This window comes from Delphinapterus leucas, chromosome 17 (assembly GCF_059928025.1).
Source record: "Delphinapterus leucas isolate spDelLeu-1000000601 "Yukka" chromosome 17, BTC_Dleu_Yukka2, whole genome shotgun sequence".
Taxonomy (NCBI): domain Eukaryota; kingdom Metazoa; phylum Chordata; class Mammalia; order Artiodactyla; family Monodontidae; genus Delphinapterus; species Delphinapterus leucas.
This window is the reverse complement of record NC_143145.1, coordinates 40,522,113-40,804,538: the sequence shown is the minus strand read 5'-3', so window position 1 is coordinate 40,804,538 and position 282,426 is coordinate 40,522,113. Positions and strand designations below refer to the sequence as shown.

Here is a 282,426-nt window from a genome sequence, read left to right as displayed (position 1 = left end):
AAGATAGTCATTGTTTTCTTACTAGGGTAATGGTTACATCAACCAAGCTGGATTTTTTTCTCTAGCAAGTGGCCGGTACCCAGTTGATTTTCCTACAGATATAAACTTGCTGCAAGCCACCCTTTTGTTCCCTCATTTCACAGAGCACAAAGGTTTCGATGTCTTTTCCCCCTTTAAGGAAGTCTTTACCCACAGAAGTGTCATGTTTTTCTTTGCCTGCAAAAGAATCCCAGGGTGAAGGGGTTAAATGAGTCACACAAAGCGAGGATCACCTGCTGTGCTCATTGACAGCAGAGAAGCGTCGCCAGTCACCGGGCTGGTGCGCCGGGTTGTGCCGGCCCTGCGGTCCCAGCAGCGGCCCCATCCTTCCCGTGATAGTCCTGAAGAGAGGCAAAGAGGTGCTTGTCCCATAGACCCCCGCGCTCTTTTATCCCCCATCAGAGAGGCCTTTCTTAAACAGAGGTACAATGTAAAATTTGTTTGACTTTGAAAGTAGGTGAGTTTGTTTCGTTTTGCTTCTCTGAGCACGTCTGTGCAGCACGGACATCGTGTACGTCGCCGGCCTCAACTCCACTTCCTCGTGCTGGGCCACCTCCCTGAGTGTCTCCAAGTTCGTTTTCTGGCGCTTTAACTCTCCTCTGATCGATAGCCGGGTGCAGCTGAAGAAGACGTTTCCTTCTCCAAGGCCGGCCTAGGAGAGGCACCTGCCCACCTGCGATGACTTGGATTTCCTTGGGTCACGTGAAAGCAGAATGCATGTGAGACAGTCTTTCCTCAGTGGCTTTGTACGGAACGGCCGGGAAAGTCCTCAGCTGCTTTCCGTGTCCTTTCTTTGAGTTTAATCTTTTTTTTTTTCCCTTTCAGTAAGAGCTCTTGACTACGGTGTTTCCAAAACTAGTGCTTTCCTTGACCAGCCAGATCCACGGCTGCCATTTCCTCCTAGAAACTGTGCTGCTGGGTTTGGTCTACTTTTTCCACTCATTTCTATGCAAATGGGCTTCACATTGATGAAATGTAAAATTTTCCTTGTCACCTATGTTTACTAAAGATCGCCTTTAATCCCTTTAATCAGAGTTGTCATTTAGTGTCAGAAACGATTTGGTTGCAAGTGATCTCACATTTGCCATTTACAAACTGCCCTCTAGAAAGGCACCATTGTTTTGGACGTAATACGCGCAGAATTCTTTACGTATGTTTCTCTGTACGTATCACGGCATGAAGTGTTGAGTACTTTTTCTTTTTTGTCATTCTTGGTCTTTCCGTGGCCTTTCCCTGCTTTTCTTGTGTCTGTTTTCACCATTTGTAAAAGCCTTGGCCAAACTGCTCCCATAGCAATGCTAGGACACTTCATTGACCTGTTTTAAGCATTTTGATGATAAAAGACATCCTATAAATGCCAGTCTTATTTTCACCATGACTGCTTCTGTAGTGAGCTCATGAGTAAAGTACTCACCTAGGAGAAATAAAATTCTTTACCAAATCCATCAGGTTCAGCCCTATTGGTCTCCCCTCTGAAGCCGCTCTGCATCATCTCTAAGTGATACCTCTTTTTGTCAGGGGTCTCCTTGTGGAATTGGACCCTTGGGTTGCCTTATTTGTTGATAATAGTGCAGTTACTCAGGCCCTTACGGGGGGAGCTAAATGCAGGGTGGAAGAGAAAAAATTTAACCATTGGAAACCAGAGGAAGTGAGCACTTTAAACAGGGGGGATTCATTTGTGTGCTCTGTGCTCTTTTAATTATGCGTAGGGTTACCCGCGTGTTCACCAGGTGGGCTTCACTTACGGAGTTCTTATTGCTATGAAAACCAGGTATCCCCCAGGTAGGTAATTGAAAATCCTCAATGTATTTCCCACTTTTATGATTGAAATCAAGATGTGAGGAGAACCAAGACTTCTGTTCATCAGTGTTTCATTACAGGTGCATCTCTTGCCTTCACTGTGCATGTGCATTGCAAGGGTTATATTTGAGATTTGGTTCTTTGTGAGTTTCAGCATTAGTAATGGCCACGACCAATGGGCTTCAGAGTCTGGTTGCTAGCCCATAATAGATTTTTACAACATTTCACTTTATCACATTTTATCCTAAACCCGATGCTAGGACTATCACAGGTGAAGGTTACAAATTTTTTTAATTTAACTCTGATATTACCTTTGATGCAATAAATACCTACAGCTTTTTTATTTTGCTGTCTTCTGTGAATTTAGAGGAATTATTTTTAATGTCTACCAAAGAAGGGGGAAAATAGTTGGATGTGTATATTTTTGGTTTTTGTTTTTTTAGTGTGTGGGAATGCTGAAATGTAAAATTTTCCTTGTCACCTATGTTTACTAAAGGTCGCCTTTAATCCCTTTGAGAAATTCATCTGCAATTTTGTCTACCTTGACGTTACCTTTCTTCCATCCCCTTCTCATAAACCCAGTGAGGACAGAAACATCATTCAGAAAATAGAATTTGCCTGAGAGTTTTGCTTTCCCAGCTGATGGCAACCAACCACCCAACCTCCTTAGCCATTCTGGGCTCATGCTTGAACCTCCTGTGCCCCAGGTGTTAACTTTGTTTGCTTGTTTTGTTACTGGAATGCTCTGAAAACGTTCTCCAAGGGGCTGCAAGTTGTGGGCACCCATATGCCCCAAATGGCAGGAAGGTTTGCTCCGATGTGCCTGGCCTCCACACGGTCTCCCCAGGGCCTCAGATACCAGTGTTCCCGTGTACCCCTTTTCTGGACGCTGAGTAAAGGGGACTCGTGTGGCTTTACAACACAGGAAATAAGGTTTGTTTGCCTTTAAAAGAAAAGTAGATAAACCTGAGACCCAAGACCTAAAATATTGCATCCTCATGTCTGAAGTATACATATTATAGCCTTAATTACAGTGTCAAATTGCAGGCAGGATTTATGTTACAATCCATACTGGAAAATCTGGACTGTAAACCTTCTTGTTCTCACTTGCCTGACTCGGTCTCATCAATCCAACTACATATTCACGGGCTGATTAGGTATTTTATGGATGCAACCTGGGAAAGGCTTATGAGGATCCCCAGGTTTCAAAATGTTGAGAATCCTCTACCTTCTCTTAGACTGTGTGAAATCCAGGCCAAGAGCAAGGGGATGAGTTCACTAGGGCCACCGCTAACAGATCTTCCAAAGGCATTTGAAGGACTGGGATCCTTCGCCAGACCTCTGGATGGGGCTCTTGGAAACCCCTCCTTCCCTCGAGTCTCCCTAGTGGCCACCGTAGCACTCAGCTGGCTTTGCTGGAGAGCCAAGTGCCAGAGCAGCACTTCTAATTCCAGGGGAAGGGGGTCCCTGTGACGCCCCCCCACACACACACCCCTGTGACGTATGTGTGTTCTTCAGTCCTGTGAGTTTGCTGTCAATCCCTGTTTTCCTGGGTCATGAGGCTTGAGAACTTGACCCAAGAGTACACAGCCACTAGGGGGCGTCAGATCAACCCAGAGACTTATGCTCTTTCTCCGACTCCAGGCTCCTTGTCTTAATTCTTGGGCACATGTCTTAAGCCCCATTACCGGACCCGAGCCTCCATCTGTCCCCCTTCCTTGCTCCCAGACATCCTCGACAAATGGCTTATGAGGAGCCCCTGGGGGCGCCCACGCCTTTGCCTCCCCTACCCCTGGTGCTCGCTTTGTAGCGATGGCCAAACCTCCAGGCCATCCTTGGTGTGATTTCAGCTGGTTGCACGCTTGGTGGAAGGAATAACTGGTGTCTCACGCTCCTTGAAGCAGGGTCCCATCTCTCTCCATTTGGGTTCTTTTCCTGATGTTTTGGTGCATTCTGCAAACTGTCAGAGGGCAATTCCTTCTGCCCGTAGCAGCTCCCTCTACCCTCAGGAATCTGATTTACGATCCGGCGAGGCCATAAACCTCTGCTCTTCACTTGTGAAAAACAGCAAAGTATGGGAAAGAATGTAAATTATAAATACTGAATTCCTATGGTCAGCAATAATGTAACGGCCTGGGTTGTTGTGTTTTGTGTTTTTTTCTTTAAATGTGGTATCCATATGGCTTTAATTTCTAAGGGCCTGCGTTCCCCCCTGCCACCATCACCATATTTATAAGGAGAACAGATAACAGTGAAATATCCCACTGGGTTAGAGTGGTTTTTTCCAAAATGAGAAATAGCATTTTCTGATGACTCGTTGGCCCAGGATTGAAATGCCTCTCTTCACAGAGAGGGATAGGACTATAGGTGACAGTGACAGTGATACCTCCACAGTCATCAGCCTGCCAGTCTGGTCGCTCTGCCACAAACCAACCCCTGGTGTTGGCACTTAGCAAACCCCACCCCCAATTTTGGCTTTCCAGGAGGAGGTTTCTTTCTGTAAGATGTTTTGAAATTCTCTTCCTGTCCCTCTTAGCAGCCAAGGTCTGCTCACTCACTGGGAACAGACTTCTTACTTCTACTTTCTGCAAACAGTGGTAACAGCTGCAAACTCATCCTGAAGACCAAACGGCGGCCGGGTTTGAATTTTCATTCCTGGGGTGGGTCAGCGCCAGGCTTAGACTTCACGCGCAGGGCAGAAGCAGCTCCTTCCTCCTCTGAGGCTTGAAGGAGCCACTGGTCACCGGGTGAATTCCTGCTGCCCTGCTCTGACCACAGGATCCAGTACCTGAGATCATTCTGCCGGTCTTCAGCATTTTTGCCCTTAAACCCAACCTCGTCCCAGTTCAAAATGATGGCTGAAAGCTGCAAAAACACCCAGGGTCCCAAGCTACTGTGAGAACGGCCCAAGTCTGCCAGAGCATCTATTAAAATTGATGTGTTTGTGTTTTTCTTCGTGTGGTCAGGAAGTGTGCTGACAGCAGAGGAGGGTGCGTGAGAACATGATGCTTGAGATCACAGGCGTGTCCACCCACAGAAATATAAAGGCTTACAAGCACCTATTCACTCCCACGCTCACCTTCATGTCTTCCTGTCATTTTCTTTGGACCACATTTGATTCACAAAATGCCAGGCTTGGCTTCAGCATGGGACTAGCCAGACCACACGTAGGGCGTGGAGGAGAGGGCCAAGGTTCTCAGAAATCTCTGAGTGCATGTTGTGTACGTTTTGACTGTCAGGATAACCTCAGCTGCAGGTCCCTTCCTCAAAATCGTGTCTCTGCCAGAAGGTTCTGTGTATGTACATCTAAGCAATTTCAAGAGAAGGTGAAGATAAGCCCGGCGGTGATGGCTATAGAATATGTACACGTCAACTGATGGGTAATTTTATGTGTCAACTTGACTGGACTAAGGGATGTCCAAACAGCTAGTAAAGCATTATTTACGGATGTGTCGGTGAGGGTGTCTCCGAAAGAGATCGGCATTTGAGTCAGTAGACAGAGTAAAGCAGATTGCCCTCCCCAGTGTGGGCAGGCCTCATCCAATCTATTGAGGGCCTGAATAGAACAAAAATGCAGAGGAAGGGTGAATCTGTTCTCTCTCTGCTTGATCTGAGACATCCCTCTTCTCCTCTTGGACGTTGTTGCCCCCGGTTCTCAGCTTTCAAAACTCAGACTAGGACTTAAACTCCCCCTTTGCCCCACTACACACACACAGTTAAGCCTTTGGACTTGGACTGAATCACAGCGCCCGCTCTCTTGGTTCTCTAGCTTGCAGACAGCAGGTTGTGGGACTTCTAGGCCTCCATAGCTGTGAAAGACAATTCCTATAATAGCCCTCCTCATATGTATAGATGTATGTGTGTGTGTGTGTGTGTGTGTGTGTGTGTGTGTGTGTGTATCTCCTGTTGGTTCTGTTTCTCTGGAGAACCCTGACTAATACAGCCAGGCTTATATTTAGACCAAGGTTTGTAAATTAAAATTATAAAGGGAAATGAAAATTGGAGTCCTTGAGTAGCGAATGCTCCGAAATGTGATTGCTGGCCTGTAAATCAACTTGTATTGCCACTGGTTTTTCAGATAACATCGCCGTGAACAGCAGAATTGCCATTTTAGTTTAGAACAAGGGCATACATACACCTTCTGGTACGCTGCTGCAGAGATGGCCAGTGCCGTGAAATCTACCCCAGATGGGTATAATAGAGTGGCCCAAGGACAAAAACAGAAGGCCACATCATACACTGGACTCATTGCCCCAATCTTTCCCACCTGTCCTATTCTGACCCTTGGTTTTTAAAAAATCATTGCACCACAGCCATACCACCCTGAATGCACCCGATCTCTTTTAAAAATCATTGCAAACAGTTAGTTGTATCTTGTTTAAAAAAACATCCTTTAATGAGCAGCCGCTCAGACTGAGAGAGGGGGAAAGAATGTTTAGTTTTTCCAAATAAATTTCTTGATATTTAGTGTGTTGGCATCACCCAACTGCTCTTCTGTTGAGACTCTAATGTGACTCGCAGGTAGTGTTTTTGCCCTACGTGGCAAAATAATTAATAGTAAAAACTAACGCTATGTGCTGGACACCGTGCGTGGTGCTTTCCCTGGATCATCTGATCCGTCCCTCGTGAGATCCTTACTGGAGGACAGACTGGAGAGCCGTTACAGAGAGAAGCAGCGGGGCTGGTACCTGATGAGCAAGGAGTTGCGGGCTTGAGCCCACACTCCTTGGCATCTCACGGATCAGCAAGGTCCGACTCAGCCATGTGTCCAGCATCAGCTCCTGCTCACCCTCTGCACCCCCTCGTGCCCTCCACCCCGCACTGATAGCACTATGGGACCCCCGCCCACCATCTCCATGGCCCACCAAGTACACCACATTTTGAGGCTCCACAGCATCTGTGACACGCCTGGAACGTCTGCCCCTGGCATTCTGCCTGGTAAGTTTCATCGTCCTGAAAAATCTCAGCTCAGACACTGTGCTCTGTGAAAGTCCCCTGATCCCTGATGTGCATGGACGTGCTCCTTCCCTGTGTGCTGTGTCCACCTCTGAGTGGCAGTTCTGTCTCAGGTCTCCTGGACTCAGCCCAGGTTCCTAGCAGTGTTCATCCCCAACACCCAGGCCAGAGCAGGTGCTCAGTAAATGCTCTGAATGAGCACGTGAGTGAGTGGGGCTGTGGGACAGAGGCCAAGGACCACCCCTTCCAGGATGGACACGAGGTGTGGGCGGCTGTTCCACTTCCCTCTGGTTCCACGGGAATCCTGCATGGAGTCCTTCGGCCCAGTTGCACGTTGGCCTGCGGTTAAGTCCTGCTTTCTCCACTCTTTATTTTTATTTTTTTTAATGATACCGTTGTCCATCTCATGACATTTATTTATATTTAGCCAGGCTGTGCAGCATGCGGGATCTTAGTTCCCCGACCAGGGATCAAACCCATGTCCCCTGCAGTCCTGCAGTGGAAGCGTGGAGTCTTAACCACTGGACCACCAGGGAATTCCCCCTCTTTATCTTTAAAGAGTTTTTTCTTTTAAGAGGAGTTTTTGGTTCACTGAAAAATTGAGCAGAATATACAGAGAGTTCTCTCATAGCCCCTGCCCCTACTCATGCAGAGCCTCCCCCATTATCAGATCCGCCACCAGAGTGGGACATTTGTTACAGTTGAAAACCTGCATTGATGCATCGTTATCACCCAGAGTCCACAGTTTACCTTACAGTTCACGCTTGGTATTGTACACTGTATGGGTTTAGACAGATGTATAATTGACAAATATCTACCATTTTAGTATCATACAGAGTATTTTCACTGTCCTAAAAATCCTTTGGGCTCTGCCTTTTCATCCCTGCCCCCCCCCACCCCAGAATTTCAGGCAACAACTGAACTTTCTACCGTCTCCATAGTTCTGCCTTTTCCAGAATGTCATATCGTTGGAATCATTCAGTATGTAGCCTTCTCAGATTGGCTCCTTCCACTTGGTAATATGCATTTAAGACTCCTTCATGCTTATTTATTTTTAGTGCTGAATAATATTCTGTTGTCTCGATGGACCAGTTTGTTTATCCACTCACTTACCAGAGGACATCTTGGTTGCTTCCAAGTTTTGGCGATTATGAATAAAGCTGCTATAAACATTTGTGTGCAGGTTTTTGTGTAGGCATACATTTTCAACTCCTTTGGGTAAATACCAAGCAGTGCAGTTGCTACGTCATATGGTAAGAGTGTATTCAGTTTTGTAAGAAACCACCAAACTGGCTCCCAAAGTGGCTGTACCATTTTGCATTCCCACCAACAAAGAATGAGAGTTCCTGTTGCTCCACATCCTTGCCAGCATTTGGTGGTGTCGGTGTTCTGGATTTTGGCCATTCTAATAGGTATTTAGTGGTATCTTGTTGTTTAAATTTGCATTTCCCTGAAGGCGTGACAGACCTGCCTCTACTTCTTCAGCCTGTGCTTTTACCTGTGTGCATTGGGCCCACACCCCGGCATTTCAGAGGGCTGTCTTGCTTACTTTTTTTTTCTCTTAAACTTCCACCAGCAGTGGAAATTGGCAGAGCCCCTTTGGAGTGTTAATCAGAAAATACCTTGTTTTCAAGTTTCTTAGGACAGCTTTCCTTTGAAGGCGATGACTAGGGACCACTTCTTGATTCTCAGCACAAGGGCTGGGACAGGTTCCAAAGGCATCCACTCTCCTGCCCAGCACCCGTTTTGATATTGCAAGGTTCCCAAAAATGCTCTGATTTTCTTCCTTGGTTCTTGATTCATCCAAGTTTTGTGGGGCCCTCCATTTGGGGTTCAAATTTGTAGAGGTCCTTTTGAAGAAAAAATAATATAAAAAGCTCTTACTCTTGAAATTTGATTTTTTAAAAAGCAAATGCCATATGGCCCCACTGCTAGGCTACCTCCCAGAGGCTTGGAAGAGGCCAAGTGAAAGGGGACTCAAAAGCGTTAAGTGTCACTAACTTTGCAGTGAATCTGCCTCCACGGGAAACTGAACGAATTGCGATTCACCTGCTGCAGGTTCAAATAAACCACATCTCGGATTCTTGCCATTCATCGCTCAAACTGCAAGATGCCATTATCAGCAGGAAGCGTAGCCTTTCCCCCTGAGGCTTTTCTCCACCCCATCCAAACTCTCCAAGAACATTACAGATTTGTTCCATGAACTGAGTCCAAGAACTGGGCAGTCCTATCAACCCTGGAGCACTCTGACTCAGGTGCTCTGCCTGGCAGGGTGATGAACAATTGTCCACTCGGCCATGACGCTTTGTCAGTCCCCACCCCATAGTAGCAGTGTCCCTGCTTGGGCAGCCAGGTGGCACCATGCCTGAAAGTCACTCTCAGAGCAGGAGACTGTGCCAGGGACAGGGAGTCTACTAGATATTCAAGTCTCAAATACAGCCTGCCCCAGGCCCAACTCTTGTGCCCCTGGAGCCCAGTTCACCAGCCAGGCTCCTCTTTCCCTCGTGATGAGTCTTCCTTTGGGGCCTCAGCATCCATCACCGCCAGGGCCAACTTAGTCCATCCAGGAGATTCCCATGAGCAATGCTCCAAAAGGAAAGCGTGGAGCTCTCGGCCCTTCTCCTGCCCTCTCTGCAGCTCTGTCCCCTCCTGCTGGGAACAGCTTGCAAATAGAGCATATTACAAGTGGGTGCCTTGCCAGGTTGCAGAAGCAGGCCCCCATCCCAGCTCTGTGCTTCTTTCCCCATAAGGAGCTGCCTGGATCTGCCTAGTCAAGATCTGCCAATATACAGAGGAGTTCCTGCTCCCATATATGTTGCTTCCTTCCTGACAGCCCCTCTGGTTCTCAGATGGTGACAGTGGTGTTCACGGGGGTTCTTTCCGGAGCCACAGGGTCTGGACTGCCAGGAGCTGCATCTGCTGTGTGTCTAGGAAAGATGTCCTTCCTTCTGTATCTTGCAAGGCCTGGTGACTGCTTTAATGAAGAAAGAGCCCCAGAGAAAACACACTTCCATTGGTGGCTCTCCCCAAATTGAAATAATTATCTTTCAACCAGCTAACTTTATCCTGCTGGGACCAGTTTAGTTTGGGGAATTATTTTTGCTTTTGAACACAAATGTTCTTCCCCCTGGCATCTGCTCACCACAAGCTTTCCAAACAGGCAATGACAGACCATTGAGTAAAGTGTTTTATCCCCTGAATAAAGCACTTATGTGTTTTTTGAAACTATGTTTCCTCAAGAAAGCCACCCCCATGTGGAGAATGCACCTTCTCTGAGCAAGTGTCTACGTGAATCTGACTTCTCTCTGGGGTTAACTGAGCCAAAAATGAATCACTCACCCGGCTGCAGGGAGAGGGCAACCTTCATTCTGCAAAATTACAATCCCATGATCAGCCAGCAGAGCCCTTCTGCTAATGGAAACCAAAAGACTGGGCTGTATTAAAAGATGGCTGAGGAAATGACCCAGAATAGCACATTTTCACCTCCTCTCCAATCTAAAGAGATTTGCTCCCAGATGTTGTTTCTTCAGTCCAGCTTCTGACTCGCAAACTGTTCAAGGAGGAGGCTGTGGGCTGGATGACAGAGCCCGCATGACATAACTTTCATGTTGTAACACACACACACAGATAGAGGAAACAGACATTTGGAGAAGGGGCTCAGGGGCAGCCTATGGTTGTACCCCTACAGTTCACAGGTCAAGGTACCAAGGTCCCCCTCACACCCATCCGGATGGCTGCTATCCCCAAAATAAAAACAGAACAGAAACTAACAAGTGTTGCTGGGAAGTGAAGAAATTGCAACCCTTGTGCACTGTTGGTGGGAATGTAAAATGGTGCAGCTGCTGGAAAACAGTACGGAGGATCCTCAAGACAGTGAAAATAGAATGACCACATGATCCAGGAATTACACTTCTGGGTATACATCCAAAGGAATGGAAAGCAGACTCGAAGAGATATTTGTACATCCATGTTCACAGCAGCACTATTCACAATAGCTAAAACACGGAAGCAACACAAGCGTCTGCTGACAGATGAGCGGATTAGCAAAATCTTGGTATGCATACAATGGAATATTATTCGGCCTTAAAACGAAGGAGTCCTGCAATATGCTACAACATGGATGAATCTTTTTTTTTTAATTTTTTAATTTTATTTATTTTTTATACAGCAGGTTCTTATTAGTTATCTATTTTATACATATTAGTGTATGCATGTCAGTCCCAATCTCCCAGTTCAACCCACCACCACCACCTCCGCCCGCCGCTTTCCCCCCTTGGTGTCCATACGTTCAACATGGATGAATCTTGAGGACATTATGCTGAATGAAATAAGCCTGTCACAAAAGGACAAATACTGTATGATTCCACTTACATGAGATACTTAGAGTAGACAAAAAGTCACAGAGACAGAGAGTGGAACAGTGGTTGCCAAGGGCTGAGGGAAAGGGGAAAATGGAGAGTTTAATGGATGCAGAAATTCAGTCTTACAAGATGGAAAGAGTTATGGAGGTGAACGAATGGTGGTGAAAGTAACACAACATTTTGAGTGTACTTGATCCATTATGGCCGCACCACGCAGCAGGCGGGATCTTAGTTCCCTGACCAGAGGTAGAACCCAAGCCCCCTGCACTGGAAGCACGGAGTCTTAACCGCTGGAGAAATCCCAATGAGTGTATTTTAAACCACTGAACTGTACGCTTAGATAATGATCCAGATGGTAAATTTTATGTGTATTTTACCACAATTTAGAAAAAACATAGAGAAAAAAGAAAGACACCAAGGCCCAGAGTAGTGAAGCAACTTGGCTAGGGTCACACAGCTGGCTGTACCACAGCCAGGGATCAGGCTGTCTCTAGATCCCTGCTGCGACGTTCCTGCCCCAGTACACAAGTACCAAGGAAGAAGACGAACCTGTGTGGCTTGTGCAGCTGCTCAGGCTTCAAGCATTTAGGGGATTTGTCCTTTCTACCAAACTTTTTTTTCCCTGCCCCGTCACTGCACATTTCTCACCTTCAGAATCCAGCTTCACTCCCTGATACCTTCTATCACTGACTAACAGGTTCAGAATTTTAAAGGGCACATACAAAAATAGAGTGCTCGTAGCCAAGGATGCTTCTAAAAGGGTGACAACACCCCGTAAAAGTAGAGTATCCAGAGTGGCCAAAGCCTGGGGTGATCTGAGGTGTTTAGAATGTTCTGAGAGCAATTTTTCAAATGAAGGTGGGGAGCGCTTTTGAAAGCCACACATAGGACAAGAAGGGAAAGCAAAAGAATGGCGTCCACTGTCTGGAAAAAGTTCAGTCAGATGATTCTTCCTGCTGCAGGTCCTTCTGTGATTTCTCTTTACTCTTTATTTTGGCTCATAAGTCAAGTTCAGGCCCTCCTGTGCACTGCCTGGCCCCCCACCCCCCCGCCACCAATCTCTTTACTTCAGCCATTCTGACCTATTTTCATTACTTGAATATTCATCAAGGGTTTTCCCCATCACATCCCGTCCCCGACTATTCCTCTAGTAAATTCATCCATGTCCTTTCATTCTCAATTAGAACATCACTTCGATACGAGGACCTTCGTCAACACCCAACCTAGATTATCCCCTCCATAGCACCATCCATCTCCATTTGTAACTGTTAGTTCCTGCTCAACAGCTGTCTTCCCTGCCAAGTTATTAACTTCCAGACCATTTTTGGTTTGTCCACTCTCAGATATCTAACACCTAGCACAACAGGTACTCAGCAAATGTTTTTTGGATGAATGAATTTTTTTTTTAAGATTTTTTGATGTGGACCATGTTTTAAAGTCGTTATTGAATTTGTTACAATATTGCTTCTGTTTTATGTTTTGGTTTTTTGGCTCCAAGGCATGTGGGATCCTAGCTCTCCCACCAGGGATCGAACCCACACCCCCTGCATTGGAAGGCAAAGTCTTAACCACTGAACCGCCAGGGAAGTCCCCAGATGAATGAATTCTTTAATGAACATATGATAGAGAAAACAGGACAAGTCAATACATGCATGACAAAGAAATAAAGGGAGGGAGAGATGTGGTTAGTCAGGAAAGACTTGAATGAAGTGATAGATGGTCCAGCTAGGTTTAGAAGGAAATGATACGAATTAGCTGAGATCCAGGAAGTCAATGGGAAGCATGAAAGTCTGAGGTAGGGTCAGTTAGGAATCTGCCTTGACCATGAGGCTGAGTGATTTATATTTCATTTATATAGTCTTCATCAACAGAATGATATTCAACTTGGAAAAGGCAGAATATGTATTGGTGGGAGGGAATTGAAGCCCAAGATGCCACCTGTGTTAAAAATGTCATCTCTAGGTAAATGTCATGTAAATATCATGGTGCTGAATTTCACAGCCTTGTGTGTTAAGCCCAGAGAAACAAGAAAGTATCATTAAAACAGGAGGATAGAGGTAGATTTTTGAAAACTGCAGATCAACAAGCTTGGTATTAATGCACGGTAAAGTTCTGGAACAGGTTATTAAAGGTGGTCTGTGTCCATACTTACAGAAGAAAGCATTAATCACTGGGTATTAGCAGAGGTTCACTAAACAAGCCATGCAAGGCTAATGTGTCCTTTTTTCACAGGATTACCAGATTGGGAGATCCAGGGAATATCACAAATGAGCAAATTTCAGAGCATAAACCCCACCTAAGCTAAAAAAGAATTAAAAATTTTAAAAATACCCACCTCAGCTTTTTGAAACCCAGTTATGCTATTATAGTTCTTTTCTGAGAGTTACAGTGAACATTAACTCATTAAAGGCTCTGAGAAGTCCTGCACTGAAGAACATATTTAACATTATCACAATGAGCAAGTGATCCACAAAACACACTTGGAAAAGAAGGTTTTAGACAAATTTCAGCAAGGTAATTTGCTAAGTTTTTTATCATATCAACTGTGAAGGAGGTAGAGAAATGTGGGTTTAAAAAATAGGTTGTTGGAATCAGAGCTAGGTAGACAACTGTACCTAAAGAGCATTTAATTAACTGATTAATAGTCACCTATGGGGGGTCTCTAATGTAATATCTCAAGGTTCTGCCCTGTCTCCTGGAATGTTCAACATTTTATCACAACATGGAAGACCTACTTTTAAGTTTTTCAGATACCCTAAAGGGAGAGAGGCAGTTAATATGCTATATAACACACTGAAATATTGTCTTAAAACCAAGAAAGGAATCCAACAGAATCTTACTGAGACTTGTTAGAATCAATAGTATAAATAAAGGATAGATGAACTCTGACTTGAAACTGGCTCATATGATAAAGATCTGGGGTTGCAGCTACATTAAGACCAGCCCAGACCAAATGTGTGATAGGGCTACCATGCTTCCAAAGTCACCCTGGGCATGTACGATGGCCTGGAAGGCAAACAAGTCAGCCAAGGTGGTTTGGCCACACTGGAAATTGTATTCTGGTCTTATATTCCATTTTGAGAGGTACATTGACAGATTGGAGACTGTTCAAGGAATGACGAACATCAGGAGAATTCTGGAGAACATGTGCCCGGAGGAGGAAATTCTGCAGAAACCAGGGCTATTTAGATAGTCTGTAGAAGAGAAGATAAGGGACATGTTGATAACTGACTTCAGGAGACAGTGTAGTATAGTATAAAAGAGATAAGTCTGTGCTCAGATCTCTGCTCTAGTACTTCTGGGCTGTGTGACCTTGGACAAGTTTCTCAACACCTTAGCTTCAGAGCCCTTAGATAAGAAATCATCTTCTCCATTTAGTGGGGTTATTGTGGTGGTCCTGGAGCAGAGTAGGTGGTCAATTCATGCTTCTCTTCTCTTTCTCCATGTGAAGAAGGGCAATCATAGCATTTAGAAAGGTGACATTTGATATAGATCCAACGGAAAAACTGAACCAATGGGAGAATTCCCCAAAGGGAGGTATTGGCTGATGAAAAGTAGGAACTTCATAATAAGCAAAAGCTAGAAAACAAAGATATTAGCTTGGCTACCTTTAGGTTGGCCATGGAACTACCATAGATTCTATAGAAGAGATCTCTGCTTTGGGTGGGAGATGAGATTGGATGACTCCCAGATGCCTTCCAGCTCTGCGATTCCATGATTCAGATTCTCAGCTAGTCTGTTTATTGTTCTCTTCCATAGGTAGACAACTCATATATATTCAACTCCCATTCATATATATTGAATAGATACTATGGGTACTTTTAAAAAATTATTCTTTGACCATTCCCTATGTATGGGTTCTTTCTCTCTTATTTTGTGGCCTCATTACAGCCTAGCTCAGGGATTTTTCCTTATTGGGAACTTAATAAATGTTGATGAACTAGTAAGAGAGGTCTATGATGGTCTGATGACCACGCCCTCACACTTTGGACTCACACAGGCATGTGTTCAAATCTTGGCTCTACTTCTTGGCCATGTGACCTTGGGCAAGTTACTCTCTTGTAATAATAGCTTTATGAGAGCAAATGAATAGAATATTCTAATTCTTTAGAAAAACAGTTAAGTGTATAATAAATAGATATTATTTTTGTTGTTGCTGTCAGAGTGAACATAAACCTACTTAATACTTAAATAGATGTTTTCTGACTACACAGTAAGAGCCTTAGGGATGAATTGGTTCTTCCTGTACATACTTATTTAAAAATGTTTTCTCCTAAACAGTGTTCTTGGTTATCATGCTCCAAAGCCTACTTGAGTCTGTTACCCTAGTTTTTGCAATATTCATGATGGGGGGAAAGAGGAATCAACTGGAAATAAGCAAAAGTGAAGACACGGAAGTGGAGGCAATTTAACCTTGGCCAGAAAATCTATGACAAAGTCAGAGCTGGTCTGAGACAGCCTCATGGGGAACCCCTGGCATGCAGTCAGCCTACACTGGAGATCCAGTGAGCCTCCAGCTGTGGCCACTTGGGAAATGGCCCTGCCTCTTGTTGTTGTGCTCTGCAAACAGGAAGTGTCCGTCAGGCACGCCCTGAGCCCCCGAGAGCATCCCCGACAGGGCCTGCACCTTGGTTAGTGCCTCGCCCATCATGGGCCGTGGCCTAGACTTGGAGATACTCGACCACGAAGGGAGGGAGAAAAAGAAGGAAGGGAAGGAGTATGAAGTAAAGAAACTTTGTAATTTTTTTTTAATTGTGGTTAAAAATATATAGCATAAAATTTACCATCTGAACCATTTTTAGGAGTGCAGTTTTGAGGACTTCCCTGGTGGTCCAGTGGTTAAGGATCCCCCTTCCTGTGCCAGGGACACGGGTTCGATCCGTGGCAGGGAACTAATATCCCACATGCCACGGGGCAGCTAAGCCCACGCGCTGCAACTACTGAGCCTGCGCACTCTGGAGCCCACATGCTGCAATGAAGAGCCCGCGCACCACCAGGAAAGATCCCACGTGCTGCAGCTAAGACCCGACGCAGTCAAATAAATTCTTTAAAAAATTTTTAAAGAGTACAGTTTTATAATGTTAAGTATATTCACAGTTTTGTGCAACAGATATTTTTCATCCTGCAAAACTAAAACTCTCATTGAACAAGTCCCCATTTCCCCCTCCCTCTACCTCCTGGCAACCACCGTTCTACTTTCTGTTTCTATGAATTTTACTACTTTAGATGCCTCATATAAATGGAAGCATATGTGACTGGCTTAATTCAACTAGCATAAAGTGCTCAGGATTCATCCATGTTGCAGCCTAGGACAGGATTTCCTTCTTTTTTTTTTTGGCTGTGCCACATACCATGCAGGATCTTAGTTCCCCAACCAGGGATTGAACCTGTGCCCTTGGCAGTGAAAGCACAGAGTCCTAACCACTGGACCGCCAGGGAATTCTCAGGATTCCCCTCCTTTTTAAGGATAATATTCCAGTGTGTGTGTGTGTGTGTGTGTGTGTGACAGTCACATTTTGTTAATCTATTCATGTATTGATGGACACTTGGGTTGCTTCCACTTCTGGGCTACTGTGAATAATGCCGCTATGAACGAGGGTATACAAATACAGAAATGCTTTTAAAGGGATGCAGAAGTTAAGAGTTTGGAAAAGTTTGCTGGGGAGATTTGGGGAAATAAATGCGTGGAACAAAGAAGCAAGTCGTGCCTAACAATGACAGAAAAAGTCATTAGTCGTGGATTGTTGAGATGTTGGGAACAGAAGCCACTCAAACTAGATGAAAAAAAGAGGAACACAGGGGTGTCTCATGGTACCCGAGATGGGGCCTCAGGAAGTACTGGATGCAGAAACTGGAGTTAATCAAAGTTCTTCTCTTTATCTCTACAGAACCCACATTTATTCTGCCAACAGCAGGCACCACTGTTCCAGGCCTTAATGATGCAACTGTAAATAAAATAGGCTTTACACTGGGGAAGATGAGTAATAAACAAATAAACAAGAAATTCCAAAGTTTATAAATTGTATGAAGGAAAAAGCAAGTGCCCTAGGAAAAAATATAATGGAGGAGGTGGTGAGGGGGTGCCCGACTTCGCCATTGTTGATCATTGATCGCTTCTCTGAGGAAATGACACTGAAGCCACAGCTTGAAGGATAAGGAAGTATCAGCCACATGAAATTCCAGGCAGAGGGAAGGGTGTGCTAAGGAAGTAAGAGAAGGCTATGCACCTGGAGGAGGGTGATCAAGGTGGAAATAACAGCTGGAAAAGAGTGGTGTGTAATGGTGGGCATGACCACATGGAAACTTGTTGACCATGGAATGGGGTTTGGATTTCTTTTCTAACACAATGGGAATCCATTGAGGAGTTTTAGGCTAGGGAGTGACATCAGTTGATTTATATTTCTAGAAGATCCTTCTGGAGGTCAGGTGGAGAGTGGATTGGAGAGGGAGAAGGGGGTGGTGGTGGTGAGACTGGGTGGGATTCCTGTAGATGATGGTTTAGACCAAGGTGGAGACAGGAGAGGTGGAGAGAAGGCAGGGTCAAGACATACTTGGGGCACGTGAATGTTCATAGGAGCACTCTTCATAATAGCCAAAAGGTGGAAATGGCCCAAAAGCCTAGCGACGGATGGATAAACAAATACGGTATATCCATATGGTAGAATATTAGTCAGCCATAAAAAGGATTGAAGTCCTGATATGATGTGGATAAACGTTAAAAAACATTATGCTGAACATAAGAAGCCAGTCACAAAAGGCCACATATTATATGACTCCATTCATATGAAAGTCCAGAATAGGAAGATTTATAGAGACAGAATGTGGATCAGTGGTTGCCTAGGGCTAGGGGGAGAGGATGACGGGAAGAGAGGAAACAACTGTGGGGATTCTTTTGGGGATGATGAAAATATTCTAAAATTGACTGTGATGATGGTTGCACATATCTGGGAATACACTAAAAGCCATTGGATTGTACACTTTAAATGCGTGAATTATATCGCAATAAAGCTGTTTGAAAAAAAAGACCCATATATTTGGAGGCAAGCCGACAGGACCTGACTCTGGTTTGGAAAAGGAGGAGAAGCCTCTCATCTCTATTTGCTCTGTGCCTTTGTTTCATTTCCCTTCCTCTCCGTGCACAAGGAAAAAAGGGGCTGTTCTAGGGCTTACACTCCATTCCATCCAGCCCAGCTCCCGGACAATAGAAACCTCTGTAACCCCATTTCAGATCCCCTGGATGGAGACTCATTTGTCCAGGGTGGGTCAGTGGCAGGGAAGCAGGGCTGCCTAGTCCATACAGCCAGGCCCACCCCTTAACGGGGCTGCGTGGGATGAGCAGTTCCCATCGTCAGAGGTCATAGGAGAATATTTCAGATTTCTCAGACAGAACGAGCATATAATGCACACCTTCGATGTGCCACATCCGGTGTCAACTGCTTTCACATCCCTAATGCCACTTAATCTCTTATCTACAATGTGTGAAAGTTTGTGCTGACTAAAAGAAAGCATTTTCCATCGGGCTCAACTCGTGGTATATGCACAATGTTAAATCAAGGCCACCACTGGTAAAATCATCTACCCAAGGCTAGGAAGAGGCATCCTTGAAATGGGATTGCTGGCCACAGAGGTTGGTTTCCAGAGGGTGGTGTCTTCAGGTCACCAAAACACAGGGCTCAGAGTCCCTCCTGGTGAGTGAGCTGCACTGGCCAACAGAGAGATATTTCTGAAAAACGCTTTAGAACCCATCTGATGGGAAGAGAATCTGTTACAAAAACTCTTTGGTTCTTATATAGTAATCTGTGAATTGCCTGTTTAAAAATCCTTCCTGGTCTTTATGAAAGCTGATTGTATACTTTAGAAAGAATGATGGCTAATGCCTGAGGCTGAAAATGAGGAGCTAGACACAGGGAAAATCCATATTCTTCAACTTCATCAGTGTGGGGTAGGCAGAATCAAAATCCAAACCACATTTTCCAAAAATATTTTTCCTCTTAATTCTGAAATACATGTGTATTATATGAGAAATCTAATCCGTATGTTTCTTACTCATTTACACTTAACTCATCAAAGTGTTTCCTCTGAAGAATTATTTGATGTCCAAGAACACTTCAGAGATTTTTTTCTTCTCAACAAGGCTTTGTTCTTAGAAATAAAGAAGCTGCTGAATTTGTACACGCGAAGAATCAATGAACTCGAACCCCAGAAATGTTCAACTTTGTTTCAAGCAGGTTCTATATTCAGGAGAAACAACTTTAGGAATGAGCTCTTTCTCTTTTAAATTTTTTAAGGCGTGTGGGGCGGGGGGTGGGGGGGCCTCTAAATGGATGCTTGGATTTTCATGCCAAAAAGATTTCCTCTTCAACTGTTGATAGGCACCATTAGATAGATGAAGTCCATCTTCTTAAGGTACTCTGAAGTGGTCTTCGACTTTTTAGTTAGAAGAGGCTGCACCTAATTTTGATCCTTCCCTCATAACATGTGGCAAAATCTGCCCAGAGGAGGATGAGATCTCCTTCTGAGATTCCCCAGCATGTGTGTTAGAAAGAACAAAGCTCTTGATGAATGAGGTGCCATGGAACCACCGGGCTTGACCACCACCTAAGCCATCCATCAGGACGGCCTGATAACCTCTCTCATGCCCTGCATGCCGAAATTTCTTCCTTAGTTTGCCAAGATTTATCTTTATCTTTCATTCATATCACATTTATTGTGTATCTCTTAGCATAGCTGTGTCCTGGGACTGGGAGGAAGGAGAAGGCACTGCTTCTGCTTGTGAGACGGTCATCATTTCACTGGGAAACAAAACACAAGTGAGAAGTTTATCAGAAGTGTGCTTGGTGGGTATTGCAAGAAAGGAAGGATGCTCATGGATGGACTGAGCAGGAAAAGCGTCCCAGAGCAGGTGGGCCCTTCAGTCCAGGAACAGGAGCCTGAGTATGGACGTGGCCACACCCAGACGAAGAAACAAGGCCCCCTGGGCTGGCATCAGTTGGACGGTCCTTCAAATTGACGAGCTAAAAATATTTGCTTGATGTGTATCTGGAAGAGAGACTGAGGACTCACTGCGGAGGGTGTCCAGGACCAAGAGGGGCAGGGCTCATGGTCTCTATCGCCTCTTCAATTCCACTCCACCCAAATTCACCCACCCCACCCAGCAAGCCCAAAGCCGTGCAGTCAGTTACCTGGTCACCCGCTCAGTGACCTTCAGTTGTAACTTCTCACGTGCCCTGGGAGTCTTACCACCCATCCAAAGTGCTCTTTCTGTGTTCTAGTAAATATAAATTTCTTCATCTCATTCCATTTCTAATGAGGTTTTAACCCACTGTGGTCTTTTCTGGGACAACTGCCTGGCTGGGATGATGTGAGAAATAGGCAAGTACTTGGCTCGGTGCCTAGAGAAAAGGAACAGGCTAAAGAGGAGAAAATGGGGTCTAGGGACACCGCATTTGTCTATTTCCTCCTATGTTCCAGGCCAGTGCTTGGTGTCTTACAGGCACACACTCAGCTATTCTCTGTAACAGCACTGCAAGGCAGGTGTTGTGATTCCATTTAATAGATGAAGGAGCTGCATAGAGGCTAACACACTTGCCCATAGGCAGCTAACAAGGAGTGGAGCTTGGATAGAGATGCAATACAGGGTTAGGATGGATTGCGGGGGAGTGAAGCTTAGAGTCAGGGAGAGCAATGAGGAACCACGAGAAAGCTGGCTACAGGGGAGGGGCAGTGAGCTGGAAACGGGTCATATGAGAGAGAACCACAGGCAAAGAAAGAACAGGCTTTCGTGACTCTGCCACCTGCGAGGGTCAGGAGTAATGTTGGAGGGAGAGGAAAAGAAGTTTCTGGTCCTGAGAAAGCATTTGGTGACACTGAAACCTGGATGTCAAGTAGGGGCACGGGTTTGAATGGAAAGATGCTGAGTCTGTTGTGTCTGAGGTTCTGGAAGGACTGCAGTCTAGGCTCCTTGTCCTTGCTGGAGAGTGATTGGTGCTGGGTCAGAGGACTAGCCTTGCGTTGAGGTACTGAAGATCATAGATGGGACCTCCAGGCAAGGAAGCAGAGCAGTCCGCTGGACACTGGACCTTTGGGACCACCATCCTGTGTCTCTCACGATACAGTACCACTGCGGTGGGGCCTCTGCTGCCTCTGAGGCAGAGCATGGGCGAACTGAAGGGATGTTTTCGGTTGTTCCAGTGACCGAACGAGGCCACCCATCTTCAATAGGCATACAGGGTATACGGGGATACAAGATGTCCTACCCTGCACGAGACAGTTCTGCACAACTTATACGGACTTGTACATAGATTTTTCACCTAAATGAATATCCAGTGCAATATTTAGAAATCAAGAGGTATCCAGAGTAATTTTTTGGTCTCTGAGCTTAGAATCTAACCACGGTTTCCATATATACATATACCTTTTGTGCCATTTAAATGTATACTCAGTTTCACAAGAATGGAAATAAAAAATTGTACTTTGTTTTGCTGGCATTTGACTGAGTTGTTCCATGTCAGAAAATCACATCTCTGATGGCCACATGGTTGCTAGAATTTGAGTTAGTTCTCTGCATTAATAGTGATCCCATTAAAGGCGATCCTGCATATGTATTCAAGTATCTGATTATTTTGTCTTCAAGTACTCATGTCTAGCCATAAGTTGAAATACATTTTTTTCCCTGTAGATTCTTTTCTTTTATCCTTCACATTATAGTTAGGTCATTATATTGATTTCTTTTTTATTTACATTATGCATATAGATGAGTTATTTTATCTGTAACTTTCATTTCAGGAGAGTGAAGGAGGTGTTACAAATTAGTTGTTATAAGGCAGGGTTGGGACTAATGGAGTTAAGAACTACTGGTTCTAAACTAGCACCATCCTATAGACATATAATACAAGCCACAAATTAAATTCTAAGTTTTCTAGCAGATATCTTAAAAACATTAAAAGTACGGGATATTATGCAGCCTTCAAAAGGAAAGAAATCACGTCATATCCTACAACATGGGTGAACCTTGAGGACACTATGCTAAGTGAAATAAGCCAGTTACAAAAAGACAAATACTATATGATTCCACTTATATGAGGTATCTAAAGTAGTCAGAGTCTTAGAAACAGAAAGTAGAATGGTGGTTGTCAAGGATTGGGGGGAGAAGGAAAAGGGGAGTTGTTATCTAATGGATATGGAGTTACAGATTTGCCAGATGAAAAAGTTCTGGAGAGCTGTATTTGTGAATATAATTAACACACTGAACTGTACACTTAAAAACAGTTAAGATGATAAACGTGTGTCATGTGTTATGTGTTTTTTTACAAAAATTAAAAAAAAATAAAAGGAGAAAGTAAAATTAATTTTTATATGATGTATTTATTTAACCCAGTATATTCCAAAATGCTATTATTTCAACATACAGTTGAAATATCAACTTCAATTAATCAACAGAACAACTATCAATGAGATATTTTATATGCTTTTTCTCATACAAAGTCTTTGAAATCTGTGTGTACTTTGTACCGACAGCACCTATCAAGCCAGACTAGCCACATTTCTAGCACTCAATAGCCACATGTGGTTAGTGGTTACCATACTGGATGGCAAAGTCCTAGATAATAGCTAACACTTGTTGAGCAGACCTTAAGTGCCAGGTACTGCTGTTAATGCTTCCCGTAGAATGACTCATTTAATCATCATAACGGACCTATGAGACAGACACAATTATTGTCCCCGTTACACGTGAGGAAACTGAAGCTCAGAAAGTTTGAGTCGCTGGCCTGAGGTCACACACCACTGTGACCCCGAGTAGAAAGCTGAACGCGGGCATTCTGGTTCCAGAGCCCTGACTTTATTTTTATTTTTTTTGGCTGCGTTGGGTCTCTGTTGCTGCGTGCGGGCTTTCTCTAGTTGCGGCGAGCAGGGGCTACTCTTTGATGCGGCGGCTTCTCTTGTTGTGGAGCACGGGCTCTAGGCACGCGGGCTTCAGTAGTTGTGGAGTGTGCGCTCAGTAGTTGCGGCTCACGGGCTCTAGAGCGCAGGTTCAGTAGTTGTGGCACACGGGCTTAGTTGCTCTGCAGCATGTGGGATCTTCCCAGACCAGGGCTCGAACCCGTGTCCCCTGCATTGGCCAGGTGGAGTCTTAACCACTGAGCCACCAGGGAAGCCCCCAGAGCCCTGCCTCAACCACTGTGCTATGGGTGCCTTTGTAAGACTTTTCCCTCAGACTCCTTTTCCAGCCACTGGGAGTCGGCACAGCCCTGGCAAGGCTTCAGGTAGCAGGAACCTGGCTGGCCCACCAGGTAGGCTCGTTTTCCCACCCGTTCCTGAGGAGCATGGCCGAGGCACTGGCCAGCCCTTCTGAAAAGCAGAAAGAAACCTGTGCTTGCTTCACGACCCCTGCAACCTTCTCTATTCTTCTCTATATTTCCATTAGGAGAAGTGGTGCGTCTGGCAGAGAAAGACAAATATCATATGATATCACTTACATGTGGAATCTAAAATATGATACAAATGAACTGATTTACAAAACAGAGACTCACAGACATAGAAAGCAAACTTACCGTTACCATAGGGAAAAGGTGGGTAGGGATAAATTAGGAGTTTGGGATTAACAGACACACACTACTATATATAAAATAGAAAACAACAACAACAAAAGTCCTACTGTATAGGAACTATAGCCAGGGAACTATAGCCAATATCTTGTAATAAATTAATATGGGAAAGAATATGAAAAAGAACTTATATATATGAGAAACTAAATCACTTTGCTGTACACCAGAAACTAACACAACATTGTAAATCAACTATACTTCAACTAAAAAAAAAAAAAAAAAGAAGAAGTAGTGGGTCTGGGCAAAGACAAAACACAGCTGGGGCAGAAAGACTGTCCCAACTCATGCATCTAATAAAAACCTGCTACCAGCACCTTGCTGGTGAATTATTTGCATTCCAATAACTTTTTCTCCTGGGTTTTCCTTAATAAGATAGATTTCTTCATTTCCTGGGACTCCCTCAAGATTATACTGACAACTTCCCCATTAATTACCAAACTACGCCCCACCACAAAATGATTACATTTGCTTCCTACCTAAACACCTCCCCTCATTGATGAAAAGTCTCACTTAAACTAATATGCTTTTAACTTGCTTCATTTCAACGCCTCCATAGTGGCTACTAATGAGCTGCCTCCTTGCCCAGCTGGTCCCTCCGCCCTTCCTTGTGTTCTGTTCCAAGACCAATTTAGATCTGTCGGAACAGGAAAGGGGAGGGCTCGCCCTTTGAATCATAGGCTTGGCTGGAGCCTTCTTGAGGGATGAGGACACACGACCTTGAGCGTGAGCCCCCCCACAAAAGTGAGACTCCACTTGCAGCTTCCAGAAACACAAAAATTGCCTAAGAGTGGGGCCACTGAAATAAAACGGCCTCCCAGTTTCGACTGAGCAGCTTAATAAATCAGGTAATTATACCCAGATTCCCTTTACCGGGGCCTCTTAATTATTATTTAATAAAGAGATGATTCCAGGCTGTAACCCGCGAGGCTGGCGGCATTATAAGCATCTCACTGGAGAAGTGCCTCCCCTCAGACGTTGTCCTCCTCTGGCAGGGAGACGGGGTGCTTTGAAAGGACCCCTCATCCTTGCTTCTGAGAATATCATGTGCCAAGCAACTCCTCTTCCTGGCACTGTCTTCTCTGGGGTGTCAGATGGGTCCCTTCACTGGAGGGCTGTGAATCAGGTCAGTCTGTTCCTCTGAGTAACCCTGATCTCATTCTGCTGGCAGCAGGCAGCGGCCTGAGGCCCTGCTGCCTTCCGAAGGCTGCCCACTCATGTGGGCAGGAAGAGTTCCCCTAGTTCCCACTGTGAGCCAGGCTCCGTTCTAGGTGCTCTCGATGCCTGTCTCCTTAAATGTTCACGTGGGTCTCTTGATATATGTGTCCCTCCCCATTTTACAGATAAGGAAACTGAGATTCACTGGATTGCCCAAGGTCATACAACTAATGGAACTGGGAGAGCTGGGATTTGAACCTACATCTATATTATTCCAGAGCATCAGGGCTTAACTCCTGTACCATACTGCTAGGGGTTAGCCAGCCAGGAAGAAAATTATTTGGACCATGTTTTCTTTGGTAGATTATCAGAGAACTTTGGTAGATTATCTAAGGACATCCATTTTCATCAATATTGATGGTACATCATGCTCTTTGTCCCTAACCAGGGACATGTACAGTAATCATGGTTTCCCCTTCCCCGTCCCAGTAGTATTCATTAGACCAGGGATGGACCCATCATCCTGGCCAGACCAGTAGGAGTTCTTCCCTGGAAATTTTCAAATTGGAAATGAAGAAAAGAGGGGCCTTACCCACTCTAATGGTACCAGCAACTAGGTACATATGAGCTCCAAGGGGCCAGGGGTCATGGTCCAGGCTTGTGGAAAAAGGCAAAGACAATGTTGACAATACACAGAGAAAGAGAAAAAAGTCCAATGGTATTCAAGCCCCTGATTCAAATATCTGGGACACAACAGGTCTATTTCCCACAATTCAGCTATGTAAATCAATACATTTCCCCCTTTCGTCCCAAATAGTCCTACTAAAGTTTCTATCACTTGTAATAAAAGTGCTCTAATACGCCATGCTCTGGAATTTGGTCTGCTAAGGACAATGGGGCGCCTCCTAAGGGTTTTAATATGTAGGGCAGAGAGGCGGCTGTGCCATGGTAGAGAGGAAGGGGATGCTGTGAGCAGGAAGTCGGCGAGGAACCTCTTGCAGTGTGGGCAGCAACGGTCCCACGGGGAGATGTTGAGAGCCAGAACCAAGGCGACTGGGGATGGGGTCAAGAGATACTTAGTTGATAGAAGTTTTTAGATTTGATGATTGATTAAAATTGGGAAGATGATATTGGAGATGCCCAAGATGATTCTTAAGTGGATGGTGGTGCCAATAGCTGAATGGGAAACACAGGACACACATTGTACTCAGGGGAGGTGAGTGGTGAAGCAATAGGTGATAAGCTTGCCTATGGAGAGTTGACTGGTGTCCAGCTGCATGTGGCTCCTTTAAGAGGCATGATATGTTCTGGCACCATGACAAAGGTGTGCTCCGGCAATCACCTGCTGGTCACGGCCTCAGTCCTGACTTGATCATGCTAACCTGTGCCTCACACCCCTTTCCATCCTGCTCTCAGCTCCCAGTCACCAAGTGGTGTTATTTTTGTCCTTGCATCAGCTTCCAGATTTGTCAGAACTGGTATTGTCTTCCTCATAGAACTTTGGCTCCTTTCCATGGGATTCTGTCCTTCCTGCCGCTCAGTTGAATTGAGCTGCCTTGGATAACTCCCCCACTGGAGTGGTGGAGAAGGACGGCTAGCGCTGTTAAAAACAAACAAAGGAATCATGCTGCAGGAAGCTGACTCCAGCCAATTTGGCTCCTTATAATTATTAGGCTTTTTGTGCAGGGTATCTATAGCCTACCATTGTTAAAGGGAGCTGAGGATTATAGATCTCCTCTACCACGACTGCCCAACTAAGGGGTTGGTTGCATTGGGTAGGTTGCATTGAAAGCAAGACCCAGACCAAATTCTGCTATCCATACAAAGATTTACTAATAACCAGGCACTACAAACATGCACAATCTTTTTTTTCCCTAAGTTTGCTCTCTGCCTGACACAGAGACAATGTTCTAGTGGCAGAATTCATCTGGGCTACTAGTCACAATCAGGCAACAGCCTCATCTGTTAAGTGAGGCACAGAGATTAGGTGGAATCTTAGGCATGGCGAGCCATTATGAAGGGTGTAAGCTCTTGAGCTTGCAAAATTCTTACACTCTGTTCATGTAACCATGGAGAGCCCGTATTGTATTTCTAGCTATCCACCATATCTTTTTCACCATTCATTTAAACAATGAAAATTATATCTAAACCCATTATACAAATGAACAAACTCTCTAGTGAGGATGGAAGATAAAGATTGCTGAAACTCTACCCAGAAATAAACCCACGCATATATGGCCAACTAGTTTTTGACAAGGAGGCTAAGAAGACTCAGTGGGGAAAGGATAGTCTCTCCAATAAATGGTGATGGGAAAACTGGATCATCACAGGCAGAAGAATGAAATTGGATCCCTATCTTACACCACTCACAAAAACTAACTTAAAGAGGATTAAAGACTTAAATGCAAGACCCGAAACTATGAAATTGCTAGAGGAAAACATAGGGAGAAAGCCCCTGACATAGGTCTGGGCAAAGTTTTTTTTTTTCTTTTGGATATGACATTAAAAGCACTAGCAGGGGGCTTCCCTGGTGGCGCAGTGGTTGAGAGTCCGCCTGCCGATGCAGGGGACACAGGTTCGTGCCCCAGTCCGGGAAGATCCCACATGCAGCGGAGCGGCTGGTCCCGTGAGTCATGGCCGCTGAGCCTGCGCGTCCGGAGCCTGTGCTCCAAAACGGGAGAGGCCACAACAGTGAAAGGCCCGCGTACCGCAAAAAAAAGCACTAGCAACAAAAGCAAAAACAACCAAGTGAGACTGTATCAAACTAAAAAGGTTTTGCACAAAAAAGGGAAAAATCATCAAAATACAAAGGAGAACAGGAGAATATATTTGCAAACCAAATATGGAACAGAAGAAAATATTTGCAAACTGTCTATCTGATAAGGCGTTAATATCAAAAATATAGAAATAACTCATACAACTCAATAGCAAAAAACCAAACAATCCAATTTAAGAATGGGCAAAGGACTTGAATAGACATTTTTCCAAAGAAGACACACAAATTAAAAATAGAGGGCTTCCCTGGTGGCGCAGTGGTTGAGAGTCCGCCTGACGATGCAGGGGACGCGGGTTCGTGCCCTGGTCTGGGAGGATCCCACATGCCACGGAGCGGCTGGGCCCGTGAGCCATTGCTGCTGAGCCTGCGCGTCTGGAGCCTGTGCTCCGCAACGGGAGAGGCCACAACAGTGAGAGGCACACGTACTGCAAAAAAAAAAAAAAAAAAAGAACTATCTATGATCCAGGAGCCTTCCTTCTGGATATATATCCAAAGAAAATGAAAACTCCAACTCAAAGAGATATTTGTGCCCCCATGTTCATCGCAACATCGTTTACAATAGCCAAGACATGGAAACAACCTAAGTTTCCATATAAAGTGACTATATAAAGAAGATGTGTATATATATCATATATATGATATACAAATATATATATGATATACAAACATATATATATCATATATATATATATATATACAAACATTATTTACCCATAAAAAAGAAGGAAATCCTGCCTTTGCAACAGCATGGATGGACCTTGAGGACATTATGCTAAGTGAAATAAGTCAGATACAGAAAGACTTTTTTTTTTTTTTTTTTTTTTGCGGTTCGCGGGCCTCTCACTGTTGTGGCCTCTCCCGTTGTGGAGCACAGGCTCCGGACGCGCAGGCTCAGCGGCCATGGCTCACGGGCCCAGCCGCTCCGCTGCATGTGGGATCTTCCCGGACCAGGACACGAACCTGTGTCCCCTGCATCGGCAGGCGGACTCTCAACCACTGCTCCACCAGGGAAGCCCCAGAAAGACATATTTTATGTTCTCACTTATATGAGGAATCTAAAAAAGTCAAACTCATACAAATAGAGAATAGAATGATGATTGCCAAGGGCAGGGGGTGGGGAAGGTAAGAGGTGTTGGTCAAAGGTACAAATTCCCAGCAATAAGATGAATAAATTCAGGGGATCCAATGTACAGCATGGTGACTATAATTAACCATATCATATTATATATTTGAAAGTTGTTAATCGAGCAGATTTAAAATTTTATCACCCCAAAAAACAATGGTAATTATGTGAGTGGGCTAAGGTGTTAACTAACTTTATTGTAGTAATCATTTTGTAATACATACATGTATCAAATCATCACATTGTACACCTTATACTTACGTATATTATAAGTCAGTAATATCTCAATAAAGCTGGAAAGGAAAAAAAGATGGTCGAAGCTCTTGTAGAAGGTGCTTCTGGAGTGTGACATCCAGTTAGCATCTATCAAAGCTTACAAACACTCTGGAATGTGTATTCCTGAGCACGGCACTTCAGATGTTAACAAATTGCTCCTAGGAGGTAAATTAAAAGTAACAGATCAAAAAAAAGTAACAGATACATCTCTCTGTCTAGGCTGAAGTATTTGAAACTAAATTGTATGTAATATAATTCATGCCATGTACTCACCTCAGAACCTTTGGAGAAGTATTCTCTGCATACAGTGTCTTCACCCCCTTCTCACCCATTTGCCTGGGTAACGTCTTATTAGAATGGCTGTCACCTCCTCCAGGAAGTCTTCCCTGATCCTCCACCACCCCCACCAAGGCAAAGTTGAGTGACTCTCACATCTCCTGTAGCATCTGTGCTAACTTTTCATCATTGGGAATCAACTGGTCTTTTCCCTATCACTTGACTGTAATCCCCAGTCCTTTTATCCCTAGTACCAAGCAGAATACCTGGCCATTAGCACAAACTCAATTTGTTTGTAAAATTGAATTTAACTCAAACAAGAAAACAATTTTGTTTTTCCGTCTCATTGCTTCCCAGCCATGTATTGGAAAAGGAATCACCAGTGATCATTTGTTGGCCAGAGATAGGTAACTGATGAAAAGGAAATGAAGGAGACGTGGCCCTGGATAGACCGTAAGAATGAGAATAATTTGGAAGTGACCAAACGTAGAACCATTTTTAGTTTTTTCCTTTAAACACTCCAAGTCTTTACTGAGTTTGCACTCAGGGTGGGCTCTGGAGCTGGAGTAGCGGCAAGTATCTTCTGTACTGGCTGATCTCTGATATTTACCCTGAAGAGACGAAAGCAACCAGGAACGTTAATCACTTGATGCTTCCCTAGGAGTCCCGCAATTCCTAGTGGAGAGAAGGCTGGTAAGGTGCTGTCTGCCAGACAGAAAGCCCATCAGGAGGCTGCTGACCTCATTGTGTCCAAATACACAGACTTGGACTTGACATTTGCCAAAGTGCAGCTAAACAAATGGTGGTAAAATGATGCCCCACCTATTCAGCCCACATCAAAGTGGCTACATGTGGTTTTCAACGGTAGAAAATAGACTCAGCAGGAATACTGAGATACGGCCCATTTATTCCTTATAGGGACTCTATTCCTTCGCAGCTGTAGACCTGTGATTTTAAATAAGACCAAGTCTCTATCTCATTGGATATTTTGTCTCATTTAAATAGTAAAGAAGGAGAAAGGATGGCGTGGAATTCATGCATTCAAAATAGGTAAAGTTTACACTTTGGGATTATATGGAAAATACTGTGAGCAAACGACTGCTATCCCCAGAGGCCCCAGGAAAGGAACTGGAGGCTGGGGAGGGTCACGATTCCTGTCTCTCTTCTGCACCCACAGCCTCGACTTTCTCTCCACCTCAACCCCCTTATCCCGAAACAACACAAAGTCACACCAGAATCAGCATTCTGGGTGGGAAAACAATGCAGGACAATTCTATAACACAGAGTGGAAAACCATGGTGCTGGGAAGTAGACTGGGCAGCAGCCACCTAGGGTACCCGGCCTGCTTTCAGGTAGAGCTGGATGGGTACGCATGGCCTGGGGCTGGTTATTTTTCCCTGTGGGGAACAAGGGATCCTCTGAAGAGCTCTTGGATAAAAGCTCTTTACATGAAAGTCATTCCGTGAATGAAATCTGGTGTGTCTGTGTTCTTTGCTCTGGTAAGTAGCAAAAATTGTCAGAGATAATAATTAAAGGCCCCCAAGCCCTCATCTGAAATTCAGGATTTCTCAGATTTTAGAAAGGTAACTCAGTAGCTGACACCTCAGGAAATGATCATACGAACATTTCTGCAGCAAGTGTATGACTATTCATTCCTTTGTGAAGCTGCAAAGCCGACAAGGAGCTCAGGTCAATCTGGGTCAAGTCAGAATGATGAAAAACTTTCGGTATTCAGAGATGTCTGAATCAAAATGTTTGAATAAGAGATCATGGACCTGTAATAACATTTTCCTGAAGGGCTTAGCTGTCTCGAGAAGAGAGACTCTGATTTCCACTACCCCATTTAGGGAGCCACTTAGCAGCACACAGCTTCAGGCTCAGAAGACTGACATCCTTCAGGTGAACCAGTGGCAACTCCCTCCCCCCTGCATTTCCTTCCCAGGGATTTTAAGACTCTGCGTGTGTCTTTTCATTTGTTCTTTCTTTCTGCATTGTGCTTAAGGCAGTGCTGGCTTCACTGCTCCCGAGGATACCCACAAAGTGAGGCAAGCCAGGATAATGGTTAAGGGCTAAGACCTTATAGTCAGAAGGAGCTTGGTTTAAATCCTACCTCTGACACCTTTTAGCTGTTTGTTGGATCCTAGGAGGCTGCTTGACCTCTCTGAACCTCAGCTTATTCAGCTATAAACCCTCATGCGGGGCTGTTATAAGAATTAAATGAGGCTTTAAGATTGCTGACAATTATGGAATGCTTGCTCTGTACCAAGCACATATTAAGAGTTCTACATGACGGGTTATTCTATAAAACAGATACCATCCTTATTTTATAGATGAGGAAACTGAGCCTTGGAAAGCTGGGCTCACTGGAGCCATATTGCTATCAAATGGAGAAGCTGGCATTCAATGCTAAGTCGTCTAATCCCTGGTACTCTCAACCACTCTGCTATAATGGCTCATTAGATGGTCGGCGAAATGTTTTGCATGGTTTCTGAAACAGAGTGAACTCTCAATGTATGATAAATACGATATCATAGTAATGATGATGATGTTAAAGGAGAGCTGAGTTTAAGCTAAATCTAGAGGCAGACCATTGAGTGACTTGGTTTTCATTGTCAACAATTACCCATGTGGTGCTCCTGACTTGCCAGCCTAGGGATAACCCCCCCAGAGCTCTGTCAACATCCTTTTTAAGTAGAGTCTCCCATATACCTGGCTCAGGGATTTTTAAAATGTTATCAATCTGTCTTCCATGCCCTCTAGTATAGCACTACTGTCTTAGGTCAGGTTCCTTGGGAAACAGACTCACAGGCAGAAAATTGATTGGCAAGTGCTCTAGGGATCAATGACTATGGGGAATGAAGGCTGAAGGACTGAGCAGAGAGAATTGCACTGCAATGCAGTCCCAACAAAGACCTCAGTCTATCCCACCCAGAGCACTGGGGCTAAGATGGTCTGTGGTGGGCAGAAATCTAAGATAGTCCCAAGATTCCTGCCCTCTGGTGTACATGCCTTGTGCAATTCCTTTACCTTGAGTGCAGGCAGAAGCTGTGAATATGATGGGCTATCACGCCCATGGTTAAGCTACTCATCAATTGACTTGGAGTTAATAAAAAGGGAGATTATCTGGGTGGGCCTGACCTAATCAGATGAGGCCATAAGTGGCTCTGAGCCCTTCCAAGCATGAGAGGGAATATGGGAAGGGCCACATAGCAGGAAATAGCAGGAAGGCCCTAGGAAACTGAGAATGGTCCCTGGTTGACAGTCAGCCAGGAAATGGGAGAGCAGTCCTAGAGCCACAAGGAACTGAGTTCTGCCAACTCTTGATTGAACTTGGAAGAAGACCCCCAAGCCTCAGATGAGACCCCCAAGCTCTGGCTGGCACCTTGGGTTCAGTCTGGTGAGACGTGAGCAGGAGATCCAGTTGTGCTATGCTTGGACTTCTGACCTGTGAGATGATAAAGGGGTGTGTTTTTTGCTTTATTTTTTAAATTAAACTTTTTATTTTGAGATAATTGTACATTCATGTGCAGTTGTAAGAAACAGTACAGAGAGATTCTTTGTATCCTTTACCCAGTTTCTCCCAAGGGTAACATCTTGCAGAGCTGTAGTACGAGATCACAACCAGAATATTGACATTGAGACAGTCAAGACACAGAGCAATACCATCACTACATCCTGTAGTCCTTTTATAGCCAGGCCCCCTTGCCTCCTGCATCTCCTTCCCCCATTTATCTTCGACTCTCAGCAATCACTAATCCATTCTGCATTTCTGTAACTTTGTCATTTCAAGAATGTTATGTAAATGTAGTAATATAATATGTAACATTTTGGAATTGGCTTTTTTCACTCAGCATGACTCCTTGGAGATTCATCTAACTTGTGTGTATCAATGGTTCATTCATTTTTACTGCTGTGAAGTATTCCATGATATGAATGTACCACAGTGTGTTTAGCCGTTCACCTGTTGAAGGATATCTCGGTCGTTTCCAGTTTGGGGCTGCTACCAGAAAAGCTGCTTTGAACATTTGTGTACAGCCTTTTGTTTGAACGTGTTTCCATTTCTCCGCAAAAATTTCTCTGGGATTGAAACTCTGGGTCATACGGTAGTTGCATTTTTAGTTATTTAAGAGACTGTCGAGCTTTTCCAAAGTGGCTGTACCATTTTACCTTCCCACCAGCAATGTATAAGTGATCAGCTTTAATGCCGTCACTATGTTTTATTTTAGATTTTCTGAGAGATGTATAGTGATAACTCGTTGTGGTTTTAATTTACATTTCCATAATGGCTAGTGACGTTGAGCATCTTTTCACCCACTTATTTACCATCTCTATATCCTCTTCAGCAAAATGTTCCTTCATGCCTTTTCCCCCAAATCTAATTGCTTTTCTTTTATTATTTACTGTTGAATTTTGAGAGATCTTTATGTATTCTAGATGCTATTCCTTTGTCAGAAGTATGCTTTGCAAATTTATTGTCTCACTGTCTGAAGGTTGTCTTTTCATTCTCGTAACACGATACTTACAAAGCAAATTTTTAAATTTAGATGAAACTCAATTTTTTTTCTTTTATAGATCATGCTTCTGGTGGCAAATCTAAGAAGTCTATGCTTAGCCTTGGATCCCAAAGATATTTTTCTGATATTTTCTTTTCTAAAAGCTTCGTAGTTTTACATTTTACATTTAAGCCCATGATCCTTTTAAGTTAGTTTTTTAATAAGATGTGAGATTTAAGTCGAGGTTCATTGAAAAAGCTAGCCTTCCTCCATTGAACTGCTTTAGTACTTCTGTAAAAAATCAGTTGGGCATATTTGTGTTAATGTGTTTCTGGATTCTCTATTCTGTTCCATTGGTTTATGTGTCTATCACTCTGTAAACATCACAGCTCTGTCTTGAAATCAGGTAGACTGATTCCTTCCATTGTAGAATCCTTTTACAAAACGATGTTAGCTATTCTAGTTCATCTGCACTTCCATATAAATTTTATTTATTTTTATTTTATTTATTTATTTTTGGCTGCGTTGAGTCTTCGTTGCTGTGCGCGGGCTTTCTCTAGTTGAAGTGAGCAGGGGCTACTCTTTGTTGCAGTGTGCGGGCTTCTCATTGCGGTGGCTTCTCTTGTGGAGCATGGGCTCTAGGCGTACCGGCTTTAGTAGCTGCAGCACGCTGGCTCAGTAGTTGTGGCTCGTGGGCTCTAGAGCACAGGCTCAGTAGCTGTGACGTGCGGGCTTAGCTGCTCCGCGGCATGTGGGATCTTCCCAGACCAGGGATCGAACCTGTGTCCCCTGCATTGGCAGGCGGATTCTTAACCACTGTGCCACCAGGGAAGTCCCCATATATATCTTAGAATACTTTTGTCTATACCTATAAAAAATCTTGCTGGGATTTTGATAAGAATTGCATTAACCCTGCATTTGGAAGAATTGACCTCTTAATTATGTTGAACCTTCCAATCCATGAGCACGCTATGTCTCCACTTACTTAGATCTTTGGTTTCTTTCAACATTGTTTTCAGTATAGAAGTTCTGTAGATGTTTTGTTAGATTTACACTTAAGCATTTCTTTTTTTTTTTTGAGTAATTGAAAATGGCATTGTATTTTGAGTTTTGATGTCCACCTGTTCATTGATATGTAGAAATAACAATTGCATATACAGTTGTATATCTAGAAATACAAATGTGTACAATTTTTGTATGTTTATCTTGTATATTGCAACTTTGCTGAACTCACTTATTTGTTCTAGGAGTTGGGTTGTTTTTGTTTGTATGTTTGTTTATAGATTCTGTGGGATTTACAACATAGACAACCATGTCATTTGCAAATAGGGACAGTTTTATATCTTCCTTCCTGATCTGTATGCATTTTATTTCCTTTTTGTGTCTTATTAATTTGATCAGAACTTCCAATAATATATTGAATAAGAGCGGTGAGAACAAACATCCTTTACCTTGTTCTTGGTCTTGGGAGGAAAGCATTCCATCTTTCACCATTAAGTGTAATATTAGCTGTAGGCTTTTGGTAGATACTTTTCAACAAGTTGAGAAAGTTCCCCTCTACTCCTATTTTCTTCTAAGAGTTTTATAATGAATACATGTTGAATTTTGTTAAAAATGTTTTTTGCATCAGTTGATAAGACCGTGTGATTTTTCTTCTTTAGCTATTAATATGGTGGATTACATTGATTGATTTTCAAGTATTGAACAGCCTTGCATTCTTTGAGTAAACCTCCTTTGAGAGGGTGAAAAGGACCATGGGGGAATGCTTTGTTGTATTTTAAGCCACCTGAGAACAAATGGTGAGGAGTTCACCAGGCAGTTAAGGAGGGAAAGAACTTCCAGGGTGACGCATTACAGTTACAAAGGCACTGAGGCATGAAACTGCCTTCTCTGAAAAAAATGCAAATATTTCAGGATGTCTGGAGTGTTGAGTCCCAGAGGCAGAGTGGCAGGAGATGAGGCTAAGCTGTAGGCCAGGCAGAGCTCCAAGGCTTTGTATGCTGTGCTCAGGACAGTGGGCTTTCACTGAAGGTGATGGAAACCACTGTGAGGCTGGATGTAGGGAACGATCCAGTAAAGTTTGCCTTTTAGAAGCCCCATGAAAAGGGAACTGGAGGGCTGAGCCTAGAGAAGGGGAACCAGTAGGAAGAATCCAGGAAAGGAAGGATGGAATCCTGTATTACCACTAACATTGAACTCATTACCTTCCTTCTTCAAATGCTTCTCCTCAGAGCCCCCTGACCCTCCTTATTCATTTGCCCAAGGCCGTCTCAAACTCTTCTTTCTTTTGTCTTCTACAGCCAGTTAGTTGGCAGAGCCTCTGTGTCCTCGTCCTCTTCTGTCCCTTTGCTCTACTCACTGCCACCAACTCAGTGAAACTGGAGTATTCGTATTCTCCTCACTGGCCCCCTACTTCTGCATTTTCTCCACCTCCAATCCATTCTCCATCCTTGCCCCTGTTTTCACCTTTAAAATTCCCTACTCTCATCAGATCACTTCCATTTCTACAAAAACTTCAGAAAGGGTCTGCTTGGTCTGTATCAAATGGAACAGACTCCTGGCTGCCTGGGGGCACGGACTAGGGTCTTCGAGGAACTGCCTTGGAAGGTCTTTGAGAGAAATCTCCTGTGAATTGTCAGGGGACCTCCAATGCAAAGGCAGCCATCTACAGGGCAGAGCTTTGGTGCCTGAAAAGATACCTTCTCTTTAGCTTGCCTGACCTCCACCAAACTGCTCATTTTTTCTTGTAGCCCTCCTCTCCAGCATACTAGTTCAGAATAGGCACACAGGGGCACTCAGCATGTACTTGGTGAATTGAACTGAATTGGACGGAGTTCAGCCAGGTTATTGCTTTATTATTATTTGCAATCTATCTGCATTTCTGGGACTTTTCTTCTCCCTGCTCCTACTTACCTCCCTTCTCTGCGCTTTACTGTTCTTGGCTTGGATTTATGGGAGGCAGGAGCCCTGGCTGTCCTATGGCCACTCAGGACCCCTGGACACTGAGTCTGTGCACCAGAATGATCCTGCCAGGCTCTCGGGGCACTTTTTGGTCTAGGTTGTGACAGTCTTAGGGACGGGGAGTGACCTGTCTTTGTGATGAGGGTGGGGGGCATGCCACTCCACCCCCTGCTAGCCCAGGGACAGAAGAGTTTTTATTTAGTAAATGAGTGCTAATATTTGATTACATGCGAAGCCCTCAGGAAGTCATTCCAAGAACACAGCGGACATTCCAGCCTTCAAGTTCCCTGATCCAGTCTCTCACAATCCCCAGCCACACACCTGAACACCAAAGACTGGATTCTTTACCTTCCTCCACTATCTTCCTTTCCGATCTGCTTCCTAAGCCCTCTCTGAGCCCCTTTTATGTCCCTGCACAGCCCAGGCATCCACTCTTGGCATTATCTCTGCCTGACTCCTCCCTCCTCCCCTCTTCCTGTTGCAGGTCGTTTGTTCAAACCTGTTGTATCTCCATTTATAATAGCTATTAGGGAATTCCTCTCCAATCCCAACCCTCTCTGCCTTTAAGTACTATCTGCTCACCTCTTGATCATGATGACCTTCTGGTCTTGGCTCATCCTGCCTCATGTGTCAGGAATAATGGTAGTGGTGTCAACGGTGAGAAGAGTGGCCTCAGGGGGATCCGAGGAGTTGTGAGGATGTGCTGGATGCTTGACTGAAGGACAAGAGGCCTTCAGAGTGGAGGTTTCTAAGAATCACCTTTGGGAGAGAAGAGAAACACACAATGGCAGATCCCAGATTTAGCTCCCACCCTATAAAAATCAAACCTCTACTAGTATCACACACAGTCCTCCAACACTGGCAGTGGAAAAAGAGCCTTTATGTAGATAAGGTGCCTGAATCTCATGGCCACAACTCCCAGGGAACAGCTCCTCTTTAATTTCCTGCCCAAGCCCTGCCCATAATGCTACTCTCTGTATCCAGTCCATCCAATGAGACCATGTTGGAGAATAGACACCTCTTAACCAGAGCACTTTGACTTCAGACAGCCTGGGCTCCCCTACTGTGTGATCCCATACCATCAGCATTTCCCCACACAACATAAATGGCCATTTGAGTGTAAATGAACATAAATGGCTGTCATTGGTCTGCATTCCCTGGACTGTCTCTATGTCACTCATCCCCACATTCTAGATCATAGTTCAGAGACTGCTACAAGATTGATGCTCAATAAATATCTGTTAAATAAATGAATGAATGAATGGATGGGATGGATGGATGGATGAATGAATGAATTTTACTTATGGCTCAAGGATAGCAAAAGAGAAAACAGACCCAGAAAGCTAGCTGTAACTAAGGAATCTGGCTTACGAAGTGTAACTTACTCATCTCTAGCTTGTGTTCCTCTCCAGGGTCTCCCTGCCTAGCTTCTGGCATATCCCACATCTCTCTCTCTCCCTTTCCACCTGGTGCACTTCAGCACAGCTAGACTTCTCAAGACAGACCCACAGGGAAAGAGAGACAGGAGTTCCCTCCCATGGTAGGCTGAATCTCTAAGTTTCCAGGTTCCTGTATGAAGGGCTACATCTTCTCTGGATAATAGTCCACCCCTTTAGGGGTGTGTGCTTCCTCTAGGTCAGAAGGGAAAACAGCTTTCACCTCCCTTGGCAACGTTCATTAGTTTCTCCTAAAGTATTCTACTGAGGATTAGCAAGAAAGAGTAAGTGATCCACTAACAGTGCCTGCCACGGGTGTGGCCAAGAGGAAAGATAGTTTCTATGGTGCATATTTGCCTATGGCCTCAGCAGGACAACCTGTCTTTATAAAAACAAATAAATCTAAGATCCACACTTAGGGGGATTATTTCATACTTATCCTTTAAGGAGTTAAGGTTTCCATTGGCAGCCTTCACATGTACTGTTCCCCTACGGAGACTTGGGGAGGGACATTTTGTGTGTCCTTTTCTGTTGTGATTTTTTTTCTTCTGAGATGTAACAGAAGCTGAAGGAAGCAACTGCAACAGGATAGTGTTACTTAAACCCAATTCAGTCATTATTATTTTTGTAAATTTTAGAATTTTATTATGAGCCTTTAATGGGATGCTGTGCTCTTTGGCAAGCATCGTTCCTGAGCTCTGGCAATGATGATGGATAAACCAGGGACAGTGTATCCATCCTGCTTCTTGTTCTCCATGGGTCTGAAACACATCTTCCAATGGGCCCCAAAGGGAGTTTGACTCAGCACCTACACCAGGACTCTTGATATTGGATCTCTTCTTGGGAAACCAAGAATCGAGGGCAGCCACTGGGCTCCTTTATTTTTAAGAAGTATTTTCTTCACAGCACCCACCCACTAGAGCTGTGGGTGATGGCAGCTAAGGAAGGGCCTGAGTGGGTTTAAGTGGGTTCTAGGATTGAAGCAACACAGACAAGTTGAGCAGAGGAGGTGGAGGACAGTCTTTGTTCACCAGTCCCTGGCAGTGAGCTACAGATCCAGAGCAAAAACAGCAAAATGCCGTGGAGGGCAGAAACCAAAGGTGGGGAGACAGACAGCAGGACAGACGAGGGGAAGGAGTCACCAACAGGAAAGAGATGGGAGAGGTGACAGAGACTGAGCATATGTGCCCCATGAAGTCGAATATTTTCTTTGGAGGTCCAAGTTATCCCGTGAATTTTTTTCTAGTACTTTTCCACATCCCTGGGACCAAACATGTGCATACGACATGTCTAAAACTGATGTGTTTAAAGCAGTTTTTGGAGAAGCAGATAGAGATAAGCTTCCAACTTTTTTTTTTTTTTTTTACTGTACGCGGGCCTCTCACTGTTGTGGCCTCTCCCGTTGCGGAGCACAGGCTCCGGACACGCAGGCTCAGCGGCCATGGCTCACGGGCCCAGCCGCTCCGCGGCATGTGGGATCCTCCCGGACCGGGGCACGAACCCGCGTCCCCTGCATCGGCAGGCGGACTCTCAACCGCTGCGCCACCAGGGAAGCCCAAGCTTCCAACTTTTAAACATGGAAAGGGAGGATTTCTCTCTGACTCCATAATGTGACCAGTTCATTGAAACAAAGCAAGCATCAATGTATCCCCTCGCGCAGAATGTTTCAGCTTACCTTCATACACTGTCTCCAGCTGTTTCTCAGACTAAGGACTGATTATTCTTTTTTAAATTAATTAATTTATTTATTTTTAATTTTTGGTTGCATTGGGTCTTTGTTGCTGCACATGGGCTTTTCTCTAGTTGTGGCGAGCGGGAACTACTCTTCGTTGTGGTGCCCGGGCTTATTGCTGTGGCTTCTCTTGTTGCGGAGCATGGGCTCCAGACACATGGGCTTCAGCAGTTGTGGCACGTGGGCTCAGTAGTTGTGGCTCATGGGCTCTAGAGTGCAGGCTCAGTAGTTGTGGCACACGGGCTTAGTTGCTCTGTGGCATGTGGGATCTTCCCGGACCAGGGCTCGAACCCATGTCTCCTGCATTGGCAGGCAGATTCTTAACCACTGAGCCACCAGGGAAGTCCCCAAAATTGGTCATATACTTCTAAATGAATATACTATGTCCATGTAAAAACACACAGAAAATGGGTGTTTTAAAAGGTTGACATTTTATAAGCAAAAGTTCCACTACTTTCTTGTACCCCAAAGGATTGCCATAGACACCCCACTTTGGAGACCGCTGCCACAGACACAGGTCTCTGTGGATTCAGAAGAGCGAGGGTTACTATTGACCATGCCTGCTAGGCGCTGGATAAGTGGTCCAGTGGCCCAGTGAAAGATGTTTCCAGAGTACGGAAACACACAGGGATGTCTGAATGGTGTTGTGGGACAGTGAATGAACCATGGGGCTGGAAGTGACTGAGATTCTGGGCCTCAGTGTTAGAGCTAATAATAGAAGTATGGTAGCCAGGAGAGGAAGCTAGTCTTTGGGGAAAAGATAAATAAGGTGAAAAGAAGCCATCTGAGAGGAGCTAACCTTATACAGGGTGAGCAAATGACAGGTGACTCTGGATTTCATGTCAGTGTGGGAGAAGAACATGAGATTTTGGTGGGTGCCGCTTAAGGCAGATCTTGTGGTGTGGTTTGCAGAGACAAGTCAGGAGTTCCTGGCTCAAAATCTCCCCCCTACTGACTGTCACAGTGCCTGAAATTTCTCTTTTGAAAATTAATCTTTGTCAGTTAAAGGGCTGGAAGCCCCAATTAAAATGCAATCTGCCCCAACAGAAGTAAGGTCTTCATTTTTTGTGAGTTAATACCTCAAAGGGGACAGGTTGCTGAGAGCAAAACACTATAGAAATGTAGTGGGGAAGCTGGAGGTGAGAGAGAGTAGGAACCACAAGAGGAGAAAAGGTTGTACTAACAGGAGAGGTGAGAGGGCATGGGATCTACTGAAGGGAATTTTATGCTCATAATCAGCATGTGGCATCTTGGATTCTGCACTGAATTTTATATGTATATATTTATAAATTGCATAGCATATAATTAATATATACAATTATATATATTAACCACCTTATGAGAAAACACACACATACATATATTATATAATGCAATCATATATAACACACACATAAAATGTATAATTATATGTAATATGTCTTTTTGAGTATATATAATATATATATTTCTGAATTTTCTTACAATTTTCCTCTTGTGAGAAAACAGGCATACATATATTTGATATATAATATAATTAATATATATAATTATATTCAATTGAAATGATAAAAAGAGTAACATAATTATTATACTATAATTATAAATATAATTATATGTGTCATATGTGTGTGTTTTCTCACAAGGTGGTTTCCAGAGAGAAAAATTATAAGAAAACTCAGAAATAACCATTTTTCTGGACATAAGTAGCTCTAGCCATTGATTTTCTAAGCCTAAAAGCAAGAGAAGAAATCATAAGGGAAAGGATCCAATAGATTTGAATAATGTCAAAATTCTGTAAAAAAGGGAAAACACCACCAAAATTAAGATTGAAAGGCAAACTGAAGAAAACATTTGCAGTAAATACAACAAAGAGTTGCTCTCTTTGCTGTATAAAGAAGTCAAGCAATTCAATGAGAAAAACACAAAGAGCTCAATATAAACAGGCAAAGGTATTACACAGACAGTTCATAAAAGAGGAACTCTGACTAGTCATTGATTACAAGGACCATGAGGAAGGGACCATGTCTGTGTGTTCACCATTGCAGCCCCAGTGCCTGGGTCAGTGCTGAGTCACCTATTAAGTAAATATTTGTTGAATGATTGATTTAATGAATGAACACAAGAAAAAGTCAATCTTGAGGTAATCAAAGGAATGAAAATTAAATTTTTTTTTGTCCATCACTAGAGCAAACACTTTCTAAATGGAGTAATACCCAATGAGTATAGTAATTAAGTATAGTGAAAGGACTTTCTCATGGGAATCGATGGTGACTCCATAGGAAAGCAATCACCTCCTTCTTATGCGTGGGAGGATCACACCTCCTCACGCTGCCTCACCTCCTTGGAGTCAGAACTAGCTGTGTAACTAGTTCTGCCCGTTGGGTTATGGGCAGAGGTGATGTGTGTTACTTCTGGACTGAAGCATTTAGGAACCTTCCTCTGAAGATGTGATCACAGAAGAGGCCCCTGTTGGGAAGTTGGAGGCAAAAGACTGAGCAGCCTGGATTGCTGAATCCACAGAAGGAAGATGGCAGCTTCAGAGGCTAACCTGAACCCAAAGATGATTTTGTATGACTAAGAAGTAAATTCTTATTTTGTTAGGTCATTGAGATACTAGAGCTGCTTTTACCATGGCACACCTCACCTATTTTGATTAATATACTTATTTCATTCTGTTCATGAATATCTATTGAGCTAAGCACCTACTATAAGACAGACCCAGAAATTCCATTTATGAGGAATAAGAAAATCATCCTAAATATGGAAAAGGATATTTATACATGAAGATGCTCATTGAAAGGTTATTTTAAACCCCAGCATTTCCATAATAGAACAGCAAGTTGCAAAAGAAAAACATTTCACATACACTTAGTAGATATTTATAAAGAAGATGTAATAACATGGGAAAATATTTGTGACTGTCATCCTCCTAAATTTCCTATACATATAAAAAAAAGATTGAAAGAAAAAACACTGAAAATGTTGAAGTGTGGTTTTTTTGAGTAATGAAAATTATGATCATTTTTCCTGCTTATTTCTTTCTACAGTTTAAAATTTTCTAAATATTTAAAAATAAACTGGTATCAATTTTCATAATGAAAAGCCATCCTTCTCTCCCAATGTTTAGACTTATAACAAATAGGTCATTTTATTATATCTTATTGTTAAGATTTTTCTTAATTTTGGAAACAAATCTTTCCCAAGTTGCTGTAAAATGCAAATGGTGGATGATCTTTATATTTTTTGCTCCTTTTTTGGTGTTTATGCAGAAATTGCAAGTTTTAAAGAAAAAAAATTCTATCCATTCATCTCTTGTAAGGGCATTGCAGACTGCTTATTGATGTTTTAAAAATAGAATCTGAGGGGCTTCCCTGGTGGCGCAGTGGTTGAGAGTCCACCTGCCGATGCAGGGGACACGGGTTCGTGTCCCGGTCCGGGAAGATCCCACATGCCGCGGAGCGGCTGGGCCCGTGAGCCGTGGCCGCTGAGCCTGCGCGTCCGGAGCCTGTGCTCCGCAACGGGAGAGGCCACAGCAGTGAGAGGCCCGCGTACCGCAAAAAAAAATTTTTTAAAAATAGAATCTGATCTTGAGCAAGACCCTCCCCCTCTCTGGAACCCATTGTCTTTGTGTGAACAATGGGAGGCTGGGTCTAATGATCTCTCAGACCCCTGCCAGCTCTAGCAGTCAAGTGAAATAAGAAGCTAATAAGTTCATATGTCAGAGGTGTCATTCAAGCAGGTTTTGGAAAACACTTGCTTCATTAGTTTTGTGAACAGGTATCTACGGAAACAACTTATATTTGTACTCAAGGGAGACAATCATTTATGAATTTATCTCCATACAATCTTCACAAAGATAAGCTATGCTGGAGCTAAGCTTCTAACAGCCTGTACCGGAAGATGCAGTTTTACACCCTTTTTGGTAGAATCAAGTAAAAATCATCCTGATCAACTGAGATATCATCAGAGTTTCAGAGACTCGAAGGTTTCATTTGAAATTAAACCACAAGGATCTGGAGAGTCACAGCATTCACTAGACACAATTTTTTAAAACTTGAGGAAAACACTCTGGAATGGTCACAGAACTAGTCAAGTAACCATGGAAAGCAGAAGAGAAAAACTAGATGCAAGCAGCATCATTTTTCATTCAACCTGGGTCATTTTTATCCAGTGATTCTGGAACGACCCACTCACTCCCTGATTAGCTGCTCCTCTCTGGGCCTGAGCTTCTGCATGTAGAAAATGAGGGACCTTAACCAGATGACATCTAAGGTAGCTAATAATACAAAGATTGAGCTAGCGTTTAGTATTTTTGCTATCATGTGATGACCTTCAGCACTGATTAAAATAAAAAAAACCAGGTTATGTGCAAAGAGGTACTTCTATGCTTTGATATTGTCTAACAAGCAGAACTGGTATCTTCCAGTTAACTGTTCTTGACTCCTAGCTGTGTTGTTCAGGACTCTGGTCGCCAATGGCAAAAGCTGAACGTGATTTAGCTTAACTGGGAAGGGGGAGCCTTGGCTCACGTAAACAAATCACTGAAAGAACGTGGGTCAGGTGACAAAGGACAATGGATTCAGGGACTCAAAGTCTGTCAGGACTCTCCATGCCCTTTGGGTGTCAAGGGCTAGACCAGTTTCACCATATCGTGAGGAACTTGGCTATGGACAGCTCTGGGCTCACATTTCTGCAGCTTAGGACCAGAGAGGAAAATTAGCTCTCTTCTTCAGGTAAGTCAGGTAAAGACACTGACTGCACAGCTTGGGTCACCGCCCAACACCTGAGTCAATCACCATGCCCAGAGGCAGGAAATATGATGGTCTGCCTCATCATTTGCCCAGTCTTTGTTGTCAGGAAGATTTGAGTATATTATTAGGAGTTGAAGGAAAAGATGCTGAACAGGGAAACATAGCTGCTGCACTGGTTTTCTATTTCTTGCCATGCGGCAAGTTATCACAGACCTAATGGCTTAAAACAGCCCTCATCTGTGAGTTCACAGTGCTATAAGTCAGAAGGCTGTGCTCGGCATGACTGGGTTCTCTGCTCAGGATTTCACATGGTTAAAAGGTGCCCACAAGGTTTTGTTCTCCTTGGTAGCTCAAGGTCATTTTCCAAAGTCATGTGGTTGTAGAGTATTCAGTTCCTTGTGTACACCTGAGGTCCCCATTTCTTTGGTGGCTGCTCTCAGCTCCTAAAGGCCACTCACATCCTTTGCCACACGGTCCCCTCCATCTTCAAGCCAGCCAGTGTTGAATCTGTCTCACTCTTCGAGTCTTTTTCACCAGGAAGAGCCCAGGTCCTTTTAAGGGTTCATCTGATTAGATCAGCCCTGGCGCCATGATAATCTCCTGATCTTAAAGTCAACTGATTTGACGCCTCAGTTACATCTGCAAAATCCCTTTGCAACAGTACCCAGCTTAGTGTTTGACTGAATAACTAGGAGAAGGTAGATACTGGGGGAGAGGAGGGTGGGGATTGGGGACCCCCCTTAGAATTCTGCCAACTACCACTGCTACATGAGCTTAGGAACTTTAAATGCATCTTGAGTAGACCTATTTCAAAAGGCCAGTCATTCCAAGACTAAGTCTGCCTAACTCTTGGGCAACTAATGCATTTATCAGACTCGTTGCTTGGCTCATGTAATCAAAATAACTTGATTAAATAGATTTTTTATTATTAATCTGATTGCCAACTTTAGGAAGATGGAATGTAAACTAAAAAACAGAGCTTACTTACTTAAAAGCATGTTTTAAACACTTTCTGCATGCTCCTGCTTTAGAACATGAACTGCTTCATCCCCTAAATGCAGTTCAGTCCCCCTGTTACACACCTTCACGGAACCCTATTCTCTTCACTTGCAATGCTCCTCAGTGCTTATTCAACACCAGTCCTACTAGACTATATACTGATGATACAGAATCTGTGTTTCCTGTTTAATGCATAACATAGCATAGTGCCCGGCACATTCAATAAATATTTCTAGAACGAAGAGGAGAGGTGTCATGCCATGCCTCAGTGTGTACTTCTGTGCTTAGGGTGGTGCCAACACATGGCAGGTGTTCCATCAGAGTGAAAGGAAGGGAGAGAAGAAGGGGAGAAAGGAGGAATGGAGGAAACAGCGCTGGGCCTTTCAAGGAAAACAGCTAACTTGTGTCCTTCTGACTTGATCAAACAATACAACTTCTCAGCATTTTACTTCCAAGAAAAATTGTATGCGGGGGTCCAACTATTTCAAAATGTTTTTGAAACTCTCCAAGCCTATGGAGCACAACGGGCAAAGTGTCCCCACAGCAAAGGCTGGCATCATTGCACCCGGAGGGCATTAGTGGGGCCGGGCTCCAGACCAAGGGACTAGCCGCTAAACTGTTCAGTCAGTCTGCTTTACCCCAAGCAGAGACACTTGCCCACTTCAGGACTCTACACATGTGGAGGGGTCTAGAGTCAGTTACTCCTGGAGCAAAGCAAATACTCTCCTCCCCAGGCCAACAGCACACAGGCAGGAAGGCAACCCTGACTCACAGAACCTGGCACTGATTATAGAAAAGAGTTCTTACACTCTGGGAAGTCAATCTCACTTATATATTAACTATCCCCCTGGCCCTGGGGATCTGGCTTTGGAGAGGGTCTCAAGATTTTGGACATCTCAGAAAAAAGCATATATTCTGTGTCCAAAATGTTGATTAAAATGTACAAACAGACCGTCTTCGCTGAAGGAAATTTGGGAAGTACCTTCCAGGGTCATTGCCAATGACCTTGTGTTGGTCTTCCCTGCCAGCCCCTCTTCACCCCCTTCTCCCCAGCCTCACCTACAGCTCTGCCCCTCTTTTAACCTTGTGGTTGAAAGTCTAACAGACAAGTGCACACATGTCCTCCTATCTAAGTGACGTAAGCTGTTCTACCTTTTGTTTCCCTGATGCATCAACGGGAAGGAAGCTATTCATAAACCCAGGAACAAGTGAGGGACCATTGGGAAGGATGGGTTTTCAAATCTCTATCCCAGATCATCCTTCCTCATTCACTTGCTTGTTGTGATTGGCTGAATGTTTGTGGCCTGCAAAATTCATCTGATGAAGCCCTAACCACCAAAGTGATGGTATTTAGAGGTGGGTCCTACAAGAGGTGATCGTCATGAAGGTAGGACCCTGAAGATGAGATTAGTGCCCTTTTAAGAGGAGAAAGAGAGAGATCTCAATCTCTCTTCACACGCATGCACAGGGCATAGGCCATGTGAGCCCATAGCTGGAAGTGTGTCTGTCTGTCTACAAGCCAACAAGCAGGCTTTCACCAGGACCTGAATCTGCTGGCACCTTGATCTTGGACTTCCCTGCCTCCAGAACTGTGACCAATAAAGCCACCCAGTCTACGGTACTTTGTTATAGCAACCCGAGCTGGCTAAGACGCTTATATTGCTACAATTAATTATTTGTTTGATGACAGATTCCTTCCCTTATATTAACAGCTCTCCAAGAGCTAGTCTTATTCACCTTTGCCCCTCATGGTGCCTAACCACAGGTACCTGACTGTATAGATGCTTATTAAATGTTTGTTAAACCTTAAATTCTGTGCTAAGGAGTTTGGGCTTGAACAACAAAAACAATTGGAGTTTTTTTAATGAGGAGTGTTATTAGCTGTGTATTATCAAGCAAATGACTTATCCTTTGGAACCTCAGGTTTCTGGTAAGAGGAATGAGGTTGTCCAAGGGAAAAAAGATGGGCAAATTCTCTGAACAGCATAATTCATTGCATAACTGTATGAGAGCCATAGCATTTCATGTTTGCCTTTCTGCACTCCTCACAAGGCAAGAAAATCTGCTAAAAGAGCACTCTGTGGTGCTCATCTTATTTCTGTTTATTTAAGCTGGAGTATCCTGTGACTGAGTAATTCTTTCTAACCGTACGCTGTTGCTGCCTAGGCAGAGAAAGTGTCCAAATGTGGAGGGGATTTGAAACCCTTTATTATGGGAAAAAAATCTCCCATCGTGCCTTGCAACTTTACTCCTAGGCAATAAATGCAGATTCCTTTCTAAGTAGTTTAAAATTCACTTTGCAATCCAAAAACTACTGAAGGGGATGAAACCTTGAGTTTAAATTTGTCAAATATGCTTTAGCAGCAAAACAGGCTATTGAAACACAGACAGACAGACAGACAGACAGACACACACACACACACACCCATGCTTGCTGCTGTTGTTGCCATTCCATCCTGAGGATTACTTAGTTTAGAAAGCCCACAATGCACTAAACAATTCCTATAAAATGTCCTAGCTGGGGAGTTAGCTATGTGATAAGGATTCCCATATATGGGAGTGTGACTAAGCTCTGAGAGAAAATATGGCAGAGACGGCTGGCTAAAAATCTGGGATAATTCCCTGAGAAGGAAAACAAAAAGAAGGAAGGATAACAAAACCCGCGGTGCACAGGAAATGCCTGGCTCACAGAAGGGTGAGCACGTTTGTGTGGGAAAACGCACAATCTGGCCAACGCCAGTTCCCAGTGGAAAGATGTCTTCAAAATGCTCTCTCCCCATTTGTACCCTTTCAGATGCCTAAGAGCCTCTTCGGGGACTTTTAAAAAGACCCTGGCCCTTCAGGCCAGGACATTTTGAACAGCCTTTCTCACAGGCTTAGCTCTGTGTTCCTTGCAAACTGCTAAATCCCTCAACCTCTAAATTTTGTTTTGAAGTCATAAATTTCTCTCCAGGCGTCTTGGTTTTCAGAAACCAGCACAGCATGTTTCATTTGTGAACAACTGGAAGAAAGCAGATTTACTGACAAATTTTTTTTAAAAAAAGATTTTTTAACTTTCATTGGCTTTTAATTTTACATAAAGGTATGCCCCCTCTGCCAGATGTAGGAAAGTGCAATGGAATTAGAGTAGCTTAATCCTCAGAATTGCACTGGTTTGCTAGTCTAAAAATATCTCGACTGGCTAAAATGTTGGGCTGAATTAACAAAATATAAATGAGGAGAAAAGAATGTAATATCCCTCACTTAGCTTCAAAAATTCAGCTGCATGAGTGCATTTAGGGGTTTATCTACTAGTAAGTCTACTGGTCCCGGCCCGGTTTCCCCACAGACAGGCCGCTGGGGGTGGGTTCAGGGGGGCCTAGATCACAGCCCCAGCCCTGCCCCTTGCACATATGTATGTTTGGGGCAGGTCACTTCACTGAACCTCAGGGTTCTCACTTGAAAAGTGAGAAAAACAAGAAATCTTTCCCCAGAGATGGGTAAAGATTAAATGAGATGACAAATGTGAAGCACTGATCACTAAGTTCTCACCAAATAAACACCTGTTATTAGGTCATCTGTCTCTGCATGGGCACCACTTTGGAGGACAAACTGATCAGTGGGCTCCACTCAGCTTTTGGTATTTCTGCTCTAAACCAAATCTGTAAGGGTCAATACACTGAAAATGTTAAAGCCAAAAATGAGTTTCTTTGGAATAACTTAATGCACACAATTTGAAGAACCTTGAAACCATTCACAGGGTTTCAATAATCAACTACATATATATATATATATATATATATTTATTTTTTTTTTTTTTTGCGGTACTTGGGCCTCTCACTGTTGTGGCCTCTCCCATTGTGGAGCACAGGCTCCGGACGCGCAAGCTCAGCGGCCATGGCTCGCGGCCCCAGTCGCTCCGCGGCATGTGGGATCTTCCCGGACCGGGGCACGAACCCGTGTCCCCTGCATCGGCAGGCAGACTCTCAACCACTGCGCCACCAGGGAAGCCCTATATTTTTAATATATCAGTCGATATCCTTATATCAATCTTTCTTGTAAGTCCCAGGTTGAGTGTCAAGATCACTGCCCCCATCCTCCACCCCTTTGGTAGGCTGGTGGCTAGAAGCATCTCATGGCCCAGGTAGAGTTGCTATCAGTCCTCTTCATGTCTGTTATCTCATTCTTGCTCGTGTTAATATGTTAATTCACATTTCTTTCCTTTTCTCCTGTTTTCTCTCTCTCTCTTGCCCTCTCTCTCTCTGGTACTTAGAGACATTAAGTTTTCAGACTAATGCTGCTACTACTACATTTCCTCTTTATAGTGACTGCCTGGGTTCAAACCCTCTGTTATGTAAATCTTTTAGCCTCCCTTTGCTTCCATTTCCCCATCTGTAAAATGACCTAAAGCAAGAAAAGACCTGCTTCCTGACAGTGTTAGAAAGGGACATCCATTTGTGCTGTGTTCGAGGGCCAAGAGGCACAATGGGAAGAGCGAGAGCTTAGACCTGGAGGTGCCTCCTTCAAATCTCAGCTCAACCATTTTACAGCTGTGTGGACACGAACAGTTATTTCATGTCTCTCGGCCTGATTTCTCATTTGTAACACAGAGCAGCAGACTGTTGCTGCTTACCCCATATCCATTTCCTGTTTGTTTGTTTTTTAACCAGTAAAACCCTGATTTTGTTTGGAGCTGAAAAGTGCCCAGATAAAATTTTTCATTTCCACTCTCCCATCTGATACTGGCCATGAGCTGTAAGGAGGAACCACCGAGTACAGCTGATAGAAGGCTGTTTCTAAAGGACAGCCTGGGCTGCCACGAACTTCTCCCTTTGCCTTTTATCCTCTTTCCCCTAGAACCTGGGCACAATGCCTGGAGGGACAGCAAGCCACCCCGTAACCGTAAGGTGACAAACGTGAGGATGAAGCCTATACGCTAAGGATGGCTGAACAGAAAGAGGAAAACCCCTCCTCTAATCGCCTCACAGGGTTCCCAACAAGCACTGGGCTGCCCACCTCCAAGCTTGCAAAATAAGTTGCAATTCAAATAGATCCCTATCTTTTAAGTCTTTGTTGGTCAGTTTGTCTGTTATTTGCAGTCAGACTCTTCTCAAAACAGGTACCCAGGGCTTCCCTGGTGGCACAGTGGTTGAGACTCCGCCTGCTGATGCAGGGGACACGGGTTCGTGCCCCGGTCCGGGAAGATCCCACATGCCGCGGAGCGGCTGGGCCCGTGAGCCATGGCCACTGAGCCTGCGCGTCCGGAGCCTCTGTTCCGCAACGGGAGAGGCCACGGCAGTGAGAGGCCCGCGTACCGCAAAAAAAAAACAACAACAGGTACCCACAGGAACTAAAATGATACTTGCTTCCCAGGATCCCTGTGACAATAAAGTAGGTTAGGTACCTAAAGTGTTTAGCGTGATTCCTGGCACATGGCAGACTTCCAATAACAGTTGTTTTTTTTTTAATTGGCGTATAATTGCTTTACAATGGTGTGTTAGTTTCTGCTTCACAACAAAATGAACCAGTTATACATATACACGTTTCCATATGTCTTCCCTCTTGCGTCTCCCTCCCTCCCACCCTCCCTATCCCACCCCTCCAGGCGGTCACAAAGCACCGAGCTGATCTCCCTGTGCTATGTGGCTGCTTCCCACTAGCTATCTACCTTATGTTTGGTAGTGTATATATGTCCATGCCTCTCTCCAATAACTGTTTATTCCCTTCTTCCCTTTCCCATCATCATATTTTGAATTCTCCTTGATATGGGTAATTATCAGAGCTACTGGGGGGCCGTCTCAGATATTTTGCTCTTAATGTGTCCCTAAGTGTGAGTTGCCCAACTGAACGTGATCCCACAGTCTAATGTCACATCCCAAAGCACATGATTCTAGGCTGCCTTCCTAGAGCAGAGTCCCAGCAGAAGGGACACTAAAGGTCAGGCATTCTCTGCACTAGTACAGGGCATTTATGATAAAGTCCAACCTCCATATTTCACGACCGAGGTCCCTACTGAGAAAAGGGTCTGAAAACCACTGTCATGTTGGTTATCTTTATATGTGTAGCTTAAAAAAGCAAAGGTACAAGGGAAACACGGCAGCTTTCTTCAAATATCACTTAGGCCCCTGGGGGGACTTGGCCAAGTATTAGCTGTGTGGACTTGGAAACAACAGCTTCTGAAAACTCTTCCAGTTCTAGATGAGATGCATTGTGGATCACGGGCTTTGAAAGGATGACCATGATATATTCTCAGCAAGTGTTTAGTGAATTGACTAATTAATTAATGAGTTAGGTATTTAGTCCTGATGTTTCTATGGGTAAATGCAGCTTGAGTCCCAATACCCAACTTATTGGTGAGAATATACCCTGTGTGAAATGGGGGTCACCTGGCTTTGGGGTCATCTGAAATCCAGCCTCTCCCTGATGAGCCCCTTTCTGGGACTGTCCAGGGAAAACCACCTTGAAGGGTCAAGGCCTACAGCCTTCCCCAGCCCAATTTCAAAGGCAGTGACTATATAACTTAAATTGCATAGGCCAGAAGGACTGGTTTATGCTCACTTTTCTGAGACAGTTGTTTTATTTCAGCTGAGTTAGCATCACACATTTTTGGCATCTCCTCCAAGAAGTCTATTCAGTAGGCCAGAAGCATATGAAATGGAGCCTTTGCTCTCAGAAATGGCATACTGACTGTACTTAAAGTTATTAAATCTTGAATGAATGGAAGAGAAAATGTCATACTCTTACCAGCGGAGAAGAGAAAGCACACACAAAATCTCCTAATGTGAAGACAGCATGTTGGGAAATGAAGCTAAAGGGAATTTTTCATTACCTGTATCTGGGTTTTATGTTATAGTGAGAAGTACTGCCTACTACAGTTGGTTTTATGTACACCTCCTCTATAACTACCTAAGGACTCCATTGGGCAAAAATTTATCAAATATCTTGGTTTCTAGTTAGTAGATTTGTGGCAAACATCAGTGACCAAAAAAAAAAAAAATCTGAAGTATTTCCACCTACTTGGATGCAGTAAATGTTCCCTTCTCAAATTCAGGTTGAAAAGAAGGAATTCTCTGATGGAAACAATGGAATGAGTTCTCTCACTTTTTATTTTTTGACTTAGACAACACATTCATTTTATTGAGGACTCAGCATTAAGTTTGAAGTTCCAAACATTGGAACTCATTTTTTTTTTTTTTTTGGAACTCATTTTTGAGGTGATATTGGAAAATAGCATCACACTTTTTAAATGAACTTTTTCCACTACCCATAAAAGTCAGCTGAAACTTTTCCCATCATTCTTCATTCCTATGCCCTGCCCCAAATTTACCTTTCTATTCTCAAATTTCAAATAAAACCCTCTTTCACAAATGATGAGAAATTTTGAAAAATGAAATTAAGCCACATGACTTTGGCAATGAGGGGAAGGATGAGGTTCTCCTGTATGCTTTCATTATGACTTATTTGGATCATCTAAAAAGCTCTGCATTGTTCTCTTTTTAAAATTTAAAAAAAATTTTTAAAAAGTAAAAAAATATTTACAATTTTAAAAGGTTACACTCCATTTACAGTTATTACAAAATATTGGCTATATTCCCCATGTTGTACAATACATCCTTGTAGCCTATATGACACCCAATACCTCTGGGAGTTTGTACCTCTCACTCCCCCACCCCATATTCCCCCTCTTGCACTGGTAACGACCAGTTTGTTCTCTATATCTGTGAGTCTACTTCTTTTTTGTTTTATTCACTAGTTTGCTGTATTTTTTAGGTTCCACATGTAAGTGATATCATACAGTATTTGTCTTTCTCTGTCTGACTTATTTCACTTAGCATAATGCCCTCCAAGCCCATCCATGTTGCCGCAAATGGATTCCATTGTGTGTGTGTGTGTGTACACATATATATATGTCTCACATCTTCTTTATCCATTTATCTGTTGATGGACACTTAGGTTGCTTCCATACCTTGGCAATTGTAAACGATGCTGCTGTGAACACATGTGAAGGCGCAGGCAGGGCATTGTGCTAGGTGCCGCCCATATGAAGGCAATTAAACAGGAGTCCTCCCAACAGTGGAATCTAGAGTTAAGTAATGAAAAAAAAGTAGTCCGTTTATTCCAACTCCCTTAAACTGGTTAGAGGTATTCACTCATTTACTCACTCATTCAACAAATATTTATTGGGCATCTTCTTTGTGCCAGGCATGAAGGAAGTAAAAAATAAAAAGGTATCTAACCCAGCCTGAGAGAGAGGGTAGCTAATGCTTCTAGGAGTTACAGACTTTGTTTAAGCTGAAAGATGGATGGGAATTATCTAGATCCAGTTAGAAGAGGGTTTTTCAGGCAGTGGAGATCTGTAAAGTGGGGTGTGAGGGGACCAAGTAAGGAGTGGCAATGGATAAGGGTGAGGAGTTAGGGCCAGAAGTTGGAGCAGCTTGAAGGCTATGTAAAGACTTCCAGACTTTATCCCAAGGCGGAAAAGGAGCTCTTAAAATTTTTAAATTTACATTACAAAAAGCACACAGGCTCTGTACAATACACACGAACAGAAGTAAAAAGAGTACATTGTATATCTTCTACTACAACTTGACGGTGCAAGAGTTACTGCCTTTTAAGTATATAATGTATCTAAAAAGAAGGAAAACAATAATTTTTTTAAAAAATTAATGCAGATTGTATCAATGTCAATCTCTTGATTGTGATACTGTACGAAAATTACCCAAGATATTACCATTGGAAGAAATCAAGTGAAGGGTATTATTATTACTATTATTATTTCTCACAACAGTATGTGAATCTACAAAGATCTCAGAACAAACGTTTTTTTAAATGCACCACACACAAAAATAAAGGCAAAGACATCTTCACGGGAAGGAGAATATTGATATAGTAAAACAACACAATGGAACCCACTGATAGCTTCTGAAAACCAATGGAAGCAATTCATCCTATGGAGCTTTAGAGGTGACTAAAGGTTCAGCAGTGGGTCTGTAATCTGCATTTTCATTGCAAAAAAATCCTGGGAGTGATCAGAGCACTGATACAGGAAGGAAAAATGGAATGGCTCAGAGAGCAATGGAATGTTACTAAGAGGAGTAAGATTGTGTGGTTGGGGAAAGAGGTGGCTGCTGGACTATGATTCCTAAGTGGGTTTAGATGTGCCCAACGCCCAGCTTACTAGAAATAAATTTATGTTCTTTCATTGGCTATTGTAGGATACAGTGCTCACCAGTGGCTTCCTCTCCTGCAGGAACTTCCAGTGATGTTTCTAGCAATGTTCCTTGGATACATATGGACACATGATATAAACCGCATAACAAAATAAACATAAATATGGAGTAGGACATGCTCAGGTCCTAATATTCAATTCATAAGACAAAACATCCTATCACAAACAAGTCAGAGCTTACCAGCCTCTGGAAAGGTTTTTAACAGTGGGAGTGATATAATCAAACTTGTCATTTAGAAGATCCCTCTGGCAGTGGTACAGACTACTTATTGGAGGGGGTGAAGATTCAACGGAGAAACAGTAAGGACTTCCACTCAAGGAACAGGGGCAATGGAGAGGAGATAGATTCCAGAATTATTAAGGAAGCAAAAATCTCTATCTCAACCATAAGAAATCCCCAGTAGAGCTTGGCCCTTGAATCTGCCGGGGTCAAATTTGGCTGTAAAACAGAAAACTCAAAATAACAATTGTTTAAACAAGATAGATGTTTATTTCTCTTATAAAAAGAAGTCCAGAGACATCAGTCCAGATGTGGTCTGGCGGCTCCAGTGTCACTGCGGAGTCAGGTTCCTCTTGTTCTTCTGATCTACCTTGCAAGTACATAGCTTCTGTCTTTAAAGTTACCTTTTGGTCCGAGATGGCTGCCAGAGCCCATCTAACTGGTCCACATCACTGGTAGTGGAAAGGAAGAAGGGAGAAAGCTGAGCCATCAACTTCTGCAAAGGCTTCTCCAGATCTCCACACATATTGATGTTTATATCTCACTGGCCAAAACCAATGGCTATACCTACTAATGAGGATGACAGGAAAATAATATATTCCAGCCCTGCTATCATTACCAGAATATCTGGAATGGATATTTGATGGATACTTAGGAGTCTCTGTCATAGCCATCAATCAAGTGAGACACAGAGAAGGTGAGAATATCCTAGCCCTCCAGGGGATGAGTCACGGAGTTTGTTGGACACTGTGATGTGCCAGCCAGGTCTCCTTCCATGAAGGACTTTTGCCTCAGCTGCAGAGAGCGTTGTCAACAGACAGCTTTCATCTGTCAGCCCCTTCTGAGAGCCTCCGCACCCAAGGAGCCTAGACAGCTTATGTTCAGTGACCTTCAATACAGGAATATAAGATGGACATCTTCATCCAACTGAGGACAACTCAGAAGAACTATGCTAGCTCCAGCTCTTTCCTTGGAGTTGGCTAAGGCTACTGTCGGGTTACACTGTAGTTTGAATTTTCAAGCTGGAATCTAAACCCCACAAAAAAAACCAACAAAGTTCCCTTCTCTCGCCACAAATTTCTCTCTTTTTTCCAGAAGTGACTCCTACTTCCTTGCCCTCCCTTCCACAGCATGGATGCCACGTTCACTCTTTAATAAACCTCCTGTGTGCCAACCTCCAACTCAGAGTCCACTTCTCAGGCCAGCCAGTGTGGCAAGGAGGGAGGATGTATCTACCTGAAGTGTCAGAAACTCTGGAAGGAGGCGAAATGTTCACATTTATTGAAAGCAGAGTGGGCTAAAAAGATGGAGACATGCTGCTGCATGCACATTTCCTTTTTTCTGTCTCCTGCTTGCTTCTCATGGCTGTCAGTGCGCATGTCTATAGCATCCATTACATCGCTTCCAACGTGAAACTATCCATTTAGGTTTGGATAACCAGATCCTCAAACTTGTTAAAACTGTGTGTAAAGAAAAGAAAATGGCTGTTGGGTGAGAGCTGGGTCTTCCTAGATGGAAAGTGCCTGAGTGCCCACACGGTAGGACTTCCACTATCTCCAGCTACACTTATTAGAGCCTTTTGTAAAATTTTTATTTTTTGATTTCTTTCTTTGTTCTTGGCTAGGTTCCAGATAGGTAAGATGGGACTCTAAATGCAATAAATAAGAGAGGGAAAAATTACTCTAACTTTGTGGCATTTTTGGTTCTAACTCAGAAGCCAATTTTCCTTACTGTGTCTGGAGCTTATAGAATTTAGCCTAAAACAACCTGTCATCATAGACACCCCTTCCTCTGGCATTCCATCTGCCCATTTGTGAAAGCTGGTCCATACAAATGTTCACTCAGGATGAAAACAGACCACCTGGGCACCCAGTTGTGTGTGAGGGGTGCTCATGACCTTGAAGGAAAATGTCCCAGAGGGGCCAGAACTGCATTATCACCCAGTTCTCAGGCAGGGAGTCCTACCCCCAAAACACTCGCTCCTCACCAGTGTGTACAGGGGACCGGCAAACATTACACTGCACCCAAAACTTCATAGTCAGAAATGTTTTTTCATTTCCATGACTCAGAGCAAACGTTATTCATATAGTGCCTCTGAATACACCCACTTCTGGAAGAAAAGAGAAATTTGTGGCAAGAAAAGATAACTTTGCCATCATGTCTTCCCGGAGTTTAGATTCTGGGTTAGGAAGCATAAGCTGCTAGTGACACAAGCCTGCGTGCTATGTGGCTTTTGAGGTTTGCCTACTCACAGATCTCTCTGGCTCTTCCCACTTGTCTCTGTCAACAATTGACACTGCGGTACTTATTTATCTGGATTTTTAAAAATTGGATTTGTGATAGCACCTTTGCTCACAAAAGCACTTTTCAGGCAAGCAGTCCATAGCAGTTTCCTCCCAGTTTATTTTAGGGAAAAGTGCGAGAAGATCCTCTTCCTTTGAAAAACCCTAACTAAACTCACACAAGTCTGTGAATATATTTTCTCAGAGACTTTTATTCATCTTTGAATCTTCCAGGGTCTGACACCTGGAGTACAATAGACACTAAATGTTTGTTGAATGAATAAATGAATGAGTGAATGAAAGAAACAAATGACAATTACTGCGTGAATAAATGAATGTGAGCTCAAGAAGCTTACTGGTAGGAGGATAAAATTCGTTCCTGAAAGGTATAACACAGGAAAGACTGGATGCTGTGAGAAGGTGGGAGGGAATGATCACATCAGGTGAGATGAGTGATGTTCAATCAGGCTGTATCTGGTAGAGTCGCCAGGAGGGCTTTACAAATCACAGAGCCCAACCTGTTAAATCAGAATCTTTCAGGGTGGACCCAGGCACTGGTGTTTTTTTAAAGCTCCTCAGGAGATACCAATGTTCAGCCAGAGTTGAGAGCCACTGGGACATGAGGATCAGAAAGAGATTCATAAAGGAAGTGGTTTTTTAAAACAACCTTTAAGGATGGATAGAGTTTTGACTTGTAGAAATGAGCAGGAACTAGGGAAGATGTCCTGACCACCCCTCCCTCCCAACCACAATTCCAGACTGTCTATCCTACCTAATCCAGACAGATGCTGGCAACCGGTAAGGGGGCGCCTGTGCAATTAAATGACTTTTTCCCCTCTGGGCCATCTAAGAGCCTGGCCACTAGTGTCTGAAGGACTCAGGTGAGGGTCTGAACACTGAGGATCTTGGGGGAGCTGGCCTGAGGGGCTGCCCACCCCAGGGCATGTCTGTATCTACTGGTATATTCCAACTCAAGAGCTGAAAAGGGAAGTTAGTGATTTCATCCTTGAGGTTGGGAGCTCATGAAAAGATGGGAAACCTAAAGTCTTCCTTCCTGTGGTGACTTCACAGGGATCTGACAACCCACCGTTTGCTCCACTGGCAGCCCCTGCAACAGAGACCACAGGGCCTTCCACTACTCTCAGAAGTGATGCTGCAGAAGGCTCTTAACAACTATACCCAAACCCCAAGGATTAAACAAAGAAAAATAATACATCAGAGAAGGACAACAGCTAGAGAGAGAGCAATAATAAACAAAGCAATCAAGACACAGAAAATAAAGATCTGTAAGCTTTTAGAGCTACTGGAGGAGATCGTCTACAAACTATACAAAAAAATAACAGTAATAAGAGGTGCTGAGGAGATTTTTAAAACACCTTCAGAAGACAGCCTAGAATTTAAATAGGCAAATGTGATTTTCAAATTAAAACTAATTGAGTTAAGTAAAGAGTAGGATAGTCAGTGCTGAGACTCAATTCAGGGCCCAGAGGATCAGGTGGAAGAAACAATTCAAACCACAGAACTGATGGCTTCCATAGGGAAAACAGAAATTCCAGAAGGAGAAGGAGGAACAGCTGGACAGACGCAACAAACATTGATGCAAGAAAATTTGGTACAGATGAGGGAAAATCAGTACCTGTCTTGCAAGTTTTCACCAAATTCTACACCCAGGTGTATCTTGGTCGATTTCCAAATTCCAAAGGTAAAGCAATAAATCTTTCAGGTTTACAGGTAAAAAGAACAAGAAAGGAGAATCACATTGGCACTCAACTCTGCTGCATTGAAAACTAGGACAGTAACATTTATGGACTTTTGAAAAAAAGGACTGCAACCTAGGATTCCTCTGCTGGCCAAGTTAGCCTTCATCTGTCAGCGAGAAAGAAAGATACTTGGGGCGTGCAAGAATTCAGAGAATATACTATTCCCACGCGCTATCTGGGGAAAATACTAAAGAAAGGGCTCTAATTAAACAACAAATGAATCATAGCAGAGACCTCAAGATCAGGAAAAAAAGAATAAGTAAAAGGAAAGAGTAGTGAGCTATGATGCTTGCTATTTATATAAATATGTGTAATATCTAAATCCATAACAGTAGGTTGCCTGAGAACGTGTAATATAAATTCTAAATGAGGATTCTTGAAATAGGCAAGGAACATTCCAAGGAAATTCTAATAATAATAATAATCCAGAATGAAAAACTCCTTTGTATCTCAGCAAAACCCAGAAGTGGGAGACAGATGAGGCAACAAAGCAAAAGCATTTATTATATCTCCTCTGGAGAGAGAAAGGTGAAGGAACGAGGAAGATAAAGTCTTCTAAAAGAGAGTTAGTAAACATGAAAGCAGAGTGAACTAAATAGAAAAGAAAATCGTATGAGACACTACTGAACAAATCCAAAGGCTTGTTCTTAAAAAGTTCACTGAAATTGATAAACCCTTCCCTAGTCTGTTTAAAGAAAAGTGAGAACAAAAAAATAAACAAGAACGCTCCCCAGACGTGAGAGCCCAGAGCCACCTGCCCGCCAGCATCTGCCCTGGGACTCAGGGGCTCAGGGATGGGCTGGGTTGGGATGCCCCACCCCTTCCCACACATCCGTCCCCCCACGTCCCAGATTTGTCTCAGCCACATAGCCAACATGGATCAAAAGCTGCAGATGACATCAACGGTCCCAAGAGCGTTGCTCTAATTAAGAATAATACAATAATTTTGGATGATTAAAAAATAAATAAATAAATAAAAATAAACAAGAACACCTGAAACACATAATGTTCTGTGTCAATTATACCTCAGTTTAAAAAAATAGACAAAATTGGGAGTGAAAAAAGAGCCATCATCACAGATACAGAAGAGATTAAAATAATTATAAGAGTTTACTATATGCTAATTCTATGACAATAAATTTGAAGATCTAGAGGAAATTACCAAAATTAATCCAAGTGAAAACCTGAATTTTCAGTGGGAGAGTGGGAGAGAAAAGAAAGGTTGTTAAATATCAACCATTAACAAGGGTATCAGGACAGATGGTTTAACAGCTCAGCTTTCTAATCTTCAAAGAATAGATAACATCAGTGTTAATTAATTTATTCTAGACCATGGAAAAAACTGAAAGTTTCTCCATTTATTTTATGAAGCAAGCATGATTTTAATGCTAGATAAAATATTAACAAATAGAATCTAGCCATGTGGCAAAAAAAATAATACACTGTAACTAAGCAGAGTTTATTCTAGGATTACAAAGCACAACATCAAGAAATCTATCAACATATATATTTTCATCAATAAATTAAAAGTGAAAAACCATACCCTATCAATAGTTCCTGAAAAGGTATTTGATAAAATTCAGTAGCCACCCATATTAAAGCTTTAAGGAAAATAAGAATGAAATGATAGTTGTTGTATATAATGAAGTCTCTTTATCAAAAACCAACAGCCAATATCATTCTCATTGGTCAAACACCAAAAGCACTTCAATTAAAATCAAATCCAGACAAAAATGCCCACTATTGCCACTGTAACTCAACATTTTCTTCAAGATTCAGAGATTAAAACAAATGTCATAAGGTAAGAAAATGAAGTGATTAGTACAAGCATGTGAAAGATGAAATAAAGTATTGGAATATTTCTTTTTGCTCAAGGTTTTATCTCTTCTTTTCAGATTTAAGCCTGCTATTAATGTTCCTGTTTAACATTGACTTGGAGGTTTTTAGAAAATATAATAAGAACATAAAATTAAGTAACTGACATAAGTATTTGATAATATTTTCTTCCATTGACCACATGACTCCATTACTAGAAAACCCAGGAAAATCTAGTTTTAAAAAAACACTCAAATTAATGAAGAATTTGGTAAGGTGACAAATTTTACAGAAACGCATACAAAAATTAATCATTTCTCTATACTATAGCATGTTCACCTAAAAATAGAAATGAGAAAAATACTCAATTAATTTTAGTGACAAAATCTATAAAATATTGAGGGATACATATAAAAGAAACATAAGACTATGGAAAAAAACCTTATGAAAAAAACCAAAACAAAATCTGAAGAAACTTTAACACCAATCAATTTGTTCAGAGGAGTTAATATCTTAACAAATTCCTTCTCCCCCCAAATATAAATGTAATACAATGCCAATTATAATCCCAGTAGTTTGTGGGTTTTTTTTTTTAATAGGAACTGCATTATATTTGTATATCACTTTGGAGAGAATTAGTTATCTTTACTATGTTGAGTCTCTCAATCCACAGCCATGGTCCCCCTTTCATTTATTTAAATCTTTGATTTCTCTCCACAGCACCAGTAGATTTTTTGATTGTAAGTAAATTGGTTTTGAAGTATAGTGTACATACAGAAAAGTGCCAAACCATAAGTGTGCCCATGTAACTAACATCCCCATAAAGAAATATAACATAACCAGCACTCCTTAAGTTCCCCATCCCGTCCCCTCCCGGTGTCCCCCAACACCAAGGAGAAACCACCTACTATCTTGACTTGTAATACCACAGACTTACTTTGCCTCCAACAGGTTTTGTTTTTTAATTGGATAAAATGTGCTTAGAACTTACACAGACAATAAATGTTCAGAAGGTAAGAAAAACAGGAAAAAGAATAACAATAAGAGACGTCTAACCTTATCAGTATCAGAGCACTCCAAAAAGCTATAGTAATTAAATCATTGTGTATTAGTACAGGAAGAGACCAACAGTAAGAGGTACAGAATAGGGGATGAAAAAAATCAATCCCGGTACATGTGAGCATTTAATACAAAGCTGATAATTCAAGACAGCTGGGAAAGAATAGATTATTTAATAAATGATACTAGCTCAACTTACTAGAACAAGTTGAATCCCATCTTATGCTATATACAAAAACAAATTTTAGACATATATAAGACTTGTTACATTTGTATAAAATAAAACAATAACTAGCTTAGAAGAAAATCTAGGTAAATACATGGGTTGGGGAATCTTCTTATCATAACAGGAAACCCAGAACCTCTGAAAGAAAGACATATTTGACTTAAATTGAAAATGCCACTAAGATAATACGTAAGTGATACATTTGGACGGAAAGAGTTTTACAGATGACAGATAAATGATAAATAACAATACTATAAAAAGAGCTCCTACAAATTGCCCAATCAAAAAATGGGCAAAGACTATGAATAGATAATTCACAGAAAAGCAAATCCAAATTCTCAACAAACTTGAAAAGATGCTCAAGCTCACCAGTAGTCCACAAACTGCAAATTAAGTTTACAATGAAATATCACTTTACGACGATCTGAATGGAAAATATTAAAACTAGAGTGATAGCGACTGTTGCTAGTAGGGGTGTGGGTAAAGCACTCTCTATATTTTACTACTGAAAATATGATGTTTGGGCCTTTTTGAAAGCAATCTGGAAATATATAATAAATTTTAAAATACACATGCCCTTCAACCTTGGAATCTATTCAGTAGAAGCAAAAGCATCAGTACATAAAGATACAGGCTTAAGAATATTTATTGCTTCACTGTTTGTAGTGACAGAAACGTAAAACAAACAAAAAAATGTCTTTCAAGAGAAAGATAAATAATGGATAAATTATGAAAAAGTCTCATCATGAATTATTATGTAAGCCAACACAAAACAATGTATTAGAACCATACCAGGTGACAGAGGGATTTCCACAAGGTATTTTTAAGTGAGAAATAGAATATGTACAAAATCCATGATCTAATTTTTCCAGAGAAAGCAATGAACTTCCCCAAACCCTACATATACAGAGATTTATCTATTTATCATCTATCATCTATCTGATATATAATCTATATATCTATGTGTATATAATCTTATGTCATTATATGAAGATGGAGAAAGTTAAAAGGCTATTAGCACCTGGTCATCTGGGGTAAGGGACTGGGGGAGAGAGCGGGTGGGATGGATACTTGAGAAGACTAAGAAATGAGAAGTTGCAGGGAATGTATGGATGGGAGTGAGCAGCTCCACTTATCTGAAGGGTACTTCAAGGATTCTGGGTATACTCAAAGTTTGAACTCCAAAGCTGCTGGTGGGGGCCTTTCCTGGGGGATACTAAGGCCAGACCCTCCTTAGAGGATGTGGGTACAGGACATATCACAGAGAATGCCTCCTGTCCCTCCCAACATCTGACCCGGTGAAGTCATGTCATGACAAATACCAAGGCCACTGTGAGGGACCCATAGTCTGGGATGTGCAGGACCTAATGCTGTGTTTAGGGTGAAGTGTTCCTGCAGGTCTCCTGCCAGGGGGCAGTGGGGTAACCGTGGGATCACTGTATGTGTTTATGGAACCCAATAACCCCCAGGGACCTTATGGCCTAGTTTGGGTAGGTCAAAGTCCTATCAAATTCCACAACTCAAGTTATTAAGAACAAACCCCAAGAGATTTTCACTTACTTATCTTAAAGAACATTAAGGGATCCAATTCCTATTCCGTATGGACCATCTTAAACTACCCTTTCTCAGGGTTTTACTTTGAGGTGATGAAAATGTTTCAGAAATAGATAGGTGGTGGTTCCACAACATGGTGAATGTAACTAAACGCCACTGAATTTTTCACTTTAAAAAGGATAATTTTATGTTATGTGAATTTCACCTCAATAAATTATTTAGAAAAAAAAATACCTTTTCTCTCCCAGCCTAAAACTTACTTTGTATCTTACTCTCAACTCTACCAAAAACGTTCCTGAAAGCCCAGTCCACAAACCCCTCCACTTTAGTTCCTTTTCTCTTCCCTCCTGTTTCTTGTAGTCCTGTCTGCACCCATCCCTCTATCCCACGTCTCAAAATCCCAGGAGGCAGGCTGGCAAACATGGAATTCCACATGTGGGTGAGGAAAGAGGGGAGCTGAGGGGGGAAAGACACATTTTCCTTTAACAGGTGGTGGGAATGGGCGAGCCGAAGGCTGGTATTACTCATTAGTAAGTTTTGCCTCTTTCACATATGGGAGCATAAGGTAATTTGGGTACCAGCCGCCCTCAGCAGCCTGTCTTCCCCCACACTGTGAGTCGCTGCCCCCGCCTGTCACGACAGCTTGTTCTCAGCCCCCCCAAAGCCAAGGCCCTGTGACTGGGAGCCCCCATCTAAAGATTACTTTTGGATGGGGAAAGAGAACCTCCCTCCTTTGGTGGGAGGGAGTCAGGGAGGGAGGGACGGATGGGAGAGCTCCACTGGGCAGCACGCAGTCTTGCAGAACAGGTGGTTTTGTTTATTTTTCTCCATTTCATTTACAAAATTGTACCCTTTCCTAAAACAGCCTCAGGACTCAAGCACAACAAGTATAGGCACAGTGAGATGGCATTTAATCAAAATACAGAAATTTAAGCAGTTAACATCACGATGGAGCAGCAGAAATCACCACAAAGTAAACATCCAAGCAGCCACTGCCATTTGACTGCTCAGCAACTGAGAGGACAGGACAGGAGACAGGCATGTCCCAGCTCAGCCCCTCACCCTGTTCACCCAGGGCAGGGCCGGAAGGCAGGAACAGGCCAGTCCAGAGGGTCTGGGCCCCCAAGGCTCCAGAATGCACAACTCCAGCCCCTACCTCAAATGAAGTTGGGTTTCCCTGGGCTATTTTATGGGTTAACTACGGTTTTAGGGAATCAATCTGTTAATATTGCTAATGCCAAAAAACAAAAAACAAAACACGTCTGAAAGTCATTATGGCACAGTAGAAAGAGCTTTCTACTCCATTAACTCCCACCCACCCCCTTTTTTTTTTGAGCCAAATTAACTTAGGTTCAAATCCTGGCTCTGTCACTTACCAGCTGTGTTGAACTTGCACAAATCACGTAAATTCTCCAGGCTTCTGTTTGCTCATCTCTGGGGCAAGGTCAGAGTGATATCACTGGTTTACTGGGAATCTCAGTTCACTGGGGTCATAAACATGAAACGGTTTATTTTTCCTGAAATTGCTCCCAAACTCTCAAACCCCCATTTCTCACTGGGTAGCTGCTCCTTTAAGTAACAGATCAGCCCAATTCCATAGTGTTTCAGTCACCTTTTATCATTAGACGGTTATTTTCATTCCTTAAGATTCTGCCCTGTTCATTTAAAAATTTCAACCTTCTGTCCATTTCCAGTACTTTTCCTTCCCTCTTAAAACTGCAGAGTGCCAATGAAATTAGAGTTCTAGATAAATAACGTTTTCATCTAAGTACCGCTCATTTTGTTTGCTAAATCTGGCAACCCTCCACCTTCTCCCAAGCGCAGGCTTTAGGGAAGTGGTTCCCAATTCAGGCTGCTCATTAAAAATTTCAATGCCTGGGTTCCGTTCCAGACCAGTTAAATCGGAATATCTGGGCATACCAAGAATTTTTTTTTCAAAGTTTCCCTGAGGGACTGGAACGTGCGCTCGCGGCTGACAGCAGCGCTTTGGAGGGGGGGTCCGGCTTCTTCCCGTTCTAGCAACGCCTTCCGCTTCCCAGCATGCACTGCTGCGGCGTGGGGGGCGGAGGACGGCGAGGCCGGTCTCGTTTTACGAGACTGTCGGTTGTAAGCTCGTAACCCTCTCAGCTGGTCACGACAGCGCCTCCACTTGACACCGACGGGCCCTTTGTTCCCAGTGTATGGGCAGGCATCCAAATGCGGGCTCTCCTGTTACGTGCTCTGGAGGGCTCCGTGAAGGTCTTCCTTCTGCCTGCTCCCTGGTGGGGAGACGAGGCTTCAGCTTGCCCCCAAATCAGCCCTCTGCCGGAAGTGGCCCCCACCCCCGCCCCGACAGCTTCCTGCTGCTGAGAGCCCCCTCCCGCCACAGGCGCCCTTCCAAGGGGAGGGTACTGGCAAGATAGCTTAAACCACACTGCCTCCTACAGGCCAAGGTGACCTACAGGGCTCGTCTCAGCAAGCCGGCACTTCGCACCTGTTGTTCTCAGGTGAGGGTCCAATTCCAGCACCTCCCTCTGCACACACGACCATGTTACCCTCATAATAACTCATGTTTGTTGAGATTTTCTGGGTGCCTGGCACTGTGCTCAGCTATTTATCTCCTTTAATCCTCGAAAACAGGGTGGGGAGATAGGATTCATTTCCCCACTTTTCTGATAAGAAATTGTGGCTAAGACAGTTTAAGTAATTTGCCGAAGGTCATACAGCTAATAAGAATCAGAGTTCACATTTGACTCCAAAACCTTGCCTTTACCGCTATAATTTATAATAGTCCTACTGTAATGTAATTTATGAAACTTATCTTGGTTTCTGGTACACAGCAGCCGCTCAATAAATATTAGTTCTCTTCCTAGATAACCTCATACTGGAAATCTATCATCAAGTACAGTTATATAACGTTCAGTCCAAGTTACTTGGAAACAATGTCAAGCTGTTTCATCGTCCCCATGTATTAATCTATTAACTAATTCACTCTTTTAAAACATATACTATGTGTCAGGTTCTGTGCTAGTACCAAGATAGAGAACAAGAAAAATTTAGTATTAGTTTCTCTTGTCTGCTGCTACAAATTACCGCAAACTCAGTCACTTAACAGAAATTTATTATCTCACAGTTCTGGAAGCTGGAAGGCTGAAATCAAGATGTTGGCAGGGCCACACTCCCTCTGAAGATTCTAGGGGAACATCTCCTTGCCTCTTGCAGTTTATGGTGGCTGTCATGGACACCTGTCATTGGTTCTGGGACCCACCCACATAATCCAGGATGATCTCATCTCAAGGTACTTAATTACATCTGCAAAGACTTTTTACAAATAAGGTCACATTCACAGGTTCCAGGAGTTAGGATGTAGACATATCTTTGGGGGGCGGGGGAGGGTACTATTTAACTCAATACAAAATTATAATGCAGTGTGTTGGAAAGAACTTGTTTGGTCTTTGGAGTGAAAAATACATGCGTTCAAATTCCACCCATGCCATTAGCTCAGGCAAATTACTCAAATTTTCTGATATGTTAGTTTGGGTCTTCTGAGAAGAAGATGCCACCTGGAATTAGATGTGCAAGAGGTTTATTGGAGGAAATGCCTGTGGGATTCCTCAGGGATCCTCACTTGCATTTCACTGGATAGACTGTTCTGCATGATTATATCTAGCTGCAAGGGAGTCTAGAAAGATAAGTTTCCAGGCTTTATTGTACAGATAGGCAAGGGGGAAAGGGGATTTTGAGTATCTGATCCATAATACCTGCCAAGATAATACAATAATAGTGTCCACAGTGTCTGTGGCATGACGTTTGGAAACACCAGTTCCTATCGTGGAAGCAAAGTGCCTAAATCCAACTAAATCTGTGTTAGGGGATGAGGCAAAGGTCATCAAAGTGACTCTTGGAAGTGCATTGGTTTGCCAGATGAATGAGGGCATTTCGGGCAGAAGGTGTGCATATGCAGATCTGTGGGTCAGAAGGGCCTGCCGAAGAAATGGCAAGCAATTTGGAAAAGTTAGGCCATAACTAATGAGGTAGAGAGTGTTGAAAAATGATGAAAAACACATGTCCCATATCAAGGCATTTGGATTTTATGCTTTAAGACAGGGATGTCCAACATTTTGATTGTGTAGTTTTATTCAATAAAAATCTTTTTTGGAGTGTACACCCCTAGTGTATATTTATTTATTTATTTACCTATAATTGATATACTGCACTAATATGTCAGGTGGGTTATAAGTTGCACACTAGAGTATAAGCTCCCTGAGGGCAGGGAATTATTCTTTTATTCACTGCCTATCCCCAGTACCTAGATGGCCCCTGGCACAGAAGAATACTTAATAAATACTTATTAATGACAGAATGAAAATTTAATAGAAATTGTAATTCTAGATTTCTTCTTGCACACCATGGATCATCTTGTTACACTTGGGATGCGTGCAACCTCCCCTGGATTTCAGCAGTGTTTGTAATAAGAGTTTCTGAAGGGTTTGAAACAGTAACATGATGAGATCTCAGAAATATGATTCTGGAGTGGTGTGGAGGAGACCAGAAGGCAAGTTAGCAGGCAGGTAGACTAGAACAATAGCTCCTGAACCTCTAGGATTTCATGGACAAGTAATGGTAATAACAGTAGTATCATCAACTATTATTTTTTTTCAATTTGTCAGCTTTTTAATTTTTGCTAAATAAGGATTAAGGGGAAAAAGATTATTTGAGATTGTTTTTTATTATTATTATTATTTGTGGTACGCAGGCCTCTCACTGCTGCGGCCTCTCCTGCTGCGGAGCACAGGCTCCGGATGTGCAGGCTCAGCGGCCATGGCTCACAGGCCCAGCCGCTCCGTGGCATGTGGGATCCTCCTGGACCGGGGCATGAACCCGTGTCCCCTGCATCGGCAGGCGGACTCCCAACCACTGCACCACCAGGGAAGCCCTGATACTTTATTTTTAATGAAACACATTTTCATACCAAAAATGTATGAAGGACAATCTCAGAGTAGAGGTGAGTTCTTTTTTTAATAGATTTTTTTTAATTGTGGTAAAATATACATAACACAACATTTACCATCTTGACCATTTTTAAGTTTACAATTCTGTGGCATTACGTATATTTGCATTGTTCTGTAACCATCACCACCATCCATCTCCAGAATGTTTTCATCTTCTCCAACTGAAAGTCTATGCTCCTTAAACACTAACTCCCCTTTCTCCCATCCCTTCGTCTCCTGGCGGTCACCATTCTATTTTCTGTCTCTAGAAGTTGAGTCTTCTAGGTACCTCATACAAATGGAATCATATAATATTTGTCATTTAAAGACTGGCTTACTTCATTCAGAATAATATCTTCAAAGTTCATCCATGTTGTAGCATGTGTCAGAATTTCCTCCTTTTTTAAGGCTGAATAATATTCCTTTTGTGTATATTCCATGTTTTGTCTATTCATTTATCTGTCAGTGGACAGTTTTTTCCCCCGGAATTACTGGATCATAATTCCATGTTGATAATTCTATGTTTAATTTTCTGAGGAACCGCCTCTCCACAGTGGCTGCACAGTTTTACGTTCCCACGGGCAATGCACAAGGGTTCTACTTTCTCCATATCCTTACCAACAGTTGATATTTTGTTTTGTTTCATTTTTTATAACTGCCATCTGAATGAATGTGAAGTGATATCTCATCGTGGTTTTAATTTGCATTTCCCTAATGATTAGTGATACTGAGGATCTTTTTATGTGTTTATTGGCCATTTGCATATCTTCTTTAGAAAAATATCTGTTCAAGTCCTTTGCCCATTTTTTAATCTAGTCATTTTGTTGTTGGATTGCAGGACTTCTTTATATATTCTGGATATTACTCTCTTATCAGATAGATGACTTGCAAATGTTTTCTCCCATCCCATGGGTTATCTTTTGCTCTCTCGATAGTATCTTTTGATGCACAGAAGTTTTATATTTTGATGAAGTCCAATTTTTATCGATTTTTTTCTTTTGTTGCCTGTGCTTTTAGAATCATATCCAGGAAATTGTTGCTAAATCTAATGTCATGAAACTTTCCCGTATGTGTTTTCTTCAAAGAGTTTTCTGGTTTTAGATCTTACATTTAGGCCCTTGATCCGTTTTGAATTAATTCTGGTATATATTGTAAGGTAAGAGTCCAACTTCATTTTTTGAGTTTTTTATTTTAAATAAATTTAGACATATCTAGAAACTCACTGCATTGTCTTTAATTTTCCTTTTCCCTGAAGATTGGTGCAAACTTCATCAGAGTCTACGAGATGATATTTGGAAGCCCCAGTCTAGGGAAGAGATAGTGATGGCCTGAACTAGAGCTGCAGAGTGGCGTGGGTGGGGTGAGGTGGGAATGGAGGAGCTCAGCGTGAGGGCGTTCTCGGATGCAGAATCAATAGAATGTCATGGCTGATGGGATGTGGAATGTGAAGCCAGGGAAGAAGTCTATGTGCGTGATGGGCAGATAGTATTTTCTTTAATTGTCTAATATAAAAAAAAATTCTGAAAGCTGGAAGTTACCTTAGAATCCTTCCTAAGCAACAAAGGAGTTTTTGTTTAGAAAACTTCTAGTCCTTTTCTAGGAGGTTAAGGGAATAAACATAGGCCTTGATATGAAGAGGAAGTTAAGGCAAAGGAAGGCTGAACTAGTTTGCAAAGGAAATGAAAGTGGTTTATTTTTCAGAGTGGGCACAGAGGGAGAGGGTGAGGGACCCAGGAAGATGGGGAGGATAAAGAAGATGCAAGGAAGGTGGACCAGAGGAAGGGGTGTTAAGCAAGATGGTGGATGCTGGTACTTAAAAGGAAAAGAGAGCCAGATTGGAAGAATAGCACAGAGACTTTGAAGAATGGGCCAATATCTTATGTTGTTTGTTGTTCTGTGTATTCTGTAACCACTTCCATTATCCTTAACTTCCAGTAACCATCTGTTACATACTCTGTCTTGTGTTACTGGTTCTTTGGGAAGGTAAGTCAAAGAAAAAGGGACTAGGTACCTTTTAGATGCAAAGTAGAAAGGAGAAAGGTGAGATGCAAAAGAGAGCTCTTTTCTCCCCCAATTAGTAAAGAAAATCTGGTACTGTGCAAGATTGACTGTGGCCATGAAATGCAAAGCACTGATGGGCTTAGAGCTTGGTTACTCCTCTCTGAGACAGAGAGGTAAGGTTATGCTGACACCAACAGGCCTACCCTTGAGGTTGGGGGCAGGGTCAACCCCACTCAAATCAATGGCTTCTATACATGGAGGAAGGGGGGGTGGTGCATGGATGCTGGGGAAGCATGTGAAGCACAATGTTCACTATAGGGTTTGAGCCAGTTCTTACGATATTAAAGTAAAAGCAGGAAAGCCTGAGGACACTCAGGTTGCTGGTAATTGAGTTACATAGGATAACATAGAAATACTCAAGTCCAGGGAAAGAAAAAATGGCGCATTGTCTTCATGCTCTCTGATGATAATGTTTGGGCATTTTTCAAACATCCTAATTTCGGAATATAATGTATGTATAATTTGTATATATAATGTATGTATAATATAATATAAATGTATAATTTAATGTATTCATGGAAGCAAGGTGGTGGTGGTGTTCAAATTCCAGCACTTCCCTTACTATGACTCTGTGACTAAGTCTCCTTATCCATAAAATGACATTAGCAGTAATACCTGCCTTATAGAGTTGGCAGGAGGATTAAAGTCACTGAATATGAGTAAATCCCTTAGAACAGTGCCTGACACGTGGTAAATGTTGGTTAAATAAAAAATCGCAAACTAGAGGTTTCTGGGGTCCCTGATGGTCAACGAAATTTTATCTGCCTTCCAGACATATCTGCCTCCTTCCTCTCCTGACCCATGGCAAAGTCTCCTAAAATCAGAAGGCAATCAGTTGACTCTCCCTAGCTTCCACAACATAGATTCATCTCTGGGGACCAAGAATAGATAATTGGCCTGTTATTGATTAGACTTTGAGGTCACTCTTTCTTTCCAGTGACTGTTGATCTGTTTAGAACAATAAGCGGTCAGTGATTTACAGAATGTCGTCTTGCGCACACAGAGGAAGATTCCCCCCCTAGAATGGCAAAGGTAATGGAACAGGGCTCTGGCTGGGCAGAATCCTTCAAGTGATGCTGGTATTTAAAATCACGTGAGGGTCTATCTTAAATGCTTGGTCATAGTCTTTTTCTTTCTTTCTTTAAAAATAAATTTATTGATTGATTTATTTCTATTTTTGGCTGCGTTGGGTCTTCGTTGCTGCATGTGGGCTTCTCTCTAGTTGCAGCAAGCGGGGGCTACTCTTTGTTGTGGTGCGCAGGCTTCTCATTGTGGTGGCTCCTCTTGTTGCAGAGCACGGGCTCTAGGCGCGCAGGCTTCAGTAGTTGTGCCTCGATGGCTCTAGAACGCAGGCTCAGTAGTTGTGGCTCACGGGCTTAGTTGCTCCGTGGCATGTGGGATCTTCCTGGACCAGGGCTCGAACCCGTGTCCCCTGCATTGGCAGGTGGATTCTCAGTCACTGCGCCACCAGGGAAGCCCCATAGCCTTTTTCTTAATCATAAATTTCAGTGATTCAATGTACCATGATATTTATTACAGTGTTGTTTATAGCAATGAAAAATTGGAAATGTCGAACGCCAGGGGACTGGTAAATGAATTAAAGGCAGCCACATGATAAAATTATTCAGCCACTAAAAGTCATCTTTTCAAAAAAGCTTTCAATGACAGTTCAATGTTTACGGTACAATGTTAAGTGAAAAGAGCAAGACACAAAACAGTATAAAGTGTAGGAGGACCTCAAACTCGTGAGAAATACACATACTCACCCACCTTCTCACAGAATATAAGGCCGGAGGAATACGTATTAGAGGCAAAACAGTGGGTGTCTCTGGGAAGTAAGATACTGGGTGGGTTTCATTTTCTTCTTTATATTTTCCAGTGTTTTCTAAAATCCATATGAGAGAAGCTGTCCCCACTCCCATTTACCCCAGTAAACACCCCATATGACAAATCTCAACAGAGAAGGTCCACATTCCCACTACTAAGATCCCCGGACCGCCCTGGATACTGTACACACTGCATCCTGGTTGTCAAACTGTCCTTCAGTTTTGGGTGATTACCTTGTCTCCACCCAGTAATTTTCCCCTTTTGCTTAAGAGGGAAGAGATGGTTTCTGTTGCCTGTAAATAAAAGAACTTGAATTAATACTATACCCTAATTGCTTTAGATACATACATTTTTATATCCTCAACTAGATGTTAGCTCTTTGATGCTAAGGACTCTGTCTTTGCTTTCTCTGTACCTCTCAGAGTACAACTAAGCCAATTCTAGGAACAACAGGAACACAAATACTGTGGATTTCCCTCAAATAGGTGGGGAGCTCAAGAGGGCACCTAACACACCTGGATGGTATGTTCGGTAACTGCGAGCCTTAAGGTATGGGGAAGGTGATAAAAAATAAAGAGGGCCTCCCCTCGCCTCAGCTGTGGGGGCACAGGACTGGGGCTTTTCAAGAACAGAGCTAGCTTTTAGGAGGAGAAAAGTCCTGTTTATAAAAATATTCTCTTCACTGCTAGTCATTAACCAGCAGGCCTAGCTCACTGAGAGAGTGACCAGCCACGTGGGCCCTGAGCAGAATCCAGCCCCATCTAATTAGAAGCCCGGTCCTCATCAACAACGATCCTGGGGACATTTCAGGGGCCTTTCTGAAGTCAGAAAATGCAGGCTTACACCTGCTTACAAACTGAGCCCTCCCCAACCAGGCTTTTCTTTCTTTCTTCTTTTTTTTTGTAATAAAGCAATTTCATAGATGGTGTCTCTACTGTGTGATGAGGCTTTTGTACCGTATCTTCCCCTCTTCAAAAGAGGTAAATTTAGACAGGATAAACTTCACTGCCTCTACCCTGAGCGTGGCGGCCTGCCCCTCCCATCTGTGTGTCTATCCCCTTGGGTCTCTGCTGCTTTGTCCCTGACTCCCTTTCAAGTCTCGGCTCTGTTCCCTTTGGCAGGAATGACTGTGCTCAAATTCCTTCCTGCCATCACCCGCCTACTACCTACCAGTTCTGCTTAGATGCCACCTGCCCCAGAGAACCTTCTCTGACCCCACCCCCAAACCTCACCCGCCTTCTCCCCTCCCGCACCTCTAGGACTGGGTCATACCCACCCACCTGGGTAACACGCCACCCCTGCTCAGGCTCTTCCCAGGACTTTCACACCGAATAGCAATGGTCTGCTTGTCTGTCTCCCCACTAAACTGAAAACTGCATGAGGCCAGGAGCTGGATCTTACTCCCCACTGCAGTTGCTGTGTCGGCACTCGGTATAGGGTTCACGCATTCACTCAGCGAGCATTTGTTGATTGCATCCTGTGTGCCAGGCGCTAGGAACAAATGGTGAACAGAAACACGGTGCACACCCCCACAGTCTTGTTGGCACTTCCTACGTACACAGCTCTCTCCTCACGCCCTGGCTTTCTGCTGAATCCCCTTGTCGCAAATCTGCTGTGCAGAGTGACATCAGGGAGTCAGACTTTGTTATAAAAGTTCTGTGAAAACGCATGCAGGTGGCTGAAGCCACACTCCTTAAGCAGCAAAAAAATGTGTCTGAATCATTTTCTAATTTTGCTCTTAAAAATCTCTCTTCTACCTTATGTAAAGCTGAAGAACTCTTTAAGATGATAACATGGATTTCCTTGAAGGAGCTAATGTAATGCTTCTAAACCTATCTTATGCTATTGGAACAAACGAGGAAGCTACTCTTTAGCCTGTTTCCCTCTTTTTACATGTCTGTTTCATAGATCAAATAATGTCTAGTTGCTACAATAGGCTCTCATTACTTCTTTGTTTCCCTTTGCGACTCATGGGCTCCTGGGACAATTCATTAAGGTCTAGTGTATGACCCCCACTCTTCACCATCTAGGAAGCTCAGGAAGAGACAGCACAGGAGAGGAAAGACAACAACAGCCCCCAAACTAAGAGCAAGAGACCTCAGTGACAGAAGTTGCATGTCAAAGGAAACTGGACAGTGAGAAATGTGCCTGGGCCACTAGCCTTTGGGCACCAGAAGGCTTACACCTGCTACAGGTGGGCCACCCCTGGGGGTCAGTGATCAAGTGAAGGCTGGACAAAGATGAGATGGCTTCGGTTTAGGCTGAGTTTGAAAGCAGAGAAAGGAAAATCAAGGCCATTTGCAATTGAGGAATGAGGACACTGAATGATGACAGGAGAGAACGGGACTTCTCCAAGCCAGAGACCTCACTAAGCAGTTGGCCCCCTATGGATTTCCTGTGAAGTATCCTGGATCTTTAAGAAGATATTTTATAGTTAGAGACCAGGCTAAAATGACACCACTGAATAGACTGGTGTCTTCGTTTTTTGTAGATGTATTTTTCTGTCATAAAAAGTAGCACATACAGAGGAAAAGCATAGACACAAATAATCTAATCCCATCACCCAGAGACTCTGGGTCTTTCCCTAAAGTCTTTGTTAATCTGTGCATATAAAAGCACCCTCAAACTTTCCCCCCAAATTAGGAAATCACATGGCATATTCTATGTTCTAACCTCCTTTTCCTCACTTAAAAATATATAACAATGTTGTTCCATATCGATTTATATAGATTTTTATGACTTTTTATGATTAAATAGTATTCAATCATATGAATTTTGAGTAATTTATTTAATTCTCTCTGGTTTAGAATTTTTTTAATCATTATAAACAATGCTACAGAGAAGTCTTTGCCAATAAAACTCAGTCCATAGCCATGATGATTATCTTAGGGTAAATTCCTACAAGTAGAATTACTGGAACAAACGGTATGCATGTTTTTAAAGAATTTGAATAGGATTCCAAATTACCCTTACAAAGATCATGTCAATTTATATCCCTGGGTCCTGCTGGCAGTATAAAAGCATTTCCATTTTCTCACATTCTCAATAAAGTGTACCTTACCAGATGTTAATGCAGGAGAGCACTGCGATACTAATTAGGCAGATTTGAAGGGAAGTATGCATCAAAATTTTATCATCCCAGTTTCCTTCCATCCTCAGCCCTCTCACACCCCTCTATTCTGTCTCTTTGTTTTCTCCTTGGCACGATTTGGTTACCCATCTCTCTCTTGCATTATCTTAACAGGTTTGAAGGTAAGGAACATGTCTGATTCAATTTATATTCTTCTATACTCTTAGGGCCTAGCACAGTTTTGTTGGTGACACATTTGTTAAACAAGCTAAATTAACTGAATTCAAATGTATAATTTTGATCCAAAATATCTCAAGAGATAGAAAGTGACATAGTCTAGAAAAATGGCATTTGGTAAATTATGAAGAGAATGAAAATGAGTGTTTTATTTTGAAGTCCAAAAGCTGCTTAGCAAGAATCTGTACCCTTGGGTTCCTAAAAGAATCCTTGCCAATGTTGCCCATAGTCAACAGGTTCACTTAGTTATTCATTCTTTTATTCAGACACTTACTAGGGGCCTGTCAAGCACCAAGCACATCCGTGAAATAAACATACTCGCTGCACTCAGGGATTTTACAATGGAGCTGGAGAGCAGAAACATACACATTGATTCTGCAAGAGATATCAAGCACTCATGATGTGCCAGGCCCCAGGGATACAGAAATAAATATCTCATCTGTGACCTCTGGGAGCTTATGATCCCGTAGAGAAGAGAAACTGTAGAGAAATAATTTCACCATTGTGTGATGAGTGCTATGTGTATCACTGCACCGCACCAGCAGAAGGCACCATGGCGTGGAGGGAAAAGAATGGGCTTCAGGATCAGGCAGATCTACGTTTGAATTTATGATCTGCTTTCTAGCTCTGTGACCCTGGGCAAGCCACTTCTAGTTTCAGTTTCCTTATACCAGGCTTAATGTACAGATTGAAGGAAATAATGTGTATGAAGGGCCTTCAATACCTGTAGATGGTAAATGATGTTGTTAGCAGGATGAGGTCAGGGAAGGATTCACAGAGGAGCTGGTGCTGGGAGCTGGACCAGGAAAACGATGTGACGTTTTTGGGCACAAAACATGGAGGACATTTCAAAGGAAAGGGAATAGCATGGGCAAATTAGAGGCCTAAAACCACTTGGTCGGGCTTTCCTGGTGGTGCAGTGGTTGAGAGTCCGCCTGCTGATGCAGGGGACATGGGTTCGTGCCCCGGTCCGGGAAGATCCCACATGCCGCGGAGCGGCTGGGCCCGTGAGCCATGGCCGCTGGGCCTGCGCGTCCGGAGCCTGTTCTCCGCAACGGGAGAGGCCACAACAGTGAGAGGCCCGTGTACCGCAAAAAAAAAAAACAAAACACTTGGTCTGTTTGGAAAACCATGGTTGTTAAGTGATGTTGTACCATAAAAAATAAGGAACAAGGAAGGGCAGGAAACAAGGAGCAAGAAGTGAGCAAAATACAGATCACCGTATGTCATCGTGAGGAGCACGGGTGGTGTCTTCTACAGTTGAGATGTCCAATACAGCAGCCGCTAGCCTCACGTGGCTATGTAAACGTAAGTGAATGGCAGACATAGAAAACAAACTTACTTTTACTAAAGGGGAAAGTGCGGGGAGGGATAAATTAGGAGTTTGGGATTAGCAGATACAAACTACTACATATAAAATAGATAACCAACAAGGACCTACTGTGTAGCACAGGGAACTATACTCAATATCTTGTAATAACCTATAATGGAAAAGAATATATATATGTACAACTGAATACTTTGCTGTGTACCAGAAACTAACACAACATTGTAAATCAACTGTACTTCAATAAAAAAATAAATTATAAATAAATAAATGTAAGTGAATAAAAATGAGATAAAATGTAAAATTCAGTTCCTCAGTCACACAAGCCGTATTTCAATAGTCACATTTCATTATTCAGTCCCAATAGTCCCATGAGGCTAGTGGCCAGCATATTAGACAGTTCGATAGCGAACATTTCCATCATTGTAGGAATTTGTATTGGACAGTGCTGCTCTAGAACCCAGCTACTCAGAGTGGTAAGCAGACCAGAAGCATTGGCCTCATCTGGGAGCTTGTTAGAAATGCAGACCCTCAGATCCCCAGACCCAGTGAATTAGAATTTGCATTTAACAAGATGCACCCCACTTCCCCACCCCATCTCTGGTGATTCATGTCGCACATAGAAGTGTGAGACGCACTGCTCTCTAGAACAGGGGTCCTCAACCCCTGGGCCACGAGCAAAGCTTCAACTGCCACTCCCCAGCGCTCCTTATCGCTCGCATTACCGCCTGAACCATCTCCCCCCACCACCCCCCGTCTGTGGAAAAACTGTCTTCCACGAAACCTGTCCCTGGTGCCAAAAAGGTTGGGGACCACTACTCTAGAATGGGGAGCCATTGAATGGTTTAAGCAGAAGCAGCATGGTCAAACTCACATTTTTTTCTTATTTTTCTTCATTTTTTTATCCAGCTCCCCATCTCCCCATTTCCCCCACTGCCCCACCCCACCCCTCCAGCAAACAGCGTTCTACTCTCTACCTCTATGAGTAGAGATAGAGATTGTCTTTTTGTGCCCATCTTATTTCACATAGCATAATGTCCTCCAGGTTCATCCCTATTGTGGCAAATGACAGGAGTTCCTTCTTTTTAAAGGCTGAATATCATATCATATATCATATATTATATAAATGTGATATATATATATAAATATATATATATATATATCACATTTTCTTTATCCATTCATCAATCGAGGGACACACTTGGGTTGTTTCCATTCTTGACTATTGTGAACAATGCTACAGTGTACATGGGAATGCAAATACCTCTTTGAGATACTAATTTTATCTCCTTTGGATACATTATGCTCAGAAGTGAGCTGCTGGATTATATGATAGTTCTATTTCTTATTTTTTCAGGAACCTCCATACTACTTTCCATAATGGCTGAACCAATTTACATTCCCACCAACATTGTACAAGTGTTCCTGTTTCTCCACATCCTTTCCAACATTTATCTTTTGTCTTTTGATAATATCCATTCTAACAGGTTTGAGGTGATAGCTCATTGTGCATTTCCTTGATGACTAATGATGTTGGGCATCTTTTCATATATCTGTTGGCCATTGGTATGTCTTCTTTTGAGAAATGTCTGTTCAAGTCCTTTGCCCATTGTTAATTGGGTTATGTGTTTTCTTCCTATTGGTTATTTGAGTTCCTTGTATATTTTAGATATTAGCCTTTTATCAGATATATGGTTGGCAAATATTTTTCTTATTCCACTAGGTTGTCTCTTCACTCTATTCATTGTTTCCTTTGCTATGCAGAAGGTGTTTTTGTTTGATGAAATCCCATTTGTCTATTTTTGCTTCTGTTTTCTATGCTTTTGCGGTCATCTCCAAAAAATCATTGCCCAGACCAATGTCAAGAAGCTTTTCTCCTATGTTTTCTTCTAGAAGTTTTACAGTTTCAGGTCTTATATTTAAGTCTTTCATTCATTTTGAGTTGACTTTTGTATATGGGGTGAGATGAGGATCTAATTTCATTCTTCTACATATTGATATCCAGTTTTCCCAGGACCATTTACTGAAGAGACTGTTCTTTCCGCATTATGTGTTCTTGGCACCCTCATAGAAGATCACCTGGCCATATATATGAGGGTTTATTTCTGGGTTCTCTTTTTCTGTTCCTTTGGTCTATATGTCTGTTTTTATGCCAGAAACCATACTGTTTTGATTACTATAGGTTTGTAATATAGTTTGAAATCAGGACGTGTGATGCCTCCAGCTTTGTTCTTCTTTCTCAAAATTACTTCAGCTATTCAGGGGTTTTGTGATTCCCTGTCAATTTTAGAATTTTTTTTTCTATTTCTGTGAAAAATGCCACTGGAGTTTTGATAGAGATTGCATTGAATCTGTAGATCACTTTGGGTAGTATGGACAGTTTAACAATATCAATTCTGCCAGTTCATAAACACAGAATATCTTTCCATTGATGTGTGTCTTCAATTACTTTCATCAGTGTTTTCAAACCTGCAGTTTAGAAGTTTACTCTCGAATGAGGATAATGAAAGGAAGGCAAGACCAGCAGAAGTGAGCCCAGTCAGGAGACACTAGCAACAGGGCTGCTGTTGCCACTTTTGAGTAAATTTTAAAAAGGCAACTTTTCTTCATAGAAGCAGCCCAGACAAGCTTGGTAAAGAGAGTGAACTAGATTTAAGCCCTGCTTCAGCTCAGGCATCCTTGTGCAATGAACCCAGTGCATGATCATATGAGGAAGTGTATTGGCAGTTGTCCAGGTGAGTGATGAGGAAGGCCTGAACTACACAGCTTGAGGACGTTGATTAACAGCAACAAGCACCACTATAGGCAACATTGCTTTGTAACATACCATGTGCATCTTACACATACAAGGGCAGTGGCAGTTGTGAGAAAGTAAGAATCTGCACTGCAAAGACCAATAAGGACGGCTGGCCTCTTTACATCATGTGCTAATTGGCAGCCCTGCCCTGTAGAGTCCCTGTTTCATTTCACATCAGGAAAGTGATTAAACTAATTGCCTTACACCAGTGTTGTATTTCATGTGTATAATACCCATAATTTGAGGTTTGAACACAATTGCAGTAAATTATACTAATCACAGGAAAAGTTCATTAAACTTACATAGGCTTATTGAAAAGTGTGTTGTTTTAAGCAATCAGTATCCGCAAGTTGAAATGTGCTTTCTTGTTTTGTAATAAAAGAGATTGCGTACTTCAAAACTCTGTTCATTCGAAGTCTGTTTTTTTCTAAAATAATGGGAGTTTTTAGAAAATGTTTGGAGAATGGTCACCTTTTAAATCATGGGACATAATGCTAAAAAGATTAGGAGAAAAACCTAAAAGCAACCTTAAGTGGAAAGAGTCTTTAAAACTCAGTTTCTCTCATTTGTAGAGAAAAATTTTTTTAAAAAAAGAAAAATACCCTCAGTTTTCTCTCTATTCTGAATACTTCTGAATTTCTTGGATGGCAAAGTTTAATTTATGCACTTTCAATGGCTTTAGATAACATGAATTGGGGCAGAGAAAATGCCTACCATTTGCTATACAATGTTGTACAAACACACACACACAAATATGCACACACATCCTGTATTGGTCAGGGTTCCCGCAGTCATCCAATTGGTACACTCAGCCAGGGTAATTGAGGATTGTTGAATAAAAGGATCGTTCACAGCTGTGTTGTTAGGGCCGAAGGGAATCAAGGAGGACTGCAGCAGCACTCTGGGTCTAGCAACGGCTGGGAGATGTTACGAAACTTGGCCAGAAGAGGAAAGGGGAGAGGGTAGTTTCTGAAACTCTGCCAGAGAAGGCTGACCATATGGAGCCTTGGCCTTTGGTAGAGGGATGCAGCCAACATACAAGACCTAGCAGAAAGGGAGTTGAGGGAATAAATGTCCCAGACTCACACTCCTCCCTTCCTCTCTTCCTCTCCTGGCACCTCCCATTGGCCAAACCTAATAGGAAGCCAAATGGTAAGGAATCTATTGCTACAGTCTCTTCAGGAGAGCCTCCCAAAACACAAAGCAAGGGGGAGAAGGGTAAAGAGTGAACAGGAGGGTGGAGTCAAGATGGCATACTAGGAGGACGTGGAATCCGTGTCTCTTCACAACTAGAGCACATATCAGGCACCAGTGGGGGACCACGGACACCTAAAGGGACGGGAGGAATGCCCAGCAGCCAGCTTTTGGGATCTTGGTTCCCAGGCCGGAGGTTGGGCCTGAGCTCCTGTGGTGGGAGCTCCGAGTCCAAACCACTGGACTAACAGAGAACCTCAGACCCCAGGGAATATCAATTGGAGTGAGGCCTCCCAGGTCCTCATCTCAGCACCAAGACCTGGCTCTATCCAACTGCCTGCAAACTCCAGTACTGGAAGTCTCAGGCCAAACAACCAGTAAGACAGGAATATAGGACCACCCACAAAAAAAAAAAGAAAAAAAGAAACAACAAAAAAATATGTTACAGACAAAGGAGCCAGGTAAAAACCTACAAAACAAATAAATGAAGCGAAAATAGGCAACCTACCTGAAAAAGAATTCAGAGTAATGATATTAAAGATGATCCAAAATCTCAGAAACAGAATGGAGAAAATACAAGAAACATTTAACAAGGATCTAGAAGAACTAAAGAGCAAAAAAACAACAGTGCTTAACAAAACAATTACTGAAATTAAAAATACTCTAGAAGGAATCGATAGCAGAATAACTGAGGCAGAAGAACAGGTAAGGGATCTGGAAGATAAAATGGTGGAAATAACTACCAGGGAGCATAATAAAGAAAAAAGAAAGAAAAGAATTGAAGACAGTCTCAGAGACCTCTGGGACAACATTAAACGCACCAACATTCAAATTATAGGGGTCCCAAAAGAAGAAGAGAAAAAGGAAGGGTCTGAGAAAACATTTGAAGAGATTATAGGAGGGGAGCTTCAAGATGGCGCAAGAGTAAGACGTGGAGATCACCTTCCTCCCCACAAATACATCACAAATACATCTACATGTGGAACAGCTCCTACAGAGCACCTACTGAACGCTGGCAGAAGACCTCAGACCTCCCAAAAGGCAAGAAACTCCCCATGTACCTGGGTAGGGCAAAAGAAAAAAGAAAAAACAGAGACAAAAGAATAGGGACGGTACCTGCAACAGCGGGAGGGAGCTGTGAAGGAGGAAAGGTTTCCACATGCTAGGAAGGCCCTTCGCGGGTGGAGACTGCAGGTGGCGGAGGATGGAAGCTTTGGAGCCATGGAGGAGAGCCCAGCAACAAGGGTGCAGGGGGCAAAGTGGAGAGATTCCCGCACAGAGGATCGGTGCCGACCAGCACTCACCAGCCCGAGAGGCTTGTCTGCTCACCTGCCGGGGCAGCTGGGGGCTGGGAGCTGAGGCTTCGGCTTCGGTCGGATCCCAGGGAGAGGACTGGGGTTGGTGGCGTGAACACAGCCTGAAGGGGGCCAGTGCACCACAGCTAGCCGGGAGGGAGTACGGGAAAAAGTCTGGACCTGCCGAAGAGGCAAGAGACCATTGTTTTGGGGTGCCCAAGGAGAGGGGATTCAGAGCACCACCTAAATGAGCTCCAGAGATGGGCATGAGATGCTAAGGCTGCTGCTGCAGTCACCAAGAAGCCTGTGTGTAAGCACAGGTCACTATCCACACCTCCCCTCCCAGGAGCCTGTGCAGCCCGCCACTGCCAGGGTCCCGTGATCCAGGGACAACTTCCCCGGGAGAACGCACGGCGTGCCTCAGGCTGGTGCAACGTCATGCTAGCCTCTGCCGCCGCAGGCTCGCCCCGCATTCTGTACCCCTCCCTCCCCCCAGCCTGAGTGAGCCAGAGCCCCCGAATCAGCTGCTCCTTTAACCCCGTCCTGTCTGAGTGAAGAACAGAAGCCCTCAGGCGACCTACATGCAGAGGCAGGGGCAAATCCAAAGCTGAACCCCAGGAGCTGTGCAAAAAAAGAAGAGAAAGGGAAATCTCTCCCAGCAGCCTCAGGAGCAGCGGATTAAATCTGCACAATCAACTTGATGTACAGTGCCTCTGTGGAATACATGAATAGACAATGAATTATCCCAAATTGAGGAGGTGGACTTTGGGAGCAATGATATATATATTTTTTTCTCTTTTTGTGAGCGTGTATGTGTATGCTTCTGTGTGTGATTTGTCTGCTTAGCTTTGCTTTTACCATTTGTCATAGGGTTCTCTCTGTCCGTTTATTTTGTTTGTTTGTTTTTTAGTATAGTTTTTAGCACTTGTTATCATTGGTGGATTTCTTTTTTTGGTTTGGTTGCTCTCTTCTTTCTCTTCTTTTTTTATTACTTAAAAAATTTTTTTTAATAATTATTTTTTATTTTAATTATTTTATTTTATTTTACTTTATTTTATTTTATCTTTTCTTTCTTTTTTTTCTTCCTTTTATTCTGAGCTGTGTGGATGACAGGCTCTTGGTGCTCCAGCCAGGCATCAGGGCTGTGCCTCTGAGGTGGGAGAGGCAAGTTCAGGACGCTGGTCCACAAGAGGCTTCCCAGCTTGATGTAATATCAAATGGCAAAAATCTCCCAGAGATCTCCATCTCAACACCAAGACCCAGCTCCACTCAACGACCAGCAAGCTACAGTGGTGGACATCCTATGTCAAACAACTAGCAAGACAGGAACACAGCCCCATCCATTAGCAGTGAGGCTGCCTAAAATAGTAGTAAGGCCACAGACACCCCAAAAACACCACCAGACATGGACCAGCCCAGGAGAAAGACAAGATCCAACCTCATACACCAGAACACAGGCACTAGTCCCCTCCACCAGGAAGCCTACACAGCCCACTGAACCAAACTTAGCCACTGGGGACAGACACCAAAAACAGTGAGAACTACAAACCTGCAGCCTGAGAAAAGGAGACCCCAAACACAGTAAGATAAGCAAAATGAGAAGACTGAAAAACACACAGCAGATGAAGGAGCAATATAAAAACACACTAGACCTAACAAATGAAGAGGAAATAGGCAGTCTACCTGAAAAATAATTCAGAATAATGATAGTAAAGATGATCCAAAATCTGGGAAATAGAATGGAGAAAATACAAGAAACGTTTAACAAGGACCTAGAAGAACTAAAGAGCAAACAAACAGTGATGAACAACACAATAAATGAAATTAAAAATTCTCTAGAAGGGATCAATAGCAGAATAACTGAGGTAGAAGAACGGATAAGTGACCTGGAAGATAAAATAGTGGAAATAACTACTGCAGAGCAGAATAAAGAGAAAAGAATGAAAATAATTGAGGACAGTCTCAGAGACCTCTGGGACAAGATTAAATGCACCAACATTCAAATTATAGGGGTCCCATAAGAAGAAGAGAAAAAGAGAGGTACTGAGAAAATATTTGAAGAGATTATAGTTGAAAACTTCCCTAATATGGGAAATGAAATAGTTAATCAAGTTCAGGAAGCACAGAGTCCCATATAGGATAAATCCAAGGAGAAGCATGCCAAGACACATATTAATAAAACTATCAAAAATTAAATACAAAGAAAAAATATTAAAAGCAGCAAGGGAAAAACAACAAATAACACACAAGGGAATCCCCATAAGGCTAACAGCTGATCTTTCAGCAGAAACTCTGCAAGCCAGAAGGGAGTGGCAGAACATATTTAAAGTGATGAAGGAGAAAAACCTACAACCAAGATTACTCTATCCAGCAAGGATCTCATTCAGATTTGACAGAGAAATTAAAACCTTTACACACAAGCAAACACTAAGAGAATTCAGCACCACCAAACCAGCTTTACAACAAATGCTAAAGGAACTACTCTAGGCAGGAAGCACAAGAGACGGAAAAGACCTACACTAACAAACCCAAAACAATTAAGAAAATGAGAATAGGAACATACATACTGATAATTACCTTAAATGTAAATGGATTAAATGCTCCCACCAAAAGACATAGACTGGCTGAATGGATACAAAAACAAGACTCGTATGTATGCTGTCTACAAGAGACCCACCTCAGACCTAGGGACACATACAGACTGAAAGTGATGGGATGGAAAAAGATATTCCATTCAAATGGAAATCTGAAGAAAGCCGGAGTAGCAATTCTCATATCAGACAAAATAGACTTTAAAACAAAGACTATTACAAGATACAAAGAAGGGAACTACATAATGATCAAGGGATCAATCCAAGAGGAAGGTATAACAATTGTAAATATTTATGCACCCAAGATAGGAGCACCTCAATACATAAAACAAATACTAACAGCCATAAAAGGGGAAATCGACAGTAACACAATCATAGTAGGGGAATTTGACACCCCACTTTCACCAATGGACAGATCATCCAAAATGAAAATAAATAAGGAAACACAAACTTTAAATGATACATTAAACAACATGGGCTTAATTGATATTTATAGGACATTCCATCCAAAAACAACAGAATACACGTACTTCTCAAGTGCTCATGGAACATTCGCCAGGATAGATCTTATCTTGGGTTACAAATCAAGCCTTGGTAAATTTAAGAAAATTGAAATCGTATCAAGTATCTTTTCCAACCACAACGCTATGAGACTAGAAATCAACTACAGGAAAAAATGTGTAAAAAACACAAACACATGGAGGGTAAATAATACTCTACTTATTAACCAAGAGATCAAAGAAATAATCAGAGGAAATCAAAAAATACCTATAAACAAATGACAGTGAAAACACAACAACCCAAAACCTATGGGATGAAGCAAAAGCAGTTCTAAGCGGAAAGTTTATAGCAATAGAATCCTACTTTAAGAAACAAGAAACATCTCAAATAACCTAACCTTACACCTAAAGCAATTAGAGGAAGAGCAAAAACACCCCAAAGGAAGCAGAAGGAAAGAAATCATTAAGATCAGATCAGAAATAAATGAAAAAGAAATGAAGAAAACAATAGCAACGATCAATAAAACTAAAAGCTGGTTCTTTGAGAAGATAAACAAAATTGATAAACCTTTAGCCAGACTCATGAAGAAAAAAAGGGAGAAAACTCAAATTAATAGAATTAGAAATGAAAAGTAACAACTGACACTGCAGAAATACAAAGGATCATGAGAGATTATTACAACCAAATATATGCCAATAAATTGGACAACCTGGAAGAAATGGACAAATTCTGAGAAAAACACAACCTTCTGAGACTGAACCAGGAAGAAATAGAAAATATATACAGACCAATCACAAGCACTGAAAGTGAAACTGTGATTAAAAATCTTCCAACAAACAAAAGCCCAGGACCAGATGGCTTCACAGGCGGATTCTATTAAACATTTTGAGAAGAGCTAACACCTATCCTTCTCAAACTCTTCCAAAATATAGCAGAGGGAGGAACACTCCCAAACTCATTCTATGAGGCCACCATCACCCTGTTACCAAAACCAGACAAAGATGTCACAAGGAAAGAAAACTACATGCCAATATCACTGATGTACATAGATGCAAAAATCCTCAACACAATACTAGCAAACAGAATCCAACAGCACATTAAAAGGATCATGCACCATGATCAAGTGGGGTTTATCCCAGGAATGCAAGGATTCTTCAATATACGCAAATCAAACAATGTGATACACCATATTAACAAATTGAAGGAGAAAAACCTTATGATCATCTCAATAGATGCAGAGAAAGCTTTTGACAAAATTCGACACCCATTTAGGATAAAAACCCTCCAGAAAGTAGGCATAGAGGGAACTTTCCTCAATATAATAAAGGCCATATGCAACAAACCCACAGCCAACATTGTCCTCAATGGTGAAAAACTGAAACCATTTCCACTAAGATCAGGAAAAAGACAAGGTTGCCCACTCTCACCACTGTTATTCAACATAGTTTTGGAAGTTTTAGCCACAGCAATCAAATAAGAAAAAGAAATAAAAGGATTCCAAATCGGAGAAGTAAAGCTGTCACTGTTTGCAGATGACATGATACTATACATAGAGAATCCTAAAGATGCTACCAGAAAACTCCTAGAGCTAATCAATGAATTTGGTAAATTAGCAGGATACAAAATTAATGCATAGATATCTCTTGCATTCCCATACACTAATGATGAAAAATCTGAAAGAGAAATTAAGAAGACACTCCCATTTACCATTGCAACAGAAAGAATAAAATATCTAGGAATAAACCTACCTAAGGAGACAAAAGATCTGTATGCAGGAAATTATAAGACACTGATGAAAGAAATTAAAGATGATACAAATAAATGGAGAGGTATACCATGTTCTTGGATTGGAAGAATCAACATTGTAAAAATGACTCTACTACCCAAAGCAATCTACAGACTCAATGCAATCCCTATCAAACTACCACTGGCATTTTTCACAGAACTAGAACAAAAAATTCACAATTTGTATGGAAACACAAAAGACCCTGAATAGCCAAGACTTCAGACTATACTACAAAGCTACAGTAATCAAGGCAGTATGGTACTGGCACAAAAACAGAAATATAGATCAATGGAACAGGATAGAAAGCCCAGAGATAAACTCATGCACATATGGTCACCTTATCTTTGATAAAGGAAGCAAGAATATACAATGGAGAAAAGAAAGCCTCTTCAATAAGTGGTGCTGGGGAACTGGACAGCTACCTGTAAAAGAATGAAATTAGAATACTCCCTAACACCACACACAAAAATAAACTCAAAATGGATTAAAGACCTAAATGTTAAGGCCAGACACTATCAAACTCTTAGAGGAAAACATAGGCAGAACACTCTATGACATAAATCACAGCAAGATCCTTTTTGACCCACCTTTTAGACGAATGGAAATAAAAACAAAAATAAATAAATGGGACCTAATGAAACTGTGCAAAGTTTTTGCACAGCAAAGGAAACCATAAACAAGACCAAAAGACAACCCTCAGAATGGGAGAAATTATTTGCAAACGAAGCAACTGACAAAGGATTAATCTCCAAAATATACAAGCAGCTCATGCAGCTCAATATCAAAAGACAAACAACCCAATCCAAAAATGGGCAGAAGACCTAAATAGACATTTCTCCAAAGAAGATATGCAGATTGCCAGCAAACACATGTAAGGATTCTCAACATCACTAATCATTAGAGAAATGCAAATCAAAACTACAATGAGGTATCATCTCACACCAGTCAGAATGGCCATCATCAAAAAATCTACAAACAATAAATGCTGGAGAGGGTGTGGAGAAAAGGGAGCCCTCTTGCACTGTTGGTAGGAATGTAAGTTGATACAGCCACTATGGAGAACAGTATGGAGGTTCCCTAAAAAACTACAAATAGAACTACCATATGACCCAGCAATCCCAGGGCATATACCCTGAGAAAACCATAATTCAAAAAGAATCATGTACCACAATGTTCATTGCAGTTCTATTTACAATAGCCAGGACACAGAAGCAACCTAAGTGTCCATCGACAGATGAATGGATAAAGAAGATGTGGTACATATATACAATGGAATATTACTCAGCCATAAAAAGAAACGAAATTCAGTTATTTGTAGTGAGGTGGATGGACCTAGAATCTGTCATACAGAGTGAAGTAAGTCAGAAAGAGGAAAACAAATACCGTATGCTAACATATATATATATAATCTAAAAAAAAAGTTCCGATAAACCTAGGGGCAGGACAGGAATAAAGACACAGACGTATAGAACGGACTTGAGGACACAGGGAGGGGGAAGGGTAAGCTGGGATGAAGTGAGAGAGTAGCATGGACATATATACACTACCAAATGTAAAATACCTAGTGGGAAGCAGCTGCATAGCACAGGGAGGTCAGCTCGGTGCTCTGCGGCCACCTAGACGGGTGGGATAAGGAGGGTGGAAGGGAGATGCAAGAGGGAGGGGATATGGGGATATATGTATACGTATAGCTGATTCACTTTGTTATACAGCAGAAACTAACACAACATTGTAAAGCAATTATACTCCAATAAAGATGTTAAAAAAGAAAGAGTGACTGGACTATATCCAGCACTCACACCACAAACACAAACACAGACACAGTTAAACATGTATCTTACATGTTCGTATCACCTCACAGTTAGCAAGAAATTCAAAATATCCTTCAAATATGCGCCTGACTCATAGCTAATACATATATATATTTATTTATTATTGAATAAATCAATGAAATATATTATTTTCAACTGATCTAATTTTTTTCTTATTCCCAATAATTAGATTTCTCTATATATTTATTTTTTTATTATGGAAAAATATACATAATTTACCATTTTAGCCATTTTAAAGTGGCATTAAGTATATTCATGATGTTGCACAACCACCATTACTACCCAGTTCCATTTTCATTAACCCAAATGGACACCCCATACTACAAATTTGTTTTTAAAGTGACAGACTTGTTTTGTGTGCAAAGATTTGTGAAAGATAATTGGTACATAAGAGCTATTAAATGCAAAATAAATAAAGAGATATTAAATGGTGTGAGAATTTTCCTATTAGGAAAGAATAAAGGATCAAAAAACAAACTTCAGTGTGATTCTATCTACAGAAACATAGTGAAATACATGGAGTTACACAGAATTAACACACAGTGTGTAGTTAATTCAAATATAGGACCTGGATATTTACGGAAGTAACTTCCTGTTCACCACCTTGATGATCAAATTGGCCAGGAAGTCGACCAATTCTTCTCTTCCCTTTGACTATACAGATGTGAATGCCCTGACAGCACAGCCTTCTTCCTTCTCCAATGGGGAAACAGCCATTTTCAATTCTCAGACCTTGCCAATGAAACCAAAACAAATTCCTGAAGAGTTTTGAGCGAGCATAATTTCAGTCACAATTGGCCTGTTAGTGGCAAGTGGGAGGTCCAGTTCTGGGTCTGCCGTTCACTAGCTACACGGATGCAGAACCCACCAACCAGGCCTGCCTTATCTGTAAAACGTCAGGGCTGGACTTTGAGCCCTAAAGCCCCCTGTGACACTAGCCTCTGTCCAAAAACCTCCAAAGCTTTCACTGAAAAACTCTCTCAGTCTAAAGACAGCAAATATCTAAACACACAGTATTTACCCTTCTGATGAAATGGACAGTGTGGAATTTGACCCTTTTGACAAATAATGGATATGAAAGCCAACATTCTGTGAGTGTACAGACAGTGGAGAAACAAGTAAGCCAGATTCACTGACCAACGTACTTTTTAATGGGTATTTTAATGACATGAAGAAGCTAGTTCTGAGCTTTTATCTGCAGCACAGTTCTCCCCATGGTGCTGGGAGACTGGCACTGATCCATCCTCACCTGGTCTCCTTGGTAACCAAGGGCCTAGATCTGTGAGACGTCTGCAGGACATCTGGCCAGGATTAAAATGCAGCCGACCACGATAAGAGATCAAGACCAGAGCCCTGGCTTTTGAAGACCCCCTGCTAATTAAAGACTCAGCAGCCTCGGGCTGGGATGTGGAGTGCCCAGAATGTAGGCTCTGGAATCAGACTGCTTGGGACTAAATACCAACCTGTCTCTCTCTAATGGTGGAACTTTGGGCAAGTTTTAATTTGCCTCTCTGAGTCTCAATTCCCTCACTTGTAAAAGGAGTTTACTAAAGTACCTTCTTCATGTAGCTGTTGTCAGGATGAAGTGCATTTAAAGACTGAAAGCACTTCGAGCAAGGGTTCAGCATGAAGTAGCCAGCAGTAGTAACAATGAGATGATTATGTAACACCAATAAGAAAAATAGAGCTTTCTTGAGATGACCGCATGCAGCATTGTTTTTGGGAGATCCTAGCAAAGGTGCTGGGACTATAAAAACACAGCTGGAAAAGCCTCTGCTCTGTTCCTTAACAGGTACACGCAAGGTTAGACTAGCATGGCAGGGATTTGAACAGCAGGAGAAGATTGTGAAGCTTGAAATCGATGATTTTGGCATCAGACAGATCTGAGTTGGGATCCTACTTCTGCAGATTACTAGCCGTGTGAACTCCAGGAACTCAATCTGTCTGAGCCTTACTTTCCTCAAATGTACAATGGGCAGAACCTACCTCAGAGGGTGTGTTGTTGATTAAATGGATGATGTATGAAAAGTATGAAACTTTTCAGCACACTTTCTAGAACATAGCAAGTGCTCAATAAATATTAATGACTGTTACTACCAGGTCCCATCGTGCTCCATCTGGCCCAGTGTGGTCCCATATCCCTAAGTTTATACACTTGTTCATTCATTCCATCTGTCAAACATTTACCAGGACTAGCTTTGTGTCTATTACCAAACCTGACACCAAGAATTCAAAAATGATTATGAGGTGAGGTTCATGCTCCTAGATATCTAAGCAGCGTAAATATCCTAATGTCCTAGTTTAGTCTGAAAATGGATCATAGATCCACCAAGTAACAGGAGAGCCACCTTCGGAGTGCCCCGTGCACAGGTGTGAGATTACAGAGGAGGACCCAGGTGGGGGATGAGTCTGGTCAGGACTAAAGGAAGCCCCTGGAGGGTCTTGATGGCTGAGGAGAGGCAGTGTGGTCTAGGGGTTAGGTACAGGCCCCTCTCAGATGGTCGTCATCCTAGATCTGCCCCCATGAGTTCATACGACCTTGGTTAAGTTACTTCATCCCTCCCTGCCTCAGTTTCTTCAGCTGTAAAATGGTGCAATGATAATACTTGCAGAATTAAATGAGTTAAAACCCAATGAAGCATGTGGCTCATAGTAAAAGCTATTGTTATGGTGTGGGTAAGAGAAAGGGAGAATTTTTCAGGCACATAAGATATCGGGGGTTTTGCTTTTTGTTGTTTTGTTTTGAAACTAGACATTGCCCCATGGAATGCCACCACTGAACCCCTTGAATTCTAGAACGATGGATCCTCTTAGTTTACCCCCAGAAGAACCCAATCTTCCTTGTGGCTTATCTGAAACACATGGGGCTCCTAAAGGCCTGCATAGATACTTATTTACTTGCCCTGGGGGCCACTTTTCAGCAAGGGCTGGCTTATTATGTGGGCACCTGGAAGGCCCTTCTCCTTGGTCACCTACCCTCCCACCATCCACTTTCATCTCCCCAGGGTCCTGGCTTCATCCTGACATTGGCCCTGAGCTGGAGCTAGTAAATGTCATCTCTCAGGGCTTCCCACAAATCCGTGACTGAGGTCCTATTTGCCTATGTTTTAAAATTCTTCAGAGAGGGCACCCACTACATAAGCCAGCCTCTTTCCAGCTAAAACCAATCACTTCCCATAGAATAATTTGTATTTTATACTAAAGGCCCCTTCCCTGCTAAGGTAGAACAGGGAGGGACAATGGGGGTGAACAGTGTTGACCCTACATAAAATATATTATAAAAGTCCCTACTCAATTCCCCACACTGAAGTCTAGCATAGAGCACATTTCGTGGCTTGCTTTATTTATAAGCTCACCCAACGCCAAGCTTAAGCCCCTGAGGTCTAATTTAGGAGGGTTAAGTGTTTAGTGGAGGCTTTGCATTGCTGAAGAGCAGCTGGATAGAAGCATCACCCTCTGCCCAGATCGGGATTCTGATTCCAGCAGCATCCCAAATCCTATCATCCCAGTGACTCAGTGAGCAGCCAGGCTCTGTGAGTCACCACAAAGCTTGTCACTGGATGCGTTTGTCTGCTCGGAAGAGTTCGGAAGCAGTTCGGAAGAGCTCTTTTATAGTTTGATGGTCTGGAAACAACTAAGGCTGTCTTCACATTCTGTGTTGTTGGCTCATTTCTGTTTGGGAAGAGCAGATGGTGCTAGGGCTTCCCTTGCCCTTGACGGTGCTGAAGGAGTCTTATGGACTCATCCTTTCCCTCACAGATAGGTAAGGACCAGTAGTTTAGAATCCCTTAATCAGCAAGCAACATTTCTTGAACAACTAATGTAAACACTACAAATGGCTTGGTCCAGTGAGGGAGAGAGGTGAGGACACCAATCACAGTAAAATGGGAAAAGACCAGAGGAGAAAGCTACGTGAGAGGCCATGAGAGAGAAGAGAGCCAGAAGTAGCTTCCCAAAACAAGAACAAGTTGAGTCTCAAAAGAAGGGCATCATTTACAGAACACCTGTCCTGGGTATTTTACTGACCTCATTTCAATTAATTCTCTCACCAGAGTCACAGAGCTAATAGGTATCGAAACTGGGGTTTGAATTAGATTGGTTTATACCCAAACCCATTCGACTTCATCCCACTGCTGAGAAACCAGGCAGGCCTGGGCAGGTGGGTTGCAGGATGGGATCTCAGGCCAAGGGAATCACCTTCCCAGAGGAGGGAAACCTCTGTGGACTCAAGTCAGACAGAAAAGGCCCGTGTAGAAACCCCTTCCCAGATCTGAGGCAGGCACATGGCATTGTTTGTTGCTGGGCCCTGAAGTGGCCTTAGAATCTTTCCCAGTCTCACACTCCAGGACCACCGTGGATCAGATTTGAAACCTATTTGCCACATAGAAGAAGAAAATGGATCTGGAAGAGCCAGAGGAGTTCTAAAGGAACCTCATGGAGCCAGAGGTTCAGGAAGGATGATTTGAATTTTCTCAAGTTTTCGGTTGCCTTAAGGGGAAAAAGTTATTGACCTGAAAATTCCACTGCTAAAAAGCTGAGGCTAATGCTTACCTAAGGAAAAGGACCTGAGGTCAGGATGGCTTCTTTTTTTTTTTTTTTTTTTCCACTCTTGTGCTGAAATTTCACCATTACTGCTGGTAAACGCTTGTTGACTACCCCAAATTCAGACTCCAGAATGGTACTGAAAGCTTACTAAGAAGTGCCCAAAACTGGGCCTTGGCATAGAAAACTTAACAGCTGAACAGATTCACACAAGCTGCTTGCTTTGCTTTCCCTAATTAAAGCACTCTTCAGTTAAGGAGAAATGTTAAAGGCTACCCAACTTTGTTCGAAACATATATGTTAGGCTAAACTAACCTGAAACATCACTCTGACTCAGCCAGACTTTGATTTAAAACGTGCCTCACTTTCTACCTCAAGTTTTTGAGCACTTGGCTGATGTCTGAGGCCCAAATAAGGTTAACCTCCACATCCCATTAAGAGGAAGAACTATTTCTCAGGTAGGTTGTTTTTTTTTTCTGGCTGCAATATATTTGTAATATTCTTCCAAGGGCTCCTGTGCACTTAAATATATGACATTCGAAACATAATAGGTAAATGAATTTCTATCCATTTCACCGAGGGAGTTTTCTCCTCCATTTGTAATCAATTTTTTATGATTTTCTTCTTGCAGGAAACAGAAGTAGAGGTGCATTTGGGCCACATGCATAACTCTGGGATCAGCTTTCTGTGATGAAACTGGAAGCAAATCCCAGATGAGAGACCCAGCTGTTTCAGATGAACATGGGAAAGCCCCATGCTCCTGACCAAGTTGTCACACACAGAGCAGGACTATGGATGAGAGCCATACAACATTGTTGCCTGGGTAACCATCCATCCACTGAGCCAGCCCTGAGTCATAAATGGCATGGAGAGGAGATCTTCCAGGATAGAAGGCAGTGCAAACTCCTCTCGTCCTTCCCCATCTCCAGATATGGCCTAAGGATGCCATACAAGGTTAATAGAAACCTAATAGACCCCTAAAGACCTAAAGACCCGTCTTTCCCTAACCCTCATTCAAAGGTTCCTGGACCTCCATTAGTCTAATCACAAAAGTTCCCCAGATTCTCATCAGTGCTTAGCACATTACCAATGCTAAGGAACACTGCTCAAAATGCCAGTCCCTGACTGGTGCTACATCGTTCACATGCTGGCACCTGGCTCCCAGCCTGCATTTTGAGTAGCACTAAATTAGAGAACCAACTCCTTAGGACCAATATGGCAGCCCACCAGAGCTCACACACTTACCTGTGGGGATGGGAAAACCTACCATATGGTTCTGCTTTCATGTATTCTGTCACATCTAAGATGCTGCACACACATTTAGAGAGAAAAATTAATAATGCCTTCACTGAGTAACTAGTTCCAATTCTCTAAAAACACTCCTAGGTATATTCCCCAAAGAATTGAAAATAGGTATTCAAACAAAAACTTGTACACAAATATTCATAGCAGCACTATTCACCATAGCCAAAAGGTGGAAACAACCCAAATGTCCATTGATGGATGAATGGATAAACATAATGTGGTATATCCATATAATGGAATATTATTCAGCCATAAAAAGGAATGAAGTACTGATATATATTATGACATGGATAAACCTTGAAAACATTATACTAAGTGAAAAGCCAGGCACAAAATGTCACATGCTGTATGATTTCATTTATATGAAATATCCAGAAAGGTAAATACATAGAGATAGAAAGTAGGCCAGTGGTTGCTAGGGACTGGGGGGGATGGAGAAGTGTGAGGAGGCTGCTTTACAGGTGGAGGGTTTCCTTTGGGGATGATGAAATGTTCTGGAACTACACAGAAGTGACGGTTGCACAACATTGTGAAATGTACTTAAAGCCACTGAATTGTAGACTTTAGAAATAGTGAATTTTAGGGAGTTACCTGGCGGTCCAGTGGTTAGGACTACACGCATCCACTGCAGGGGGCGTGGGTTCGATCCCTGGTAGGGGAACTAAGATCCCACATGCCGCAGAGCCAAAACAAAAAAGGTTAATTCTATGTTAAGTGCATTTTACCTCAATTAAAAAAGAACAGGGCTTCCCTGGTGGCGCAGTGGTTGAGAGTCCGCCTGCCGACGCAGGGGATACGGGTTCGTGACACGGTCCGGGAGGATCCCACATGCCGTGGAGTGGCTGGGCCCGTGAGCCATGGCCGCCGAGCCTGCGCGTCCGGAGCCTGTGCTCCGCAACGGTAGAGGCCACAACAGTGAGAGGCCCGCGTACCGAAAAAGAAAAAAGAGACTAGAACAAGAAAACTGTATAAAAAAGAGAAGCAGAAAGAAAAAATATTCCCCAGAGTTGCACCATCCAAAGCCAAATACCCTTTGCACTTTGTTTCAGTTTATGCTCCAGAGTAATAATTCACAGTGCATTTATAATTTATATTTTGTTTTCACACTTAATGTTATTTCCAAACTATTGCCTATGGTCCATATGGTCCATGAGCATAAACACTGGGTAAAGCTTCCTTGTTTTTGTTTTTTTTAAAACAGCAGATGCTTATTTCTCATCAATTTTATACGCATCAGTGTATACACGTCAACCCCAATCACCCAATTCATCACACACATCCCCACGCCCCCAATGCTTTCCCCGCATGGTGTCCATACATTTCTTCTCTACGTCTGTGTCACAATTTCTGCCCTGAAAACCAGTTCATCTGTACCATTTTTCTAGGTTCCACATATATGCATTAATACACAATATTTGTTTTTCTCTTTCTGACTTACTTCACTCTGTATGGCATGTCGTCTCTAGATCCATCCATGTCTCAACAAATGACCCAATTTCGTTCCTTTTTATGGCTGAGTAATATTCCATTGTATATATGTGCCACATATTCTTTATCTTCTTCGCCTGTCGATGGGCATTTATGTTGCTTCCTGGCTATTGCAAATAGTGCTGCAATGAACATTGAGGTGCATGTGTCTTTTTGAATTGTGGTTTTCTCTGGGTATATGCCCATTAGTGGGGTTGCTGGATCATATGGTAATTCTATTTTTAGTTTTTTAAGGAACCTCCATACTGTTCTCCATAGTGGCTGTATCAATTTACATTCCCACCAACAGTGCAAGAGGGCTCCCTTTTTCCACACCCTCTCCAGCATTTGTTGTTTGTAGATTTTCTGATGATGCCCATTCTAACTGGTGTGAGGTGATACCTCATTGTAGTTTTGATTTGCATTTCTCTAATAATTAGTGATGTTGAGCAGCTTTTAATGTGCTTCTTGGCCATCTGTATGTCTTCTTTGGAGAAATGTCTATTTAGGTCTTCTGCCCATTTTTGGATTGGGTTGTTTGTTTCTTTAATATTGAGCTGCATGAGCTGTTTATATATTTGGGAGATTAAACCTTTGTCTGTTGATTCGTTGGCAAATATTTTCTCCCATTCTGAGGGTTGTCTTTTCATCTTTTTTATGGTTTCCTTTGCTGTCCAAAAGCTTTGAAGTTTCATTAGGTCCCATTTGTTTATTTTTGTTTTTATTTCCATTACTCTAGGAGGTGGATCAAAAAAGATCTTGTTGTGATTTATGTCAAAGAGCGTTCTTCCTATGTTTTGCTCTAAGAGTTTTATAGTGTCCGGTCTTACATTTAGGCCTCTAATCCATTTTGAGTTTACTTTTGTGTATGGTGTTAGGGAGTGTTCTAATTTCATTCTTTTACATGTAGCTGTGCAGTTTTCCCAGCACCACTTATTGAAGAGACTGTCTATTCTCCATTGTATATCCTTACCTCCTTTGTCATAGATTAGTTGACCATAGGTGCGTCGGTTTCCTCTGGGCTTTCTATCTTGTTCCATTGATCTATGTTTCTGTTTTCATGCCAGTACAATATTGTCTTGATTACTGTAGCTTTGTAGTATAGTCTGAAATCAAGGAGTCTGATTCCTCCAGCTCCATTTTTTTCCATCAAGACTGCTTTGGCTATTCAGGGTCTTTTTTGTCTCCATACAAATTTTAAGACTTTTTGTTCTAGTTCCATAAAAAATGCCACTGGTAATTTGATAGGGATTGCATTGAATCTGTAGATTGCTTTGGGTGGTATAGGCATTTTCACAATATTGATTCTTCCAATCCAAGAACATTGTATATCTCTCCATCTGTTGGTATCATCTTTAATTTCTTTCACCAGTCTCATACTTTTCTGCATACAGGCCTTTTGTCTCCTTAGGTAGGTTTATTCCTAGGTATTTTATTCTCTTTGTTGCAGTTGTAAATGGGAGTGTTTCCTTCATTTCCCTTTCAGATTTTTCACCATTAGTGTATAGGAATGCAAGAGATTTCTGTGCATTAATTTTGTATCCTGCAACTTTACCAAATTCATTGATTACCTCTAGTAGTTTTCTGGTGGCATCTTTAGGATTCTCTATGTATACTATCATGTCATCTGCAAACAGTGACAGTTTTACTTCTTCTTTTCCAATTTGCATTCCTTTTATTTCTTTTTTGTCTCTGATTGCCGAGGTTAGGACTGCCAAAACTATGTTGAATAATAGCGGTAAGAGTGGACATCCTTCTCTTGTTCCTGATCTTAGAGGAAATGCTTTCAGTTTTTCACCATTGAGAATGATGTTTGCTGTGGGTTTGTCGTATATGACCTTTATTATGTTGAGGTAGGTTCCCTCTATGCCCACCTTCTGGAGGGTTTTTATACTAAATCGTTGTTGAATTTTGTGAAAAGCTTTTTCTGCATATATTGAGATGATCATATGGTTTTTATTCTTCAATTTGTTAATATGGTGTATCACATTGATTGATTTGCATATATTGAAGAATCCTTGCATTCCTGGGATAGACCCCACTTGATCATGGTGTATGATCCTTTTAATGTGTTGTTGGATTCTCTTTGCTAGTATTTTGTTGAGGTTTTTGCATCTATATTCATCAGTGACATTGGTCTTTAATTTTCTTTTTTTGTAGTATCTTTGTCTGGTTTTGGTATCAGGGTGATGGTTGCCTCATAGAATGAGTTTGGGAGTGTTCCTTCCTCTGCAAATTTTTGGAAGAGTTTGAGAAGGATGGGTGTTAGCTCTTCTCTAAATGTTTGATAGAATTCACCTGTGAAGCCATCTGGTCCTGGACTTTTGTTTGTTGGAAGATTTTTAATCACAGTTTCAATTTCAGTGCTTGTGATTGGTCTGTTCATATTTTCTATTTCTTCCTGGTTCAGTCTCGGAAGGTTATACCTTTCTAAGAATTTGTCCATTTCTTCCAGGTTGTCCATTTTATTGGCATAGAGTTGCTTGTAGTAGTCTCTTAGGATGCTTCATATTTCTGCGGTGGCTGTTGTAACTTCTCCTTTTTCATTTCTAATTTTATTGATTTAAGTCCTCTCCCTCTTTTTCTTCCTGAGTCTGGTTAATGGCTTATCAATTTTGTTTATCTTCTCAAAGAACCAGCTTTTAGTTTTATTGATCTTTGCTACTGTTTTCTTTGTTTCTATTTCATTTGTTTCTGCTCTGATCTTTATGATTTCATTCCTTCTGCTAACTTTGTGTTTTGTTTGTTCTTCTTTCTCTAGTGTCTTTAGGTGTAAGGTTAGATTGTTTACTTGAGATTTTTCTTGTTTCTTGAGGTAGGCTTGTACAGCTACAAACTTCTCTCTTAGAACTCCTTTTGCTGCATCCCATAGGTTTTGGATCATCATGTTTTCATTGTCATTTGTCTCTTGGTATTTTTTGATTTCCTCTTTGATTTCTTCAGTGATCTCTTGGTTATTTAGTAACGTATTGTTTAGCCTCCATGTGTTTGTGTTTTTTGCATTTTCTTTCCTGTAATTCATTTCTAATCTCATAGCGTTGTGGTCAGAAAAAATGCTTGATATGATTTCAATTTTCTTAAATTTACTGAGGCTTGATTTGTGACCCAAGATGTGATCTATCCTGGAGAATGTTCCGTGTGCACTTGAGAAGAAACTGTAATCTGCTGTGTTTGGATGGAATATCCTATAAATATCAATTAAATTTATCTGGTCTATTGTGTCATTTAAACCTTCTGTTTCCTTATTTATTTTCATTTTGGATGATCTGTCCATTGGTGTAAGTGAGGTGTTAAAGTCCCCCACTATTATTGCGTTACTCTTGATTTCCTCTTTTACAGCTGTTAGCAGTTGCCTTATATATTGAGGTGCTCCTATGTTGGGTGCATATATATTTATAATTGTTATATCTTCTTGGATTGATCCCTTGATCATTATGTAGTGTCCTTCCTTGTCTCTTGTAACATTCTTTATTTTAAAGTCTATTTTATCTGATATGAGTATTGCTACTCCAACTTTCTTTTGATTTCCATTTGCATAGAATATCTTTTTCCATCCCCTCACTTTCAGTCTGTATGTGTCCCTAGGTCTGAAGTGGGTCTCTTGTAGACAGCATATAGATGGGTCTTGTTTTTGTATCCATTCAGCAAGCCTGTGTCTTTTGGGTGGAGCATTTAATCCATTCACGTTTAAGTTAATTATCGACCATTTTCTTAATTGTTTTGGGTTTGTTTTTGTAGGTCTTTTCTTCTCTTGTGTTTCCCACTTAAAGAAGTTCCTTTAGCATTTGTTGTAGAGCTGGTTTGGTGGTTCTGAATTCTCTTAGCTTTTGCTTGTCTGTAAAGCTTTTGATTTCTCCATCGAATCTGAATGAGATCCTTGATGGGTAAAGTAATCTTGGTTGTAGCTTCTTCCCTTTCTTCACTTTAACTATATCATGCCCCTGCCTTCTGGCTTGTAGAGTTTCTGCTGAGAAATCAGCTGTTAACCTTATGGGAGTTCCCTTGTATGTTAATTGTCATTTTGTCATTTTTCCCTTGCTGCTTTCAATAATTTTTCTTTGTCTTTTATTTTTTCCTATTTGATTACTATGTGTCTCGGCCTGTTTCTCCTTGGTTTTATCCTGTGTGGGATTCTCTGCACTTCCCTGACTTGGGTGCTATTTCCTTTCCCATGTTATGGAAGTTTTTGACTATAATCTCTTCAAATACTTTCTTGGGTCCTTTCTCTCTCTCTTCTCCTTCTGGGACCCCTATAATGTCAATGTTGTTGAGCTTAATGTTGTCCCCAAGGTCTCTTAGGCTGTCTTCATTTCTTTTCATTCTTTTTCCTTTATTCTGTTCTGCAGCAGGGAATTCCACCATTCTGTCTTCCAGGTCACTTATCTGTTCTTTTGCCTCAGTTATTCTGCTATTGATTCCTTCTAGTGTAGATTTCATTTCAGTTATTGTATTGTTCATTTCTGTTTGTTTGTTTTTTAATTTTTCTAGGTCTTTGTTAATCATTTTCTTGCATCTTCTCGATCTTTGCCTCCATTCTTTTTCTGAGGTTCTGGATCATCTTCACTATCATTATTCTGAATTCTTTTTCTGGAAGGTTGCCTATCTCCACTTCATTTAGTGGTTATTCTGCGGTTTTATTTTGTTCCTTCATCTTGTACATAGCTCTCTGCCATTTCATCTTGTCTATCTTTCTGTGAATGTGGTGTTTGTTCCACAGGCTGCAGGATTGTAGTTCTTCTTGCTTCTGCTGTCTGCTGTCTAGTGCATGAGGCTATCTAAGACACTTGTGCAGGTTTCCTGATGGGAGGTACTGGTGGCGGGCAGAGCTGGGTGTTTCTCTGGTGGGCAGAGCTCAGTAGAACTTTAATCCACTTGACTGCTGATGGGTGGGGCTGGGTTCCCTCCCTGTTGGTTGATTCGCCTGAGGCAACCCAACAGTGGAGCCTACATGGGCTCTTTGTTGGGGCTAATGGCAGACTCTGGGAGGGCTCAGGCCAAGGAGTACCTCCCAGAACTTCCACTGTCAGTGTTCCCATCTCCATGGTGAGCCACAGCCACCACCCGACTCTGCAGGAGACCCTCCAACACTAGCAGGTAGGTCTGGTTCAGTCTCCCCTTGGTTCACTGCTCCTTCCCCTGGGTCCTGATGTGCACACTACTTCATGTGTGCCCTCCAAGAGTGGAGTCTCTGTTTCCCCCAGTCCTGTTGAAGTCCTGTAATCAAATCCCACTAGCCTTCAACATCTGATTCTCTAGGAATTCCTCCTCCCATTGCCAGGCCCCCAGGTTGGGAAGCCTGACATGGGGCTCAGAACCTTCTCTCCAGTGGGTGGACTTCTGTGGTATAAGTGTTCTCCCGTCTGTGAGTCACTTACCCAGCAGTTATGGAATTTGATTTTGCTGTGATTGCACCCCTCCTACCTTCTCACTGTGGCTTCTCCTTTGTCTTTGTATGTGGGGTATTTTTTTAGTGAGTTCCAGTGTCTTCCTGTTGATGATTGTCCTGCAACTAGTTGTGTTTCTGGTGTTCTCGCGAGAGGGAGTGAGAGCACGTCCTTCTACTCCACCATCTTGGTTCCAATAAAAACTGGGTAAAGCTTCTTGATACATTTTTTAATTGCTTCTTAATATTGTTGTACTAATTTATGCCTACACGTGAAATATATGGAAACACCTATTTCCATACTTCCTTGCCAGCATTGACTGTCTCCTATAAAAGAATAAAAGAGATTAGTGCATGGTTGTTTTAATACTCTTTCATTTGCACAGGGAACTCTACTCAATACTCTGCAGTGGCCTATATGGGAAAAGAATCTAAAAAAAAAAAAGAGTGGATACATGTATAAGCGATTCACTTTGTTGTACACCTGAAACTAACACAACATTGGAAATCAACTCTACTCCAATACAAATTTACAAAAAAATACTATTCCTTTTGCTTGTTAGTGAGGTTTTCACCCTATTTTTTTTTCTGTTTTGAAATAATAAATGTTTAGTAGAGACTTCTCTCTGCTTTGTCTTTGTCAGATAGATACTAGCTAGTTACTATTGTCTGGGGGAGAAGCCAATGGTAAAGGCTTTAAAACACTAGGCTAGACTAGGCTAGGCTAGACACAGTTGTCCCTGAAGAAGGAACTAGAGAATTGGAAGACTGATGCTATCAAATTACCTGAAATGTAACACTAAGCAGAGATAGAAAATATGGAAGAGAAGAACATAGAAGATAAAACTTTACAATTTTGATAAAAATCAAATAGTTTGCATCCATGAAGGACTTTACCTTGCACGATTGAGGGAGGTGGTTAAACACTCTATGAGGCTATTGTCTTCCGGAATGATGCTGGAATAGCTACTATTCTAGCCCTGAGAGCTGCCAACAAAGAGTCACAGAAAGAACACAGACAAGCATTGGAATAAATCCTGAGATGCAGGCTGTTCAGTCTTATACGTGCTTATCTGGTTATACCTCAAGGTGTGGAGCAGGGGACAGTGACAACAGGAACTGTGGCTGTGGAGGCCACTTAGTCTTTCTTCCCCAGGAATTAATAGATACTAAATTCCAGACCTGAAACTTAAAAATAATAGCAGTATAAATTTTAAAATTTAATCTGGAGCATTACTGTGTGAGATGCTGCCCACCAAGGTCACACTAAAATACTGAGCCTTGTTAATGAGTCATTGCAAGTGAGACATAGGACCACCATATCACTGATTGCCTTTGGACCCTTGCCTGTAGCCTTTCTGCTCCTCAACTTTGCCTCCTTGCTAAGCATCCCTTTTCAGGAATGTGAAGAATGGCTGAAAACCCAGACATTTTAGGATTACAATGAACATTGCCCAAGATTAATCTGGTCTCTGCTGTTCTTTAGTAAATCTAGGGGAGAATCTCACAAATTAACAAAGGCTGCTGAGGGTGGTAGTCTATCAAGATGCAGGATGCCCCCTCTCCAATTTTCGAGTAAAAATAACAAGAAAAATGGATTCACCTTTAGTGTGCACAAGGAGAAACTGTTATTGAACTTGACAAAATCTGTTGAAATAAAAGATGCATGACAGATGGGCTTCACCTCTGGTGAGAAGAAGCTATGTTTTCAGTGGTCACGTCTCAGTCCTTCAACGCCTAATTGTGATGCATGGCAGTGGTTTTCACCCTCTATCACTCAGAGTATAATGTCCTACAAGCCAATCCTGCAACCAGAGCAACTCTGCTCATGTTCATTTATATACTGGAGTTGTATTAATATATTGCTTGAAAACACATTCCTAATTTTAAAGTTAGCTTGTAATTCCACTGCCATAAAGGAGGAAACTGTGTATAGTGTATAATCAATTGGTCCCCGTTTTAATTTCTATAAGCTCTGCTATCTTAGACTGGCTACTTATTATTTTGCTTCTCAAATTCCTTACCTAAAAAATGAGAATAATACATAATTCTTCACTGAAGGCTATGGGGATCAATATGTGTGGGAAGACTTTTTGTAAACTGTGTCACCATGTAAGTGTTAAGAATTATCATCTACTATCAGTGATTGCAGGATTGTCAGGTGAGAAATGAATCTGGTTTCACTGCTGCCACAATATGTTGTAAAACAGGGTAGTAAACCACTGACAGTTAACCTTAGCATATTTTTCGTATTTTGAAGGATAATACTTCAGGAATTAGCCAGTCAAACAAAAAAAGAGAAAAGATTAAAAAATAAAATGAACAGAACCTCAGGGCTCTATGGGACAATACACAAAGGCCTGATGTTTTTGTCATCAGAATCCCAGAAATGAAGGAGAAAGAGCATATATGTATATATTTGAAGAAATAGTGGCTGAAAATTTCTCAAATTAGAGTAAACTTGGGATTCAACAGTTACAGGTTCAAGAAGCCCCAACAGGGTAAGCTCAATCCATGCTCACATGTATCATAGTCAAGCTGCAGAACACTAAAAAGGGTGGGGTGGAATCTTGAAAGAAGTCACAGAAAAATGATACTTTTACTTATAGAGGAACAGGATTTAGAATGACTGTAGTTTTCTCATCAGAGACAATGGAGACCAGAAGGAAGCCACAGAACACTTTCAAAGGGCTGAAAGGAAAGAACAGTCAACCTAGAATTCTGTATGCAGTGAAAATATCCTTCAGGAATGAAAGCGAAGTGAAGACATTCTCAGGAGGAGGAAAAGTAAGAGAATTTGTTGCCAGCAGATCTTCTCTGAAAGAAATGCTAAAGGCAGTTCTTGGGAGGGAAAGGAAATGATATCAGAGGGAAAAGTGAAACTTCATGAAGGAAAGAAAATCAATACACAGAAGTAGTAAATATCTGGGTAAATAGAATAATTGTGAAGTTTTAAATATATGTTACAGTTAAAAGCAAAAATAATAACACTATTTGATGGTGTTTTCAATGCATATAGATGTTACACACAGGACCACTATAACATAAAGGAGGGGTCTCCAACCCCCAGGCCGCAGACCAGTACTGGTCCATGGCCTGCTAGGAATGGTGCTGCATAGCAGGAGGTGAGCGGTGGGTGAGCCAGCGAAGCTTCATCTGCCACTCCCCATCACTCACCATCGCTCCCCATCACTTGCATTACCACCTGAAACATCCCTCCCCCGCCAGTGGAAAAATTGTCTTCCAAAAAACCAGTCCCTGGTGCCAAAAAGTTTGGGGACCACTGACATAAAGGGAGGAGAGTAAAGAGACTTATATGATGGTAAGTTTTCTGAACTTCACTTGAAATGCTAAAATATTTATTCTAGGTAGGTTGTGAATGTTAAGTAATATGTTGTGATCTCTAGAGCAACCACTAACAAAATTATTCAAAATATTCAAATAATTAAAAAGATAACAGCAGAGGAGAGGGATCAGGGGAGGTATCAAATAGAAAACAAATAATAAAGTGGAATACTTAATTCAAATACATAAATAATTACAGAAAATTTAAGTAGTCTAACTGCATCTTTTAGGAGAAAGAGAATGTCATAGTAAATAACAGAGAAAGACCTAACTACATGTTGTCTGCAGGAAACCCACTTTAAATACAATGGTATAGGTAGGTTAAAAGTAAAAGGATGGGCAATATAGACCATGCAAACACCAATGTAAAGAGAGCTAGAATGGCTACATTAATAACAGACAAAGTAAATTTCAGAGCAATGAAACTTACCAGGGGTAACATCAGGCTTCCCAACCTGGGGGAACAGCAATGGAAGGAGGAATTCCTAGAGAATCAGACTTTGAAGGCTAGAAGGATTTGATTGCAGGACTTTGACAGGACTGGGGAAAACAGAGACTCCACTCTTGGAGGGCACACACAAATTTGTGTGCACATCAGGACCCAGGGAAAGGAGCAGTGACCCCATAGGAGACTGAACCAGACCTACCTGCTAGTGTTGGAGGGTCTCCTGCAGAGGTGGGGATTGGCTGTGGCTCACCGTGGGGACAAGGACATTGGCAGCAGAAGTTCTGGGAATTACTCCTTAGCATGAGCCCACCCAGAGTCCACCATTAGCCCCACCAAAGAGCCTGGTAGGCACCAGTGCTGGGTCACCACAGGCCAAAAACCAACAGGAAGGGAACCCAGCCCCACCCATCAGCAGACAAGCAGATTAAAATTTTACTGAGCTCTGCTCACCAGAGCAACAGCTCTACACACCACCAGTTACTCCCATCAGGAAGCTTGCACAAGCCTCTTAGCCTCATCCACCAGAGAGCAGACAGTAGAAGTGAGAAGAACTACAACAGCTCTGCAGCCTGTTGAACAAAACCCACATTCACAGAAAGATAGACAAAATGAAAAGGCAGAGGACTATGTACCAGATGAAGGAACAGGATAAAACCCCAGAAAAACAACTAAAAGAAGTGGAGATAGGCAACCTTCCAGAAAAACAATTCAGAAAAATGATAGTGAAGATGATCCAGGACCTCGGAAAAAGAATGGAGCCAAAGATCAAGAAGATGCAAGAAATGTTTAACAAAGACCTTGAAGAATTAAAGAAAAAACACCTAGAAGAATTAAAGAACAAACAAACAGAGATGAACAACAATATAAATGAAATGAAAAATACGCTAGAAGGAATCAATAGCAGAATAACAGAGGCAGAAGAACGGATAAGTGACCTGGAAGACAGAATGGTGGAAATCACTGCCATGGAACAGAATAAAGAAAAGAGAATGAAAAGAAATGAAGACAGCATAAGAGGCCTCTGGGACAACACTAAAAACAACAACATTTTCATTATAGGAGTTCCAGAAGGAGAAGAGAGAGAGAAAGGACCCAAGAAAATATTTAAAGAGATTATAGTCGAAAATTTCCCTAACATGGGAAAGGAAAGAGCCACTCAAGTCCAGGAAGTGCAGAGAGTCCCAGGCAGGCTAAACCGAAGGAGAAACACAACGAGACACAAAGTAATCGAACTGACAAAAATTGAAGAGAAAGAAAAATTATTGAAAGCAACAAGGGAAAAACAACAGATAACATACAAGGGAACTCCGATAAGGTTAACAGCTGATTTCTCAGCAGAAACTCTACAAGCCAGAAGGCAGTGGCATGATACACTTAAAGTGATGAAAGGGAAGAAGCTACAACCAAGATTACTCTACCCGTCAAGGATCTCATTCAGATTCGATGGAGAAATGAAAAGCCTTACAGACAAGCAAAAGCTAAGAGAATTCAGCACCACAAAACCATCTCTACAATAGCCCGGAGATGGAAACAACCTAAGTGCCCATCACCGGATGAATGGATAAAGAAGATGTGGCACATATATACAATGGAATATTACTCAGCCATAAAAAGAAACGAAATTGAGCTATTTGTAATGAGGTGGATAGACCTAGAGTCTGTCATACAGAGTGAAGTAAGTCAGAAAGAAAAAGACAAATACCGTATGCTAACACATATATATGGAATTTAAGAAAAAAAAATGTCATGAAGAACCTAGTGGTAAGACAGGAATAAAGACGCAGACCTACTGGAGAACGGACTTGAGGATATGGGGAGGGGAAAGGGTGAGCTGTGACAGGGTGAGAGAGAGTCATGGACATATACACACTAACAAACGTGAGGTAGATAGCTAGTGGGAAGCAGCCGCATGGCACAGGGATATTGGCTCGGTGCTTTGTGACAGCCTGGAGGGGTGGGATAGGGAGGGTGGGAGGGAGGGAGACGCAAGAGGGAAGACATATGGGAACATATGTATATGTATAACTGATTCACTTTGTTATAAAGCAGAAACTAACACACCATTGTAAAGCAATTATACCCCAATAAAGATGTTAAAAAAAAAAGACAACCCTCAGAATGGGAGAAAATATTTGCAAATGAATCAACAGACAAAGGGTTAATCTCCAAAATATATAAACAGCTCCTGCATCTCAATATTAAAAAAAAAGAAACAACCCAATCCAAAAATGGGCAGAAGACCTAAATAGACATTTCTCCAAAGAAGACATACAGATGGGCAACAAACACATGAAAGGATGCTCAACATCACTAATTATTAGAGAAATGCAAATCAAAACTACAATGAGGTATCACCTCACACCAGTTAGAATGGGCATCATCAGAAAGTCTACAAACAGCAAATGCTGGAGAGAGTGTGGAGAAAAGGGAACCCTCCTGCACTGTTGGTGGGAATGTAAATTGATGCAGCCACTATGGAGAACAGCATGGAGGTTCCTTAAAAAACTAAAAATAAAACTACTATATGACCCTGCAATCCCACTACTGGGCATATACCCAGAGAAAACCATAATTCAAAAAGACACATGCACCCCAATGTTCGTTGCAGCACTATTTACAATAGCTAGGTCATGAAAGCAACCTAAACGCCCATCAACAGACGAATGGATAAATAAGATGTGGTACATATATACAATGGAATATTACTCAGCCATAAAAAGCAACAAAATGGGGTCATTTGTAGAGACGTGGATGGATCTAGAGACCGTCCTACAGAGTGAAGTAAGTCAGAAAGAGAAAGACAAATATCATATATTAACACATATATGTGGAATCTACAAAAATGGTACAGATGAACCGGTTTGCAGGGCAGAAATAGAGGCACAGATGTAGAGAACAAACGTATGGACACCAAGGTGGGAAAGTGGTGGGGTGGGGGGTGGTGGGATGATGAACTGGGAGATTGGGATTGACATGTATACACTAATATGTATAAAATAGATAGCTAATAAGAACCTGCTGTATAAAAAATAAAGAAATAAAATAAATTAAAAAACAAAGAATAAAAGCAAGTTACCAGGGGTAAAGATGGACGTTACACCACAATAAAAGGGTCAATTCACGAGGTAGACATAAGTCTAAATGTGCATGAGACTAGCAACAGTTTCAAAATACATGAAACAAAAGCTGAGAGTACTGGAAGGAAAAATGGAAAAATTCACAGTTATAGCTGGAGAATTTAATACTCTTCTCTTAGTAGTTGTTAGGACAAGTAGACAGAAAATCCACAAGGGTATAGTAGAATTGAAGAATACCATCAACCAACTACATCAAATTGACATCTTTCCAACTGCAAAAGCCTGCAGATGGTTTTCAAATACACATTGAATATTCACCAAGACAGACCATATTCTGGGTTCTACTGCAAACCTTAAATCATTTAAATGAATTAAAAGCATACAATGTAAGTTCTCTGGCCATAATGGAATTAAATTAGATATCAATAACAAAAATATAACTGAAAATATTCAAATACTTGGAAATTAAAGAATATCTTACTAAATAATCCATGGATCAAAGAGCAAGTTTCAAAAGAAATCAGAAAATATTTTGAACTGAATGAAAATAAAACTACAACATTTCAAAATTTGTGAAATAAAGTTAAGTTAGTGTTAGATAAGTCATGATTCTCAATTTTGATTCACATTTGAACCTGGAAAATACTGATCCCTGGACCCCACCCCAGACTAATGACATCAAAATCCCTAGGGGTGGAGTCCAAGCAAGGGTATTTTTGCAAAGCAACCCCAATGTTTTTACCATACAGCCACAGTTGAGAACTACTGTCTTAAGTGCTACAAAAGTGATAGAAAATGATCTGGGAGCACAGATGGAACAATGAACACAGCCAGGGCCATGATGGATGGCTTCAAGGAGGGGGCACTGGGTTTGAAGGATATGCAAGAATTTATCAGGCGGGAAAGGATTAGGAGGAAAGGCATAGGAACAGCATGCATCAAGCCGCAGAGATATGAAAGGATATTTAGGGAATGAAGTACAAAGTATATCTATTGTGCCACCTTACAAATACACACACACACACACACACACACACACCCATGCTTGTATATATATGTACATGTATACCCTAATTCAAATATAAGCTTATTTCTTACTGTTAGGGTGAAACTTACAAATGACATAAACTTACACAAAACTCTACATCAAGAAAGGATAGAAAATATTTGAAGACAGGTTCTTATTGAGAAGGAGAAATTTGGGGAGTAAAATTTGCTTAAAAACATTTGTTCAGGGCTTCCCTGGTGGCGCAGTGGTTGAGAGTCCGCCTGCAGATGCAGGGGACACGGGTTTGTGCCCCGGTCCGGGAAGATCCCACATGCCGCGGAGCGGCTGGGCCCGTGAGCCATGGCCGCTGAGCCTGCGCGTCCGGAGCCTGTGCTCCGCAACGGGAGAGGCCACAACAGTGAGAGGCCCGCGTACCGAAAAAAAAAAAAATTTTGTTCATATTTCAGTTTACATATAAGAGTTTTCATATTGTACAAAATTGTGGCAGACAGAGTCACCAAATCAATAAATCCCACTGGAATAGAACATTTTGTGTTCAGCCTGGACCAGTGTGGGTTTTTTCTTTTGTTCCCTCCCTAGGTTTCTAGTCTCACTTATGACCAATCTCCCTCTGCCCCCCACACCACCTTGTACTTTATTCTTTAATAGCAGAACACTGAACAGATTCACCTCCCTACTTCTTGCTTCTGTACCTTTGCTCATATCACACTCCTTGCCAAGACGATCTCACTCTTTGCCCCCCACCCCACCCCAGTTAACTCACTCATCCTTTACTCTTCAACTCAGATATCACCTCTTCCAGGAAGCCTTCCCTGAACGAGAGTGCTTGGGTTGGGTCTTCAAGATCCTTTAAGATCCTTTTTTGTAAATTCAGGATACTTTGCATTTTTTCTGCATTGTCTTCAGATGTGCAGTAAAGTTTTATAAAGTTTTATAATTTTATTCTTTCTTAATTTTGAAGCACAGGTCTGAATGAGGTTCAACAAGGTTATGTCATTTCTGAGACTTAGTGGAGCAGCGGGAATCCTCTATTGTCATTATTTTGCAGGAAGCCGATTTGAAAGATTGTAGCAAACAGGCATTTGTTTTTCTTGGGTATTCCAGAAAACATTGAGGAGGCCTTAAGAAAACAAAACTCTAAACTGTGGCAGGTGGTGTTATTTCAGAGAAGAAATTAGGCATTAATAAGGTTGGTAACACTAGACCCAGATGAGTATCTCCTCTCCTGTTGGAAATTTGCTGCAAGGATGCCAGGGTGTTCCATGGACACATCCTAGGCTCTCTAAGAGACACAGAATTTCATCCCAAGAGGCCCTTTAAGGTAGGGAGATGTTTGTCAGCTGTAAAGCTTTTAACCGGAAGTGAAAACGCCATGTAAACATTAATTCTCCCTCTCCCTGTGGCAGCGGACAGAAAGAGAGAGCACAAAAGTCTTAACAGAGTAAGGAAATTAACCTGGCAGTGGGACAGCCATGGGGGTGAGTGTTTTTATGATGAAGCATTATGACTACCACTGGGGACAGAACTGCCAACTGCCCTGCTTAAATGATGTGAATGTGTAAGAACAAGACTGTGCTTGATAAGATGTTACATGAAAATAAAAGTAAGCTACAGAATACTATATTTAATGTCATACTAACTCTATTTAAAAATAACACGTGCACCTTACAAAAGCAGTTGTGAGGAATATCTTCGACCTTTCAACAGTGATCGGCTGTGGCTACTGAGACTGCAGGTAATTTTTAAAAATTCTTTTCCTTTATGGTTTATCATAGGATATTGAATATAATTCTCTATGCTATATAGTGGGACCTTGCTGTGTATCCATTCTCTATATAAAATAGCTTACATCTGCTAATCCCAACCTCCCACTCCATCCCTTCTCCAACCTCCTCCCCCTTGGCAACCACAAATCTGTTCTCTACAGGTAATTGTTTTTGCTTGCTTGCAGTTTTTGGTATTTTATCTATTTTCTGTACTGAGCACATATTGCTTTCATAATAGAAAAGCATTAAGCTTTATTCAATAATAGTAAATAAATAATAGTAAATTAAAATATGAGGCTGTGTGCAGGAAGAGGGCACCGGCTGGACGTGACAATTAGACCAGTCAAGCTGTGAACTTGCAGAGTGAAGGTATGGACAAGGGCATTTCTTATTCTTTGCCAATTTGACAAATGAAAAAGATAATTACTCAGTGTCGTTAATTTTTCTTATTTTGATACCAGTGTTGTCGAACACTTCTCTTTTGGAAAAAACACTGAGAAATCACTTTGGGAATCTGTTGTACAGTATGATGTCATCCAAGGGACACCCACAGTATTCTCTGTACACACAAAATTCACATTTCTATCCTTAGTGAACTTTCCTTTAAAGCTGGATGGGCTTTCAATGAATGCATAAATAAGGTTTGTGGAATTCTATGTTCCACCAGGGAATCGTTAGCCTCGTGTAGGGACTCCGAACTCAGAGCGGGCCTGTGGATGGTAGGTGAGCTGGGTGGGCTTTGGAGAAAAACTGACAATCCAAAGTGAAGGAAGGTGGTCCAGTGGCTACACTTTCCGTATACAAATGGTACCCAGATACCTCCATGCCAGCCTTTATGTTCTGCCACTGGGCTAGGGCCAACCATCTGCCATCCAGCGGAAACTGGCGACAACACTGCCCGATCATCAGAAGCAGGGTCAGCCACTGACAAAAAGCCAGGGCTTGATTGGAAAGTGACAAGCAAAAAGGTGATGAATCAAGCCTCACAGTTATTTCTGTGGCTTCCACTCTCCCATGCAGACCCACTGAGAGTTTTTCTAGGAAGCCAAAAGAATCATTTAGTTCCTCAAAGCAACAGTGATGTGTCACTCCAGGGATTCCCCAGGAAGTCCTCACCACATTTTGAGCCATGACTTGCTGACTTTCATGCCAATGGGAAGAGTTAATGTTAATATCTCTTAGGCTCTTCTTACACGTATGAACCATTGACAAAATGCTCCAGAGCTTCAGAACACCGTTATCGTAATCAACATCACCACTGTCATCATGACTAACTTCAAGTAAATCGACTACGCAGTCTTCGTAGCAATCGATAGCTATCCTTTGCTGAACCAATTTTCTGAACAAAATCTTCCTAGTCTGACCATGGGACTGAATGATGTTTTAGAACACAGCAAGCATGAGCCTGATGGTAGGTTTAGCAGGGTGTGGGAAGTGAAAAACAGGAACACTTAAAACAATTAGACAACGATCAGTGCAACTATTATTTACGTAGCAAACACACAGTGATATCAATACCATTAATGACTAATTTTTAAATTAATTTTATTTTTTAAATTCTCACGGAAGGGGGACTTCCCTTGTGGTTCAGTGGTAAAGAATCCACCTTACAATGCAGGGGATGTGGGTTCGATCCCTGGTCAGGGAACTAAGATCCCACATGCCGTGAGACAACTAAGCTTGCGTGCCGCAACAAAAGATCCCGAATGCCACAGTGAGAATCCTCCCTGATGCAACTAAGACCTGACACAGCCAAAATAGATAAATAAATTAATATAATAAAATAAAAAATATTCTCATGTAGTAAAATCACCCTGTGTGTGTATGTGTATGTGTATGTGTGTGTGTGTGTTTATGTGTACAGTGCTATGCATTTTAGTATATGTAGGGATTCACATACCCACCACCACAATCAGGGTACAGAACAAATCCATCACCTCAGAAAACTCCTTCATGCTGCCCCTTTATAGTCACACCCTCCCCAACCCCATCCCCCGGACACTGATCAGTTCTGTATCACTACAGTTTTGTCTTTTAGAGACTGTCATATAAATGGAATAATATAGTGTGTAACATTTTGAGATTTTCTTTCACTCAGAATAATGCCTTGAGATACATCCAAAGTGTTGCATGTATTAATAGTTGGCTCCTTTTCATTGCTGAGTGGTATTCCATTGCATGCCTCTACCACAGTTTATGCATCATTTGTGGAAGGACATTTGGGTTGTTTCCAGTTTCAATTAAGAATAAAGCTTCTCTAAATATTTGTGTACAGATTTTTATATGAAAACAAGTTTTCATTTCTCTGAGGTAAACGCCCAGGAGTGGGATTGCTGGCTCATATGGGAAAGTTGCTGGCTCATATGGGAAAGTTCCAGAGTGGCTGTACTATTTTGCATTCCCATCAACTATGAATGAGAGTTTTATCAGCAGGCCGTATTGTCAGTAATTTTTATTTTAACCATTCTACTAGACATGCAGTAATATCTCATTGTGACCTCAATTTGCATTTTCCTGATGGTTAATAATGTTGAACATCTCTTCTTATATTTCTTTGCCATCCTTGTATCCTCTCTGGTGAAGTATCTGTTCATCTTTTGCCTGTGTTTTAATTCATTTGTTTGTTTTCTTACTGTTGAGTATTTAGGGTTCTTATATATTCTGGATATAAATCATTTGTAGAATATTTAACTTGCCAATATTTTCTCCCAGTTTGTAGCTCCTATCTTCATTCTCTTAACAATATATTTCATTGATAAAAAGTTTTTAATTTTGATGAAATCTAACTTACGATTTTAGTCTTTTATGTATCATGCTTTTGTGTCATATCTAAAAACTAACACCAAGTTACAAATATTTTCTCCTGTGTTTTCTTCTAAAAGTTTTATAGTTTTAGATCTATGATCTATTTTGAGTTAAGTTTTGTATAAGGTGTGAACTTAGGTCAAGTTTCTCTTTTTTTTTTTGCCTATGGATGTCCAATCGTTCCAACATAGTTTGTTGAAAAGACCATCCTTTCTCCATTGAACTGCTTTCACACCTTTGTCAAAAATCAATTGGTTGTATCTGTGTGGGTCTATTTCTGAGTTCTTTATTCTCTTCCATTGACCGATGTGTCTCTATCCCTTCACCAATGCCTCCACTGTCTTGATATCTGTAGCTTTATAACAAGTCTTACAATCAAGTAGTGTGATTCCTCTAACTTTATTCTTCTTCCTCAGAATTTCATCAGCCAGTTTTCAATGTGATATTGCTAGGAATCCAACACCATGCCAAGCACCTTATGTGAATGATCTCATTTAATCTTCACAAAAGACCTCTGAGGATCTGTGTCAGTTCAAGCCTGCCAAGAAGCAGATGTCAACATTGATTTAAAAGTGCAAAAGTGTTTTGTTGTTGTTGTTGATGTTTTGTGGTACACGGGCCTCTTACTGTTGTGGCCTCTCCCGTTGCGGAGCACAGGCTCCGGACGCGCAGGCTCAGCGACCATGGCCCACGGGCCCAGCCGCTCCGCGGCACGTGGGATCCTGCAGGACCGGGGCACGAACCCGCATCCCCTGCATCGGCAGACAGACCCCCAACCACTGTGCCACCAGGGAAGCCCCTGCAAAAGTTTTACTGCATGCAATTTCTATAGAGGATGAAAGGGAGAGGGAACAGGGAAAGCCTTCAGGTCATGATGCTGCAAAAGGTCTGACACGGTGAAAGAAGAGGGTAAGGAAGGAAGTTTAAGTAGGAGGAGACTCAGACTGTAGCACAGGTCTGAGAAAATCTCAGCCAGGTTTATGGGGGAAATTCTAGAACAAAATTTTCCCGCTAGAGGAGCCCCATGTTGGGTAGGAATCACCAGGATTCTTATATCCCCATGCTTCACCATGCTCAGCTATTGGCTGGGAGCCGCCTTGGAGAGGCTTGGCCTCTCTGTGAATGCTGCAGAGGAATTAATATCCAGAATGATATGATTCTAACTCTTATTATTTCCCCAAATGCAAATTTCATCTCAAGGTTAAATTTAATTGGAATATTACAAACATGTAAAATAATTTGAACCCTCCCCTGCTCAGAAATGAAGATCTCAAGGTTAATAGAGTTAGAAATTCTACAGCATTTTTCTGCTCAGGCAAAACCCAAATATTAATAGAACTCAATGTAATGCATTTCTAATGGCATTTAGATCCATTTCCCTGGCCACAGACACGGAACTGGACTTGGAATCTATTTCTTGCCCTGGCTCCTCATTAACTAATTTTTTTTCCCTTAATATTGTGGCTCCTTCCTCTTCTTCCTTCCTTATCCTTCTGTATAAATTTCTTCAAAGATCAAAGTCACCATCCACTCATATCCTCCTATCTGGCCAACAGAGGCCAGCTGTCTTCTGCTTTATTAAAAACAACATTCAGAATCTCTTCAATCAATGTTCTCATTTAACATTTGTAATAAAATGCTAAAAGTGACGAGGCCTGTATGCAATGCCTATCACTGACTGGCAAAACTATCACTGCACCTTGATACTCTAGGGCAGGGGTCCCCAACCCCCGGGGCTGCAGACCCATACCGGTCCACAGCCTGTTAGGAACTGGACCGCACAGCAGGAGGTGAGCAGAGGGCCAATCACTCACATTACCTCCTGAACCATGCCCCTGTCTAAGTCTGTGGAAAAATTGTCTTCCATGAAACCGGTCCCTGGTGCCAAAAATGTTGGAGACCGCCACTCTTGGGCACCCCATTTGGGCATTCTAGAGCATATCTAGAGCAAATCACATTTTTAGTGTGATTTAAACATGTATACTGACCAGCAGCTGGCAAATCAAGACGTTTTATCCACTGATTTTTCACCAATCTTTCTATTCTTTAAGAAAAATAACAGTTACAAATGTAAAATGTATTCTTTTTAATAACAGCAATGATAATATCAATGATGTCACTCCCATTTTACAGATGAGAAAAGTGTGGCCCAGAAAGTTAAAGTGACATCCAAAGCAGAACTGTGATGAAAATCTAAGTTTTATGACTCAAATCATGTGCTCTCTTCTCTATACGTGAAAGTCTGCATATAGCATCATAATTTGTAAACATAGAAGGTAAACAAACCTTTAAAAAGTAAATAGCTGACAGAAGGTTTGGAGTGTTTGTAAACATGCATCACATGTTTATGTAGGAGCCCAACCACTGACACTAATGAGAGACTGTCCTCAAGAAGTTTCAGAGACAGTTGGATGAATGAATGAATGAATGAATGAGTGAGGGCCTGCCCCAAATCCAGCACTGCCACTGCCAGCCTCAGGGTCCAGAGGGTAACTACAGAGTTCCACCTGTTCCAGAACATCTCTTCCTGTGTCATGATGTCACATTTTCCTCCCATTTGTCCTGAAGCCCTCCCAGGCAGCCTCTGTTAAGGGCCAGGCAGCAAAGGTAGAGTGTTTTCCCCAGTCCTGGACAAAACATACATTCACAATCTGAGAGGAAATGGAAATGATGGGTCAGCCTTTCCAGAGAGCACATCTAGGCCCATTCAATTCATCCAGAGAATCCTCCTTCTACCCTGCTCCCTGCTGCCGCCGCCGCTGTCACTTAACTCGCCGCTTTGTCTATGTGTTTGTCTCCTTCACTGAGTGAGCAAAGTGATCTCAGCAGTATGCTCATTCATCTTTATACCCTACAGCGCCCATCACTGTTTTTGGTAGAGTCGATGATCCCTAAGCAATGGTCTGAATGAAGGAACGGGACCTATTTGCTCAATATTAGGGCTAGTTTTCTAGCATTATGAGGAGGAAGATAATGACAATGACGATGAGGACGATGACGATGTCAAGGATGATGATATCGATGAACATTTATCGGCATTTATTATACACCAGGCATTCTGTCACATCTTCTACACACACAATCTTATTTAATTCTCACATCAGCCCTTAGGAGGTAGGAATTTCTACTGGTCACATACACATCCTAGGAAACTGGAGCTTATTGGGCTTAAATAATCTGTCCAGGACCACACAATGAGTACGTGGCAGGATTATATTTTGTTGGACTCCAGGGAGCATAGCCTGAACTTCTATGTTATCCTGCTGGCCATATGGTCCAATCCAGAAGACGAATGCATGGTCCCGACCACGGTACCTCAAAAAGATCAGGAAAGGTTCCTTGAAAGATCTGGGAACCAAGTCAACCTTAGCGATGGGGGAAAAAAATTAAGCAGAAGGTAGGGTCTTCAAGGAGCTTACAGCCATAATAAGGAGATGAGGTCAACATACATGTTAATGAGAGAGTGACCCGGACACATGAAACTTACTGTCTAGATATCCACTCATTTATCTAGACAGCCATACCTCTACCAGTTGGTATGTGTACCCTACATGCCCCACCCTACGCTAAATGCTTTGCATCTACTTTTAAAATAATCCTTCCAATGACTTTTAGCAAGTACATATTATCTTCAATTACAGATGAACAAGTTCTAATTAGGAAAAGTAATTAATCTGTGCTAGACCACAGAGCCATGAACAAGTTGTGGATTTGGGTTTCTGAGCCAGGTCACAGGACTGCAGAGCCAAGATTACAAACCCCGTCCTCCATGTGCTCTGAACCAGGAGTGGTAGAGGTCTGGCAGTCATGCCGTAAGAGGAGAATGTGTTTCCAAAATGGTGACATCTTGATGAAAAATGAGGATTCTTAGCAAAGACTTGTAGATCTGGTATAAACAAGTTATTTCAGATTAGCTAATAATTCAGTCGGGATCTTATGGACATAGGACACAGTACAGATAGATATTTTATCTTCTGCTCAAAGATGGTAGGTCTGTATGAGGACCACATGAGGCATCTTGAGTAGAAAGGGTGATGGGACATGAGGGGGCAGAAGTACTATAGCCCAAGGACTCTGGAAGTCTGAAGAGTAGCAGGTCTGCAAAGTGAGTAAGGGAATTATTAGGAGCAAGTCCATAATTTCACCAGGGACTGGCCCTGTTTAAGAAAGTGGAAGAATCATGTCTTAGAGACTTATTCTTGGAGATTATTCTGCATATTTTGTTATTCTGCTTATACAAGCAGAATATTGTCTAGTAAAACAACTAACATTTTGGAGCACTTAATATATGTGCCAGTGTTCTAAGTAAGTTTTACATGATTTCTAATTAAGTTTTGCATGAGTTATACCTCATTGAATTCTCACAACTAGCCATTAGGCAGTTCACTCTCAAAAAATATGGGTTGGGGCTTCCCTGGTGGCGCAGTGGTTGAGAGTCCGCCTGCCGATGCAGGGAACGCGGGTTCATGCCCCGGTCCGGGAAGATCCCACATGCCGCGGAGCGGCTGGTCCCGTGAGCCATGGCCACTGAGCCTGCGCGTCCAGAGCCTGTGCTCCGCAACCGGAGAGGCCGCAACAGTGAGAGGCCCACGTACCGCAGGAAAAAAAAAAAAAAAAGTACTTGAGGAGTCATTAGTACATTTCTCCCTATATTTTGCAGGGAAGCCCCTCAAGTACTTTCTTTTAAACATATTTTGCATCTGTACATACTTTGATTCAACTACTATTCCTAAATCCCTGAATTTGTCATTTCAGAATTAGAATGCAGTTGGTAGGGGTGGGGGAGTGAGAGGTATAAACTACTGGGTGTAGGTAGGCTCAAGGAGGTATTGTACAAAACAGGGAATATAGTCAATATTTTTTAATAACTGTAAATGGAAAGTAACTTTAAAAACTGTATGAAAATAAAAAATTTTTTAAAATAAAGATGAGGCAAAGAAAAAAGAATGCAGTTAGTGACAAGAGTCTGTAGGAGGTGAAGAAATAAAAAGCCAAACTCCAGTGTTGCCTGTGGGGTCCTCCTCCTGTAGAGATGGCTCCTAGACCCTGAAAGAGTTACAGACAAGCAACTCAAATGTGCATCGACAGATGAATGGGTAAACAAAATGTAGGATATACAGAGAGTGGAATATTACTCAGTCTTAAAAAGGAAGGAAATTCTGACACATGCTAAAACATGGTTGAACCTAGAAGACATTTTGTTAATTGAAATAAACCAGTCACAAAAAGATAAATTCTGTATGAGGCATCTAGAGTAGTTAAACTCATAGAATCAGAATGCAGAATGGTGGTTGCCAGCGGTGTGGGGAGCAGGAAATAGAGAGCCATTGTTTAATAGGTATAGAATTTCACTTTTGCGAGATGAAAACGTTCTGGAGACCTCTTTCACAATAATGTGAATATACTCAACACTACTGAACTGTATGTGCACTTAAAGATGGTTATGATGGTAAATTTTGTTACCTGTGTTTAATCAAAATTTTTAAAAATTACAGATGATCTAACCCAAATAACAAGGTATCTGCTAGACTTCGAGGAACCTACCCTCTAGTGCTCACATTTAAAGTTGCACTTCAAACTTAGTTGTACTAGTTGGAGTAGCCTAGACCCCAACAAGTTGACCTCAAAATGTAAAGTGGCTAAAACACAATAGAAGATCATTTCTTTCATGTAACAGTCTATGGCAGGTGGTAAATAAATGTTTGTTAAATGGATGAATGAATAAGTGTGGTTTATAAGATGTGTATACAAGCCATAGTACCAGGTATGAGTATCAGTTGATAAATTCAGATGTGAAAGAAATGTGAGTTTATTCTTCCATAATTAAAATAAAAAAATATATTAAACCTTCCTTCTGCTGGGCTAGGTGGCCAAAACTAAATCTGAGACAGCTCCTTGCCACTCTGTGGTGGGCAGAATAGTGGCCCCCAAAGATGTCCACATCCTAATGCCCAGAACCTATGTATATGCTAAAGTTCCTTAACAGAAGGAACTTTGCAGATGTGATTAAGGATCTTGTGATGGGAAGATTATCCTGGATTATCTGGGTGGCCCAATGTAATTACTAAGGGTTCTTATAATTTAAAAGAGGGAGGCTGGAGAGTCAGAGTGAGAGAGAGATTTGCTGATGCTACTTTGATGGCTTTGAAGAAAGAAGAAGAGGCCATGAAGCAGGGAATGTAGAAGACTTCTAGAAGATGGAAAAGGCAAGGAAACAGATTCTCCCCTAAATCCTCCAGAAGGAACCCTGCTGAGTTGATACCTTGATTTTAGCCTGATGAAACCCCATTTTAGACTTCCAATCTCCTGAACTGTAAAATCATAAGTGTGTGTTGCTTTAAGCCACTAAGTCTGTGATAATTTGTTATAGCAGCAATAGGAGACTAATACACACCATCCCCACTTTGCTGGCATGGTAACTAAATTCTGGAAAGGGGAGGCAACAGTGATACCGAGAGGTGATATAGAGCACAGGGACTCAGAGTAGAAACTGCCTGGATTCAAAACTCAGCTCAGTCACCTGTTGGCTTTGTAACCTTAGTGAACTTATGGAACCTCTCCATGAATGGCTACTTCCTCATCTGTAAATTAATGTTCTCATCTGTAAATTGGGAATAAGATCAGTACCTACTTCTCTGGGTTATTGTGAAGAATAAATATGTTCATTTAAGTAAAGGGCTTAGAACAGGGCCTGGCATGCAGTAAACACGATATAACTATTAGCTATTATTGTGGTTACTCTTATTATTATCATCTGGTCTTAGGCCTTGATTAGTCCATGTTGGTTCCTGCCAAGTGAGCCCTCAGCCCTAGACCCAGGTCTGTCTATATTTCAGTTAATTCTGCTCCAGAATGCTCCCACCATTCTGGAAGCAAGATGCTGATTCCCATACCAATTTGAAACAGATATCAGACCCTCACCCAGATCCCTTGGAATCCTTTTTATATGCTGGTTGATGTGCTTGTCCCCCTACCTTCTGCTGTGGCTTTGGCTAAAGGCTCACCCCTACAACCTTGTCCAGAGGATTGCCCTTGGGCAATGGAAGCCACCTTGCCCAAAGTTAAGATACCCTCACCCAAGGTCAGGAACCCAAGGGAAGGGTATAAACGTCTTGCTCTCTTGTTTCAAGGTAGGACAGACTCTACAGTACAATTTATGCTCCAAAGCTTGAGAGGATCTGATGGAAACCACATGCTTCCCCCTCCCTGTCCTGCTGCCTTCACTACCCTACAGATGCCTCCTGAGAGAACTCCTTCAATGTATCACTTGCACATGAAATTCTGTCTTTGGCTCTGTTTCTACGGAACTTAATCTAAAATGTGGCCTAAGTTCTCAAGACACTTAGTAGGGGCTGCTTAGGGCACACGATAGGTGACCTGGAAGATGATAATAAGAAGCTATGGGATTGCAGAAGAAGGAGAGATTTGGGCTGGAGGAGCAGGGAAGGCATCCCAGACTAACCTGGGCCAAAATTCCAGTTGTATGCACCTAATCAAAAAAGAAACCTTTCAGACCAGGCTTGTGTCCTATGTACGCAGTCATTGTGTCCTATGTACGCAGAATGTGTAACACTATTTTCAATTCAACCTTAGTTGTCACAAAGTCATTTTTTTTTTTGCTCAAAAGCAATAATGCTTCTACCCCTTAGGTCCTCAATGTTAAAAGTAAAACTTAAAAGCTCAAATTTTTGTTGCACCTGGAAATCAAATAAAAAGTTTCTAAGACAAGTAAAATTAGGTTTGTAGTTTTTCCTGAATACATTAAAAAAAAAAAGACAAAATAAACTATTAAGTTCTGAGACATCTCAGCAATTCATACTATGATCTTTTTGTTTTATTTTCCCTTTAGGTGATATACTGTTTAATATGTAAGCATTTATTGCCATTGTGTCTCAGAATTTTAATTCATTACATTTTCTGTGGTTTACATGCTTCTGTTCTTCCTGACATCCTCTGCTACCCAACACAACTCCTGCCCCCATTCAAACTCTTCTCTCCCACCATCCATACAGATGCTTCCCACACACACATTTTCTATTTTTAAACAAAAGAACTATGGCCATTGGCAAGCTATTCTAGGAGTCATAAGAATATCATATGAATTCACTGAAAAAGACCCTGACTATATATTCCATTGGAGGTGCAGATAACAAATCTAAAGGACAGTGAACAACAGGTCCTACCATACAGCACAGAGAACTATATTCAGTACCCTATGGCAAACCATAATGGAAAAGACTATTTTAAAAAAAGAATGTGTGTGTGTGTGTATATATATATATATATATATATATATATATATATATACACACACATATATATAGCTGAATCACTTTGCTGTACAGCAGAAATTAATACAACATTGTAAATCAACTATACTCAATAAAAAAAATTAAAGAATCTGAAGGACAGTGTCTTCCCCAGCACATAAGAACAACCAACAAAGACCAATCATTTGCCGCTGAATAGGACAGAAAAATGAAGGACAATTAGTGACTCTCCACTGCACATCTGCTTCTTTATCCCCTTCCTTCTTACCCACCAGCTCCTTACCTTTCCTGGACCGTTGCCAGGAACCAAACACAAACCATACTGAACTGTGGGAACTGGCCCTAAACTGACTCAGTTCGACAACACAGTCACTCCAGCCCTGCTGGGTACCACCTGGAGAGCCTGGCCCTGCCAGGGTGGCTGAAAGGCTGCAGGTCTTCCACCTTGGACCAGAGGTGCTTACGTATGAAAGGGGGAGTTAGAAGGGACTCCTTACCTGCCTCTGTCTACTTCTCACTCAGAAACACACTGGCATGTATGTTTTGACACTCAGTTGGAGAGCCCCCAGTGTAATTCTTTGATTTTTGCTTTCTTAGGGTATAAAGTTGGAACTTGGAGGAAAATGACAAAAAAGGTGCTTTTACTCCTTCCTCTCATTTCTCTCTTAAAAATATACATTAATATATGCTTTGGGCTTTCATATAGTCTTTTTTATAATTATTTGCTTTGCTCTTTTTAGTTCTAAACCAAGAATGGAGATACACCAGAATCCAGATACCTCCTAAATTACTTCAAGGGCAAATGAGGAGTCATGCTAGTGAACATAGCATGTAGTAGTTAAACATACTGAAGTATTTCTATTTCTAACAAAAGCCTTGTAAAACATGTTGGTCATCTGCATTTAATATCGTAACAAAAACAGAAGAAAAATAGAGTGATTTGTTCAAAACTCATCACGTTATGGCAGAGGCAAAGCAAGAACCCAAGAACTCTTTGATCTGAACCCAAAAGAGCTTGTTTACCTTCCAGTATAATGGGGGGGGTGGTGGTGGAAGTTGTGAGTATACGTCTTTGAACATAAAACAAAAACAGAAGTATAACTTCTAGCCCATTTACTAATTCTCAGAGAATGCAGCCTCCAGTTTTAAAGTCTGTTTCAGCATTTGAATGATTTTAGTACAAGCCTCAGTTAAGGCTTCATTTAGATTGCTATTAGCAGCATTGCTATATGAGATTTTGTGACCACCTAGAGGATTGGGATAGGGAGACCAGTGGGAGGGAGGAGACACAAGAGGGAGGGGATATGGGGATATATGTATACATATAACTGATTCACTTTGTTATACAGCAGAAACTAACACAACATTGTAAAGCAATTATACTCCAAAAAAAATGTTAAAAAAAAGAAAAGGAAATTAGATGTTTACATATCATCTCTCTATCCCCACCCTTAAATGTGCATTGCTGTTTCCAGTTGTCCATAAAAGCAATAAAGCCATCATCAACAACTTCTATCTAAAACTGATGTGTGCCTTTATGACTCACTTCTCGTGTACCTATCTTGAGAGCACTAAAGCTGCACAGGAAAACCGTAACTCAAACCCTGCCCTTAAAAAAAAAGTATGCTTTGTCAGCCAATGACAAAGGATCTGCAATGAGAACGTTAAAGGCAAGCAAACTGAGACGTACCAAGAAGAAAACTTCACCAGGGAAGAAGAGCACTAGAACATAATAGAAAGAAATGAAATAATTTATGGTTTTCTCAGAATTAGCAGGTTGGGGTAGGTTTCCTGGCTTACTTTTTTTTTTTTTTTTTTTACATCTTTATTGGAGTATAGTTGCTTTACAATGGTGTGTCAGTTTCTGCCCCACAGCAAAGTGAATCAGCCATACATATACACATGCTTCCACATCTCCTCCCTCCTGCATCTCCCTCCGTCCCACCCTCCCCTGGCTTACTTTTATCTTAATTCTTTACAAATATGAAGACAATTATCACTTTTATTACTAGATAAAATATCTATCCAAGAGTATGATCTTGTATCTGAATTGTCAGAAAGGCTTTCTTGTACTATTTTCAGCATGTAATTGGCTAAAATGGAACCACAGCCTATTTAATTATTTCTGTCCCTTGTTTCCCTGTTATCTAAAGAAGTTCCAAAACCTGAGAATTAGGTTTAAACTCATAATTTGCAACTCATCTTTCAGTTTTTGTTGCTGTTGTTATCGTGTAAAACAGTTACCATTTCTAACTCTATTCCTGTATTTATTCCCTCCTCTAGGAGGGCAAAAATAAATTGAGTTAGACTTAAATAAAATTAAATGGTTGTGATATTTTTCAATTGAAAAAACCCCCCACCAATATTCTCTATGCTATTAATGACCCCTGCCATCGCCACAGCAGCGCTCTGACTCTCTTGTTGGTCCAAAAGAGAGGCAACTGTTTTATAGGCCGGTGAAAGTTATAATGGGCAAGGATTCAAAACCTTTATCTATAATGCTAATTTAAACTAATCTGAGTTTTTGATCGTTGGGGAGATTTGTGATCCATGTGCAAATTATTATTACAATAAATTATTTTCCAGTAGGGTTTAGTGTAAAGGAAATGAGCATGATTCTATGACTAGGCAGAGGAGAAGTTTCCTAAGAAAAACAATCAAGGGTTGGAATGAGAAATAGTTTCCCAGAGATATGTCAAAATGTGAGTCAGGTACTAATTTGTCCTGAGAGATTTAGTTGAAGCATCTCTGGAGGCTGAGTGATAAATTATATAACTCTGAAGGCTCTTCCCATTCCTGCAATCTGATGATAAATCTGGACATTACATTAGATTTGTGTCCTTTCAAATGGGTGACATGGCCTTCTCCCCCTTTGACTCCAATAAGAAAAATATCTGTTGCGAGATTTTCTTCTTAGACTTCCTGTCACTTTTCCTACCTGAAAACAATAAAGACAGACTCAATTACCTATAAAGGGAAACAAAGTGAAATTGGATCCCTCCCTCATACCAAACACAAAAATCAATTTTATCAATATATGAATTATTTATTTGTCAAATGCAAAACTTTTAGAGTTCTGTAGGTGATTTTCTTTCTGACCATAGATATTTTAAATATGTCAAAATGTGCTGGCCATAAAATAAAAGCTTGAGCAATTCAACTACATTAAAACAAAGAACTTCGGCTCATCAAAAGAGACCTTTCAAAAGTGAAAAGGTAAGACTGAGGGAAGGTATCTGGAGCACATATAACAGACAATATTGTTATTAAGATATACACAGAGCTCCTTCAAGTTAATAGGAAAAAGACAAATAATACAATAGAAAAAACAGGAAAAAGAAATGAAGAGTCATTTCACAGAAGAGGTAACATAAATGGCCAATGCAAATCAAGACTGAGATACCATTTTATACCAACTTAATCGGCAAAAATTAAGAAATCTGACAATACCAAATATTGGAAAGGATATGAGTCAACAGGATCACTTGTACATTGCAAATAGGAGTGTAAATTGATACATTCATTCTGGAAAACACTTCAGCATCATCTTGTAAAGTCATGTCTCACGACACAGCAATTCTACCCCTAGGCATATACTAGTGCATTACACAAACACTCATATTTTAGGGGATAGAAGAATAGATAAATAGATAAATTATTCTGTGACATATTCACTCAATAGAATGAGTGAACTATAACTACCCACAACTACATGGATGAATTTTAATAACATAACATTGAATGAGGAAAGCAAGTCTGAGATATAAAATAAGCAAAACTGGGACTTCCCTGGTGGCACAGTGGTTAAGAATCTGCCTGCCAATGTAGGGGACACGGGTTCAATCCCTGGTCCGGGAAGATCCCACATGCTGCGGAGCAACAAATCCTGTGCGCCCCAACTACTGAGCCTGTGCTCTAGAGCTCACGAGCCACAACTACTGAAGCCCGCGAGCCTAGAGCCCGTGCTCCGCAACAAGAGAAGCCACTGCAATGAGAAGCCTGTGCACAGCAACGAATAGCCCCGGCTCGCTGCAACTAGAGAAAGCCCACCCACAGCAACGAAGACCCAACTCAGCCAAAAATAATTAAAATAAAAAATAAATAATTTTTTTAAATGCTGCAAATTGAGAACACAATGATAAAAATTATAAAAAATAAAACAAGCAAAACTAAACAACATATTGTTTAAGCATATATTTAAAAATGATAAACAAAATTCAGGATAATAGTTTTTTCTGGAGTTGAGGAAGATGGCACATAGATTAAGTTTAATTTAGGGATAGTTGTAGATCTTAGATTGCATGGCAGGTTCTTAGGTTTTTATTAAATAATTAAAGACGTAAATAACTGAAAAGAAAAGATAGTTATGCCCAGACCAAAGAGGACAGTGTTTGTGAACCAAGGAATATGATTAACCCGGCTTTATATATATAAGGTCCCCCTAAGCATCCAAAAGAAATAAAAAATAAAACAAGTGTTTTCACAATTGGTTTATTTGTGCTTTTATGATATTTCAAGTATTATAAAGTATCTGACAAATCTCCATTCACAGATTCTATACTACTTAACAGTATGTTTATCCACCTCTCTCCACTTTATCTCTTCTTACTGTTTCCTTTTTGGCTTACAGTTGAGAAAATGGGAAGAAAAGAAAATACTTCAATGTTTTTCTCAAAAAACAGTGGTGAGACTAGAAAAATGACTTCTTAGGCTTTTAGCTTTATACCCAACAGCACACCAGTGCCCACTTCCCCTAATTAGCAGCAATGACTTCATAGTTCTTTGAGTTTTGCATTTTTGCTTATGGGTCTACTTTTTTTCTTAATCAATCTTGCTTCAGGGATTAATACTTTCATTAATGTTTTCAAAGAACTGACATTTTGCTTTGTTAATTTTCTTTACTGTTTGTCTATTTTCTATATTATTATTCCTGACTTTACTATTTTCCTTCTTTCTACCCATTTGAGTTCATTTTGCTTTTTAAACTGGAAATTTAGGGAGTTGATTTGAAACCTTTCTTTGTTTCTAATATAAGTATTGAAAGTTATGCATTTCTCTCTAAACACTGCTTTAGTTATATTTCACAAACCTTAATACAGAATATTCATTCACTTGAAAAATCTTTCTCATGTATCTTATGATTTCTTCTTTGACTTATTGGTTTAAAATTATGCCGTTTAATTTCCAAAAGTTTGGGCCTTTTCTAAGTATCTAATTGTTATTACTTTTTAATTTGTTATTAGTTTCTGAGTAGTTTCTACTGTGGCCAGAGAACATATTCTACATGATTTAAATCACTTCCGAAATTTAAGGATACTTACTTTATGTCAAAGGTTATGGTGTACCTTAGTGAATGTCCCTTGAAAAGAATGTATATCCTGCAGTGGTTGGGTATAGTGTTCTGTAAATGTCAATAAGGTCAAGTTGATTGGTAGTTTTATTCATATCTTCTACCTCCTTACTGATTTTTAAAATCGATTTCTTCTATCAATTACTGATAAAAGAGTGTTAAAATATCCAGCTATGATTGTCTTCCTTTAGTTCTGACAGTTTTGCTTCATGTCTTTTGAAGCTCTGGTACTCGTTGCATAAATATTCAGGATTATTATGTTTTCCTGATTAAATGACACTTCAATATTATGAAAAGTCTTTTTATTTATTTAAAAATTTCTTTAACTTTTTATTTTATATGGGAGTATAGCTGAGTAACAATGTTGTGATAGTTTGACTCGGCCATACATGTACATGTATCCATTCTCCCCCAGACTCCCCTCCCATCCAGGCTGCCACTTAACGTTGAGCAGACTTCCCTGTGCTATACAGTAGGTCCTTGTTGGTTATCCGTACATGTCAATCCCAAACTCCCTAATTATCCCTTCCCCCACAGGTAACCATAAGCTTATTCTGTAAGTCTGGGAGTCCATTTCTGTTTTGTAAATACATTCATTTGTATCATTTATTTTTAGATTCCACATATAAGCGATATCATATTATATTTCTCTTTCTCTGTCTGACTTAATTCACTCAGTATGACAATCTCTAGGTCCATCCATGTTGCTGCAAATGGCATTATTTCGTTCTTTTTTATGGCTGAGTAATATTCCATTGTATATATGTACCACATCTTCCTTATCCATTCGTCTGTCGATGGACATTTAGGTTGCTTCCATGTCTTGGCTTTTATAAACAGTGCTGCAATGAACACTGGGGTACATGAATCCTTTCAGACCATGTTTTTCTCCAGATATATGCCCAGGTGTGGGATTGTGGGGTCACATGGTAGCTCTATTTTTAGTTTTTTAAGGAACCTCCATACTGTTCTCCATAGTGGCTGTACCAATTTACATTCCCACCAACAGTGTAGGAAGGTTCCCTTCTCTCCACACCCTCTTCCAGCATTTATTCTTTGTGGATTTTTTGATGATAGCCATTTTGACTGGTGTGAGGTGATATCTCATTGTAGTTTTGATTTGCACTTCTCTAATCATTAGCGATGCTGAACATCTTTTCATGTGCCTCTTGGCCATCTGTATGTCTTCCTTGGAAAAATATCTATTTAGGTCTTCTGCCCATTTTTTGATTGGGTTTTTTGTTTTGATGATATTAAGCCACATGAGCTCTTTGTAGATTTTGGAGACTAATCCCTTCTCAGTCACATCATTTGCAAGTATTTTCTCCCAATCTGTGGGTTGTCTTTTCATTTTGTTTATGGTTTCCTTTGCTGTGCAAGAGCTGTTGCGTTTAATGATATCCCATTTGTTTATTTTTGTTTTTATTTCCATTACTCTGGAAGATGGATAAAAGATATTGCTACAATTTATGTCAGACAGTGTTCTGCCTATGTTTTCATCTAGGAATTTTATAGTATCCTGTCTCACATTTAGGTTCTTAATCCATTTTGAGCTTATTTTTGTGTATGGTGTTAAAGAATGATCTAATTCCATTCTTTTAAGTTTAGCTGTCCAGTTTTCCCAGCAGCATTTGTTGAGGAGACTGTCTTTCCACCATTGTATAGTCCAGCCTCCTTTGTCATAGATTAAGTGACCATAGGTACATGGGTTTACTTCTGGGCTTTCTATCCTGTCCCATTGAACTATAGTTCTATTTTTGTGCCAGTAACATACTGTTTTGGTGACTATAGCTTTGTACTATAGTCTGAAGTCAGGGAGCCTGATTCTTCCAGCTTCATTTTTCTTTCTCAAGTTTGCTTTGGCTATTAGGGGTCTTTTGTGTCTCCATACAAATTTTAAGATTTTTTAATCTAGTTCTGTAAAAAATGACATTGGTAATTTGATAAGAATTTCATTGTATCTGCAGATTGCCTTGGGTAGTATAGTCATTTTGACAATATTGATTCTTCCAATCCAAGAACATGATATATCTTTCCATCTGTTTGTGTCTTCTTCGATTTCTTTCATCAGCATCCTATAGTTTTCAGAATACAGTTGTACTGTCCCCTTAGGTAGGTTTATTCCTAGGTATTTTATTCTTTTTGAGGCAGTGGTAAATGGGATTGTTTCTTGAATTTCCCTTTCTGATCTTTCATTGTTAGCATATAGAAATGCAACAGATTTCTGTGTATTTTGTAGCCTGTAACTTTACCAAATTCATTGATGAGCTCTATAATGTACTGTTGGATTCGAATTGCTAGTATTTTGTTGAGGATTTTTGCATCTATGTTCATCAGTGATATTGGCCTGTAATTTTCTTTTTTTGTGATATCTTTGTCTGGTTTTGGTATCAGGGTGATGGTGGCCTTGTAGAATGAGTTTGGGAGTGTTCCTTCCTCTGCAATTTTTTGGAAGAGTTTGAGAAGGATAGGTGTTAGCTATTCTCTAAATGTTTGATAGAATTTGCCTGTGAAGCCATCTGGCCCTGGACTTTTGTTCTTGGAAGATTTTTAAATACAGTTTCAATTTCAGTGCTTGTGATTGGTCTGTTTATATTTTCTATTTCTTCCTGGTTCAGTTTTGGAAGGTTGTACTTTTCTAAGAATTTGTCCATTTTTCCAGGTTGTCCATTTTATTGGCATATGGTTGCATATAGTAGTCTCTTATGATCCTTTGTAATTCTGTAGTGTCAGTTGTAACTTCTTTCTCATTTCTAATTTTATTGATTTGAGTCCTCTCTCTTTTTTTTTAACATCTTTATTGGAGTATAATTGCTTTACAATGGTGTGTTAGTTTCTTCTGCATAACAAAGTGAATCAGCAGTACATATACATACATCCCCATATCTCTTTCTTGCGTCTCCCTCCCACCCTCCCTATCCCACTCCTCTAGGTGGGCACAAAGCATGGAGCTGATCTCCCTGTGCTATGCAGCTGCTTCCCACTAGCTATCTGTTTTACATTTGGTAGCGTATATATGTCCACGCCACTCTCTCACTTCGTCCCAGCTTACCCTTCCCCCTCCCCGTGTCCTCAAGTCCAATCTCTATGTCTGCATCTTTTTTCCTGTCCTGCCCCTAGGTTCTTCAGAACCTTTTTTTTTTTAGATTCCCTATATATGTGTTAGCATACAATATTTGTATATGTCTTTCTGACTTACTTCACTCTGTAGGACAGTCTCTAGGTCCATCCACTTCACTACAAATGACTCAATTTCATTTATTTTTATGGCTGAGTAATATTCCATTGTATATATGTGCCACATCTTCTTTATCCATTCATCTGTCAATGGACACTAAGGTTGCTTCCATGCCTGACTATTGTAAATAGAGCTGTAATGATCATTGTGGTACATGACACTTTCTGAATTATGGTTTTCTCTGGGTATATGCCCAGCAGTGGGATTGCTGGGTTGTATGGCAGTTCTATTTTTAGTTTTTTGATGAATCTCCATACTGGCCTCCATAGTGGCTGTATCAATTTACATTCCCACCAACAGTGCAAGAGGGTTCCCTTTTCTCCACACCCTCTCCAGCATTGATTGTTTGTAGATTTTTTGATGATGGCCATTCTGACTGGTGTGAGGTGATATCTCATTGTAGTTTTGATTTGCATTTCTCTAATGATTAGGGATGTTGAGCATCCTTTCATGTGTTTGTTGGCAATCTGTATATCTTCGTTGGAGAAATGTCTGTTTAGGTCTTCTGCCCAGTTTTGGATTGGATTGTTTGTTTTTTGATATTGAGCTGCACAAGCTGCTTGTATATTTTCGAGATTAATCCTTTGTCAGTTGCTTTGATTGCAAATAATTTCTCCCATTCTGAGGGTTGTCTTTTGGTCTTGTTTATGGTTTCCTTTGCTGTGCAAAAGCTTTGAAGTTTCATTTGGTCCCATTTGTTTATTTTTGTTTCTATTTCCATTACTCTAGGAGGTGGGTCAAAAAGGATCTTGCTGTGATTTATGTCCTAGAGTGTTCTGCCTATGTTTTCCTCTAAGAGTTTGATAGTATCTGGCCTTACATTTAGGTCTTTAATCCATTTTGAGTTTACTTTTGTGTATGGTGTTAGAGAATGTTGTGATTTCATTCTTTTACATGTAGCTGTCCAGTTTTCCCAGCACCACTTATTGAAGAGGCTGCCTTTTCTCCATTGTATATTCTTGCCTCCTTTATCAAAAATAAGGTGACCATATGTGCATGGGTTTATCTCTGGGCTTTCTATCCTGTTCCATTGATCTATATTTCTGTTTTTGTGCCAGGACCATACTGTCTTGATTACTGCAGCTTTGTGGTATAGCCTGAAGTCAGGGAGCCTGATTCCAACAGCTCCATTTTTCTTGCTTTGGCTCTTCCGGGTCTTTTGTGTTTCCATACAAATTGTGAAATATTTTGTTCTAGTCCCGTGAAAAATGCCATTGGTAGTTTGATAGGGATTGCATTGAATCTGTAGATTGCTTTGGGTAGTAGAGTCATTTTCACAATGTTGATTCTTCCAATCCAAGAACATGGTGTATCTCTCCATCTGTTTGTATCATCTTTAATTTCTTTCATCAGTGTCTTATAGTTTTGTGCATACAGGTCTTTTTTCTCCTTAGGTAGGTTTATTCCTAGGTATTTTATTCTGTTTGCTGCAGTGGTAAATGGGAGTGTTTCCTTAATTTCCCTTTCAGATTTTTCATCATTGGTGTATAGGAATGCAAGAGATTTCTGTGCATTAATTTTGTATCCTGCTACTTTATCAAATTCATTGATTAGCTCTATTAGTTTTCTGGTAGCATCTTTAGGATTCTCTATGTATAGTATCATGTCATCAGCAAACAGTGACAGTTTTACTTCTTCTTTTCCAATTTGGAATCCTTTTATTTCTTTTTCTTCTCTGACTGCTGTGGCGAAAACTTCCAAAACTATGTTGAATAACAGTGGTGAGAGTGGGCAACCTTGTCTTGTTCCTGATATTAGTGGAAATGGTTTCAGTTTTTCACATTGAGAACGATGTTGGCTGTGGGTTTGTCATATATGGCCTTTATTATGTTGAGGTAAGTTCCCTCCATGCCTACTTTCTGGAGTTTTTATCATAAATGGGAGTTGAATTTTGTCGAAAGCTTTTTCTGCATCTATTGAGATGATCATATGGTTTTTCTCCTTCCGATTATTAATACGGTTTATCACATTGATTGATTTGCATATATTGAAGAATCCTTGCATTCCTGGGGTAAACCCCACTTGATCATGGTGCATGATCCTTTTAATGTGCTGTTGGATTCTGTTTGCTAGTATTTTGTTGAGGATTTTTGCATCTATGTTCATCAGTGATATTGGCCTGTAGTTTTCTTTTTTTATGGCATCTTTGTCTGGTTTTGTTATCAGGGTGATGGTGGCCTCATAGAACGAGTTTGGGAGTGTTCCTCCTTCTGCTATATTTTGGAAGAGTTTGAGAAGTATAGGTGTTAGCTCTTCTCTAAATGTTTGATAGAATTCACCTGTGAAGCCATCTGGTCCTGGGTTTTTGTTGGAAGATTTTTAATCACAGTCTCAATCTCAGTGCTTGTGATTGGTCTCTTTATATTTTCTGTTTCTTCCTGGTTCAGTTGTAGAAGGTTGTGCTTTTCTAAGAATTTGTGCATTTCCTCCAGGTTGTCCATTTTATTGGCATATAGTTGCTTGTAGTAACCGCTCATGATCCTTTGTATTTCTGCAGTGTCAGTTGTTACTTCTCCTTTTTCATTTCTTTTTCTATTCATTTGAGTCTTCTCCCTTTTTTTCTTGATGAGTCTGGCTAATGGTTTATCTATTTTGTTTATCTTCTCAAGGAACCAGGTTTTAGTTTTATTGATCTTTGCTATCGTTTCCTTCATTTCTTTTTCACTTACTTCTTTTTTTTCCTTTTCTCTTCTTTTTTTTTTTTTTTGAGGCAAGGAGTATGACTTTATTCAGCAAGCCGACAGACCAAGAAGGTGGCAGACTACTGTCTCTGAAAACGACATTCTTTCAGTTATTTCTTATCTGATCTTTATGATTTCTTTCTTTCTGCTAACTTTCAGGGTTTTTGTTCTTCTTTCTCTAATTGCTTTAATTGTAAGGTTAGGTTGTTTATTTGAGATGTTATTTTATTTTATTTTATTTTGCGGTACGCGGGCCTCTCACTGTTGTGGCCTCTCCTGTTGTGAAGCACAGGCTCTGGACGTGCAGGCTCAGTGGCAATAGCTCACGGGCCTAACCGCTCCACGGCACGTGGGATCCTCCCGGACCCGGGCACGAACCCGTGTCCCCTGCATCGGCAGGTGGACTCTCAACCACTGCGACACCAGGGAAGCCCTGAGATGTTTCTTGATTCTTGAGGTAGGATTGTATTGCTCTAAAATTCTCTCTTAGAACTGCTTTTGCTGCATCCTATAGGTTTTGGGTCGTTGTGTTTTGATTGTCATTTGTTTCTAGGTAATTTTTGATTTCCTCTTTGATTTCTTCAGTGATCTCTTGGTTATTTAGTAGTGTATTGTTTAGCTTCCAAGTTTTTGTGTTTTTTACAGCTATTTTCCTGTAGTTGATATCTAGTCTCATAGCATTGTGGTCAGAAAAGATACTTGATATGATTTCAATTTTCTTAAATTTACCAGGGCTTGATTTGTGATCCAAGATGTGATCTATCCTGGAGAATATTCCACGAGCACTTGAGAAGAAAGTGTAATCTGCTGGTTTTGGATGGAATGTCCTATAAATATCAATTAAGTCCATATGGTTTAATGTATCATTTAAAGCTTGTGTTTCCTTATTTATTTTCATTTTGGATGATCTGTCCATTGGCGAAAGTGGGGTGTTAAAGTCCCCTACTATGATTGTGTTACTGTCAATTTCCCATTTTATGGCTGTTAGCATTTGCCTTATGTATTGAGGTGCTCCTATCTTGGGTGCATAAATATTTACAGTTGTTTTATCTTCTTCTTGGATTGATCCCTTGATCATTATGTAGTGTCCTTCTTTGTCTCTTGTAATAGTCTTTATGTTAAAGTCTATTTTGTCTGATATGAGAATTGCTACTCCAGCTTTCCTTTGATGTTCATTTGCATGGAATATCTTTTTCCATCCCCTCACTTTCAGTCTGGATGTGTCCCTAGGTCTGAAGTGGGTGTCTTGTAGACAACATATGTACGGGTCTTGTTTTTGTATCCATACAGCCAGTCTATGTCTTTTGGTTGGAGCATTTAATCCATTTACATTTAAGGTAGTTATCGATATGTATGTTCCTATTACTATTCTCTTAATTGTTTGTAATTTGTTATTGTAAGTCATTTCCTTCCCTTGTGCTTCCTGCCTAGAGAACTTCCTTTAGCATTTGTTGTAGAGCTGGTTTGATGGTGCTGGATTCTCTTAGCTTTTCTTGTATGTAATGGTTTTAATTTCTCTGCTGAATCTGAATGAGATCCTTGCTGGGTATAGCAATCTTGGTTGTAGGTTTTTCCCTTTCATCGCTTTAAATATGTCCTGCCACTCTGTTCTGGCTTGCAGAGTTTCTGCTGAAAGATCAGCTGTTAACCTTATGGGGATTCCCTTGTATGTTACGTGTTGTTTTTCCCTTGTTGCTTTTAATATTTTTTCTCTGTATTTAATTTTTGATAGTTTGATTAATATGTGTCTTGGCATGTTTCTCCTTGGATTTATCCTGTATGGTACTTTCTGCTCCTCCTGGACCTGATTGACTACTTCCTTACCCATAGTAGGGAAGTTTTCAACTATAATCTCTTCAAATATTTTCTCAGTCCCTTTTTTTTTCTCTTCTTCTTCTGCGACCCCTATAATTTGAATGTTGGTGCATTTAATGTTGTCCCAAGGTCTCTGAGTTGTCCTCAATTCTTTTCATTCTTTTTCCTTTATTCTGCTGTGTGGTAGTTATTTCCACCATTTTATCTTCCAGGTCACTTATCCGTTCTTCTCTCTCAGTTATTCTGCTATTGATTCCTTCCAGAAAATTTTTAATTTCATTTATTGTGTTGTTCATCATTGTTTGTTTGCTCTTTAGTTCTTCTAGGTCCTTGTTAAATGTTTCTTGTATTTTCTCCATTCTATTTCCAACATTTTGGATCATGTTTACTGTCATTACTCTGAATTCTTTTTCAGGTAGACTGCCTATTTCATCTTAATTTTTTGGTCTGGTGGGTTTTTAGCTTGCTTATTCATCTGCTGTGTATTTCTCTGTCTTCTCATTTTGTTTAACTTACTGTGTTTGGGGTCTCTGTTTCTCAGGCTGTAGGTTCGCAGTTCCCATTGTTTTTGGTGTCTGCTCCCAGTAGGTAAGTTTGTTTCAGTGCATTGTGTAGGCTTCCTGGTGGAGGGGACTGGTGCCTCTGTTTTGGTGGGTGGGGCTGGATCTTGTCCTTCTGCTGGGCAGGGCCAGGTCCGGTGGTGTGTTTTGGGGTGTCTGTGAGCTTAGTATGACTTTAGACAGCCTCTCTGCTAATAGGTGGGGTTGTGTTCGTATCTTGCTAGTTGTTTAGCATGGGGCTTCCAGCACTGGAGCTTGCTAGCCATTGGGTGGAGCTGGGTCTTAGTGTTGAGATGGAGATCTCTGGGAGAGCTCTCGCTGGTTGATATTACGTGGGGCCAGGAGGTCTCTGGTGTTCCAATGTCCTGGACTCGGCTCTCCCACCTCGGAGACTTAGGCCTAACAACTGGCCGGGGTACAGAGACCCTGCCAGCCACATAGCTCCGAAGAAAAGGATGAAAAAGAAAAGAAAAAAATGAACAGATAGAATCCCAAGGCAAATGGGAAAAGCAAAACTAAACAGACAAAATCACACAAAGAAACATACACATACACACTCACAAAAATAGAAAAAAGGATAAAATAAATAAATAAAAGAATTAAAAATTTAAAAAAGGAAGTGAGCAACAAAACCAATAAACAAATTCAGCAATGATAACAAGCACTAAAAACTAAACTAAGTTAAACATAAAACCAGAAACAAATCAGACGCAGAATGTAAACCCCAAGTCTACAGTCGCTCCCACAGTCCACCACGTCAATTTTGGGAACATTCGTTGTCTATTCAGGTATTTCAGAGATGCAGCATTTATCAAGTTGATTGTGTGGATTTAATCTGCTCCTCCTGAGGCTGCATGGAGGAATTTCCCTTTCTATTCTTTTTTCGCACAGCTCCTGGGGTTCAGCTTTGGTTTTGGCACTGCCTCTGCGTGTAGGCCACCCTCAGGCATCTGTTCCCGCCTAGACAGGAGGGGGTTAAAGCAGAGGCTTATTAGGGCTCTCTTGCTCACTCAGGCTGGGAGGAGGGAGGGGTAAGTAGTCATAATTGGAATGTGTGCAAGCCTGTGGTGGCAGAGGCCAGCATGACATTGCAACAGCCTGCGGCGTGCTCTGTGTTCTCCAGAGGATGTTGTCCCTGGATCATGGGACCCTGGCAGTGGCGGGCTGCACAGGCTCCAGGTGAAGGTGTGGATAGTGACCTGTGCTTGCACACAGGATTCTTGGTGGCAGCAGCAGCAGCATTAGCAGTTCATGCCTGTCTCTGCTGTCCGAGCTGATAGCCGCGGCTCGCACCTATCTCTCGAGTTCACTTAGGCGGTGCTCTGCCTTCTGTGGGCACATGGAGCAGGAATCCCCTCTTCTCACACACCTCGAAACAAAAGCCCTCTTCAGCAGTTCCAGATTTTTCCCCCCACTCCCTCCCAGCTAGTTGTGGCACACAAGCCCCCTTCAGGCTGTGTTCACGCAGCCAACCCCAGTCCTCTCCCTGGGGTCTGACCTCCAAAGCCCAAGCCTCAGGTCCCAGCTCCCACCCGTCCCGAAGGGTGAGCAGACAAGTGTCTCAGGCTGGTGAGTGGTGGTTGGCACCGATCCTTTGTGTGGGAATCTCTCCGCTTTGCCCTCCGCACCCCTGTTGCTGCGCTGTCCTCCGTGGCTCCAAAGCTTCCCCCCCGGCCACCCCCTGTCCCCACCAGTGAAGGGGCTTCCTAGTGTGTGGAAACTTTTCCTCCTTTACAGCTCCCTCCCAGAGGTGCAGGTCCCATCCCTATTTTTTCTTTTTTCTTTTGCTCTACCCAGGTATGTGGGGGTTTTCCTGCCTTTTAGGAAGTCTGAGGTCTTCTGCCAGCATTTAGTAGGTGTTCTGTAAGAGTTGTTCCACATGTAGATGTATTTTTGATGTATTTATGGGGAGAAAGGTGACCTCCATGTCTTACTCCTCCGCCGTCTTGAACGTCCCTTTTAAATGGTTTATTTTATTGTCTAAAATATTCTTCGAACTTATATGGATGAAAAAATACCCAAAGATATCCAAAAAAAGTGTGGAAAAGAAAAGAAAACAATGTGATGTTAGGGAGAGTAGCAATAATGGTTTTGGAAATTTCAGAAGGTACTATATCTTCAAGGTAATTAAATGAGTATGGTATGACATAGAAACAGACAAATAGATCAGTGGATAGAATAGAGAATTGGAAATAGATTGTAGTATATATAAAAATATATGTAAGATGGATGAATACCATAGTTGTAGATGGATATATTTATAGCAATCATGCAAGAGCTCTTATAAGAAAAAGGCATGTTGCCATGTAGAAAATGGGAAAAGGATATCAACAGATAATTCACAAAGGGCCAATTCCAAATATAATAAATACACCAAAAGATGCTCTAAAGCTCTAGAACTCAGGAAAATGCACATAACACTAGCAATGAGCTGTCACTTCATACTTATCAAACGGCTAAAAAGAAAGCTAACATCTATTGCTGGCTGTGACATAGAGAAAGGAAAAGCACGATCTCAAGCATCACTGGTGGAAGTGTGAAAAATTTTTGTTGTTGTGAAACTGTCGAACAACATCTGATAAAATTTAAAATGTTTACACTTTCCGACCCAACAATCCCACTCTTGGGAATCTAGCCTTCAGAAAAAATCACCATGAATTAAGGAAATATATAAAAGGTATTTCCTGTAAGATTGTTTGTAGGAAACAACTGGAAACAGAATGAATGCCTATTATAGGGAAATGGCTGAATCGAGTAGGAAATACCCACACCAAAGGGAAATATGCAACCATTAAAAAAATGCATGAAAGTTCTGTCAAGTGACTTGAAGGAATTTCTACAAGATGAAGAAAGTGTTTAATGGATACTATTTTGTAAAACAGTAAGAACAAAATAAACACAAAAAACCCACGTGTGTGTCATGTATGTGTGTGTGTATCCATACATGGTTACATGAGAAGGGAGGGAAAGGGAGACATCCAGACTGGGCTGTTCACATAGGTCATCTTGGGGTGCTGGCGTGTGGTGAGTTGGCAAGCACGAAGAGCTGCTTTTACAATGCAACCCTGGAGTGAAACCTGCAGAGAACTTCCCTTCCTTTGCTTCATGAATCACTAACAGCTACAAGAAAAAAGAGCAAACATCAGACATATTCAGTTCTGACTTTATGATAGATTGTATTTTTTTCCTTCCCAGAAGCATTTTCCTTATTTCTATCTGAATTCAAAATAGTGAGATTGTTTTGTTTGTTTTAACAATTCAATTCTCTTTACTTTTATTTCAGAATTTGCAACTTTAGATTTTTACACTTTTTCCCTAGGTTTTTATTCAGGTTTAAACTTGTTATGGTGCCCATGTTTTTAAAGGTAGATCCATGGGTACTCTTGTTTCCTATGCCCTTACTGATGCTATTCAGTTTTTTGTTTGTACTTTTAGCCACAACAGAACATGTTTCTATGAGCAAATTTTATTAATACTCAAGTATTCTATCCTAGGTTATAATTAATAGGTGAGAATTAATTGTCTTTTTAAAAATTTTCCTTCTTCCGATTTCTTTCTTTATTTTCTTTATTTGTTTTTGGCTGTGTTGGGTCTTCGTTGCGGCACATGGGCTTTCTCTAGTTGCGGCGAGCACCAGCACCAGGGAAGCCCCGAGAATTAATTGTCTGAAAGGTCTCTTACTCAGTTGAGGTGGATCAGGAAAGGTTACCTGGAGGAGGTGTGTGATACATAACAGGCATTCAAATGTTTGCCAGTGAGGACACTTCTAAACTGACACTGAAAGGGCAAGTAGGAATTAGCCAGAGAATTGGGAGAGCAGACAGGTTATTCCAGGCAGAGGAAATACTAATAATAACAACTGGCATTTATTGAGACAGCCTGCATTTATTGGAAATTCACTATGTACAAAGTAACTCGATAACCTCTTTGATGCATTAGCTCACAGATTCTACACATTAACCTTGTATTTCCAATCTACAGATGAGGAAACTGAGGCTTAGATTTGGTGGCCTGCTCGGGTGTCAAGGCCTCTTAAAACACAGTAAGGGGACTTCCCTGGTGGCGCAGTGGTTAAGAATCCACCTGCCAATGCAGGGGACATGGGTTCGAGCCCTGGTCCAGGAAGATCCCACATGCCACAGAGCAACTAAGCCCGTGTGCCACAACTACTGAGCCTGTGCGCCTAGAGCCCATGCTCCGCAACAAGAGAAGCCACCGCAATGAGAAGCCCATGCACTGCAACGAAGAGTAGCCCCCGCTCGCCGTGACTAGAGAAAGCCCATGTGCCTCAACGAAGACCCAACACAGCCAAAAATAAATAAATGAGTAAATAATACGAAACACACACACACACACACACACACACAGAGTAAGGGGTGGAATTGGGATTCAAACTCCAGTCTGTCTGTCGCAAAGCCTGAGCTATTACCCGCTATAGTGTACAGCCTCCCCTAACTGCAGGTGTAAGAGGCTGCATTCTGTCTCCTGAATGTATTGGGTTACTTAACAACTCACCCAGGCATGACCATACTACCTTCTTCACATTTCACTACCTGAAAGAATTTTGTAACGTTTCACACCTGGATGTTTGTACACCTTGCCTTCTAGATCTTTTAGAAAAATGTTCAGTGAAGCAATTTCCAGCATTAACCTGCAGGTGGTCCCAGTAGTAATACTATTCTATTCAGAGAAGTATCTATGTATTCTATTCTGCTTCTAGAAATTTTAAGATACCTAACTCTACTGAGTGGGGAAAATATTTTCCCTAAGGTAATTCAATAATTTAAACACATTTTTTCCTAATTTTTTTCTGAAAATCTAAATAGTTTTTATAATAGGTTGTCTTCATTAACTGTTCTTTATTCATATATGTGTATAAAGCACTAAATGACAAGGATTCTATTCTATTCCAAGTGAAGGTAAGGTAGTCAAAACTCTGCCTCATTTTCAGCTCTGTCTTTGGGATCGCTTGTTTACCAGGAACAGAAATCCTCTTAAACGAGCTAAGGAAAAAATGAGGAATTTACCTTAAGATACCAGAGTATCTCATGGATCCTGAAGGAATCAAGTTGACTTGGGTCTCCAAAGAGGCTAGGAAAGGAACTGGAAAAAAATCAGGAACCTACATTATTCTGGAGTCAAGTGTTCTCTATTTCTGATTCTCTCTGTTCACTTGCTTTATTCTTTCTACTGCAGATCAGCCACTTCTATTTCAGCACACAAGGACCCCCCTACCGGTTTTGGATGACTCCCAGGTCAATGTACAGTTGAGTTAGACTCAGAGTTCCCTGGTTTAAATGATCTGAAGGTCTGCTGGCCCACTAATAAATTGCTTCCCCCCACATCCAGCCCTGGTCTGAATAATTGTGAGCAAGGAAGTGTGGGATCATTTAGTATATAGTATGTAGGGCTCCCCTCCAGGGCCTTGGAGAGGATGGATCTCTAAGAATAGTAAAGGGGGTAGGGCTTGCTGCCATTAAAGTAATAGTCTACAGACAGTAGTAACAAGAGAAGTAACATTTTACATAAAATCAGCCAAGATTAGATATTCCTGTCCAGCTGGACATATACAAATGCAATGCAAATAATTTCAAGATGCCTTAATGGAACCTTTCTAAATTCACATATCCAAGTATGGCTCTTAGGAAAATGTTGTTTGATGCCCAAGAACGACGTAGTCTATAAATAATGCTTTCTTTCCATTTTCATAGGATGAAGTTTGACTTGGACCTTAGTCACAGACTTGTGACTTGAGGAAGACTCTTAGTGTAAAATGTATTAACTCTAACACATTTCAAGAAAATTCATGTTCCTACCCCATGGGTACCTGGCATGTGCCAGGTGATCCATGTATGTTTATCAAGTGAGTGAATGTCAAGTTTTGCCAGTCTTTCAAGAACCATGCCACTCTATTAGGTAAACTGATAAGAATGTTTTGCCTCCTGTTTTATTCAGGGGACAATTTATGTATTATACAATTTTGACTTTCCTGCCTGTGTCCTGCTGCCCAAAATGTGACAATTTTGTTCAACATTAGCACCGAATCAAATTATAAGACTCAAATCAGCCAACTTCCCTGGCAAAGGGTTGACAGAGGTGAATGGAGAGAATAGTGGAAATACTGAGGCTAAGAATAGATATTTTGGATTGTTGGTAGATTTTTATCATGGTCTCTGCTCACTTGCCATTATTAGCATGGGTAATTAATAGCTGGCTAGCTGGATTTCCTCTTAGTCTCAGGTTCTATCATAATTCGAGTGAATTTAATCAGGACTGATGCTAATAAATGGATTTCTAGCCTGGACCCCTGGGAACTTTCCAGGGGATGGTGAGTGGAAGAACAACCGAGAACAACCAAGTGGCATATTTGTCCCTCTGCAGTTTCCTGCTGTGACAGATCACCCTGGAACATACACCTGCTTGTCCGCAGTTATTATATGATATCCTTAGATACCATAATGATAGAATCCAATGTGTCAGCTTGGGTATAAAAATATGTCTCTAGTAGCTTTTGTTTTTATTATTTCATGTTGTCTGGTTCTCATTATTTCTTATTTTTTATATTTCTGCATGTTAGTCTCTATATTCTGTTCATTTGTTATATTTTCTTCTAAGATTCTTGAGGAAGGGTGTTTATTTTTTAGCAATCAGTGACACTATTTGGGAAGTGATGAGTTTTGCTATTGTATTTGCTGTGCCCCTCAAAGTACAGTCCTCAAATGAAGGACTTGAAAACATATATTAGAGAGGAGCCTCTGGCTCTAGTCACAAGCTACACTTAGTGTATTAGATATATTCCACAAAATTCTACTGAATTTTCGTCCTCATCAGGTTAAAAAAATTCCAGTTAGCAAAACACACAAATAGGTGACTATAGACTGAATGTCTGTGTCCCCCGCAAAGTACATATGTTGAAACCCTAATCTCCAAGGTGATGGTACTTGGTGGTGGGGCCTTTTGGGAGGTGTTTAGGTCATGAGAGCATAACCCTCATGGATAGGACTTGCATCCTTACAAGAGGCTCCAGAGAACTCTCTCACCTCTTTTACCACATGAGGACACAATGAAAAGACAGCTGTCTATGATGAACCAAGAAGCCTGCTCTCACCAGACACTGAATCTGCCAGTGCCTTGGTCTTGGACTCCTCAGCCTCCAGAACTATGAGAAATAAATTTTTGTTGTTTATAAGCCACCCAGTCTATGATATTTTTCTTATAGCAGCCCAAACAGACTAAGACACAGGCCTTCATCATTTCCAAGTTCAGACGTGCTTCTAACACTGGGGGACAAGGCCCACCCCTACTCAGCATGGGTAACTTTTTTGTAGCCAGCTCTTGTGTAAGTGCTTTCACTGTTTGTGATTTTTACACAGTCAGATTATCCTTTGGCCACAACTGTTCATGCATTTGAGCACAAGAACTTGAATATTTATTTGTTATCATATATCTGATATTCTGTGACTGTCAAAATAGTACCATCGCCTTATCACGTAAACTCTCAATGCTACATGACCATTGATTAAAAAATACCCAGTCACTGAGAGTCTCATAAACACCAAGAGCCTTGGGGTATGTCTTCAGGTGCATAGCTACATTCCTTCAACAGATGCATCTGCTAATTCATTTTTATCACTGCCTGCCCAAGCTGAATCAGAGAGCAGCCACCATGTTTCTTGTTAGGTGGATGCCCCAGTAAACAGCAATAGCTATGAAAGCCAGTGGAGAAGTGCATTTTCCCCTTTCACTGGAATTCGAATTTATTTGATGGGTTCTTAACCGCTGGGGAGAAAAGGGGTATGACCTTGCCCAAAGCCTGGAGAGCGGACTAGATCTCTTTTGGGAGTAGAGGTGACATTTTATGGCTTTGTGCATTTCTCTCACATTGTTCATTGTCCTTTGGAAAACTCCTTTCAGATGTCTCCCCTTCTCAAGAAATTCTTCAACCCACAAATAAATTCTACCGAACCCACAGGATCCGAAACCCATAGACCCGGGTTCAGTTTCCCTCCTTAGAAGCTGCTGACTTAGCGTGTGTAGCTGGAGCGTGTGTAGCGTGTGTAGCGTCTGCAGCAGGGGCTAAGATTACTTTCATCCAAATTACAGGATGACAGTGGCCCCTAGTTTGGCAGCCCTGCAGAAGTAGGAACGGCCATGTTCAGCCATGTTCAACCCACAAAGAATCCATCTTAAAAATATAGTCGTAGCTCATTCTTCCAAAAACCAAGCCAGACCCACATTGACCCACCCAGGTGCCAGCTCAGTTTCTGTGGAATCAGAAACATCCTGATGTTACAACGCCCAGTCCCCTGATCTTTTTCTTTTCTTTCTTTTTGCCTACTCTTCCATTTTTCCAAATTACCTCTTGGCTGCCAATGACTTAGATTTGCTTGTTGGGAGCCTGGTAGTTGGGACTTAAAACCAAAGAGGCAGACGTCTCAGAGGTTGTGTTCTCTAAAATTCTCTCCAGTTCTCTAAATTTCTCTAAATTTCAAAACTTATATTTTGAAATATAAGTTCAAAAAATCTCAGGGTCTAGTATCTATATATCTACATCTATGTTTCTTAAAGACTCACAACTCTTATGCAGTATAGATTGAGTTTTAGATGAAAGTTTATCCAAGAAATATTTATTGTGTATCTTTATGCAGTCAGAATGAGAATACAGTGGTGAACAAGACAGAAAGATCCCTGGTTTCCTAGAGTGGGCATCCTAGGAGCAGAATGGCTCCATAGAATTATCTACTTCAGAAGTCAGAGAGAAAAATCATGCTAGAAACTGGAAGGGAGTATGCATTTGCCGTGTTCTGTAGTGTACTATAGACACAGAATTGAAAAAAAAAGATTTCACAGGAAAATATTTCAGGTCGATTACTTCCATTCAGGAAATACATGCTCATTATGTTCTTCAAACTTGAAATTACTTTTTCCTTTGAAGTTCTCTTAAATCTGTTATTATTCAGGATCTCTATCCAATTTCTCATCAAATTGCCCTATTTGTAGCTTCCAAACGTTAACACCTCTATGCTGAAATGGAGCCTATAAAATGTGTTAGGGGCTTAAACTGTGTGTGAGGCAAAAATGGTATTTAAGCCCTTAATGAAATTCTGAGCTTTGGAAAGTGTCGCATTTTGGGTTTATGGGAGTCTTTTTTTACTTCCTTTTTTTGGGGTGGGGTGGGGTGGGGTTAGGGAGGGTGGGAAATACTCAATACACATTTAATATATTTATTGTCTTCTTTTTTAAAATACAATTTTCATGAACTAGCCATTTTATGAAAATTTCACATTGCTTGAAGGCATCTGTAAACTTCGTGTGTATGTTTTTCCAACTCTCAAAGCAGTTTCTTCGTACTGTTCTGATTCTCACAGGCAGAAAAGCTGAACATGTCTCTCGTCGCTTCACCGATCTTTCTCCAGAAAAGTGAAAGTGAAGAGAAAAGAAAATAGAGAAAAAAGGAGCACGGAGGAGGAGAGAGAAAAAGGGGGAGAGAGTGGGGGTGTGTGTGTAAGGGAGTCAGAAAATGAAAGAATACTAGAGCACTGGAGCACAGACTGCGGACGCGCAGACCCAGAGCAGCCACAGCGCGGAGCTGCTGGTGGCCACTGGCCCCCGGAGCTGCCAATCCGGGCGTAATCCTGTAGGAATTTCTCCCGGGTTTAGCTGGGAGTCACACTGCCGCCTCCCCTCCTCGAGACGCCGGGAGAAGCCCGGAGAAGCGGGCTCCGGAGGGAGGCTGGGAGCGGTAGGAGAAGAGGAGGAGGAGAAAGGGAGGAGGACCCTGGGAGGGAGGCGGCGGCGCGGGAGGAGGAGGGGCGCAGCCGCTGAGCCACTAGCTCCGCTCCGACGCGCTTCTCTCCAGATACTCCGGGAGCTCCAGCCGCGCGGATCAGGCGCTCCCACCGCTCTGTACCCAAACTTCAGCTGCAGCTACATTCCAGGGCACCTAATTTATTCCTCAAAAATCAGAAACGGAGCCGCGACACGGAGAAGGAGTCCGCGGAGGAGTACAACAACAGCAGAGCAAGAAGAGCTCCAGAGAGCTGCCTCACCGGAGCAGCAGCTAGGCATCGGTTGTGTAGGAACCAACAAGTGAGAAGGCGCCGCGTTCCCGGGGCGCAGCCGCAGGCGCAGCAGGAGGAAGCGAGAGCCCGGAGCCCGAGCTCCCGAGCCCGAACCGCGGTCGCTGCGGCTGCTCTGCCCCGGTCCTTCTGCGCAGGCTGCGCGGGGCGCTGGGCGAGAGACTTCGTTTTTCCCTCGTTGTAAAGCGGCGGCTGGGAGCAGCCGGGCCCCGGGGAATATGCGGCGCGCTTGGATCCTGCTCACCTTGGGCTTGGTGGCCTGCGTGTCGGCGGAGTCGGTGAGTGGGCCAGGCTGGGGACGCGCGCGCCGTTTAGGGTGCAGAGACCGAGCAGAGTCCGCAGAGCCCGTGGGGAATCGGGGAGCGCCACCTGGGGGATGCCCCCCACTCCCAGACGTGCCCCTCGGCCCCCGGGGATCTGCTGGGACAAATGAGCTCGCTCCTCCACTCCTCTCCCCCTTCGCTTCCCGCAGAAAAGCGCCGCTCGCTGGAGTTGTCCCGAGGTCCCCCGGGATGAGGGCAAGAGTACTGCAGTTTTGTCGAACCGCAGAGGCCCCTGAAGTCACTCCCAACTTCTTCGCAGTCGGAGGGTCTTGCTTCGTGGCCGGGAAGGACCGATGGGGAAGGGTGGCCGGAGAGAGGAAGCCCGGATAGGGCTGCGAGGGAACTGGTCCCCTCCGCGCGCTCCCCGAGACCCGGAGACGCCCTGGAAACTTTGGGGTCCCTTCTCCTGCACACCATCCCCCCCACCCAACCCCCACGCCAGCTTTCCTACTCGATTGAATGCAGGTCCTGGGGAGATGGGGCTCAGTTTTAAGAAACCCTTGAGTGTCCGGAGAGGAAAGTTTGCAAAAAGTTCTTTTGTTTGATGTTCCTCTGGCTGGGGCAAGGGAGCAGACACTACGTGGAAACGCTACCGGCGGAGGGCAGTCCTCGGTCCCGCGGTGGGTGAGCGGAACGCGCCCGAAAATGCCGGGGTGCGGGCCGCTGGACTCCCGGTGGTGCGGCGACCCGTGCTTCCTGCGGGGCGGGGGGCAGCTCGCGGGCCCTTAGGGACAGGAGGGCATTTCAGTATGGATTGCACTCGAGTGCAGAGGCGGGGCGAGGCGGGGTACTGTGACACTGTGATCGGCCTCGGGTCGATCGGCCTCGGGTCGCCCGGCCGCTCGGAGACCGAGGCTTCCATCCCGCCATGCTTGCTTGGGACCCGGCGGGAGTACCCCGAGGCCCGGAGGAGTCTCTTCTCTGGCGGGGCCGGCTGCGGGCACCCAGCCTCCCTCCCCGGCGTCGGCCGTGGGAACTCGGTTTCTCCTCCTCTGGGTCGCGTTTCGGGAGGTTGGAGCTTGTTTCCTTAAGACGCCCAATGAGCGCCCTCTAAAGAGAACTGCCTCCTGGGCTTTCACTTGTGCTTGGCGGCCCCTACCTGGGCGCCCTGAGCTTTGTCCGCGATCCCGTCTGCAGCCTCAGTGCGGTCCGGGGCCTCGGTTAGCGAGTGCAGCTGTTTCTGTCTCTTCCAGTTCCCCATATCTCCTCCCTTTGCCACCGAATAACTTGTCCATTTCTAATAAACTGAACCGCCTCTTCGAAGACAAATAATGTCATCTTTAGAGGTGGTTTTGTGAGTTTTTCCTCCTCTCCTTTGGCGTGTTATTTCTCCCTTCTCCCCCCACCCCGGCCCACTTTTTTGAGTTGATGCGATTTAGCATTGGGAAACCTCTTTGGCACTCAGCAGCAGATGGGCATCTTTCATCGGTGTGGGAGCCTCTGTGTGTGCTAGCAGGTGCCCAAACGTTAGGCGAGATTGGAGAGCAAGTTAGGATTGTAAACTGAACACAGTAGATGAGAATTCGGGTGCTCCGGCTGTAGAATAGAACTCCGAAACTTACCAGCATTTCTCTTTGGCAAATGATCGTTTTATCCCTTGGGATTGGTAATCTCCCAGCCAGTTATGAACTTTGGCTCTTTGCACACCGAAAGGGAGAGATTCTCTGTTTATTTCAGAAAAACATTATTGCTCATCTTGTTGCAAAACAGGGCAAAGGGAGAACTCCATCTAAAGATTTTCAGGAGAAGCCTGCCTGCCTAAAAAGCTGTACAGGATTAAGGAGGTCCCTTTTTTGCTGCGTCCTGTTCATAAATTTGCTAGAAAGTGTTGATGTTTGGGGATTCTAGAGGAATAATGTCTCCTTGGAGTTTTGCATAAATCTGACAGTGCTTCTTTTTTTTTTTTTTAACATCTTTATTGGAGTATAATTGCCTTACAATGTTGTGTTAGTTTCTGCTGTATAACAAAGTGAATCAGCTATATGTATACATATATCCCCATATCCCCTCCCTCTTGCGTCTCCCTCCCACCCTCCCTATCCCACCCCTCTAGGTGGACACAAAGCACCGAGCTGATCTCCCTCTGACAGTGCTTCTTAAGGAAGCTTTTTGGCTGAACTATACCTGTCTTCTCTGGTGACACCTCTACCCCCAACTCTGTGCCTTTGGGGTTCTAATATTTCTCATTTCCAACCAGAATTGGATGCTTTCCAAGTGAGCTGTTTCACTGTGGTAGATACTGTTTTCAGTAATTGGAATATCATTCAAAAGGGTGATTAGATATTTTTAAAATGTCAACTTGAAGACTGTAGCAGAGAGTCTTTGTTAGGCAGTGAGTCAATTTTTCTCAATAGAAGCTTTTTCAAGGCCCAGGACAGCCAATAGTCCATTTAAATTACTTTGCAGCCTCTGTTTCACATGTAGCAGCATAAATGTATGCGAAGTTGAAAGACTTCACTTTTCAACATTTAGTTATTAGAGTACCTTATTTCCAGTACTTCTAATTTTAATTGGAAAACTGCAACTGTTTTCTGGGAGTTAGAAGTAGTGATCATCTGAGCGTAAAGCCTCTCATTTTTAAAAGGAAAAACATCTCCAGTTAGTGCATTCTTGAGTTTTATACTAAGTTTAAGGGGGGGGAAAAAAAGAGGTTCTCAGCAACCAAGGCTCAAAGCTGTCTGTGGAAAGGAACTTGTGGCCCTGCCTGTCTGGACGCTGGAGACAGCAGGGCGAGCCTGGTCATGGCGGTGCATTTATACCTCCCACTGGCATGCGAGAGGAAAGACTGACAGAGTGTGGCAGTAGTGATATGCTGCTGCTTTTCTATCAATTTTTTACATGACTGTTTATCTTCAGAAATAATACATCGCAGACTGCCATAAACACGTAATTTGAACTGGAAGTATGTTTAAGAAAAGGAAGCGTTTTGAACTAGTGGAATGTTCTGCACATGCTTAGATGTGTGTAAATTAAGAGAAACTGTCAAGCCATTTGGACCCATGCATTACGTCTCAGTGTATTATGAAAGGCAGGCATTGGAAAGCTTGCATTTGAAGGAAAAATTAAATTGGAACCATATAACCTTTTGCAGTTCTTTAAAAAAAATACATTTTGGCTGCTCTAGTAATCTGGCAAATCATACTTGCTAGGGAATCTTAGAGAAATAAGGGCTCTTTCTCTGTTAGTTGGATATTAGCAGTAGGTAGATGTCACTTGAGAAGGAAAGATCTTATTAAGGCCAGGCTTGTGGAAGATGGGCATACAGAGGAATTTGGGTACACGCTCCAACTCCTGCTTCTGGGACCTGGAACGTATAATTTTGAAGGTGCCATTTGAGGAACTGTGGAATATGATTACATACAAGGCACCTTGAATAATCATTAGTTTGGAAGGGATTTCAAAAGATCATCTAGTTTTTTACCTGCGTAGAACTAGTTCTCAAGTCTCCTAGAAGCCCCCAGAGACCTGACCGGCCAGCTTCAGGGGGCCCTGAGTCTCCTCAGGTTGGCAAAGCCTGAGGCTGACCAAGCCACACAGAGCCCGGCCAGCTCTGTCAATTCAGGTTTACAGGGAGTCCGGTGGCTTAACGCCACAGTGCTATCGGCATGTCAGCTGGCAGTGATCTTAGGTCATGTGAAGAATGTCATCTGAGTTTAGATTCTCACGAGATTGTCTCTCCTCCTTTGCCAAAAATCAACCCAAAAGATCTTGCCCATCGTTTTTTTCTTCCCAAGACAGAAGACCTGCTGTTCATGTCACTGTCGAAGGTACATTCCGGTATTTCAAAACCACCTAATTCTTTCATGCACCAGAAGCCAAAATAAAGTTTTAGAGAAAAGCAAGAAGTAATGAAGGAGAGCTTTCGCTGAAAACAAGCTACTCTTTTTTAGTCACCTCTGCCAGTACCATCATCTTAGTTCTAGATTTGAATCGGATTTGAATCCTGAAGTCCAGTCCTTGACCCGTTCATCTTTGTTGACTTTCATGACCAGTTGGCCACTATATGTACCTACATGTTGTTCAGTCCATGATATTTATTCAGCATCTATTGTACTAAGTGCTCAGGATAAAGGCGTAATCAATCCAGGCAGCCAGGAAGTGTTCCCCTTCAGGTTTTTCTTTGTTGGCACCTTGCCAGCACGTGCCCCATGTCAACAGCCTTGCCATTGCCCTTCCTGGCCCAGATGCTCACCTGCTGTTTGATTTACCCTGTACCACTTGGATTGTGTTTTCTTGTTATCATGGTGTGGAGTCTAAATACCTCTGCCAGATTTATATGATGCTCCAGAATATCGCTCCTTCCTAGTTAGTCTCACCCCCCTGCCCCCATCCCTCTCCATCACGGTCTCCTCGCCCTCGCCCACTCATCTCACTTTTGTGAACGCTCCCTGGACATAGCCACCTCTTCAGTGTTTCTCCTTTTAAATTCTGTTGATTCAGATCCAAGCTCCAGACAGCCTTTCATGACTGATCTAGCCATTGTTTTTCTCTTTCTGTAAATAGTAAGGCAGACTGACAATCAGAATCAATGTAAGTATGTAAAAATAGAGATTTCAGGGCCTTCTAACAATCAGAAGCCTAAAGGGGGTCGGGGGATTTGTATTTTTATAAAGCATCTCAGATGATGCTAATGAATTAGCTACATTTGGGAACCACTGGTCTAGTCACACACTTTACCCCTTCTACGTGCTATTTTGTGTTAGTCCTGGGGCTCCCAGGGATAAGAAGCTTTGTGACCCTGAGGGACCAGCGTAGAGATAAAGGGTTTGGGTGGGGGAGATGTTGGTACTTTGCCACTTACTCCGTGTTAGGACTTGGACAAGATACTGACACTTTGAGTCACGTAAAAAATACATATGTGCGTGTGCATGTAAATTGCGCCTGAGAATGCCTTTATAACAGGATTGTTGTGAGGCTAAAATGAGGGAGCATGGGAGTGGTACCTGAGGCACAGAAAGTAAGTGCTGTTTTCTTTCCTTCTTCTTTCTTGGGCTGTTTTCTTGACTATGAAATGAGAGAGCCATATATGATATTCTTGAGGCCCCTTTGCCCTCTGATGTTTTGGAGATTGGCACTATCTGAGGGGAAGGTCCTTGTTTCCACACCTTTGACCCCTGCAGTAAACACCTGTTGATGCTCCATACTTAAGGGCAGGTGCCCATGGCTGGGGCAGTCAGGGTCAGTTGGTCCTGCTGAAGCTCCCCTTTGCTCTGGCCACTGGGGTCAGCTGAATCTACCAGCTTGGGGGTGGACCTGGGTTAGTTTGCAAGTTTTGACTCTCGACCTCAGTTTCGTCAACATTGTGGTGTTGAAGAATAAAAAGACAAATCCAGTGCCTCCCATCAGTGTACATTCCTGCTTCCTCCCGTGTCCATGTCCTTTGGCTGAGTTGAGATTCTAGCAGGTCGGAAGGAGAGAGTTACAGCGGCATGGCATGCTTAAGTGCCACTGGGTATCTAAAATGAGGTGGCCCGGGAGGTCAGGGAATGTTGGGCAGCTGTGAGTAGCAATAGCGAGGATTTTTATTTTGTAAGAGTAGAAATGCGTGGAAGAATTTCTTCTCTTAGCAATTTGAGATGTGGGTCCTACTATTAAAAATCTCCATTGCATTTTGATGAGCCTGTTTCTAGGGCAACATTGGTTTTAACAATAAGGCTAGAGGGGTGATTGCCTCTGAGTAGGAAAGGACACTGTTGAAATAGACTGTGTACATCTGTTTTTCTTGGGTATCTCAAAGAATTGGTGGGACTAGGAGAAAGTCATTGGAGATTTCCCATTTGAATCAGCAGTGAGGCCAACTGGTACCCCAGTCGGTGATGTGAGAGTCAGGTCATGGTGTTGGACTCCAAGCTATAGAAAAATATTATTAAAGACAAGATATGTTTTCACATTTCTCTCCTCTGTTGTTGAATCTGTTCTGTGAAAAATGTCACAAAGATGCAGTAAAATGTGTCCTTTACAAAGCATTTTGATGTTTTCTTATCTTTATACAGGTATATTAAATACCAATAGTACAGATATCTAAGGAATATGTACAATTAATAGAGTTTAGTCTCACGGTAAGAATGACACACGGAGCAAGATATACAAATATTAAAGGAAGATTATATTTTTAAAGTTCTTATCATAAAAAGAGTAAGAGTTAAATATATATTTTTGTACAATGTATTGTTAAATATAAAGATAGTGAAAATAAATGTACAGTATTGAAGGCAAAAGAGAGGCTTTGCACACATGTAATTAACAATCTTAATCCCTATGGGACCTCAGCTTTCCCATCTACAAAATGATAAAGTGAACTAGAAGAACCTTCTGTCTTTAATATTTATTTTTTTCTATATGCTTCAGGGTATGATTGGAGCAATGTTAAGATTAACCTAATCAATAAGTAATTATTAAGCTCCTGCCAAATACTTACTGTTTTATTACTGGAGCAAGGAATTTATTCACATAACAGAAATGTAGTGCTACTGGTAAAATGCTGGTGGTAATCAGTTAACTTGAGCTAACTATTCACCATATACTGGGATTATATACATTGCTCTGAATATTCATGATCTAATATCTAGCGTTTTCCCATATATTTTCTGATACAAGCCAATGTAGCAGCAAGAGCAGTTGATGTGATGGAACTCACTTTCATTCTAGAAAGAAGACAACATTACTTGTTGATGTCATCTGGAGGGCTTTTGAAGCATAAGCCACTGAGGGTCTCAGGCTTCTCATTTGGTTTCTGGCCTTGACCTTCATTTCCAGAGAGGGGCCTTTAACTGCCTTCCCTTTGGTTCCTTTCTATAGCACCGGAGCCCAGCGTCAGTGCTGTAGAGACCATAGCAAGAGTCTAAATGAGCAGGCAGTATGGTACAGTGGTTCAGAGCCTGGGCACTGGAGTCAAGACTTGCCTGGGTTAGAATCCACTTACTGTGTAAACTTGGGCAAGTTTCTAAACCTCTCTGTGCTCAGTTTTCTCATCTGTAAAATGGAATATCATCAAATAGGTTCTTAGGATTACGTGGGACAGAACACACTGGAGCTTTTAACACAGTGGCATCTTCACATTCTGTGTCACATGTTAGTTACTCGCGTTCTGTCTTCTGCTTCCCTAAAGGGTGGGGGCTTGACACTCTATGGGCACATCTGATAAGCTCCAGCCCAGAGGGTGGCCTGGAAACTACACGATTGAGCCTGCGTTGTCATAGCTGGGGTTCTTTCCCTGCCTTGGGGAGGCCTAGCTCTACCTCGAGATACTGGGGACATTTTTGTGTAGATATACTGGGAGATACTGTGGGTTTGGTTCCAGACCACCACAAAAAAGCAAAGATTGCAATAAAGCGAATATCACAATAAAGTGAGCCACATGAGTTTTTTGGTTTCCCAGTGCATATAAAAGTATGTTTATACTGTACTGTATTCTGTTAAATGTAGTGTGTTGTGTCTAAAAAAATCAGTGTACATTATCGTAATTAAAAAATATTTTATTGCTAAAAATGCTAACCATCATGTGAGCCTTCAGCGAATTGTAATCTTTTTGCCAGTGGAGGGTCTTGCCTTGGATGTTGGTGGTTGCTGACTGATCAGGGTGGTGGTTACTGAAGGCTGGGGTGACTGTGGGAATTTCTTAAAATACGACAACAGTGAAGTTTGCCGCATAGGTTGACTCTTCCTTTCATGATTTCTCTGTAGAATTTGGTGCTGTATGATAACTTTACCCACAGTAGAACTTCTTTCAAAACTGGAGTCAATCCTATCATACCCTGGTGCTGCTGTATCAGCTTGGTTTATGTCATATTCTAAATCCTTTGTTGTCATTTCAACGATCTTCACCAGGAGTAGATTCTATCTCAAGAAACCACTTTCTTTGCTCATCTGTAAGAAGCAACTCCCCATCCATTCACATTTTATCATGAGAGTGCAGCAATTCACTCATATCGTCAGGTTCCACTTCTAATTCTAGTTCTCTTGCTCTTTCCACCACATGTGCAATTACTTCCTCCACTGAAGTCTTGAGCCCCTCAGAGTCATCCCCTCAAAGGGTTGGAATCAGCTTCTTCCAAACTCCTGTGAATGTTGATATTTTAACAGATGTTCTTAATGGCATCTAGAATGGTGAATCCATTCCAGAAGGTTTTCAATTTGCTTTGTCCAGATCCGTCAGAGGAATCACTGTCTATGGCCCTACAAAATGTGTTTTTTTAAATAGTAAGACATGAAAGTTGAAATGATCCGTGGGCTGCAAAATGGATGTTGTGCTTGTAGGCATGAAAACAACGTTACTGTCTTTGTACATCTTCATCAGAGCTCTTGGGTGACCAGGTGCATTGTCAGTGAACAGTAATATTTTGAAAGGAATCTTTTTTTTTCTGAGCAGTAGGTCTCAACAGTGGGCTTAAGATTAAGTAAACCATGTTGTCAACAGATGCGCTGTCATCCAGGCTTTGTGGTTCCATTTGCAGAGCACAGGCAGAATAGATTTAACATAATTCTTAAGGGCCGTAAAATTTTCTGAATGGTAGATGAGCATTGGTTTCAGCTTTGAGTCACCAGCTGCATTAACTCCTAACAAGGGAGTCAGCCTATCCTTTGAAACTTTGAAACGAGGCACTGACTTCTCCTCTGTAGCTGTGAGAGTCCCAGATGGCATCTTCTTCCAATAGAAGGCTGTTTCATCTACATGGAAAATCTGTTGTTTAGTGTAGCCACCTTCATGAATTATCTCGGTTAGACCTTCTGGATAACTTGTTGCAGCTTCTACATCAGCACTTGCCGCTTCACCTTGTACTTCTACGTTACGGAGACGGCTTCTTTTCTTAAACCTCATGAACCAACCTCTGCTAGCTTCAAACTTTTCTTCCGCGGCTTCCTCACCTTTCTCAGCCTTCATAGACTTGAAGAGAGTCAGGGCCTTGCCCTGGATTAAGCTTTGGCTTAAGGGAATGTTGTGTCTGGTTTGACCTTCTAACCAGACCATTAAACTTTCTGCATATCAGCAATAAGGTTGTTTTGCTTTGTTATCATTTGTGTGTTCACCTGAGTAGCACTTTCATTTCCTTTAAGAACTTTTTCTTTGCTTTCACAGCTTGGCTAACTGTTTGGCACAAGAGGCCTAGCTTTCGGCCTCTCTCGGCTGTTGAGATGCCTTCCTCACTAAGCTTAATCATGTCTAGCCTTTGATTTAAAGTGAGAGACTCTTTCACTTGAACATGTAGAGGCCACTGTAGGGTTATTAATTGGCCTAATTTCTATATTGTTGTATCTCAGGGAATAGGGGGGCCCGAGGAGAGGGAGAGAGATGGGGAACTTCTCCGTGGAGCAGTCAGAATACATCCAACAGTTATTAAGTTTGTTGTTTTATATGGCCGAGGCTCGTCCCCAAAACAATTACAACGGTAACATCGAAGATCACTGATCACAGATCACCATAACAAATATATTACTAATGAAAATGTTTGAATATTGTGAGAATTACCAAAATGTGACACAGAGACACGAAGTGAGCAAAAGCTGGTGGAAAACTGGCGCTGATAGACTTGCAAGACGCAGGGTTGCTGCAAACCTTTAATTTTAAAAAAATGCTATATCTTTGAAGCACAATAAAACAAAGTATGCCTGTACTCACCCTTTTCTCTAAATGTGGGTGATGTGAGAGAATATGTCATTGATTATTTCTGGCCCATGAAAAGTTTCTCCAGTAATTTTATCTTTACAAATCTCTCCAAAGGAAATGATCGTAGCTGGGTAAATGTATTTATTGAAGCTTTACTTATAATAGTTTAAAAAATGGAAACAACCTACGTGTATAATACTAGAGGAATGGTTAAATAAAAGATTCTAAATTATACATTAATTATCATACAACCATTAAAAATATATTGGGAGAATGTTTATAACTTGGAAACTGTTTGTATAATAGAAAAAAAGTCAGATATAAAACTATGTATAGACAACATTGTAAATCAACGATACTTTAAAAGAAAAACGATGTATAGTAAAACCCTGGTTATATTGAATAAATTTAAATATATCTACACATATATGTATATACTATGTATTTATGTATCCACAAACCTGTGCATTGATGAAATTGCATAGAACTAAATACACACAGACACAAACACAAATGAGTACAGGGGAAAGTGCGGAAAACTGGGGCTTCCCTGGTGGCGCAGTGGTTGAGAGTCCCCCTGCCGATGCAGGGGACACGGGTTCGTGCCCTGGTCCGGGAAGATCCCACATGCCGCGGAGCGGCTGGGCCCGTGAGCCATGGCCGCTGAGCCTGCGCGTCCGGAGCCTGTGCTTGGCACCGGGAGAGGCCACAACAGTGAGAGGCCCGCGTACCGCAAAAAAAACCAAGTAAACAAAAAAAAAAACTGGGGAAATCTGAATAAGATTGGTCAATTGTATCAATGTCAGTGTCCTTGTTTTTATATTTATAAAATATTACCATTGGGGTAAACTGGGTAAAGGGTGCAAGAGAAGTCTCTGTGTTATTTCTTACAACTGCATGTGAATCTACAATTATCTCAACAAAAAATTCCATTAAAAAAATGGCACCAGGGGATTTCCCTAGCAGTCCAGTGGTTGAGACTTCACCTTCCAATGCAGGGGGTGCGAGTTCGATCCCTGGTCAGGGAGCTAAGATCCCACATGCCTCATGGCCAAAAAAGCCAAAACAGAAACAATATTGTAACAAAAATTCAATAGAGGCTTTAAAAAAAATTGTCCACATCAAAAAAAAAAAAAGAAAAAAAACCTTTAAAAAATGGCACCAGACCTAGATGGTTTTACAAATAAGTTTTGCTGATCCTTCAAGGAGCAGATACTTGTTCCAAAGCTTAGAGAATGACAGAAGGTTTCATGAGGTTGGCATTATTCTGTGTCAAAACCAGACAAGGAAAGCACAAGAAAACAAATCTTTAGGCCAGTTTCACTTGTGATCATAGATGCCAAAATTTTATTTTATTTATTTACTTTTTAAACATCTTCATTGGAGTATAATTGCTTTACAATGGTGTGTTAGTTTCTGCTTTATAACAAAGTGAATCAGCTATACATATACATATATCCCCATATCTCCTCCCCCTTGCATCTCCCTCCCACCCTCCCTATCCCACAATTTTAAATAGAATGTTATCAAACCGAGTACAGCAGCTTATTAAAAGAATAATGATGAGTTCAAATAGGGTTTATCCAAGGAATGCTTTAGCATCAGAAAGCAATGCAGTTATTAACAGTTTAAGGGAGATAACAGTATGGTCATCTCAACAGATTCAGAAAAGCATCTGATAAAAATTTACAAAACTGTTAATATAAAGGTCTAATATCTGGTTAACTGAAGGCTTACTGTATTAGGGTTAGTACATCTGTGCTGAAGACTCAATACATTTGACATGTTTAGGAACCAAAAAGCCACTGTGTACTGAGTTGTTAGGCAACAGTCTCTGCATGGATGACAGGTGTGTGACAGTGCAGTAAATTATGGGTCGTAACATAGATAGATCCTAATTCACATTAAGTTGTAGTTCTAGCACTGTCATGTTTCACTTGTGTGCCCTCCCAAATTAAGATAACACAGGAGATGATATTGAAGGGTATGCTGATGAGTCAGGTATGCTGTAGTTCAGTTTCTGGTATTACCACCTAAAAGCCACATGACCTTCGGGAAGTGTCTTATCATCTCTGAGCTCGTTTTTCTCAGTGTAAAATTGGGAATTATAATATTTTGCTTTTGGGTTAATTTTGAAGATTAGCCTCAATAATGACTGAAAACTTCTAACAAAAAACCTGACCCAAAGTAGGTGTTATAAACTCATTTGATCCTCTTTCCTTTCAGCTTTAAGTTTCATGATTCCCGAGTATATTATATATGCACAAATATGTATGCATGTTTCTTGTTTCTTGCTTGCATTCTGACCCTTGGCACCAAGGGATATATATATATATATATATATATATATATATATATTTTTGTACACGGGCCTTTCACTGTTGTGGCCTCTCCCGTTGCGGAGCACAGGCTCCGGATGCGCAGGCTCAGCGGCCGTGGCTCACGGGCCCAGCCGCTCCGCGGCATGTGGGATCTTCCAGGACCAGGGGCACGAACCCGCGTCCCCTGGATCGGCAGGCGGACTCTCAACCACTGCGCCACTAGGGAAGCCCACCAAGGGACATATATTTTCACACATTTATGACCAGTTTATTTTTCCCCAAGCAGGGTGTGATGCTGAATTATATTTTTTCTTTCCTGCATCATCCGTTTCCTGGATTACATTCAAGTAAAGCTCAAAATAGACTTGCATACGGGTTGGAAATTTAGTTGAGATTTGAAAAATCTAACATAGAACTTGGGATTATAATTGTAAAATGCTTAAAGGAGGTCTTATAAACACTGATTTATCTGTTAGGTTTACTAATGAATTAAAATCTTAACTTCATTTATGTCTCACCTCTGAACTCATTTAGATAAGAGTGCAGAGTATTTTGGTTTGAGTATTTTGTTTATTTTTGAGTTGATTCGATTTTGTAATTGTCCTGATTAGTTATTGGATAAAGTTTTATATTTGGTAAGTCAGTGTCACTGCACATCAAACAAGGGCAAAGCTCTTGCTTGTCTTGCAGATTAAAAAGAAATGACATGATACCTACCTTCAAGCAACTATTATCTACCTTTTGATTGTTTAGGGTAATTGCACCTGGGTTGAGCCCATATTTAACATATGCATTCTTTGTAAACTATGGATCAGTTTGTTTTTGTCTGAATCTAGTTAAATGTATCTAGCAATCAAAACTGCACAAGAACTACAGTTGAGAAGGATAAGAAGAACCTCTTGTAGAAGAGAAGTTACTGCTTTCCTAGAAAAAAGCCTTCCCTGAAGTGGCACAGTATGCTAGAGAGAAACCAGAATTAGACACTGGATTTTCATACTTTTTAGTTTTCCTTCACCTGCTCTGCAAGCAAAGACTTCCGAATATTAAAATGTACAAAAGACACAAAGAGCAAGAAATTGTTTAGAACCTGTATAGGCTATTGATATTTATATCACGGGAGAAAGAAATCTTACATTTCATCCAGTTTAATTCTCCATACTTTATAAGCTTTGGACTCTTAAAGGGGAGAGCTAGACCTTATACTATGTGTTCAGTTGATCAAATAGTCTTAGCTGATGAATGAAAGAGGTATACAAGTGTTGGGATGATTTTCACCGTGTTCTTTTGGATTCTGCCTTTTCAGCATGTAACAATGGGTTTTGGAGCTAGAATTGACTTGTCCAAGATCACATAGTTAGTTAGTGGTGGAGTTACACGTTGGGCCCAGGCTATCTGATTTGTTGCTATTTTCTTCTTACCATAACACATTCCCTTTTTGGCTCCGTCCTCTCCCTTATTCCCTACACTAATGATTAGCACCTAATACACTTACTTCTGCCACATGTTTGATAAATAAATGAAATTCCAAGTGGAACATACATTATATGTTATATACTCTGCATCGGTGTGTTTTGCGCAAAATGAATATTTAAAGTGATGTTGAGATAATTTCAGAATTTCCAGCAAAAGATGTGCTCCTGCTAACTTCTTTATTGTCTGTGTACCTTTTGGCTGATTAGGGGAGGAGGCCTGAGAGCACTAGGATCTGGAAGACCCAGAGAGAGAGAGACTGAAGTCAAGTTGATTTGTAAATCTTGGGAAGATTGTGGAGACTTGCAGGCAGAAAAGGAGATAAAAACTTCATGGAGATAAGAATCAAAACTGGAAGCGAAATCCTCGTGAATTACTACCACATTTTATGTAGGTAGCAAACTGCTGTTGTAGGTTGAGGGGAGAAGAACATTCTTTGGATTTTTATACTAAAATTATGTCAGAGCCTTCAGGGAAAAATGTCTATGGAACTGAGGGCCCAGGTAGAAGCACTTTTTGCCAGCATTGGATAATCTTCTAACATTTTTCTCTTGAGTACTGACGTCAATCTTAGTGTAATAACATGAATATATTTGAGTCCTAGTTTTTCAGAAAATAAGTCTGTGGGATGATATTTTTAAGAATTGAATTTTGTTAAAAGACAATAACATGAGAAATTACTACAGTGATCTCCTACTGTGTGCTTAGAACTATGGTAGGCGTTTCCCATTTATTGCCTATAATTGTCTCACAACTGCTAGGCGGTATTACTTGCCATGGCTGTATTTTAGGTGACAGAGCAGAAGTCAGATCCTCAGTTTTTCTAGCTTTAAATAGCCCTGGCTTGATACTGTAATCTTTCAAGAGAGCAGTGAGAGTGTTTAAATGTATAATCACTTTTTAAAGCAATCTGATGGGTGCAGTCCCCGTTAGTGATGGGTCAGACCCTTCATTTGCATTGTTGGGCTAATATTCTAGGTCACACATTTCCTGATTTCTTTACCAACATTTAGCATCTTACCTCAAAGGCTTCTCTCCCCAAGCTTCTGTCTGTGGAGAGAATGGGAGAACTGAGTGTAGAATGAATAGGAATCTCTTTAAATACCAGATCTGCTGGTGTCTGGCTGTAGGGCTTTCAGCAGGTTACTTAGTCTCTCTGGGCCTCAGTTTTCTCATCTGTGAAAAGAAGACGAGTCACAGTAGCAGCTCATCGAGATGCTATGAGGATTAGAGTTCCTGCACGTCAAGCATTTAGGAGAGTGCCTGGTGTAGGATAGGCACTAGTCTCCTGCTGACGCTAATTGAAATGGATGGCTAATTAGGTGTGCTGATCAAAGAAGAAAGCATCCTCTTTTGAGGTTTTGAAACTGAGACAGAAAAGAATGATGGTGCCACTGACCAGATGGGAAAGACAAAAGGAGAGGCTGAATTTTTTTCTTTTTTTTGTGTGGCTGTTGTTTTTTGGTGAAAAGAGGTGGTGTTTTACCTCTTCAGCTCTTGTTCTCATCTGGAGAGTGAAGAGCAGGTTCTAGGTCAGTGGTTCTCAGCTTTTCCTGCACATTCAACTCATTCAGGGAGCTTTTCAAAGCTCTCTGTACCTGAGCCCCACCCAGAACCAATTAAACCAGAATCTCTGGGGATGGGGCCCAGCCAGCTGGAAAGCTCCCCAGGTGATTCTAACTTTTGGAAGATTTGAGAAGAGAACTGTTTTGGGTGCTTTTGTCATCTCCTCCAGCTCCGGAGGAAGTCGGGCACTCAAGATTTTGTCTTCTTAAACCATGCCCTCCACTGCCTGTGATGCAGCCACGTGGAATACAGTGGCTTCCCGGCACAGTCTAAGCTGTGTAGAATTGGGAAGTGCTCGCTCCATCTGAGCTTTTTCCTCTTCTACCCTTCTCTTCAACATCTCTTTCTCTTGGGTTATACTCTTCTGATAATTATGTTGGTGGATTAGGATGCCATTTGAGAGGTCTTTAGACAGAAGATTATACATGTGTAAATGAAATTCATCTAAGGATGTCTTAAAAAATTTGAAATATTTCCCTTGCCTTTTGAAAACTCTGCTTGGTGGAACAAAGGGTGCCTGTCCTCTTGGCCTGGTTGCAGAAAAGCATGTTGGGTCAGCTTATTAGATTTGCCTGAGTTCACGCTTTGAGCAGAGAGATGGTGTGTTTTACTGACTGAAAATGTATTCTAGGGCTTGTCTGAATGTACTGGTCATGTATAAGCCGAGCACACATGTCTTACTGATGGCCCTCTTATTGTAACTGCACTTCAGCTACTTGAACCTGGTTCAAGTCGAATTAATTCCATGAAAATAGACTGTTTCCGGTTGGAGTTGGGAAGAGAGAGTGCTTTAGGCTGTCCTGTGAATAAGACATCTGAGTTGTCTTTAGTTCTTTCTTAAGTAGAAAAGCAGCAGCCCATTATCTAATCTATTCATAGTTTACTTTGTTCAGATATCTAATTTGGGAGCATGTTTGCCCTCACTCAACTCTGAACACAATTTTCCATCCCTTGAATAAAAGAGGATCTCTTTAATTGACTCAGGGGGAAAAAAACCTTGTTTAAGAATGCTGGAGTTCTCAAAGCTTTTAAAAACAGCTCTGCAGGATAACATTAAAATGCTGACCCTTTCGAAACTACCACTCAACATGTATCTGTCCTACAATACAGATGGAAGAAGTATTATTCTGAGCAAGCTGTGAAAGGGAGCCATTTGCTATGATTCATAGGCTTTTAAACCCAATGAGTCTGTAATATCCAGAAGAAAATGTATCGTTACTGTTTATTATTTTGGCGACAATAGGGTTAAATCTGTCTTTACAAAGTATTAAGCATGCACAGAGACTAGTCTTAGAAATCAAGGAAGTGGAAATGTGAATTCTACTCCCCTCCCCCAGTGTATCCCCTGATAGATGTTCCGGAGCATTAATAGAATAAAATTGGCAGATAAAGGCATTTGTTCTCAGTGGAAATTGAGGTCTGTTGCAGGAGTCATTAACTCTAGCTTTGGACGAGCGGTTCTTAAAGTGTGGATGGATCGCGGCATCTTTATCACCTAGGATCTTGTTAGAAATGTGGGTTCTGGGCCATACTCCAGTCCAACCAAATCAGAAATCTGGGGGTGGGGCCCAGCAATCTGAGTTTTTAAAAGCCCTTCGGGTGATTTTTGTGGCATGCTAGAATTTGAGAACTACTGAGAAATGGTTCTCATCCCCGACGGTGCAGGCACCACTAAAGGAGGGCCCCTAGTGGTGGGCCCCAGATATCAGTGTTTTTTTTCTTTAAAGCTGCCTTGGTGATTCTACTGTGCAGGCAGGCTTGCAGACCACTGCTTTAGGGCGCTGCTACTCAAAATGTGGGCACTGGACCAGCAGCCTGAGCATCACCTGGGAGCTCATTAGAAATATAGAACCCCAAACCCCATCTGAGACTGCTGACTTCTAATTTGCATTTTAACAAGACTCTCGGTGACTCATAGCCACATTCTAGTTGGTAAAACACTACTTTATAGAAATAGTGAGTTTCCCTTAAAGAAGTCAGGCCCTAGAATGCCCTTAATTTACAGTTTTGAGGGGAGGCAGAATAGCTGCTTTGGCTTCTGTCTGGTATTGACTCAGGGAAGCAGGCAGTGAGGACGCAAGGGATGGCTCGATAGCTACTGCTTAGGAGATCCTGGGACCATGAGGTATAACAGTAGCCCATAAGCCATTATCATTTAAGCAGTTAAGACACTCCCCAGTGCAAGTAATAAAACTCCCAATTCAGACTGGCATAAGAAATAAAAAGAAACTTTTTGGCTAAGATAATGGAGAAGTCCAGGAGTAGTTTTGTCTTCAGCCTGGGCTGCATCGAGAGGCTTAAGTATCAGGTCTTGGGTTTTACATGTCTTTCAGTGCAACTTTCCTTTCTTAGGTTTACTCCCAGGACTTCTCCTAATTAAGGTAACAGCTCAGCTGTTGTTAAAAAGAGATTTCCCCAAATATAGTGGCTTAAAATAGCTGTTTTATTTCCCTTTGACATAACAGTCCAAAGACAGAGCTGGTGGGATGGTTTTACCATGTTCCCATGCAGCTCTTATCTGTGGCTCCAAGGTGGCTGCTTCATCCTTCCCGTCTCCCAGCCAGGAGGAAGAGTCAAAGGGTGGACATGCACATTCCTCCTTAGGCCACAGCCTGGAAGTGTAGTGTCACTTCCACTTACATCCCATTGGTCAGAGTATAGCCATGGCTACACAAGATGCAGTGCGGGTTGGGAAATGTCTCTACGTGGGCAGCCACGTGCCTAGTAAGAATCTGGAGAGGTCGTATTACTAAAGAAGGGACGATTTTGGATATTGACGACAACCAGGAGAAACCACTCCCCTTGTGGTGGCAAGATGGGGTATGGCAACTTCAGGTTAGCAAACAGCCTGTCTTCTCAGCAGTTGTAGTAGAAAGAGCTTCTCTTTCCCAGTTATTCTAGTAAGAATCTGAAAATAGCTGTTCAGTAACTCTTTTTTTTAAATATAAATTTATTTATTTATTTGGCTGTGTTGGGTCTTCGTTGTTGCTGTGCGTGGGCTTCCTCTAGTTGCAGCGAGCGGGGGCTTCTCTTTGTTGCGGTGCGCGGGCTTCTCATGGCAGTGGCTTTTCTTGTTGCCGAGCACGGGCTCTAGAACACAGACTCAGTAGTTGTGGCACACGGGCTTAGTTGCTCTGCGGCATGTGGGATCTTCCTGGACCAGGGCTCGAACCCGTGTCCCCTGCATTGGCAGGCAGATTCTTAACCACTGGGCCACCAGGGAAGTCCTGTCATTGACTTTTTTTTTTTGCGGTACGCGGGCCTCTCACTGCTGTGGCCTCTCCCGTCGCGGAGCACAGGCTCCGGACGCGCAGGCTCAGCGGCCATGGCTCATGGGCCCAGCCGCTCCGCGGCATGTGGGATCTTCCCGGACCGGGGCACGAACCCGTGTCCCCTGCATCGGCGGCGGACCCTCAACCACTGTGCCACCAGGGAAGCCCCCCTGTCATTGACTCTTGATTGGCTTGACCTGACTGCCTCTGGCCTAGGTAATATGCATCATCCCTGGAACTACAAGTGGAGGAAGAGCCTGAATCCCCTTGGACTGTGATAGGAAAGGATTGGCTCCCCAGATAAAAATGGAGTGACTGTTACCTGAGGGAGGAGAATGAATGCTGTCAAAATGGGACACCTTTTTTTCCCTTCACCTGTGCTCTGGCTCTTACTACAGTAACTTTTCTCTCCTCTTTCAAGCCTGACCTTCACCTTACCTGATTTTGCGAGGGTAAGATATTTGACACACACAACAGTTTGCCTTGGGGCTTACACTCCTGATGACCATATCTTGGAAGTAGGTTCATATCTTGGAAGGGGGGGCATATCTTGGAAGGGAGGTGGTCATAACTTGGAAGTGGAGGTCGTAACTTGGATGTGGGTTCAGGCATTGCCCTTCATCCAGGTAAAGACTCCAGTATTCATCTATTTAGTGACAAATTAAGTAGCAGGCATAGTATACAGTGAGCTTACTCTTTTAACTGGCATTTGGACCTAGACAAGAAAGGGAAGTGGAGAACTTGGGGGTGCTAAAGCCAGGGGTGGGGGAGTATTTACTGTCAACTTAGTCGTGTATGGAATATTTGAAGATTATTGGCACATTAGATAAAAGGCATTTAAAAACAAATATTTTGATGAATTTAATAAACATAGGAGACTGCAGCAATGTACTTTTGATGTCTTATTTTAATGATTGGTAAATATTGATAAAGGAGAAGATAAATTTGTTTATCTTTGACTGATTGGTAAACTTTTTTTTAAATATTCTAAATGAAATGGTTTGCACCTTTAACTGCAAAAGATTGTATAAATAGAGGCCATCATCAAACAGCGATGAGTGTTATAAAAATGATGAATTGTGCTGTGTTTCCCTCTCATTCTGAAGGTTTTGTTTCCTTTAATATATATATATATATTAAATAACTTACTCATTGCATAGAAGATTTGAGATGATTTCCAGAATGCAAACTTTTCCACGAACTTCAGAAGAAATGATATCTTGTTGAATTCTAGGAAACAGGAGCATTTTAAAAGTATACCATGTTAAAAAAAAGTTGTAACAGTTAAATGATAGAAAAATAATGCATAATATTCAAAATAACATGCTATTTCCAAGCCTCTTAACTGAATGCTTATTGCTTATTGCATTATTGTCCTTTTTAATAAAAATGTGGATTGCAGGTACATCTGATGTAAATGAATTAAAATTTCATTTGCCCAGAACTTTGTGTATTGCGTTAATAAGATTTACCCAAAACACTATTGCTGGTTTAATAAATATTAAGAGACGCCTCTTAGTGTTTGCCGTTTTTCTCCCTGGGCATTAACTACTCTGTGAGTCTTTACCAGACCGCTTGTGTTGTCTTGTGCCTTGAGGTATAAATAGAGACAGAAAACCTGGAAATTCAAACAAGTTCCATACCATAAACTATTCGCAGTTGTGTTTAGTATTCATTCAGGAAAGCCTTTTAATCTATTTCGTATAAAACTACTTTCTTTTAGCATCTACATGTGCAAGAGCTTGTATTTATTTTACTGGAAATTTAAAAAACAATAATAAAAACATTTTCTGGAAAGCGTTATCGTCTAACAAGTACTAGGAAGATATAATGTGATGACTTACATCTGACCCTTTGCCTTCTTGGATCTTATATCCTTTTGGACAATTAGGAACGAAAGGGGTGGTAGCTTCCAAAGAGACAGATGTTGATTGAATAAAAGGAAGCCCTTTCTAAAAGGCAGGCAGGGATAGAATAGACCACTTCAGAAGTAGTGAGGGCCCCAGCCTGGAGGTAAGTAAGCATGTGCTTGGATGGCCTTTTGGGATTTTGAGAGGAGATTCGAAGCATTAGCTGGCTGGGAAATGAGCTGACCTGTATAGCTTCCTTCTAACTTTAGATTCTATTGTTCTTATAATATTTTGAAGTTAAACGCCAAACAACTTAAAATATATTTTATTTCCTGATAACTTGGTCTTAGACTAGACATCATTTGTTGCCTTAGTTGAAGGACTATGGCACTCTAGGGCCAATTTTCTGTTAAACTGTTGGCAAGATGTCTATTTGCCAACTTGAGGGGACAAGTAGCAATTGAAATTTGCCATTGCCTCAAACTTCAAGTGACCCTGACAGGTACTTAAATCAGGCAGAATGGCCATCATGACTGTCTGCTGTGAGCCAGAGAGGTGTGGACCTGGGAGATGAGGCAAACTCAAGTCACAGCAAGGGGCCAGGACTTGAGGGCAGCGGAAGAGTCTTCAAAGGAGGAGAGGTAGACGGTCTCCAAGCCAGCATGAAGAGTATCAGGCAAAGAGGCCACTGTCCCAGGCTGTCAGGGATGTGGAAGGTAGGCTTAGCCTCCGAAGCATTCATTCCCCCATCACTTTGTGACATGCACCAAGTACCTCTTCTTCGACTGGATGAGATGGTCATGCTGCGTCATGATCACCCATGACCCATGGGACATAGCACAAAGCTTTCCTTACGAGGCTTAAGCAACCACTGTGAAAAACACCACTGAAACAAATGATGGGCAGAAGGACTCTAGGTTAGGAACCATTTCTCTACCTCTTTACTCTTGTCCAAATAGCACCCCGTTCATGTTTACTTCTTTATTCTGCATGAAGCAAGAGAATGCTGGCCAGGTAGCCAGAAGACTTGGGTTCTTATAAGCTGCTTTCTCTGCCAGTAACCAGCAGTGACCTCTGGCACATCACTCAACCTCTTTTGTCTCATTTCCCCCATTTGTAAAACCCCCTGATCTCTGCCACCAAATGTGCTATAGTTCTATAATGGCTGCACTCTTTTTTTTTTTAAGGAAATAATTTTTTTCTCCTCTCTACCTATTGCCTTGGAATGAATTTTTTAAAATTCCAGTCCACATTTTAACATTTTGCTCTATTCTCTTCTCCTTTGTCAGCCAAGTAAATTGGTTACAGTTGTCATTTAGAATGCTATAATCTTTCATGACTAACCATTTCCTCTCAGGGATGCCACTCCATCTAGCTGTTATAGCTCAGATTTCTTCCTCCCAGATAGGAGGATGGAGGTTGCTTCTGAGTATGGGAAATAGAAGCTGGAGTAGGAGGTGAAGTTCTCACAGTAGGGAGAGTGTTCTCCACCTGTTAGAGACAGGAAACAACTGGGGTGTGAAGGCCAGCTGTCCTTGTTCTGTGGATGGCAATTCCCAGCAGATTTTTTTTCCTCATTTTTGGGCTCTGAATATTACGCGCTATACAGTTTCTTTGTCCTGGAATCTAATAGTTCTGTTAAAAACTGTGCAAGTGAATGCACTCTAGAAAGATACTGAGACTTTGAGTAGCTCAAGCATGGTATTCTGGGGGTCCCAATGAGTGACTGAACCTCCTCTTCTAAAGGCGAGCATTTCACCCAGCATGATTTATCCACAGACTTTCAGATTTGATTATCTCCCAAATGCCTATGAAATTTGATGGCAAGCATTAGTATGAAAAATGCTGCCCAACTGTGATCACGACTGGCACACCGATTTATAGCTCATTAGCTCCAGGACTGCCCAGAGGAGGCTTTCCAGGTGGATGGGTCTCCTTGCCTAACGTGCTGTCCTCACACTGCCTGGATTGGAATCATCTTGGGGGAGGGAAAGGGGGGTTTGTTAAAAATGCACATTCTTGGTTCCCACCCTTGACTCTGCATTTTAATGTCTAAACACACTGAAGTTACAGAATGAACTGCTTTTGGCCAAAAAACTAGAAAGCTTGGAAGGACTTTCTGTGGACCCCACCTCTACGCTAATAACCTTTTTGGTGTTTTTAGTTCTGGTCTGAGGTCCTCTACAAAATGCAAAATTTGACACTGAGCTCAGGATCAAAACATACCTTGCATTGTCGGGAAATTATTTAGTTATTAAAAAAATAGTTTATTTGGCTGTGCAATAGGATCACTGGCAAACAGTCTGTCTTTTATGCTGCTTGCGGTTGATGTACATATATACATAGAATTTAATAGCTTTCTTAAGCTATAACTCACATACCACAAAGTCACCCATTTAACGTGTACAGTTTAGTGATTTTTAGTATTTTCACAGTTGTGCAACCTTTGCCCCAATTTGATTTTAGAACATTTTCATCACCTCCAAAGGAAACCCTCTACCCATCTACACTGACCTCTAGTTCCATCCCCACCAAGTCCTAGGTAACCATTAATCTACCTTCTGTCTTTCTAGATTGTCTCTATAGATTTGTCTATTCTGGACATTTTGTGTAAGTGAAGTCATATAATATGTGGTCTTTCGTGACCAATTTCTTTCACTTAGCATAAACTGTTCAAGGTTCATCCATATTGGTGCCTGGATGAGTACTGCATTTCTCTTTTATTGCTGGATAATATTCCATTGTATGGAGGTACCAAATTTTGTTTACCCATTCATCAGTTGATGGACATTTGGGTTGTTTCAACTTTTGGGCAGTTATGAACAATGCTGTTTCGAAAATTCTTGTATAGGTTTGTGAGTGGACATGTTGTTTTGTTTCCCTTGGCTGTATACCTAGGCGTGGAATTGCTGGGTCATATAGTAACTCTATGTTTAACATTTTGAGGAACTGCCAAAGTGTTTTCCAAAGTGGCTGGAATATTTTACATTCCCACCAGTGGTGCACAAGGGTTCTCTGCATCTTTGCTAATACTTGTTATTTTCTGTCCTTTTTGATCATAGTCATGCTAGTGGGGGGTGACATGGTACCTCACTGTGGTTTTGCATTTAATGACTAATGATGTCGAGCATCTTTTTGTGTTCCTATTAGCCACTTGTATTTCCTCTTTGGAGTAATGTCTGTTTAAATCCTTTGCCCATTTAAAAATTGGGTTATTTGTCTTATTATTACTGAGTTTCGAGAGCTCTTTATATGTTCTTAATGCAAATCCTTTATCAGATATTCAGTTTGTAAATATTTTCTCCCATTCTGTGGATTGTCTTTTCATCCTCTTGGTAGTGTACTTTGAAGCACAGAAGTATTCATTTTTATTAAGTCCTGTTTATCTAATTTTTCATTTGTTGCTTTTGGTGTCACATGTAAGGAACTGTTTCCTCACTGAAGGTTGCAAAGCTTTACTCCTGTGTGTTCTAATAGTTTTTTTAGCTCTTACGTTTAGGTTTGTAATCCATTTTGAGTTAATTATTAATTTTTGCATGTGTTGTGGAGTAGGGGTACAACTTTTTTTTTTTTTGCATGTGGTTTCTAGTTAGTTCAACACATTTTATTAAAAAGACTATTCTTTCCCCCATTGAATTGTCTTGGCACCGTTGTCAAAAATCAGTTGACCATAAATGTAAGGCTTTATTTTTGAACTCTTGATTTTATTCCATTTATCTGTATGATCTATAAGTACTATATGTATATATTTATGTACATAAATAATGTGTGTCTCTCTATAGACACACCTATGGAAGGGAATCTTCAAACAAACTTGGTTGTGATGGATGTCTTTCCTTTGGCTTTAATTTAGGTGGTTAGGAAATGGGATGAATTAAAAAGTAGGAATGTAAGACATTAACTATATCAGGAGACTTGGCCATGAGGTCCCTCAAGCCTCGTTGAGCCCACTTGCCAGGGATACAAAGGGTAGCTAGCAGAGTGGTTGGATTGCTGTTAGTTTTTATTCTGTTTTTCTCCCTTCTGAAATGGAATGCATTTCTGAATGTTTGGAGTGGAGCGCATTTTAGGTCTCTGGTCCCTGGCTTAGCCTTGCCAGTAAAAACTTGGTTAAGTGACCTTCCTGAGCTCTGACTGCCTCTACCCTGCCTACAGTTTCTGAGCCTGGGTTCCTTCAGCTGTGAAATGAAGGAGCTTGAGTAGATTCTGATGCTTCTCCCCAAGTCAGCTTGAAATTGTGTGATTTTTGTGCCTGGCCACCCTTTAAAAAATGGTATGTTTTATCATTGTCGCCTACACATATAATTGAAAGAGTAAAGATGTGTCCTACTAATGTTCTCTATTGGTGATTCTGATGAGAAGAGGCTGGGAAGCACATAACGGTGGGATTGAAGTGATCAGTTCTCTTAGTTTAATGGTATAAAAAGCCTAGTCGTGTGCTTTCATAATATTTCTTGGTTATTTTAATTTTTAACGATAAAATGTGTGACATAGAAAAAGGAAAAAACAAAATTTTGCTGTGACACTGTGCACTTCTGCCTTGTGGATATAGTTAGAGAGACTGCCTTACCTTGAGAGCAGTTAACTTACAGATAAATAGGTGAAACTTCTTTCAGAAATGTCTTAATTTTATTCTTGGCTTCGTGGGAATTTTAGAAATAAAGGCTTTTAATTGTTCACAGCTGGTGCATGAATATAGTGGTAATAATAATTAGGAACAATATGGTTCACCTCTTAAGTTGTTAGTTTTAATCCACTAAATTTTTTTGATCTGAATTCCGGCAGCGTCTTCCAGTGGAACATTAGGTGGGGGTCCATCCTAGTTTTCAGTCAGGAAGTGTGCGTGTCTTGCCTTGTCTTGCCAATTTGTTAGAATGATTTCCATGGTTTGATTTGAATGTCTTCCACCTAAAAGCACATACACAAAACCAGCCCATACTCAACAAAATCCATCCAGACATCCTCACTACAGAGCCCTTGAGCAGAAGCAGTGAGTACCATGAGCCGGGATCAAGCATATCTGGGGAGCTTGGGGCCTCAGATGTGGCCCCTGCAGTTGGACCCTACCTGATGGAGATGGGAGCCTTGTTAGGAGAGGAAGTGAGCTTGAATTAAGCGCTTGTGAATGGGGGCTGAACCCCATTGTGGCGCTCATTACTTCCTTGGGATAAAAAACTCTTTCTAGGGCTTCCCTGGTGGGGCAGTGGTTGAGAGTCCACCTGCCGATGCAGGGGACACGGGTTTGTGCCCCGGTCCGGGAAGATCCCACATGCCGCGGAGCGGCTGGGCCTGTGAGCCATGGCCGCCGAGCCTGCGCGTCCGGAGCCTGTGCTCAGCAATGGGAGAGGCCACAACAGTGAGAGGCCCGCGTACCGCAAAAAAAAAACAAAACCAAAAAACTCTTTCTATTCCCTGGATAGTAGACCCAAATCAGAAAGCTGATTTTTATAAGTTATTTATCCCTCCCACCTTGCTTTTTGTGAAGTCTTCAAATTCCAAAGTATTAAGACAAGTTATTGGTGGAGTTCATGCTCCATGGCTCCATCTTAGAGAAATTTTTCTAAGTGATAAATATTTATTAGAGAATAAGTATTGGACACAGTGGTTAAGACTCTTTGTTTCCACTGCAGGGGGCGCGGTTACATCCCTGGTCAGGGGACTAAGATGCCACATGCCGTGAGGCGCAGACACGAAGAAAAAAAGAGAGAGAGAGAATAAGTATTAAAAAGCATGTATTCTTGAACAGTGATTTGGATGGAAGTAGTGTTCTGAGAAACTTTTTTTTTTTTTTTTTTTTAGGATAATGAAGCTATTTTAGTATTACTTAAAATAAGAACAACCTTTAAACCGTATGAAGTGGGCAATAGGGGAGAAGCACGCCTTCCTGAGAAGGGTCTTCTCAGGGGCAAAGGCAGCAAGGGTGGGTGGGCAGGAGGGAGTGCAGGCCTGGACGTCAGCGGTGCTTCCTCGGGGCGGGCTCTGCAGGTAGGAGAGGTGGCTCTGGGTCTTGGCAGCTCCTGGCTGGAGTGGAGGGAGCTGGCCTGGCGGTCTGTGCCAGTGACTCAGGCAGGGGTAGGGCAGGGGTCAGCTGGGTAAAAGAAATGTGGGTTTGAGTGTCAGGAGGAGGTGGCCCTGGCTCTCAGGACTCAAGGGGGACGTCAGGCTGCAGGAGGCCCAGGCCCGGAAGTGCTGATCCACCCCCATCTCTCCAGCGAGGCTCTGTGACTGTGCCCTGGGCGGGTGGCGGGGGGCGGGGGGGGGGGGGCTCACAGCAGGGTGGGCGGCAGACGGGGAAGGCTCAGGCAGGGCTGCTAATCAGGCTGGGGCTCAGTGTCCTCTTCTCGGAGGCGCTTGCACCCGGAGCAGATGCTGCTTCTCAGAGGCCCCGGCCTGGGCACAAAGACAGGGACCACTCCATTCCTCATCACGGGCCGGAAGGCCGACAGCCTGGGCTCGGGGCTTTCAGACCTGGGAGGCCCGTCGGGCCGCCTTTGTCCTTCCTCGCGTCGGCTGAGGGCCCTCAGCGCGGTCTCCTCGGCACAGGGGTCTGGGGACTCCTGGCTGGGCGGACACGGGGACAAGCTGCTTAGGCTTTCAACGGGGGCGGCACGGATGTCCACCAGGCTCTGCGTGTGGCAGGAGAGGCGGGCGTTGCACCGGGACCTCATCGTGAAACCGTTGCCATGGCCGGAAAACCCCAGCCCCGAGGAGGTGCGGAGGGGCGGCCCGCTGGGAAAGCGCCTCCAGCCCTGGGGCGCCGAGGACCCGCGGACTGGGTAGTACTTCCAGCGGCGCAGGGCGGCGGGGAGCGGCCGCCTGCAGCGCAACCAGAGCTCGTGATCCTGGCGGCGGCGGCGGTAGCACAGGATTGGGCGCCCGTCCCGGCCCATCGGGAAGCAGGGCGGTCCGTGGACGGACCAGGTGCGTGGGAACCATGGGGACTGGTAGTTCTGGGCGTGGGCTGGCTGCGTGGCCTCGGCCACGTCCAGGTACATGCTCAGGTAGCTGCCCATGCTAGCGGGTCAGCGGGGTCGGATTTTCGACGGGCTTTGGCTTCTGGGAGGCCCCGAAGTCTGTAGACGCGAAGCTTACGGCGCTAGGCGACCGTTGGCATCGGGGTGTGTGACGTTCGTGGGGCGTCAGAACCTCTGGGCACGAGGTTCTGCGCGCGCCAGGCCGGGGCCTCGCGGACCCACCCGGGGCCTCGCGGATCCGGGGCCTCGCGGGGCGCCCCTGTGTTCTGAGCACAGGGGATCCTTCAGCTCCCACTGCTGGCCCAGGCGCTTGGCTCTGGGTGGCGGGGGAGCCCTCCACTTTTTGCCCTTGACATTTAAAGAGAGAAAATATAATAATTTGTACCAGGTCCTGAAAATTGACTGAAGGGCACTCTCTTTCATTACTGTAAAAATGAACAAAATGCACTTGAATGCTCCTTTAAGGAAAAAGAGCGAATTTACTTGTATTTCTACAGAGGCTGTGTGCTTCTAGAACGGTTGCTAATGTCACTTTTTGTAATTTTATTCTTTTTTTTTTAACGTCTTTATTGGGGTATAATTGCTTTACAATGTTGTGTTAGTTTCTGCTTTATAACAAAGTGAATCAGTTATACATATACATATGTTCCCATATCTCTTTCCTCTTGCGTCTCCCTCCCTCCCACCCTCCCTATCCCACCCCTCCAGGCGGTCACAAAGCATCGAGCCGATATCCCTGTGCCATGCGGCTGCTTCCCACTAGCTATCTACCTTACGTTTGGCAGTGTATATATGTCCATGCCTCTCTCTCGCCCTGTCACAGCTCACCCTTCCCCCTCCCCATATCCTCAAGTCCGCTCTCCAGTAGGTCTGTGTCTTTATTCCTGTCTTACTCCTAGGTTCTTCATGGCAGTTTTTTTTCCCTTAAATTCCATATATATGTGTTAGCATACGGTATTTGTCTTTCTCTTTCTGACTTACTTCACTCTGTATGACAGACTCTAGGTCTATCCACCTCATTACAAATAGCTCAATTTCGTTTCTTTTTATGGCTGAGTAATATTCCATTGTATATATGTGCCACATCTTCTTAATCCATTCATCCGATGATGGACACTTAGGTTGTTTCCATCTCCGGGCTATTGTAAATAGAGCTGCAATGAATATTTTGGTACATGACTCTTTTTTAATTTTGGTTTTCTCAGGGTATATGCCCAGTAGTGGGATTGCTGGATCATATGGTAGTTCTATTTGTAGTTTTTTAAGGAACCTCCATACTGTTCTCCATAGTGGCTGAACCAATTCACATTCCCACCAGCAGTGCAAGAGTGTTCCCTTTTCTCCACACCCTCTCCAGCATTTATTGTTTCTAGATTTTTTGATGATGGCCATTCTGACTGGTGTGAGATGATATCTCATTGCATTTCTCTAATGATTAATGATGTTGAGCATTCTTTCATGTGTTTGTTGGCAGTCTGTATATCTTCTTTGGAGAAATGTCTATTTAGGTCTTCTGCCCATTTTTGGATTGGGTTGTTTGTTTTTTTGTTATTGAGCTGCATGAGCTGCTTGTAAATTTTGGAAATTAATCCTTTGTCAGTTGCTTCATTTGCAAATATTTTCTCCCATTCTGAGGGTTGTCTTTTGGTCTTGTTTATGGTTTCCTTTGCTGTGCAAAAGCTTTTAAGTTTCATTAGGTCCCGTTTGTTTATTTTTGTTTTTATTTCCATTTCTCTAGGAGGTGGGTCAAAAAGGATCTTGCTGTGTTTTATATCATAGAGTGTTCTGCCTATGTTTTCCTCTGAGAGTTTGATAGTTTCTGGCCTTACATTTAGGTCTTTAATCCATTTTGAGCTTATTTTTGTGTGTGGTGTTAGGGAGTGATCTAATCTCATACTTTTACATGTACCTGTCCAGTTTTCCCAGCACCACTTATTGAAGAGGCTGTCTTTTCTTCACTGTACATTCCCACCACCTTTATCAAAGATAAGGTGTCCATATGTGCATGGGTTTATCTCTGGGCATTCTATCCTGTTCCATTGATCTATCTTTCTGTTTTTGTGCCAGTACCATACTGTCTTGATTACTGTAGCTTTGTAGTATAGTCTGAGGTCAGGGAGCCTGATTCCTCCAGCTCCGTTTTTCGTTCTCAAGATTGCTTTGGCTATTCGGGGTCTTTTGTGTTTCCATACAAATTGTGAAATTTTTTGATCTAGTTCTGTGAAAAATGCCAGTGGTAGTTTGATAGGGATTGCATTGAATCTGTAGATTGCTTTGGGTAGTAGAGTCATTTTCACAATGTTGATTCTTCCAATCCAAGAACATGGTATATCTCTCCATCTATTTGTATCATCTTTAATTTCTTTCATCAGTGTGTTCTAATTTTCTGCATACAGGTCTTTTTTCTCCTTAGGTAGGTTTATTCCTAGATATTTAATTCTTTTTGTTGCAATGGTAAATGGGAGTGTTTTCTTGATTTCACTTTCAGATTTTTCATCATTAGTATATAGGAATGCCAGAGATTTCTGTGCATTAATTTTGTATCCTGCTACTTTACCAAATTCATTGATTAGCTCTAGTAGTTTTCTGGTAGCCTCTTTAGGATTCTCTATGTATAGTATCATGTTATCTGCAAACAGTGACAGCTTTATTCTTCTTTTCCGATTTGGATTCCTTTTATTTCCTTTTCTTCTCTGATTGCTATGGCTAGGACTTCCAAAACTATGTTGAATAAGAGTGGTGAGAGTGGGCAACCTTGTCTTGTTCCTGATCTTAGTGGAAATGCTTTCAGTTTTTCACCATTGAGGATGATGTTGGCTGTGGGCTTGTCATATATGGCCTTTATTATATTGAGGAAAGTTCCCTCTATGCCTGCTTTCTGGAGGGTTTTTATCATAAATAGGTGTTGAATTTTGTCAAAAGCTTTCTCTGCATCTATTGAGATGATCATATGGTTTTTCTCCTTCCGATTATTAATACGGTTTATCACATTGATAGATTTGCGTATATTGAAGAATCCTTGCATTCCTGGAATAAACCCCACTTGATCATGGTGTATGATCCTTTTAATGTGCTGTTGGATTCTGTTTGCTAGTATTTTGTTGAGGATTTTTGCATCTATGTTCATCAGTGATATTGGCCGGTAGTTTTCTTTCTTTGTGACATCCTTGTCTGGTTTTGGTATCAAGGTGATGATGGCCTCGTAGAAGGAATTTGGGAGTGTTCCTCCCTCTGCTTTATTTTGGAAGAGTTTGAGAAGGATAGGTGTTAGCTCTTCTCTAAATGTTTGATAGAATTTGCCTATGAAGCCATCTGCTCCTGGGCTTTTGTTTGTTGGAAGATTTTTAATCACAGTTTCAATTTCAGTGCTTGTGATTGGTCTGTTCATATTTTCTATTTCTTCCTGATTCAGTCTTGGCAGGTTGTGCATTTCTAAGAATTTGTCCATTTCTTCCAGATTGTCCATTTTATTGGCATAGAGTTGCTTGTAGTAATCTCTCATGATCTTTTTAATTTCTGCAGTGTCAGTTGTTACTTCTCCTTTTTCATTTCTAATTCGATTGATTTGAGTCTTCTCCCTTTTTTTCTTGATGAGTCTGGCTAATGGTTTATCTATTTTGTTTATCTTCTCAAAGAACCAGCTTTTAGTTTTATTGATCTTTGCTATTGTTTCCATCATTTCGTTTTCAGTTATTTCTGATCTGATTTTTATGATTTCTTTCCTTCTGCTAACTTTGGGGTTCTTTTTGTTCTTCTTTCTCTAATTGCTTGAGGTGCAAGGTTAGGTTGTTTATTCGAGATGTTTCCTGCTTCTTAAGGTGGGCTTGTACTGCTATAAACTTCCCTCTTAGAACTGCTTTTGCTGCATCCCATAGGTTTTGGGTCGTTGTGTTTCCGTTGTCATTTGTTTCTAGGTATTTTTAATTTCCTCTTTGATTTCTTCAGTGATCACTTTGTTATTAAGTAGTGTATTGTTTAGCCTCCATGTTTTTGTATTTTTTACAGATCTTTTCCTGTAATTGATATCTCGTCTCATGGTGTTGTGGTCGGAAAAGATACCTGATACAATTTCAGTTTTCTTCAATTTACCAAGGCTTGATTTGTGACCCAAGATATGATCTATCCTGGAGAATGTTCCATGAGCACTTGAGAAAAACGTGTATTCTGTTGTTTTTGGATGGAATGTCCTATAAATATCAATTAAGTCCATCTTGCTTAATGTATCATTTAAAGCTTGTGTTTCCTTATTTATTTTCATTTTGGATGATCTGTCCATTGGTGAAAGTGGGGTGTTAAAGTCCCCTACTATGGTTGTGTTAGTGTCGATTTCCCCTTTTATGGCTGTTAGTTTTTGCCTAATGTATTGAGGTGCTCCTATGTTGGGTGCATAAATATTTACAATTGTTATATCTTCTTCTTGGATCAATCCCTTGATCATTATGTAGTGTCCTGCTTTGTCTCTTCTAATAGTCTTTATTTTAAAGTCTATTTTGTCTGATGTGAGAATTGCTACACCAGCTTTCTTTTGTTTTCCATTTGCATGGAATATCTTTTTCCATCCCCTTACTTTCAGTCTGTATGTGTCTCTAGGTCTGAACTGGGTTTCTTGTAGACAGCATATATATGGGTCTTGTTTTTGTATCCATTCAGCCAATCTGTGTCTTTTGGTGGGAGCATTTAGTCCATTTACATTTAAGGTAATTATCGATATGTATGTTCCTATTCCCATTTGCTAAATTGTTTTGTGTTCGTTATTATAGATCTTTTCCTTCTCTTGTGTTTCTTGTCTAGAGAAGTTCCTTTAGCATTTGTTGTAAAGCTGGTTTGGTGGTGCTGAACTCTCTCAGCTTTTGCTTGTCTGTAAAGGTTTTAATTTCTCCATCAAATCTGAATGAGATCCTTGCTGGGTAGAGTAGTCTTGGTTGCAGGTTTTTCTCCTTCATCACTTTCAGTATGTCCTGCCACTCCCTTCTGGTTTGCAGAGTTTCTGCTGAGAGATCAGCTGTTAACCTTATGGGGATTCCCTTGTGTGTTATTTGTTGTTTTTCCCTTGCTGCTTTTAATATGCTTTCTTTGTTTTTAATTTTTGACAGTTTGATTAATATGTGTCTTGGCCTATTTCTCCTTGGATTTATCCTGTATGGGACTCTCTGTGCTTCCTGGACTTGATTAACTATGTCCTTTCCCATATTAGGGAAGTTTTCAACTATAATCTCTTCAAATATTTTCTCAGTCCCTTTCTTTTTCTCTTCTTCTTCTGGAACCCCTATAATTCGAATGTTGGTGCATTTAATGTTGTCCCAGAGGTCTCTGAGACTGTCCTCAGTTCTTTTCATTCTTTTTTCTTTATTCTGCTCTGCAGTAGTTATTTCCACTATTTTATCTTCCAGGTCACTTATCCGTTCTTCTGCCTCAGTTATTCTGCTATTGATCCCATCTAGAGTATTTTTAATTTCATTTATTGTGCTGTTCATCGTTGCTTGTTTCATCTTTATTTCTTCTAGGTCCTTGTTAAATGTTTCTTGCATTTTGTCCATTCTATTTCCAAGATTTTGGATCATCTTTACTATCATTATTCTGAATTCTTTTTCAGGTAGACTGCCTATTTCCTCTTCATTTGTTAGGTCTGGTGCATTTTTATCTTGCTCCTTCATCTGCTGTGTGTTTTTCTGTCTTCTCATTTGCTTATCTTACTGTGTTTGGGGTCTCCTTTTTGCAGGCTGCAGGTTCTTAGTTCCAGTTGTTTTTGATGTCTGTCTCCAGTGGCTAAGGTTGGTTCAGTGGGTTGTGTAGGCTTCCTGGTGGAGGGGACTAGTGCCTGTGTTGTGGTGGATGAGGCTGGCTCTTGTCTCTCTAGTGGGCAGGTCCACGTCTGGTGGTGTGTTTTCAGGTGTCTGTGGATTTATTATGATTTTAGGCAGCCTCTCTGCTAATGGGTGGGGTTGTGTTCCTGTTTTGCTAGTTGTTTGGCATAGGTTGTCCAGCACTGTAGCTTGCTGGTCGTTGAGTGAAGCTGGGTGCTGGTGTTAAGATGGAGGTCTCTGGGAGATTTTCGCCGTTTGATATTATGTGGAGCTGCGAGGTCTCTTGTTGACCAGTGTCCTGAAGTTGGCTCTCCCACCTCAGAGGCAGAGCCCTGGCTCCTGGCTGGAGCACCAAGAGCCTTTCATCCACACGGCTCAGAATAAAAGGGAGAAAAAGTATAGAGAATTAGTAGAAGTAGGAAGAAAGAAAGAAAGAAAGGAGGGAAGGAAGGAAGAAAAGAAAGAAAGAAATAAAAGAAGGAAAGTAGGCAAGAAGGAAAGAAAGGAGGGAGGGAGGAAGGAAGGAGGGAAGGAAGGAAAAAAGACAGAAAGAAGATACAGTAAAATAAATAAAGTATAATAAAGTTATTGAATTAAAAATAATTATTTAGAAAAAAAAACGGACGGATAGAACCTTAGGACAAATGGTGGAAGCAAAGCTATACAGACAAAATCTTACACAGAAGCATACACATACACCCTCACAAAAAGAGGTAAAGGGGAAAAAATCATAAATCTTGCTCTCAAAGTCCACCTCCTCAATTTGGGACGATTCGTTGTCTAAAGGAGGGAAGGAAGGAAGGAAGGAAGGAAAGAAAGAAAGAAAGAGAAGATAAAGTGTAATAAAGTTATTAAAATTAATTATTAAGAAAAAAAAATTTTTAAAAAAAAAAACAATGGACGGATAGAACCCTAGGACAAATGGTGGAAGCAAAGCTATACAGACAAGATCTCACACAGAAGCATACACATACACATTCACAAAAAGAGGAAAAGGGGAAAAAATCATAGATCTTGCTCTCGAATTCCACCTCCTCAATTTGGGGTGATTCGTTGTCTATTCAGGTATTCCACAGATGCAGGTACATCAAGTTGATTGTGGAGCTTTAATCCGCTGCTTCTGAGGCTGCTGGGGGAGATTTCCCTTTCTCTTCTTTGTTCTCACAGCTCCCAGGGGCTCAGCTTTGGATTTGGCCCCGCCTCTGAGTGTAGGTCACTGGAGGGCGTCTGTTCTTCACTCAGACAGGACAGCTGGCGTGACGTTGCACCAGCCTGAGGCCCGCCGTGCGTTCTCCCGGGGAAGTTGTCCCTGGATCCTGGGACCCTGGCAGTGGCGGGCTGCACAGGCTCCCCGGAAGAGGGATGTGGATAGTGACCTGTGCTCGCACACAGGCCCCTTGGTGGCGGCAGCAGCAGCCTTAGCGTCTCCCCCCCGCCTCTGGGGTCCGCGCTTTTAGCCGCGGCTCGTGCCCGTCCCTGGGGTCCGCGCTTTTAGCCGCGGCTCGCGCCCGTCCCTGGGGTCCGCGCTTTTAGCCGCGGCTCACGCCCGTCTCTGGAGCTCCTTTAAGCAGCGCTCTTAAACCCCTCTCCTAGCGCACTAGGAAACAAAGAGGGAAGAAGAAGTCTCTTGCCTCTTCGGCAGGTGTAGACTTTTCCCCGGACTCCCTCCCAGCTAGCCGTGGTGCACTAACCCCTTCAGACTGTGTTTAAGCCGCCAACCCCAGTCCTCTCCCGGTGCTCCGACTGAAGCCCGAGCCTCAGCTCCCAGCCCCGCCCGCCCCGGCGGGTGAGCAGACAAGCCTCTCGGGCTGGTGAGTGCCAGTCGGCACCGATCCTCTGTGCGGGAATCTCCCTGCTTTGCCCTCCGCACCTGTTGCTGTGCACTCCTCCGCGGCTTCGAAGCTCCCCACTCCGCCTCCCGCAGCCTCCGCCCGCGAAGGGGCTTCCTAGTGTGTGGAAACCTTTCCTCCTTCACAGCTCCCTCCCACTGGTGCAGGTGCCGTCCCCATTCTTTTGTCTCTGTTTTTTCTTTTGCCCTACCCAGGTACGTGGGGAGTTTCTTGCCTTTTGGGAGGCTTGATGTCTTCTGCCAGCATTCAGTAGGTGTTCTGTAGGAGTTGTTCCACGTGTAGATGTATTTCTGGTGTATCTGTGGGGAGGAAGGTGATCTCCGCGTCTTACTGTTCCGCCATCTTCCGAGCACCCCTCCTGAGGAACTTTAAAGCAACGACAAAATAGATTTCATATGAGAACATGTAATTACATCAAATTGTTAAAAGATACCTCTTTTACCTTGGATACGTTGGGGAGAAAAAAGAATCTTAAATTAACATTTCATGTCAAAGAAATGTAAATCCTAATTTATGTTATTTTTAGCAGTTAGTGGTAGAACTTTAATTTTATGAACAAATTGATAGCTTCTTATAATTCACACAGACCACTAATTTGGCTGCGGCAGTCCACACTTGTGTTCTGAAACTAAGTGATTCTCATAGCACATCCTCTTCACTTTTCCCACAGGACTTCCTGGAACATGAAAACTTTTGCCAGGTAGAGCTGATATAAGAATCCTGCCAAGAAAACTTTGTAATGACAACCTTTTTGCTTTTAAAAGAACACATTGTAAAAAGCTCTCTTGAATCTACAAATAGAACCCATTTTACAAAGCTAAGCTGTTGTTCACATTGTATTTCCAGGGGAGCAAGTTGGAATTGTTTTTACTTCAGAGGGCCATGGAAGTGAAGTGGAGAGAGGTTCTGACTTTGTGTAAACACTAGGTCACTATTAGGAATTAGTGTGAGATCCATAAATTTAGCAATTTCTAAATGGGTGATTTTTGTTGTTTTAGTCACTTTTGCTATTTCATGAAAGATTGTCTGTCCAAGTGAACAGAGGGACAGTAAGAATCCCTTTAATAAGGAGCCCTACTTCCCTGCCCCTCAAAGACTCTCTTTTTTTCATCCCGAGCTCTTTATATATGATGAACGTGTGGACACTGTGCATGCTTATGTCTTTTAAGTATTTGCTTCTGGAGAGCCAGCTTGAAAAAGCAAAACAGAAAAATTCATTGGCATTTTGAGAGTTGAATCCACAGAAGATGTTGTTTGCAATGTGCCAAAAACATAAGGTCCAAACAGCCGGAACAGGCCTGGTGCCAGGCAGTTTCACTGTGAGAGAAAGAGGAGGTCTGAAGTAGTCCTTTCAGGATTATCTCCAACTCTGCAGCTGCTGTCTGAGTTTGATTATGCACATCCTGCTCCGGGAGACCTGCCTTAACCCTTGGGCCCCTGGGGAACATCAGGGCTGTCTTTTAAACAAAAGACTCTTCCCCTGCACACCCAAGGGCAAAAGCCAAAACAATATGGAGGTTAAAAGAAGGTGGAGCTTTTGAAGATTGGATTTGAGAAAACAATCTAGGAAGCAACCTGATTGCAGAAGTTCGGAACTGCATTGTGCCTTTTAAGACCCTTTAATTTTACAGACGAAGGAGCAGAGGCTTGGGGAAGTTAAGTGACTTGCCCAAAGAGAACCAGTCAGGACTGAAATCCAGGTCTCTTCGCCCCCGGATTACAGCTGTTTTGTAGAGCACCACGTTCTTTCTTTTTTTTTTAAGGTTCTTAAATAAGGAAATTTTTTAATTACAACATTTTGACACCCACGTAGAAAAGAAATTTGATGTACATGTTGAAGGAAATAATACCTAAGTTAGCAAGATGTTGCACCAACATCTATCAAAGTTGCATTTTTCTTTCAACTAATTATTTAACTTAGCTTAAAGAATTCTGAGGTTCACAAAACTGAATAATCCAAAAGCAAATATGTCTCAGGCATGGCTTTATTCAAGAGTCAAATGATAGCAAGAGACCCCCCTTTATTTCTCTTCATTTCTTGGTACAAACTTCTCAATTGTTGGCACAACCCTGAGGCTTTGCGTGCTCATAATATGATTACAGGAGTCCTGTGGCCACTCTCTCAGAAGCCTCAGGAAAATTATTATGGCTTTTTATTCCCTAAATTGCATTCACATGCTCATTATTTGGGTGATCACAGTGGTCTGGAGAATGGAATAATTAACTCTGCTGATAATTAACTTAGGCGAATGACAGTCAAAGGCACATATTTTGCCCTTGAATTTAGGGTTGGGAAGCAGTAAATTTTTTTCTCCAAGTTTTCTCAGCTGTTTTTTTTTTACATCTTTATTGGAGTATAATTGCTTTACAGTGGTGTGTTAGTTTCTGCTTTACAACAAAGTGAATCAGTCATACATATATATATGTTCCCATATCTCTTCCCTCTTGCGTCTCCCTCCCTCCCACCCTCCCTATCCCACCCCTCCAGGCGGTCACAAAGCACCGAGCTGATCTCCCTGCAGCACCACATTCTTAATGACACGATTCTCACATTAATATACGTAATACGTTGTATATTTTTGAAAATTGAGCCGAAAGAGAAGAGACTTTAAAAAAGCATTTGGAGTTATGAGCTAACCAGCCACATTCAGATGTTTCTTTAAAGCGGTAGTGTTTCCTCAGTGTGTAAATCCTAATAACTGGACCAGTATATAGATTATTCCAGTAAATTCTGTGTATGATTCCTAAAGACAGAACAGGCATATTAGAGAGGTGTTGGGAGGGAAAATTTGAGTCTAGGAAGACTGTTCTGAAAACTAGGAAGGATGTTTACATAAAGAACTCTTTTGTTGAGCAATGGTGGTGTCTGGAGCAGGGCTGCCACCTCTGAGGATTTATGGCCTCCAGTCTGGAGAAGGTAGGTGGGCTAACATTATCTGTGCTGAAGAATGTGTGTGGGGTCCTTGAGCCTAATGGTGTCCAGGTAACAAAAGGCTTCGTCAAAGAAGATGGCCGTCTAGAGTTCTTGGAGAGTAATGTGTGGCTGTTTGTTTCACATTTGTGTTGGGAAGTGATAATTTTCCCCGCTCTGTAGTTGAAACAAGATCCCCATTTTTCTTCCTTTTAAAGGTTGGGAAGCGAATTTCTTGTAGGAAATAATACATTAAATCCAGGAATGTCACTGAAATGTGAATGCTTTCCCTTCTTGCCCAGTTAAAGGACTGAACTGGTAAGAGTTTTGTTTGGTATAATGGAACTGGGTATCATTGTTGACCTAAAAGGGTGTTTGACTAAGGAAGAGAGCAAAATCAGGATGATCTTATTCATTAACATGCCAAGTGGATTTGGAACCTATTATTTTTTAATATAAATTTATTTATTTATTTTTGTCTGCGTTGGGTCTGTTGCTGCATGCGGGCTTGCTTTAGTTGCGTCGAGCGGGGGCTACTCTTCGTTGCGGTGCGCAGGCTTCTCATTGCGGTGGCTTCTCTTGTTGCGGAGCACAGGCTCTAGGCACGCGGGCTCTAGAGAGCAGGCTCAGTAGTTGTGGTGCACGGGCTTAGTTGCTCCGCGGCATGTGGGATCTTCCCGGACCAGGGCTCAAACCCGTGTCCCCTGCATTGGCGGTCAGATTCTTAACCACTGCACCACCAGGAAAGTCCCTGGAACCTTTTATACTTTTTAATAGTGGGGTTTTTAATTACTTTATTCACCTTTAAAGGTTATGTTGCTTGTGAGCTGAGCATCCTTTTCTATGTCTCAGCATCCTTTCTGCAAGACTTAAAAGAAAATACTACATTTAGGATACCCTACTGAGATAACAGTGGAATGTCTTTCTTTGCATTTATTCTCTTTCTAGGATTTTGGTGACGTCTATAGCTGAAAATAAAGGGGTTGACGGGAGGTCTGGAGCATATCCCAAACAGGCAAATGTGAGAGTCTTCTTTTAGAGCTATGCCTTGGGAATGTCTTTTATTTAGTGGTCTAATTAGGACATGCCTGAGTCCGTTTATTGATTGACAAGCTTTTGAAGTACCTGTTGCCTGCAAGTGAATTTTTCAAGTAGTTACCTGATTTTTTTTCCCCCTCGAATGGAGAAAAGTTAGGGCACAAGAAGAAGCTATATATTATTATCCTTCTTCTGCGCCAAAGACAGAGTTTTGGGAACTTTGGAAAGAGAAGGTTATCAAAAGGTAATGAATCCTTTCCTCCTTTGTTTCCCTTAATTGATAGCAGTGGCTCTTTGTTCCTTTGAGAAACACTTTCTCAATGCTATTCTAATGCTGTAATGATATCAAAGGAGGCAACTAAAGTGATTTTCTCTGAAGGCAATTATTCCAGTTTATGATATATTATAAAACTTTTTGAAGAGCCATTTAGACTCATAAGAGAGGTGAAGTAGCTTAGGGATCTGTGATCTTTATTTGAGATAGTTATTAGTCTCTCTAATTGGATATTTTGAGCAGACTGGTCAGTTTCAGGATGTGTAGCATAAGATGAATTTTGTGTATGTACTGCCTCCAAATTGTCGCCTTGCCCAGAAGCAACCTTCTTCAGGTGGAAGCTTTCTCTGGGAAGGGGATGTATATGTCTATTTCTGGATTAGTTTCACACAAATGAAGTGTCTTTGTCACCTGCTGCTCTCTGCCTAGGGTTGGAATTTTTCCCTTTCACCGCTTGTCACTTGGCCTTTGAATGGCAACGTGTCCTCCCTTGCAGAGCCAGAAGATTCTGCGTAATTCATCAGGAGAAGTTTCTCCGAGGAGTTATTAATTCAGTTGCTCCGTAGCAAATAGCTCACACTGCAATGATAAACCTCTAAATTTGAAGTCTCTTAAAAAAATTTTTTTTTCTTTTCTTCCAAAAATGTATACAATGGATTTCCGAGCAGCTAAAAATCCCACATTGCATCGCGCTGTCTTCGTCTGTAATCTCTTTTTAGAGGATTCGGTGTCGTTTAGCTGCTTCAGCTAAACCACATTAACACGAAGTTCAGGCTTTTGAAGTGTAGAAGCAGTGAAGGAATAATAACGGGAGATCCTTTAGATTTCCTTGAAGAAGAAAGAGGAATGTATGGTGAATATACATGAATGTCCCATGTTTGAAAATGTGACTTATTAATTTTGGCTGGGAGTTAAGCTTGCCCCTGGTGCCTTGGGCCTCTTCCAGGAGAGGTACTCAGAGTCCTAGGTACTGTTAGAGAGGAGCCTTTCATGCTTGGCGTTCTGGGGGAGATTTACATCTGTAAGCCGGATAAAAATACATGGAAAGGTGATTAGTTTAATTGGCCCACTGTTATAATTATTCAGTAGGAGGTGACTGTACAGGACGGCTATTCTAGCCCAAAATGCCTGGTAGGAAGGGGAGGAAACTCATTGAAAACAGCAGCAACATTATAAAATGTTGGTTTAAATGTGCGTTTAAAAGCAAATTACTCCGGCACTTTAAGAAGGATGGAGGACTTCCTAACTATGTGGGATTAGAATCCACCCTCACAACCCCCAAAAGAGGTGGGCTTTTTTCAAGGAAAATTGTGGGGAATTCTGCTAATGATCTCTCTCCCCTTAAATATTACCAGGGTAACAGGATTTAGTGGATGTAAACTCGTTCCAAGTGTTTGTAACATTCAGATAGCCATTCATTCCCAAGGTGTTGGGACCGACAGGGTGGCCACAAGGATGGGGATGTTTGGGCTTCTTTCAGAAAAAGCCCCGTCGAAGGGAATGTTGTAAAGCAGAGTATTTTTCTTTCACATCAAAGGGCAGGGAATGTTGTACAGACAGTGAGCTAAGAAGTAGGGAGCAGGCCTTTCAGTGCTCGCTTTGGGAAAGTATGTGTGGAATGTCGTAGTTCACGGACCAGGGCCCCCGTCCCCAAGTGAATCCAGGTGCCTGCCCGGGGCTGTTTTCCTGAAGCCCAACGACCGGAGGCAGAAACTGAAGCCAGATGAACCAAAAATAAAATTGATGGCTTTATTGGACATTCTTTTCATGAAATTTAACTTTCTAATGTGCACATATATTACTCGGGGGATGTCATTATCTGTGGCTGACCTTTTGTTTGGGGGAGTTGCAGCTCACTGCTGCTGTGCTCGGCTCGGCTTTGATTCAGCCTACATCTGTTGAACATGTGGGGCATATATATATATAATTTTTTTTTTTTTCCCTCTGAAGCACACTGACAATTGGCTAAAAAGATTTAATGAAAACCAGTCAGAACTAATTTCACTTAGCTATTCCAGTTTAGGGTCTCAGCTCTCCTCGTTTCACATGTAGACGTTAGGGCTTCCTGCGAGTCACAGCTGGAGGCAGCATCAGGAAGGCTTCTTGGGCGGGGGACTGGGTGCCTTTGTCTGACAGCCCCCCTCCGCGACCCTCCCCCCCCCCCGCCGCCCCCCCCGCCGCTCCCGCTGCCCGGGTTAATGATTGCAGGGCGGCTGGGAATAATGAGCCAGCGCTGCAAGGCTTGTTATCAACGTGCTCGTGAAATATTTAAAAACCATCCCTCCTCCCTCTCCGCCTTTCCAATAGGAGTCAGAGCATGGCTGTGGTCACACCTAATAAATCCCTTAGACTTCACTGGGCTGTTTAATGGGACCTAATGGAGTGTCATGTGCACTTCAGTGGGTGGCGGATGGTTCTTATTTTTGTGTGGTTTACTGCTCACTGTTGAAAAGCTGTGAGGTCTGAAGACTTTCCAATAATTACAGTCTTTTATGGTATCAGAATCTGTGGGAGACAAGACTTGGGCCATTATTTAACAAGTCATCCGAATTTCCATGTGAGCTTGGGGGATATCGGAGGAATTAGGTCACAATAATATAAAATTGGACTTTGTCCTTCAGCTTACTCCAGAGAAGTGGCTGGAACGCCTGCTCTCCCTTCTTCAGGCAAGTCCCAGTCATGGTTTCTCCCTCTGCCCAAGTGCCCCTGAGTGTTCCTGGCTGCCCGTTCCTTCTCCCTACGGCATCCTCACTATCATCTTTGGCCAATCTGGAGGCAAGCAGTGGTGAGCCTTCTGGTTTGGGTATGATGTCACTTAGGGCAGGAGATGGCCTTGTCTTGAACTTGGTCATCCTAGAGAAGCTTCTGCCTCTCACCTTGGAAGATGCCCTCCTTGGGGTTGATGCGGCCTTCTTTCCACAGCAGCTCCATGTTCAGCCTCCCACCTGTGCTTGGTTAATACTGGTCGGCCTCGTTCCCTGTAGCATTGGGCAGTCCACTTAGGTCACTGGACAAGTTCCTCGACAGAGCCCCCTTCCTGTTAGACTGAGGCTGCACCGCCTCCTACCCCTGCTGTCTTGGTTGGACTGCATTATCTGTGGGCCGCTTAGGGAGCAGGGACAAGGTTCTTGCCCTGGGAGCTAGAAATCAGGCCCAATTCCTTCAGTCTTTGTCTTCGCCTTAAAGCTTTCTTGTGATATAATCTTCCTCTGCTGGTCTACCCTCCAGGCAGGTTTGTTGAACTCTGACAGATTGAAACCGTGGTGCTTGGAAGGGTTAGACTCCTCTAAGATCATACCTTACTATTGGATTCCCCAGTCTTTATTAATTTCTGGGGGTTTTCTCTTGATTTGTTAGATGCCCACCTGCCCTGGAAAAAGCATTGTCTGGCCTTAGTTTCTCCATAAGTAAAATCAGATTAAGACAACTAACTCATGTAACAGAAAGGGGAGCAGTCACAGTGCCTCCAGAGGGAAGGATCTAGGATGTTTTCATGGCTCTTCATAATTTACAGAGCTTTTCTCACACTTATCAAGGTCATTCCTCACAGTAACTGTGTGGGGTGGGCATCACTGACCTTGTTTCACAGGTGAGGAAAGCAGTCTCCTCGCGAGGCTGAAGGACAGGCTTAGCAAAACTGAGCATTCGGTCTGAAGTTTATGAAGCATCAAATGGTAGACATGGCCTTGACTCTTGGACATGACGGGTAGTGGGAGGCATGTTTTGCCTTTCTTGATGTTTTGGGCCTGGCAGCCTCCCCAAAGTGGCTTTGTACCTATTTTTGTTATAGGTCTAAGGAGGTTAGAATTCAGTGAATACATACTGATTATTTGTGATTCCTGATTTTAAACATAGGAATCTTTAAAGGGAATGCAGACTTTTAAGTCTTACAGAAAATGAAGTATCAAAAATCATTTTACATAAGCCAGAGAAAAAGTTACAAGTTTACATGCTCGATGTACAGAGCTGATCTCCTTAAAGCAGTTGCTAAAACCACCCTGTTATTATATAACAATATGTGATTCTTGTTATGCCTTACATGCAGAAATTTCTTCACTCCTTTCCTTGACGTTAAAAAGGTGGAGCAGGGCTTCCCTGGTGGCGCAGTGGTTGAGAGTCCGCTTGCCGATGCAGGGGACGCGGGTTCGTGCCCCGGTCCGGGAAGATCCCGCATTGCCGTGGAGCAGCTGGGCCCGTGAGCCATGGCCGCTGGGCCTGCGCGTCCAGAGCCTGTGCTCCGCAACGGGAGAGGCCACAACAGTGAGAGGCCCGCGTACCGCAAAAAAAAAAAAAAAAAGGTGGAGCAGATGTCTCTAGTCTGTTTTCAGTGCTATGGGGGAAATAGAGAAACTTCTTTCTAGATGACACGAGTGCCAAGAGGGTGGTCTCTTGTTAACAGTGGGTAGATTGTGCCCAGAGAGCTGTGGAAACCACACCCCCATCAAGGGGAGGAGATTAAACAGTGAGCAAAAAGTGGGGAAAAGCCCTTCCTTTTTCTTCATGAGAATTAAGGGCCTTTGTAAGTACTTGGGATACATCACAAAGACAAAGTGGTCAAGCCAGGGAATCCAAAATTGGGTTCTGTTTTGATCCCCCTGCATGTAGCCATGGTCGGGGCGCCTGATTTCGCTTGTCTCTGTTGATCCATCCGTAAAACCGGGATGGTGATACTGCTTCAAGGAAGGCTTGAAAGGCATTTACAGAGCTCCCGGATCTGCAGGGGGAGATGGGGGCCTGGCCACTGGCCTGGAGTGGAGAGGCAGGTGTCCTCTGGAAGATGGTGGCTCCGTGCAGCAGTCTTCCTGATGTCTGGGTGACGCCGGTTCCTAACACTTGGTGTTTGGATGTCAGAGTCATATCCTTCGTTCTCTTGTGACTCCTGCTGATTTTTGGCACTGACCAATCCAGGATTTATTTCAACAGCTAGCATGGTGCCTGACCCATAGTAGGTGCTCAGTGAATACTGGTTGAGCGAATGTACCTCAAGGGGAATAGGGACAGTGTGCTTACTGACATGTGGGGAGAGACCATGCCTGGGGACAAGTTTCGAGCTTCATTATTTCTGCTTCTGGAGTGTTCAGATGTACCCTACGTAGCAATAGAGGCGATGCTGCAGTGCCATAAATATCACCAAAATCATTCTTTGTTTTCCGTTGCCATTGTCCTGGTCACTGCTTGTCTAGAACAGGTACTGCGGGAGATTCCCAGCTGTTCTTGTGCCTCTGTTGGATGCTTTTACACTAAGCTAGCTGTCCACTCTCACGGCTAAATTTATCCTTCTAAAAGAGAAATCTGATCACGGCACTTTCCTTCCTACTTAAGTGCCCTTAGCGGCTTCCTATCGCCCCCAGTGAAGTCCGCACTCCTTGCCGCCACGGCACAGGGCCCTCTGATCTGGTCTTGGTGCCTCTGCTGTGTGATACCCCAGGGCCTCCTTGGGCAGCCCTGCACGCTATTTGGTGGGGGGGAGGGGGAGGGGCTCGAATCTGCCAGGTGGAATTAGATCTGCTGGGTTTAAAAACAGGGAGTTTTAAAACCTGCTATGTGCTGAGTCTCCAGATGAGCTGAGAATCAATATATTTGGGACAAGTCAGCAAGGTACACTAAAAAAAAAAAAAAAAAAAAAGTCATTGAATGTTTGGAACAGGAGTGCAATAATTCGTGTTAAGTGACCAGAGAAAATTGAGATGTTAAGAGTTCTTTGCATATAGTCTTCAAAACTCTATTCAATAAAAAGTGTTTTTCAACTGATCCTATAGTTTATCTGAAAGAATATATATGTTTGTATAGGTACACACATATATATTTTTTACTTTGGAAAAGGAATGAGACAGGGACTTGTACTACTGGAGATTAAAACTTAGTGTAAAGCTATAATAAAAGAGGATGATGTGGGAGTAAAAATATACAACAATCAAACAGAATAACACCTCTCAGAAGTTTTCAGTGTGGAATAGCAATTCCACGATAAATCCTTGGGGGAAGGTCCAGATTATCTGGTAAAGGAGGTCGTGAAATTGGATAGTTTTAAAAAAAACACACACAACCTATTTAGATCCTTGCCTCAGGTCATCACCAAAATATATTCATGTGGTTTGGGTTATATATTTTTATATAAAACAGAAAAAAAAGGATATTTGATCTCTGAAGAAGGATATCTTTTAAAGCCTGAAAGCAAGAAACTTAGTGATTGCTCAACTTGAATATAGAAAATTATTCCTTTTACCGAGGAATTACAAATGACAATAATGATCACTAGTACCAAAATATACAAACCCAAACAAGTGTTCATTGTTCTATCCTATATTAGACAAGCTTTAGAAAATGCAAATACCCATTTGGTATTTGCATTAGGATACATCCTTTCTAGATACATTAGGATACATCCTTTCTAGAAAGAAATGTAATTTAAAATAAATTCTAGATATTTTTAAGTGGTTTGGATTTTACATATACTGGGGGAATGTTACTATTTAAAAACTAGTGTAAATTATTTAAAAATGAAAATCCCTAATTTTAGTTTTATAACCTTGGTTTTTCATCTTAGTTTTGTTGTTGTTTTTTAAAATAACAAAGGCCTTTTTGGCCTTTGGGTTGTCCAAAAGAGAGATATCTATAATTTACTTCTATTAATCATTTACTTCTCCATATAAAATATGGCAAAGAGATAAACCATCGGGGAAAACACGCCTTATGAAGGGGATTTATGATCCTTAATATTCTAGAAGATCATAATGAGGCATCCTATGTAAAAAACAAGTCATACTAGACTCCAGTTTCTGAAATGTTCACATTGTAAGTCGCAGGGTGACTTTGTTTTTTGTTTTTTTGTTAAATTTGGCTGCATTGGGTCTTCGTTGCTGCGCGCGGGCTTTCTCTAGTTGCAGCGAGCAGGAGCTACTCTTCATTGCGGTGCGCGGGCTTCTCATTGCGGTGGCTTCTCTTGTTGCGGAGCACGGGCTCTAGGCGCGTGGGCTTCAGTAGTTGTGGCTCACGGGCTCTAGAGCGCAGGCTCAGTAGTTGTGGCACACCGGCTTAGTTGCTCTGCGGCATGTGAGATCTTCCCGGACCAGGGCTCGAACCCGTGTCCCCTGCATTGGCAGGCGGACTCTTAACTGCTGCACCACCAGGGAAGCCCCACGGGGTGACTTTGAACAAGCTGCTTTACCTCTCTGGGTCTCAGTATCCTCATTTGTAAAAATGCGAGAGTTGGATTAGCTCACAGTTTCCCAACTGGGATGCCGTGCTACAGCTGTGCCGAGATTCTGATGCCCCCGAGCCTTCAGGGCAGCTGGACAGAGCCTGTGGTGGAGGCCACAGGTCCGTCACTTCCAGCCAACAGCAGCCATTTCTTTCCCCCAGTGAGTCGTGCAAATACTACCACAAATCACACGTAATGCATCAAACCTGTGTGAAGCAAGTTGTTCTATCCTTAAATTCAAGAAGTGAAAGCTAGGTGGAGAAGGAGATAATTTCAAATATCATGATAAACCACTCATCCTTTCCACTCTATATTCAATAGCATGTTAAAAAATGAATGGTGGAAAATACATCAGAATGTTATCAGTAATTGTTTCTGGTGGTGGGTAATTTTATTCTCTTATTTATAATGTTCTATATCTTTTAAATTTGCTGTGTTAGGAATGGGTTAAGTTTAATAGAAGAATAGTCTTTAAAAACAAATTCTCCCTGTAGCCGTCCTTATATTCCAAAACTCCATAAGTACAGGTGGCCACTTGTGGCTGTCAGTGTTAAGATTCTAACAAAAGTAAAACACCAAACCTGGACCCATTTCTCTTTATGTAAATATCCCTGGGCATTTTCATCCCAGGGTTTCTTGCTCAGGCTGGTTTAAGGTGTGAGAAGTAATCTTTAAGCAGAAGACCTATCTGTCAAGGGAGTTAGAAGCCTTCTCCTTACTCAAGGGTAGCTCACCAGAAAAGTCTTCTGCCCCATATTCCTCCCCAGATGCTCTCTTCTCTCTCTTTTCCCTTCCCTGGGATCTCTGGAATTACGGAATAATCCTTCTTTCTTTGTTCTTCTTGATCCCCAGTGTGGATTTAGTTAGATGTCCCTTGTGTCCGCTCAGCTAAGTGATGAAGATTCTGTTAACTTGTCCTTTATATGGCAGCCCTTCTCCTTCCTTAGTCATTATTGTTTTTCCTCTCCCAGCCCCCTCCTGCTTATTTACATCTTTCTGGTAATGAGTTGCCTGGAACTTTCCAACCTATTAGTTTAAATCAGATTGGGGAATGTGGGCTTTTTTTCACCCTTTGTTGGCTTTGCTTTACTTTGAGGATAAACATTATAGACATTAAATCTGTTTAAACCCTATTTTCTCTGGCTTCTTAAACAGGTACTTTTGATTGACTCCAAACATTTTAATTTTCTGAAAAATGTAATTGCTTTGTCTAAGTGATGGGAGTGGCGGGCGCATGGGAAATGAGACGTGCCATTATAATTCTTAAGCAAAATTTTAGATTGATTAATAGTGAGGCTACTGTGGCATATAGTAATTACTTATAAAGTTTAGAATATACTATCATATTGTTTATATTAAAACTATACTAAATATAGATTACTTTCTTTTATATAACACTTTAGGGTCTTACAGGGTGCTTTGACATTCTGAGCAGAGATAACAAACTAAGGTATTAAGTAATTGAAATTTCCAGTCGGTAGAACCCTAGTAAAGAACATTGTAATTATATATTTAATTTTTAAAGTAATGTCGTTTTCTTAAGTGATGCCACTGCACTTTGAGCCATTGTAACAAATTTGTTGAGTGCTTCCTGATTATACAGCACCATGCTCTGCATTGCAGGTGATAGAATCACTTAGTAGTTGGCCACTGGCAGTAGCTCAGACTTAAAATTTAGAGTTACAAAATGTCAGAGGTAGTATGGACCCTGAGGTCATCTTATCCAGTGCTTCCCAGCCATTTTCACATCATGGCACACATTGAAACGGTTTGCACAGCCCACTGCCGGGAAACAAATGGTCACTTTTGGCTGGAGGTAATGGCTCTGGGGCCTCCAGAGTGGGCTCTGTCCAGATGCCCTGAGGGTCCAGGGGCATCAGAATCCTGGCACAGCTGTGCCAGCGCATCCCAGTTGGGGAACTGTGATCTAAACCAACCCTCCCATTTTACAAATGAGACGTCTGTGTTTACACTGAGACCCAGAGAGGTGAAATAGCTTGTTCAAGGTCATACAATGAATTAGTGATGTGTTATAGTAGATAGAATTTGGAGCATTTCGGAGTCTGAAATGACTTCTTTTTTACATAGAATGATCTTTTTCAAGATCATTAAGGAGCATGAAGACCTTTTATAGGGCACGTTTTCCCAGAGGTTTATTATCTCTTTGCCCTATTATATAAAAGAGAAGTACATGCTTAAGAGTAGGAAACTATACGAATATTTCTTTTCAACAATCCAAAGAATAAAAGGTTGCTTAAAAAAACAGCAAAATGAAGGTTATGAAACTAAAAAACAGTCCAGTATACGTAAAAAACACCAAACCATTTTAAAATATTTTATTTACACAAATCGAAAATGTACTCAAGGGCTTCCCTGGTGGCGCAGTGGTTGAGAGTCCGCCTGCCGATGCAGGGGACACGGGTTTGTGCCCCGGTCCGGGAAGATCCCACATGCCGCAGAGCGGCTGGGCCCGTGAGCCATGGCCGCTGAGCCTGCGCGTCCGGAGCCTGTGCTCCGCAGCGGGAGAGGCCACAACAGTGAGAGGCCCGCGTACCGCAAAAAAAAAAAAATGTACTCAACCTTTAAAACCTGTAAGTTTGGGAGTTATCTTGCTCTTGAAATTCAAGAGATAAAAGTAAGATGGAAAAGGAGATGAAAAATGTTAATATCATCATGAACCACCATCACCTCCATCCTTATATTTACTGACCGACTATTTAATATGACTCAATGATTCTAGTATATTCATGGCTTGGTTCAGCCTTATGTACGTCCACGTGTGTGCCAGTCGAGATGGGCACTGGAACACGGCATCTCATTTTCAGTTCCTTGACTGAACTGCAAACTCTGTGTGCCAATTTAGGACAATTTATGGCATGCTAGAGTTGTGACATCACATCGAGTTGTTCCATCATTACCTTTAGATGTGTAGCTCTGGACCAGTATCACCTGCCATTAACAGCTATATGACCTTGAAGTTCCTTAATCTCTCTCTGACTCCTTTTTCTCATCTATACAGTGGGGGACTAATAATACCTGTCTGCTAGGCTTGTTGCACAGATTAAATACTTTTTATAAATGCAAAGACTTAAGAATAACATCTGGCACATAGTAAACCCACAATAAATGTTAGTTGTTGTTATTATTTGCCACGATTGTCATTGAGAAGGCAGCAGTTGGGGTCTTCAGGTGTAGGTAAGAACTACCGTAATTTGTTAGTCTCAGACTTACACCTTTAATATAAACAGTAGTCACCTAACTGAGTGCTTGGGACCCCAGGGAGTGTGACTCTTGCCAGGCACCAACTGGCTGCCTTTTGAGGGGGCTTTTTGTTGGGCTTTCGTATTTGGGGGGGGAAAAAAGAAAGCCTACCTCCTGGGACATGGGTAAATATATTTTTCCCCATAGTTAACATGAAATTCTAGTCATTATTTTGCAGAATATCGTGGAATAAGAAGGAGGGATAAAGGTCCCAACTTCCGGCTTTCCGAAGACTGCAAGTACCAATAATCTAGACGGCTTCTGGCCCACATATGACTGAGTACATCCTGGGCTGTGCCTTTACCTTCTCTGACAGTCCTCCAGGTGGGAGCCAACTGCTAGAGGTGTTGTGAGCCATCAGGGATATGGTGTAAGAGACTAGCTAGGTGCCTGGAATGTAGACTGCGTGCCATGAATGTGACTTCTCTCTTCTGAGTTCATTGATGCCAGAGTGCAACAATGAACTCAGAATGCATTTTTTTGCCTTTGGGCAGTCTTGTGTGGTGGCCCATGGGAGGCTGTTTCACTCCAGTGGCCTTTCCATGGTGGCTTTCAATGAATGGTTCTCAGGTTCGTCGTCCTCTGCCCTCTTCCCCCACAAACTTTTTGAGCATCATTCTATTTCAGCCCCTTTAGTTTTGTCACCCAAGTTCTCAGTCCCCTCATCACAGTCTCTAGCCTCACTGCGCTTCTTTGCTGTCTCACTGTCCTACCCCCTCACCCATAGGGTTGACAGATAAAATACAGGACTCTCAGTTAAAATGTAATTTCAGATAAACACCAAATTTTTTTTAACGTGAGCACATCCTATGCACTAAGTGGGACATACTTATACTAAAAAGTATTCATTATTTGAAATTCAGATTTAGCTGAGCATCCCTATTCTTAGGGCTGACAACCCTGTGCATACCTGTACCAGTGACACTGTTGTAACTTACTCCTGCAGGGGCATCTTTTGGCTTTAGGAGCGTCAGCGGGAATAAGAGAGGCTTCCTAGGCACCTCCTGAGGCCTTGGTTTGACTTCCTTGAAAGGAAAATGGCCGCAGGTTAAGAGGAGAGTCTGACAGTTATTAGGGGGCTCTGTGATGTCAGGACATGAGATACATATCTATTACTTTGATTTGGGAGATTGACACTATAAAAAGATGGTCGTTCAGCAGTTAAGTGTTACATCAGGCAGTTTTATGAAACATAGAAAAGGCGTTTTCATGCAGCTCAAAGGCATGATGTTGAAGGGGAAAACCCAATCAGGAATGATTTGTGTTCATCGACTACGAACACTTCTGGAAATGTCCATGGAGAGCACCGAAGTAACCAGATGACATGGACTTGCCCCACGAGGAATCTGATTCATGGGTGAGAAATCTGAAAATAGAATGACTCATGCCAACTTTTCTTTTTCTTCTTTTTGTTTCTTCCTTTCATTTCCCTCCCGAAAGACAGAACTAGGGGCTGCCACAGCCATGGATAGGAATAATTACGTGAAGGCTGGTTATGGCCAGAATGCTCCCACATAGGGGTTACACTGATGGCTCCGTGATATTTCCTGAGTGCCTGCTGGATGTGGGTGGTCATCGTATTTATTGAGTGCCTTGTGTGTGTCCGGCAGGGCTGTAGGTGCTGGGGTTGCAGCAGCAAGTGACATGGGCACAGTCCCAGCTACGTGGAGCTTGTGCTCCATCCATGTGGGCGCTTTGAGAAATACAGATGTACCAGGTTGGGCAGGAACCCTGGCCTCCAGGAGCCTAATTAGGATTGGTTCCTACGTGCTTTCCCTCTGTTCAATTAGAGAAAGAGTCTGCCGTTGACCAGAGCACTGGAAATCTGTCTGTGCGTTGTTGTTTGGGAAGCTCATCAAACCTCAGGTCCCTCGTTGAGGAATTTTATACCAGAATCTTCGGTAGCCAGTCCAAGCTGACAGTGGCAGGCTGCAATAAAATAACTAGTCAACCAGCCAGTCCATCTATCTTCATAAACTAATGAAGGAACCCTCCATCTTTTGTCAGATAGCATGCCTCCTAATATGGGTACGTTAGCAGTACTTTTGTAGGGGGTCTACTGTTATGAAAAATGGTGGAACTTGATTAATTCTGATGACATTTTGATAAATTTGAGGGGGCTAAAAAGATTGTACTGTGACAGTTAGGTTTTTCTTCCTTACCAAGAGAATTTATAAATGGTACAGAGTAACAGAGAAAGCTCGTGGTTCTGGAATTTCTAAAATTTTTTTTAAGATAAGAGAAAAAATAAGCCTTATTTTAAACCCCTTGGAGTTTGAACTCATGCCTGTATTCTAGAAGCCTCTTGGGCTGCTTGAGATCCCCAGCCTGAAGTTCACGGGATCTCACAGTGTCCAGGTATCTCAGAGATGTCACAGAGTTCTCCAAAAATTCTGAAAACAATATACTTAAGGAATAGAGGCATGCAGTGGAGTACTCTTGAGGGCTAGCAGGGTTCTCTGTGGGGGGGAAATAGCAAATCAGGCAAATCAGGTGGTTATCATGTCAAAAAGACTGCATAGAAATCATGGGTTTTAGGTGTTCTGGGAAGTTGAAAGAAACTAATAACTTTTCTTCTGAAAGATTTTTGCTTTGGGGTATTTTGTTTATTTTGTACTGGTTTCAAATGCTATTTTAATGAGCCTAGTATTTTGTAGTGGGCCTATAACCTAGCCATGAATTTTAAGGATAATTTAGGGGGGAAAAAGTTCATTCTCCTATTCCTTAAGGGCTAATACACTTAAAAGTATGTCTTTAAAATCTTTTTATTTACAAGTGACCTCTGACTTTAGACCTAATTGGTTCCCGAACGTTTAGTCTTGAGGCATGGCCATAACACAAACTCTTATTTCCTGTAGGCTGTGTTAAATGTAAAGCTTATGTGATGTATTGGGCTTCCATTCCTGGAAGTCGGTTTTATAATACTAAAAATAACAAAATGGATATGAAAATATATCAAAAATACAAATGCATTTTTTAAAAAACAAACATTAAATATTTTAAATGAAAGATCTAAAGATAGTAAAAAAAAAAAAAAAGCTTTGCTGTAAATAAATGTTACTTTTGGGGAATTTTTCTGCTTAGGTTGGATTGATTGAAGCTTGTTATTTGAATTTCCCTTAAGCAAATATAGGTATTTTTTCCATTGCTTCAAGGACCTTAAAATTGTATTATATGATAGGGTTGTCTGCCTCAGATTCTGTTGCACATGAAAATTGTTAGAAATGCCACTAAGTTTCTTAATTGCTGAAAGTTGAAGGAGGGGCAGTTGCCATGGCAACTTCTGCAGCCACCCATGCTCTGATATTTCAGAAGGATCTTCTTTGCTGAGCTGTGAATGAAATACTAAGAATTCATTCAAGTCTTCAGAATGAGCAATTGCTAAAGAAATTCATTTTCCCTAAGTATGGTTAGAGCAGACAGTTAGCTGGATGTGTGCTGTCCCCAGCTGTGTCAGCCAGGCCAGTTCACTGACCAAGGCATTGACTTTTTTGGGTCTGATTGCCATCAGTTTTGTTATCCCCGTAAGGATCTTTTAAGAGGAAAGGCAGTTGCAAGTTGAGCTGTCTTTGGGGTTTGCTGCCCAAACATCATTAGGATGTTCTTTAATCTGTGTGTGTTTGTGTCTCAAGAAAGTAGGCAAAACATAAATTTTGGCTAAGAGAACAAATTTATGCTGTAATCATTGGTTGGTTTTCCTTTTAAATAAGAAAACAAAGCAGGGCCTGGCATTACTTGTAATAACCAGCACTGACCATAGAATTTCATGTAGGAGTTCCTGCAGAAATGACATTAAAGGAAGATCTTCTATCTCCCATGTTGTCAAAGATGAAACACATCTAAGTGTGAATGAGATGATATAAAAGTATTTTCTTCAAACATCTTGGGGTACTTATTTTTTCTTACTGATCATCTCATCTAGATTTTGTGCTTTGTAGAGTTGCATACATGGTAAATTACTTAAGAATTTATGGATGTGTTGACTCTCACTTTCTGGTAGAATTTTTATTTTTTAAAACTAACTGAATTATGTTAAGAAAGGAAGAGAACCAACAATCTTGCATTATTGCTCATAGTCAAGTAAACATCAATCTATATATCCACATGTGTAAATCAACAGTGGTTATTTGCCTAGCACTATACCACAGGGATCCAAAGGAGACATGAGGAATGGTCTCTACTCCCTTGAAGTCGCCTGACCACTTATTAGTGATTAAAAAGCAACATGACATGAGTTTAATGAGGTTTTCACTACCAGTGCATTCTACGTCCATTTTTTTTCATTCATCCAGTTTGCTTGTGTTAGATAACATTTCTGGTATTCTTAGTCTCATAGGTCACTCCCCTATTCAGGTTTTCCAGTTTTCTAAGGTGTCCTTTCTGGATCAAGGTATAATTCAACCCTTTCCTACCCTTTGGGACATCATATGAGAGGAATGAACAGAAGGAGTTCTGACCAGTTAACGTGGTTGGGAAAATGAGACCATATTCACAGGAAGATTTGACAGAAGAAATGCTTCTAAAACAAGTCATTATATTTAGCTTCACTGAGATAATTAGATCAAGCTTCCAAGAAGTTCCAAGGAGTAGGAAGAAAAAGTGTCAGGTTCATTATGAACAGCGTCTGTGATTATGCATTTCTGATGTCTGTTTAGAATCTCAAGGTGGAGGGAGGAAGGAAAAGGGAAGCCCCTACAGGGGCGCCAATGAGTCTTGATGAGTCAGAATTGTACACAGTAGCTTTCAGCAGCCCCCCCTGTGCTCACCTGCCTGCCTTGAGAGGTCACCCTTGTGGAGACAGAGGCTGCCCAGAGGCCCCTCCCCACACACAGCTTTTTTTTAAAAAAACTTCTGTGGTTTGTGGAAGTCTGGATTTGAAAAGATTTAGCAATTGTTTATTCATTCTGTAGCGGCTTTCTCTTTCCAGATGAAGAGGCTACCTTCTTGGCCTCCGTGAAAATAGGTTTTACTCCTGCTATGAAACAGAAGCATTAAAATAAAAGCTGATGGGTTTCCCTGGTGGCGCAGTGGTTGAGAATCTGCCGCCAATGCAGGGGACACGGGCTCGAGCCCTGGTCTGGGAAGATTCCACATGACGCGGAGCAACTGGGTCCGTGAGCCACTATTACTGAGCCTGCACGTCTGGAGCCTGTGCTCCGCAACAAGAGAGGCCGCGATAGTGAGAGGCCCGCGCACCGCAATGAAGAGGGGCCCCCGCTTGCCACAACTGGAGAAAGCCCTCGCACAGAAACAAAGACCCAACACAGCCATAAATTAATTAATTAATTAATTAAAAAATATATATATTATAAAAAATATAAGCTGATAAAAGCAAGGCAGTTTACTGGAAAAATCTCAGTTCACACAGGCCAAGTGAGCTTTTACGTCCCACCTTCTCCTTGAGTGGTAGGTAGTAGAAGAGAGCCTCGGGAAGCAATTTCTTACCTGATTTTTTTTTTAAATTGCCAGTTCATCTCTGTTTCTCTAAGAAATTTCAAATAGTCCGGTCTAAGAAAGAGACTTAGAGCTTCCCTGGTGGCTCAGTGGTTAAGAATCTGCCTGCCAATGCAGGGAACACGGGTTCGAGCCCTGGTCCAGGAAGATCCCACATGCCGTGGAGCAACTAAGCCCGTGCGCCACAAGTACTGAGCCTGCGCTCTAGAGCCCGCGAGCCACAACTACTGAGCCCACGTGCCACAACTGCTGAAGCCCGCGTGCCTAGAGCCCATGCTCTGCAACAAGAGAAGCCACCACAATGAGAAGCCCACGCACCACAACAAAGAGTAGGCCCCGCTCGCCGCAACTAGAGAAAGCCCGCTCGCAACAACGAAGACCCAACACAGCCAAAAGTAAAGTTAAAAAAAAAGAAGAAAGAGACTTAAAACTCCCTCACATGTGGGGAGACTATGTTCTAGTCTCTGAGGTACACCTACTTCGATTCAAAAAGTATTTATTATAGAAAAACTGTCCACGGTCTATACATACAATGGGTTATTATTCAGCCTTCAAAAGGGAGGAAATTCTGACACATGCTACATGGATGAACCTTGAGGAGATTATGCTAAGTGAAAGAAGCCAGTCACAAAAGGCAAGTATAAGTACTGTATGATTCCACTTTCATATGAGGCACCTAGAGCAGTCAGATTTATAGAGACAGAAAGTAGAAGGGTGGTTGCCAAGGACTGAGGGAAGGAGGAATGGGCGGTTGTTGAATGGGTGCAGAGTTTCAGTTTTGTAAGATGAAGAGAGTTGTGGAGGAGGATGGCAGTGATGGTTGTAAAACGTAATGAATGTAAACACTACTGAACTGTACGCTTGAAAATGGCTAAGATGATACATTTTATGTTCTGCATACTTTACTATGGTTTTTTTTTTTTAAAAAAGGTATTTGTTGGACATCTGTCTTTTGGGTGCCAATTATACTCCAGTGACTGACACAAAAGCGCCCAGGTTCGAAGGTGCTCACAGGAGAGGTGAGGGTGTGATGCTGCTGGGATGAGGAGTACAACCACGTCACAGTTAAGGATGATTTGGTCCTAAACTCAGGTGAACCTGAACCGAGCTATGAAAAAGGACCAGACGTGGTTCTCTGATTCCCACTTCTGCCCAGCTTCCCCTCACAACACGTAGTGCTGCCTTGTTGTTGCATCCCCAAAGCCAGTGCCTTGGGATCTTTTTTTTTTTTTTTCCTTGGCTGTGTTGGGTCTCCATTGCTGCGTGCAGGCTTTCTCTAGTTGCGGCGACCGGGGGCTACTCTTCGTTGTGGCGCGCAGGCTTCTCATTGTGGTGGCTTCTCTTGTCATGGAGCGTGGTAGGCGCGCCGGCTTCAGTAGTTGTGGCTCGCGGGCTCTAGAGCACAGGCTCAGTAGTTATGGCTCGCGGGCTCTAGAGCACAGGCTCAGTAGTTGTGGCTCGCGGCCTTAGATGCTCCGTGGCATGAGGGATCTTCCTGGACTAGGGCTCGAACCTGTGTCCCCTGGCGGATTCTTAAGCACTGCGCCACCAGGGAAGCCCCCTTGGGATAATTTGAACCAGTTTCTCCTTTAACTGGTTTGCTTTCTGCTCTGTTCCCAAATCCAGCTCTGTTCTTCCTCCTTGGCCTGCATTTTTGTATCCCCTATTTGATATGTGAGTATCTCTTACTTTATAGCCCATGTCATTTTCCTTCTTGGACTGTAAATTCAGGGAGGATGAGGGCTATGCCCTTTGACCTTTGCAGCACCCAGCACAGTAAACTACACTTAATGAATGTTTTGGATGAGCCTCTGAAGTTGGAAGATGACATTGCTAATGCCTATTTAATTGAAGGTTATTAATGCCTCTTTAACAGTGAAGGATAGTCCTCCGTTTAAACCAGAGGTCAAACAAGGCCTCAAGCTTTTGCCAGTGGTCCCAAAGAATTTGCAGTCAGGTACATTCTGACCTGGACTTTGCATCCCAGAAAGGAGGAGAGATGGGGCAGCAGGGCAACTTTCTTTCTTGTGCATGGTTCAGAGATGGAAATCAGGGCTGGGATGGGTCCGAATATTTTTTTTTAAGATAGTCTTTTATTTTTAAAATTTTTGTTTATTTATTTATTTTTTATTTTGGCCACACTGTGCAGCTTGTGGGATCTCAGTTCCCTCACCAGGGATCGAACTCAGGCCACAGCAGTGACAGCGCTGAATCCTAACCAGTAGACCACCAGGAAACTCCCGTGTCTGAATATTTACATACTAGTTCAGCCTATAAAGTAAGAGATTTCCTTCTCTCCCTCTTCCTGAGTAGACTTTTCCCTCTACCTAGAATAATAACTGTAGGTAGGGTTACTGAATGTCCCGGTTTTTTTTTTTTTTTTGGCGGTATGAAGGCCTCTCACTATTGTGGCCTCTCCCGTTGCGGAGCACAGGCTCCGGACACACAGGCTCAGCGGCCATGGCTCACGGGCCCAGCCGCTCCGCGGCATGTGGGATCTTCCCGGACCAGGGCACGAACCCGCGTCCCCTGCATCGGCAGGCGGACTCTCAAACACTGCGCCACCAGGGAAGCCCCTGTCCCGGTTTTTTATACCTGTTTTTCTGGCTTAATTATTAATAGCTCCCCTCTTTCATTCTCCAAAGTGCCCTGGTTGATGATAAATTTTTTTGCAACTGTGGTAAAAGGAGGAACATGTAGAGAAAATCAGTTATTAAGGGAAGGTGGGGAGAATGAGGAAGGGAAATTTAGGCTGCTAGAGATTCAGGAGGTGAGGAATTTGAGAAATAGCTGTGTAGTCTGGCATGTTAGATATTCTTTGGTTGGAAAAAATTAGTTGGCTCTTAAATTATAAGCATGCTAGTCTAATATGTTAGAATTTGAAAGTCTTGAGGGCTGCATGGCATCAAATGAAGATTTATTTTAATTAGTCACACTATAGAATCCTTTAGTGCAGGTTAACAGGTTAATACATTTACTTAGAGCTTCAAACATTTTTATGGCTAATGGCAAAAGAGTTCACTGTAACGTACAAGTGGGTGTGAATATCTTGCATTTGTTTCTTTAACTATGAGAATGAATTTCAGTCTTTTAAAGTTCTGTTTTATATGTGTATGTATTTAACTTAGATAATTGTATATTGGGTATTCATTATTGATTGACCCTTGCTTTTAAAAAAAGCCAAGATGATAATGAAGGAAGTTAGGTAGGACCATAGTAATATCTTTTTAGTTATTGAGGGGAACATCATGTAATCTGAACAGAATAAGTGTTTTCTTTTTAAATCCAGTATCATTTAGGATTTTTTTATGTCACAGGTTTCAATTTAAACAAGTTTGAGCTGATTTTCTGTTAAGGAGGTGTCTCTGTTTAAGTAAATGGAAAGAGTAGCTGTAGGGTGCTTTCAGGGTTGGTTTTCTAGCAGCCCAACAATTTCAGCACCATCCTGTTTGTTTCCATTTTTCTGCTCTGGCATCTCTGGTATCTGCTTCTGCCTGAGCCTAGCGCTTGCCTTGCTGTGGACAGTCATCGTGTTATTTGAGGGTCTTTATTTTTTTTAAAATCACAACAATGTGTACTTAAAAATAAAATTTAAAACTTTTCAAAACTTATCCAGTAATATTGCCTTACATTTTGAAAAAGCTTTATAATTTTACAGAGGACCTTCCTTCACATCCATGTTGTTGGAACAGCACTCTTACTGGGTGGAGAAATTATCGTTTGCATTTTGCATGCGAAGAAACAGAGTGTGAGTGACTTACTGCAAGTGTTACAGCTGACAAAATGAACTTGAACTCAAACCCATCTAGCCATGATGCTCCCTGGTACTTTTTATCGCCTAGTTTATTGCAGAATATCGTTTTTTCCCCAATTTCCTTTCCATGGAGGCTTAATTTGAGGTTGGGCTGCACTATTGTTAGTAAAGAAATAACCTGGGTGCCTTTAGGCTAATTGGACATGGTTTACCCATCAGCAAAGTGACTTGACCGTTGTAAAATCATCCCCATCCTACGGGTATACCCAAGAGAGGCCAAGGAGTGTCCGTTCAGTTATCCTGTCGACAGCTCTGCCTCAACTGCCATCCCATTCCATTCCGAGCAGAAGGATTTTCCCACCTGTGTTCTTAAGCCCTTGCCCTTCTTGCATGCTGACTGTGCTCTCAATTCTAACCTCAAGAACCAGGTGAACTGCTGCTGCCTCAGTGCTGTTCTCTCTATTGATTCTAGTAATCACTCCTTCTCTCCTCTAGTACCTTGAGAATCTCATGGCACTTATCACACACTGCTTTGCACTATTTTTCTGTATTATATTCCTTCCTACAAGATTGTGCTGAGCTCCTCAAGGGCAATGAACCATTTCTCATTCATCTTGGTGTCCCCACCGCAGTTAGCACAATTGCCACACCCCTAGGAAGCTTTGCAGTTAATTTTTTTTAATAAATGGATGGGTTTAGCCATGGTTATGCCCACTCATAAGATTTGAGGACTGAAGCTTTTTATAACACATACATATTCTAGGGAACCTTATTATCGCTATAATTATCACCTGGTTTGTGCATAATTAAAAAAAATAATTGTATATTTTTATGCAGCAGGTCATCCTGTGCAGTTTGAAGTCCGCACTACTTTTTATGGGCCTGTGGTTTAATGAAATGGCATAGGGGTTTTTGAGACACTGCTGTGAGGAGGGGGGAGGGGCAGAGTTGAGGTCTTTTCCAGAAGCTCAGTGAGCTGGCTCTTTGTGCTGTCAGTATATCCTGTTAGGCTAAGCCCCGGCACAGCTGTCCCCACCTGACTAGCTTTCCTCTGGTAGTTGGCATCTGTTGCATTAGCTGAGAGAGCAGGTTTAAAGACTTTAACTCTTCTCTACCTGGCCTTGGTTTCAGAAGTATTTTAGAGGACTTTTGGAAAGTAGAAATTTAACAGACAAGATTTTGGTGGTTTTGAGAGTTCTCTCAGTTTTTCGTCTATTTCATTTTTTAACGTTTCCGTATTTACCTTTCACTCCATGTTCCACCAATTCTGTAGCACCAGGACTGGGCTAATAACTGGTATTTTAAGGACTAGGTAATCCTGATGTGTGAGGTCAGAGAAAAATTCACCTCGAGAGAGATCAGAATAGATCAGTATCGGGGAAGGAGGGGCTTTGAGATAGACCTTTTGAAATGCATAAGATTTAGGTAGGTGGAGAATATTTCCACGTAGAGGTAAGAAATAGAATAGAACTCTAAGGTGAGAATGAGCACATAATATTAGGAGGGAGGCAGGCAAGGAGGATCTTACCCAGGCTTCAATGCAGGATGATTTGTGAGCAGCGGTCCACAAACTGTGGGTGCATGAGAAATGTCTACGAGCTCTGTAAACATTACATTCCTGCACCCCACTCTGAAATTCTGTCAGTTTGGGGTGTTCTGAGATTTAGGGTGTGGCCTGGGCATCTGCATGTCTGACAGACATCCAAATGACCTTGAACTCCCTGCAGCGGATGGAACGCCTGCTCTGTGGAGTAAAGAGGATAAGCTGACATTTTGGCAGCCCTTCCATTTTTGGATGAGGTTTTGGGGTTTAAGGTGGGGAGACCAGAGCTCTGGCTGGGGGATCGGTTCCAGGGCTGCTGAGTAATCCTGGTGAGGAGTTACAAGCAGGCAGGGGACAGGGAGGCGGGAGAATCAGGAATTAAAGGGCAGAAGTTTAACTCGGAAGAAGATATTAGCTGAAAAAGGAGTTTACTCTGCTGTAAACTGCACAGAAGTCGCGGAGAAATTTTCCGTTTCATAATCTGTTGCGATTTTTTAGAAAGGTAAACCTTTTCATCCATCCCTCGAAGGGTCTGTCAGTGGTCCCTCACAGACATCCAAACTAGACTAAGATCGGAGAGTGGTCCAGTCTTGGGGTTTGACTAGGAATCCGTGAATCCCGGACGGACCTAAGGATTTCATGAATCAACTCCAAAAACTGTAGAATTTTGTGTGGACACACAATTTGGGGGGAGAGGGTCCGTAGTCTCCCTCATGTTCTCAGAGGAGCCCTTCCTAGGATTTGGGTTAAGATAATTTAGTACTTGGCCGATTGGCTGGCTTGCTTTCTGTCTCTTCTCTCTTAAAATATGAAACAAAGTTCCTATTAGTGAAAAAATTAGCCAAGAGAACACAGAAGACTCCAGTCCATAGTATGGAGCGATGGAGGAGCCGTGGACTTCCATGAAGAAGACCGTCCCTTTGCTTTTGTGTGATGGGAATGCCATCGTCATAGTAAACTGGAGGAAAAGGGGAATGGGGAGCTTTTTGTAGAATGTGTGATGAATTTTTCTGTTCCTCATGGAGCAATTTCAGTGGTCTCGGCTGAAGTACAAAGAAAGGGCTATTTTAACGACAGGGAGGTGAATTACTAGTTATCGCTATCAAGCTTGGAACTGAGGGAAAAAGCTGGCGTGTGAAATAGGACTACGTGTGAATGGATTTCTCAAGTGTTTCATTAAAGATTTGTCAGAACGGTTAGCCCTCTAACCAACTGGAGTCTCGCCTCTGATTCCTTTGTGGAATTAAAAAATGTTTTGGGAAAGAGGGCTTCCACAAGCCTTTTGTTTGAATTTCCATATATTGATTAATGGGCCCAGCGGAGCATCCTGCTGTGAATTCCCTCTGCTGATGGGAACCTTCACAAAGAGCAAAGCTTTTCTGAACTGGCACTTTCCATGCAGCCTGTAGCCTGCTCTACTGGGTGTGACCATTTTTAAAAAGCCACCGTGCTAGAATGAAAACGGCCATTTCTAAATGGCCTGTTGATTTGCAAAACCTTTTGGTGTCAGATTGAATGGTCTCATATCTGAGTTGAGGGGGAAACGCAGGCTATTTTCAATTTATTACTGTGTCTCAAAGGTTTGAGTTGACGACATTTAGGCAGTGATGTCCCCCTGCTGTTGAAAGGTCTACTACCGTCAGGTGCCTTGGATGTACATGTAAAAATCTGGTTCAGTAGCTTATCCTTTGAAAGACTCCTGCAGCCCCACTTACAGCGTGAGTCACAGTCGGTAAATATGGATCTAGAAGGCCTAATTATGACTCAAGCTCACCCATAAACTTGGAGACCACCTCCCCACCAGCGCTCTCCACCCACTATTTATAGAAGAAGCCACCGGCGATTGGCAGGGTCTGTATTCATTCGCCGCATCCCAGTATTCAATCTTGAGGCCAGTCTGGGCTCTTCATAAGGTTTGCACATGGTAATACATGGCGTCAGGGTGTACCTGGGTAAAGTTTTTTTTGTATTATTATTATTTTTTTTGCCTGCTGACCGAGGATATCAAAGTGGCTCTTACACAAAACTGTGGGGTCTGGATTTAAAGGATGCTTTGTTTGTCTTGATATCTGGCCTGACTTGAGTGGGTCCTGGTTTGACTTTTTATGCAAATTATACTGAAGCTTTCGTAGATGTTTATTACTAACACTAGCAACAACAACAATAATAGAGGCAGTTGAGATATCCACTATTTGCCTTTCCCCAAACATGGAAGGTCAAGGAGGAAGAAAGTTCTAAGGATCACAGATGCTTTTTGCTGCAGACAGACGTACAACGTGATCCATCTTGATAGAGGGATTCTTCTCACCTTCAGGCAGTCTTCCCTGCAGGGAGCGAACTGCCATCCTTTCACTGATTTTTAACCTATATTTTACCCCACCATTTCAGTGCTTCCTTTTTTTTCTTTTTGAAGTGACAGGAATATTCATGAAAGGTGAGGCGCTACTGGAAGTAGCTATGACCGGAAATGGACCAATGAAATCCCTGGTCTGAACCTTCTGTTTAAACGGCCAGTTTTAACGGTGAGAATCTGCTTTGCAATGAACACGAAACAGGGAATTTGCAGCTTTGAGGGCATGCAGTTTACTGTCTTCATGTCGATTTTGGTGGTAAGTAGGACCACAGCAACAAGAAAGCTCTGATTCCCAACTTTAGAGCGTCCTAGACAACAGTGCGCACACGGAGTAGACATCATTTAGTGGGTTTCTGCAGCATATTATGTGTTGTGTACAATTCCTTCTTATCGCTGTTCTAGCAAATTGAACTCAAACGCGCCTGTGTACCTTTTATCTCTTGGATCTCAAATTCTGTGTCAGAAACATTTCTTGGGTAGTCATAATATAGGAATCTAAAAATGGAGTGTCTAACAGAGCACCTTATACTGAAATTGAGATCCTCAGTTCTTCAAGAAAACTTAGGGTAGAGTGTTATTTGAAACCAATTTGATGCATTTCTAAACTTTCCCCCTCTTTTTCTCCTTTGCATTCATTTTCCTCCCAAGCAATGGTCTTGACACGGGGAAAAAACAAACAAAAATGTTTTTCCCAGTGTTTTCTGTATGTTTCCTGCTCTTGAACCACAATCCCCCTGAACAGCTGGGTGGCTTGAGGCTCTCCTGAAGGGTGTGGTGTAAGCGAATAACAAAACACTTATCTGTAGGTAACCCTGAAAATGGGACTGAAGTCTTTGTCTCTGAGAGCTGTCCAGCAACTGGTGTGAACTGAGCAGCCTTTTTAGAAATGAGTGGCTTATGAGTTGTTGGGAAAGGGGAAGTTCAAACCTGACAGCAACACTAGGAAGCTTTAACACAGCTGGTAGATAGACCCAGTTGTCCTTCACGAGTAGGCCCTTTGGAGCCAGTAATTTGGGGAATTTACTCAAATATTACTGAATTTGACTTTTTAAAATTTAATGAGCGGCGTTTAAAACAAATAACGCCTATTTCCTTAGGTTGAACCAGAGCCTAGAAACCATTGTAGTGATTAGTAATCCTTTAGCTAAAAGAATAGAGTTAGAAGAACGTCTCTGATTTATCAGTTTTGAAATCCAGCTCACCTTTGAGGCTGCTCTCTTTCTTTTCGGTTTGAAATTTTACCCTTGGGCTTTTGGGGTTTCCCTAGTAGTGTATAGTCCCTCCAAATATGGGCAGCTTAGATAGGCTGGGATCTCTGTGCTCACATGAAAATTTGAACCCTAAAAGCTTGTCAGCGATCTCATATTTACATATATAATGTAAATGTGTATAATGTAAAATATAAAATGTACATTAATGTATATTACATTATGTATTTACATTACATTAATGTATTTACATTAATGTATAATGTAAAATATAAAAATTAAGATCAAAATGGAGGACGGGGTGGTTGCCCCGGTCTCACTGTAGGATTTTTGGTAGAATCTAGTGATAATTCAAGCAGTTGATGGAGAATGCTAACAGTCATTCCCAGAGAGAGACAAATTCTACTGAAAAAGAAAGCTTAATGGCTAATTATACTATCATTATTGGCACCACACTTGTGTCAGTGGTGCTGGTGAGGAAGGAGTTTTAATACTCCCCACTGTGCATGTGTAACAAGTGCATTGACTTGGGCTGTTTCCCACCCAACACACAGATCCCTAGAACCCTGGGGAAAGTCACTGGGCTGGTAGAACCAGGAATTAACCCAGCCTATCTAGCTCCAAGGCTTTTAGCCCAAATCAAGTCCCCTGACCTCCCTTCGCTAGGCACGTTTTATTAAAGAATAAAGTGTTCCACTGAAGTATATTACAGTGATTCTTATTTAAACTGGCCGATCGTTAACAGTCAACCGCCCTTCTGTGATTATTCCTCATTGGCGTCTGGAGCCCCCAGGAGCCTCCCGTGTGGGTCTCGCTTCTGGAGTTACAGGAGTCAAATTACTTCCTGTTGATGGACGCCCTGATCATTTTTCTAGTTCCTAATATCATCAGCTCTTGGTTCCTACCCAGGGTCTCCGTGATCATCGGTCTGACGAGGTCCCTGGGTTGCACACAGCTCGCAGGTTACTGTTGAGGAGGACTCCGAACTTGCCTCCTGCCCAGCCAGTGATCAGCACGCTCACCCAAGTTCCACCCGCGAGCAGGGCTACTGGAAAAGTAGGTGACTGTCCCTGGAAAGCTCCCGCTTGGTTCTAGCCATTGAGCACGTTAGCCCATTCGCCGGGGGAGGCTTTCTTTAGCCCACACCTAGCCCAGGCAGGTGGTGTAGGTGCAGAGAAGACACCTGTCACGTGCTTGTTGTGGGTTGCATCACATTCCTCCTACAAGCCCCAAGAAATTCACCTCTCACCCACTAAATGGGATTAAGAGAGAAAATCTGCCTGTGGTTAAAATTTTCCTTATCAAACCCGTCTGTTCTTCATAGGACAGTAGAAAACCGACGACTTCGTCAGTAAATAATTACTAGTAACTAATGCTATGCACTGCTTACTTAGGTGCCAAGCCCCTCTCCTAAGCAGTCTATGTCTGGAATCCTCACTGCCATTGTGTGAGGCAGGCATACTGTTATCCACCCCAGGTTACAGGTGAGTTAACCAGAGAGACCCGGGGCAGGTAAGTCACTTGCCCAAAGTCACTGGGCTGGTAGAACCAGGAATTAACCCAGCCTATCTAGCTCCAAGGCTTTTAAGCTCTTGCACTGCTCGTCATCAAGTGCAAGCTAGTTTTAGGGTGGTTAATTTTGGATTCTAATAGACTTTTCAGGTGACTGAGTTTGATTATTTCTGAGACTAGGCAGGTCATTTTGAGAATCTACGGAGGAGAGATATCAAGAAAGAAGCCAGTAACAGAAAGAGTTCTTGACCAGCTCAGCGAGTTTGGCAGGCCCAGTGCTCTGAGACTTCTCTCCTTCAGTTTGATTCCAACCTCCGTGAACTTGGGTTCCTCTTGTGCCCATTTCCTTTTTCTTGGAATAGGTTTTCTTGGATATCTCCATTTCCTTCACATGTTTTCTTCTCTTCCTCCTTCCTTTTTCTTGAACAAGATCAGCCTGTGTTCACTCTGGGGGGGTGCAGGGTATCGGCCCCATGAGTCAGGGACTTGATTGGCAGTGCGAGGGGCCAGTTCTTGCTGCCTCCTTGGAGGGCTTGATGTGTCCTGATTTGGGGAAAGTAACCAACTTCAACATTCTTCAACAGAAGCTGTGACACATTGGTATGTATTTGGCTTGCTTCTGATTTGATGGCGCTCTTCTCCAGCGAGGCTTGGCCAAAACCCCTGCTTCACCCAGACCTTGTTCCAGTGAATGTCTCAGCTTCCAGGTGAAATGAGGAATGAAATACAGATTCTAGTATCTAATATAAAACTCTAACTTGTTTTTACTCTGAGCTGCATCTTGGGACTCTGTTCTATCCGGAGGCCCCGAGGACCTTCTTTCCCTCTTTTGTCTTGATATATTAAAGTTCTTGAATATTCCATGTTATTGATCTTGGCAAATGGGCGTTTCAAAGTTGAGAGACCTAAATGGTGCCATGTCGTTACCATGCATTTGTTTGAATTCTATCCAACATCTAAAAGGAAGGAATTCTATCCAGCCACTGTCTTTTGACATAAAATCAGTTTGCACTTTGGATTGACTCACTCAATACATTTGGTGTTTGCCGTATCTAAGAGTTTATTCTGATTCAATGTCATTGTAAAGTCCTAAATTTTACTTAGGACAAAATTTTCTAATAGTCCTACCTATAGGCAGTCTTCCTCTGCTTTCAAGGCTAAAAGGGACAAAGGAGTTTTTAGACTTTTGTCACTAACGTTTAACATATAATTAAAAGTATTTTCATACTGTTTTGAAGTCTCTCTATTTTGTTTTGTGGTTCTGTTTTCCTGTAGAAGGGATACTTTACAATCCTTCAGTGTATTTAGTTAACTTTTCCTAGAGTGTGGTCTCCCCTCCCCCATCCCCCATTGGAAAACTGAATGATGAAATTCCTGTGGAGTCTTGAAGCTTCTTGCCTTTGTTAGCGGGTAATGCTTCTCCAATTCATTAAGCTTATAAGAGTTTTCTGGGATTGAATGAAAAAGTCTTGTAGGTATTTCCGGAATTCCAGAATAGCTATTTTATAATGAGACTGATGAAAAAAAAAAAAAAAAGCAGTCTTGGGCTTGGAGTTAATATGTAATGCAAGGTTGATATTTTAAAAACGATGCAAAAATCTGACACGATTATTTTACAAAATGCTCTTCTACATTGAGGGAGAAATTGCTAAAAGGCATAAAATAAGTTTCATTTGATAAATATTTGTAAGAAAAATGTGTTTTATGAGGCACACTTTTTAAATAGACTTAACCCCTGTAAACCAGTATTAATTTCAGAAAATATTAATTACAGGCATTCAGTTCTGATAACAAATCTATAAGAATACTATACACATGGGTTGTATGAGAATGCACTTTTATAAAGTTTTATACTGTTTTATTATTTTGATTTTTTAAAATAATTTTTTGAAGATCCCTACAGCAGTTGTAACTGTAAAGGACCTAGAAGTTTACACTGTTTGATATGCAGATAGCCTAAACAGTTGAGGGCTGTGTGTGTGTGTGTGTGTGTGTGTGTGTGTGTGTGTGTGTACTGAGTCATTCCTCTTGCTAAAGTTTGATTGCTTTAATGTTTTCCTTTTAGGAAGAGATAAGGGTAATGGGAAGCTGTAGAGATAAGCTAACCTTATCCCAACATCAGTTTAGAGCACCTTGCTTTTTTTTTCTTGCTTGCTTGCTTTTGGCCGCAAGAACTTCACCCACCAAAAACAGAGTAGATGATACAGCTATTTATCCATCGTAAAGAACCACAGATGTATTCTTTTCTTTCTGCTTTATTGCTGTACTTCAGGATATTGCCTTCAGACCATGAGAGCCACTTGTACTTCAACTTATTTATGTTTAATTGTACACAGGAATAGGTAAGCCCTCTGTCTAGTTTGGCTCCAAGCTCTCTGTGTAATAAGATAATTGATTGATGACATACAGTTCTGGATTTATACCAGGGGTATTTTTTCTAGGGAGGTTTACATGGTGATTATTTAAAATATAAGATTCCGGTGCATTGAAATATAATAAATGAATATCCGAACAGCCGGCCATCCATCCGTAAGGGGTCATAGGACAGGTTAACATCCGAAATTTAATAAGGTCTTGAGTTTTGTAAATATCATTTCCTTCAGTGAAGCACAAGTATGAGAGTATTACTCTTAAAATGATTATATCTTTGGGCACATTTTCCTAACTTGTGATTTTAAAAAGGAGAAAGTAGATTTTATGCAAATCCTGGTTTCTTTTCCAGCATTTAATGAAAAATAATCTATACTCTTATAATGCTATTAATTTGCCAAACACTTTACAAAGCAATTTCACATCCTTCACCTAATTCATTCCTCACAAGGTGATCTGAGGTAGGTTTTGATATCTTCGTTGACACACTGAGTGGGGCAGAGGTCGGTGCCCACCTGATTTTGCTCTGGAACTTGGGACTGGGGATCACTTGTCTGATTTGGGATCCAGTCCACTTTCTACTGTGCTACATGGAACTTTTGGGGGGTTTTGTTTTTTCTCTTTTGTTATGTTAAGATAAAGACACATCCTTAACTAGATGCTGCAGGTCTGGCCTCTGCCTACTTCTCTGCCCTCTCGACCCATATTGCCTGCCTTCCTGTCAGTCAGCGGTGTGGGCAGCTTTCAGCTTCTCCCATGGGCTGCTTCCTTCAGGGACTTTCGCATTAACCGCTATTTCTGCTTGAAACATTCTTCTTCCCTGTTTCCTCTTCCTTTGCTTCCTTCTTGCCTTAGTAAGACCTAGCATCCTTCAGGCCTCAGGGCAAGTCTTCTTTGACCGCCCCCCCCCCAAAAAAAAGCCAAACCCTGCACACTTTCACAGCTCTGCTCACCTCTCCTTGGAAGCACTTTTTTCTACAATTTATTTTCGTGGTGCTTGATTGTCTCTCATTAGACCAAGCTCCAGAGGATGGGGATTTTGTCCAGTTTTGCACCCTGTGTTATCAATGGGGGAGTATGGCCTCCTTGTGGGGTCTTTAAGGATCATCACAAATGGCCGCAGAAGTTACCCCTGGAGAGACATATGAAATTAAAGGAGTTACTACACTCACAGGTCCCAGAAGAGGGAGGCCCCCGCGTGCCACTCAGGGGACCGTGTGAGAAGAGCTCCAGGGAGCACACCCAGCCAGGCAGGTGGGGGGCCCAGGGGGAGAGAGGACCCACGGGCAGGTGCCTTTGTCGGGCTCAGATGGAGTACACAAGTATAGGACGTGAGGTGAGTTCCTTGGTATGTCTGAATGTCACTAGCTCGCAGTCGGGGAAGGGCAGGAAGGGGAACTTGTGGTAAGACCAGCTATATTGTAGTGCTGCAACTGGTCACCTGGACAAGGTGTTGGCAGCCTATTTGGGGGATGCTGAGGCATAAGAAAAATAAGAAGTTGGAAAAATTTACTATACACACATTATATTCTCAGCCATTAGCTTGGTGCCCAGCACATAAGAGGTTTCACATACCTGGATGGGTAGATGGATGGATGGATGGCGCAGACTTGTTTTGTCTCCTTTCTTAGGCCATTAGAATCACGGGGAGCTCATGATTCAGTTGGCATCCTTTAAGAGTAGCTGATATGGGAATTCCCTGGCGTCCAGTAATTAGGACGAGGCGCTTTCACTGCGGTGACCCGGGTTCAGTCCCTGATCTGAAAGCCATGCAGCGAGCCCCCCGCCCCCCCCCCCACAAAAAAAGAAGTAGCTGGTATGGCACTTGGCCTGATTTGAACAAATTAGAAATGTTTTGTTTAGTTCCAACTCCAATCAGTTAAACAATATCTATTGCATATGAGACAGGGTGTGAAGTGTTGTAGCTCTGTTGTCTTTTTGATGTCTCCATCTTAGCATTTACTCACGTTTATAGAGCAATGAGAATGATTCAAGTAGCTGATGGAAGCCACCAGGTAAAACTGCACAGCTAATAGATACTAGTATTTATTTAAGGGAGCTGCATAAACGTTTAAACGCAAATGTGGAATTTGATAAAGTGGGCTAGATTAAAATGTTTTCCCTCTGGTGTGTAATACTTCACGGTCTTGGAAGTTTTCAGAAAATGAGGCCACTTTTCAGTTACTCCTGACAACACTTACTCTTCCAATTTAATAGCATTTTCTACACCAGTGTCCTTCCTTTGTTCATCTCTTAGACTCCCTTTACTGACCCTGCAAATTGAGGCATCCGTACTTTGCCTGTTGCAGAGGTTTGAGATGGTATAAATTTTCTCGTGGTCTAAGAATAATATATATCCAGCTTGAGCCGTAATAAATTGTTAAACTTAGTGAAAGCTGGACCTCTCAACTTCCTCTTGAGCTTGGTTGTTAAAACATAGTTTGTTTGGAGTGAATTCTCAGAATATCACACATACACGTATATTCGAATGGGATTAAGTGACATACTTGGAAGTCCAACTTGAATTAGAAAATTTATGGTTTGGATTATTTTTGTAATGTTAGTTCAGATTTTTCACCATTATGTTTCCCTCTCTGGGGCTGATCATTTGAAAGGTTAATGACATATAAGCCAGCTTTATAAAATAGCTGTGCAGTTTTACCTGGTGGCTTCCATCAGCTACTTGAATCATTCTCATTGCTCTATGGGGGATAATAAGAAATGTTATTATGTTTAAAAGAAAAAGAAACTAAACATGGAAATTATTCCTCTTCTTTGGCCACACTACTGCTCTCACGCCGTGGATTTTTAACTTTTAACCAATTTTAAGATTGGATCAATTGAATATTTTGTCATATGTGTGATCACTCCATATCTTTATATATAGAGTGTTGTTTCTTCATATGTAAGGATATGTGTTGTTTCTTGCTAAACAATATTTTCGTCCCTTTGATACTTGCCCCAAGCCCAAAAACAAAACAGCTGTGTTGTGTAGCAGAAAGGTGCTAGAATGCCAGGCTGGGATTTTTTTTTAAAGAAGATACACAAGTACAAGTGGAACATAAGTACATTAAACCGATACTGAGGATAGATGTCAGGGCATGTCTAAACCGTGTCTACACTCAGTGTACTTTGTAAATAAAGCCCATACACATGAGTAGTTAGCAGTTCTAATTGCATGAAACCCGTCTGAGAAGGATCCATCCTGTTCTTGGTGGTTGAGGAGATTATAAGTGTAGGGTAGAGATGTGTGTCATTTAGAAATGGTTTGCTAGGGTTCAGACATGCTGCTTTTCTGGTGGGTGGAGAGGAAAGTAACTGGATTTGCCCTGGTTCTTGGGAGAGAAGAGGATTTGTGATTCACGCTCAAGGTTTGGGTAACCAGGAACAATACTCAAGCAAAAGAGATGGCGGATGGTGGCATTGTGGCAGGAAGCTGATGGACCTTCATTGGTAGGGATGTTGCCTGTGTCGGCGCCTGTGTTGGGTGTTGTCTTCAATTGCATCCTTGATGTGTATGGAGGAAATCTTTTCAAAGTGAATGTAACGATGCTGCATTTCTGAATTTTACCTCTTGAAATTGGCTTGAATTCTGATGATTAAGTTCCTGACACCTAGTGGGTGCTCTGAAATATTTATTGAATGGAAGAACGATGTGATTTTTAAATGGGATAAGTCCATATAAATCAAATATCCGATTTTGAAGCATTTCCATAAATCATATGAATTTTTTATTACTGTGTAATAAACTGATATATATTAGTAAAGCACCTCAATAGAAAACTCTTAACTCACACATTATCTTAAATGTCACTTATAATTTCCAGATTATTTCATGGATTGCTAGTAGAGGAACTGGTCTATTTTTAGACTGTTTCACATGACTTACTGGAGTTGGGGAGTAAGTCTACTCATGATAATTTAATGACTAAGTTATCTACCTTATACTCAGTTCTGGTCTAGGTGCTTGTCATGTGGGACCTCCTCCCCAAAGAATGATGGTGGAAACAAGGTTGCCGTATTTGGTACAAGGTCTGGTGGTGACTAGATAGGATGTAATGATGTGAGAGAGGAGCATCAATGCTGAATGGCCAAGAAGGAGGTGAGATTTGAGGTAGGGCTTAAAAGATTTAGGAGTTTGAAGGCTAGAGGAGAGAATGAAAGGGATTGCTGGGGAATCTCCACTAATTTGGAGATGGAGTTGAGTGTGAGACTGAGGAGGGTGACCGACCTTGAGGCTATTGTAATAGGTGGGAAATGAGGTGAGGTGTGAGGCCAGGCAGAGGATATGGGATTTAATAAGATAAATAATAAGAGACCATTGAACGTTTCTGAAAAGAGAAGTGAAAGAATGAAACTGTGGTTTAAAGATAAGCTTCAGGGCTTCCCTGGTGGCGCAGTCGTTGGGAGTCCGCCTACCGATGCAGGGGACGCGGGTTCGTGCCTCGGTCCGGGAGGATTCCGCGTGCCGCGGAGCGGCTGGACCCGTGAGCCATGGTCGCTGGGCCTGCGCGTCCGGAGCCTGTGCTCTGCGCGGGAGGGGCCACAGTGGTGAGGGGGCCCGCGTACCGCAAAAAAAAAAAAAAAATGCTGTGTTCATGAGTACTTCTCATGACATTAGTATAACTTGCTGTTTCTATACCCCTGATGACCAGTAATGATTTAGGGATTAAACCTTTCTGAGTATTAGGCTTTTGTCTCCATTTTTATGCCTCTCTAGGTTAGAGTGTAAATAGGTGGTTCAGTCCCCACTCTACAGGAGGGGAGGTAAAGGAAACTCAGGAGTTCTGCAGCCGAATTCTAACCAAGCTAGAATTAATCCAGGAATAGTAAGCCAGCTTTTCTCTTCCAGTTACTGAACTCCCTAATGTGAAATGAATTGTAAATACTTGGGGAAACAAAATACCTCCGTGAGTTTTTGAGTTGTATTTACTTTGATCTTAAAGCTGACAAAATATTGAAAATTGATTCCTTCCCTTAGTTTTTAATTGACTTTTTAACAGCTTTACTGAGATGTAATTCACATGCCGTATAGTTCATCCATCTAAAAAGTACACAGCTCAGGGGTACAACCATCACCACACTCTAATTTGGGAACTTTTTCATCAGGCCCCTGAAAAAAACCCTGTATTCATTAGCAGTCATTCCCCCCACCTCCCAGCAGTTCTCACCTCTTCTTTCCATCTCCCCACTCCTCAACTCTAGGCAACCAGTAATCAAATTTCAGTCTCTATAGTCCAATTGATACTTTTTAAAGTAGTATTTTACAGAATGTTACCACAGATTTCGGCATCAGAAGACCTAGGTTCAAACCCCAGCTTACTAGTACTATGACCTTGAGAAAAAACTTTAACTTTGTAAGTCTGTTTTCATACTTTTGAAACATGAATAATATCTACTTCACAGCTTTTTGTGAAGATTAAAGGATGTTTATATAAAAGTGTTAAGTGATGTATGTGTTCATTGTTCCACAGGAGGTGTGTAACTGAATTACTAAAGGGTCTCAAATATTGATCCTTTAAAATAGTTGGTGGAACATAATATGATGCATAACAAATGTTTGCATATAAAAGGACAGAGTTTATGTTTTTAAAGCTATAGTTTTATTATTTATGTGACTTTAGGGTTTGACTTTTAAGATGGAAGAAGTGTTTCTGGATTTCTCTGCAGAACCTAGTGTAGTGCTACTTGGGCTATTTTTGGATCACAAACTCCTTTGAGAATTTGATGAAAGCTGTACACATACACTTGATTTTATTTTTTAAAAAATCGGAGGCTGATGGATCTCTTAAAAACATCCATATACTCCCTGCGTACTAGGTTAAGAGCCCTTAGTCTTTTAAAAGAGAGATAAAATAGCTCTTCAAAGCTGGAGTGAACAGTCCCACACCTTGGCAGGAAAACACAGCCATCAGCTTGAAGTGTGTTTACTTACCCTCCAAGTTTTAGTATCCATGTCAAAGTGTGCCCAGTATGTGTTTGGCCAAGCAAGGTGGATTTTCTTCTAGGTATAGAAATGTACATACATTTCACATAGAGAAAAAATGAAGGGTAGTGTCCTTGAAAGAGAGAGCTGGTGAGAAAAAGAAAAAACAACCAGAGCATCTGTCATATTGTAAGCACCACCCGCCCTGGTCCTGCCCATTTTATTTTATTTTATTTTATTTTATTTATTTATTTTTGCGGTATGCGGGCCTCTCACTGTTGTGGCCTCTCCCGTTGTGGAGCACAGGCTCCGGACACGCAGGCTCAGCGGCCATGGCTCACGGGCCCAGCCGCTCCGCGGCATGTGGGATCCTCCCGGACCGGGGCACGAACCTGTGTCCCCTGCATCGGCAGGCGGACTCTCAACCACTGCGCCACCAGGGAAGCCCCTGCCCATTTTAGAAACCTTGTATAAACAAGCATTGGATTCCCAAAGGACTGTGGAGAAGTGGGAATTCACAACAGCCTGACTGTGCAAGGTGAGTGGGATGGCCTTGATTGAGTTTATTCTCCAGGTAGCTTCTACTCACGAGCCGCTTGGTATTGCTCCACTGTTGTTTATTTCATCGTGGTACCATGGCCCCATGGTGCGGCATCCCTTAGTAGATTTAACAAAGTTTTTACCATATCGGAAAAGAAAATTTTTGCCTTATCATATCTATTTTCCCAGTTCCTTCCCTTAGTTGGAAATGTTTATTATTGTGGGGAAATATTTGGGTACCGGCAGTAAAAGGATCTGACTAAGAACAAAGCCCAGAGGGTCGCGATGGGGAGAAAAAATGAGCAGAAAGCGAATCAAGGCTAGTAAACACAGAATGGCCAGGTGGCCCCTGTCAAATAAGAAGACCACTTGCTGCACAACCTTTGGGTCATAGTTCTTTATGAGATATATCTTCTGTAAATATTTTCTCCCAGTCTGTGGCTTGTCTTCAAAGACACTTCGCAGTGTCTTTTACAGGGCAGAAGTTTTAAATTTTAATGAATTGTTATCAATTATTTCCTCCATGGACTGTGCTTTCGGTGTTGTCTCTAAAAAGTCATTCTCATACACGAAGTCGTTTAGATTTTCTCCTATGTTATCTTCTAGGAGTTTTATAGTTTTGTGTTTTACATGTAGGTCTATAATCCATTTTGAGTTAATTTTTGTGAAGGGTGTAAGGTCTGTGTCTAGATTTTTTTGGGGGGGGCAGGTGGATGTCCAGCTGTTCTAGCACCATTTGTCAAAAAGATGTTTTTTCTCCATTGTACTGCCTTTGCCTCTTTGTTAAAAATCAACTGACTATACAGTTGACCCTTAAACAACATGGGTTTGAATGGTGCGGGTTCACTTATACGTGGGTTTTTTTCAGTGGTAAAATGTAATACTGCACTACTGCATGATCCGTGGTAGGTTGAATCGTTGGCGTGACAGGCAGATGCAGGGGATACTGGCAACAATGGATATGGGGGGCCAGGGATACAGAGGGCCAACCGTAAGTTACAGGTGGGTTTTTCAACTGTGAGGAGGGTTGTCGCCCCTAACCCCTGCGTTGTTCAAGGGTCAGCTGTGTTTCTGCCGGTCTGTTTCTGGGCCACAACCTTTCAGTGACTTAAAACTTACCTTTAAGTTTTAAGTGACAGAGGCAGTATGTTTGCCGGAGCTGCCTTGCCTCCCTTGCTTGTTCTTGGCAGGCCTTCTGAAGGCAATGGTTCATGGGGGAGTCGGGATGGCAGGGGGCTGGCAGGGAGGACGCTCCCTGTGGGTCTTGGGAGCTCTGGGAGCTTCTGAGGAAAGGAGTGCTTGTTACCAGAGGCTCTGCATCAGTAGAATAACGATGAGTCCAAGCCTCGTTTCCGTCTCTTCCGAAGGCTACCCGTTCACAGCAGCACACTCATTCTCACCGGTAAGATAATTACCGGTGAGGATGAGTAACTACTAGAACCAGGGATTCCATTGATACAAATATAATTGGTAGTCCTCACCTTCAATTCTTCATTCTAGTGAAACCTAAAATAAAATTAGGATTGTTTTCTAGCAGAGCTTTTGTGCTTCAATTACCCCACTTCTCTCTCTGTATCTGCAGGCTGATCTAAATTCCAGATTTCCTATTTGGGGACTTGGATGGTTCTCCCACGGAAGTCAAGGTTCATTTGATGATAGGTTAGTGAATGTAAGAGAGGGGCCAGGGCTTCCCTGGTAGCACAGTGGTTGAGGGTCCGCCTGCCGATGCAGGGGACACTGGTTCATGCCCCGGTCCGGGAGGATCCCACATGCCGCGGAGCGGCTGGGCCCGCGAGCCATGGCTGCTGAGCCTGTGCGTCCAGAGCCTGTGCTCCGCAACGGGAGAGGCCACAACAGTGAGAGGCCCGCGTACCACAGAAAAGAAAAAAAAAAAAAAAAAGAGAGGGGCCAGTTCACTGTAGAGTTCCATTCTTTTTTTTTTTTTTTTCTCTTTACATTTCCCCCTGCAATATCACTTAACTCTGTGGCTTCACATCATCATTTTCACATGCACGCCTCATCCCTGACTTGTTTTTCTGGCTCTATGCTCTTTTCTCTTTCACTGTTCTAATCACCGGGTAGACATTTCCCTTGGACACTCTGTTGGTACCTCAAACACCGAAAGCGACATTGGCTGGTCTTCTCCCAAACTTATCTTTTTCATTGCTTTTTCTATGTAGGGTGTCAGTGCGATGTCTCTGTTGCCACGTCTTACTGAAACTTCCAGTCCTGACACCTTACAAATCCCTCCCGTGTCCATATTTCATTAGCTTGCTCTAGAGTAGCCTTCTTGACAGCTTTCTGTCAAGTCTTCCTAGCTTTTCCTAACCCACCCTTCTCACGATCTCACTTCCTGCCCCCAAACTTTCAAGAGCTCACAATTCCCAGCTAGAGTTTGGGCTTCCTAGGCTGGCACTCAACCAACTTGAATATCCTGGCTTCTCTACCTAACTTTCATTTTTATTTCTGATACATTCCCTCATGCTGTTTGCTACCTAACTAAGCTGAGTGTTCTTTCCGTACCCCTGTTTCCTACAAATATCTTATACTTTTTCACTCTTGTGTCTTCATTCTCTTGTAAGCTAGTGGTCTTCAAACTTCAGTGGACATCAGACCCACCTGCTAGGCTGGTTACGGCACAGATCCCTGCGTCCCACCCTGCAGTTTCTGTTTCAGTAGGTCTGGGGTGGGGTCTGAGAATTTATAGTTCTAACAAGTATCCAGGTGATGCCGATGCTGGTGGTACAGAGCTCCACCTTATACCTTGAGAACCGCTCTTCTAAGCAATTTTCAAAGCTGATGTGGAAGTATTACCGTCCATGTTTCATACATTTGGGTTAAAAGATAAATTTAACTCTTAAGAAGGTTGTCAGTTATTCAGATCTGTGCACTGGAGTTTGTTTACAGCAGTGCTAAAATTGAGTTTTGAACTTTAAAAAGTGTATAATTTGAGCTCTTACTCTGTGCCGTCCGACAGGCCCTTTGCCTGTAAAAGCACTGTTGAAGTGAGGGTTATACTTCTGTTTCCTCTCTACATACTGGATGAGGACACTTGTCATCTTTACTCTGAGGCCACCGATGACCTTGCTCTGTCATTACAGACCAACAGGCTCTACAGCCCGTCAACTGCCAATTACCAAACTACAGGCCTGTATACTGATGCTTTGCCAGCATCTTGGTTGTTCTTTCTGTTACCAGGCCTAGGCGTAATCTTGTAGCTTGGTGGCTTGGTAATTACACCCTGTGAAAGACTCAGGTGTCCTCATCTGTCCTAGCGAGAAGGTTTTACATTTTAGTCTTATTTTTAAATGTAGGGATCTGTCCTTGTCCCATTTGAAATGGTTGTGTAAGCCGCCTGTAGTACCATCAGTAGGGGTGGGAAAAGAGAGGGGTGGCCTGCAACCTGTTAAGAGGCACTTTCATGCTTTTAACTTTGCAAGGGCAGGTCCAAGGGTGAATGCAGTTCGAGGAGGGTGTTTGGGACTCCTGAAAAGGTAATCAATACCTCATAGATTTCACACCTCTTCTCATTGCAGTTACATTCTGCAGGTCTAGCCTGCAGTCCCTTAAACGTTGCTTCCCTGTGGCCTGGCTTCACACAGAGAGGTAAAGGACCTCTCATTTAATGGGGCTTCATTTGTGAAGGATTCTAAAGGGAAAGCCTGAAGAGTGCTTGCTGCTGTATGAACGTACCTAAGATGTTTCCCTTACACACCTCTGGACTTTTGATATCTAACCCAAAATAAAACATTCCAAGGAAATGCCATCAGATTTTAGATTTTTTTTCTGTGGTTTATCTTAACAAGTTTTATTGTTTCCCGTAAGTAAGTGATGAGGTCAGCCCTGCCAGTGCTTTGGGAAAGCGCCTTGCCCATTGCTTTGGGAGTTGAACTTTGTGATCCTTTGGAAAACTGACTTGTCTTCTGTTGCATTTTAGTCTTTCTCTGTCCGTTGTTCACTCCACTTCATAAACTTTGATAAGTTAGCAAGCTTATCAAAGGGTAGGTAGGTATCTTTTTCTGCCCAGGTGTATTTATTTATTTTTTTAAAATTGTACATTGAGGAAAGGAAAGTAGTTTTTAGGAAAATTACAGCGTGTTAAGCATTACAGCAAAGGCATAAAACGTTATCAAGTATTTTAGTTACAGTTTTTTATGAATGAATATTATATGAATGAATTATTATATGAAAGAATAGTATGCATTAATACACTAAGATCTTATTTCTGAAGTTTGTTTTAGAAATGAGATTTTTGTTTAGTAATAGTCTGGCTAAGTGGGTACATTTGCTCTTTGTAAGTCATCAGTTTTTTTCAATTGTCAGAATTTTTTCTAGAGGTGAAAGTTTTATTAGAGATGCTCACTCTCTCATTTTATAGTTAAGTGCAGTGAGGTCCTGATAAATCACACTGATTGCTGAAACCACCCTGAATCTGATTTGATCTTTTATTCAGAAGATATCTCAGGTCCTATGGGATCATCATACTGAAAAAAATCTTCCTTGTTTGTCTATGCAGAAGAAATGAACTTAGGTTGAGTCTTAGTTTAGTAGGGTTTTGGACAAACTGAGTGTAAAGTACGTAAATCCTAACACTGTGTTCTTATGTGGTCTTGTCCATTAGGGTGAGGACAGGGTGGGCGGCGGTGGGAGAAGGGGAGTCAGAAGTGAACCTCTGTGACACCAGCAGGAGCTGCTCCTATGACTGTAGTGTTGAGAGTGTCACCTTGTGGCTGTGTCTCAGTTTTCCCTGACATCCATCACACCCACATCACACAAAGATTGGGGAAAACTGCATTTCCTTCCACAAACCCTAGGTGTGTCTGATCAAAAAGGCCTCATAGATAACTGCCATGAAGAAATTGGAGACATTTAGAATGTAATGATGTTTCCCCTGGGTGCGGAAGGTGAAGGTCCAGGGGTGGAAAATTGAGGAATCAATGACCCAGAAGTTGTGGAGTTGAAGTTCTGCAGCCAGTTGAAATATCTGGGTTGTGCCCCGCAGAAGACTCATACTGTGAGTGAAGAATACCGTGGGCATGACGCCCTGAAGACCTGGGCTTGAGTCTGCTTTCTTTCCCGCCTCTTATGTCACTTAGTAGCTGTGCGATCTTGAGTAGGACTCTGTAGACTCACATTCTTTCCTTTTTTTTTTCCCAAACGAAAGGTCTTAACGTATTTATTACCAAGCCAGCCCACTAGTGCAGAAACATTGAAACAAAGAGAAAAATCATTTTCCCGATAAAGCACATCGGCTGTCCATATAGTAGCAATGTTTTCAGAGTGATACGTTAAGATACAAGTGACCTTGGTAACAGCGTAAATATGTGCGCCAGCTTATGTGCAACTCCTTATAGACCCAGCCTGGTTCTTCTCCAGTGTCTCCTCTTGGACTTGTACTTGATTTTATTACGAGTTTTCATCCAAATCCATTGGGGAATTGGGACAATTCTGTTTTGTTTCTTGGCTAGGAATCACTTGATCCTGAAAATCTTGTGAGTAGACCTGGTGAGGAACAGATTCTACTGCACACACCAGGATGGCAGAGAAAAAGAGAGAGCACCCTTTTTGATGTCAGTGATGCCCGCTGCCTGGTCTGCCTCATCTGGGTGCTGGGAGCATTGACTACCTCACCTGGGTGTGGGGAGCATCTCCCTGGATGACATGAAAGTGTGGCACAGACGTAAAGCAGCCAAATGAAATGTCTGGTGTTTATCATGATAATTGTCGTGGTTATATTATATGTTTATTGTATTTGCTGACTTTATTGTGGGTTTCGTAGATGCTTTCTCTTAAAGAAATATGGGATTTTAATTTAAAAGCACATTTCATGTAAGAGCATCGGAGTTGATTTTGGTAAATTCATGAACTTAAACACTTAAACTCTCTCCTGGCCTTTAATTATTTCTTGATTACTTAAGAGCATTTAATTCATCCTAATGCTTTGGAGTTATAAAACCATTAATATTATTATGGCTCTGAAAGCAAAGGCTACAGCTAATTCATTAGAATGATAAGGAATATTGTGAAAGGGTTTTCATCATTCTACTCACAACATTTCTGGGAAAATAATGAAGCGTGAACCATGATAGAGTTTATCTGGGCATATTTTACATGTCTAAAGAAGCCTTTATAATAACTATTGTACTTATTAGTTTTATGTGAAAGACAATTAATAAGCATATATAACATACCAGAAAATATTTTTGCTGATCTTACTTTCCCTAAGATGTTTGTTTTAAAGTCATTCTGACCTTTCAATTTGAGAAGCATGGGCATTATTTTCATACTTTCCTTTGTAAGCACTTATATTTAGGGAGGGGGTCTGTGTATGTGTTTGTGTGTGTATGTTCAAGTATATCTATCAAATGTCATCAAAGGCTGACTTCAAGAATTCTAGTAGCAAAAAGATAGGGAAGAATTCTCATTTCTCAATTGCAGTTTGAAGAGAAAATGGTGTCCTGTTATGAAAGTCTTAAGTTTTGGCACGTTCTGCCATCTTTAATCTGATTGAGTGTTCACAAGGATAATTTAGTTGTCATAGATATTTTTTCCTAAACTTATTTTTGCCATAAAAGCCTCATTTCCCAGCTGTATTCTGAGAAGTGGAGCGGGAGTAACATCTTTTGAGTACCTACTATGTGCCAGGCACTGTTAAGACACTTTATGTGCAGGTGTCATTTTACCATTGTAGGGGTATAATCTTCACTTTTTAGCAGGGGAAACTCCTGTGAACTCTTGCTGTCATTCAAACCTAGGTCTCCTGCACACTGAATGTCCATATTTTTCCCACTGTCTCCTTGTAGAGACATAAATTGCCAGCTCTTTATCTAATATGCCAGTAAAGCTTATTCTACACTTAAAGGAGAATTGTCTCGGTTTTCTTTGCTTTGTCTTAAAAGTTACATGAGTTAGGGGTCAGGTAAACCCTCTGCAACGAAGCCTGTGGGTTTTTCCTCTCTTCCTCAGAAGTTCTTAATTACATTGGGCACATCTTATAGTGAAAGAATACGTCTTGTGGGGGTGAAAAATGAAACGGTAACTATAATGAATAAAATTGTTAGCCAGTCCAACAAGTTGGTTTAAACAAAAGGGGAGGAAACACCTCGAACGAATTTGTTTTTCATAATATACCTTTAAAACGTAATCAGAACTTGTTGAAGATACTAAACAATCGTCCAGCTGCTAAAACGGTTGGATTAGTACGCGGTGATAGAGCCCTGAAGCTCTGTCTGTATTAGCTAGACAAGCAACGTGGCTGGAGGGGGTGATGTATCTGGGTCAGAGAGGTTCAATGACTTGCCTGAGGGAAAACCTGGAGGTGGAACTCTTACTTGGTGTTCTTGATTCATAGGTGAGAAATAAATACCACAGTGATTGAGTTAGAGCCATCTTTTCTTGTATCTGCAGGTTTGTAGAATGTGAACTGGTTTGATACTGTAAACTGAGCACGGGTCTGCTGAAGCCAGGAACTGGTTGGTGTAGCCCTGCTGTAGGACCATAGCTTAGGCTGTCATTTTGGAAAAGTGGGTCTTTACTCATAAGGAAAAATAGGGGAGAAGTGAATTCATTCAATAAACATTTACTGAATGTTTTCTGTGCTTAGTAGGGAAGCAGGTGACGAGGGGAGCTCTTCATCTGTTGGGGTAGGCAGACATAAATCAGAGTGTAATATAAGTAAAAGTCATAAGGAGTAATGAAAAGTCATTGTGTGACCAGGGAAAGGTGAGGACTTACCTGTGGCTGGTGCTTAGGTAGAATGTTCTTTCGTTCTCAATCCCCCTTTTTCCTTCTTATTATCTCAGCCTAGCTATCGTTTTCTCCATGAAGGCCTTTCCCTGACCCCCGCATCCCAGGGCTGGGTTAGATTCCCTTGTTGTGGGGTCCTAGAGTACAGTTTACCACCCATAGCAGACAGCTACCCCCTGGATTATAAGTGACTCTTACCTGACTGTAAGCTCCCGTGAGAGAAAGGGTCATGTAGACACAGTAGGTGCTTACATATTTGCTAAATGAAGCTATAAAGGTTGGAATTCAGCTATAAAGGTTGGAATTCAGTTGGTTTAAACAAAAGGGGGGGAAGCACCTCGAACGAATTTGTTTTTCATAATATACCTTTAAAACGGAAGTTTTAAATAATAATAATAGTTAATAATGTAATAATAATAGTTATCTACTGAATGCTTATTATGTGCCATGTACTATAAAAGGACTTGATTTGTATTAACACCTCTAATTGTTCAACAACCCAGAAAGTAGGTACTATTTGTTTTATAGATGGAGAACCTGAGGCACAGAAGTTGAATCGGTCCTCACAGGTTGCTTATAAGTGCAGAGCCTGGCCCAGCCCTAGTCTTTTGGATCCAGAGTCTTGTTCTCACCCACTTTGCTCCCTGCTTGCCCTGCTTCAGAGTTTAGACTAGCTCCTGGAGCCAGTGGAGGCTGTTAGTGCTCTAAGCAGGGGAGTGTGTGCCCGTGTAAAGTAATCCTGGCACTGTTGTGTAGATGGACTGTGCAAAGGAGGGAGATGCCTGGAGCAGAGCAGTCATCCCTGACACGGCACTGGCAAGACATATCAGCGTGATTTATTGACTTAACAAACAGGCGGAGCGCCTCCTATGTGCCAGGCACTGTTCAAAGTGCTTTACAAATATTAACTGATTTAAGGTTCATAGCAACCCTACAGGGTCGGCACTATTATGATCATCCCCACTTTATAGATGAGGAACCTGAGCTTTAGGGAGGACCCCTAGATGGTAAGTGGCAGGGCCAGACAAGGCTGAGTCCAGGCTCTTAACCACTGTCCGGGCTGCCCTGAGTCTTCCTGTAAAAGGGAACATTTGATTACTGGTGGTCTCCAGGGATGCTCCTATTCCAGATAGTAGAGGATCTCGGTGATATTTTGGAGATGGATTCTTCCATTTGTAAAAGCATCTGCTCTAAAGACATTAGTCTAGAAATATTTAAATGATTCTGTTCTATTTAATATATGCTTGGCTTAGAGCAGAAAACAAAACAAAACAAAAAAACAGAAGACACAGGCCCTGCCTTGAGGAACTTATATTATACTGGGGGGAGACAAAACAGCACATAGACATATAAAGAAAAAAATAATTTTGGCTAGAGAAAAGTAAGTGAAAAAAAGTTTAGAAGGTGATGTGATAGACCTATACTATCCACTACGGCAGCCGCTCGCCACGTGCCCATTGAGCCCTAGAAACGTGGCCAGTCCACACTGTGGAGTGCTGTGTAAGATACACACTGCAGTTTAGAGACTTAATACGAAAAGAAAATTATCAATATCTCAATTTTTACATTGATTACATCTTAAAATAAATTGTTTATATATTAGATTAAATAAAATATACTCAATAAATGACAGGTGAGATATGCTAGACCCTAAAGGACAAATATTGTATATTCCACTTATATGAGGAATAATTGGATTCCTAGAGATAGAAAGTAGAATGATGGTTGCCAGGGGCTGGAGGGGCAAGAAATGGGGAATTATTGTTTGATGGGTACAGAGTTTCAGTTTGGGATGATGAAAAAAGTCTGGAGATGGATGGTAGTGATAGTTACTTGACAATATGAATGTACTTAATGCCACTGACTACTAAAAATTTAAAATTACGTGTGTGGTTCGCATTGTATTCTTATTGGACTATGTTGGGATAGCGAGTGGTGGGTAAGATGGTCAGGAAAGGCTTTTTTGAGGAGATCTTCGAAAAGAAAAGATGAGTCCTCTGAAATGAGAAGGAATTGACCACACAGAAGCATGAGGGAAGAGTTTCAGCCAGATGAAGAGCTGGTGCCAAGGTCCTGGGGTGGGAACACGTTTGAATGCTTGGGGAGGCGGGTGAGATGAGGATGGAGGTGGGGGTCCCAGGTCATGCAGAGTCTTATGAGCCATGGTGAAGAGTTCAGATACTACTTCTGCTCAACTTGAGATGAGAAACAAAGCAATAAAAAAAATGCAAAGTCTGTATAGACGACACCATACAAAAGTGCTAATATTTCTGACCTGCAAAATGGCAATTTCATCCCATGGAACCTAATATTGGGATTTGTTATGCCCTTCCTGCGAGCAAAGAACGCGCTTCATTGTTTCTAATTACTTGTTCTTTGATGGGCACCTCAGAGGACAGCACCCTTCCTCTGAGTGCTTGCAGAGCACTACGCCCGGTAGCAAATCTGTGTTGAAATGGAAGAAAACCTAGCTGGCCACAGACTGACACTGTCACAAATCATAAAAAGATTCTGAACGCAGTCTCTTGAATGTTTCCTGTTTTATAAACCTTTGTCTTTGCCACCTTTGTGGCTTTTGGAACATGGAGGGAAAGGTAATAGTATCATTAGCACCTTTGGATCTCTTGTCTCTATCAAGTCATTGCGGGCGTTTATTATTATTGCACAGGGAGACTTTTCCTTCTGGAAAGGGCTTGACTCAGGATAAGAAGATTGAAGGGGTGGTCTTCCCCGTAGGGGAGGGTTGTTAGGAAGGCAAGTTGGGTGGTTCATCCATGTATTAAAGGCCGTCGGTGCTGGCTCAGGTCATCTTGCGGCCATGCTCTGCATCCCGCACCCACCTTGGTGGCCTTGTTATGTTATTACCACCTTTCCCGGAGCAGGGGGCCTGGGACGATGAGAGGAGACCCCATGGGAGGTGCTGCAGGACAAATCTTTTTCTTAATAGTCTTTGATACCCGAGCCCCTGGTGGAAAATGTTTGTTCATATTAGACGGGGAGATGGTTAATACCTAAAAATCTTTCATTTGGTGAAAACATTCTCTGGGCTTTGAAACCTCTCTGGCCACCTGCTGGGGACCAGTGGGTCCAGCCAGCAATAATGATTACCGCCTTGGGCTCTGGTCTTTTGTGGAAGTGGTCTGGGTCCTGTTTGAACTCCCCAACCAAACGCGTCTAAGTGGCTCTGGGCATCTCAGGTGGTGTGAGGGGAAGAGGTGAGTGTGGATTCCTCAGGCTATGTGGAGTTTTAAAAGTTACTGGATGCGTTGTGCTCCCCTGGGATGACTAGACATCTTTTCCTGGTAGCCTAGGTGCTGTGCAAGCTAATTTTCTAAAAACGGTAGAGGCATGTTATGTAATTATTGATATCTGAGCCACAAAGCAAAAATCTGTCCCATAATTCCTAGAAGATCTCTCAGCTCTGCATATTGTGATCTGTTTCTGTGGGGTCACCGTTGTGTCATCTTTGTTTACTGTCAAATGGTCAACTAACAGAAGTCATGAACTACATTCATTCACCACTTTCTAACCACATGAGGAACTCCTTATGTGGATAGTTTATATGAAGGTGGAGTTGGGTTTAGGGTAGTAACAGAGCTTTTCCTTTATTCTTCAATCCTGATCAGCTTCATTTGGTTTGTTTTATATCAAAGTTATCCAGATCATTGTGACCCCCAGGCTTCATTATGACACAGACTAGGAAAGCTGTGTGATTCCCCAGAGTAGCTTGAGTTTGAAGAACAGTCACTTTTTTTTAACAGGGTACCGGATCTGCCTAAAAGAGCAAATGTGTCTACACAATTATAAATAACCATGCATTGGGTTTTTACTTCACAGTTTACAGTAGCTGTTTCACACATTGCCTCTCTTTAATCTTCCCATGAAACCTGGGAGGTGGGCATTGTTATTTTCTCATCTTACAGGTAAGGAGGCTCAGCCTCCGAGTTTCTGTCCAGGTGTGCTGACTTCAGGTTGGATTCTCTTCAGCCCCTTCTAACTCACATGTTGCCTAACTTTCTGGCACGTGGCCCAGTGGTCTATAAGAATCTGGTCATTCAACATAAGGGGAGGAACCCATCATCCATCAAGTATTTCTGATCCTCTGTCTAGTAACTCCCACTGGCACATCCTGCTTGCTTGGTCACCAAACTCATCATGTCTCAAACCACCTTGCTGTGTGAGCCGCATGCCTGCTTCTTCCTGTATTTCTGAGTCAGTGAAAGACTCTACCCCTCATTTGACGAAAATTATATGGTGCGTGTTGGTGGACACACCATGTGATCGCTAGGGCTCAGGGTTCCACAGCTGTAAAATGGGGCGAATACCTGTCTTACTGGGTGTTGAGAGTATTTTGGGGTCTCATCCATGTACATTTGGCACACAAATGCTCAACAAGGATAGCAGCTACTGTTGTCATTTTTTAAATATCATTATAGCCTCTTTCCCCTCATTCAATCAATTGGCAGGTCCTGCAGATGCTACCCACGTTATTACCACCGACTCTGTCCTTTCCAATCTCTCTGCCTTAGACTTCTTACATAGTTGCTGCCATAATTTGACTCATCAACCGTGGCTCCAGTCCAGCCCCTCTAATCCATCATCTGTACTGTATCCAGCCTCATATTTCCAAAAGCACAAATTTGAACTTCTCCTTGAAGTCCTTCATCTGCTTACAGAATAAATATAAATTCTTTAGTTTCTCCCCAAAGGCCCTTCATGACCTGACCCTTTTCATAGCCTCATCTCACTATCACTCCTGTTCCTGGACATACACGCTACCCTCCACCGTGCAGAACTGGGGCTCCTCTGAGTAATTCTCCATCCTGTCTGGGTCCCCTAAATGTCTTGGTTCTCTGTCCCCAGTTTCCCCTCTTCCCTCCTGCCCCTCAGACCCCCCCCTGCTGCCATGCCTAGCTGGTGTCAACCCACCTTCAGCTTCGTGGTTTCAGCACCTCACATGGCATCCTGCACACAGTAGGTGCTCAAGAAGTGAACGAATTAACTCTTGACTTCAGTGGATACTGCATGGCCAGCATCTTTAGCCCAGGGTCCTCTCACGTCTCCAGTGCCTCTCGGCGGGTGGCAAGGCTGGACGCAGACTGGATCTTCAGGGGAAGACCCTGGGTTGGTAGCTGAGCCAGCAGGAGGCCTGGAGTCTGCCCCTGGGAACTTGGGGTGAAGAGAAATGAGGTCACTGTCACCACAATTCATCCACTTCATCACAGCAAGAAAGCCTACCTGAGGTTCAAGTATATACAGCAGCAGCTGTCCCACCAGGAATTTATCCAGAGTTGCCATTTGACTGTTCAGAATTTACATCATAATTGTCCCTAAATATTCCCTGCAGAAGCAGCCACCCTCCCCCCACCCCCACCCCATCAACAACCAGGTGAGAGTGATTATCCATGGTTACCAGGCCTACCATCTCCATCAGCCGAAAAGTGACAAGGCCAGACCTACTGGCCCTACAGTCCGTAGGCGCTTACCCTACGCCTGTTGTGGCTGGAATCACACTTGTCCAGAGTCATCTGACAGCTTTCCACAGAAGGTTGTGAGACGTTAGTCTAGTCTTATTGTTTTGTGAGAAAGACATTTAACGCTTCCCTCCATATGTTATGCTCTGGAAAACTCAAGAAGCATGGAAAACTTATTGCATTACATGTATGTTTGAAACCACTAGAAATCCAAGCCTCTCTCCTTCATGAGAACTATGGGGATTTGCTTTGTCCCCCCCACAAAAAAAAAGATGCAAAACCTGCTAAATATGTTCCCAAACAAGTGTTGACATCTCTGAGTTTCGTCCTCAGATATACAGAAGCGCCTGAAAAAGGACCCCACGATCCACCTGTTATGGATCTTGGAAATGCAGACTTGTCTGAAAGAGAAGGCTGTGACCAGGGAAAAGGATTTATTCTCTAAGACATAGGTTGCTCTCTTTATGCTGGTGTGTTTCAGTCAACTTTTTACCAAAGTATAACGGCATCAGAAAAGGACACAAATCAGAAGCGCACAGCTTGAATTTGCAAGTTGCCCTTTTCATGTATTAATATATAATGATTAATAGGATTTGGTGCCACCACCAATTTCTCATTGAATTAAATGAAGGGGTCGGTGAGGATGGAGATGGGAATGAAGTTCTGAATTCCATGCTCTTGACACAGCTGTTTAATAACCTCCCCGTTACTCACATGCTCAAGAAGGCCAAGTTTTGTTTCCTAGTGCTCACAGCCTGTAACTTTTGTCTCCAGTTCTGTTGCTTTAGCCTTTTGAATACACAGATGAATTCCAGTGAAGCCCCCATATATAAAGGTGGCCTGCTCCCGTCCTACCTGTTTGTCCAAAGAAAGGACCCCAAAGAGTTTATCTGCACATGTGGTTCTGATAAGGGATTTCCTTACCTAGATTGGATTTCCCCCCCTTATGACAATGCCTCTCTTACCCCTATGTCTTCCCCTTTTCTGTCTTCAGAGGTGGAAACTCTTTAGGGCTGTAGTTTATCTCTCAAGTTCATGGCCTTCTTTTCTTCTAGAAGATTTGTCTGATCACCTCCCCTCCTCCCATGCCGTCTTCTGTGGGTCCACTTAGTTGAAGCCAACTTAATTTTCAGTCAAGTGCAGTTCACTCTTCCCCCTTGTTAGGAAAACAGCACTTTCTTGGCCCAGTAGTGATGAACTAATACTCCATAATATTTTCTAATATCCAGTCCACATTCAGTTTTCCCCAGTTGTCCTAAGTATGTCTTTTACAATTAAAAAAAAAAAACAAAACAAAAACAGAAAAACAGAGTATACTAGAGTTTTTATTCCTGGTAGTTTATTAATGCATCAGAGAATATCTGGATGATTGTGATGGCTCAGTGGATAGAACAGTGGTGCAGACATTGTTAATCACGTAGACAGTTCCCCAGGAGAAGACTGCATTTGCCTGTCTGTTGTTGGCAGTTCCCTTACTTGCTTGATGCAGCAAGTGTAGGCAAAAGTGAATGAATAAGCATGAATGCAGACACCCATCACCACTGTGAATGGGCCACTTATCACTCCTAGAAGTCTGGAAGGTCTCATTTCTTTCGTGAACCTAATTGTCATTGGTGTGAGGCAGCCACACACACACACGTTCTTAGTACCCGGGAACCATCTCGTGTGTGCTGGTTTGCCAAAAAACGTGTGTTTTTATTCTAGAAAGGAGCATAGCTCAGCACAGGTACATGGGCAGGCCTTAGGAATTCACCAGAGACTTGGACGTCATGATAATTAATAGACTTTATTTTGGGGGAGTACATGTTAAGATTTACAGAATAATTGAACAGACAGCATATAGTTTTATATATCCCCCAGGCCCCTGCCCATTTCCCTTACTATTGCATACATTGGTTACAATTCAATATTGGTACGTTATCATTAGCTATGGTTCACAGCGTACATTAAGGTTCACACTTCACGTTGTACATTCTGTTGGTTTTGACAAATGCTTAATGTCATGTATCCACCTTTACAGCTTCCCACAGGATAGTTTCACTGCCCTAAAAATCTCACTTCCCATCTGTTCCTCGGTCCCTCCTTCCCCCGAACACCTGATGCTTTACCGTCTCTATCGTGTTGCCTCTTCCAGAATGTCATATAGTTGAAATCGTACAGCGTGTAGCCTTTTCAGACTGGCTTCTTTCACTTAGTAATATGCATGTAAGTTTCCTCCTTGTCTTTTACTGGCTTGATAGCTCATTTTATCTTATCGCTGAATACTATTCCACTGTTCGGCGCTACCACACTTTGCTTATCCACAAAGCTTACTGTTTTATTTATTTATTTTTTTAAATACATCTTTATTGGAGTATAATTGCTTTACAATGGTGTGTTAGTTTCTGCTGTATAGCAAAGTGAATCAGCTATACATATACATATATCCCCGTATCCCCTCCCTTTTGAGCCTCCCTATCCCACCCCTCTAGGTCGTCGTTATTTTTAAATAGATGATAGAACATTCCGGCACATAGTAGGTGTTTGGTAAATCAGTAGTTGTTAAATGACTTAGGTAGATTGAACCCTTACTTTTTCTGACAGGTGTGTAGTGCAAAGGGAGTGTTGTGATGGAAAAGGCAGTTCTGTGTTAGGCATTGATTTCTGCTAATATGCAGTTATTGTTTAAGGAGAGAGCATTTAACCCCACAGCGGCTTAGCCCAGCAGCTGCAGACAGCTTTGATATGCCCAGGCTTCCAACAACAGTTTCAACATTCTCCCTAGCACTGCGCTGTCCATTGTAGTAGCCACTAGCCACGTGTGGCTACTTCAATTTCAATTGATTAAAAGTAAATAAAATAAAAAATTCAGTGCCTCTGTTGGACCAGCCACATTTCAATTGCTCGATAGCTTTATGTGACTAGTGCCTCCCATTTTGGACAAGGCATGTCTTAAACATTGTCATCATCACAGACAATTGTATGGGACAGCCCTGATCTAGAGCATTCAAATGGAAGGAGGGGATTGAAATGAGTTGACCAGGCCGATTCTGGTTTCTCCTTAATGCTTAGCTGTTTCTGAGCTGTAACAATTTTACAATGGAAGAGAGGAAGGCCAGAGATTTGTTTGCTGGAGAAAAGTTGCTTAAAATAACTTACTGGGGATTAAAAAGGCTGCCCAGGCCAGTGAAGCTGTGAAATCCTCCTTGTGTGACAACCCCAGGAGGCCTAGCTTGCCAACGGTTTAGTCCCTTGATCAGCTAGTGTTACGGAGTTTTATAGAACTCTGAGTTCTTACTTATTTAGTTTGGTGAAAAAGCAGGGGCCTTCTCTAATTTGAGGGGTTGGGTTGGGTGTGGAGAGGGAGTTAAACTTCTCAACTAATAAATCTGCAAATTGTATACCCACCCCTGAGTAAACGCCTATGGTCCTTGGATGCCAGGAATGTGATATCAGATATCAGATATTTGCCACAGAAATTGTAGCTCATTCCCTTGAAATTGAGATTACTCTTATTTGGGAGCAAAGCAAATGACAGTTAGGTTTTCTTGGTTTTTTTCTTTTTTGCCAGCTCTTTGGATGTGATCAGATCTAATTTCATTCACGTGGTAAGTGCCATGCTGACACAGAGTGTTATGGGTTTTTTCAGTCTACTTAGATTTGAATTCTGTATGCATTTTATGTATGGCATTTCAATAAAGTCTTCAGGTTTTTTTCTTCTAAATAGAAGTACAGATAACAGACATTATATGAAATTGTGCTTTTCCTTAATGCTTAATCTAGAAATTGGCTGGTGATGTTGGTGAGGGTTTTTAATATAACTTTCAACTGAAAACACCAAATTGCTCTGTTTGCACATTGTAGCTTTAAATATTGATTTTTCACCTTTTGACATGCTTGGGTTTCTAAGAGGGCCACATGTGGAAAGGCAAATTTGACAGAATAATATATCTACCAGAATTCCTATGAAAAGACTTAAAATATTCTGGTATTTGGACGTCCATTCAGGATGTGACCGCTTGGAATCATGACTGTCTGTAAACACAGGCTTAGAATTGATAGTTTTATCTAAGAATAGGCACAGAGAAAATGGTATATTATCTTGCAAATGAAGAATTGGAAATGCCAGACCTCAAATGAAGACAGATTTCCCTTTAATCTTTCGGCTAGGGTCACCTGCTAAACAACTCTTAGAAGAGTTGCTGAGATTTAATCAGTATTTAATAATTATTGCATTTGTTCAACTGACTTTTCTTTGAAAACAAACACGTTGGCCCTTGAATAAAAGGCAGGGTAACGGATGGATTTCTTATATTTACTCTGGTTTTCCTTTCATTTTAAAAAGTATATTTTAATTTAGACACTGTTTCATGTTAGCATAGTCTCAAGAAATTGATTACGGTTTCTTCCCGTGGGATTGCTCTCTTAAAAGCCATGCAAGGGGAAAGAATCAATATTAGGGCTTTCCGAGTGGCAGCTTTTTACAGAGCCCCCCCAGCACGATTGACTACAGCTGTTTTTGTAAAGGATTTTAAAAGAACAATCTGTATTAGAAGCCTCCTTCTTTGGTGTGAGCTGGAACAGTTCCAAGCAGGTTTCCACAGGGGCTGCGCTGCCGTGTGACCACTTGAATGAAGGGCTTGTGGCCGCACCGGGTGCGCCAGGGCGGCCAGGCGGGGAAAGGCTATTAGGTGAGGGGTTGTTGGCTTGCATGCCGAAGAGGTTACCCTGGCAGCTGCCATCAGTCAGCCGAATCCCTCAGCCTCCAAAGCAGGAGGGGCAAGAAGCAAGTGGTTTTTCCACCAGCCGTGTGTAAGCGGCTGGAAGAGAGAAATGGAAGTATCCATATATGTCTGTTGTAGAGCGTTGGCCAAAGGCAGGCAGGTCCAGTCCAAGTTAGGAAGGATAGAAACTGATAGCCCCCTAGCTTCCACAACCTCAGCTGTGGCCTGGAGGCCAGTGAGGAGTGGCCGCATCTTCCTTGGGTCTCTTACTCTTGAGCCCCAGGAGAGAGTTCTTCTCAGGCTGCCTGCTGATCTTGTACCAATTAAATAATAAACTCTACTCTGTGGGCAGAGGCGCTATGTGGCAGCGGGGTGCCCAGAGCAGTTCCATCTATTCGAAACCGGTCCCATCTCAAAAGGCTGTGACAGGACCCAAGTGAGAGACCATGAATGTGGACTGGGCTCCCCGGGCTTTAATTCTCAGTAAGACCCTGTGCTCTCTAGGAAATGAAGATGTAGCAAGTAGCTCCAGGCGGCTGTCATCCGGAAAGGTGGGGCTTTTTACATAGATCTTGCCATTGGTTGCTTTGCAGAAGGCATTTGCAGGCATGGGGTGGCCCATTAATTTGGGAAGAAGGAAAGATCCTGGGGAATATGGGAATTTTTAGAAAATAATTTAGCACACTTGGGTGCTAAATCACCTCAGAGGCTTTTGGTATGGCTTGCTTCAGAACTGATGGAATCAGCTAGTAAGCTGCTTTTATTACTGGATTCACCTGGAGAAAAAAAAAATTCCTTGCGATGGTCTGATATGTTTTTGACTCGTAACTATTTGCTTTTCCTTATCTCCCATATTTTTAGAAAACGAAGTGCTGTGTCTCCTATGAAATGGTACTTATGCATGTGTGTTCCAGCTGAGACTTTTAATTATCACTAGCGAATTACCATGAATTGGCCTCATTTGGGTGCAAAAAATAATGACAGGCTCTTTTCAATATATTCTCTAAAGAGCTTCTTAAATATTATCTTTTAACTGAGTATGTAATTTTACCATCTTGTAGGCTCTGTTTTTCCCTTCATCTTTGACATCCTCGTATTTTAAGAATAAGAGTTACGACTCCATCAGCAGAATGTCAGAATGTCTTCATAGATAGATTCTGATGGAGGTAGATCAGAAAGACAGGCAGCACTGGGGTGGATTAGGTTACCTTTTGGATTTTTGAAGGCTTTGCCCACATGTTAATTTGAACAGCCAATAAAGTGTTTACTGTTTTTGGAAAAAAATATGACTATCCACACATCTCCGTTCCTCTTCCTATGGCAAGACTGTAAATGTTATCTTCAGATAAATAACTCATAAACAACACTTGAGAACACCAACAGGAGCGCTTTCTAAAATGCATTCGCTTGAGAGACGGCACAGGTCACGTGACTGTAAACAGTCCTTGTGAAACAGGTGCTTTTGTCTGGGAGCTCAGGCTTCGTTTCTTGGGAAATTCCATGCAGGGTCCACAGTGGATTTCATAATGGAACTCTAATACCTTTAAACTTTTTCCCCCCGCTTCCTCTATCAAGGAAATCATTTCTTTAAAAGCTGCTTGGCCTTCATTGTTTAATGGTTGGAAAGTTCGGTCAAGAACAGTTCCTTTATATAACAAGAAGAAATACAGGGCCAGGGGCTATGTGCCTTGGGCAGAAGCAGAGTGTTTTTCCAGTAGATAATCAAGAATGTGAATAATCCTTCGGCATACGGCGCAGCCGCCGCTATGACTTGGCACTAGGTATTAAAAGCCCACTGTTCATGTACACATTGCTATATTTAAAATAGACAACAAGCACCTACTGTATAGCACGGGGAGCTCTGCTCAATGTTCTTTTATAATACATGGGAAAAGAATTTGAAAAAGAATAGATACATGTATATGTATAGCTGAATCACTTTGCTGTACACCTGAAGCTAACACAACATTGTTAATCAACAATACTCCAATATAAAATTAAAAATTTAATAAAAGCCCATGTTCAGAACAGCTTGACTCCACTTTTTTTTTTTTTTTTGAGGTACGCGGGCCTCTCACTGTGGTGGCCTCTCCCGTTGCGGAGCACAGGCTCCGGACGCGCAGGCTCAGCGGCCATGGCTCACGGGCCCAGCCTCTCCGCAGCATGTGGGATCCTCCCAGACCGGGGCACGAACCCATGTCCCCTGCGTTGGCAGGCGGACTCCCAACCACTGTGCCATCAGGGCAGCCCTTGACTCCACTTTTGAAATCCGTGTTCTCATCCCCTTTGGGTGTATCCCTTTCTGTGTAGCTTTGTTCCTTTTATTTAGATAAGTGCTGACACATTCTCGGTCTTCCAGCGTAAGGAAGTAGCCGCATGTCATTTTCTTCATTGAAAAAGTCTCCTAGATCAGGTAGTCACTGTGCCAATCCAAGGCTCTCTGGAATCAGCAGAAGGAGAGATAGAACAAGAGGCTCCCTTTGCAGACAGATGAGATCAGTGTAACAGAATGGACTCTGAAAACCAGGAACAACGCGAAACATCTTGGGGGCTCACTGGCACATCAGCCCTGGAGGTGTGTCGGGGGCACAGTGCTCCCAGGTCAGGTAGTGGCCACTGCAGGTGGGGACTAAGCTGGAAGGGAGCTTGTTGACTGGGGCACCGGCAGCCTCACCTTGATGTGGAGTGTCTTCCTTGCTTTAAATAACTCAAGAGCAAAGAGTAGCTAATGAGATGGGTAATTAGACCCAGGACATTTTAGAACCTAGAATCTTGTGATTAAATATCCATTTTACTATACCTTTTGCCTTTATGGCTTCAGTTAAACTGGATCGGAAGTGGCCCAAGCACTGTGGTATGATTCTGTGGCACTTTTCTGAAGTGTTCACTTTTTTTGTTAGTGTCTGTCACTTATACACCCATGTACTTCCATGATGCTTTCTTTAGGTTCTTTATATATGTATGTACCTGTCTGTTTGAATGCATTAACTGTTAGAAGTTACTATTGATGTTTGGAAGCTGGTCGCTGGCCCTTTCATTGACCTTGTGCTTTCTGTGCCTTTAGCAGCATATATATGTTGGAAAATATAACAATAATATCAATTAGGAATGAAATCATTCACAAGCCACCACCCTCACCAATTAACTCTCTTCATTTTTCCACTCGCCTTTCAATGCTTAACCAAATGATATGAAATTTTAAGAGTTGTAATATTAGAAAATATTAAAGCAATATATGCTTTTTAAATATACTGTGTTGTCTAAACTTTTTACTCATTGTTCTGTGGTATATGATTTTTAATGGCTGTCTTGAGAAATTAACGTATCATACACAATTGACATAGCTACCCCTCTAGGGTTGCATTTAGGTTGTCTCAGTGAGTTCGCTTTAATGCAGTAGTAAACACCCCACCTCTCCTTTTTTTTTTTTTTTTAGCATTTTTATTGGGGTATAATTGCTTTACAATGGTGTGTTAGTTTCTGCTTTATTAACAAAGTGAATCAGTTATACATACACATATGTTCCCATACCACCTCTCCTTCTTTTTAGAATATTTCCTTAGGATAATTCCTGAGAGTAGAAATACCTGGTCAGATGGTAAGAAAGATTTCATATCTTCTTAAAACACATTGCCAGTGTGCTTCCCAAAGGACTTGTGCCCATTTCTTTTAGTTGGCATCTTTTAAATAAAGCTTCTCTTGACAGGCCCACAGTAAAGCTTCCCATATTCCTATCGAGGTTCAAACTCAGTGCTAGCTTAGACCTGAAATACAGGCTCAGTTAGAAATTCCATCCACCAACCGCTGCTCACTGCCAAGAGCAGGTTCATTCTCCAGCATCAGCTAGAGCCTGGAAGGGCGTGGTGTGCCCTTTGGACTGGTCTTTCCCATTTTTCTGTCCTGTAGGCGTCCTGTGGCACTCTGTCAGCTCCCGTATAGGGTGGAGAGTATATGTGGTTGTGCCTTGGGGCCTAAAATTGTAGCAGATGAAAAGCCTTTTGAGTGAATTATTAAATCTAAACCAGAGCCTGTTGGCTTCCTGTGCTTGCTTTGGAGTCTGTTCCATTATGGTAGTTTTTACAGAACACTTCTGAATGAGAAATAAATTCCAAATCTCTTTCCCACCCACCCCCCCTCCTGTCAAACGCCACCAGGAAACAGAATCTCGTTATTTCAGTTAGAATATATTAATACTGACCCTCTCCAGCACTTGGGAGTTTTCAGGTTAGGCCCACACAACTTCTATTTTTACCCTAGTCTAAACTGTGGTCATACGGATGGCAAAATAAAAACTGGAATATTCTGGTTTGGGAGGGGGAGAGGCAGCAGTGCTTATGATAACATGGCTGCAAACCTCTTGCTTCCCTCTGTTTGATATTCCAAAAAAGGAAGAAAGCACAACTTGGAGCACATCTGTAAGTCATGAACATTTTCCTTTTGTGTGTCATGTATATTCAACATAATTCCACTCTGCATCCCAGGCGTTGCTTTAATATACATTGCTTCATAGAGCCCTGTTTTTGTAGCCAACAAATTTAATTCGAGACAAAGGTGGCTTCCCTTCTCTCTCTGGATCAAGAATCCGAACGCTTTACCACAAACAGAAGCAAGAAGTGTTGGTGTGTTCTGCTTTTGTCCCCCATTACCTACCCCTAACCCCCTACCTTCCGGTTGACTTCCTTGCTCCCGGAGAGGAAGACTGGTTTTTGTTTACTATTAGCAGTAAACCAATCTCAGGAAGAGGATTTAAAAAGAAAAAACATACTGATTGAATTTTATAGTATAGATGTTTCAAAATGCAAAAGTTATGAAAGGACATAAAGTGAGAACTCTCTCCAGGTGAGAGATTTTGCATTTAATTAGTTGTCCCTGTAGTTTCTCTAGGTGACAAAGCGTAAAGCATGTCAAGAAATTGGGTGCAAGGTTTAGATTTCTTTCTGCTTGGTTTATTTAGTTGAGGGCTTTTCTTCATGAAATGGTGGCTTATAGAAACTAAGGGCTTTGGAACATGGGGGTTTGTAGAGTGATATGCCAGTGGTATGATTATTGGTAGATGAGCATATTCTCAACGAGTCTGTGTAATCGGGGCTGTTCATTGTTACCAAGGTCTAGATTAAAGAGAAATGGGACTGGGGACCTGCATCCTGCCTGTTCTGTGTGTCGTAATGCTTGGGGGCAGAGGTGGGTTGCATCATTCAGTTAAATAAGCGTACAGGATTTTCTGGGTCCTCCTATCTGAGAGGATGGTTGAAATTTACCCAACAAACCACTTACTGAGCCAGGTACCCTACTGTAGACTCAACAGACAAACGTTGTAGGGAGAAAAATAATTTTGAAGCTCCAGCTGCACCAATATACCTACAGTGAGGCATGTTTGGTGAAAATAATATGGATTCTATTGAATCATAAATATAAATTGAGATGAGTCAAGTAATCCTTTGGCAAGATTATTTTGCTGTTGTTTTTTTTAACATGCTGATTATTGGACTGAGCGTTTTATTAGAGAAAGATTTTATTTGAGCTTTGTTGGCTAGAAAATCTAAGTACTTTGAACCACATTCAGTTCTTTTTTTTAAACAAAGAGGAAAATTTCTACTGTGAAGTACACTAACTCAGTGTTACTTTTTAAAACACTTCTCAGCCATTTAAATGTTCTCCAGAGACTAGTGCTGTACCCGGCTCATTGGAGGCATTCGTAATGAGTTGGTGGATTCTTCTAAGGTCATACTTATCTTTCTGTTAGTTCTCCTCACAGTAAAAGGCTGAATTCCAGATCTCCTTCTTTTTAAATTTTTTTTTATTTTTTAGGTACGCGGGCCTCTCACTGTGTGGCCTCTCCCGTTGCGGAGCACAGGCTCCGGACGCGCAGGCTCAGCGGCCGTGGCGCACGGGCCCAGCCGCTCCGCGGCACGTGGGATCCTCCCGGACCGGGGCACGAACCCCGTGTCCGCTGCATCGGCAGGCGGACTGTCAACCACTGCGCCACCAGGGAAGCCCCCAGATCTCCCTTTTTAAAAAGAGACCTAGTAAGAGTACATCGATTGAGTTTTCCTTGATGTGAGGTAACCAGCTAACTTATTTAAAATACATGGTTATTTCCTTTCACCAAATGGCTTAAAGCTTGGGTTTAGCCTTTCAGAAAAATGTGACCTCTCGTACTCTTTCTTGAACCTTTACCGTATGCTGGCTCTAAAGCAGTAGGGGATACAGAAAACATCAGACCTGCTCCTGGTTCCTGGACCTCTTCAAGGAACGTACATTCTAAGTGGTGAGATAAGATTCCCACTCTGTTTACAGTGTCCAGCAGGAAAATCCGCCATGACTGGTCAATTCCAAATGAGTGGTTCAGACCTGCAGGATTGTAAATAGATACGGTAGGAATTCTGTCATCTGTCGTGCTTTGGTTTGTTTCAAAAGGTTCATGGAACAGTTGAAATTTTCCACAGTTGCCGATGCTTTGACTTTTTTAGAATTTATTTTTTGATGTGACGTTCTTATGAGCAGCCCAGTCATCTTTTTGCCTCATTCACACCCAAATGTGATTCTACTTTCATAAACCTGATTTTTTCTTTTCAGCATTGGATTTGTTTTCCTAATATGCACCAGTAAATAATTTAAACTAAATTCCCACTTTATGGAAGGTATGCTGAAGTGTTTCTTAAAGTTAGAGACTTTAGCAAAAAGCTAAAAGGACTAGTAATTAAGGACTAGTCTAGGTGTTTGAAACAGGTCTGAGCTAAAGATCTTTCTTAAGGATTTCTTAAGTAAGGATTTAAGAATTTGCTTTCATGTGTGACCTCACCTTTGACCTCAGCTTTTGTGGGAATTATATACAGGTTAGTAGAATATGCCTAGGACATTGTTAGGTACCAGGTAGTTTTCTGTAAACAAGGGCTTGGTAAATACAATAGCATTTGCCTGGAAATATATAATGCAGTCATACCTCACATATTCAAGGACAGCAGTATCTTTTCCCAACAATAAACATAGGCTTCTTTCCTTCCATTACATCTTTGGTTTGGATGGGACATCTGATAGAGATGAAGGATTACTAAAAATGAATGAATGGCAGTTGGCATCCTTCACATGGGCAGTTTGCAAGAAGTTAGGCAGAGAAGAAATTGTTAAGCTAGAATTCTAACTCTTCACACAGATTTTTTTCCCCCATCTGTGATGCCAAGAATACTAGTTCTAAAAGATGTTAAATAGATTTTCGGGGAGGTGGGGGTTGGAGAATTTCCATGGCCAAAGTTTGAAAGTCCTGGATCAAGCAGAGTTCAACAGGACTCTTTATTACAATTCTCCTCAGGACCTTTATTGTGTGTGAATCACAAGGGGGGCTGGGAGGAGGCACAGCATGGCCAGCACTCTCAATGACCACACACTTTGAAGGCCAGATTTGGACGTGAACCCCTGCTCTCCGCTTCTGAGCTGTCTGTCTTTGGACAAGCCTCAGTTCCTTGGTCAGCAGTGGAGATTGTTGAGATGATTCAACGTGCCAGTGGTTATAAAACACTTAGCACAGAATGCGTGGCACATAATAAACACTTAACCATTAGCTACAGCTAATCCTTTTGAACCCCAGACTGACTGGCTCTGATAGCTTCATGTTGTAGGACATTACAGTGCAACAGTAAGAATTAGGAGGCAAAAGTTTTGGGGCTCTAGTTTGGCCACCAACTAGACTGGGTGATTTTAAGAGACTTTGCCACTGTGGTGTTTTGTGTCTTCACTTTTGAAATAAATAGGTCATCTGGATACCTGTAGTGTCCAGTCAAGCTCTAAGATTATATGTTCCTTTGGGCTCTACCTAAGCCAGAATTGGCAAGTTCATCTTAAGGGCAAGTGTATCATCTCTGTGAGACAATGTGGGAGAAAATGTTAACTATTATTTCTTTTACAGTGTGTGCTAGCTAGTAATAAAATAGTTTATTAAGTCACCTCTGGAAAAATAAGGTAAAGTTACAGCCAGTTTGGTGCTTTGTAATCACCATCAAAGTTAATATACATTTGAGTCTAAGTCAGGACTGGATGTGCCTTTATCCTAAAACTGAGACACCATCCAGGTGTTTGTTATCTAAGATGTGATTTAGAATGTCATAGCAGGCCACATGACTATTTAATTTTTATGTCCGAAGGATAATTTTCTGAAGCTTGGGTCTGGGAGTGGTATCCATAAATAGTTAGGTTTTCTACTTCCTGACTTTGCTATCAACCTAAGTTTCCACCATAAGGTGAATTTAACACCTACTGCTTTGAGCTTTAATTATCTTGACCACTGTTTATCGGTTGCCCTAGTTTAAGGCATTTAGAGGACATTCATCTAGTAGATAAGGCAGTGTATCTTTCAAGGAAGACCTCTAATTTCTAAATAACAGATTTCCACCCTGGCAGTTTGAAACATGATATTTGTTCGATGTAAGCTTTACCTCACAAGAAAAAACCAACAAGTAGATTTGTTCAGTTGCCATCCCACGATTTTCTTCACTGAGAAAGTGGGCAGGTTTGTGATATTGCTTACTAAAATCGAGATTAGTGCACTTGTGGTCTTCCAGGCACTGGATCAGCATTTTCTCTGTTCATTTTTATTGCAAATACCATGTATGTTTGGGCCAAACCGTCTTGTCAGAATATTTGTTTTCACCATTCTCATGTATGTGAGGCCTAGATCACCATTGTTTTCCTCAATTTTCTGTCCTTAGAGGAGTGTATTTCCTCTTAGGGGTTTTGTATAAAGGAAATTGGTGTCCCCAGGTCTCTGAGTGGAGTTTTTTTGGTCATGGAGCCCAGGGTTTGGGCAGAGGAAGTGGCAGCAACTGGCACTGGAAATGCAGGTGAGGTCATATGGTATTCTTTCAAGGAAAAGGCATTTTTTCTTTCATCCTATAGGGGATAGGGAGCCACTAAAGGGTTTTTTGTCAGCAGGGGAGCAATGCGATCATATTTAAGAATAGTCCCTCAGCAGACAGTGGGTTCAAAGACAACGTCTTGAGCGGTGGCTAAGTACGGAGGCCTCTGTAATGGTCTGGACCCGACATGATGAGGTTGCTGCAGTTCGAAGGCTAGAAGAGAAGGGATGGAGTTGGGAGACAAACGTGTTATCTTGCCTGCCTTCCAGACATGTGGGGACCCAGCACTCAGGCAGTGGGCCTTCTCCTCTGGGAGGAGCTGCTTCCTCTATGAAGGCAACTTAGAGCTCCGTTTCCATGGTTGAACCTCCGTTTTGTCCCGCAGTCAGTGTTCCTTCTCGTGTACCCAGTTGCTCTCTACAACTTCCCTTTGCTCTCCTGCACGCATGTCTTGCATCAGCCAAGGGGGGAGAGGTCTGAAAGACCAGCTTTGTTTTTCTTCCAGCTTGTACTCTGAGCCCTGTTAGCCAACAGTATTGGCGCTGCCTCGTAGAGATGGCTGGTCCCAAGTGAAACAAATGCATTAGGAAATCCTACCGTCAGGCTGCATCTCCGCACCCCGGGCTGTGCCTCTGCCCATTTCCTCCTGGTTCCTTTCATCCAGTGGCTCTGTCTCATCGAACAGGAGAGCGTTCAGTGTGTCTTGGGGTTTTCTGCTTCGTGAGGCACATCGCAGTTGGCTGGTGTAGAAGCAGTAGCCTTGAGTCACCCCCTCTCTTGGCTTTCTAGAGATGCACATCTTGCCCCCAGGGAATGTCAATGCAGAATTCTTTTTCCTCTCTGGGCATGTTAACTGCAGCAATCCTTTCCACAGACTGCAGAGGCTTCACCGAAGGAAGTATCGTGTGTGAAGGTGGTTTTTGTTTAAAAGGAAAGACAGTGGAGGTGTTTCTTTGAGCATTACCTGCTACCGAGTGAAAAGGAGTCTGCTTAAATTGGACTCTATAGAAGGATAGATATTGGTAATTCCTCTTAGGTGCTTGCTGCCCCTGACATCAGAGCAGGAGTTAACTTTTAGTGTGAGGTCATCATTATTTGCACCACACCGGATGCTGGAGGAACAAATATTTTTAGCTGCCTTTGAGCACATTAAACATCCCGTCAGCCACAGGACCACCCTGGAGCTCCGCAGAGCCTGAGGGCAAGCCAGCTTCTCTACATGCATCCTGACCCCAAGTCTTATAGTAATTCAGGTCTGAAAGCTTCTTCCTAAGGAGCCGGTTGTCCTGGAGAAGTGAGTTGCTTGTCAAGCCTCCCCGTGTGGTTGAACTGTGCGGTGGCCAGAATCCTCCGGGAGGCGTTTTTGGCCCATCCGCCTGTGAGTGTGACAGACATGTCCATCTGACAACTGGGTCACCTAATGAATAGAAATTCAGTTTACAAGGAGGGATTAAATATCTTCGTGTGGCCGGTGCCACCTCAAACTTCTTTAACAGAGCCAGGAGGAAAAAGGTGTTCAATGCTAAGAAAAGGCAAACAGGTTTCTGCTTTTAAGACTCAAGGTCACTTAAGCCAGGTGCCATGCCATGTGTGTGGGAGGTTTGGGGCCAGTGATCTCCCAGGCTTCAGATGGAAAAATTTCAACTTTAGGGGTCTTGTGACATGTGTTATCTCTGAAGCCTGAGTCAAAGGCCAATTTGTTTTAGGTAATCTCAATGGGCAAATATTTATTGAGTCCCCATGCAGTCTTAGAGGCCCAGGGAGCACACACAGGGCATTGAGGCCCTGCCTTCTCCAAGTGTGCTCTGCGGAGGGGCAACAATTTAAAATAACACTGAGTGCTTCCCTGGTGGCGCAGTGGTTGAGAATCCGCCTGACAATGCAGGGGACATGGGCTCAGGCCCTGCTCCAGGAGGATCCCACGTGCCGCAGAGCAACTAAACCTGTGAGCCGCAACTACTGAGCCTGTCCTCTAGAGCCCATGAGCCACAACTACTGAGCCTGCATGCCACAACTACTGAAGCCCGCGTGCCTATAGCCCATGCTCCGCGACAAGGGAAGCCACCGCAATGAGAAGCCCGCGCACCGCAACCAAGAGTAGCCCCCGCTCGCCGCAACTAGAGAAAGCCCGCGCGCAGCAACGAAGACCCAACACAGCCCAAAAACTTAAATAAATAAAATTTTAAAAGGTATATATTAAAAAAATAAATAACACTGAGAGTTTGTCTTAAACTGTTCATAGGCTACAAAATCCAAAATAGTAGTTTGGAACGAGGGGACCTGGAAGGACTGAAGAAGTCAGAGCCTGTTTTGTAGACAGGATTTGAGAGAAAGAGCGACAGGGTCCTGCAGATGAGGTTCACAGGACAAAGTTTAATACAAGCAGGACAACAAACGAAACAGCCCAAGCAGTGTTTACTGAGCATGTACTATACGCCAGATACATGATTGTGGGGAGTTGGAGTGGACTGAAGACGTAGGAGGTGCAGTCCTCGCGCTCAAAGGAGCTGACTGCATACTGTGGCTCAGTGACGCTGATGGTGGGGCTGTGGAAACCAGGGCTTCTGATACGGTCGGTTCACAAGCTTGGGAAAACACCCGAGGCCTGGACTGGGGAGAGCCTTGGAGACCCGTGTCACGCAGAATGGCCTCAGAGGGTGGAGTTAAGCTCTGACTGTTGTAGTAGGAAACTCCAGCACACTCTTGGCACAGGGTGGTCACTCAGTGCCTGCGGGCCAGGCCACTGGGAAACCAGTCCCTGATTAAAGTCTCAGTTCTCAGAATGTGCCGATGTGGCGGCTCACCCAGAGTGGGCGCCCATACCTTCCCGTCAGTTGTCCCTGACGCCTGGAGAACACGGACTCGGGTTGAGGACACTTCAGCCTCTCCAGCCAGCGGCTGAAACCTGAGGGAAGACGTGCTGTGATGGGGCGCGGCCAGCACCCTCCTAGGAAGGTTGCAGTCCCAGTGACAGCTGGAGCAGAAGGCTTTGAAGGGAATCTAATGAAAGCCTCTGAAGTGAGGGAAACATTTTTTGTCATTCCTATTAGGAAGAGACATTCCATTTGATTTTTAAAAATAGGACAATAATGAGTGTTGCCTTTTTCCAAACACAGATGTTGTTTAGAAGCTGACAGATCGCTGTATTTGTTTCTGGGCTCTCATGAGATACTGGTGGTAAAATATCAATTTACTGAAACCATTTAAGAAAAAAATTATACATCTACTCGGCCTCCAATTCATGCGACTTGATCTCTTGGTAGGATTAGGTTGAATTGTAATACTAAAATTCTTACCGAAGAGCTAAGAAGCTGTGGAACTGGTCGACTTAGTGAATGATCCCTCTCCATATTCACTGTGTGATTTGCTGTTACCAAGTGCCAGGAATATAAAAAGAATGTGCTTGTGTGGGTTTATCTGCATTTGTCATTAAGGCTCTGCTAAGCCCGTGAGCCCCAGACGCGGCTCACGGTGGGCTGTCGCCCTGGTCCATGAGCCTCGCAGGCCCTGCTCCTCGAGAGGTATGGTGCTGGCATCTGCATGCGTCTGGGCTGTGGCAGGAAGCCCTGTGACAGCCTGCCCGCCACCACGAGCTCCTGGCTGCGGTGATGCCTCTCTGAGTGTGGCCGGGCCTGCAAACATCCAAGGGACCTTGACGGATCCTTGGATAGTGATTTTGCCCAAGCACCCTAATACATCCCCCAAGAAAGTCTTAAATGATTTGAATGTCTTGTAGCTTTTCCAGTAAAGGGGCCTCATGGTGACTTTGTGACAACAGGAATGCCTGAGATGGTTCCAACTAGCACTGGGGGGCCCTGGAACTCAGACAGGTTTAGTGGGATGTAAGGAGATAAGCCCGTGATAGGCACTTCGGCCTCTGAGCTATCTTCACGTTACTGAGTTAGGTTCTGTAGGCTTCCCTCGGGGGCATTTGTCTGTGATCAGCCCTTGACATAATATGAGTTGTCAGGGTGTCCTAAGGAGGGGTAGGGCCAGAAACGTGGGTTCCAAGGAACAGGGGAGAGGGACGGGTAGTCGCTGAGATGTAAACCTGCACAGTGAATTGAATAAGCTCATTTCCTAATTTCTCATCATCCTGAATCCCTTCTCTCTCCTTTCTCAGCGGGCAGAGCTGACATCTGATAAAGACATGTACCTTGACAACAGCTCCATTGAAGAAGCTTCAGGAGTGTATCCTATTGATGACGATGACTATGCTTCTGCATCAGGCTCGGGTAAGGCAGGCTACGTCCACACTCACCTCTGTTCTCTGTGCTTGTGTAAGCACGTGCGTGTGCACGCACACACACACACACACACACACACACTAGTGGGACTTACTTCGAGGAGACAGGCAGCATGCACGATGGTTAAGAGCATGCCCTGTGGAGTCACAGCATCTGGGTGTGAATTCTAGCTCCCCGCCACTTGAGCTGTGCGATCTTGGGAATGTATTTAACTTGGCTGAACCTCAGTTTCCTCATTTATAGAATGGAAGGTAATAATAGTCCCTCCCACATAGGTTTGTCGTGAGGCTTAAGGGGTTGACACATCTGTAGCTCTTAGAGTATGCTGCTTGGCATGTAGTCAGTGTTCTGTCAACATTAGCTTTTAATTTTATTATTAAGGCTTTCAGAGCGATGTCATGGAAACCACCCTTAAAGAGATCCCTGAGACACTGGTTTCACACAGCTGCCAACCCTACCTTAAAGATTATAGGTGAGACCAAGAAGAGTTATACTTTCTTACTCCTAGTGTATTGCTCGAACGCAGGAGGGAGAACGTAGTAGCCAGGTAAAATGATTGTACAGTGATATCCTCAACTCCAGCGGTGTATCAGTTACCTATCACCACAGTAATGACTGGTAACAAACCACCCCGAAGTGTAGTGGCTAAAAACAACAGTCATTTTATTTAGCTCATTACTCTGCAGGGTGGCAATTTAGGCTGGCCTGACTGGGCTCCCTCACATGTCAATGGTCAGTTGCAGGTTGGGTTTGCAGCTTTGCTGATCTCTAGATTCTGTCATATCTCTGGGGCAATGGGGCAGACTTGGCTCTGGTCATGCGGTCTCTCATCCTCCAGAAGGCCAGCCATTTGTCCACAGGGAGGAGGCAGAGATCCCAAGACAGCAAGCAGGAGTGAGCAAAATCTTTTGAAGCCAAGGCTTAAAACTGGCACAATTTCACTACCATATTTGATGGGTCAGAGCCAGTTGTAAGGCCAGGCCGGAGTCTGCCTCTTAATGAAAAGAACTGCAGGGCCACATTGCAGAGGATGTGGATACAAGGGGGAATAAAGGATTTGGCCAATTTTGCAGTCTACCATACCTGGGAAATGTTCCACCTGTGCCGGGATTGGCCCTCAGGTAGCAGAGAAAGAAGAGCTTGTGCATAGGTTAATGATCCAGTCAGGAACTCAAAGTCAGCAGCATGCTAGGCAAGTCTTATCCAGGATCTTCCTTGATCTGAGTTTTCATTTTATGTTCAACATTTGGTAAAAGTTACGCTGAATGTCGATGTCTCACAATCAGATCGGCCTGGGCTTCAGAATGACCCAGAGGAAATTAAAATCAGTTGTGTCTTTGGGAGAGCTCTAGCTACATAAGAGTGAGTGTTTTAGGTTGGAAAACAGCAAGACTGAGAAAGACAAGAGGGGTGGTGGCTGACCTAGTAACAATGAGCTTACAATGCAGTCCTCATGTAAAAATAGCCCTCATGTAAAAATAGTTATTCTGGGGAAAGTGGTATATAACGCACACGCAGGAAGAGTGTGAAAAGTTGTTCTCCATAGTCCACAACTCTATTAATACCGTTCACTCATGGTGCCTCTTTCTTTTCATTAGCACCTCAAAAGTGCTTTGTAACTGTCTTCTTCAAAATGTCCCAGTAAATAATAAATATGGATACATTTTTGTCCCCATTTCACAGATCTTAGAATCTAAGAGTTGTTAGAGATTTCTGGAAGTTGTCCAAGTCATTTTGCTGACTTCTGCCAAGAGTGTCCCTAAGTTTAATATAAAGGACTCAGGTTCAGTCCTGCTCCTCTGGCAGCACCTCCCCTCCCCCACTCCCCCCCATCCAGGCGAAAGGGGATTGGAGTGGGTCATTTGAAATCCTGAACCACTCATCAGACGGATCGAGCTGAGGCTTAAATGTGGGCCCACATTGCTTCTGCCTTGGCTCCAGCCTTAGGCAGATCATTGCTACAAAGAAGGGTATCATTCTGGGGCTTCCCTGGTGGTACAGTGGTTAAGAATCCACCTGCCAATGCAGGGTACACAGGTTTGAGCCCTGGTCCGGTAAGATCCCACATACCGCAGAACAACTAAGCCTCTGCGCCACGACTACTGAGCCTGCACTCTAGAGCCCGTGAGCCACAGCTACTGAGCCCGTGTGCTTCAACTGCTGAAGCCCGTGTGCCTAGAGCCTGTGCTCCACAGCAAGAGAAGCCATCGCAATGAGAAGCCCTCATACCGCAATGAAGAGTAGCCCCCGCTCACCGCAACTAGAGAAAGCCCGCGTGCAGCAACGGAAACCCAACACAGCCAAAAATAAAATAAATTTTAAAAATAAATTAATTAATTTTTTTTAAAAAAAGAAGTGTATCGTTCTGGATTTTGGAAAGCTCCTTGCATTGCACTGGGGATGTTGATTTTCAGCTTAAAGGTAATAGAAGCTGTAACTAAAATTTGTAAAGCCCTTACTGCGTGTCAGGCACTGTTCCTAGTCTTCTAATATCTCTGTAAAGAGAGATTGTATTATCTCCGTTTTTCACATGAAAAAACCTGAGGCTCAGGGAGATTGAATAACTTGCCTCAGATCACACTGTTGGAAAGAAATGGAGCTGGGATAGGGGCCAGGGAGTTGGGCTTGAGAGTGTGTTCTCTGTCACTCCTCTGCTCTACTGCCTCCTTGTGTCTTAAAACTCTACTCCAGAATGAGGAGACCCTGCCTAGCTGATGCCCAGTCCCAGCTGGAGACTGGGATCCCCCAGGTTTTGGCCAGAGGGTTTCGTTCCCTCTGTCCTCACTCCTATCATGCTATCCAGTGGAAGAGCAAAGAGTCTGGAGGAAAATGGCCAGAGGCCTAGAGGGTGCTTCCCAACTGAGAAGATGGCACCAGACTATATATGTGCACTCAGGGGTGGACACTGGCAGACATGAAAACTTCAACCATTCACTTAAATGTTTCATGGGCGTTCACCGTGGACCAGACACTAGGCCATGTTCTTGGGACACAGATGAAAAACTAGGTTCTTGTCCTCAAGGAACCAAGAGTCTGATGAGAAAAATGTAGACATGAGAAAAAAATAATTGTTATACCATGTCATGGGTATATAACATAAGAAGGTGCTATACAACAAAAATGTAAGAGTGAAGTGCAGAGTTCTGGTTAAAGGTGGCAGATTGAACACACATACCTTTCAATACGCAACTAAACCAACAATAAAGGAATTGGGCCTAAACTCGCAAGGACAAACAAAACAGTACAGGAGACAAAGGCCATAATGTTTTGAAAGCTGGGAAGCAGATGGGCTAGTAGTAACAGACTTGGCAGACATGAGAAAGCTGAGTTAGCCAGTAGTGGGGGTGGGGAGAGCCAAGAGGCAACCACTTTACACAGTAGAATCCCCGTAGGGCCCCAGAATTCATAACACTAGATGGAGCATGAAAATGGTACTAAACTCAGGTTGATTGGTTGAAAGTCTGTTCAAGATGCAGGTAGAGTCCCTAATTCCTTCCCACCATAACGCAGCAAAGGGACTGATGCTCCCAACCTCAGGAGAAAACTGGAAGTATATCATCTGGGGAAGATAAAACAGAGGGTCTTTGGACTGGGAGTGTACCAGGCACAGATGGGACAAGGGACACCACACTGAAAACAGGAAATACAAGTTCTTAGATTAAGAGTTATTTAATGCGGAGATATTCCCAGTTGTCTTCTCCCAGTCAGTTCCTGGAACACTGACGGGCTGGCCTTTACCCTCTCCAGGAAATTGGACCGACTCAAAGGAAACAACTACAAGACACTGGCATTGGCAGTTTCTCCAACAAAACACACAAGCCTATCTAACTGATGATGCTAACATTTGACAGCGCTCTCCTGTGTGCTCAGAACTTCTAGTCAGCTTCTCAGCCTTTCCTTCTTAAATACGAGAAGACAACCAAGGCTCCCCAGACATTTACAGGAGAACCTGTAACTTCTGAAAGATGGAGACCTTCCCACACCCCCAAATTGGAAGAGAACAGAAACTCACAGTGAGAAGAGAACTTACAGAAAAACTTATTACGGTTGGAGAGATAAGGCCCTTTAACGTTGAAACAAGAAGAAGATACTTTGAAAAAGGAACATTCTGAGAGTGCAAGAGTCCTTGGAGGGTGGAACAGTCATCTAAGAGATAAAAAACTCATTAGGAGATGAGATGATATGCAGATACTTATTCAATTCTTTCCACAACTATTTAACAATGACCCATAATACGGGGGAACAGACACCATTCTAGGTGCTAGGAACACTTCAGTAAATACAATCTAATGATGCTTTCTCTGGTGGTGGGATAATTTTATTTATTCCTTCCCGTATGTCTGTTTCCCAATATCATCTATGAAAAATGTATGTTTTAAAAACATGTATTCTTTTCATAAGTAGAAGAAAATGTTATTTTTTAAAAAAGAAGAGACTTAGTGAACAGTGGAAACATAGAGAAAGACACAGTTCCACGATGGATGGAAAGGGGATGACACCGATTCTGGGCGTAAAAGTGTAAGCAGGAGTTTCCCAGGTGGAAACGAGCTTTGGGCTCTGGGCTAGGATGTCTCAGGCAAAGCGGGCTGAAAGGGGGGTCCCCAGATTTCTGGTTTGGGCAGAGGGGTCAATCTTTTTAATAAAGATAATAAATGCAGTGGAAGAGCCCCTGAGGTGGGTGACTCACCTGTCTCTAACTTAAGAAGTGCCAACTTGAGGGAATTTTCTACTTTACAAAATCTCTTCTCTCACAACAAATTCTCCACACTCCTAATTTGGCAGGTTGTATTTGTAACTCTTGTGAACCAAGGGAGTCTTGAAAGCCCTTAATTGAAAATTTTTCATTTCTCATTGAATTTTTTTTGTAAGAAGCAAATCAATCATATGTATAAAACTTTGATGGAAAATCGGGGAGACTGATATGAAAGAGCAGTGTACTTGGAGCCATCATTATTAATGACTTACATTTATGTAACATTTTATGTATACAGAATGCTTTCAAATATACATATTATGTTTGCACCTCTGAGACTTAGTTGTTGTTATCCCCATTTTACAGGTGAAGAAACTGACTCAAGCGTTATTTGCCCAAGGTCACAGAGATAATAAATGCCAGAATCGGTACTAAGTGTGTTTAATGCCAAATCCAATATTTATTCCAATAGACCCTCACCATTTCTTCTCTGTATAACGAGTGTACGTGCCAGAGGCAGTCGATATATTTTTAAAACGAGCCTTACTCATAGCTTTGCACTATTTCCGGTATCTCACCTCTTGCTTTTTGAACCGCTTGTTATTGGAACATGCTTCTGTGAGGAATTGGGGGCTATTCATCCTTTGCTCCTGTCCGAGGAAGCAGGTTAGTTCGAGTTACAAACTTTGAGTTTTTTTTCAGTTGTTACAAATTGGACGAATGGTCAGCTTAAAACGAATGTTATAAAAAAAAGAATGTTATAGTCTGAAGTCCGGGAGGCTAATTCCTCCATCTCTGTGTTTCTTTCTCAAGATCGCCTAGGGGCAGGACAGGAATAAAGATGCAGATGTAGGGGATAGACTTGAGGACACGGGGAGGGGGAAGGGTAAGCTGGGACAAAGTGAGAGAGTGGCATGGATGTATATACACTACCAAACATAAAATAGATAGCTAGTGGGAAGCAGCCACATATCACAGGGAGATCAGCTCGGTGCTTTGTGACCACCTAGAGGGGTGGGATAGGGAGGGTGGGAGGGAGACACAAGAGGGAGGGGATATGGGGTTATATGTATACATATAGCTGATTCACTTTGTTATACAGCAGAAACTAACACACCATTGTAAAGCAATTATACTCCAATAAAGATGTTAAAAAAAAAGGTTATATTTGAATGTGAGAAATTCTCAAATTCTTCTGATAAAAAAGCAAAGCAGAACAAACGAACAAAAAAACATAGTGCCCAGCTGGCAGTCAGTGGTCAGTCCTTACTGCACAAAACCTGGGTCAGAGTCTGGAGGTGTTGGGACTCTGTTAGGCACTTGGCGGACAATCCCTTGGCCATATGGAGCTTCAGTCTTGTAGGGGAAACTTCAGTCAATCATTACACAAACAAATGCATCATTACAAACTTTTGATAAATGCAGTCTTAGGGTAAGAAAGGTGGTGTTAGAAAACCATTTAACGAAGACTCTAATCTAATATGGAAGGCAGGCCTTCTCCAAGGAAGGACATTTGTGCTGAGGTCTGGAGGTGAGATAGGAATTAACTAAGCAAAGGCTTCTGGCCAAAGGTTGGGGACCACAGCTGGAGCACAGGGGACAGCAGGGAAAATGATGCTGTAGGAAGCTGGAAAGGTAGGCCAGGGCTGGACCACACAAGGCTAGGTTGAGGCATTTTATATTCACCTTGAAATCAGTGGAGTGCCATTGTAATGGCTTTAAACAGGAGGATGATGTGGTCACAGCCAGCTTGTGGACAGTGGACTGAAAGGGAGCTGTTAGGAAGAAGGTAGGTACAGTGATTGATAGGAAGATTACAGTGGTTTGGATGAGGGCGGTGGCCCTGGAACCATAAAAAGGTGTAAGAGTGGAGACGTAATAAAAAGGTAAAATCCACAGAACTGGGTGATGGATTCAATGTGGTGGTAAGGAGGAGGGGAGGGGGCCAGAGCTGTGATTTATAGGAATGGAGGGTTCCATTCACTGCAAGATAATATGGGGAGAAGACCAGGTTTGTAGAGGGGAGAGGCAAGGAGATCATGAGTTCTATTTTTTTTTTAATTTTTTTGAAGTATAGTTGATTTACAATGTTGTGTTAATTTCTGCTGTACGGCAAAGTGATTCAGTATATAATTAGATATATATACACACACACACACACACATTCTTTTTCAATATTCTTTTCCATTATAGTTTATCACAAGATATTGAATATAGCTCTCTGTGCCATACAGTAGGACCTTGCTGTTTATCCATTCTCTATATAATAGTTTGCATCTGCTAATCCCAAACTCCCAATCTTTCCCTCCCCAACCCCCCCGTGCCTTGGCAACCACAAGTCTGTTCCATGAGTTGTGCTTTGAACATGATAGAGATGTATATAGTACCTTTGAGTCATTCAAGTGAAAATGCCAAGTAGGCCAGTGGATATGTAGGTCTACATTTCAGAGGAGTGGTAAAAGCTAGTGATGTCAACTTAGGTTTCATTTGTCTTTAGATGGTAATTGAAGCCATGGGTGAGAGAGAAAGTGTGGAGTAAGAAGCAGCCTAGGGCTCAACCTTAAGGAACTCTTCATATTTTGTGTCCAGGTAGAAGAGAATGAGCCTGCAAAGGAGACTTAGAAATAGCCAGAGAGGTGAGGGGAGAAAGCCAGGAAGTCAAAGCCATAGAAACCCAAAGGTAGTATATCAAGAAGGAGGTGAGAGTTGACAAGCGTCCAATGGCGCTAGGAGGTTCAATTAGATGAGGACTCTGGAAAATGCCACTGGATATGGAACGTGGAGGGGAATGGTGACCTTAACAAAACAGTACCAGGAGTGTGGTGACAGGGAATACCTGACTAGGGGGAGTAGAGCACAGAGTGGAGTAGATGGTGAGGGAAGAGGCCGGTGAGTCTGCACACCACCATTAGAAAAATCTGGTTGTAAAAAGGGGAGAGAGGGCAGCAGCTCACACAGATAAAGGGTCGGTGTTCCTTTTTTGTTGTTGTTATGTTTTAAAATGGAAAATGTAGCACCTTTCAGCATAGAAGGGAAGAAATCTCTTGAGTAGGACAGACTGAACATGGAAGTAAAAGAAGGGCTACTTGAGAGCATTCAGGATAATAATAATATAGAAAAAATTCCAGTCTCCCCACAGATCCACCTTGAAATCACTCTTCACTGCTATGAAGACTGCAGGAAGGTTTGTGCTAAGTTCTTGAGGAGCGGGTATTTTGAAAGAACATGGCTCTGTCATCGTCAACCTTAGACAGTGTTGTCTGATACTGTAGAAACCTGTGTCCTCATCTTTGCTTATTTTGCCAGGAGCTGATGAGGACGAAGAGAGTCCAGAGCTGACCACATCTCGACCCCTTCCAAAGATTCCGTTCACTATTGCTGCTCCGAGAGTGGAAACCACGACTCTGAACAAGATACAGAATAAGATCCCCGCTCAGACAAAGGTGTATTTTGTTTTCCATTGCGTTCTCAGGTTACTGTAAACGTGCGTTTTTAAAAAAATTGTACAGACTGTGCCTTTTTTTGTTTGTTTTTTGCGGTACGCGGGCCTCTCACCGCTGTGGCCTCTCCCGTTGCGGAGCACAGGCTCCGGACGCGCAGGCTCAGCGGCCATGGCTCACGGGCCCAGCCGCTCCGCGGCATGTGGGATCTTCCCGGACCGGGGCACGAACCCGTGTCCCCCTGCATCGTCAGGCAGACTCTCAACCACTGCGCCACCAGGGAAGCCCCAGACTGTGCCTTTTGAGAGGTGCCCTTTAAAACTGTGTAAGGACAAATGGTCTTTTCATTGTATCGTAAATGGCTCTCCCTTACTCTTTATGATCGTTTTGACATTTGCCCACCTACTGCTTTTTTTGTTGTTGCTGTTAGATAGACTTTATTTTTCAGAGCAGGTTTAGGTTCACAGGAAATTGAGTGGGAAGTACGGAGAGTTCCCATAGACTCCCACACATGCACAGCCTCCTCCCATCAACATCCGGTGCCAGAGGAGTCACTTCTTACAACTGACGAACCTACGCTGACAGGTCATAGTCTCCCAGGGTCCAGAGTTTTACCTTAGGGTTCACTCATGGTGATGTACATCCTGTCAGTTCTGACAAATATATAATGGGCATGTGCCCACCGTTATTGTAGCCTACAGAATAGTTTCACTGTCCTACAATGCTCTATACCCTACATATTCATCCCTCCTGCCCCAGCCCCTAGAAACCACTCATCTTTTTACTGCCTCCACAGTCATGCCTTTCCAGAATGTTGCATAGTTAGAATCATGCAGCATGTAGCCTTTTCAGATGGGCTTCTCTCGCTTAGTAACATGCATTTACGGTTCTTCCACGTCTGTTCATGGCTTGATAGCTAATTCTACCTAGTACTTTTATCACCCAGGCGTAGCTTATAAACGAATCTTTTTTACAGGGTACTCCTTCTTAAGGAACTCATAGCCCAGTTAAGAAGCAAAACCTTTTCAGTTTATTTGCCTTATGCTAAGAAAAATTGTTTTTATTTCGTAAAGAATTTGTTCTGAGTTAAAACCATTGTGAACTTTTACATCTGCTGAAACAGGTTATGGACTAAGGAGGCTCCAGGTACTAGTCTCAATAAGTGTTTTCCCAGAGTTTTTTCAGGCCCACCTTCAGCAGTATGTAAACTCTGACCTCTTCCAATGAAAATGATGAATGCGGGTACATCCCTGTATTCATTCTGAGAGCTGACTTACTAAGAAATAAGGTCTTTGACCTTAGAACAGAGCAAAGCTACTAGTTAATGGAAACTGTGACACCAATGATTTTGGCCTTAGTAGCATGCTGCTGCAGCTAGCTGGCTACCCACCACTAGGTAAGCTGTTTAAGTTGGAAAATGCATGTTAAAGTCTGAAGATGGCCTAGGTTTCAAATCCTAGATCTGGTCAAGTTTCTTAGCTTCTCTGAGCGCATTCCTGATGGATCCTTCAGGAGGTTAAATGTGAGGGCATGCAGCATGGCACCTGAGAGCCAGTAAGCATTTTGTAAGCCTTCACTGAATTTGGTTAGAGCAGGAGAGACCGAGGCAGTTGACCAAGTGAGCCTGTGGAGTGACAGCAGCAGGAGGCTTTGCAGGCGGCCTGGGTGTAGCATGCTGCTTATGAGAACTTGGAAACATAAGTGCCCCCTCTTGGAGCTCACCCGTCTGCTGGTTAGAAATGAGGTGCTGCTAAGCTTTAGCACCAGAAAGGCTGTGGAAGGCTGCGTCACGAAGGTGGGGACGGGCCTTCTCCCGAGTAAGGAGCACCCCTCTGCAGGCCGGAACGCACGCAGGCTTCCTGCCCATTGACGCTCCTCCCCTTCCCAGAGTGCAGTTGTTCTTCCCCTCGCCCGCCGTCCTCCCGGTGCCTGGGCACAGGGTGGTGAGGGACAGGCTGGATGGGTTTCTGCAGATGTGGAGCAGTCAGGTCAGCCCTCTCCAGACTGGAGTGCTGTTTGTCGGATGGAGAAGGGCTCGTTGCTGTTAGCAGTACACTGACTTCACAGGCCAGGCAATAGGAAAGGAGGGAGAAGCTCTGAGCACTGAGGCAGACACACCTGGCTCCGTGCACGGTAGCTGCTTCAGAAATGGATTCGGTTCAGTGAGTGAAAGGAAGAAGGGAGAAGAGGGGCAGTGAAAAGTAACAGGTGCAGCTGAGGGTAGGTCATCCAGCGTGGCTGCTGAAAGATGCATCTGGCTTTGTTTATTTGACCACTTGTCATAACCGAATCCCTTGAAGTCAAGAACCGTTAGGAACCATTAGGACTCACTAGCGTGAGACAAGAAATTCAGTTTTGGCTTTTCATGGTGGAGTTTATCCTAAGCAAAACCTAGTTTGACATAGAGCTCTCTGGTCAGTTGACAAGAATGAATTGAAAATTGGTTTAAATTTTTAAGAATTGGTTTTAAGGAAGTAATTGTGTCAGATTAAAAGAAAGAAGACAGATGTTTGGCAGATGAGCTCAGAAATTAAGGACCCCCAAATCTTTTAATGTATTCCTGGTATCATTTGTGTTCGATGTAGTAATAATAAAAATTCATCCTTGGGCTTCCCTGGTGGTGCAGTGGCTGAGAGTCCGCCTGCCGATGCAGGGGACACGGGTTCGTGCCCCGGTCCGGGAAGATCCCACATGCCGCGGAGCGGCTGGACCCGTGAGCCATGGCCGCTGAGCCTGCGCGTCCGGAGCCTGTGCTCCGCAACGGGAGAGGCCACAACAGTGACAGCCCCGCGTACCGCAAAAAAAAAAAAATTCATCCCTTTGTGGGAGATTTACTGAGTGCTACTCATTGTGTCAAACACTTTTCAAGGTACTTATCATGATAATACTGATAATGAATAATATTAATACTGGTGATTAAATTTTCTATTTTGTCATTACATGGCACAGCTAAATTAAACATTGCCTCTATGATACCATTAAAGTAGACTTTGCTTTTGAATGGGCATACTGTGGCATTAATGTCACTGTTATAGATATTCTGTCTAGTTTGTTATAAATTTATGTGACAGAATACAAAGAACACAGTTGTTTGTTCAAGCAGAGCATTGCTCGTCATCTTTTACTTCCATCACACTTCCATGGCATCCAAACAACCAGACATGGATGTGACAGATCTTTAATTGGCTTATTGTAATTATCTCTGCTGCCTTTTCGTACTTGCACTTTGTACATCTATACAGGAGTTAAGGTATTTCAGGTTAGTTCTATACTATTGGAAGAATTCTTATTAGTCAAGCTCTTACTTTGATACAGTAAAACTTTTAAATTTAAAGAGTGAATGTTCCAGCCAGAGCACCTGGAAGTTTGTACACTGGTGGACCATTCCTGTGAGTACGTGGTGGCCCCAGTTCTGTGGAGACCTCCTGTTCCCACACCCGCAGACCCCCTGAAATGCAAGCTCCTTCCTGACTACTGGATCAGAAGCTGAGTCAGAGGGAATGTCAACTCTCTCAAATGATTTTAGGGACTGAAAAAACCTGAGGGGATTCATGTGATCTGTCATAATAATGGGACAAAGATGATACGGATGAGGTAAATTCAGTCTCTAATATCACAATCGCTACTTCTTCTCACCTCATTCGCCACCAGAACTTGCTTTCCTCTTTCCCTAGTCACAAACCTGAGTATTAGCCTATTTTTCTCTTCCCTTTCCTAACCCTTCCCTGACTGCTAATGCATAGTGAAAAGGCTCCTAGATTAGAACCCAGATAATTCATTCTCTCATCTGTCAAGTTGTCTGTCCTTCTACCAGGTATCCAAATAGCGATGGGCTTTCTATGAGAAGAGTGTACTTTAGACTTGCAGGATACTCAGGAACCTGAGAGTGCCATTCATTGGACAGATACAGAAAATGAAGTCCAAAAAAATGGTATGACTTGATCAGGACCACATGGGAGCTACTTGCAGAGCCCAGGCCCCCTGAAGCTCTTTGTAATCCAGGGTTTGGTGAAGGTGTTGTAAGAGTGAATAAATAGAGGGGAGCATTACAGATGAAGCCTGGGGGCTGCTCCCCACAGAGTGGTAGCAGGCAGAGCCCTGGGAGAACACTTGGAGAGAATGCCAACAAGGAAGCTGTCATCACAGTGCCCTGTGTGGCAAAAAGATGATAAAGGAGTGAGGAGAATTGGGACAGTGCTATTGGGTTGGAGCAGCCAGAGGGGGATGGTGGCCTAAAGTCAGAAGGGTGGTGAGAAAGAGATCTTACGAAATGTCGACTAAAACAACCTAACCATGTCATTAGGATTATTATGAACTCACTAACTCTCCATTTTGCCTATACATGTGATGGGCGTTATATAAAACCATGAACAACGTGGGTCCACCATAGGACTCACCCACTGGTATGCACACCACACAAAGCGATTATTGCAATTCTTTCCTAAACTCAGTGTTTGCAAAGAACGAACTTGGGAATGTGCTCATCTACTATTTCTTCTTTCCAGCACATTAAAAGAAAATCTTCATAATCTTTTTTTCTTTCCCCAGTCACCTGAAGAAATTGATAAGGAAAAAGTTCACCTCTCTGACTCAGAAAGGAAAATGGACCCAGCTGAAGAGGCTACAAATGTGTATACTGAGAAGCACTCAGACAATCTGTTTAAACGAACAGAAGTCCTGGCAGGTGAGTAGCCCAGTAGGGATCAGGTGGCAGGTCCTTAAATAGGCCTGTGTTTGCCTAAGTGATATTCAGAGGTATCGGCAAAGCTTGCTGGATGTTACCTTAGTACTGAAAACCATGTTGAGCACCTGTCTCATTCCAGAGGGAGAGGCAAGAGTTAGGCAAAGGTTGTCTTTATTTTCTGTCAGCTCCCTCAGTCTACCCCTCGGCCAGCCTTTTGGGCGGGGTGGGGAGAGGCAAGAAGAAAGTTAAGGCCTGAGCTGGTCTGGAACAATGGGGCGTCGGGGGTGGCAGAATATGAAAATCAATCAGTCTTGATCCAAGTCATTCATCCTGATTTCAAAACAAATTTAAGAGAAGGAAAGGTTCTTTATGGAGAGGGCCATTGATATAGCGCCCAAGGTATTAAAGGATGTTGTCTCTAATCGTAACTTACTGATGAAAGTATTAACATTTGATTTTAAAGGGGAAGATGTGCAAGATTTTAGAACTCTTAATCCTTTTTTAAAATTTTTATTTTATTAAAGTATACATTTACATTTACAATGTTGTGTTAGTTTCTGGTGTACAGCAAAGCGATTCAGTTATACATGTATATAATAGTTCGCACCTGCTAATCCCAAACTCCCAGTCCATCCCCCCCGACTCCCCGCCCCCCTTGGCAACCACAAATCTGTTCTCTATGTCTGTACAACGCTTGATCCCTGAAAGAGGATAGTCCCAAATCCAAGACTAGAAAGGAAATTTGCATGCTTTTTTCATATTTATTTTCCTTTACGGAATTTAAGTCGATTATATCATGTTTTGTGTTTTCATTGAAGAAAGCAATTAGAAGATTAGACTACAGAATGTGAATACCGAAATGACTCAAGAGTTTTAAAGTATGGAATTAGTTGAGGTCACAGCCAGATTTTTCTTATTGAGGCTTTTGGGGGATATTACTAATATTAATCAAAGAAAGTATTATACCTCCTGAGGAATGTCAGATTTGCATAATTACCTGGTTGCTTCATTGAATCCAGTTTTGGGGTTTTTAAATTAAGCTTTTTAGGAAAGCGTAGATAGATTGGGCTTGACAAAGCTAATTTCTGCCACCCTTGAATCTCTTCTAAGAGTAATCTTCCTTCTGGTGTGTTTCAGCTGTCATTGCTGGCGGAGTTATCGGCTTTCTCTTTGCAATTTTCCTTATCCTGCTGTTGGTGTATCGCATGAGAAAGAAGGATGAAGGAAGTTACGACCTTGGAGAACGCAAACCATCCAGTGCTGCTTATCAGAAAGCACCTACTAAGGAGTTTTATGCGTGAAAACTCCCATTTAGTGTCTCTATTTATGAGATCACTGAACTTTTAAAAATAAAGCTTTTGCATAGAATAATGAAGATCTTTGTTTTTTTTGTTTTTTTCATTAAAGAGCCATTCTGGCACTTTAATGATAAAATCCCATTGTATTTAAAACTTTTCGTGTATTTCTTTAGAACAACATAAAATTCAAAGTTAACATCTGCAGTGTTCTGTGAATAGCAGTGGCAAAATACTATGTTACAAAAACCCTCAACGTTCATGGAATCGGTTTAAACTCTTATGTGCAAATATGAAAAGATTGTTTTTATCCTACGGTTTGAAGATGAAAGCTGTTTCATTTGAGTCTGCATGTCTCTTACCAAGTTCGTCTTACTTTGTTAATTTATCTGTTGCTCCCCTCTCCTCTGCTCGCCCCTCTTGTCCCCTTGAAAACGAAACAAAACTCTATGCCTTTTGTAGCTGTTACGGTGCAGTTCGTCTTTGGATATTTCAGATAATGGTAATTTAGTGTATATGTGATTTTCAAATATATCAACTTTAACCTCCACTTTGTATAAATTTTTAAGTGTCAGACTATCCGTTTTACACTTGCTCTGTTTTTCATTACCTGTAGCTTCAGGCAGATTTGCAACAGCAAATTAACGTGTAAAATTGGATTATCACCGCAAAACTGTTTAGTCATGTCTGTCTAATCAGATCTTCTTTTGGGAGGATTTGAGTTACTGACAAGCCTCAGCAAACCCAAAGATGATAACAGTATTTTGAGAAGTTGCTGCAGATTCCTTTGGCCACTGTATCTGTTAATTTCTTGCAATTTGAAGGTACGAGTAGGGACTTAAGGAAAAAATCAGTTTTTGTTCTTAAAAATGCATTTAAGTTGTAAACATCTTTTTAAGCCTTTGAAGTGCCTATGATTCTATGTAACTCTTCGCAGACTGGTGTTAATGAGTATATATAACAGTTAAAAAAAAAAGTTGGTATTTTATAAGAACAGACGATTATAATGGTAACTTTTGTAGTCTTACGAATAGACGTAAATTGTAATTTGAGAACATAAAAACTACTGAATAAATCATGTGGCCTAATATTGAAAATGTCACTGTTATAAATTTTGTACATTTTCGGTCAAATGTACACCTCCCCTTTGCTAACGACCGTCTGCTCTCAAGGATGTTGTGGGTTTGATTTCTGAGTGTTCCACAGTGTCTGTAAATCAAAAACCAAAGAGCTCAGTGATGAGGCTGTTTATCACCAGATTTACTTGTGAATTGGCCAGAGGAAATCTGAATGTATCATCCTGTGTATGTTTGAATGTAGATATCGAAAGGCCGCCAGAGAGGGAACTGTGACTTGCAACCTTTATGGAGATAGCTGATGGCAATATTGAGACGAATGCCTGCTCTTGCAAATAACTTTTAGGACCGTAAATTCCCAAGGACTAAAGGGGGCTTTCCTGACATCGGTGTCTATGGTTTAGTCCTGTAGATTGTTTTACCTTCGAAACTGCTCCAAATCTCTCCTGAAGCTTAACCGAAGAGGTAATAGATGGAATACCATAGTTCACACTGTAGGGAAGAAGAGTCAGGCAGGGAGGCTCTGTGCATTAAAAGGAGGGCCTCACTGCTTGGGAATGCAATTACCAGAAAGCAGCGATGCCTGAGGAAGAGCTGGAAATATGAGAGTACCCTGTCTGGGGACTGCCTTCTAACTGAACATTTCCTTTTTCTATTTTACCACCAATTTTGTTTTAAACTGTGAGTGGCCAAAGTAGGAAGACAGCAAAAACAGCCACCTTTCCAACATGTAATTTACTTTTAATGAAGTATGAATCCTTCCTTTAGAGAACATTCCCCGGAATTGCCACAGAACTCATTAAAAAAAAATTTTTTTTAATGCAGCACTCGGAACAGTGTTTACGTCAATTCTTAATGGCCTTAATTCTCACATTCCTGTCCAGTCACTTGCACAATCAATCCACTTTGAAGTGATTAAAAGGAAGTGATAGCACCTTCTTAAAGCTGCACAAAGTCCCTCGGTTACGGAGGTTAAGAATGTGGTGGGTATACCTCTAACTGTGCAAAGCATAGCGAAATTCAGTTCGTAGAATAACAACTGCTTGGAATATCCATGCCAGGAAAAGGAGATTTCTGGCAAATATTTTGTCACTGCTGTAAAGCAAAATATTTGTTAAAGTGCCAAAATAAAGTCTGTCATGCTGAAAGTAAAAAATCATTGTATACACTGACATCCAGTTTTCTTCAACTGTACATTTTCTGCTTAGTTATTTTACTTTTAAGATGCAGTAAATAGTACTATAAGAAGTGTTAGTGATGATTACCAAGTTCAGGAAAATTTTGGTAAAATATAAATATTAAAGCCAATGCGAAAATTTCCTGTTTCCTTAACCACATCTAAATGACTTCCTGCATGTGAATGAATATGGCTTTGTTTGAGAGACTTGCAATATTCAAACTGTCCCATTTTCAGCATGTGGGGGAAATGGTATGAGCTCATTTTTTTAAAAAGTTTCACCTGCAAGTGCCTAGTACCTGAACTTCCAGATTAGGACCTGGTTAATAACATTGAATTTCGTCTGGACAAGATTGCAGAAGTTGCCATCTATTAACATTAAAAGTTGATAGTTTCAGATCAAACGTTTAGTGAATTGATATTTGCTCTTTTTTTTTGGCAAGTTAGACAAAATGCACTTGCTTACTGAGGATGTAGCCTGTTTGTCTAGGGTCTAAGAGACTAAGCTAAATAAGTAGAACATAATTAATTTCTGGCTGCCCTAAAGAACCAAAGGGTGCTAGTTCCGGAAAGAACAGGTGCAGTAGTAACTTCGTAGTTTTTAAGAGTTTATTTCTTCAATATCTCAGACATTTTGAAACCTGAAGGAAAAATTTTAAGTGAGGAGCAAAAATATAAAACCTAAAAATATTGCAGGGTTAATTTTATCATCAGGATCTTCTTTACAGCTCTATTATAATTATATAATGGAATGCTAGGAAAAAAATGTTTTAAAATCTATTTGGTTTAAAAAGACAATGACGTTAAACAAAACAATCTCTAACTTGAATTTTACGTTCTAAGCCTCTGGCAGAAAACAGCGAGACCCTAAGAGGTTTCCAGATAAAGGGAATCAAGCCAGCTGATACATGGAGTTGTCTGAATTAAGTAATCACTGAGGTTTTTTTCAATGCCAGTATTTTATGACCAGAGTGAAATTGGAGGTTTGGTCATTTCTGGGGAATTAGATTTAGCTGGCATAGAAAACTGTAAAAAAGATAGAACAACTGTCTGCCAAGTAACATCGGTAAAATAGTATCAAAGTGAATTTTGTTCCACTCTGTCTCCTAACTCCGGGCGGCTTCACTCTCATGATTTATGGTTCCAAGATTTCATTCCTTTTTGCTTATCTGCTGCATGTGGTCTTTAGCAGAGCTTTTTCTGACTAAAGAATCATGGTGACTTTGGGAAACTTGGTTTCCTGTGAATTGGGAAGGGTGTAACCCAAGCAACTGTCCTAACCGGTAAATAGCAGAGTGAAGCTTTAGGCCTTGATGCTTTAGATGGGCTGAGTGCAAGACCCATTCATTCCAGTTGCCTTGGCAAACTAACACATAAGGCACAGATGCTGGGTGCAAGGCACCGGAGGTTTAATCAACAGATACTTGCCTAGTGACTTGTACTGGGCTCTCTTCTAGAAGCTAGGTAAACAGAGATCCTGCTCTCGTGGGGTTTGGAGAGGGGTGCAGAGGGGAAACAAAATTAATGAATAAAACCAGCAAGTAGAAATGATCACTTGGTGGTATTTCCATGATGGCCCTGAAGCAGGCTGATGTAAGGGACTGAGGGACTCTTTCAGCCCAGATGGGCTAGGTATGCTCCAGTCACCATCTCAAAGCCTCAGCAACTTAAAACAGGGAAGATTGATTTCTTGCTCATGCCACGTGTCCGTAGGTTGGCAGAGAATTCTGCCCTGAACGATCATCATTCCAAGTCTGGGTCTCAGGCCAGTGGAGGAGCCATTATCTGGTACGCTGCCGGTCTCTGTGGCCGAAGAAAAATCGTGGCGAAACACACAGTGGCTCGCAGGCTTCCACCCAGTGGTGCCGTATATCGCTTCCACCCACATTTCATTGGCCAAAGCAAGTCACGTGGCTACAACTAACCGCCCAGGTGCAGAGAATTGCAATCCTACTTTGTGCCGCTATGGAGAGGGATGGGACGTTTGCGAACAGCTGTAATTACTACCGCCTGGTCAGGAAAGTTCTCTGAGAGGGTAGGGACTGAATGATGTGGAGCCGGCTGTGCTAACATCAAGACAAGCGTTCCAGGCTGTGGACAGCCTTAAGGAGGTAAGGGGCTTGGCATGTTGCAGGCACAGGGAGAAGGGGAGTGGCTGCCAAGCAAGTGAATAGGTGTGGGAGAGCTGGGGTAAGCGGGCTGAGAAGTGTGACTGCCTCCGAATCAGTCTTCCTTCCACTTTTTGGCCCTTACATCTTATTTCCCACAAAGAAGCTAAGCTGATCTCTTTATGATATAAATTATTTATGTCACTCCCTTCAGTGGCTCCTAAAGCACTTAGAATAAAGTCCTGACTCCTTACACTTGCCCCCCAGGCCTTCAGGAACTGACCCCTGGACGATGCATTGGAAGGAGACGGGGTGGGGAGTAGAGTACCATGGCCAGTTAGGATGTCATTCTTGTTCCCTGTCAGAACAATGATGGTGGCTTGGCCTAAGGTGGTAACAGTGAAGGCTCAGAAGACTGGAGAGGTACTGTTTGGGAGACGGAATCAGTGGGTCTTGCTAAAAGGTTGGAAGGAATAGGGAGTAAGGAAAGAAGAGAATCAAAGATCACCCATGTTTCTGGCTGAGCTGGGTGACCCACATTCTGAGGAGAATATCGTGGGGAGTTGGCTGGTAAAACAAGTTCCTTTCGAACCTTGTTAAGTTAGAACTATTAGACACCCAAGTGGAGGTGTCAGGTGAACAACTGAATGTAAGAGTCTGCAGCTCAGAGAAGAGGTCTGAGCTGGAGATATTAATTTGGGAACAGTGTCCGTCATTGCCTGTTGGCACTCTGATTCACTTCCCTCTCTTCCCTGCTCTGCTCTGTATTGAAGTGGGGGTGACCCATGCAAACTACATCTCCCAAGCTTCCCTGCCAGCTGGCTCCTGGGAAAATCTGGCCAATGGAAGGGACTGGCAGAACACTAAAGGTCAGGAGGAATGGAAAAGCCAGCGTTCTTTCCCCTCTCCCTGCTTTGGGCAGCATCCGTAGCATTAATGAGTCTCCTCTATGGTTTGAGATCCCACTGGTCTGACTCTTCTCCAAGTTCCCTGCTCCCACTGTTCCTAAACTCTCATAAACACCACCGTGGCCCTTTTGTCTCTCCAGCCTCAGGGAGGGTCACAGCTTCCTGCTGTTGCTCTACTCTGGGTTATCTCACCCTCCCCGGTTTACCCACACAGCTTTCCCAACATCTCTGTAACTAATTCCCTGGGTAAATTCCTTCCATTGTGTTACCTGGCATGGGTTCTATTTTCCTTCCTGGACCCCAACTGATGACACAGGAGCGAACAGCATGTAGATGGTGTTAAAAGCCATGGGACTAAATGAGATCATCTGGAGATGTGCACAGATAGAGAAGGACCACGGCCCTGGGTTGGCCTGCTCGCACAGTCTTTCTTTGTAAGATGAACCACTACCACATTCACTCTTTAGCTCCGGTCACAGGACTGGTTTTCGTTTTGGCAGATGTTCAGCAGAGGACACAATTTTTAATGGCCAGGGGAAAACCAAATCCCCATGAGGCTTGATAGAGAGCTCATTTTCGAGCACATTGATAAGCATGTTCAAGTATCCACTTCTACCAGGTCATTAACAACATACACTATGAACTGTTTTTAAAACTGAAAGAAGTAATTGGAAGAATAAGAACTGTTTGAATATTCAGGAAATATCTCTATCATCTGTGTTTCCAGTGGGAATAGGTCAGCAAACAAAACAGCAATTCTCCTACTTGTAGCCTTGTCCTGGGATCATTGAAAGCAGGATTTTGCCTCTTTAATTACATGCTGCTTAGGTAAATACCAGAGTAAGCTGGCATGTCCTCTGCCCAGGCCAATTTCAAGGAAAAACAGTAAAGTTGGTACAAAATGTAGATGGATCTGGCTCCATGTCAGACCCAGAACTTGGGGATTATGAAAAGTTTCCTTTTCTGATAACCTCGTATCTCAGTCCTTTCCTTTTTTAATTTTTTAGTATCTGTTACTCTTCTTTTTCGCATTTAGTTCACTTTTTCCTGTGTAAAATAAAGATGATAACATACACCGTATGCCGTGTGGGAATTCAGTGAGGCACATTCAATGAGGTGATGCACCTAGAACAATGTCTGGCATCTGGTAGGACCTCAATACAGGATCATTTATTCATTCGTTCACCAGCTGTTTCCTGGGCACTCACTATGTACCAGGTACACAGTTCCAGCCCTGAGAACACAGGAGTCAACAAAGCAACATCCTGGCTCTCAAGTAACTTACATTCTAGTGGGAAGAGACAGACCATGAATATGTAATGTATCAACAAGAAAGTGACATTTGGGGGGGGGGAAGGTGAGGAGGGTTTGAGCCATGATAGGTGGGGTAGGAGGCCTGAGGAATGGGCAACATTCCAGGCCAAAGGAACAGTAAATGCCAAGACCTTGAGTATAGCCAAGGAGCAAGTGAGCTAGAGACTAGAGTGATGGGCAGTCAGTGAAAGGTCCACAGGCCAGATGGTGTATGGATGGCCTTGTAGCTTTGTAATGGCCTTGGAGAGTTGCAGGATTTTGATCCAAAGAGTGACATTAACTCACCTATGCTTACAATTCCCTCTCAAACCTTAGCACGTGTCAGAATCACCAGGAGCACTGGTTAAAACACAGATTTCTGGACACTACCTCCAGAGTTTCTGATTCTATAGGTGAAGAGAACCCAAGAATTTGCATTTTCAACAACTTTCCCAGCAAGGACCCCACTTTGAGAACCACTGCTTCCAAAGGATTGCTTTGATTATTGTGTTGAGAATAGATTGGTTGTGGGTGATGGATGTAGGCAAAAGCACAAGCAGGGAGACTAGCGAGGCTGTTGCAGTCCTCCAGGAGAGAGAGAACCACGGTGGATGGCAGTGGTGAGAAGTGATGTATTCTGGAGAGCCAAGGTGGCTGCAAAGCCTGGAAATCCAAGTGAATACATAATAAATGGTTTATTGACATTATATTATAGCACCTGATCACATTATATGATTCATGCTCCCAGACTTTATGGCCACCCCATGTTTTGAAGGTGTAGTCAACAGAAATTGCTAACAAAGCCTGGGTGATACTCTTCTCCCAGATGGCCGCAAGCTCCTGACTCTTCCCTTCTTAGGATATCAGGAACCACCGTCATGATCCATTCCCCAATCAATCCCACTCCTTTCTTTTCACCCCCATAACCTTCAACATATACCTCGTTCCAGCCTTGTGTTACATACCTGCTTTTTCCTTCAGCTCTCCGTGTTGGGGGCCTAGATCAGGTTTGATTCACTTTGCGGCTTCCCACCCACCCTGAGCACCTAGCCCAGTTCCTAGCATTGGATGATGGATGAATGCGCATATCATCAGATCTCTTACTAGCTCTTACTCATTCCTCCCTGAAATTTAGTAAGGCCCCATATGTCTGGGACATTCAGCCAAACCAAACCAAAGCAAGGAATCTATATCACATCAAAAATCTAAACAGAATCCAAGCAACTAGGTATTCACAGATATTTGTTAAGACCCTGGGTTTGAACGTCACCCACTTAAAACACAGAATGTGCTCTTGGTGGGTTAACGGTTTTCTTGCAGGTACATTTTATCATCTTGTACATAAACATTTAGCATTTATACAGGGATCTGATTAGTGTTTTCTTGCTTTGTCTTGCTTTGTTCTCTCAATATTTCCGTTATTGTGCCATATAATCACCAAGCTGGATCTATGCTGTCCTGAGATCAAAAACTACCCTTTATATGACCCCCCTCTCCCATTTATGTGAAGGAGGCTGGGCTGTAAACACGGTATGAAAAACAATTCTTATATGCCATCTTGATTGCTAACATCTGTTCAAATTTCCATTCATAAATTTAAAATTCAGGCTTCTACAGCCATCTGTTTTCTTGCAACAATCCGAAAAAAATGAAAAGCCCAAGGCAGATGTGCAGGTGGGAGAGAAGGTTCTGCCTGGCTTGGCTAACTTTTCTGAGTTTTGCTTTGCTTTCTTTTACCTCCCCAGCAGAGGAAGGCATGACTTTCCTTCCTTCAGGGAGGGATTTCAGTCCCTGTGTCAGTTTCCTGCTGTCCTGGGAGAAGGCATAAGGAGATGGCCAGCAACTTCTTTTTCTCCCCACTCCTCTTTTTAGTTCATTTAATCATGTTAACCCTATCTTCTGGACAATTTGTTAAAAACTGTATTTATTTATTTATTTTTGGCCGTGTGGCTTGTAGGATCTTAGTTTCCGGACCAGGGATCAATTGAACCTGCACCCTTGGCATGGAGTCCCAACCACTGGACTGCCAGGGAATTCCCTAAAACATTTTTTTGTTCATTTTATCATTGCCTCCTAGTGCACTCTCTGTCTCTCCTTGTCTCTTTGTCTGTCTCTTTGTCTGTCTGTCTGTCTGTCTCTCTCTCTCTCTCACACACACACACGCGCTAGGAGTGGAGTGTCCATTTTATGAACAAGAAATCATCCTACTGACTTGCTTAATCAGGTCTCCCTGGCAATCTTGGCAGAAGCTGGAGAACTGGAACCCACTGCTTGCCTGGATCATAGGCGATTTTGTAGCTTGCTGGGCCACTGGGCCTCTCACTGGGAATTTTTCTGAGGATGACTTTGGCATGGTGAATGGATATGATTTGGCAGCTGTAGGACCCAGATGCCACGGCCCTTTTTTATTTTGTTCTTGGCACTGTCATCTGTGTCTAAGGGACTGGGCTGCTTCTAAAGCTGCTTGGCTTTATTCCAACGGTGCTGTTGCAGCAACTGTGAAATGCCTTTGAAAGCTGACATGACATTTTGGGGGCCTGCTGGGCTACAGTACTCTCTCAAATGCAACCTAGCCTGGGACTCACTTTTAGCTTTATATAATTAACTTTTTCTAGTTTATCTTGAGAAATAAGTCCTCAGCAAACCACATGCAAAGTCTATTTCACATTCTAATGTCCCTCTCTGAAAACCTCAGCAGTGTGAGCAAGGATCCACCCATCCCAAACCCTAGTTTAACAGCCCTGTACGTAAGCTGGTGGTTTGTGGGATCCTCTTGCTGGGTTCTATGTACTTATTTTCATCCTACTCTGATATTTTTTATATATAACTCATGACTGATCTCACCGTATGACCTGGAATGAATCATTTAACCATCTGACAACTTCTTGAAATGCCACGAGAGTAGACAGAGACTTGCCTCCCTTGGCCTTGCTGGTGTGTGGATCACTGGGGTGATGTTTGTGAGTGTGAGGAAGGGCTAGGCTGGCGTGGTTGACACACAAATTTTCAACTTGCAAGTTACCCATAATTCTGAACAGCTGTTGTCACCCCATCAGAGAAGTCTCAGCCACTAGTTTCACCAGGCCCCCCACGCTGTCAATGGAAGCCTTGAGCAGTTTCTGCTCTCAGAATCCCTGTCCTGTCCCTTTCTTCCACTTCCTGGATTCCTCTGGACTCTAGATTGAGACATCTCCAGAGACAGGGTCGCAAGCCTTACCTTACAGCTTAGTGTCAGGGTGTAAAAGGGTCTGGAACAGAGATGGCAAATGCCTGGCTTTGGGGCCCCTCTTCCTGCTTCTCCATTCATGGAAGACATCATTAATTGACACTGGCATCCTTTCCTGCTAAGGCCAATCTCAGAATTCTTCTCCAGACAGTGGTCTGAGTTCTGTACAGCCACAGTCATTGATTGGAATTGAGTTGGGAGATAAAACCTATTCACAATCCTTTGCCCAGCGGGACACTGGTCTTGAGGCCATAATTGTTCTGAATCAGCCATGTTGTTAAAAAAGTTTGGTCTATCTATGGACTTCCCTGGTGGCGCAGTGGTTGAGAGTCCGCCTGCCGATGCAGCAGACACGGGTTCGTGCCCCAGTCTGGGAAGATCCCACATGCCGCGGAGCGGCTGGGCCCGTGAGCCATGGCCGCTGAGCCTGCGCGTCCGGAGCCTGTGCTCCACAATGGGAGAGGCCACAGCAGTGAGAGGCCCGCGCACCGCAAAAAAAAAAAATGTATTCTTTGTAAAGCCCTTAGAATAGTGCCTAGCATACAGAAGGTACAATATAAGAGTTCATGAATTAAAATAAATGCCATTTTCCGATCTGAACTGGGAGACTATATCTGTTTCCTTTTATTCTCTCTATGAAACAAAAAATTGAGATGATCACAAATTTTGTAGTTGTATAAATGAGGTGCTATTGGTATCTATTAATAATTTATTTAACACTCTACAAATGTATTAACTCATTTAGTACTCCCAATAACCTTCTGTGGTGGGGCATTAGTTCCAATTTTACAGGTGAGATAACTGAAACGTTTCTATATGGTATTAAAATGGACTGGTACAGCCAGACACACCCTTAGGCACCTCTTAGACACATGGAGCCGAGGTGATGACCCTATGCCAGAGACAAGGAGATACTTCAGGGACTTTGTCCAAACGTCTTCTGTAACATTAACATGTCCCAGAGGATAAAAATGTGGGTTATTCAAAGTCGTATACACTGACCCCGTTGATGCTTTCCCCCAATTCTGTTATTTAAATTTTGCTTAAAAATTATCTTTTACTACCACAGAGAATGGGCATAGACATTGTTGTATATTAGAAAATAAAGACAAGCAAAAATAAGAGAATAAAAATGTATTCCTGCCACTCAGTGAGTACTAGTACTAGGTTAGTATTTATCCTTCTAGAACTTTGCTTGTATTTCTCTTTTTTCCACAAAATCAGATCACATGATGCTTACCACTGTTCTATTACCTGCTTTTTTTTTTCTTTTCTGGTCAATGATGTCCATTTTTCCATTTCAACACATTTCATCTCATCTAATAATAAACCATATTTACATTACCCAATCATCTCCAAAATGTGCTTTGTTGCTGTTTATCCAAATTTGAATCTCATCCAAGACCGTGTTTGCATCTGCTTGTCATGTCCCATAAGCCTCTTTTAATCTATCCCTGTTTTCATGACACAGATTCTTTGAAGAGACTGGGCCAGTTGTCCTGCATCCTTGAGCTTTTTTTTTTTTTTAATTTGGAAACAATCGTAAATTTACAGAAAAGTTACAGTACAAATAATTTGTATTTTTTTTCTGAAGTATGTGAGAGTGAGTTGCTGACATGATGCCCCATCACATCCAGACACTTACGTGTATATTTCCTACAAAAGACGTTCTCCTACATAACCACAATACCCCCATCAAATCAGGAAATTAACATTGATCCATCACTACCATCTAATCTTCAGACCTCCTTCAAGTTTCTTTAATTACCCCAGTAAAAAGCCTTTCAGATGAAAGATTCAGTCTGGAATAACGTGTGGAGTTTTGGTGTCGCATCTCTTTAGTCTCCTTTGATATGGAACATTTTTCAATCTTTCCTTGACTTTCATGACCTTGACCTTGGTGGAGATTGGAGGCTAGTTATTTTGTATAATGTCCCTCCATTTAGATTTGTCTGATGTGTCTTCATGATTAGATTCAGGCTATGCATCTTTGGCAGAAATATCACAGAACTGATGTTGCATTCTTCTCACTACATCCCATCAGGTGTCCTAAGATTTAGATTTGTCCCATTACTGATGCTGTTAGCAATAACAATTAATGTAGTGTCTGCCACCCAGGCATCTTTCTCTTTGTAATTAGTCAGTATCTAATGGGGAGGCACTTTAAGACTAGCGAAATATCTCATTATCTTATTACTTTTTTCTTTTTTTTAAATAAATTTATTTATTTATTTATTTTTGGTTGCGTTGGGTCTTTGTTGCTGCATGAGGGCTTTCTCTAGTTGCAGCGAGAGGGGGCTACTCTTCCTTGTGGTGCATGGGCTTGTCATTGCGGTGGCTTCTCTTGCTGTGGAGCACGGGCTCTAGGCATGTGGGCTTCAGTAGTTGTGGCTCATGGGCTCTGGCTGGAGGGCTTCAGTAGCTGTGGCGTGCGGACTCTAGAGCGCAGGCTCAGTAGTTGTGGTGCACGGGCTTAGTTGCTCCGCAGCATGTGGGATCTTCCCGGACCAGGGCTCGAACCTGTGTCCCCTGCATTGGCAGGCAGATTCTTAACCACTGCGCCACCAGGGAAGCCCCTCATTATCCTGTTTCTTATCACACCTTCAATTTGTTATTTAAGTATATCTGTATAGGTTCATGAATTCCTCTTTTATTTAATGGGTCATAATCTATAACTATCTTTATTTTCATGCTTATTATTGTTCCATATTTGCCTAGTGGGAGTCCCTTCAAGCTGGCTTCTGTGTCTTTTTGATGTGACATGTCTCTCAATTCTTTGATCACTTTTTAACTTTCTGGTACAAAACGAGGTTTCAGGGTAATCTTGTACTTTTCCTAGCCCAGCTCTGGCATCAGCCCTTTATCCAAGGATCCCTGGTGTCTTTTAGTGGAGAATAGTGTTTAGAAACCAAAATCTAGGCACTTAGGATGCTCACTGCTATTGAAGTATCACTACTCCCAGATCCTCTCAATGCGCAGAGCCAGGGAATGTGTATTTGTGCATGTACACACTTACGTTTTTTATCTATCATCTATCTGTCTATCATCTATCAACTTTCTATCATCTATCTATCTGTTTATCCTCTATATATCTGTCTTGAAAATTATGTGTTCACACCGTAACCTCCACCTCTAATCCAGCACCACAGGGTTCACTCTAGTCTTCCCTTTTCCATATTTGTAATGTCCTTCTCCAACCGTGAGACATCTAGCTTTCCTTGTCCTTAATACATTTTCTTATTTAATCAACCCACCTCTATGTAACCAGTCTCTCATCTGTCCTCCTTATACCACTTGGGCTCCATGTGGATGTCCTTTTTCACCCAGCTCAAGCCCTGCCACTTCACACCACCTCGCCCTTCTGTCTGGGCAACCTCCTCACCCCACTGGGGCTCCAACCCCATCCCAGCCTCCCCTCCACCCCCCGCAATGTGGACATCTTCCTCACTCTGCTCAGGCTTTAATGTCTTACACTGGGCTGCACCTCTGTGGGGAAGAGACATCCTTCTTACCTTGTTCTGGCCATGACACCCCACACGGGGTCACCCTCCCACATGGAGACTTGCCTCACCCCACTCAGCCTTCAGCTCCTTACACGGGCAGCTCATCTACATAAATGCCCTCTTCACCCTTCCCGGGCCAGGCTACCCTGTGCTAGGCTTAGCCCTTGTGTGGGTACCCTCCTTCTTCCATTCAGACACTAGCACCCTCCTCTGGGCCACCACAGCTTACCACTCCCCCCAGGCCCTAAACACACACACATACACACTTTACTTGCTCAGCTCTATCTAATGGCTGTTGCACAAATCGTTCGGGAAGGAGAGAGGAAGGGAAAGAAGAGAAGGAAGAGGGGCCACAATTGACACTGGAGGAAGAGAATACTGTACTATCATCCTCTCCCACCAATGATCAAGACCCCAGATCCACACCTTTATTACGGGCTGGATAAGAAACTCTTTAGTAGTAATTCCACAAATACCATGGGTTTCTTTCCTGTGGGTATTTTTTGAGAGAGAGAGGCAGGAAAAGATTTCTATTGTTCTTTCCCAAGGAATTTGGTGAAGAGAGATGCCAGTTTGCTAATAATTAGTAGGGAACTGATTAGTTTGCAAGGGAACCCATAACAAGGTACCACAGACTGGGTGGTTTAAAAAACAGACGTTATTTTCTCACTGTTCTAGAGACTAGGAGTTCAAGATCAAGGTGTCCTCAGGGCTGGTTTCTTCGGAGGCCTCTTTCTCTGGCTTAGAGATGGCCGTCTTCTCCCCATGTCTTCACTTTGTCTTCCTTTTGTTTATCTGTCCTAATCGCTTCTTGCAATAAGGACACCAGACATATTGGATTAGGGCCCACCCTAATGACTTCTTTTTAACTTAATTACTTCTTTAAAGATTCTATCTCCAAGTACAGTTACATTTTGAGCACTGGGGCTTAGGAAGAAATTCGAGGGGACACAATTGAGTCTACAATAGGAACATACTCCCATAGGCTAAAAGTCTTATGTAAGGCTAAAAGTGGCCAGAGTGCCTTATGCAAAACAGATTTTTAAGACTTCCTTATTTGAATGACTAACCTCTCTGTAAAAGCTTATTCTTTCTATGCTTTCCCATCAAAAATTCCTATTAACAAATCTGGGAAAAATAGTCTGAATATTTTGTTCAGCTATAGAGGAAGTTTTGACCTTTGGGTTTCCTGAATAACATCAATTAAAGCCAAGGGCAACACCACCAAAAGAAGGGGAACATGTATTAAGGGGCCCATGCAAGGAAACAAAGGGCCCACAGGATGGAAACAAAATGACTCAGTGGTTCTCGCTTATAGAGAGAGGTCTGGCTCAGGGGTCCTGGGCCGGGTGCAGAGGTTGGAGACATTGGCCCATGGGATACAAAGGGTGCAGCCCAGGGTTTTTGGAGGAACTGCATTCATGGTGAGACTGAAATAGGCGGCCAGGCTCAATGTACCATGAAGTGTCAATCCAAAGAGATCCAGGTACCAGACCACAGGACAGAAGTAGAGATAAGGAACCAGAGAAGAAGTTTTAGAGTGGAAAGTACAAAGTGGAACCTGGGGCAATTTTCTGAACCAGTGGGACATAACTAGGAGCTGTCTCTAGGTCCTCAGCAGTGTCAGCCATGGGTGAGCTTAGCCCTTACACCTGCTAAGGTAATCCAACCAAATCATGTACTCTATGAATCAGGACTCTCTTAGAAGCAAATGGCAGAAACCCTAGCTAAAATAAGCTTAAATAAAAAGGGAAGTTAGGGCTTCCCTGGTGGCGCAGTGGTTGAGAGTCCGCCTGTCGATGCAGGGGACACGGGTTCGTGCCCCGGTCTGGAAGGATCCCACATGCCATGGAGCGGCTTGGCCTGTGAGCCACGGCTGCTGGGCCTGCATATCCAGAGCCTGTGCTCCGCAACGGGAGAGGCCACAACAGTGAGAGGCCCGCGTACTGAAAAAAAAAAAAGGAAGTTATTGGCGCATGTAGCTGAAAGGGGCAAATCTAGCTTCAGGAACAACTGGATCTTGGCGTTTAAATCGTATCAGTACTTTCCAACTGATATCGGCTCAACCCTGCCTCTCTCTTTGGTTTGGCTGCATTTTTTCACCACATATGTCCTTTCTAGCGCTAGGAGAGATGTTTTCAAATAGATCAACTTCCACTTTCCTTTATCTGTCCAGAAGAATCCACCCTCTCTCTTCCAGTGTCTGCATTACATTTTAAGGAAGACTCTAGTTCAGTTTGAGTCGTATACCCACTTCCGAACCAGTCACCTGGTTAGGAAGATGGCGTACTCGTTCTGGGTATGGTGGAGAGGTGGGCACAACTGTACGAAAACCATGTGGAAAGAGAGAGCAGTGGATCCCTAGAAGGGCAGCGAAGTGCTGTTGCAGAGGAACGGAGCATGGGTGCATGGAAGGTGGGCCAAACCATGCATCTATTCCGGACTGCTCTGCCAAAACCAGGGGTGGACACATTTCACACGCCCAGGTCATCTTATGTCTGCGTGCTAGATTATCTCTAACGTGCCCGAGAAGGACCTCAGAAGACTAGGTCTGAGGACTCCTAATGTTTCTTGCTATGGCACTGGCCTCCTTCTGAGTCAGACGCTGTCTCTACCTGCTAAACCAATGTCCGCTCTCATCCAATTTGCTTGTCATTTTAGGGTCCACCAAGAGATCGGTAAGAGTTACCTTGACTCTAGTACATGTAGTAGGCAAAGTACATCCAGCCTTGGCCAAGCAAAGAAATGAATCTTGAGGTTTCTGGTGAGATGTCTCCTGCCCAAGAGGTCTAGTGACAGTTTCTGCCTTTAGTAGAAAACGCCTTACCTCAGGGCAAATCAAGTTTACCTTCCCTCCCCTGTCAATCCAAAGAGATCCAGGTACCAGACCACAGGACAGAAGTAGAGATAAGGAACAACATTTAGTAGAAAAATGTTTCCTTCATTCCATCTATCTATCTATCTATCTAATCTATCTATCTATCATCATTTATCTTCTATCATCTATAACACTTATATAGCACTCACCATGTGCCAGGCATCATTTTAAGTGCTTTTTACAAATACCAGCTCCTTTATTCCACATAATTTTCATATCCTAACAGTTCCCTTTGTGTTACAGTTGATGAAAGAGTTTTTCTTCTGCAGGTTTA

General features: G+C 42.3%; 1 protein-coding gene and 1 long non-coding RNA gene across 4 annotated transcripts; one reads left to right on the top strand and one right to left on the bottom strand.

Annotated features, from left to right (window-relative positions):
• Window positions 1-20,491: 20,491 nt before the first annotated feature.
• Window positions 20,492-66,365, bottom strand: LOC111180403 (uncharacterized). Of its 3 annotated transcripts, XR_016388371.1 has the most exons (6): window positions 65,766-66,365; window positions 65,222-65,329; window positions 53,667-53,780; window positions 37,404-37,580; window positions 29,077-29,249; window positions 20,492-23,594 (listed from the first exon to the last, which is right to left on the bottom strand). It is a non-coding gene; the product is annotated as an uncharacterized LOC111180403 (long non-coding RNA). The 3 variants fall into 3 exon arrangements; XR_002646210.2 differs by lacking the exon at window positions 20,492-23,594 and having other exon boundaries at window positions 28,108-29,249; XR_002646211.2 differs by lacking the exons at window positions 20,492-23,594; window positions 65,766-66,365 and adding an exon at window positions 65,458-65,754 and having other exon boundaries at window positions 28,108-29,249.
• A 79,482-nt stretch (window positions 66,366-145,847) lies between these two features.
• Window positions 145,848-268,627, top strand: SDC2 (syndecan 2). The gene is made up of 5 exons (XM_022584751.3): window positions 145,848-146,751; window positions 251,748-251,859; window positions 259,871-260,007; window positions 264,553-264,688; window positions 265,826-268,627. Exons 1-5 carry the CDS (start codon window positions 146,692-146,694, stop codon window positions 265,987-265,989), a joined length of 609 nt encoding a protein of 202 aa, XP_022440459.1. The 5' UTR covers window positions 145,848-146,691; the 3' UTR covers window positions 265,990-268,627.
• Window positions 268,628-282,426: the final 13,799 nt, after the last annotated feature.

Bases quoted from the DNA above. Each gene is read 5' to 3' on its own strand.
- SDC2 (XM_022584751.3), top strand. From the start codon at position 146,692: ATGCGGCGCGCTTGGATCCTGCTCACCTTGGGCTTGGTGGCCTGCGTG. The intron at 146,752-251,747 runs GTGAGTGGGCCA...CTCCTTTCTCAG, and splicing joins CCTGCGTGTCGGCGGAGTCG to CGGGCAGAGCTGACATCTGA. The intron at 260,008-264,552 runs GTGTATTTTGTT...TTCTTTCCCCAG, and splicing joins AGATCCCCGCTCAGACAAAG to TCACCTGAAGAAATTGATAA.